This window comes from Pongo abelii, chromosome 11 (genome assembly GCF_028885655.2).
Source record: "Pongo abelii isolate AG06213 chromosome 11, NHGRI_mPonAbe1-v2.0_pri, whole genome shotgun sequence".
Taxonomy (NCBI): domain Eukaryota; kingdom Metazoa; phylum Chordata; class Mammalia; order Primates; family Hominidae; genus Pongo; species Pongo abelii.
Genome location: NC_071996.2, coordinates 77,376,934 through 77,665,291, shown reverse-complemented (window position 1 = coordinate 77,665,291; position 288,358 = coordinate 77,376,934). Strand labels below are relative to the sequence as shown.

Below are 288,358 nucleotides of genomic sequence, written 5' to 3'. Positions count from 1 at the left end.
ATGTGAATGCAATGTATTCCTGCACAAAGAAGTTTCATTTCCCAGTTATCTCAAATGCTTATTTTCTTCTTTTCCTGTTCCAGTTTGTATATTGTCAAAAGATGCACACGCTGCCTGAGAAACATTTTGCAATACTAACGGTTCATATTTCTCTTAAATTTGTAGTATATCAGCTCTAAATGCACGTGTGAAGTGACCAATTCCCTTTGTATTGGCAACTATATGGACATTAAACACTGGAATTGCAATAACAATTATAAAATGTTAATAAGATTTAACTAACCACCCAGCCATAGACTAATGTATCATTCAGGTAGTGTCCATACAAGAAAACAGAAAACAAACATGTTGAAGACTAAAAAATAAGAGAACACTGAAGTAAAACAGAAGTAATAACTGCAAGGAGCAGCTACAACCTCTACGGCTGGGAGACAAAGAGAAAAGATTGAAATTACAGAACTCAGAAGCTCAGAGGAAGGGTCTCACAGAGCAGGGACTCAGACCTCTGAGGAGATGACAATAAGGCTGGTTCTGGGACTGCCAAAAGAAGTTGGAGGGCCAGGCAGAGTGGCTCATGCTTGTAATCCCAGCACTTTTGGAGGCCAAGGTGGGTGGATCGCTTGAGTCCAGGAGTTTGAAACCAGCCTGGGCAACAAAAATACATAAAATTAGCCAGGCATGGGTGGCACATGCCTGTGGTCCCAGCTACTTGGGAGGCTGAAGTGGAAGGATCACTTGAGCCCAGGATGTCGAGACTGCAGTGAGCCATGATTGCGCCACTGTATTCCAGCCTGGGTGACAAAGCAAGACCCTGTTTCCAAAAAAAAAAAAAAAAAAAAAAGTCGGAGACTGGAAACGAACCAACTGATACTACTGGGGTGCAGAACCATTGTTGGGCAACATGAAATATATAGCCAGCAAATATGGAAAAAGCAATTCCCTTCTCCACTTCTCTTACCTTCCAGTTTCCCTCTCGTACCCTGTGTTGGTGGAACTTACCATGAAGTCAGCTGATAAAAGAGAAGGTATAGCTGATCCTTGAACATGAGTTTGAACTGCACAAGTACATTTATAAGCAGATTTTCTTCTGCCTCTGCTACCCCTGACATAGCAAGACCCACCGTCCTCTTCCTCCTCCTCAGCCTACTGAACATGAAGACAATGAGGATAAAGAACCTTATTATGGGCTGGGCGTGGTGGTTCATGCCTGTAATCCCAGCACTTTGGGAGGCCAAGGCAGGTGGATCACCTGAGATCAGGGGTTCGAGACCAGCCTGACCAACATGGTGAAACCCTGTCTCTACCAAAAATACAAAATTAGCTGGGGTGGTGGCACATGCCTGTAATCCCAGCTACTCGGGATCCTGAGGCAGGAGAATTGCTTGAACTCGGGAGGCGGAGGTTGCGGTGAGTCAAGATCATGCCGTTGCACTCCAGCCTGGGCGACAGAGCAAAACTCTGTCTCAAAAAAAAAAAAAAAAAGAACTTTATTTTGGTCCACTTCTACTTAATGAATGTAAATATATTCTTTTCCTATGGCTTACTTAATAACATTTTCTTTTCTCTAGCTTACTTTATTATAAAAATACAGTATATAATACATAAAACATTCAAACTTTGGAATAATCAACTGCTTATGTTATCAATAGGGCTTCTCATCAACAGGAGGCTATTAGTAAAGTTTTGGTGGAGTTAAAAGTCATACTGAGATTTTTTACTGAGGTACTCCCAATGCCTACATTGTTCAAGGGTCAACTGTAGTTTGCAGAGCCCCAATCTCAGCATCAAAAACCAGAGTGTAGAAAGGTGGAAATGGATCTGGAAGACAATAGCTTAATAACTGGCCCAGCTACATTTCCTAGCATTTCTGAGCCTCCCCATCACTGGTACAGGCAGGTGACTAAACTCTGGCTCAATGAATGTGTATAAATCACATATGTAATTCTTAGGTCATGCTCTTAAGGAAAGAGTGTTCCCTCTCCTATCCCTTCTCCCTTTCATCTTGCTGGAATGTTAATGTGGTGGTGAGCCATGGTGATCACACCAATAAGGTTAACACCATATGGGTGGTGGGATAAAAGATTAAAGCAGCCTGGGTCTCTGAAACCACAAAGCTCTCATACGTTGATGGAGAAACTTAGATTTAAATAGGCTTATTGGGAGTGACATCAGCAAGATGGCTGACTAGAGTTACCTGGCACTTATCCTCTTCTCAAAAAGGGACCTAAACAATGAAGAAACAACTATATTTTGACTAGAGTAACTGAGGAAGTACACTGGAGAGCATCCAGGGAGCAGCAAAATCCCTGTGGAGCATGGAAGCTCAAGACAGCCCTGTAGTGAGGGGAGTGAGACATTCTGCCTCTGCCATGCTGTCTGCCTTGCCAAAATCAGCTCAGAATCAGGGGGATTTCTTCTTATGGGAAAAGGTAAGCTGGAGATCTCCAGCAATCCTTGCTACAGGAGAGTCCCTCAGTCTTCACAGGATCTGAGTCCAGTTTAGAGAGTAGCTGAGAGTTCAGCCAGCTGGAATGCCTCAGAGTAGAAGCTCATCTTAAGCATCCTCCAACCCCATGACCTAAGCTGCCACAATTCAGCACCATTTTTGTTTTGTTTTGTTTTGAGACAGAGTCTTGCTCTGTCACCCAGTCTAGAGCGCAGTGGTGAAATCTTGGCTCACTGCAACCTCCGCCTCCCAGGTTCAAGTGATTCTCCTGCCTCACTGCACTATCATTGCACTGTCAGCAGATTTCTCAGCAGAAATGTTGCAGGCTAGGAGAGAATGAAATTATATATTTAAAGTGCTGAAAAAAAAAACTATCACCCAAGAATGTTATATTTAGCAAAGCTATTCTTAAGAAAAGAAGGACAAACAAAGACCTCAGACAAACAAAAGCTGAGGGAACTTATCACCACTAGACTGGCCTTACAAGAAATGCTTACGGGAGAGTTATAACTGGAAACTAAAGGATGATAATTACTATCATTGAGAGTACATGGAGGTAGAAAACTCACCAGTAGAGGTAAATTTATAAATCAAACTCAGAATACCACAGTGATACAATGGTGCTATGTAAATCTCTCAATCCTTTCATAGGAAGATTTAAAGTCAAAATGATCAAAACCAATAACAGCTACAATTAGTGGCTAAGGAACACATAATAGATAAAGAAGTAAATTAAGACAACAAATATATAAATTTTGGGAGGAAGGAAAAAAATCTGCAGTGTTTTTATGTGACCAAAGTTAAGTTATTGCTGCTACATCTGCACAGAAAAAAAAAAAAGTTAAGTTGCTGTCAGCTAAAAATAGTCTGCTATAATTACAACACTCTATATGTTAGCTCCATGGTAACCACAAAAAAAGAAATTTCAGCAGATACAAAAATGAGAAAGAAAAAGGAAATAAAGCTTAGCACCACAGAGAAACATTAAACCATGCAGGTAAACAATGCGAGGAAGAAAGAAACAAGAGTTTTATTTTTTTTTTAAACAGAAAACAATGAACAAAATAGCAGGAGTTAGTCCTTATCTGTCAATAATAACCTTGAGTGAAAATTGATTAAGTCCTCCAAGTAAATAAAAGATATAGAATACCTGAATAAATTAAAAAACAAGACCCAACTATGTACTGCCTACAAGAAATTAACCTCACTGTTAAAGACAAACATAAACTAAAAGCGAAGGGATGGAAAAAGATATTCCATGCAAATGGAAACCAAAAGCAAGTAGGAGTAGCCACATGTATATCCAATAAAATAGACTTTAAGTCAAAAACTATTTAAGACACAAATAAGTTATTATATAATGATAAAGGGATCAAGTCAGAAAGAGGATATAACAATTATAAATATATATATATCCAACACTGAAGCACCTTTATGTATAAAACAAATATTGTTAGACCTGAAGGGAGAGATAGATTGCAATACAATAATAATAGAGAACTTCAATACCCCACTTTCCCTAGACAAAAAAAATCAACAAAAATTATCAGACTTAAACTGCATCATGGACTCAACAGACGTAGCGTGCATTTACAGAACCTTCATCCAACTGCTGCAAGACACACATTCTTCTCAACTGCATATGGAGAATTCTCCAATATAGATCACATGTTAGGTCACAAAACAAGTCTTAATAACTTTAGGAATATAGAGACCACATAAGGTATCTTTTCTGACCACAATGGTATAAAACCAGAAATCAATAAGAAAAATTTTGGAAACTCTACAAATAAATGGAAATTAAACAACATGCTCCTAAATAACATGCTCACTCAGTGGGTCAGTGAGGAAATTTAAAGAGTAGTTTAAAATTTCCTTGAAACAAATGAGAATGAAAACACATCATACCAAATTCTATGGGACACAGCAACAACACTTTAAAAAAAAAAAAACAGAGTCTTACTCTGTTGCCCAGGCTGGAGGGCAGTGGTGCAATCTCGGCTCACTGCAACCTCTGCCCCCACGGTTCACAATTCTCCTGCGTCAGTCTCCTGAGTAGCTGGGATTACAGGTGACTGCCACCATGCTGGGCTAATTTTTGTATTTTTAGTAGAGACAGGGTTTCACCATGTTGGCCAGGCTGGTCTCGAACTCCTGGGCTCAACTGATCCACCCATCTCGGTCTCCCAAAGTGCTGGGATTACAGGCGTGAGCCACCGCAACCGGCCAGCAATAGCACTTCTAAGAAGGAAGTTTATAGCAATAAACACCTACATCAAGAAAGGAGAAAGATGTCTAATAAATAACCTCATTATGCAGCTCAAATAATTAGAAAAGGAAGAAGAAACTAAATTCAAAATTGGTAGAAAGAAGGAAATAATAAGGCTCAGAGCAAAAATAAGTGAAATAGAGCCTAAGAAAACAAAAACATCAACAAAACTAAGAGTTGGTATTTTGAAAAGATAAATAAAACCAACAAATCTTTAACCAGACTAAGAAAAAAGAGATACTCAAATAAATAAAATCATAGAAATAAAAGGATCATAAGACACTATTATAAACAACTATATACCAACACATTTGATAATATAGAAGAAATGGATAAATTCCTGGACACATAAAACCAACGAATATTAAATTATGGAGAAATGGACAACCTAAATACACCAGTAATGAGTAAGGAGATTGAATCGGTAATAAAAAGCCTCCCATCAAAGAAAAGCCCAGGACCTAGTGGCTTCACTGCTGAATTCTACCAAACATTTAAAGAAGAACTAATACCATTTCTTCAAACTATTTCAGAAAATGGAAGAGGAGGAGAACTCATTTTACAAAGCCAACATTACTCTAATTACCTTGTTTCCAAAACTAGACAAGGACATAACAAAATAAAAAACTATAGACCAATATCCCTGATGAACACTGACATAAAAATTTTCAACAGGATATTAGCAGACCAAATCCACAGCACATTAAAAAGATTATTCACAGCCAGGCGCAGTGGCTCATGCCTGTAATCCCAGCACTTTGGGAGGCCGAGGCAGGCATATCACTTGAGGCCAGGAGTTTGAGACAAGCCTGGCCAACATGGCAAAACCCCATCTCTAGTAAAAATACCAACATTAGCCGACCATGGTAACATGCGCCTGTAGTCCCAGCTATTTGGGAGGCCGAGGCAGGAGAATCACTTGAACCCACGAAGGGAAGGTTGTGGTGAGCCACTCCAGCCTGGGTGAAAGAGCGAGACTCCATCTCAAAAAAAAAGACAAATGGGATTACATCAAACTATAAAGATTTTGCACAGCAAAGGGAGATATTAACACAGTGAAGGGACAGGCCAAGTGTGGTGGCTCATGCCTGTAATCCCAGCACTTTGGGAGGCCACAGTGGGCAGATTGCTTGAGCTCAATTGTTCAAGACCAGCTTGGGCACAAGGCGAAACCCCATCTGTACTAAAAATACAAAAACTAGCTGGGTGTGGTGGCATGCACCTGTAGTTTCAGCTACTCAGGAGGCTGAAGTGGATCATCTGAGCCCATGAGGTTGGGTGAACTGTGTTCGCACCACTGCACTAATAATCAGGGAAATGTATTAATAAATAAAATCCACAATTAGATACCACCTCACCCCAGTTAGAATGGCTATTATCAAAAAGACAAAACAAATATTGGCAAGGATATGGAAAAAAGGGAACACATACACATTATTTATGGGATTGTAAACTAGTACAGCCATTATAAAAAACAGTATGGGGGTTCCTCAAAAATTTAGAAATAGAATGACCATGTGATTCAGCAATCCCATTACTGGGTATATATCCAAAGGAAATGAAACCAGTATGTCGAAGAGATAGCTCCACTGCCATGCTTGTTGCAGCACTATTCACAATAGTCAAGACATAGAATCAACCTAACTGTCCATTGATGAATGGATAAAGAAAATGTGATATGACAATACTAGTTAGTCATAAAAAAGAGTGAAATACTGTTATTTATGACAACATGAATGAACCAGGATACAATGCTAGTGAAATAAACCAGACATAGAAAGATAAATACTGTGTGATCTCACTCACGTGGAATCTAAAACAAAAAAAATGATATTATAGAAACAGAGAGTAGAACAGTGGTTACCAGAGATGGGAGGAGAGAAAGGAGGAGGGGAGGGGAGGAAGAAGAAGAGGAAAATTTGTAGCACTAAATGCCTACATCAGAAACCTAGAAAAATCTCAAAGTACCGCCCTAATGTCACAATTAAAAGAGCTAGAGAAGCAAGAACGAACTAATCCAAAAGCTAGCGGAAGACAAGAAATAACTAAGATCCGAGAAGAACTGAAGGAGATAGAGACATGAAATACTCTCCAAAAGGTCAATGAATCCAGGAGCTGGTTTTTTGAAAATATCAACAAAATTGATGAACCACTAGCTAGACTAATAAAAAAAGAAGAATCAAATAGACACAATGAAAAATGATAAAGGGGATATCACCACTGACCCCACAGAAATACAAAATACCGTCAGAGAATACTATAAACACCTCTATGCAAATAAATTAGAAAATCTAGAAGATATGGATAAATTTCTGGACACATACACACTCCCAAGACTAAACCAGGAAGAAGTTGAATCCTGAATAGACCAATAACAAGTTCTGAAATTGAGGCAGTAATTAATCACCTACCAACCAAAAAAAAGTCCAGGACCAGACTGATTCACGGTTGAATTCTACCATAAATACAAAGAGGAGCTGGTACCATTCCTTCTGAAACCATTCCAAACAACTGAAAAGGAGGGACTCCTCCGTAACTCACTTTATAAAGCCAGCATCGTCCTGATACAAAACCTGGCAGAGGCACAACAAAAAAAAGGAAAACTTCAGGCCAAAATAGCTGATGAATAGCGATTCAGAAATCCCTAATAACATACTGGCAAACTGAATCCAGTAGCATATCAAAAAATGTATCCACCACAATCAAGTTGGCTTCATCCCTGGGATGCAAGGCTGGTTCAACATATGCAACTCAATAGATGTAATGATCACATAAACAGAACCAAAGATACACACCACTTGATTATCTCAATAGATGCAGAAAAGGCCTTTGATAAAATTCAACATCGCTTCATGTTAAAAACGCTCAATAAACTACATGGAACATATCTCAAAATAATAAGATATTTATGACAAACCCACAGCCAACATCATATTGAATGGGTAAAAGCTGGAAGCATTCCCTTCAAAAATTGGTACAAGACAAGGATGCCCTCTCTTACCACTCCTATTCAACGTAGTATTGGAAGCGCTGGCCTGGGCAATCAGGCAAGAGAACAACATAAAGAGTATTCAAATAGGAAAAGAGGAAGTCAAGTTGTCTCTGTTTGCAGATGACATGATTTTATATTTAGAAAACCCCATCATCTCATCCCCAAAACTCCGTGAGCTGACAAGCAACTTCAGCAAAGTCTCAGGATACAAAATCAATGTGCAAAAATCACAAGCATTCCTTTACATCAACAATAGGCAAGCAGAGAGCCAAATCATGAATGAACTTCCATTCATAATCGCTATAAAGAGAATAAAATACCTAGGAATACAGCTAACAAGGGATGTGAAGGACCTCTTCAAGGAGAACTACAAACCTCTGATCAAGGAAATAAGAGAGAACACAAACAAATGGAAAAACATTCCATCCTCATGGATAGGAATAATCAATATCATGAAAATGGCCATATTGCCCAAGGTAATTTATGGATTCAATGCCATTTCCATTAAACCATTGACATTCTTCGCAGAATTAAAAAAAAAACTATTTTAAATTTTATATGGAATCAAAGAAGACCCCATATAACCAAGACAATCCTAAGCAAAAAGAACAAAGCTGGGGGCATCACACTACCTGACTTCAAACTATGGTACAGGGCAACAGTAACCAAACCAGGATGGTAGTAGTACCAAATCAGATATATAGACCCATAGAGCAGAACAGAGACTTCAGAAATAACACCACACATCTACAACCATCTGATCTTCAACAAACCTTACAAAAACAAGCAATGGGGAAAGGATCTCCTATTCAGTATATGACACTGGGAAAACTGGCTAACCATATGCAGAAAACTGAAACTGGACCCCTTCCTTACACCTTATACAAAAATTAACTCAAGATGGATTAAAGGTTTAAATGTAAAACCCAAAACCATAAAAATCCTAGAAAAAAACCCTAGGCAATACCATTCAGGACATAGGCATGGGCAAAGACTTCATGACAAAAACGCCAAAAGCAATTGCAACAAAAGCCAAAATTGACAAATGGGATCCAATTAAACTAAAGAGCTTCTGCACAGCAAAAAAACTATCATCAGAGTGAACAGGCAACCTACAGAATGGGAGAAAATTTTTGCAGTCTACCAATCTGACAAAGGTCTAATATCCAGAATTTACAAGGAACTTAAACATATTCACAAGAAAAAAACAACTCCATCAGAAAGTGGGTAAAGGATATGAATAGAGACTTCTTAAAAGAAGACATTTACACAGCCAACAAACATATGAAACAGTGAGATATCGTCTTATACCAGTCAGAATGGTGATTATTAAAAAGTCAGGAAACAATAGATGCTGGAGAGGATGTGGAGAAATAGGAACACTTTTACACTGTTGGTGGGAATGTAAGTTAGTTCAACCACTGTGGAAGACAGTATGATAATTCCTCAAGGATCTAGAACCAGAATTACCATTTGACCCAGCAATCCCATTACTGGGTATATACCCAAAGGAATATAAATCATTCTACTGTAAAAACACATGCACACATATGTTTATTGCAACACCATTTACAATAGCAAAGACATGGAACCAACCCAAATGCCCATCAATGATAGACTGGATTAAAAAAATGTGGTACATATACACCATGAAATACTATACAGCCATAAAAAGAAATGAGATCATATCCTTTGCAAGGACATGGATGAAGCCAGAAGCCATCATCCTCAGCAAACTAACACAGGAACAGTAAACCAAACACTGCATGTTCTCACTCATAAGTGGGTGTTGAACAATGAGAACACATGGACACAGAGAGGGAAACAATACACACCAGGATGGGTGTGGAGTGAGGGGAGGGAACTTGGAGGACAGGTCAATAGGTGCAGCAAACCACCATGGCACACGTATACCTGTCTAACACACCTGTACATTCTCCACAGGTATCCCTTTTTTTTTTCTTAGAAGAAATATATATATATATATATATATATTTTTTTTTTTTTTTTTTTTTTTACAGACACGGTTTTGTTTTGCTGCCCAGGTTGGTCTCAAACTTCTGGCCTGAAGCAATCCTCCCACCTCAGCCTTCCAATGTGTTGGGATTACTATCATAAGCCACTGCATCTGGCTTGGATTCTTTACTGACCTCAAGATGTTGGACTTTCTCAAAGTTGATACCTAGACTTCTCTATCCATACTCACTTCCCCAAGTTATATAATTATGTCACTTCATGCACCACTTTAAGCTTAAATGCAGGCTTATTTCTCTAGTTATGACCTCTCTTTTAAAAACCTTTTATGTACTTAACTGCATTCGGGTGTCTAATAGATATCTTAATAAACATCTTAAACTTAAAAAAAAGAAACTGTACCCCATAAATATGTACAATTACAATGTGTCAAATAAATACATTATTGTTTGAAAAAATACTCTCCCTGCAAAAGAAAGAATAGGTTTGTTGAAACTTTAAGGCACTTTAAAAGGAAAAAAGAAAAAAAAACTGTATAAAAGAAATTATAAAATAGAATAAAATAGGGAAACAACAATAGAGCATAATAAGCATATAGGTGGGTGACAAAAGCAACTTCAAACTATGTTCTCTGTACAAGAGATATGTATAAAACAAAAAGAGGTTGAAAATAGAGAAACAAACGAAGATATCTTAGGAAAATGCAAATTAATAAAATTGGGGTGCTCAAGCAACATTAATATCAGGCAAAGTAGCATTCAAAACCTAAAGTATTATACATGAAAAACAATTTTTTAAATTTATATTACAATGGTAAAAATCTATCAAACATATAAATAAGCTTTCTTATTCAGAATATCATGAAAATATAACAAAGTGAAAGATGGATAAACTGGAGCCCAAGATTTTTGAGTTCTTGAAAAGAAACTGATAAAGAGTTAAACTTAACTTGTCACACAATACAATTTCAATTCAGCTTTTGATGTTTCAAACACACTTTTTTGTTTTGTTCTGTTTTGAGACAGAGTCTCACTCTGTCGCCCAGGCTAAAGTGCAATGGTGCGATCTTGGCTCACTGAAACTCTGCCTCCCAGGTTCAAGCGATTCTCCTTCCTCAGTCTCCCGAGTAGATGGGATTATAGGCACCAGCCACCATGCCCAGCTAATTTTTGTATTTTTAGTAGAGACAGGGTTTCTCCATGTTGCCCAGGATGGTCTTGAACTCTTGACCTCAAATGATCCACCCACCTCGGCCTCCCAAAGTTTTGGGATTACGGGCATAAGCCACTGTAGCCCTGGCCTTTCAAACATACTCTTATATTAGACAGAAGAACCTAAATTTTGAGAAATGTATTAATAATTACTGGATGATGGTAACACATGTTGGGATCTAAAACACTAAAAGAAAAAACAATTATTGGGTGAGTGTATTAGTCCACTCTCACACGGGTATAAAGAACTACCCAAAACTGGATAATTTATGAAGAAAAAAGGTTTAATTGAGTCACAATTCCACAGGCTATACAGGAGGCATGGCTGGGAAGCCTCAGGAAACTTAGGAAACATGGCGTAAAGTGAAGGGGAATCAAGCACATCTTACCATGGTGGAGCAGGAGAAAGAGAGAGTGCAAAAGGAAGAGCCACACACTTTTAAATCATCACTATCATGAGAACAAGAGGGAAATCTGCTCCATGATCCAATCACTTCCCACCAGGTTCCTCCCCCAACACTGGGAATTACAATTCAACATGAGATTTGAGTGGGGACACAGAGCCAAACCCTATCAGCGATTATCCATTTGAGTCTATCGAGCCTTTGTGAGGAGAATGGATTTCTTTTTCTTGAAAGTGATGAATATTCCCACTCCCAGTCATCCTGGGAACAGCTCAGGGCACATGAAAAGCTTTTGACTGGAGAGAATGTGACAAGTGTCCCAGGACACTGATTGGCTGGGATTTGAGGCATGTGGACAGTGTGCTACTCCTAACTCAGGAGGGCTGAGAGTGAGGAAGGGACCACCAGGTTAGGCGCCCTGGGAAGGTCTGAGCTGGTGTAGAAGTAATACGTTTCTGGTTTTGGGTTTTTTTTTTTTTGCCTTTTTTTTCCCCCCTGTAAGATACTTTCCCTCCATCATCCCAGGACTTTCAGGAATGTTTCATTAAGTATTATTAAATGTGCCCACCTAGTCTCAGCTATTGCTGTGGGTAACTGAGGCAAAGTTGTTGTGGGGAGAACAGTCACAGCTGGCAAACATAGTCTGGCATCAGCAGGCTGAGGTGGCCGTGACAAGCAGAGAGCCCTCCTGGCTTCTTAGCTCCCACACCTCCTCAGGAACTCTTCATACTCAGTAACCAGATGTGGTTGCCACTGAGACTTGGCTGGGCCTTGTGCTCTGGGTCTGCAGTCACCTGTGGTCACCCTGGCCAAAGAGGCTCCGGGCCCAGACCTTGCCATCTGTGTACCTTCTGCCCAAGAGGAAGAGGCCCAAGGCAAAGCCCCCATATCCCCTGGGCTGGGACTCCTTTTATAGGCAGATTCTGTTCCTTGCTCATTTTCCTAGGGGTGCTGTTGGCGTTGGTATTTAATCATTGGTCCAGAGGAGTTATTGAAACTGTGCTAAGTGGCAGTGTGGTCACAGAAGGAAAAGCCCCAAGTCCACGATGCTTGCAGTCTCATCAAGGAAGCCCTGGGGGTAAACATTTGGTGCTCAGAGTCATTTGGAATGTTTCTTGCCAACTGCTTCCAACAGTTTACTCCTCCGGATTCTGCTGGTGGGATCTTAGGGGTATAATTATCAGTGGAATTAGCTGAGGAGTTAGCATGAATGTGGAGGGCCTTATGTAATCTATGACTTTGCGGAGCCTGTTTGTTTTCCCCAAAAGTCACAAGATAAGACCGTTTTATTTCATGGAATTCCAGAAGAAGGGTCTGGGGAAGGTAGACTGAGCAGTCACCAGTGCTCTATTCAGAGAAACAGTGGCAGCTGGATGACATGAGATGATAGATACCAGAGGCTCATTTGGGAGAACAGGCTTTTGGAGACAGTGAAGATGGCTGTAGCTGGGTGGGATGCTATGGGGTCTCTGCCCTGTGCCCTGCTCACTCTTCAGAAAGTCACAGAGCATCACACAGTGTGAAACATGTTTGGAATTCTTGGGACAAAGGAGAAGGGAAGGAACTTCACTTCTGGGCCTGATTCACAACTGAATCTAGAAGATCTAGGCTCGGGCTGGGCGTGGTGTCTCATGGCTGTAATCCCAGCACTTAAGGAGGCCAAGGCCGGTGGATCACTTGAGGTCAGGCATTCAAGACCAGCCTGGCCAACATGGTGAAAACCCATCTCTACTAAAAATACAAAAATTAGCCGGGCATGGTGGCACGTGCCTGTAGTCCCAGCTACTCGGGAGGCTGAGGCAGGAGAATCCCTTGAATCCGGGAGGCAGAGGTTGCAGTGAGCTGAAATCATGCCACTATGCTTGAGCCTGGGCAACAGAGTGAGACTGCATCTCAAAAAAAAAAAAAAAAAAAAAGAATAAAAAGATGTAGGCTCACGAGCTCAGGAGCTGAAGAAAGAGAGAGAATATAGCAGTGGAAGTAATGGGGTGGGGGGGCTTTTGAACTCATCCAGAACCCGGAATTGGTGTTCAGGCGAGGTTTCACTAAGATTTCTGGAGAAGAACAGAGGCCCCAAGCAATGAATAGCCTAAGGATCTTTCTAGTGGTGGCCCTCAAATTAGCTTACTGCCTGGATCATTGGGACCAGCAGGAAGAAGATGGCACACTTAGGTAATGTGACAGGAGTTTAATAAAGGAACTATATAGAGACGGGTGGGCAGGGCATAGGGATTCTACAAGTTTAGTAATTGGACCCAGTGGTGGTGAGGGCAGAGGAAGAGAGAAAACTGTGTAGAGAGCTGCATGGCAGATCCGGAGAAGTTCAGTTGATAGTTGCAGCCGGCAAACAATGACCACCGCCCCACCCAGGAAGGGAGCTGGACAAACAAATATCCCAAGCTCTTTTTTCTCCTTCCCTCCCATCTCCTGTCCCCTGGCCAAACTCAGTCAAAAGCCAGAGGGCAAAGAAACCTGTTTGTGCATTCTATACAAGTCAACACCTCAGAACACAAAACAAGATAGAAACAGGTGGACACTGGACCTGGGGTGGAGGAAGGAGAGTGAAGAGAAGATAAGCTGCACAACTCCCGTACATTATTTAACGTTTTCAAGCAGAAATATCAGTGAATTTAAGATGCCCTTGTACTTAACACCTACTATCTATCAAGTGTTCCATATCAACACTTTATTTTTTATTTTTTTGAGACAGAATCTCGCTCTGACCCTCAGGCTGGAGTGCAGTGGTGTGATCTCAGCTCACTGCAACCTCCTCCTGGGTTCAAGTGATTCTCCTGCCTCAGCCTCCTGAGTAGCTAGGATTACAGGTACCCACCACCACGCCTGGCTAATTTTTGTATTTTTGGTAGAGATGGGGTTTCCCCATGTTGGCCAGGCTGGTCTCAAACTGCTGACCTCAAGTGATCCACCTGCCTCAGTCTCCCAATGTGCAGGGATTATAGGCATGAGCCACCACACCCGGCCCCATGTCAACACTTTAAAACATGCTCATTTACAGATGAAAAAGCCAAGGTTCAGAGAGATAGAGACTTGCCCAAGGCCAGAGAGCAGGTGAGCAGCAGAGTTAGGATGCAAACCTCGGTTCAACATAGACAAAAAGGAAGGCTTTGGGTTAATACATAAAATCCTCTTTTGCATCAGTGTGAGAGAAAACATATTTATTTTATTTAAATAGTTGTTTTATTAATTGAGACTACTTTCTTACGTGATCCATAATTAGGCAACTTTGGTTTTTAACAAGGGGTTTTTAGTAATAAACTCACAGAAGATTTAGTGTATCCAGCACAGGAGTTGCAGAAACTAGTAATTAAGAAGACTAAAATGTTAGTATGTATCTTTAGTGTAAAAAAAAAAGTTGATTTTTTAAAAACATGAAATGTTTATTGAAAAGAAGAGTACAAGAATTATAAATATACAATGGCTTCTCAAGCAGGCATAGATTCATACTTCTGATAGAAGGCCGCCTTCCGCATCGTTCCATTCCCCTGGTCTTTTTAAAGGGAAGAAAAAATGCACATTCCATTTTCATTGTATTTAAAGACAAATAAAACAGGGTGTAACACTTGAGAAAAGCAAAGTTTTCATTTATACCATAGCTGGTCTAGAAAATTAGAATTAGAAAGTAAAGATTAAAACCAAAGTGCAGCAGGTAGCATGTGTACTTTTCAGTGCATGTACTGAAACAGGAGTCAAAAGTAAGTTTTACTCTTGAATTAATTGAACAAAACACCACCTAGTGGTAGTGGAAAATAAATACTTTGGAAGTGAAGAGAACATTCATTTTTTGTAGAAATGTGGGGTTTGGGGCTCTAACTAAATAGCTGGGCAGGTACGATCCTCTTGCACAAAACATCATTGAATAATCTTCTTTATGCATGTGTTCCAGTACAGTGTAGATAGTCAAGGGAATAGAGTCTCTACTTTGAAGACCAGAAAAATATCTTTCCCAAATTTCAGATTTTTTATTTTCAGAACTGGAATATGATAATTTGCTTTATTAGGCCTATCAATAAATCCTGTCGTGTTCCCTTCTCTGCAATGCCCTAATAGTCACCTCCACCCTTCTCTGGCCTTTATCCATCTCCCCGTCTCTCTGAAAGAGATGGCTTTGCCTTTGCTTCACAGAGAAAAGGGGAATCTTCAGATGGGACCTTGCTCAACTTCCTGCCCTGGATCTGTACGCTGACATCTAGACCCATCTTCTCTCCTTCCCTCCTCTTAGGAGAGAAGAGTTTTCCTCTTCCTGTCTGATCTCAAGCCTAATGCTTCCACCAGGACCTGGGTATCACTCTTAAGCCCCCTGATTATCTTTGGCCATCTACCCATCTCTACTGTCCTGTGCCTTCCTTCTTTTCTCCCCACTGACTCATTCCCAGCTTTGTTGAAATGAGAGATAGTTCCCGTTCTAAAAACAGACTAACCTCAAATTTATTCAGTGACCTTCTAGCTTTAGCTCTATTGTCCTTTACAGCCAGGCTTCTTTAAAAAGACTGTCTACACTTGCCATCCCCAATTCTTCATCTGTTATTCATGCCTTAGCCAAATGGTATCTGGACTCTCAAGGCGTCTCTGCAACATTTGCTTCAAGTAGTCTTTTATTCCTTACTGAAGTGATTTTGTCCCTTGACTGTTATGACATCATATGCTCCTGGTTTCCCCCACCACTCTCGCCTCCTTTGAAGTTTCCTCTTCCACCTGCACTTTAAATGTTGGTGTGTGTTGGAGATGGCTTTGATTCTCCTACATTCTCCCTGGATATTTAACCCACTCACGTGGCTTGATTTCCTAGATGAGTCTACAACCTCTTAGTGCTTGCCACGTTACAACCACCTCAATACTGTTCAAAATATTTAGTACATTCTTTTGAGTGTTTATTTAGACTCAACTCCACCTTGTTGCAAGATGGAATTGGGGTGTAACTGTGTGCCTTCAAAATCAAGAACTATGTGGTACATATGGTGCTGAAAACTTTACATTAATTATCTCACTTGATCCTCAAAGCACACTCAAGAAGTAGGTTCTGTTTATTTCTTCTACTTTGTCAACGATAACACTGTAGAACTGGGCAAATAAATAATTTTCCCAAGATCACACAGCACTAGGATTCTGTAATGGTTAATGTTCTAAATTAAATTATACAATTTGTATTCCTTTACTCTACCCCTCTCACTCCAGCCATCAAGCAGTAATAGTTTTCTAGATGCATGACCAACAGAGGAATGCTGGAAACAGTCTAGAACAAAGAAGTTATTGCCCAATTTTGACTTTCAACATAGGCATTTTAAAGCCCATCGTAGAAAAAGTAGTATCAAGGAAGCCTTTCTGTTATAAGAACTAAGCCCTTGCATGCGATAAGAGGTTTTGCTGTACTTTCAAACACTTGACAACTAAGCTTGGAAAATTAATCACAGATTGTACCAGGAAACACTGAGAAGGGAAATTGCAGAATGTGACAACCAAGTCACGCTTCCTGGTTGGGGGAACAGCTTGGAGAAATTTGAGGAAATGAGTATATGTGTGGGCCTGCTCCTTGACCTCCACTGCTTTGGGGCCAACATTCTGATGTAAGGCAGCTGTAATGACCCCCAGATAGGTTTGGAGAAACAAGTAGATGGGCTTGATTCCTGCTTTCCAGTACATGGCAAAAAAAATTGCAAACTTCCTAGAAATTTGCTGTGTTTGGAATGTTGTCAGCACTATAGGACCCCAGGAGGTGGAATAGCAGTAGATGAGAGAACTGTTTAGGTGGATGTGCCCTGGGGCAGCTTCATAGAGGCCTATACCTTCCAGAATGGGACAGGGAATGCAGCTAAAAAGGCTCTGGACTCCAAGGAAGGGATACAAAAGTGCTGAGAGACTTAGGAGCCTGGAAGAGTCATAGGGTCAGGATGTGGGGCCTCAGGGAACTGTGAACTCACAACCAGACACTCAGGCAAGACTCAGCAATAGCAGCACGGAAGTCTGTGTACCATGATCAAAGACCAGGTGGCTTCAGTCCACAAGAGAGAAAGACCTCAGGGGATTCCAGCAAGGATGAGATGACAGCCCGGAGACTGAGCCATCCTTCCTTATTGCCATTATGTTATTTGAGGTTTCCACTGAGCCAATATGCCCCCTTGGAAAGGAGAGCAGATGGAGTTAAAGCAAATCCCCTGAAAGATGGAGCACTCATGCCAAAGAAACCTGGCAAACTTAGCAGACACAGGTGCTTAGGGCAGGGATTTAGGAGAGAGTGAGATAAGGTTCCAGGCATGCAACTCTCAGGTCATGCAGTAGTTCCCTATGTCACATGTCCTCTAGAGCTGTCTTTGTTTTTCTGCTTTGTCCCTTCGAGTGACCAGTCACTGTCACCCTGACGGCCAATGGTCCTGAACATATTTGGAGCAGGACTTTACCACTGCTGTACGTATTATTTTTGCTTTTTCTTTCTTCTCCTTTTTGGGAGATTGAAGGGCAAGAATACTTTCTGGGTGGTAAGAAATAAAGTTGGTTTTATTAAAGTTTTAGAGCTAATTAATTTGAGACATTCATTGTGAGAGTTTGTGTTTGCAGAACATCTCTGGGTCTAATCAAACAACTCAGAGTTGAATAGAAGAAACTGATCCTTTTCTCTCAGTGTCCACTGAGTTCTGCCCTCAAATGCTATGTCCCTCTTCTAGCTCACGTTCTGGGCATCCTTATTAGGTTTTTCATCAATGGAAGTCATCTGCGTGTGTATGTTCCTCAAGACCCAAAGGGGCCGAGTGGTTAGAACACTACAGAAACTGGCGTCCTGAACAAGTCGTAAGGAATAGACCCTCAGGTGGTGCAGCAGACCTCATGCTTGTCAAACCACTGGCATTGCCCACCCCCCCGCCCCATTTCTTTGTGCATTGAGCCCTGACTTTTTTCAGGAATCGGGCATACAAATACTTCAGGGAATGTACCGCAACACTGCCTCAACCAGTCATTGTGATCCCAGGCCCCTTACCAGGGATTAGTTTAGTCATGGGCTAAATTCTGTCCAATCATCCATAAAGAAAGGACTGCCAGGGAGGTTCTGGGAGAGTTTTGGGATGGCATCTGTATTTATTTGCTGAGGCTGCCGTAACAGAATTACACACTGGGTGGCTTAAACAACAGAAATTTATTGTCTTATAGTTCTGAAGGCCAGAAGTCTGAAACCAAGGTGTCAGCAGGGTTGCTTCCTTCTGAGGGCCGTGAGGGAAGACTCTGTTCCAGGTTTCTCTCTTTGGCTTGGAGACTGTTGTCTTCATGTTCACATGGCATTCTCCCTGTATGCATGTCTGTGTTCAAATTTCCTCCTTGTAGGACACCAGTCATATTGAATTAGGGCCTACCCTAATTACCTAGTTTTAACTTAATTATCTCTGTAAATGCCCTATCTCCAAATAAGGTCACATTCTGAGGTCCCGTATGAATTTAAGGGGAACGCAGTTCAACCCATGGCAGTATCTCTTCCAGTCTTCCAACGTTGTTGAATCTATATGTGCCAGGCTGCCCTGTCTTTTTATTGTGGCCCTGAGAGGTCCTGGAGGTCTGTCTTGTCTCTCTGACCCAAAAGTGTAGGCTGATAACTGGGAAACTTGCCGTCACCCTGAGAGCTCAGCTTACCCTTCCAAAGCTACATTACATTTCATCACCCATAACTGCTCCACTTTGGAACCCATATGTTCAAACATCCCTCTCTGTGGCCCTTACCCCATATGCTTTCCATACTTCATTTCAGTCACTCTGATCACAAGGGGCCCCCCTACTCATTTCTTCTCAGCCCCTCATTCTCTGTCTTCACTATCTTCTCTAACCAACTAAGATTCTACGGTGCATCACTTCTGTCACACTCTTTCCATGATTCTAAACTCATGTGTCTTGTTAAACTTCCGCTGTACCTGCCTGGTAGACCCAGCCTTCATTCCATTTTCCTGCCCACCTCCTTGTGCTCACATCCAGCCTGAAGAGCACAACCAGGAAATCCACATGCAGAGAAGACTGGTGCTCCTGTGAGTTCATGGACACCAATGTCAGCTAACCATCAATGACATTTTCTATCCTATTTCCTGCATTTATTTATTTATTTATTTATTTATTTATTTATTTATTTTGAGACGGAGTTTTGCTGTCCTCAGGCTGCAGTGCAGTGGCGCCATCTCGGCTCCCTGCGAGCTCCGCCTCCCGGGTTCACGCCATTCTCCAGCCTCAGCCTCCCGAGTAGCTGGGATTACAGGCGCCCGCCACCATGCCCCGCTAATTTTTTGTATTTTTTTTTAGTAGGGACGGGGTTTCACTGTGTTAGCTAGGATGGTCTCGATCTCCTGACCTCGTGATCTGCCTGCCACGGCCTCCCAAAGTGCTGGGATTACAAGTGTGAGCCACCGCGCCCGGCCTCCTGCATTTATTTAAATCATTCCTATTGTCTCTTTTCATGAACAAAAGATTTCCCTTGACCTAAGTTCCCTGACTGGCTACCACCCTATTTACTTCTCCCCTTTGTAGTCAAGCAGTTTTAAAGTGACTGGTTTCCGCTATCTCCCACTCTCCTCCCGTTTGCTCATGAGCTCCCTCCAGCCGGGCCTTTACCCAACCCTTCCACTGAACCTGCCATGGTTGAGATTTCCAACAACCCTCATGTTGTCAAATCTAATGAACATTTTCCTTTCTCTATTGCCTTTGGCATACTGTGAGCATTTCAAACCATGGCCTTCCCTTCTTCTTTTCACTTCCAAATCATTGTACTCTGCTTGTTTTTCTTCTACCTCTCAGTCTCCTTGTCAGGCTTGTATTCTTGCATTCCCAAAGTCTCTGTTCTAAGCCCCTTCTTTTTTCTACTCTAGCCACTGTCACTGGATACTTTTTGGCACCAAATGGCTCAACTACATCTACACACTGATGATTCTTGCATCTGGATTTCTCTCCTGGATCTCTCTCCTGAGCTCCAGACCCAGATGTGCAACTGCCTGGTGAACATCTCCACTTGGATGTTACCCAGGCCACTTAGACTTATCATGCTTATCAACTGAACCCATCGTCTTCCCTCAGAAAATCTGCTCTCTTTCCTGTCTCTTATCTAGGTAGATGGCATCCTACAGGGTAAAGGCCCTAGAGGCAGACTGCTTAGCCCAACTCCACTGCCTTCTAGCCAGTAAGTTTGAGCAAGTTATTTAATTTATTCATGTCTTGGTTCCCAAATTCCTAAAACGTGAATAATAAAACTTCCTCTATCAGAGGATTGTCATGAGTTTAAATAGGAGAATACCCATAAAACACTAAGAATAGTTCCTGGCATATATTACCTTCTCAGTAAGTTTTAGCTATTGATACCATTGCTCAAGTAAGAGTCCTGGGATTCAGCCTCGATTTCCATATCCAATGCATCACAAAATATTTTGATTTTATTTCCTTAATATCTCTTGAATATATTCATTAGAAGTGAAGGGGAATTATCAATAGAAGTGAGAGTAAATATATCTCCACTGCTACTACCTTCATTGAGGCCACAATTATCTCTCGACCTGTCTACTCTAACCACTTCCTAAATGGTCTCTCATCTCCAGGCATGCACTTCTCAGGCATTTTTCCACACTGTAGCCCAAATGGTCTTTATACACACAAATATTATAAGATTTACAGCCATTCAATGTTATCTTTATGCCTTCAAAATAAACCCACAATTCTTCAGAGAAGATTCAAGTTCCTCATGATGAGGCCTCTGCCTACCGTTTCAGAACCATCTCTTGCCGTTTTCAACTTTGCATTCTAAGCTCCAAGTATAGGTTGCAGTTTCACGAAAGCAACATATTATTTGCATACAATCTTATCCCTCATCTAAAGTCTCAGTTTGGAGGTCACTTTCCGCAGAAAGGCTTCCTTGGCCAAGCTCTTTGTATGGTTGTACAATTCTTGCACTGCACATCTTAGGGGCTGCTTCTCATAAAGACTTTTGCGTGCAGTTCTAAACCTGCAGAACCACTCATGGCAGCCTGTGACCTTGTGAGGACATTTTGGAAGTCTCTAATACAGTTTGAATATATGTCTGCACCAAATCTTCTGTTGAATTGTAATCTCCAATATTGGAGATGGGGCCTGGTGGGAGATGTTTGGATCATGCGGGCAGATTCCTCATGAATGGCTTAGTACCATCCTCTTGGTGATAAGTGAGTTCAGGCAAGATCTGGTTGTTTAAAAGTGGGCTGGGCACAGTGACTCATGCTTGTAATTTCAGAACTTTGGGAGGCAGAGGTGGGCAGATCGCTTGAGTTCAGGAGTTTGAGACCAGTCTGGGTAAGGTGGTGAAACCCCGTCTCTACTAAAAATACAAAAATCAGCCAAGCATGGTGGCCTGTGCCTGTAGTCCCAGCTACTTGGGAGATTGAGGAGGGAGGATTGCTTGATCCCAGGAAATCAAGGCTGCAGTGAGCAGAGGTTGTGCCATTGCCCTCCAGCCTGGGTGACAAAGAGAGACCTTGTCTCAAAAAACAAACAAACAAACAAAAAAACTGTGTGACACCTCCCACTCTTTTTCTCTTGCTCCTTCTGGCCCATGTGACATGCTTGCTTCCTCTTCGGCCTCCCCCATGAGTGAAAGCTCCATGAAGCCTCCCCAGAAGCTGAGCAGATGCTGGCACCATACTTGTATAGCCTGTAGAACCATGAGCTGGTTAAACCTCTTTTCTTTGTAAATTACCCAGCCTCAGACATCTCTTTATAGCAATGCAGAAACAGCCCTACACAGTCTCTCCGTGGGTTCCTATGGCACCCTGAATGTATTTCCATCTTCTCACACTATTTTAATTGTCTGTTTTTTCCATTAAACAGTATACTCTATGAGGGCATGGATTATTTCGCTAACTTTTCTCTATATTAGAGAAGTTATATATATAATTTTATTATCTATTATTGATATGTATATATCTTTATTATCTGTCTTTCTGCAGACCTAACACACAGTATGTTCTCAATGAATATGTACTGAATGGAATAAATGAATCTAACTAGAATGTGAATACTTCATTAAAAAAAATTAGATGCCCTGCCGCTCAGTAATATGCAATTCTATTTAGTTTTACATAGTGATTATGAATATCCATCTTTAGGAGTTGAAATATTGGTTTTCAGAGCTGGAAGAAACACATAATAACTTCTTCAGCTGGCTCTTTCTGTCGGTAGCACATCATTCCTGCAGAGCTGACCCTCTTTGTAAATCAGAGCCTGAGTGATGAGTTCATGGTTAGCGTCTGCTATCAGTTTTTCAGTAGAGTCTATGCATCAGGACATACATAGTTATCTCCTCATGGTTTTTGGTTTTTTACGTATCCTGCCATTCTCTCTCTGCCCAAGTAGTTAACAGGGATGTTTCCCTTCCATCAGCCCTGCATGGTACAAAGATGCACCCCCACCCCAGATATGTACTGCTCTCATAGTGAAGCCTTACTGTCCTTCATAAATCAACAATTTTCGATTTTCTCCCCAAAGTGAAAATGAAACTTGTATTCTTTTTATGCTCCAAAATTACAATACCAACTACACAGCACATAATTCTGGGCAGATACAAATGTAAGATATCAGTGTCTGTGCTTATGAAACTTCACACTGGCCTCAGACCCTCTGCTATGCTGGTGCCAGAATGATATCTGATCATGTCACTTTCCTGCTTAAAATTATTTAATATACCTCTCAAGATGTATCCACTCAATTTTCTTAATGACTCAGGATCATCATTGTAGTTATCATTTCTATGTAGTAATATATATTTTATGTAGTAATATAGAGTTAGCTTTATTGAACTTGGATGTATAGAAACTTTAACTATCTGGAATATGAAAAAGGAGTAGACATCTGTGCAGTCATAAAGAGTGGAATGTACTGTAACCAGAAGCCTGGTTAGTAAGTCAATACCAGATTTAGACTAGTGATTAGAAGGGAAGAACATAACTGATACAGTCAGACACACTCTAAGCAATAGGAAGACACTTTATAAACAAAAAAGAAGTAGAGGAAGAGAAAGAGAGAGAATGAATCTGACTGCATGAGGCAATAAGGGATATGGAAAAACAATAAAAAGAAGACATAGGAATTTAAGCAGCATAGGAATTTGGGGCCACTTAGTCACCAAGATAAGCCACTTTACACCTTTCAGTAGACCAAGAGATTGTTCACTGCATTATAGTTCAGTATAACTCTTGATGTTTCCAGTGGCAACTTTGGACCATGAACAGTTTGATGATGCTCAACACATTTGGTTTATGATGTTTTAAAAAGAGCATACAAAATCCCAGAAGAGGCCTGGCGCAGTGGCTCATGCCTGTAATCCCAGCATTTTGGGAGGCCGAGGTGGGCAGATCACCTGAGGTCAAGAGTTTGAGACCAGCCTGACCCACATAGAGAAACCCCGTCTCTACTAAAAATTCAAAATTAGCCATGCTTGGTGGCGCATGCCTGTAATTCCAGCTACTTTGGAGGTTGAGGCAGAAGAATCACTTGAACCCAGGAGGCAGAGGTTGCAGGTGAGCCGAGATCGCGCCATTGCACACCAGCCTGGGCAACAAGAGCGAAACTCCATCTTAAAAAAAAAAAAAATCTTAGGAGAATAGCTATTCAGTGTAGAAGCCACAGATTGCAAATTGGGGTGGTGGGGGGTTGCTATTGACAGCTAGTAGGTAGAAGTCAGGGATGCTCCTACATTGTACAGTGCCCCCTTCCCCTGGCAAAGAATTATGCAGCCCAATAGTGCTGAAGTTGAGAAAACGCTGGCCCAAAGTGTCCTTGCTCCTTTTTAAAAAAATCTTCATTAGACATGAATAGAGGTTGGTGGAGATTTGGGAGTAGTGGTATAGAATTGGGGAAAAGTCACAGGATCTAAATTTCTGTTGGATACCATATTTTATAAACCAACAATGTAAAGTCATTAAAGGAATTTTCCCTACTTCAGGATCATTTCAGCATCTATATTAAGCAGCTTAATTTATACTTTACAGACTTTTTTCCTTAGTGTAAGAATGATGAGATTTATTACACAACCAAAATGGTGACACTCTTGTCAGTATAACTTTTTCTAAAGCAACCTCTTGCCTTTTCTGACAAAGCAGAAGACAGTGCTCTAGGCTACCCAAACCTCATTTTACTAGGTAACCTGCTTTTCATCACATCTTCACCCCTTTGTTAGGGTAGTTGGGGTTATACGTAATATGCTTCATGCATTTCTGTCAAATATTGATCATGCCTTTGGCATGCTAAAGCTAGAAGATTATTTCAGGGCTCAGACCAGACAATTGCTTTCTTTGAGGGGGATGTTGAGTAAAGAGGACCCATTCTGCAAAAAAGACTTTCTTCCCTGAGCCAATTGAATATCTACCCAATGGGGAAGGATGGAGGGGAAGAGGCATGGGGATGAATTTATCTCACAATTTTTGCAAAGATTTCAATGTATAATAACAAGTCAAAAGAATTGTGTTGAAAATGAGAAGACATGAATAATACAACACTATCGTCTCATAAGTCATGACATTCACCTTTAGAGAGATGGGGTTCCTGACATAGGTCAACATTCTATTATTTCTCTTTTGTAGTTTAACCCTCAGAACTAAATTTAGAATATCTACCTGTTAAGTCTTAGGTGAAAAATGTAAATTCAGGCAGAATTTAGCAAGACTATAGTGCAGTAGGTTGCTGTAGAAAAATCTTGAGTTCTGCTGCCAATGCAGCAATATTTGAATCCCTCAGGAATTTTGTCTATTATAAAATGGGGAAATGAGTTAAGGTAACTAAAGTACTCAGCACGTAGTAGGTGGTAACTATAACATTAATTAAGCACCTATTATGTGACAAGGACTTACCAAACACAAATTACCACAAATACATTAGAGGAAGGATTAGTTTCTTTTACAAACTAACCCTACTATATATTAAGATTCCAGTTACACTAACTTCTATATTTTCAGAAATTTTATACATTCAGCTTAAAAAAGCCCTTATTCTCTTTTTCCACTCAGGTTACTGAAAGCAGGAATCAATTTTTTCTAATTTTTTAATTATATTTTAAGTTCTGCGGTACATGTGCACAATGTGCAAGTTTGTTACATAGGTATATATGTGCCATGTTGGTTTGCTACACCCATCAACTCATCATTTACATTAGGTATTTCTCCTAATGCTATCCCTCCCTCAGTCCCCCATGCCCCGACAAGCCCCAGTATGCGATATTCCCCTCCCTGTGTCCATGTGTTCTCATTGTTCGATTCCCACTTATGAGTGAGAACATGCAGTGTTTGGTTTTCTCTTCTTGTGTTACTTTGCTGAGAATGATGGTTTCGTTTCATCCACGTCCCTGCAAAGGACATGAACTCATCTTTTTTATGGCTGCATAGTATTCCATGGTGTATATGTGCCACATTTTCTTTATCCAATCTATCATTGATGGGCCTTTGGGTTGGTTCGAAGACATTGCTATTGTGAACACTGCTGCAATAAACACACGTGTGCATGTGTCTTTATAGTAGAATGATTTATAATCCTCTGGGTATATACCTAGTAATGGGATTGCTGGGTCAAATAGTATTTCTAGTTCTAGATTCTTGAGGAATCACCACATTGTCTTCCAATATGGTTGAACTGATTTACACTCCCACCAACAGTGTAAAAGCATTCCTATTTTTCCACATCCTCTCCAGCATCTGTTGTTTCCTGACTTTTTAATGATCATCATTCTAACTGGCGTAAGATGGTATCTCATTGTGGTTTTGATTTGCATTTCTTTAATGACCAGTGATGATGAGCATTTTTTCATAAGTTCGTTGGCTGCATAAATGTCTTCTTTTGAGAAGTATCTATTCACATCCTTCACCCACTTTTTGATGGTGTTTTTTTTTTCTTGTAAATTTGTTTAAGTTCTTTTTAGATTCTGGATATTAGCCCTTTGTCAGATGGATAGATTGCAAAAATTTTCTCCCATTCTGTAGGTTACCTGTTTACTCTGATGATAGTTTCTTTTGCTGTGCAGAAGCTCTTTAGTTTAATTAGATCCTATTTGTCTATTTTGGCTTTTGTTGCCATTGCTTTGGTGTTTTAGTCATGAAGTATTTGCCCATCCCTACGTCCTGAATGGTATTGCCTAGGTTTTCTTCTAGGGTTTTTATGGTTTTAGGTCTTACATTTAAGTCTTTAATCCATCTTGAATTAATTTTTGTATAAGGTGTAAGGAAGGGATCCAGTTTCAGCTTTTTGCATATGGCTAGCCAGCTTTCCCAGCACCATTTATTAAATAGGGAATCCTTTCCCCATTGCTTGTTTTTGTCAGGTTTGTCAAAGATCAGATGGTTGTAGATATGTGGTGTTACTTCTGAGGCCTCTGTTCTGTTCCATTGGTCTATATATCTGTTTTGGTACCAGTACCATGTTGTTTTGGTTACTGTAGTCTTGTATTATATTTTGAAGTCAGCTAGCATGATGCCTCCAGCTTTGTTTCTTTTGCTTAGGATTGTCTTGGCTATGTGGGGTCTTTTTTAATTCCATATGAAGTTTAAAGTAGTTTTTTCCAATTCTGTGAAGAAAGTCATTGGTAGCTTGATGGGGATGGCATTGAATCTATACATTTCTTTGGGCAGTATGGCCATTTTCACGATATTGATACTTCCTATCCATGAGCATGGAATGTTCTTCCATCTGTTTGTGTCCTCTTTTATTTCATTGAGCAGTGGTTTGTAATTCTCCTTGAAGAGATCCTTCACATCCCTTGTAAGTTGGATTCTTAGGTATTTTATTTTCTTTGTAGCAATTGTGAATGGGAGTTCACTCATTATTTGGCTCTCTCTTTGTCTGTTATTGGTGTATAGGAATGCTTGTGATTTTTGCACATTGATTTTATATCCTGAGACTGCTGAAGTTGCTTATCAGCTTAAGGAGATTTGGGGCTGAGATGATGAGGTTTTCTAAATATACAGTCATGTAATCTGCAATCAGAGACAATTTGACGTCCTCTTTTCCTAATTGAATACCCTTTATTTCTTTCTCCTGCCTGATTGCCCTGGCCAGAACTTCCAACACTATGTTGAATAGGAGTAGTGAGAGAGGGCATCTTTGTCTTGTGCCAGTTTTCAAGGGGAATGCTTCCAGTTTTCACCCATTCAGGATGATATTGGCTGTGGGTTTGTCATAAATAGGTCTTATTATTTTGAGACATGTTCCATCAATACCTAGTTTATTGAGAGTTTTTAGCACGAAGGGCTGTTGAATTTTGGTGAAGGCCTTTTCTGCATCTATTGAGATAATCATGTGGTTTTTGTTGTTGGTTCTGTTTATGTGATGGATTATGTTTATTGATTTGTGTATGTTGAGCCAGCCTTGCATCCCAGGGATGAAGCTGACTTGATCGTGGTGGATGACCTTTTTGATGTGCTGCTGGATTTGGTTTGCCAATATTTTATTGAGGATTTTCACATCGATGTCATCAGGGATATTGGCCTAAAATTTGCTTTTTTTGTTGTGTCTCTGCCAGGTTTTGGTATCAGGATGATGCTGGCCTCATAAAATGAGTTAGGAAGGATTCCTTCTTTTTCTATTGATTGGAATAGTTTCAGAAGGAATGGTACCAGCTCCTCTTTGTACCTCTGGTAGAGTTTGGCTGTGAATCCATCTGATCCTGGACATTTTTTGGTTGATGGGCTATTAATTACTGCCTCAATTTCAGAACCTGTTATTGGTCTATTCAGAGACTCAACTTCTTCCTAGTTTAGTCTTGGGAGGGTGTATATGTCCAGGAATTTTCCCATTTCTTCTAGATTTTCTAGTTTATTTGCGTGCAGGTGTTTATAGTAGTCTCTGATGGTAGTTTCTATTTCTGTGGGATCGGCGGTGATATCCCCTTTATCATTTCTTATTGTGTCTATTTGATTCTTCTCTCTTTTCTTCTTTATTAGTCTTGCTAGCGGTCTGTCAATTTTGTTGATCTTTTCAAAAAAACCAGCTCCTGGATTCATTGATTTTTTGAAGAGTTTTTTGTGTCTCTGTCTCCTTCAGTTCTGCTCTGATCTTAGTTATTTCTTGTCTTCTGCTAGTTTTTGAATGTGTTTGCTCTGGCTTCTCTAGTTCTTTTAATTGCGATGTTAGGGTGTCGATTTTAGATCTTTCCTGCTTTCTCTTGTGGGCATTTAGTGCTATAAATTTCCCTCTACACACTGCTTTAAATGTGTCCCAGAGATTCTGGTACGTTGTGTCTTTGTTCTTATTGGTTTCAAAGAACATCTTTATTTCTGTCTTCATTTCATTATTTACCCAGTAATCATTCAAGAGCAGGTTGTTCAGTTTCCATGTAGTTGTGCAGTTTTGAGTGAGTTTCTTAATCTGAGTTCTAATTTGATTGCACTGTGGTCTGAGACAGTTTTTTGTGATCTCTGTTCTTTTACATTTGCTGAGGAGTGTTTTACTTCCAATTATGTGGTCAATTTTAGAATAAGTATGATGTGGTGCTCAGAAGAATGTATATTTTGTTGATTTGGGGTGGAGAGTTCTATAGATGTCTATTAGGTCTGCTTAGTCCAGAGGTGAGTTCAAGTCCTAGAGATCCTCGTTAATTTTCTGTCTCATTGATCTGTCTAACATTGACAGTGGGTTGTTAAAGTCTCCCACTGTTATTGTGTGGGAGTCTAAGTCTCTTCGTAAGTCTCTAAGAACTTGCTTTATGAATCTGGGTGCTCCTGTATTAGGTGCATATATATTTAGAATAATTAGCTCTTCTTGTTGCATTGTTCCCTTTACCATTATGTAATGCTCTTCTTTGTCTCTTTTGACTTTGTTGGCTTAAAGTCCGTTCTATCAGAGACTAGGATTGCAACCCCTGCTTTTTTTTGCTTTCCATTTGCTTGGTAGATCTTCCTCCATCCCTTTATTTTGAGCCTGTGTATGTCTTTGCACATGAGATGGGTCTCCCGAATACAGCACACCGATGGGTATTGACTCTTTATCCAGTTTGCCAGTCTGTGTCTTTTAATTGGAGCATTAATTAACCCATTTTCATTTAAGGTTAATATTGTTATGTGTGAAGTTGATCCTGTCATTATGATGCTAGCTGGTTATTTTGCCCATTAGTTTATGCAGTTTCTTCATAGCATTGATGGTCTTTACAATTTGGCATGTTTTTGCAGTGGCTGGTACCAGTTTTTCCTTTCCGTGTTTAGTGCTTCCTTCAGGGGCTCTTGTAAGGCAGGCCTGCTCTCAGCATTTACTTGTTTGTAAAGGATTTTATTTCTCCTTCACTTCTGAAGCTTAGTTTGGCTGGATATGAAGTTCTGGGTTGAAAATTCCTTTCTTTAAGAATGTTGAATATTGGCCCCTGCTTTTTTCTGGCCTGTAAGGTTTCTGCAGAGAAATCCACTATTAGTCTGATGGACTTCCCTTTGTGGGTAACCCGACCTTTCTCTCGGCTGCCCTTAACATTTTTTCCTTCATTTCAACCTTGGTGAATCTGACAATTATGTGTCTTAAGGTTGTATCTTTGTGGTGTTCTTTGTATTTCCTGAATTTGAATGTTGGCCTCCGTTGCTAGGTTGGGGAAGTTCTCCTAGATAATATCCTGAAGAGTGTTTTCCAACTTGGTTCCATTCTCCCCGTCACTTTCAGGCATACCAATCAAATGTAGATTTGGTGTTTTCACAAAGTCCCATATTTCTTGGAGGCTTTGTTCATTTCTTTTCACTCTTTTGTCTCTAATCTTGTCTTCTCACTTTATTTCATTAAGTTGATCTTCAATCACTGATATCCTTTCTTCTGCTTGATCGATTTGGCTATTGAAACTTGTGTATGCTTCATGAAGTTCTCATGCTGCATTTTTCAGCTCCATCAGCTTGTTTATGTTCTTCTCTACACTGGTTATTCTAGTTAGCAGTTCATCTAACCTTTTTTCAAGGTTCTTAGATTCCTTGTTGGGTTGGAACATGCTCCTTTAGCTCAGAGTAGTTTGTTATTACCCACCTTCTGAAGCCTACTTCTGTCAATTTGCCAAACTCACTCTCCATCCAGTTTTGTTCCCTTGTTGGCAAGCGGTTGTGATCCTTTGGAGGAGGAGAAGCATTCTGGTTTTTGGAATTTTCAGCCTTTCTGCACTGATTTCTCCTCATCTTTTTGGTTTTACCTACCTTTGGTCTTTGATGTTGGTGACCTACGGATGGGATTTTGGTGTGGACGTCCTTTTTGTTGATGTTGATGCTATTCCTTTCTGTTTGTTAGTTTTCCTTCTAACATTCGGGCCCCTCAGCTGCAGTCTGTTGGAGTTTGCTGGAGGTTCACTCCAGACCCTGTTTGCCTGGGTATCACCAGCAGAGGCTGCAGAACAGCAACTATTGCTGCCTGATCCTTCCTCTGGAAGCTTCTTCCCAGAGGGGCACCCGCCAGATGCCAGCCAGAGCTCTCCTGTATGAGGTGTCTGTCAGCCCCTACTGGGAGGTGTTTCCCAGTCATGCTATTGGGGAGTCAGCGACCCACTTGAGGAGGCAGTCTGTCCATTATCAGAGCTTGAATGCTGTGCTGGGAGAACCACTGCTCTCTTCAGAGATGTCAGGCAGGGACGTTTAAGACTGCTGAAGCTACACCCACAGCTGCTCCCTCCTCCAGGTGCTCTGTCCCAGAGAGATGGGGGTTTTATCTATAAGTCCCTGACTGAGGCTGATGCCTTTTGTTCAGAGATGCCCTGCCCACAGAGATGGAATCTAGAGAGGCAGTTGGCCTTACTGAGCTGTGGTGGGCTCTGCCCAGTTTGAACTTTGTGGCAGCTTTGTTTACACTGTGAGCATAAAACTGCCTACTCAAGCCTTAGCAATGGTGGATTCCCTTCCCTCCACCAAGCTCCAGTGTCCCAGGTTGATGTCAGACTGCTGCACTAGCAGTGAGGATTTTGAGCCAACGGATCATAGCTTGCTGGGCTCTATGGGCATAAGACCTGCCAAGCCAGGCACTGGAGGGAATCTCCTGCTCTGCCAGTTGCAAAGACCATGGGAAAAGCACAGTATCTTTTCCCATGGTTCCTCCTGGTACAGTCTCTCACTGTACAGGAGCATACCATTCCTCCTGGTACAGTCTCTCCCTAGGAAAGAGAAATCCCCCAACCCCTTGCACTTCCCAGGTGAGGCTACATCCCACCCTGCTTCGGCTCTCCCTCCGTGGGCTGCACCCACAGTGCAACCAGTCCCAGTGAGATGAACCAGGTACCTCATTGGAAATGCAGGAATCACCCACCTTCTACGTCGTTCTCACTGGGAGCTGCAGACTCGAGCTGTTTCTATTCGGCCATCTTGCCTGACCCCCCACCCCCAACCCCTCAGGAATCTTATTTTTAAAAACAATCTTTTTCAGTCTTTCCTTCTATTCTGGGTAGATTTTTTTATTTTGTTAAATTAATGGCTTACAGAGCAATTCTAAGAAGAAGAATAAAGTCAGAAGCATCAAATTAACAAACTTCAAAGTATACTACAAGGGTACAGTAACCAAAACAGCATGGTACGGTACAAAAAGAAACACACAGACCAATGGAACAGAATAGAGAACCCATAAATAAAACCACATATTTACAACCAACTGATCTTTGACAAAGTCAACAAAAATGAGCAATTGGGAAAGGATTCCCTATTCAAGAAATGGTGCTGGGATAAGCTGGCTAACCATATGCAGAAGAATGTAACTGGACGCCTACCTATCACCATGTACAAAAATTAAGATGGATTAAAGAGGGGCAGAGGGGTGGAAAAGGATTGCATAATAGAAGGCTGCACTGATCCCCCCTCCCCTGCAGGAACACCACATTTAAAAACTATCTGCCCAAAAAATCACCTTCATAAGAACCAAAAATCAGGTGAGAACTCATAGTACCTGGTTTTAATTTCATATCTCTAAAAGAGGCACTGGAAAGGATAAGAAAAACAGACACGAATTGCCAACACTAGCTCCCTCTCTCATCCCTTGGCAGTGGCTGTGTGGTGCAGAGAATCTGTGCTTGGGGAGAGAGAATGCAGCAATTGTGAGATTTTGCATTGAACTCAGTGCTGCCCTGTCACAGTGGAAAGCAGAATGTGGTCGTACTTAGCTGATGCCTGCCCACAGAGTGAGCATTTGGACTGGCCCCAGCCAGAGGGGAATTGCCCATCCCAGTGGACAGAACTTGAATTCTAGCAAACCTTGCCACTGCAGGCTTCAGTGCTCTGGGTCCCTAAATAAACTTGAAAGGCAGTCTAGGCCACAGGACTGCAACTCCTAGGTGAGTCCTAGTGTTGAGCTGGGCTCAGAGCCAGTTGACTTCAGGGGGCACATGACCTAGTAAAACAGCAGCCAGGGTGGCTAAGGGAGTGTTTATGCCACCTTTCCCCCAAACGAAGGCTACACAGCTTATAGCTCCAAAAGAGACCCTATCCTTCCACTCGAGGAAAGGAAAGGAGAGGGAAGAGTGGGGAAGACTTTGTTTTGCATCTTGGATACCAGCTCATCCACAGTAGGATAGGGTATTGGGCAGCGTCATGAGGCCCCCATTCCAGGCCCTAGCTCCCAGACATTTCTGGACATACCCTGGACCAGAAGAGAACCCACAGCCTTGAAAGGAAGGACTCACTCATGGCAGGACCCATTATCTGCTGAGTAAGAGCCCTTGGGCCCTGAATAATTAGCAGCAATATACTGTGGGCCTTGGGTGAGACTTTGAGACATGCCAGCTTCAGGTGAGACACAGCACATTCCCAGCTGTGATGGCTACAGTGAGAGACTCCATCTGCTTGAGAAAAACAGAGAGAAAAGTAAAAGGGAACTTTATCTTGCACCTTAGGTACCAGCTTAGCCATAGTGGAATAGAGCACTAGGCTGGCTCATGGGATCCCTGATTCCAGGCTCTTGAACAGCATTTCTAGACCTGTCCTGGGCCAGAGAGGAGCATGCTGCCCTGAAAAGTGAGTCCCAGGCCTAGCAATATTCACCACAGCTGACTGAAGAGCCTTTGGGCCTTAGGTGAACATTGGTGGAAGACTTACGTCCCCCACGATATGGGGAATAGTATCACCCTCTCCCCTCTCTGGATATTACGAACCATATCACAGGAAGGTGTACACCCTCCACAATATGGGGAGTAGTATCACCCTCTGCCCCCCTGGAAATTACGAACCATATCACAGGGGGGTGTACACCCCCCACGACATGGGGAGTAGTATCACCGTCTCCCCACCTCCCTGGATATTACAAATCATATCACGGGGGATATACACCTTCTGCAATATTGGGAGTAACATCATCGTCTCTTCCACTAGATATTAGGAACAATATCACAGGGGGAATGTACATTTCCTGCGATATTGGGAGTAACATCATCCTCTCCCCCCCTGGATATTATGAACAATATCACAGAGTGGGTACACACCCATTGCGATATTGAGAGTAATGTCAACCTCTCTTCTTCTGGATATTAAAAACAATATCACAGGGGAGGTACACCCCCTGGGATATTAGGAGCAATATCATCCTCTCCCTCCCTTGATATTAGGAACAATATCACAGGAGGGGTGTACACACCCTGCGATATTGGGAGTAACATCATCCTCTCCCTCCCTGGATACTAAAAATAATATCAGAGTTAGGGTGTACACTCCTTGCAATACTGAAAGTAATGTCATCCTCTCTTCCCCTGCATATTAGGAACAGTATCACAGGTGGGGTGTAAACCCCCTGCGATATTGACAGTAATATCATCCTTTCTTCACCCGGATATTAGAAACAATATCACAGGATGGGTGTACACACCCTGCGGTATTGGGAGTAATATCATCCCTTTCCCCCCTGGATATTAGCAACAATATCACAGGGGGAGTGTACATCCCCTGCAATATTGGGAGTAATATCATTTTCTCCCCACCCACTGCATACTAGGAACAATAATACAGAGAAAGTGTACACTCCCAGCGATATTGGAAGTAATATATTCTTCCCTCCCCCTGGATATTAGGAAAAATATCACGGGGAGGATGTACACTAGCTGTGCGATATTTGGAGCAATATTATCCTCTTTCCCCCTGGATATTATGAACAATATCACATGGGGTGTGTACACACCCTTCGATATTGGGAGTAATCTGCACTATAGAGCAAATTGATTTAATAGATATTTACAGAACATTTCATCCATTGGCTGCAGTACACGTTCCTTTCCTCAGCACATGGATCATTCTCAAGAATAGACCATACATAGGTCACAAAACAAGTCCAAAATCATTTCTCCCAAAATTGAAATAATATCAAGCATCTTCTCTGACCACAGTGGAATAAAACTAGAAATCAATAATAAGAGGATACTAGGCCTTGGGAAACCGAGGTGGGTGGACCACTTGAGCTCTGGGGTTCAAGACCAGCCTGGGCAACATGGCGAAACCCCATCTCTACTAAAAATACAACAAATTAGCTGTGCACGGCGGCACGTGCCAGTATTCTCAGCTACTCGGGAGGCTGAGGTCGATCACCTGAGCCTGGAATTTGAAGCTGCAATGAGCTGAAATTGCGCCACTACACTCCAGCCTGGGTGACAGGAGTAAGACCCTATCTCAACAAAAAAAAGAGGAATTTTTGAAACTATACGAATAAGTGGAAACTAAACAATATGCTCCTGAATGACTACTGGATCAATGAAGAAATTAAGAAGAAAATTGAAAAATTTCTTCAAACAAATGACAATGGAAGCATAACATGTCAAACCCTATGCGATACAGTGATACAGTGAAAGCAGTACTAAGAGGGAAGTTTATACCTGTAAGTGCCTATGTCAAAAAAGAAGAAAAACTTCAAATAAACCACCTAATAATGTCTTTAAAAGAAATAGAAAAGCAAGAGCAAACCAAACCCAAAATTGGTAGAAGAAAAGAAATAATAAAGATCAGAGCAGAATAAATGAAATTGAAATGAATAAAATATACAAAAGATCAATGAAACAAAAAGTTGGTTTCTTTTAAGTTAAAGAAAATTGACAAACCTCTAGCCACACTAAGAAAAAAAGAGAGAAGACTGAAATAAATAAAACTGGAGATGAAAAAGGAGACATTGCAACTGACACCACAGAAATTCTAAGGATCATTAGTGGCTGCTATGAGCAACTATATGCCAATAAATTGGAAAATGTACAAGAAATGGACAAATTTCTAGACACATGTAACCTACCAAGATTGAACCATGAAGAAATCCAAAACCTGAACAGACCGATAACAAGTAATGAGAGCAAAGCCATAATAAAGAGCCTTCCAGCAAAGAAAAGCCCAGAACCCATGGCTTCACTGCTGAGTTCTACCAAACATTTAAAGAAGAACTAACACCAATCTTACTGCAACTATTCTGAAAAATAGAGGAGGAGGGAATACTTCCAAATTTATTCTATGAGGCCAGTATTACTCTGATACCAAAATCAGACAAAGACATATCAAAAAAAGAAAACTACAGGCCAATATCTCTGATAAATATTGATGCAAAAATCCTCAACAAAATAATAGCAAATGCAATTCAAGAATACATTAAAAAGATAATTCATCACAACCATGTGGGCTTTATCCGAGGGATGCAAGGATGGCTCAACATGTACAAATCAAACCATGTGATACATCATATTAACAGAATGAAAGACAAAAAACATATGACCATTTCAATTGATGCTGAAAAAGCATTTGATAAAAAGTCAACATCCCTTCATGATTAAAACAAACAAACAAAAAAAGTTCTTGAAAAACTGGGTATAGAAAGAACATACCTGCTGAGTGCAATGGCTAATACCTGTAATCCCAGGACTTTGAAAGTCCAGGGTAGGCAGATTGCTTGAGCCCAGAAGTTCAAGACCAGCTTGGGCAACATGACAAGACTGTCTCTACAAAAAATACAAAAAATTAGCTGGGCATTATGGCACATGCCTTTGGTCTCAGCTACTTGGGAGGCTGAGGCAGGAGGATCACCTCAGCCTGGGAGGTTAAAGCTGCTGTGAGCCATGATCACACCACTGCACTCCAGCCTAATACCCTGTCTCAAAAAAACACACACAAAAAAAGAAGGAACATACCTCAACATAATAAAAGCAATATGCAACAGACTCATGGCCAGTATCATACTGAATGGAGAAAAACTGGAAGACTTTCTCAAAGATCTGTAACATGACAAGGATATCCACTGTCACCACTGTTATTCAACATAATACTGCAAGTCCTAGCTAGAGCAATCATACAAGAGAAAGAAAGAAAAGGCATCCAAACTGGAAAGGAAGAAGTCAAATTATCCTTGTTTGCAGATATAATCTTATATTTGGAAAAACCTAAGATTCCACTGAAAAGCCTTTTAGAATTGATAAATTCAGTAAAGTTGCAGGATACAAAATCAGCGTACAAAAATCAGTAGCATATTTATACGCCAACAGTGAACAATCTGAAAAAGAAATCAAGAAAGTAATCCCATTTACAGCCAGTCATGGTGGCTCAGACCTGTAATCCCAGCACTTTGGGAGGCCGAGGTGGGAGGATCATTTGAGGTCAGGAGTTCGAGACCAGCCTGGCCAACATAAGGAAACCCCGTTTCTACTAAAAATACAAAATTAACCAGGTGTGGTGGCGCATACCTGTAATTCCACCTACTCGGGAGGCTGAGGCAGGGGAATCGCTTGAACTCCGGAGGAGGAGGTTGTGGGTGAGCCAAGATTGCTCCATTGCACTCCAGCCTGGGCAACAAGAGCGAAACTCCATCTCAAAAAAAAAATAAAAAGAAAATGTCCTCAACATCATTGATCATCAGAGAAATGCAAATCAAAACTATAAGGAGATATCATTTTACCCCAGTTAAAATGGCTTTTATCCAAATGACTGCAATAAATGCTGGTGAGGATGTAGAGAAAAGGGAATTCTCGTACACTGTCGGGGGTGGTAAACTAGTACAACCACTATGGAGAACAGTTTGAAGGTTCCTCAAAAAACTAAAAATAAAACTACCATATGATCCAGCAATCCCAATCCTAGGTATATACCTAAAAGAAAGGAAATCAGTATGTCAAAGAGATATCTGCAGTCCGATGTTTATTGCAGCACTATTCACAATAGCCAAGATTTGAAAGTCACCTAAGTGTACATCAGCAGATAAATGGATAAAGAAAATGTGGTACTTACACAATGGAGTACTATTCAGCCAGAAAAAAGAACAAGATCCTGTCATGTGCATCAGCATGGATGGAACTCCAGGCACAGACAAATATCACTTGTTTTCACTTATCTATGGAAGCTAAAAGTCAAAACAATAGAACTCATGAAGGTAGAGAGTAGAAGGATAGTTACCAGAGGTTGGAAAGGATAGTAGGGGGAAGTGGGGATGGTTAATGGGTACAAAAAATAGTTAGAAAGAATGAATAAGACCTAGTATTTGATAGCACAACAGGATGACTATAGTAAAAAATAATTTAATTGTACATTTTTAAATAATTAAGAGAGTATAATCAGACTGTTTGACACACAAAGAATAAATGCTTGAGGTGATGGACACCCCATTTATCTCGATGTGATTATTTCATATTGCATGCCTGTATCGAAATACTTTATATAACCCATAAGTATTAATATCTACTATGTACCCACAAAAATTAAAAATAATAATTTTGTTTTAGAAAAAGATGGATTAAAGAGTTAAATGTTAAGACCTCAAACTATAAAAATCCTAGAAGAAAACCTAGGAAATACCCTCCTAGACATCGGCCTAGACAAACAATTTATAACTAAGTCCTCAAAAGCAATTGCAACAAAAGCAAAAATTGACAAGTGGGACTTAATTAAATTTAAGAGCTTCCGCACAGCAAAAGAAACTACTAATAGAGTAAACAGACAACCTACAGAATGGGAGATAAAATATTTGCAAACTATGCATCCAACAAAGGGCTAATATCCAGATTTTATAAGGAATTTAATGCAACAAGAGTAAAACAAGTAACTGCTTTAAAAAGTGAGCAAGGGACATGAACAAACACTTCTGAAAAGAAGATATACAAGGGGCCAAGAAACACATGAAAAAATGCTCAACATCGCTAGTCATCGGAGAAATGCAAATCAAAATCATAATGAGATACCCTCTCACACTGGTCAGAATGGCTACTATTAAAAAGTTAAAAAAAAAAAAACCAGATGGCAAGGATAAAGAGAAAAGGGGATGCTTATACACTGTTGGTAGGAATGTAAATTAGCTCAGCCACTACTGCAAGCAGTTTGGAGATTTTGCAAAGAACTGAAAATGTAACTACAATTCAACCCAGCAATCCCATGATTGGATATATACACAAAGGACAGTAAATCATTCTACTAAAAGGACATTACAGCACTATTCACCATAGCAAAGACATGGAATCAACCCAGCTGCCTATCAATGGTGGATTGCATAAAGAAAATGTGGTACATATACATTATGGAATACTATGCAGCCATAAAAGGAACAAAATTATATCTTTTGCAGTCACTTGGATGCAGCTGGAGGATATTAACCTAAGCAAATTAATGCAGAAACAGAAAGCCAAATATTGCATGTTCTCACTGATAAGTGGGAGCTAAACCTTGGGTAGACATGGACACACAGATGGGAATAATAAACACTGGGGACTCCAGGAAGAGGCAGGGACGGACGGGGACAAGGTCTGAAAAAACTTCCTATTGGATACTTATGTTCACAATCTGGGTGATGGTATCAGTAGAAGCCAAAACCTCAGCATTATGCAATATACCCTTGTAACAAATCTGCACATGTACCCCTGAATCTAAAATTAAAGTATAAATTTTAAAAATAATAAATTAATGGCTTAACACTAAAACACAAACTAATCTGAACTATTCTAATGATTGACAGTAAAAGCATTACTGAAAAGAAAAGGACACTTATTGCCATCTAATTCAAGTGCTTCTGATCCAGCTGCCATGCCTGCTTTTGTGTATCTCAGACAGAGACCAAAAACAGAGAAACGTGGGCTTAGAGTCTGATTTAGCCTACAGTTGAGAAGAAAAGCTAGAATTTGGGACAAAGAACTAAGAAGACATGCCATGCAGGAATTTTTAGGACGTTCCAAGAGCTGTAATCCAAAGAGTTTGCAGCTAGGAAGCTGCCACTAGTTCACCTGCCCGTGGACACTGGCCCTACCCACTACCCACTAGACTCTGCACTGTTAGCCCTGTGGATAATTTCTTTTCTTTTCCTTCTTTTTTTTTTTCCTTTGAGATGGAGTCTTGCTCTGTCACCCAGGCTGGAGTACAGTGGTGCGGTCTCGGCTCACTGCAACCTCCACCTCCTGGGTTCAAGGAATTCTCTGCCTCAGCCTCCCAAGTAGCTGGGATTACAGGCACCCGCCACCATGCCCGGCTAATTTTTGCATTTTTAGTAGAGATGGGGTTTCACCATCTTGGCCAGGCTGGTTTTGAACTCCTGACCTTGTGATCCACCCACCTCAGGCTCCCAAAGTGCTGGGATTACAGGCGTGACCCACCACGCCGGGCCAGTGAATAATTTCTTAATGATGCCTTGATCTTTGCATTATTGCTCAGGAGTTAAAGCTGCAAGTGGCAGCATCTGATTGGCTGAGCTCAGCCCCCAAGCTCCTCATGCTAACTCCTCAGGGATGGAGAAATGGGTACCCTCCCCTTGAAATTCTGTAGTGAGAGGGAGGCCTTTTCTCACCAAGATTTATGCAATAGAAGACTCACCTAACATAGAAATTAAGTTTGGATGCTCAGTAGCCAAGGGAACTAACAAACATCCACCATAGTAAAATATGAAATTGAAGCATCAGAAGCTAAAACCCAAAATGCCTAGAACTGCTTTTCAGGTTGAAATGGTCTAGGAAATTTAGGGACACTTCACTGATTTAGATAGGAACAATTTCAAATTTATTTACATTTCAACTGAGCAGGGCAGGACTGGGAAATACCTTATGGGGGGTACTTCCATGAAAAAAAAAGTCACATTTCACATAAGGAGCCTAGGAAAAGCAGAAGCAACTCTGAGGACTCAGGAGCTGGCTGGGAGGAGCAGCCAGGCAGCTGTGCACATGGGCATAGTATAGTTAGGACTCTGGGTCCACCTGCTGGTGCAGTTTTTCTTCAACTTTTCTTTCACTGCAGTTCACTGTGGATGGCCCCCATTTCCCAGCAGTGTGGCAATGAGCAAAAATGGGCCCAGATACAAGCCTAATATGAGTTCCCTGCATGACAGTGAAAGAGGGGGTGATTAATCAAGAAGACAGTTCTTCATGGATCGGGATGGGGATCTGGCAGCTCCGGGAGTGCTTTTCATTTAGGGACACACAAAACACTTCAGCACTGAGGAACAGAATTTCTGTGATTCTGAGACTGGATGCACAATTGACACCAGGGCTCTTAGGGGTCTCCACCTCATCCTTAGGGCCAAGACAGCAGACAGACACCTGCTAAAGCTGTGGCCCTGTGAAGCCCTTCTTGGCCCATGTGTCGTCCTTCCTCCCTCTTTCCCACAACCCTCTTCTATGGACTATGTCAGCAGAGAGGCTGCCTGGGCAGCTCTGCTGTCCTTGCTGTGTCTCTCATGGCCTTGACCACAGCTTCTCTCTTGCCCAACACTTGTACGTATCACCTGATTGGCTGCATTTAATCACTGCTTCCTAGGTTTCTCATGCTTTCCTTCTCCAGTTTAAAGGTCCAGCACTTTTTTCTACCTGCCCCTTTTGGTTTCATGTTAGGGTTTCCTGTGGCTGTGCCCCACCACTCAGAGATGTACCCAGGATGATGTCAAACAAGTTGAGGTTATCGCTTGGAGATTGGCTTACTGCTAAACAATGTCAATAAATGTCTTTGGGGTTGCTACACACAGATATCCTTGGCTGTCAGTACCATGGAATCTCTCATCATGGCAGTGATGCTATGGGCAAAGCCCCTGGATCTCACCACCTTTATTCAAGAGACAAGCTGAACCCAACCAACTTTCTTAGAAATATAATTTAGCAGTGTTGTTTTTTTCATTAGGTTTAATTAAATTCAGTAAAATGTATGTATCTTAAGTGTAAAGCTCAGAGAATTTTTATGGACATGTGTCCCCATATAACCATCACCCAGATCGTAAATGAAGTTTGAGAGCGTGAGTCAATTAGAGCTAATTTCTACATTCAGGGGGAAAACACCTAAGACAGTGATTCTCAAACTTTCATGTACTTCTGGATCACCTAGAGGGCTTATTAAAACACAGATTGCTATTACCAGGTAATATTAATGCTGCTCGTTCAGAGACCACACTTAGGGAATCCCAGGGCTCAGGATTGCTAGGAAGCGCTAAACTGTCTCCAATTCATAGTCATGCAAAGAAGGAAACCCCATTAGCAAAATAATTTTATTTATTAATTTTTCTTTTTAAAATATGCAATGTGTCATGAATTTGTGTGTCATCCTTCCACAGGCACCATGCTAATCTTCTTTGTATTGTTCCAATTTGTTAGTATATGTGCTGCCCAAGACAACACAATTTTAGTAAAAATGAATTGGCCGTATACTTAACTGAGGATCTTTAAATGCTACCCTTCTATTTTCTGACCCAGAATTTTCTGAGTGGGTCTTGTTTGCCAGCAAAGGAGTCCACAAATTTATAAGCATAGATTGCGTCAGAACAATGCCCTTTTGAGACTGCTTTCCAATGAATTAATCAGTGCTGAGTACTTGAAGAGCTTGAAAAGATCAATATGCATTTAAAGTCCGGAAGACTCATCATACCCTTTTTGCAGTCAGAGCAGAGGTATTGGTAAATTGCTCTGAGATCCTCAGAGGGAGATTAACCAGCCAGCACTTATTGTTAGGGCATTTAAAGCATTTTATTTTCAGTAATACATTTAATAAATGTAAAACTAGCCACCTAAAATATGTACTTTTTTGTTTTATACTCATTCTGTGAACATAGAAAGCTTCATAATTTTCCAGATTTTCCTACCATGATCATATATTGCTCTTATAATCAGAAAAAACAAACCCTAAAACAAACAAACAAAATAATCCAGAGCAACTAACCCTCTTGCTGCCTCTATTTAGTTAAACAAGGTGTATTTAATGAAGATTTTCTATATTGCAAGATATTTACTCTTTTTTTTTTTTTTTGAGATGGAGTCTCGCTCTGTCACCCAGGCTGGAGTGCAATGGCATGATCTCAGCTCACTGCAACCTCCTTCTCCCAGGTTCAAGCGATTCTCCTGCCTCAGCCTCCCGAGTAGCTGAGATTATAGGTGCCCGCCACCACACCTAGCTAATTTTTGTATTTTTAGAGACAGGGTTTCACCATGTTGGCCAGGCTGGTCTTGAACTCCTGACCTCAGGTGATCTTTGCACCTCGGCCTCTCAAAATGCTGGGATTATGGGCATGAGCCACTGCGCACAGCCTGATATTTACTTTTTTTTCCCTACAAACACACATGTATATCAAAGATTCCATGGGCTGTTTTTCACTACTATTTAAATCTACAATCTACAAGAAGTAGATTTTTTGAACAATAGCCTTTTAATATATCTTCTTATATGTGTATTTTTTCTTTTTAAAAAAGTAGCATTAGAGGTGGGGCAGCTTTTGAGAACAAAGTTCTTTTTTTAAAGAAAAAGTAAGCCATTTTCACTGTGGAGTAAATAAACAGAGGAATTCGGATCTCCCTGATTTAATTCCTTTGTGTTTACTTAGTGTGGGCTCATCTAGCCAGTGGTTGTTCTGTGAGCAAATAGTCTGGCAACACTTTCTTTAGAAAGAAAATGCACTTGCAGATGGATTTGCACCATCTACTCTGTCTCCTATGCCTCCAAGGCTGATGGCAAGTGACCAAAATGAAAAACTATGACTCAATGGTTTCACAAGTCTTCATCTTACACAGGGGCGGGACCACGGCTTCTTCCACGTCCTTCCATGGCTATGGCCACAGGCATCAGCAATACGGAAAGTAGACTCAACTTTGATCACATGGGCACAATCCTGAAAGTGAGACCAGTTGGGAACAATCTGTCCAGGGAGGCAGTCATGCCTCTTTCCATTCCCATGGAACTTTAGGGCAAAAGCCAACAGGCAGCTGCTTCTACTTTTTAAAAACTGCAATTCATCGGTCTAGTGTTTGGTTATCCTCCTTTAAACCTAAACAAAAATCTCAAAAGAGTCATGTGTTTTAAGAATAGGAAGTGAAACAGAGCAGTCCTGAAGGATCCACCTGTCTCCCATTTAGAATTCCTTGTTCATGTGTCCCTGAAATGACATTTACCTGGCTCCTCTTGGGGCCAGTGGATTGTGGCCCTCCAGGCAGCAGCCCCTAGGAAAGAGCATGTCTCCCACTGGGCTGGAGTCTGCACCAGGCCTTTCCTCCCAGGGCTTCAGGAGCAAGTCAGATAAAGTCCCATCCCTCTTCTACAGGATGGTATTTCTGGTATCCAAAGACTGTTATTTCATCTGCTTTGCATCTTGTGTTATTTCAGAACAAGGCTTTTAAAGGCTCTCAACTGTTCTTCAAATTACATGGTTGTCTCTCTTCTCATCCTCCTCCAGGGCTTTCCAGCCCATCGAAGTGCTGAGTACATACTCTATTTTGATGGGTGCTGAGGAGAGAACTCAAAAATTATAATCTTCCATAATTAAGACACACTACTTCTAGCAATGGAGTCTCATCTTTGAAAGTTTTATGATAGCCTTGCCATTTTACCAGCTCAAAATGAATTTGACATCAGCTAATCTCATGTCAACTTCCTAACTCAGGGTCTTTTAAAATTTTTTTTATTTTTTTATGTTTTCTTTTTTCAAAGCAAGATATGGAGTGGGAAGACTTGGAGTCCTTAATCCATGAACTTCCGTTAAACTGTCTTATGTCCAGGTATTTGAGCCTGAATATAAGACTTTATATTTGCCTGGTTAAATAGTGAAGAAAAAAACTGCTTCTCAGGGAAGGTAGACATTTCATGTAGTAACTGAGTAACTGAGGTTTTAGCATATCATTCATTGATAGCATATCAACACATTTTCCATCTCAACTCTATCATTCAAAAATTATTAGCATGGGCCAAGCATGGTGGCTCATGTCTATAATCCCAGCACTTTGGGAGGCCGAGGCGGGCAAATCACCTAAGGTCTGGAGTTTGAGACCAGCCTGACCAACATGGAGAAACCCCATTTCTACTAAAAGTACAAAATTAGCCTGGCGTGGTGGCACATGCCTGTAATCCCAGCTACTCTGGAGGCTGAGGCAGGATAATCGCTTGAACCCGGGAGGCGGAGGTTGTGGTGAGCCGAGATTGTGCCATTGCACTCCAGCCTGGGCAACAAGAGTGAAACTCTGTCTCAAAAAAAAAAAAAATTATTAGCATGAACATAAAACAAAAATCAAAAAATACTTGTATGTGTCAGGCATTGTTTAAATTATTTTTGTAAATTAACTCATGTAATCCTCATAACAACTTTATGAGACAGGTCTTATTGTCATCAACATTTTAAGATTGAAGAAGCTGAGACACATAGAAGTTAATTACATGCCCAAAGTCACACAGGTAATATAATAAATGAAAGAGCTAGGATTCAAACCCAGCAGTCCGACTCCAGAAGAGGTGTGCTTAAGCGCTATGACTCTCAAAGCAACCCTTCCAGTTTTTGGTCATCTGTAGATTCGATTAAAGTGTCTTTTATTTCATTTATTTATTTAGTTAGTTAGTTAGTTAGTTGTTTGTTTATTTGAGACAGGGCCTCACTCTGTAGCCCAGGCTGCAGTGCAGTGGCGTGATCTCTACTCACTGCACTCTCAATCTCCTGGGCTCAAGCAATCCTCCCACCTCAGCTTCCTGAGTAGCTGGGACCACAGATGCACGCCACCATGCCCCCAGCAAATTTTTAAAGTTTTTGTAGAGATGGGGTTTCACTGTGTTGCCCAAGCTGGTTTCAAACTCCTGGGCTCAAGCGATCTGCCTGCCTCAGCATCCCAAAGTGCTGGGATTAAAGGTGTGAGCCATTATGCCCAGCCTAAAATGTCTTTTATTTTTAAGAGGATACTAGTTTATTTATTCAGTACTTGCTGATTCCCAGGCCTTATGCTTGGCACTGGGTACATGACACACAGAACAGATGTGGGGAAGATTGGGCACAGGGTGATTTCAGTTGTGACTGAAAGAAACATGACTCAAACTAGAGGAAGCCAAAAAGCAGAGTTATTGGCTCATATGTCCAAATTATAAGAGGAATGGATTTTGGTTTAGAGGCAATGGAATCTAGAGATAAAGATGCTGCGGTAAGGGGGATGGGTGAAATTTGTTACCAGTACAAGATGAGGAAAAGCCTGATTTTCATAAAATCATAAAATCAGCTAAAGAGCCAGGCTCACCACAAGCAAGAACCAGGGCAGCTTTAGGGACCCAAGGAGCATGAGATTCACTCAAGGCATCTTTGCTAGACTGAATCAACACTAATTATTTTTTTCTCTCCTTGTGTTCTTTCACTCAAGATTAATGAGGTACCTCTGCACACTAGTAGAATGGCTAAAATTAAAATGACTGACCATACCAAGTGTTGATGAGCATGTGGAGGAACAGGAACTCTCATATACCATTGGTAGAAATGCAAAATAGCACAACCTTTTTGCAAAATAGTATAGTTGTTTCTTAAGAAGTTAGACATGCATTTATTGTCTGACCCAACCATTCTACTACTAGGTATTTATGTAAGAGAAATGGAAACATATGTGCATAGTAAGACTTGAATATGAATGTTCATAGTACTTTGTTCATGATAGCCCCAAACTGGAAACAATCCAAATACCCATCAGAAAGTGAATGGATAAACTAGGATATCCATGCAATAAATTACTACTTAGCAATAAAAAGGTGTGAAGTACTGACGTACACAATGACGTGGGTGAATGTCAAAATAATTATGCTGAATGAAAGAAGCCAGACCAAAAAGATTGCATACTGTATGATTTCATGTATATCAAATTCTAAAAAATGCAAACTAATCTGTAGTGACAGAAAGGAGATCAGTGGTTTTCTGGGGTTGAGGAGTGCTGGAGGAAAAAATTACAAATGAACACAAAGAATACTTTCTGGGGCCGGGCATGGTGGCTCACGCCTGTAATCCCAGCATTTTGGGAGGCCAAGGTGGGTGGATCACTTAAGGTCAGGAGTTCAAGACCAGCCTGGCCAACATGGTGAAACCCTGTCTCTACTAAAAGTACAAAAATTAGCCAAGCATGCTGGCGTGTGCCTGTAGTCCCAGCTACTTGGGAGGCTGAGGCATGAGAATCACTGGAACCCAGGAGGCAGAGGTTGCAGTGAGCTGAGATCATGCCATTGCACTCCAGCCTGGGCAACAGAGGGAGACTCCATCTCAAAAAAAAAAAAAAAAAAAAAAAGAAACCTTTTTGGGGTGACGAATATGTTTATTAGCTTGATTGTGGTGATGGTTTCACAAGTATACACATATGTCTAAATGTATCAAATTCTACACTTAAAGTATGCATAGTCAACTAGGTGTCAATTATATCTCAAAAAAGCTGCTAAAAAGGTTTTAATATGCTGTTTAAAATGTTTTCTACAATCTTCATTACAGAACTGGAAATGTGATGACTATCCCTCTCCTCTTTCAGTCACCGCCCAGTCTTAAGATAATACTTTCTTGGAAATCATATTATAGTGTGCTCATGTGCAGTGTCCACTTCATGGTTTACATTATACAGAAATAGTTTGCTTTTCTATTGAAATAATTATTAAATGTGTGCTAATGTCTTAATGAGCCTTTGGTAAATTAGTCTTTGAAGGTGTTGACTTTGGTGGATTTTAAATGCCTTTGGGGAATACAATATTTGATTAATGGTTTCATATAGCCCAACGCATTTTTACATGGGAAACTGGTAAATCAGTAAATTCACTAGAATTTTTACATTTGTAAAGGATTTTTACGTTTGTAGGAACATTAAAAATCATTAGGAAACATTAGAAATCATCTACTTCAACTGTGACATTTAGGCTACAGTTATTTGACTAGGTTTTTTTTTTTAATTTATGATATAATGAATTTTAAAACGATCTTGTTGGGCAATGACACACCCCCTAGAAATAAATAATGATAACAATCTTGTCAGATCGTAAAATTTGTTTGAATGGTTTCTGCTTCTACAATCTCTGATTTATTCAGTGTAGAGACCCTCGTTTTTCACAGGTAAAAAAGGATGGGAAAGATATGGTTGTCACTTGCCTGATGGTGCCTTTCTGAAGTCAGCTGGGTTTTCTTTTCTTTTCTTTCTTTCTCTCTTTAATTTCTTTTCTTTCCAACATGGGAAACTTTACTTTTAAAACTTTCTGAGTGATTTTTAAAAATATTTAATTGACAAAGATTGTATATATTCAAGGTATACAATGTGATGATTTGTTATACATATGCATTGTGTAAGGATTGCCAAAATCAAATTAATTAACATATCCACCACCACCCATGCTGTACCTTAGATAACCAAAACGTTTTCTTCTTATAACTGAACATTTGTACCCTTTGACCAACAGCTATTTCTTCACCAAGTTCTGGACAAGGATTTTGTAAACATGGTGGCCTCGGGTAGGCTCCCATATCCTTTTTGTATTGATGAGCCATTATGTAGAGTAATAATGTTGGTATGATCCTAGCCTTTGGTCTGTTTTTTAATTGGTAAAGAACAACAACAATCACATAACCATGATAAATTTCCACCAATCAGATAAACATTATTTAAATAGCAGTAGTTGTCAAAAGTATTTTAAACAATCTAAAAATTAAGACATCTAGTTCATTTCAATAGCAGTTTGGGCACATGTTCAATTTATTTTTCTATCACTTTTTGGGACAACTAGCTAACCTTTTGCAATAAAATACAAAATAAAATAATGTGAGAGTTCTAAAGCATACCTAACACAAAAATTTATTTTAGATATATGGAAAGTTTAAAAACCATAAAAGTACTAGAATAAAATATATGAATGTGGATTATATTCTTTTATGGCAAAGACTCAACACATATCCCATATTCCCTGTGAGAAAAGCTCTTTCTGTACATGCCCCCCACAAGATAAGCCCCTTGTATCTTGTGACTTCCGTACTTCCTGGCCACAGCTCATTTGTTGGGAGATGGGCGGAGACAGGAACTTGACCCCTGGACGAGCCAATCTACTAGATGAACTGTGTGAATCAGCTTCTGTTTCCCACAAATTGAAATTGGGGCACAGAGATACTAGTCCACTTGTCAGTGGTTTTGGAACTGAGGTGGCTACATCAGAGTGATGTGTATGGATAAACAACTTATCAAAGAGGAGGAAAGGAGAATGAAGCAGTTGCTTAGAGAGAAGCAGAGAGGAGAGAGAAGGCAAGCTTAGAGAAATGGATAAAGATGTTTTGATTCTGGACAAGGTTTCAATTTCTGGTTCCAATATCTCATGAAGCCTGGCTAAATTTTCTACATCTGGCTTCCATTTCAAATCCCTTGTATTATAATTAATTTCCCTTTAATTAATCCTGCTTCTATTTCTTGCAAACAAAAAAGCCTAGACTGACGCAATAATCTTGGCAAAATACCAAGTATGATATTACACATAGAACCCCTAAAAAATGTTTTTTAAAAATCTGTTCTCATAAAAATGAAAAATGTCTTTATCTAAAAAAACATAAACAGCATTAAACTGGAAGAACAACTGGGGACAGAGAACTACACATATATGAAAAAGAGCTACATTTTTAATATCATTGAAAATTCATACAAAAAGGTAAATATTCTAATAGAAAAATTATCCAATGTCTTAAATAGGCCATTCCCAATAGAAGAAATACAAACAACCAATTTATATATAAAATGTTTGGATGCAAAATAAACAATAAAGAAATATTAGTTTTGGTCAAGCAGATAGGCAGTCTTCTACCTGCTCTCCTACTTCTAATATTTTTAAAAATGTATTTTTAAAATATCAAATGCTTCAGGAATTTGCATGTCATTCTTGCACAGGATCATGCTAATTTTCTCTATATAGTTCCAATTTTAGTGTATGCACTGGCAGAGCCAGCACATCCTACTTCCAATTTTACTTTCACTATACAGTCATGTGCTGCATAACAATGTTTCAATCAGTGACAGGCCACATACACTACAGTGGTCCTGTAAGATTATAATACTGTATTTTTACTGTACCTTTTCTATGTTTAAATACACAAACACCATTGTGTTATAATTGCCTACAGTATTCAGTCCAATAACATGCTGTACAGGTTTGTAGCCTAGGAGCAATACACCACATCATATAGTCTAGGTGTGTAGTAGGTCACACCATCTAAGTTTGTCTAAGTTCACTCTATGGTGGTCACACAATGATGAAATCACCTAATGATGCATTTCTCAGAATAGTACCCCATCATTAAGTGATGCAAGGCTGTAGTCTTTTCTTTTCTTTTTCTTTCTTTCTTTTTCAGACAGAGTCTTGCTCTGTTGCCCAGGCTAGAGTGCAGTGCCGCCATCTTGGTCATTGCAACCTCTGCCTCTCAGGTTCAAGCGATTCTCATGCTTCAGCCTCCAGAGTAGCTGGGACTACAGGCATGCACCACCATGCCCGGCTAATTTTTGTATTTTTAGTAGAGACAGGTTTTTTGCCATGTTGGCCAGGCTTGTCTCGAACTCCTGACCTCAAGTGATCCACCCACCTCGGCCTCCCAAAGTGCTAGGATTACAGGTGTGAACCATTGCGCCTGACCTGTAATCTTTTCTTAATGCCAGGGTGCTCCCTTCAAATCATAAATGGGAACAATTTACTATTCTGCTAAAATCCCTCCAGTGGCTCTCCATCTCACCAAGAGAAAGCCACCATCCTCAGGACGATGTGGCAGCCCTCATTACCTCACTAACCTCATCCCCCACTCTCCTACTTGCTCCCTTTGCCCCTGCCTCTTGCATACTGCCTTGTTGCTATTGCTTGAACATAACAGGCGTACTCCAGCCTCCACAACTTGGTCCTGGTTGTTTTCTCTGCCCCAGATGCTCTTCCCCCCGAACCCCCTCCACCCCTACCAGTATGTCTATGCCTTTTTCTTTTACCTTCTTCCAATCTTAGCTGAAAAGCCATCTTCTCAGAGAGGGCATCCCTGACCCCTGCACTTAACATTGATGCCCCTCACTTACTGCACTGCCTGTTGCCTCCTGTGTCATGTGTCTCCATGACATTTGCCACCTTCTAGTGTACAATACCACTTACTTATCTTGTTTATTGTCTATCTCTTCACACCTAGAATGGAAGCTCCATTGTGGCAAGGATTTATCCCCAGCTCCTAGTACATAGCCAGGCACATAGTGGACACTCAATAAACATTTTTTGAATGAAAAAGTAAAAAAAGGATAATATCAGAGTTGGACAGAGTCTAGGAAATGGTTACTTTGGCATACTATTAATGAGAATGTAAGTTGGTGCAATATTTCTGAAGAATAATGTGGCAATGGGGATTAAAATCTTAAAAATGTATCACTCTTGTGTAACATCAGTTACTTTGAGAAATTCATGATAACCAAATAATATGTTAGTTAGAGCCCTTTTGGTTGCAAATAACAGGAAGCCACTTGTGCTAACTTAAGTACTAATAATAGAGTGGTTATTTATTTATTTATTTATTTATTGGGACGCAGTTTTGCTCTTGTTGCCCAGGCTGGAGTGCAATGGAGCGATCTCAACTCACCACAACCTCCACCTCCCAGGTTCAAGCTATTCTTTTGCCTCAGCCTCCCCAGTAGCTGGGATTACAGGCATGCACCACCACACCTGGCTAATTTTGTATTTTTAGTAGAGACAGGGTTTCTCCATGTTTGTCAGGCTGGTCTCAAACTCCCGATCTCAGGTGATCTGCCCGCCTCAGCCTCCCAAAGTGCTGGGATCACAGACGTGAGCCACCACACCCAGCCAGAGTGATTTATTATGATACATTATATGCCATATTACAGAGGAAGAAAGAAAGAATGCACTATGTGGGACATTTAGACAGCTCTGCCAAACCCACTGGCTTAAGTTAGTCTTCCCAGGAAACAAATGGAGACAGAAAGTTTTCTGGGCAGTGCTCTTTGAATCAATACCTTTAACAGAGTGAAGGAAGCAGGACTGAGCAAAGGGCAAAGTTGAACTGAGATGCCAGTGCAACCCATGCTACAGTTAATTCCATGGTGAGCTCTGGCATTGTTCCTTTTTGAGGCAAGCGACTCAGACCTTTATATCGACATATTAACCAATAATTACTTGTAGGATAATCCTGGAAAGGTGTGCAGCCTTGGTCCAAACAGCTGCCTTAGTACAAGGGCAAATCCTGGGAACTGACTCAGCTTTGAGCCATCAGTAACCGACTCTCCTGGCATCTGGGGCAATGGATACCTTGGTCCTGATGGGGAGGATCTGTGAAGCAGCATACTGTAGCATCTGCTCTACCAGGGAAACTAAAGAAAGTTTAGTTTCTTCCAGGCCTTAGGATAATTGGAACCAGACACTTGGATGCTGCCAGGGCTTTCTCTCGTCTGTTTCTTTCTATGCATCTCTCTCACTCTGGACTGTTTTCCCAGTTTCTTATTTCACAGGGTCAAAGATTATTTCCGACAGCTTCATCCTCAGAGAGAGGGTAACTCTGAATGGTCCAGTTTGGGTCACTGTCCATCCATGGACCTAACCGAACAACTATAGTAGAGGGTAATGTTGTTACTTAGTACTAATATGGTGGCACCTGCTGTAATCATTTGTATTCAAAGAAGTAGAGAAAGGGGGCAAACCCATACTTGCATGTGCCACATCTATAGAGTCAGGAAAAAAAAAATCTCAAAGAATATAAATTAAAGTGTTAACAGTAGTTACTTTTCGGTAGTAGAATTGACAATGGTTTCTTTTTCCTCTTTTTCATTTTGTATACCTTTTTTGTCATTGTTATATGTCTAATAATATTCTAGGAACTGGTGTGAAAAAAAAATCTGGCTTAACTTTGCAAAGCTTATTTCATCAAATTGCAAACAAACTAAACAGGGGTGATTTTTAAAGAAAATATTTAATTGGCTCATGGTTCTGCAGGCTGTACAAGCATGCCTCCAGCATCTGCTCCTGGCGAGGGCCTCAGGAAGCTCGCAATTATGGCAAAAGGTGAAAAGGGAGCAAGCATGTCACATGGTGAGAACGGGAGCAAGAGAGAGAGGAGGGGGAGGTCCCAGACTCTTCTAAACAACCAGATCTTACATGAACTGAGCAAGAACTTGCTTACCACCAATGGATGGTACTAAACCATTAATGAGGGACCCACCTCCATGATCTAGTCATCTCCCACCAGGTCCCACCTCCAACATTGGGAATCACATTTCAACATGAGATTTGGAGGAGACAAACATCCAAACCATATTATTCTGCCCTTAACTCCCCAAATCTCATGTACTTCTCATATTTTAATACAATCATGCCTTCCCAATAGTCCCCCAAAGTCTTAACTTGTCCATTATTGACTCAAAAGCCTCAGGTCCAAAGTCCAAAGTCTTATCTGGAGATGAGTTTCTTCCACGTATAAGCCTATAAGATAAACAAGTTACTTACTCCCAAGATACAATGGTGGTACAGGCGATGGGTAAATATTCCCATTCTAAAAGGGAGAAATTGACCAAAAGAAAGGAGCAATAGGCCCCACACAAGTCTGAAACGCAGAAGGGCAAACATTAAATCTTAAAGCTCCAAAACAATCTCTTTTAACTCCATGTCCCATATCTTACTGTGAGGGGTGGACTCCCAAGGCCTTGGGCAGCTCCACCCCTGTGGCTTTGCAGGGTACAGCTCCTGTGTGTGCTCTCATGGGTCGGAGTTGGGTGCCTATGGCCTTTCCACACTGAGGCTGCAAACTGCTGGTGCCTCTACCATTCTTGGGTCTGGAAGGCAGCTGTCCCTTTCCCACAGCTCCACTAGGCAGTGCCTTGGTGAGGACTCTGTGTGGGGGTTCTAACCCTACATTTCTTTCAGCAGTGCCGTAATAGAGTTTATCTATGGGTAATCTGTCCTGTAGCAGGCTTCTGCCTGGGCACCTAGGGTTTTCCCGTACCTCCTCTGAAATCTAGGCAGAAGTTGCCAAGCCTTCTTGCTTGCATTCTATGTGCCTACAGGCTTAACACATGGAAGCCACCAAGGGCTTATGACCTGTGCTCTCCAGAGTGGCAGCCCAAGCAGTATCTGGTGCCCTTTGAGCCTTGGCTGTAGCTGGAGCAGCCTGGATGCAGGAAGCAGTATCATGAGGCTGCACAGGGCAGCGGCACCCCAGGCCTGGTCCCAAAACCATTCTTTCCCTGTAGGTCTCTGGGCCTGTGATGGGAAGGGCTGCATCAAAGATTTCTGAAATGACTTCGCATTTAGTCATGCTCCCTTTTAGTCATGCTAATCTCTCTAGTAAGTGGTTGTTATCCAGACCACTTGGATTCTTTCTCTACCTCAGGACCAGGCTGCAAATTTTCCAAACTTTTATGCTCTGCTTCCCTTTTAAATATGAATTCCAACTTTAAGTCGTTCCTTTGCTCCTGCATCTGATTTAGGGTGTTAGAAGCAGGCATGTCACTTTTTGAATGCTTTGCTGCCTAGAAATTTCTTCTACCAGATACTGTAGGTAATCACTCTTGAGTTTAAACTTCCACAAAGCCCTAGGACATGGACACAATGAAGCCAAGTTCTTTACTAGGGAGTAACAATGGTGATCTTTCCTCCAGTTCCCAGTAAGTTTCTCATTGCCATCTGAGACCTTATCAGCATATTTCTATCAGCATTTTGATCACAACCATTTAGCTAGTCTGCAAGAAGTTCCAGACTTCCCCTCATCTTCCTATCTTTTTCTGAGCCCTCCAAACTCTTCCAGCCTCTATCTGTTACCCAGTTCCAAAGCTGCTTCCACATCATCAGGTATCTTTTCAGCAAAGCCCCACTGCTCATTATCAATTTTATTAGCCCGTTCTTGCATTGCTATAAAGAAATACCTGGAGCTGGGTAGTTTGTAAAGAAAACAGGTTTAACTGGTTTACAGTTCTGCAAGCTATACAAGCATGCCTTCAGCATCTGCTCCTGGTGAGGGCCTCAGGAAGTTTCCAATCGTGGTAGAAGGCAAAGGGGGAGCAAGCATGGTGAGAGCAGAAGCAGGAGAGAGAAGGGTGAGGTCCCAGACTCTTTTAGACAACCAGATCTCATGTAAACTAACTGAGTGAGAACTCACTTATCACTAAGGGGATGGTGCCAAACCATTCATAAAGGATCTGCCCTCATGATCCATTCACCTTTCACCAGGCCCACTTCCAACACTGGAGATCACATTTCAACATGAGATTTGGAGGGGACAAAACATCCAAACTGTATCACCTTCTTACATCCTGTAGCTCCTTAATCCTCTATAGTGTGACCATGCAATAAATACAAACTTGAAACAAAACCATCCATTGCGTTTGCCAAAATGTAGGCTGAAAGAGGGCAGTGTAAACCATTGACAAGGATGTCTTCAATATCCTAGCACACTACCTGCTGGGAAGTCCAGCACAGCAGTGGCCTATTTGAAATTGCTCTGTTAGCTTTTATGTTTATATTAACATATTCATCCATTCATTTAACTGATGTTGGTGAGTACCTATATGCTGGGAAATATAAAGAAAAACAACAGAACCCTACTCTGAATGAGCTAAGGATCCAGTAAATAGAATGGTAGAATATGTGTCTGAGTGTGTGTGTACAAAATATATATTTGCATATATACTCAAATAGTTATAATAAAATGTATGAAATATTAAATGCATTAAGATCCATACTTGAATAGTTCTCTGAGTGTTAAAAAAAGGATGAGTTACTTCTGGGTGGGTTGGCTTCATGGAGAACTTCAGTTTAAATGATTGTTTTGAGATTTCAGCTGAACAATATCATTATCTATCTATCTATATATGTATATATATATTTGTTGTTGTTGTTATTGTTGTTGTTGTTCATTTTGTTTTAACCAAGCTTCTGGATTAACATATCCCCTATACCAGTGGGATGCACAGGCTTTAAAAAAAGGGGGGACCCTAAAGAACTAGTATTAAATGTTTTTGATTAAATAAAACTCTCACAAGTTTCAGGGAGGGAAAAGAAAGGTGGAGTTTTAAGGCCCTGAGGGTCTGGGAGAGTGGGAAGGACTGTGGAATGTGGAGGCTGTCAAGGCTGATTCCCTTATGCTAAGAAATGCCTAGGTCTGAGACTGATTACCCTAAGACAAGCAAACACCAGCTCTTCCCTAAGGAGACTGTCCTGTATTAAAAAATATAAGCTGGAGAAATGAAGTAGCTGCTCGATTAAGTAATGAGATATAAATGTACGTTGGATGGTAGAAAGCCTAATGTTTCCCATTACAGTTGGAAAGGAGGCTGAGCTTCAATGTGGAGGGAAAAACTTAACCTAATGCACTGAGCACAGAAAAGGGGTGGAGAACACAGAGGTGTGGCCACGCTGATTGAAGACCGGACATGAGAAGCTTTTTCTCATTCTGGATGTTTTCTTCTTTGGGTTGAAACCAGTACTTTACTTCACCCTGTCTCTAGAGGTTATCTTTCTCCAATTTGCATTGTTCCTCAGAAGAAACACAGGAAACACAGGAAGACATTCCCTAAGACAGCTGGCTTCCCCTCACAGCTAAGAGGTACCAGGCACTTAAAACACTTTTAAAGCCAAAGAATCAGACTTCTTTCTGACCCAAGCTCAGAAAGAAAGGGATATTAATGAAATCACTTATGGATACAATAGAAACTCAACAGGAAACTCTTGGTTCTACCTTAGAGTGGAATTCTAAAATTTTACTTTTCAGTAAAATAAATTTCATCCTGTCACTCAACTGCTGAAGAACCTATTATCTTGTAATTCCTGGGCCAGCAATATCTGGGCATTCCAGTGACACTGATGGTCCAATGACAGGCAGGTTCTCAGGACCCCCTTCCCTTCTTCCTTTCCCTCTCTACTCTCAGCCAGCTGTCTCACCAGCTACCATTATCCAGAGAGATTTAAGGGCAAGAGTTGCAGGTTAACTCTCTCCCTAAATTTCAATTTAGATCTACTCCAATTATATAATGTTTTTTTCAGTTGGTCTGTTCAAATTCTATGTAAAAATTTTCTGTCAAAGCTCTTTGCAGAATACTAAGTTCATAAGTGATATTTTATAAATTCCTGTTATTTGCTTTATTACTTGGAGTTTATCTTTTTTATATCTAACCTTCTGGTAGTGACATGGTTTGACTGTGTCCACACCCAAATCTCACCTTGAATAGTAATAATCCCCACGTGTCAAGGGCGGGACCAAGTGGAGATAATTGAATCATGGGGGCGGTTTCCCCCATGCTATTCTCATGATAGTGAGTGAGTTTCTCATGAGAGCTGATCGTTTTGTAAGGGGCTTCCCCCTTCACTTGGTACTCATTTCTCTTTCCTGCTGCCATGTGAAGAAGGACATATTTGCTTCCCTTTCCACCATGATTGTAAGTTTCCTGAGGTCTCCCCAGCCCTGCGGAACTGAGTTAATTAAACCTCTTTTCTTTATAAATTACCCAGTTTTGGGTATTTCGTCATAACAGCATGAGAACAGACTAATACAGGTACATTATTATCATCAATGAATGTTTTGTCAAATGAAAATAAAGGCGGAATTTCTAAACTGGATTCTAATTGGAGCATCAACTCTAAACTCAATTTTTTATAACAAAATTTTTTTTATGGTATTACGCTAACTTTTACAATAAAGGATACTGAATGAGCAAACTATACCAATGTATATGAATATGCCAATGATAAAAATTTGTGGCTAGATCCTTTCCTATAGAAAGGTGATGTGCAATGGAGTTCTGAGTTGAAAGTTCTGGATTCCAGGTTCTACCTTATAAGGTTGCTGAGAGATTCAAATAAAAAAAATGTATGGAAAGCATTCCACACAATTCCTAACATTCACTTTAAGCTGGGGACAAAATTGATTAGAATTGTATCTGGGCCACATTTCGTACTATTTCACCCTCCCACATCAAATTTCTCAGCTTTTTTAGTAGTGTTGAATCAATATGGTGGCCAGAGAGACTAGAACTGGAGGCAGGAAGACCAGGAGGACGATTCTTGGTTGCTGTGCCAGTTCTTGAATCCCCTTTACATAGGAGAATTTCGGTAATACTTGAAGGTTAAGAAAAGTAAACAAACCAGGGGTACCAATCTACATAATAAGAAATAGGGGCCGGAGAGAGGGGCAGGAAAGTCATATAGGCTGAGGTATAGGAGAGAATTTGTGGGGGCTGAGAGTGCTCTGCTCCAGAACTCTGGAGTGTTCTGTGGGGTGTGGCAGAAAAGGAGGACGGAAATTTTAAGAAGAGTTTATATAGTATACACTATAATATTCCTTGTGAAATGCAAGTAAAGGCTACAATTCCCTTTAAATCCCTTTTGTCAGATGGACTCTTGCTTAGAATGCAAGAGACTAGGCCATTTAGGGTCCTGGAATCCATTTATCTTATTATAAACTCTATAGTTGGTAGCCAATTATGAACATAATTAATACTTACCCATCCCTGTATAGCAATTTATGTAAGTATGCTCCTATAAAGCTTACTGGTTCATCACATACAGGCAGATGTGGAATCCCATTTGAGGCTCAACTGGAAATCCTAAAACATATACAAAATAATGTTCCTGATGTTGAATAAATTATATTTTAAGAGGTTTAACTTATTTTGAAATTGAAAAATATGACAAAACAAATGGCTGATTTAATGAAAAAAAAATCCAACTGTTTGGATGGCATTGCATAGTAGAAAACACACTTCGTAAAATAATTGATTACAATTTTTATTTCCAAAAATTGTGTTGGTGATGCTGCCATGACTGTATATAGTCTGGGAAGCAAATACATATGAGGTTAAAGGAGAAGGGCACTGCTCTGGCATTTCAAAAGAGATTGTTTCATAAGAAGAGGACCTGAAGCTGAGTGTGGTGTCCCAGCTACTCAGGAGGCTGAAGCGGGAAGATCACTTGAGCCTAGGAGTTTGAGGCTGCAGTGAGCTATGATTCTGCCACTGCACTCCAGCCTGGGTGACAGAGTGAGACTCTGTCTCTGAAAAAATAAGTAAACAAAAGATAAATGAAAATATTTAAGGCTTTATAAGAAACTAGATTTTACTGAATACTGAGGAAGATAACCCACATGGAGCGAGGAAGAAAAATATTTGTTGACTGTCCACTCTGTGCTTTTACTCCTCAGACTGACCGTAGAAGCAGACATGTGCTAGTTGCCTGCCTAGTTCCTTTTCCCTTCCTCTAGTTGTTGACTGGTATTTCTACAGGAAATTCACCTCAGCCATGAGGTTGGAGAAGATTATTCCCCTCAGGTTCAGGGAAACTCATGATTGGCTTGCACTTGCCTCTTCCCTCTGGCCAGTGATGAGTCATGGATGGGCACACAACCCAATTCAGGCCAGTGAGAGAGAGAGAGAGGAAAGAGAGAGAGAGAGAGAGATTCCAAGATGTATGCACAACTCTCTTCCCTTGGATGGAGAGGTGGGACTATGTGATGTCTAGAAGCTCTGAAGCCATCCTGCTACCAAAAGGGGAGAGTCTGGAGATGCCATGAGTTGGGGTGCCCTGTGGTATATGATACAGTGACTAGAGAAATGGAGAAACTAAGTCCTTGGGGACATTCTTTGCACAGCTGGATCAGCCTTCCCTGAAACTCGCCTTGACTCTGGTCTTTCCCATTACAGAGCAAATAAATTCTCTTTGTTCATTTAACTCAAAGCCAATTTGAGTTAAATTTTCCATCAGTTGCAACCAAAATGTTGCAAACTGATACAGAAGATACCTTCATTTTACAGAAGAAGAAACTGAAATCCAGAAAGGTTTAAACATTCTCCAAATCACATAGGTAGTGAGAGGTGAAGCCAAGATTCAGATCCAAGTGTTTCTGACCAGTGTTTTTTCAAGATGACTGTGACATTCTAGAAGTTCCAGGGAGGTAGCAGATGAAATGATGAGCTTAATTTCAAGGGTATATTGTGCCTTATTAGCTTACAACAATGGCAAGTGTGTGTGTGTGTGTGTGTGTGTGTGTGTATTCGACAGTTTTACTGTAACTCAAAAATGTGTTACTGGAAAATAGGGCACTACAAATAATCTGAGGCCAGAGTTTTACATAATGAATCCAAATTCCTAGTTGCCTTAAGTACTTGTAGAAAGCAGGCTTCAGACAACATAATAAGCATCAATTCAACAGGTTGGCCTTCTACATCTGTCCTCAAACTTGCCTGTGTAGCTTCTTCTCCCACTTCTTCCTCTCATGAGTCCTTTGCAACAAACTGTCCTGCCAGCAAATCTTCTCTCACGATTTTCCTCATGTTCTGGCTTTCACTAGAAAGTCTCAGACTTTCCTCATGCTCTCCCCTCTTTCCTAAACTCCATTTCCCTTTTTCTCTTTTCTGTTTGCCTAATTCCTGTTCAGACCTCAAAGCACAGCTTCACCTATCATGAACTTTTTACCTATTTCATCAGCTAGAAATAATCTTTCTCTTTTCTGAACTCCCACAAACTTTAATCTGTACTCCTGTTATGGCCTCTGTCATTGTCCCATTTTCCCAAGAGACTACTTTTTTTTTTTTTAGATCTGGATACATGTTTGATTCATCTTTTGCTTCTTTGCCAGAAGCTAGCATGATGTCTGGAATATTGTAGGTACTCAGCAAATACTTGTTGAATGGATAAAGAATGGATGGATGATTTTAAATATGTGCATTGTCTCAAATATCTGACACAGGTCCTATTTTACAACAGAATACAAAAGAGCTTTATGAAAACTCCATCACAGCAGTAGACGAGTTTCCAGTCCAGATTGTGATTTTAATCATGGAATTTCACTTGTCTGTTTTTCAGTTCTGTTTTCTAATTAGAGATTGTGTAAGTCTAATCCAGAGTTCATAGCTATTTTCCTGATTTACAGCTCACAATGTAATCAACTTGAATAAGTCATTCTTATTGTGGACACCCATGTTAACCAGAAAAACCATGGCCATGTTAGGGAGATTTGATTTGTAGCCAAATCCACTTATACCCTCTTGAAAACTAAATCTGGCAGAAATCCAACTGCTCCAGTCAAATACACATTTAGCCACACTGTGCATTAGATATGCCTGGTGACCTCAGAAAAATACACTTGAATAGAAATGCTGGCTTAAAGTACTATAATATGATTGTAGTTCAGAACAAAACTTTTACTTAAGAACAGCCATCGTCATTCTTCTTTTATCTAATGTGTATTTGAAAATATATTTGACTTTAAGCCTATAAAAAAATTCCAAAAGATCTGCTATACTATTAACCAGAAAATAAGTATTCTTCTAAAACATGTATTCAAAACACATTAAAAACAGACCTTTTCTTTACACGCTCCCTTCCTTTTTTGTGCCACTCCAAACCAGTAGCCATTTTGACAGTATATCAAAAGAAATCGTATCACAAAATTTAAAAAACTAGAACCCGTGTCTTTTAGAATGTTCTAACCTAGGATTTACAGTAATATCTGTGGTTTTATTGCCTGTTGAACTAAGAGTTCCTGTTGGTGCTGAGCAATGAACAAGAACTCCATTCTCCTGGTTCCGATTTTCAGTTCCAATTTCTCCTCCCTTCACACCTACACACACACACACACACACACACACACAGCTTCTACAAACACATTTTCTTTTTACTTTGGAAGTGATATAAGGGCTGAGCAGTGTTTCCTCAGTAATAATCCAATTCCTAATCTGTGCCTAGCCAGATGATAGCCACCTCTCATTTTAGCATATTTTTGGTGACAGTATCTTCTGCTAATATAGCAAGCACTGTGTAGGGGAACTGAGAAACTTTTAAATTCTTAAGGTTTCTTATGTATTTCTCAAATTGAGTTTTACTTCATTTCTAAGGCCCAATATTACTATTATAATTTAGGCACCCTCTGGTGGTGAACAGAACACAAATAATTCTCCTAAACATTGAGTTATTTAAGCTTAACGGGCAATTTTACAGTTTATGACATAAATATTATTTTTGTCATAAATAGTGTTATGGTCTAAATCCTTATGTTTGAGGCAAGTGCTGCCTTAGTTACTTGTGTGTATATGGCTTTGTCCTGTGAAAGTGCTATTTGTAAATCATGGAATGCCACACAAATATCAGGTAAGGTATTAATTCAGAAAGTCTGAGATAAAAAACAAGAAGGGGGGTAAAAAATAATCAGAATTAAGTGTTTAAGGAAAACATTGTTAAAAACAAACCAAATAGTCTAGGCGCGGTGGCTCACACCTGTAATCCCAGCACTTTGGGAGGCCAAGGCAGGTGGATCACTTGAGGTCAGGAATTCAAGACCAGCCTGGTCAACATGGTGAAAGCAATCTCTACTAAAAAATACAAAAAGTTAACCAGGTGTGGTGGCTCATGCCTGTAATCCCAGCTACTCAGGAGGCTGAGACAGGAGAATCACTTGAACCTGGGAGGCAGAGATTGCAGTCAGCTCTGAGATTACTGCACTCCAGCCTGTGTGACAGAGTGAAACTCCGTCAAAAAAAAAAAAACAAACAAACAGACCAAATAGCCCGATACAGTGGCTCACACCTGCAATCATAGCACTTTGGGAGGCTGAGAGGAGTGGATTGCTTGAGCTCAGGAGTTCAGACCAGCCTGGGCAACATGGCAAACCCTGTCTCTACTAAAAATACAAAAATTAGCCAGGTGTGGTGGCATGCACCTGTGGTTCCAGCTACTCCAGAGGCTGGGGTAGGAGGATTGCTGGAGCCTGCAAAGTCAAGGCTGCAGGGAGCTGAGATTGTGCCACTGCATTCCACCCTGGGTGACAGAGTGAGACCCTGTCTCAAATCAAAACGAAAAACAAATCCACTTTAAACAAATTCACACAATGGAAACAAACACTTTAACTAGTAACATAAATATGGGATAGAGAGAATGTCACATATTGTGAATATTTAAATAAATAATTTTAACTTTCTTAATCTTAACTTTAGCAGAAATATACTGTGTAACATTTTTCTCTTCACTAGCAAACTTCTGCACTATTTTGGGAACTGTGCTAATAGCACTGGTATTCCTAGTGTTTAAAGCTGTGTTGACATGACAAAGTACTATAATTTTAACTTGTTATTGTGAGGCAGAAACCGCCTCATTAATTTCTGCTTCATTCAAAACTGAGGAACAAATCAATGTTTACCAATGGGAATGAAGCTAAATGGGTAACAAAAAGAAATTCAAAACACTTGTGATAAGTCATTAGTTTAAAATGCAGGAAAACCATTTTAAAGGGTTGTCTAGGTTCTGTTTAGTCAACAAAACTTAAATAAAAATGAGAAATTATTTTAGTAAATTTGAAATGGGTTGTTCAGTGCACACTTTTAATTTTAATCCTGTTAAACCAGAAAAATGTTGCTTTCTACATGATTAATATAACACTATTAGTACAACACACTGCAGAAGAAATAGCAGTACCACTGGTTTGACAAAATATGACTTCTTTATTACATTAGGTATTTATGAACTTTAGATATAACAGCACTTTAAATATATTGAAGATTCAAATAAAAATGTCCTCTGTTTTATCCATAAACCAGTTAATTTAAAGATTTTAAAATATCACAGAATGACAGATAAACCTAAAAGGGACATTAGAGATAACTTAGTACCATCCTTTCATTTTACAAAGGAGGAAGATAAGAACTAGAAAGAGTAAAACATTTGTCTAAAAATCTGACAGCTAGTTAGTAACGAATAAACAAATCTGGCTCTTCTAAGCACTTGCATGTTAAGCACAAAATGAAATCATTGAATGAAAACATAAATATTTTGAGAAGTCAATTCATTCTTTGCCCTTCTTTTATAAACAATCTAAGTCACCACCCGTAATAATCACCTCCAAGCAGTTAACGCCCTTCCTTGCATTGACTCTGTAGCTGAAAGGCTGTGGCTGTATTTTCAGCTAAGTGAGAAAAGAAGCACATGCAATAGAATAGGAATAGCTCATTGAAAAAAATATGCTATTTTAAAAGCCAATACTATTTCCAAGACAGGCACTTTGATCAAGTATAGAGAGCATTTTGTTAGAGCATCAAACCATTTGGAAGTCAGTTGAAAGGAATGGCTTGTGGAAAGCAGGATGCTTTAAAGGGAAACATAGCAACATTCACTTTTTTTGTTTTGTTCCAAATTGTACCTTAAAAACAGCTGTGTGTGTGTGTGTGTGTGTGTGTGTGTGTGTGTGTGTGTGTGTGTGTATGTGGGTGTGCGAGTAGAAAGGGGAGAGGAAAAGGATCTTCACTTGAGTTTAAGCGGGTATTTCACTAGGATTCAGCTGTATTTGGCTAAACTAGTGAGTGGAAAGCTGGTCCAGTAACCAAAGGGAGGGTAAATCTGCACACAGGGCAGCTCCTTTCCCTCTGTCTCACTCCCAGGACAACCCCTCAAGGGATGGAGAGAGCTACTAGCAAGCTGAACTGCAGCACCAAAACCTTGATGCTCTAACAGAGCTTAACAAAGAGAGAAAGGCATTGTTTCTCTTTTAGCACGATTGGACACATAGTTCTGAGTAGAAGGGCATGTTAATAAAAACTCTTTGAGACAAAATGCAACTTCCCAAACTCTATGCAGAATGGCTAAGGACAAAATACTCTCGTTATTTTGCTTCTAATACTAAACAGATTTTTCTTTTGAAATTCAAACCATGCAACCTCTAAATTGATGCGGGATGGGGTTAGGGAAGGTGGTCGGTGAGAACACCAGAAACCTAAGATTTTCCTATTGGTTCTGCTACTAAATAGGTGAACACATTTGGGAAAATCTTTTAACGGGGAACTCAGTTTTCTTATCTATAAATCATGGGAGTTTTGGTCTTTTCCTATTCAAAATTCAGTGGTTCTATTCTGAAGGAAAATATTTTCTTTTAAATTATAAAGGCAAAAACTTTCTGAGATTACAAAAAACACTTTCAGGGGCTAACCTAAGGTCCCTGAATAGCCCATAATCCCCTTGAAATTATGTGAAAATTTTCCGGTGAATGTGTGTATGTATGCAAGCACTTTTCTAAGAGGAGGGACAGTATTTTCATTAGAGCCTCAAAAGGAAATTAGGTCCAAAAATGTTGAAGACCACTAGTTGAAACAGTAAATGGAGTCTTCAGTTTCTGATTTATTTGGCTGCAGAGCAGATTAGCAGCAATCTTTATATGGTTATAAAATCTATCCCACAAAGCTTTCTTGAGTTTCTCATTTATCTTCATGAGCTGTGTGTTTGTAATTTTTTATGAGCAGAAAGGTTGTTCAAAATCAAGAGTCCATTTTCATGAAAGATTTTAAATTCTGGGGATTTTAAAGATTTATTTTGATTAGTGGCTAAAGAGAGCCATTTTACATCACAAAATTCCAAACATATAGCATCTTAAACACTTGCCCATTCATGTTGAATCATTTTAATATTTCTTTCTTCCTGAGTTAACTGACTTGAAACAAAAGGCTTGGCTCCTCCTTCCAGCCTGCTTTTCTTCTGATGCTTAAGTCTGCTGTGAAATAATGATGGTGAATTAACTGTGGTTCCATTGGAAGTACTGTAGTAATCTCCCACTTTATCACGATTCGATCTCTAGGATACATTAAATACAAGATATTTCTATAATATTCTTAAAGAAGTATTTGAAAATGGGAAAGAAGAGGGAAATGACACTAGGGAACCTGAGGAACTAAGAGGAAAGACGCCTGTAGAAAGAAAGGAGAACCAAAGAGAAGATCTACATGATCAGATACCAAAATAGTATCAAATCCCTAAGCAGAGAAACAAGAAAAAAGAAGGAATTTCTTAAACAGGGCACACATATAGCAACTAGAGAAGAATGACTTCTTGAATACATTAAACGACAACGACGAAAAACATCATAACCCAGCTTTTCAAGAACATCTTTTGGCTGACAGTATCAAGGCGTTGTATGGCTCCTCATGGCAGAGACAGAGGTGAGGAGACAACATCACAGAAAGGAGGACGTTGCCAGTGATTATCAGATAAATACAAGAAGCTCAGGGGAATAATCTTTTGTGGCAAATAAGTGCCAGTCAGTGACACACGTTGATTTTTTTTTCCTTGAGACAATATCAAAGAAGTATAACGTAAAGGGAAGAAAATCAGGTGTAAGCATTGGTCTTTTAACAAATTATCTTAGGTAATCTCAGATGCATTTTAAGCGACTCCTTTTCCTAATGTGTGACAATTTCATCAGAACTACTAGCAGCTCCTAAGTCCAAACGGAGAGGAACGCAGCATTCAGTGCCTCTGTTCCTTCCAGAGCCCTGCAGCTTCAGGTCACCTGCTCCAGCCACAGTGAGCCTGGAGGGCGCCAGGAGGAGAAATATGTCCTCACACGCACCAGGTCCCCAGATGACCCTGCCCGGGCGCTGCATTCACGCAGCATCCTCCTGTGACTCTTCCTCTTTCGAGTAACAGCGTTTTTCTCCTCTCTGCGCCTCCTCAAATTCCATTCAAGAAAAAACCTGGGCTTTCAGCTAAAACGCACACCGGCCCCGCTCCATCCCGCTCCGGGCGGCCGCCTCCAGGGGGGCGCTGGTGGCTCCTCGCAGCCGCGGGAATGAGGGCGCACCCCCTTACCCCCGCGCGCGCCCGTTGCCATGGGAACGCACTCGACCGGGAAGCCCGAGGGAGAGGCGGGAGGCGGCGGCGCGGCAGAGCTCGTGGGAGACGCTATCGCAAGATGGCGTCTGCGAGGCCGCGGGATGCGGAGTGAGCGCGCCCCGCCGGGGGCTGTGCGAGGCTGCTACTGCTCTCCCCGTCGGCACCGCCTCTCCGCCAGCCACTGCGCCGCGGCCAAGCCGGCCGCCTCGCAGGTACCTCCTTCCGCGCGCACGCTCCGCGCCTGATAGCAGCGACAAGTGCCGGCTCGCGGAAAGCTAGCGGGGCTCCCTGGGCCCGGTGCGCCCGACAATAACGCGTGAATAACTTTTTCTTGCAGCGGTCCCCCGCGTCCCGGCCTGCAGCCTCCCCGGGCGCCGGCGCCCCCAGCACGCCCCATCGGGCACCCCACTCCCTCCGAGGTGTGGGTGCGGCGGGCTGATGAGGTGATCCCTAGCCCGCCTGGGAGGAGCGCCTGGACTCGCGGGCGGCGGCGAGCGCCTTTACAATGGCCCTGACCCTGTTTGGTAAGTGCAGCCGTCTCCCCGCGCCGCCGCAGGTGGGCCGCGTCCCGGTGCTCGAGGGCGGGGGCCTGGGGGGCCTGGGCGCCCGGGGAGGGGGCGCGGCGCGTGGGGTCGGGGCGGGCCGGGGTCGCAGAGTTGGGGCGCCCGGGGCGCCGGCTTGCTCCCTCGCGCCTCTCCCATTGTTTCCTCTCCCGGCAGGGCCGATGGGCGTGTGCTCCCCTGGCCAATTCTCGGCTGGGAGGCTCAGAGGTCCTGGGTGTTTTGCAAACGCACAACGATTCTCTAAGATGCCAACTTGGGAGTGAAGTTAACTGGTTGTTTTCAAACCTGCCTTTCCCGTCGGTAAATAAATCCTTGGAAAGTTTATTTATTTTGAACGAGGTATCTGTGCATCCCCAGCCTCCTTGGAATTGCCAAATGCATGTGTTGCTTCCTGTTGGACTATTGGGGAATTTTTTTTTGGACTCAGTATATTCCTTTGGAAATAAGTATGATTTGTGAACTGAATATGGGTTAAAATTGAAAATGTTTGCACTAACGAATGAGAGCAGACAGAAGAAAGTTGGTTACCGGAAGATAACTGTAATCTCAGGAGACTGAGTATTCATTAAGAAAGAAATGTTATTTTTGTGGTGTAATTACTGCAACACTGTTGCTTTTGGTGGTTAAGACTTCAAGGTGTTTTTTTCTCAATCTGCAATGACAATGGGTTGGGAAAAAGACTGAAAAGATACATTCTTTCCTTTTACAAAACTGGACTATGGTACATAGGTATCTGACTTTAAGAATAAACTCAATATATGAACATTTAGACTTTCAAAGTATTCAGCTTTTTCGAAGAAGCAAAGTACAGTGATATGTAATTGATAGCTACGAGAACAGCCTAAGTTATTCACAATATCAAGTTTCCAGTTCAGTTTTAATTATGTCATTTGATCAAACACGTTAGAGGTGTTACATACCTCAAATGCTTTTTGAGGTAAATACCTCACAGTGAATTAAGCTGCTGGAATCAAAGTGTTACTTTTATTTAACTATCTTATTTTATAAATTAAACAGACCCAGAGAGGTTGTTTCCCAAGGTCACATGGCTCTTTTGTGGCAAAACTGAGCCTAGAATTCACTTCACCAGGCTTCAGTCTGGGACTGTGTTTACTGTGCCCAAGTGCATTACTAGAAGTGCCATTTCTTACTTGGTGATGATCCTCCATAGGTACTTTAAAAAGTGTCTTCTTTTTCTGAAAAATAAGAAAATTCTCGCTGTTTCTCAGTACCTTGTATCTAAGCCTTATTTAATAGCAGCATTTTCCTTAAATGTGGACCTTTTTGGTACAAACATTTTCTTTCCTAAAGAGATATTTGGCATTTTCAAGGTGTGGTTTCAGAAGTAAGGTTTACAAGTCAACTTTTCAAATACTCGCATTCCTGACGAATAAAAAAAGATAAATTGGGGTGAAAAATGCTCTTTTAAAATGAATTCTAAATTCTAAATCTTTAACCACTGTGGTGAAGATGAGGAAGGGAAAAGCATGGAATGTGGCCTGTAGAAGAAAGTATAAGAAATCACTCCCAGCTTTCAAAATGGATAATGTATCTTTAAAATTTTAAAGTCTACTTATGCGAAAATAGAATTCATTTCACAAAATCCAGTTTATTACAGTGTGAACGTTTCTGTGTTATAAAACAAAGCACTCTTGAGTGCAGAGGCTATTTGTTAAGTAGTGATAGAGCAGCAGCTGTTTTTAAAAGTGGTTGCACATCACTCATCAGTCATCTGGGATGTCTATTAAAAATGTAGATTCTTTTGCCCAAAGACATGGGGGAAGGGGATTTTAAAGTGACTCCCTTTGTGATTCTTATGCTCACTCAAGTTTGAGAACTGTTGTATTCAAGATAAATGCTAGGAGATTGGGTCAAACTCGCCCAATTCAAAATAGCTTTTTGTGTATGTTCAGAGATGTACCCAAGGGTTAGAAGAAATGGATTTTATTTTAGATTTTACTACCTTTAACTAGTTGGTCCTAGTCAGAAGTGCCTCATGTCCCTTCATGTTTACTCTTAATGACCAACTTAGAACAGAAGAGCAATGGAGCAATAAAGTTCTGTGAGATGGTAGTGAAAAGAGTTAGAGGCAGGGACCTAACCAGATCAACGGGATTTGTCAGACCTCAGCAGAGTTTATACCTGAGGCTCCCCAGAGTAACCACTGCCAGGGCCCTATCTTTTGTATCTTGGTTGATTAGTTAGTGCAGTCCAGCAGTAGAGTCTAGACTAGTTATTTGCTTTGTGTTTTACATTTTCTTTCCATTCAGGCTTTTTATAAATATAAGAAATATTCTTTTTATAGGGAGTTGGTGACTTAGTTTTAAAAAGTGGAGCCTCTAACATTACCTGATTTTGTATTTGCATACATTTAATTTTTTTCACGTGTTAAGTATATTATAGGAACTCAAATACTTGTTAAATTAAGCTGAATAGTTAAGACTGTCTTATCTCTCATCCTCACTGTTAATCACCTTTGCTGCTTAACATATTTTTAATGCATATTAGTTTTATTTTGGGATAGAAGAACCAGACTCCAATCTTGAATGATTTTACAGTCTCATTTGGGAATTGAAAATGTGCATTTTTGAAAGCTTATGAATTTGCACCCATTTTTCTTCTCCTTTCAAATGAACTCACATCTCATTATCAGCTTCGATATAGTTTTTAAATCCCCCAATTTCAAAAATTATCCAAATGTATTACAGACTCTGCTCACTCACCTTGCTCATTTTTTCAGCAAACATCTGTCACAGCGTACAAGAGACATGGTCCTCTAGTGGCACTCCAGAGTCTTTTCTAGAACTATAGCGAATGCACCTAATTCACTAATTACCTAATTCCGTATAGTGAGTGGCACTTAACTATTAACTAATTCCGTATAGGCTTTGTGAGAATTTCCTTAGTAGAGAGCACATGTTTTCTAGTAATTACTGGGATAAAAGGAAAGTCTCAGATCCTTGAATATGGGAATTTGTAGCTGGTGTACCTGACAAAATGTCCTGATTGGCCACACCAATACAGCCTTAGTTGGCAGAGCTGGGTGAATAAGCATTCTGCCAGCTCTTGCCTTGGCAGGAATCTCTGTCATTTATAGCTTAATGGGGCTGTGGTTTATAGCCCAGACCAACTGATGCGATTGGGAACTCAGTTACCATCGGCTGGGCTGGCTGAACCTTGAATAATGGTCCTCTATCTGGGTAGAGTCACCTCTGGCGTTGCCGCTCACCCTCCTTGCCCCTTATTCTTGTTACCATTTAGTCAACCATCCTTACTGTCATAGATTACTTCTAATAATGCTTATGATTTTGCTATAATTTTGTACCGTCTTTCCTCAGACGCTTCTGCCATGGAAACCTTTTCATTATCTCACTTTATTCAGCATCTGTCACTAACCTGACACACCTACCTATGGACATCTTTTGGAGCAATTAAATAGCAATGGCATGTTCTTTGTGATGTAGTTAGGAAATTTTCTGATTTCCCATATGAATGTCCTGAAATTAAAATGTATTTTTTAAAAGACAAGTCAGTTGAACATGTTCGTATTTGACTGAAAGCTAATTTTATAGGAGATTCCCACTCGACTATACTCTCTGCTGACATTTTTATTTTTCAGTTGTCCAAATACAAGAGGGTGGCCCAGTGGTGTGAGCTCATCTGCCTTTTTCAGAATATATTCTTTTCAGCTGTCATTTAAATCATCATCCTTATTTAAATTTTTGTCCATGTTCCTTCTCATACTGGTGTCAAAACTTAATATTTTAGTCAGACATGGTGGCAATGTGCCTGTAGTCCCTGCTACTCAGGAGGTTGAGGCAAGAGAACTGCTTGAGTTCAGAAGTTCAAGACTGTAGTTGCACTATGATTGTGCCTGTGAATAGCCACTGCACTCCAGTCTGGACAACATAGCAAGACCCTGTCTCTAAAAGAGTAAAAATAAGAAAACCCAGCTGGGCATGGTGGCTCACATCTGTAATGGGTGGCCCATGCCTCCTGGCACTTTGAGGGGCCGAGACTGGAGGATCACTTGAGCTCAGGAGTTTGAGACCAGCCTGAACAACACAGGGAGATACCATCTCAACAGAAAATAATAATAATAAAAAAGGCTGGGTGCGGTGGTTCATGCCTGTAATACCAGCATTTTGCGAGGCCAAGGTGGGTGGATCATTTGAGGTCAGGAGTTCGAGACCAGCCTGGCCAACATGGTGAAACCCCCACCTTTACTAAAAATACAAATATTAGCCAAGTGTGATGGCGGGTGTCTGTAGTCCCAGCTCCTCGGGAGGCTGACACAGGAGAATCCCTTGAACCCAGGAGGCAGAGGTTACAGTGAGCTGAGATTGTGCCACTGCACTCCAGCCTGGGAGACAGAGCAAGATTTTGTCTCAAAAAAAAAAAAAAAAAATCAGGCCAGGTGTGGTGGCTCATGCCTGTAATCTCAGTACTTTGGGAGGCTAAGGTGGGTGATCACTTGAGGTCGGGAGTTCAAGACCAACCTGGCTAACATAGCAAAACCATGTCTCTACTAAAAATACAAAAATTAGCCTGGCATGGTGGCACATGCTTGTAGTCCCAGCTACTCTGGAGGCTGAAGTAGGAGAATCGCTTGAACCCCAGGAGGTAGAGGTTGCAGTGAGCTGAGATCACACCACTGCACTGTAGCCTGGGCAACAGAGTGAGACTCCATCTCAAAACAAAACAAAAAAAAAAATTAGCCAGGTGTGGTGATGCATGCCTGTGGTTCTAATATTTTAGCTTTAAAGTTTGTCTTTTAATGTGTGGAGAGCTGGTACTATGTAAGAACAATAAAAGAATTATAGTTGTTATAACTCTGATAGTCACCATCTGTGTACACTGTAGAGGAATGTTGGCGCTGCAGTCTTTTGAGTCACATCTGTCTCTGCAGATAACCATCCTATAAGCAGCCTAATTTTTGAACATAGAAGATAGTGATACGTATAATTATACAAATTTGACATATTTGTCAATAAAGATTTTAGTTTCTTTTAGATTACTTTTTCTCAACCTTTTAAAAAATCCTCCCTCTCCTGGCCTTTTAGGCCTGTTTTCTAATTGTTCTCCTCATGAAAATTTAATACCAGAGATATACTATGTATCTGTTTATGTACTGTAGATATATCTGCTTTCTGCATAACATAAATACAGTACTTTTTTTTACCCCAACTCTCCATCTCCTCAACTCATTGAGAATACATGTTTTATACTAATTTAAAGCAATCATAAAATAGTGAGGCAGAAAAATACTGTTTGGTCATGCTTTATATGTTATAATAATAGTTTTAAAGGAATGACATATGTTATAATAATAGTTTTAAAGGAATGACATTAGTGTAATAAGTTATAGATTTTTCCTAAGATTGTTTTAGCCTAGGAATTTACTATCTTGAGAGCAGCCATGACAAAGAGTACCTTGCTGGGGCTGGTGAGGGTATAGTGTTTCTCAGAGTCCCTCTGATAAAGATAAGGTCCTTTGCTATGGGCAATTGATGTTTTCTCAGTCTTATAGAAAGCATCAATTACAGCATCTTTAGAAGACTTTATTTATCTGAAATATGTAAACTAAATGAAATCACAGAACTTTCTGTGCAAACTCAATTCAAGACAAGTCCTTGAGGCTGGCCTTGTAACCAAATTACCAGCCATTAGTCATTCTTACATAGAAAATAATTTCTATGAACTTTGATTTTTTTATTAATATAATCCTACTATCCTTAAAAATAGGATAAGACAAAACTAAGGAAACAGGATACAGTATGACCATATTTACATTGAAAAGTCATATTTAATAGAAAAAAAGCCTGACAAAATAAAGTTATAAATATACATTCCTAATTTGGCTGCTTATTTTTAAAAGAATAGATACTTTGTGAATACACTAAAAACCACTACATTGTACACTTTGAAAGGGTGAATTTTATGGTATGGGAATTTATGTCAGTAAAGCTGAGATATATTAATTTAAAAAACCACCTGAGCTTTAAAAACGAAGATTAGATAGAAGAAAAGAATGGTTTTATATCCAAGAACCTTTAAGAGCTTTTTACATTTTTAGATTTTTTTTTTTACTTTTCTTCCTCAAAGAACAAAAAATAAAAATTGATAGGTAAAAATGTTCCTACCTGTTTTAAATTGAGAAAAGTAAGCACTTCTTGGAAAGAGCCAATACCCACAGTTGAGAGAATGTGGGAGAAGGGAAGATGAGTCAGGCCAGCATGTCACCAGCTGCTCAGTGGCCTGGCATAGAGCCACCTCATTGTTTTTTATCCAGCAGCACTGAAAGTGGTTCCTTTCTCTTTCCACTCTGACTCTGACCTTTCGATTCCTTTGGATTGCATATGTTCCATGGAGTAAGGCAAGCACAAGGATATGTCAGACATATCTCTCCTTGAATAGATTTTTGTGACCACAGACTTGACATTTCAAAACTGAATGAGTCTTTGAGGCTTTTTAAACTGCAAATTCTTCCTGATTTTTCCCATTTCTGTCATATCTTCAGCTCTTAAAGTATGTTTTTTTTTTAAATCTCGTATCCTTTTTTTTTTTTTTTTTTTTTTTGAGACAGAGTCTCACTCTGTCACCCAGGCTGCAGTGCAGTGGCACAATCTCAGATCACTGCAACCTCCACCTCCCAGGTTCAAGCAATTCTCCTGCCTCAGCCTTCTGAGTAGCTGGGACCATAGGCATGTGCCACAATGCCTGGCTAATTTTTGTGTATTTAGTAGAGACGGGGTTTCGCCATGTTGGCCAGGCTGGTCTTGAACTCCTGACCTCAGGTGATCCACCCGTCTCGGCCCTCCAAAGTGCTGGGATTATAGACATGGACCACTGTGCCTGGCCCTATCGTGTATCTTTTTTTTTTTTTTTTTTTTGCCCCCGAGACGGAGTCTTACTCTGTCACCCAGGCTGGAATGCGATGGCATGGTCTCAGCCCACTGCAACCTCTGCCTCCTGGATTTGAGCGATTCTCCTGCATCAGCCTCCCAAGTAGCTGGGACTACCACACCCGGCTGATTTTTGTTGGCCAGGCTGGTCTCGAACTCCTGACCTTGTGATCCTCCCTCCTCGGTCTCCCAAAATGCTGGGATTACAGACGTGAGCCACCACGCCCAGCCTTTTGTATCTTTTATATGGAACTTTGCCATTGTTTTCTGCTCTTTAATGGCTGTGAAGTTACTCTGGTAAAGATGATTTTAGGTTTTGAAGTAGTTAGTGCTAGGTCGGACAGGCAGCAGGTGAGTGGTGTGGATGTCCATTTGAGGAATATGGAAACATCTGTTTGACTGAAATATTTTTTCCTGCAGACCTCCCATGCAAGTGAAATTTACACTATTAAGCATGATTTTTAGCATGTTACCTATGAGGAATTACATGCTAAATATAGATACGTACATCCTTTTAGCATGAAAGTATTATTTCAGCTTATGGATGGACAGTCTTAAAGTAGTAAAAACATACGGCAGGCATTTTGATTGAGGCAATTATACTGTAAGAGAAAAGAAAGTAGAAATTTTAGAGGGTGGGGCTTTACTAAGAAGGCTTGTAGGAGGTGATGTCATAAGCAAAAGTGCGTGAAAAAGCAGAGGACGTTCGAGGTCTGGGGAAGGAATGGATGATACCGTTAAGTGAGAGAAAGGTGTAGAAACTAGATGAGTACTGTTCTATAATTTTGCCAAGGAGTAGCTTTGAGGCTTGGGATGTGTTTTCCTATTTTGTGATTTGTTTACCCATCTATCTAATGAATATTTAGTGAATGCCTAATATGTGCCAAGTGTGTATTTGTTCCTGCCATCAAGGAATTTATATTTGCAGTGGAGGGAGACAGACAATAAAACATGTATAATGTGCCAGGTGGCAAATGCTTTGAAGAAAAATAGAGGAGAGTGAGGGGTAAGGGGTTACCTGTCTCACAATGTGGTGGGAAAGGGGGTAGGCCTCACAGACAGGTGAATTTTGAGCAGACTTGAAGGAAGTGAGAAACCCATCATATGAAATGGGGAAATTGCCTCATGGAGCAGCTTTGAAGCAAGGATGTGCAGGGCAGTTTTGAGGAACAGAAGGACCAGTGTGGCTGGAGTGGAGTCAGCAAGGGGAAAGCTGGAGGAGTTGAGAGAGGGCAGCTGGGGGATAGAGAGTACTGGGGTGTATCCCCCAGGGCCTGGTAAGGACTTGAGATTTTACTGAGTGAGATGGGATGTTCATGGAGGATGGTACTTTCGTAGCATGTAGTGTAGTAGAAAGAGCTTGGATTTGGTTGTAAGGGAGCTATGTTTACTCCTTTCTCTGCCAAGGATCAGCTATATGTTCTAGTCTCAATTTCTTTACAGGTAAACAGGGGCTGTTCCCTTATCCCATCTGTGCAGGAATAAGTGAGATTATTTTATAAGGTTCTTAGCATAGTGGTTGAAGATACATAGTAGCTAATATTGTCACCTGTATCATTATTGTAAATATTAACAAAGATTGAAGATACCAGAACAATTTCTTCATTTAACAAGTCTGTCGACCCACTTGAAAAAGTGGTTTTGTAATATTCCTACTTTGTGTGTGTGGCTGAATAAGTGCCATGTGCCATTGCAGACCTGGTTCAGGGCGTTTACAGTGAAGATCAAGTAGATTTCTGTGATAGTGCTGGCCACTATGACACTTTCTGTTACTCTCTGAAAATGTAAACAATACCCTGTTCAACAGGCAATGCTTGCTTCTCCTTTGGGAGTTAAACCAGACTATACAGTAGTCTCCCCTTATCCTCAGCAGATACATTCCAGGAGCCTCAGTGGATGCCTGAAACTGGATACTACAGAACCCTATTATGTACTATGTTTTTTCCTATACAAACATAGCGATGGTAAAATTTTAATTTATAAATTAGGTACAGTAAGAGATTAATAATAACTAATAATAAAATAGAACAATTATAATAGTATGCCAGCATTGCTACTCTTGTACTTTGGGGCCACTGTTAAGTAAAATAAGGGTTATTTGAACATAAGCACTGTGATACTGCTAAAATGGCTACTAAGTGACTTACAAGCAGGTCTACAGCATGGATATGCTGGACAAAGGAATTACATTCTTGACAGCAGGGGTCCCCAACCCCCAGGCCATGGACTTCTGCTGGTTGGTGGCCTTTTAGGCCCGTGAGCAGCAGGCGAGTGAGCATTACCACCTGCACTCCACCCCCTGACAGATCAGCAGTGGCATTAGATTCTCATAGGAGCGTGAACCCTATTGTGAACTGCTCATGTGAGGGATCTAGGTTGCACACTCCTTATGACAATCTAATGCCTGTTGATCTGAGGTGGAGCAGTTGCATCCCAAAACATTCCCTCTGCATGCCCCCATCCCTCCACCATCCGTGGAAAAATTGTCCTCCATGAAACCAGAACCGGTCACTGGTGCCAAAAAGGTTGGGGACCGCTGCTTGGTGGGATGGAGCTATGTAGTGTAAGATTTCATCATGCTGCTCAGAACAGCATGCAACTTAAAAATTAGTGAATCGCGTATTTTCTGGAGTTGTTCATTTAATTTTTTCAGATTACAGTTGACTGTGCGTAATTGAAACCATGAAAAGTGAAACCTTGGATAAGGATTTCTGTAATCAGTTACATCCCTGCCCTCATAACGCTTCACATTTATCAAGGACTGTAAACTCAATGTTTGGCACATAATAGGTACTCAATCTAAGCAAATAAATGAAGAAAACGAATAAACATATAACAATACTGTCACTGTATATATGTACCTTGTGAATAACCTTCAATCAATTTAAACATTTACTTCTATGTTTTTTCCTCCTTTATTATTTCACATTATCCTTGCTTATTATATGAGAGTCTGTAATCGGAAACTTAAACCTGCCTCTTAGAAATTGGTTAGTTTACAATTTACTTCCCTCCTTAAAATCCTCCAGTGGTTCCTTGTCACCATTAAGTCCAAATTCCCTAGCTTGTATATAAGACTATCAAGATAGGACCCATGATGACCTGTCTGACTTCATCTCTCACTGTCTCCCGCTTAGAGACTGTGCTTCAGCCATGCTGGACTACTTTCCAGAAAAAATTTTACTTAATGAGCCTTTGGCACCATCATGTCCCTATCCCTTCTTCGCCCTCACCTCTACACATCTTGCAAAACTCAGCTTGAATAATCGTCTCTTCTACCTGGCCTTCCTTTGTGAGTTACTCCTTTTCTGCATCCAGAGTGCCCTATACTACCCATCTCTGCCCTAGCACTTATTGTGTGGTGACGTAATAGTTTATAGTCTCGTGTCTCCCCATTGGATGAAGTTCCCTAATGGGAAAGCTATAGGTTTTTTTCTTTGTATATTTAACAACCACCACAGTGTCTGCTGCATACCAGCTACTCAATAAATGTTGGATGTTATGGAGTCTACTGTATTTATTAAATTTGGGAGTTGACTGTAAGGCCCAGATCCATATGACATGGACTCCCTGTTTTCCTTTCGTCATTTTTTGTGCATTTTTAAAAATTTAGTATATGTGTCATTCTGTTATCCCTTGGTTCTATATTCTAATATGGATTCCCCAACTGTAAGCTCACAAAAGCTCGAATAAAATAGAAATCTGTCTGGATCAAATTCTGTGAGGTTTAACTCTAATATTACTAACCACCAGCAGATGTTTCTAAATTATTTGGCATAATTAGATAACAAATTCCACTTCATTAAACTATTGTTCATTTTCATTTCAGTGGTACAAAGGGATTGTACATAAATTAGCTTGGTTTGTTCATGTTTTACCCTCACAGTAGGGAACATAATCAAATTGAATAGGAATTCAGTATGAAAATGGCTAATTTAACCTTTTAGAGGTCTGAAGATAAAACAACATAATCTTTCATTAATTTGTCTGCTACGTGAACCTTCCTATTAGTTTTCAGATGGTTGTGAGAAGAGCAGATATAAACAGCAGTTTAAACATTAACATTTTTAAGTGGATTAAAAAACCTTTTATTTCTGTTGTTTATTAATGCCTCTTGTTTTTCTAGGAAGAATTTGAGGCAATTTACAAAAAGATCAGTGCAAGAAGATTGAAACAATAATCATGGGAATTTATTTTTCTCTGTCTTGTGTCATTAGGTTCTTCCTCTCCCTTGGGTTGTTTCCCTCTGATTGTAGCCGTGGTTTGCCATTCCATATGGTAAAGCCTTTTTTTTTTTTTTAGTTTTGGTACCCTCTCAAGCACTGTCATGTGTTTTTTTGGTGCTCCTCCCATTACCAAGGACTTATTGAAAGAGAAGTCTCTGTATGCTCCCCTTCCACTTTCTACATGTCTGTTTTCATCTCTTCCCAGCCACGGTGCCACAGATAATAATTAGTTTTTACGTGTTTGTGAATGTCATTCATCTCTAGTGAAAAAGGGGAGATTGACAGCTGTTAAAGAAAAACTTATTCTAACGCTTGTTAAAGCAGCAAAGAAGATTGTATTTAAGATGATCGTGATAGGTGTCCAGAATATTGTGATAGGGGAGAGAGATTGGATTCAATTCCGAATACAACATGAACAAGCAGGAATTTATAACCATGAAGCAGGTTGTGGGGGTGGTGGATGGACAGTTACTAAGAGGAGACTTCAAGGGTGGGGGAATTATTGCTAAATTGACATAACAGGATTCTTCCTGAGGGCATGTCAGTGTGATCATACAACAAGGGTAGGGGGATGAGGAATTCCATTAGCTAGCAAGTGATTGGAGCCAGGTGTGGTGGCTCATGCCTGTAATTGCAGCAGTTTGGGAGGCTGAAGCTGAAGGATTGCTTGAGGCCAGGAATTCAAGACCAGCCTGAGCAATGTAGTGAGACTCTCATCTTTACAAAAAATAAAAAAATAGCTGGCATGGTGGCACACACCTGTAGTTCCAGTTATTTGGGGAGGCTGAGGCTGGAAGATTACTTGAGCCCAGGTGTTTGAGCCCAGGCTTCAGTGAGCACTCCAACCTGGGTGACAGAGTCAGACTCTGTCTCTTAAAAAAAAAAAAAAAAAGTGATTAGATATCAAAAGTAGAGGGATTCTCTCTCAACTGACTTACAGGCTTCTTGGTAAAACTGGGCTATGCAGGCCTGGTGGGGCCTGGGCCAAGGTGGAGGCCTGGTTGAGAAGAGGGCGTAGGAGAAGCCTGACTAAAGTTTGGTCAAGGAGAGCATCTTGTCACAAGTGTCATCTTATATTTGCTTCTGATCAACTGGAAGTGCTTTATCCATTAGGAGCCAGTATCCCGTGGCTTGTTTGAATATTTGTTCTTTCTGCACTATTTGATGTTTTTGATTACATCTTTCTTCTTAAAACTTTTTTCTCTCGTCTTTTGAGACGTTGTTTTCTGCCGTTATTGCTTTTCCTCCCTTTCCTATGCTTCAGTTTGTTCTGTTTGATCCCCTCTATGTCAGTGCTTTTCAAGAACTGACCTTCTTTTCTCTTTTGGAAGCAGGTAGGCTTCAACAGTGAACACCGTGTGGATGATTCCCAAGTCTATCTATCTCCAGCTTGCCCTTCCATACACTCCACATCTCTGTCTGGATTTCCTATAGACACTTCAGATGCCACATGTTCCAGCCCCACATTCTTAGTGTTTATTCTTCCATCCTCTCTTTCCTTGCCTCTGATACCCAACCAGCTGCTAACTCTTGCAGATTGGTCTTTGCATGGCTTTCATACTTCTTTCTTTCTGTGGTTCTGCAACCTCTTCCTCTGCCCTCTGTCACCCATCAAAAGGAGTCCCTTCATGTTCTGAATTCTGTATCATTTTTTCTGTGAATCTCTCATGACATTTGTGAATGCATTTCTTTTGTAATGGTTATGTATCTCATTTTTGTCATCTTTTCTAGACTGACAGTTTCTATAAAGTAAGATTCATTTCTTTTTCATTTCTGTATTCCTCACAGTGCTTAAACTTAGCACAGTGCTTCACACATAGCAGGTACTTGAAAATATTTGTTAAATGAATAAAATAGCTCCCCTAAACCATGGTATTCCTGTAGCTTAACAATTTCCAGGGTAGAAATATAAAGCGTTTTTAAAGTTATTCTATTGCTTTATAATACTTTAATCAAGTTATCAACAGTTAACATTTCCAGATCTCTTATATATTGTTTTCGTTAACTAATTACTTATTTTCAGGCTTTAACAGAAAAAATACATGTATTCCTGCAGTATTGTTTCATATCAAGGGCAGGTATATCACTTACTCTGGGATTGGTTCCTTTTGCTAGCTTATCTTTTTCCAAAACTTTCCTGTGAAATTACAGTTACATTTATACTGTGTTATATTTTATAAAAACCTCTTTATCCTTCTTTTAACTTTCAAACCAGAGGAGAAGGGACACTAAACAGTATCTATAAACACAGGGCTTGTTATAATCCAGGTTGATTTTCTGGCCCCTTTAATGTTGTCATGTGTCCAGTAGTCAACTGGAAACAGAAACCTTCTGGAGGGACCATGCTAAAGGTAGGAAAAATGATGGGTTCTTATGCTCTGAGAGCTGTTCTCTCTTCTTTTAGACTTTTCTAAGCTGTTAGCAAGGAGTTGGTGAAGGGAAGCCTTTCTTTGTTCAGGTCTCCCTTTCAGACCCTGGTGGGTTAGCCAAGTTCATAGGACATTTACATATTAGTCCTCCACTTAAAAACTAGCTTGTGTTTTGAAGGTTGCTGAATAGATGTCACTAAGTAGTAGACCAAAAAGCTCACACTAGTGATTGTTTTACAGAATGGAATATATTAAACCGTGACCCTTGAAAAAGATGCAGTCAGTGGTTTATAGGACGTTTCACTTATTGCTTATTATAATATTTAATTCTGAAAAAAATGTTTTGATGAAATTGACTTTGCTACTCCTGTAAGTTGTTCCTATAAGATGATTTTGCCTATTAAGTCTTTGGATGGTATTTGTTACTATTCTGAGATTTGGATCTCAAATTTGGATGTTATAAAGATGTCATTATATATGTGTACAGCATATGTAATTAAAGATGAGAGCCATGAAAACGCAATTCATGTTTCTTTTATCATAATGTTTAAAAGTTAACCAGATATTTTAAAGTTATTATATATTCCTGGAACGAGAAATGCTTCTCTGGGAGTGTCAGTTCATTTTTTTTAGTTGAAGTTAAAAGGATAGATTATTTCAAAAGGACAAGAAAAGGAACAAGATGGATTAATAATACAGTGGTAAAAAGAAAGGGGGCAACAGACATCGCTATACAGTAGGGACACTTGCAGAATACTTAAAGGCTTGTCATCCTGAATTTTCCAGACACATGGCTCTGCAGTTCTCTGGAGAGCCACAAGCCCCTTTCTTGCAGGGGCGGGACAGGTTGGTGGGGATTGGAGTGGGTGGGGGAAGATCTGCTGTTCCTAGGTCTCTCCAGACAGAGGAGCTCTTGCTTTCTCTTTTAATGTTTATTTCTTCCTCTCTTCTCCCTCCCTCTCCATCTCCCCGCCTCCGCCCCCAACGACCTTGCACTCTTGCTCTTGCGCTCGCGCGCGCGTGCTCTCTCTGTCTCTCTCACGCACACACACACACACACACACACACACCCCACACACACACCCCCCACACACCAAGTCTGACAGTGTCAGGAGCAATGGGAAGGAAAGAGCAGTGATCGAACACACAGATCCCAGAACTTACTCATTTGGGATGAGACCTCATTCAGCTCAAGATGCCTTCTCATGTCACTCTTCTAATCAAAACCTTTCTTCTTTTACCTTTATTCAAGTATAATAATTGATCTTCAGAGGCATAAGACAATTTTTAAACTATTTTCTTGAAATAATTTTAGTTAAAGGTTGATCAAAATCTTAATAGAAAAAGTCCAATGTTTTCAGGTCTTATCTGTTTGTACCAGGGAAAGAAGGAAAATTGATGTATGTTATTTACATTAATATTAGATAATTTGTAAAAGATCTGTCCCAAAATAGGTTTTTTCATTAGTAAGAGTACATTTAAGATAAACATGCAACTTTTTTTTTGTGTGTGTGTGACAGGGTTTCACTGTGTTTCCCAGGCTGCAGTGTGGTGGTGTGATCACTGCTCACTGCAGCCTTGACCTCCTGGGCTCAGGCGATCCTCCCACCTCAGCCTCCCAATTAGCTGAGACCATAGGTGCGTGCCACCATGCCCAGCTAATTTTTAAATTATCTGTAGAGACAGGGTCTCCCTGTGTTGCCCAGGCTGGTCTCGAAGTTCTGGGCTCAAGCACTCCTCCCACCTTAGGAGGAGCCTTCAAAGTGTAATTCTTCAAAGCGCCAGGATTACAGGTGTGATCCACCATGCCCGGCCTAATATACAACTTTAATATGTTGCTTACTATGTGTTTTCAGCTGTCATAATTATTAGGTGGCAAGGCACACTTTTTAAAAGTTGACGTATTTGTTTATTTTTTTATTTTTTTAATTTTTTTATTTTTTTTTTGAGATGGAGTTTCACTCTTGTTGCCCGGGCTGGAGTGCAGTGGCACCATCTCGGCTCACTGCAACCTCCGCCTTCCGGTTTCAAGTCATTCTCCTGTCTCAGCCTCCCGAGTAGCTGGGATTACAGGCGCCCGCCACTATACCTGGCTAATTTTTGTATTTTTAGTGGAGACGGGGTTTCACCATGTTGGCCAGGCTGGTCTCGAACTCCTGACCTTGTGATCTGCCTGCCTCAGCCTCCCTAAATGCTGGGATTACAGGTGTGAGCCACCATGCCTGGCCTTGTTTACCTTTTATTTTAAAATTTAAACAGGTTTGTGGTAATACAGTTAAACTACATAGTTCATAGGACTTTTAGCAGATTGAGAGATGAAGACTTTATAATAGATTAATTTCACTACTATTTTTGAAAAAATGCAGCAGCTTTTAATAATAAATACCATTGAGCAGTACTTTTTCTGACTTATGATTTTAATGCGGACAGAAATGATAATGTGAACTGAAATAAAGTCTAATACTTTAAACCTTTGTGTTCTTTCAAATCTATTTCCCTAAATTACTGCAATATACACCTTTTTTCAAATTATAAAAATAATTTATTGTTAATGCTGAGATATTAAGCTGAGATGAACTGGTATATTTCATACTGTATTTATTAACACTTTATATACTGTCTGTTTTCTAAAGAGCTCAAACCAGTGATGAATTTTATAGGCTCATTCTATTTTCCACTGCCTTATTATAAGAAGATTCATAGCTGCTGAGAAAGCTGCCATAGAATATTATCTGTCATATTGTCTCAAGGCAACTAAATATATTGTTATAAGTAATCGCTAATAAAGCACTAAGAAAAAAATATTAGCAATATTTGCAAAACGGTACACTCTGTGCTAATTTTGTTGAAACGGAGTTGGGAAGTTGTAGACAATTAAAAATGCCATCAAATCTTAAGCCAACTTAGACTTGGCCAAAATGTTCACCCATTTTTTTCCCAAGTATTTGGTCTTTTTTTTTTTTTTCCCCAGAAAGAAAATGTCAACTATAACACAAATCTCCTCAGATCCACCATCCAGAGGTAGACAAAGCAGAAAACCCTCTCAAAGTTTTACATTTCAAAACATAAATTTAAAAAGGTGAATACTGTATAAACCTAGGTGTTGCTACATCATCAACCAGTAGCAGATTTGGGATTAAGCCCCATTTAAGGAGCATTGGTGAAAAATCCTCAAGTAGTTATTATTCCATGATGTCATAGGACATGATCTTGGATGCCACCTGTGTCCATGCAAAAAAAAAAAAAAAAGAATACCGGGAAAAAGAACCCTGAACAAAAATTTAGAGAAGTTAGAAGGAAGAAAAATATAAACCAGGGCCACAATTCAGATGTTTACGGTGGGCAGACAGGTACTAGACAATAGGGAATGCTGAGGAATTTCCTGATTTTAAATGTTGGTAATTTGGGCCTTTAAAAAAGCACTGCATAGGCCAAAGAAAATGCATCAGCAAAGTGACTCCAGGCCACTAGTTGATGACTTTTCACTTGTAAACTCAATATTGTAGAAGTGGGAACCTTGACTGACCTGGTACGAATCTTTGATGAGGCAGCTAGGGAGGAGAAGATGATCCTAAAGATGACGGCTTAGTTGAATTGAGGGGAGAGATAGGGAAGACAGTGAGTTGAAGATTTCTACAGTTGAGATATTGGCAGGGTCTGGAGAAAATTATTGACAATATATTTTGTGCTTTCTCCCATGTTAATTGTACCTTTTGAATAGGGACATATTCTCATTGTTCAAGGAGGACTACATATTTATCAAACATGCCTTTCACCTATGCTTGTTTGTTGTCACTTTTTTTTTTTTTTTTTTTGAGACAGAGTCTGGCTCTGTCGCTCAGGCTGGAGTGCAGTGGCACGATCTTGGCTCACTGCAAGCTCCGCCTCCCAGGTTCACGCCATTCTCCTCCTCAGCCTCCTGAGTAGCTGGGACTACAGGCGCCCGCCACCACGCCCAGCCAATTTTTTTTTGTATTTTTAGTAGAGACAGGGTTTCACCGTGTTAACCAGGATGGTCTCGATCTCCTGACCTCGTGATCCACCTGCCTCAGCCTCCCAAAGTGCTGGGATTACAGGCGTGAGCCACCGTGCCCGGCTGTTGTCACTTTTTATGGCCCAATTTTACTCATACTCAGAAAGTCTCATTATGTACTGGCATGTTAGTGTTCTTTAGCATGTGAAAATTTTGGAGGTTTTTTTTGGTCTTTCTCAGTTTAGACCATCCTCACCATAGTTAAAACTCATATCTCCCTCTCCCTCATCCTGGATAAGGTAAAACTGACTGTTAGTAACCAGGTCTAAGAAGACAACACATCTATATAAAATTGCCATCATCTAAATATTTAGTCTCAACAGTTATTAAAGTCTGTCTCCCTTCAACCTAAAAAGTGAAATAAAAGCAGTTTCTCCTTACTTACCTCTGTAAAAGAATATTATAACCTGCCAAGCGCGGTGGCTCACGCTTATAATCCCAGCACTTTAGGAGGCTGAGGCAGGTGGATCATGAGATCAGGAGTTCGAGATCATCCTGGCCAACACAGTGAAACCCCATCTGTACTACAAATACAAAAATTAGCTGGTGGCGGGCTAATACAAAAATACAAAAATTAGTGGTGGCGGATGCCTGTTATCCCAGCTACTCGGGAGGCTGAGGCAGGAGAATCACTTGAACCCGGGAGGTGGAGGTTGCAGTGAGCCGAGATTGTGCCACTGTACTCCAGCCTGGGTGACAGAGCTATACTCCGTCTCAAAAAAAAAAAAAAAAAGAGTATTGTGACCAAGAGGCAGTAATATAATTTGAGTTTCTATGTATATGGCAGTGCCATGTAAATCTAGAATGTTAATATTTCCTCTTTCATGCTATGTAAAATAATAAAACCATACTAGAGTTGACCCTTGAACATGATGCTTAGGAGGGCAGATATCCCCTGCCCCCTGCCCCGCCTAGTCTGTCAAAAATCTGCGTATAATTTTTGACTTCCCCAAAACTTTACTAATAACCTACTGGTTACTGGAAACCTTACCAATAACATAAACAATTGATTAACACATATTTTGTGTTATATGTATTATATACTGTATTCTTACAATAAAGTAAGCTGGAGAAAAAATATTATTAAGAAAATAATAAAATCGGCTGGGCGCGGTGACTCATGCCTGTAATCCCAGCACTTTGGGAGGCCGAGGCAGGCAGATCATGAGGTCAGGAGATGGAGGCCATCCTGGCTAACACGGTGAAACCCTGTCTCTACTAAATATACAAAAAATTAGCCGGGTGTGGTGGTGGGCGCCTGTAGTCCCAGCTACTCGGGAGGCTGAGGCAGGAGGATCACTTGAACCCAGGAGGCAGAGGTTGTAGTGAGCCCAGGTCGCGCCATTGCACTCCAGCCTGGGCAACAGAGTGAGACTCCGTCTCAAAACAAGCAAACAAACAAAAAATCATAAGGAAAAGATATTTACTGAAAATATGTGGATTGTCGTAAATGTCTTCATCTTTGTCGTCTTCATGTTGAGTAGGCTGAAGAAGAGGAGGGGTTGGTTGGTCTTACTGTCTTAAGGGTAACAGAAGCGCAAGACAATCTGTTTATAAGTAGACACACGTGGTTCAAACCCATGTTGTTTAAGGGTCAGCTGTATTTCTAAAGTCTAAAGAGAATCATGGACATTGTGACTCTGGGGTATTTTCTTTGCCATTAGTCTTGTGTTTGTTTTCGTCTTTACATACTATGTATCTTAACTCTTAATCTGTAAACTTTTGGTTGTTAGGCATACACATATGGTGGATCTATGGATATATCTATTCATTAGTTCCACTATATTTTAGAATTCTTGGTAACTTTTTTGGTTTAGATTTTATGAAAAACAAAGGGACCCCCTTTTTTTTTTGCAAGGTGTATTCTATAGCTGTGTTCACTATATTATAAAATTAAGAGAGTAATTCTAACTTCTCTGCTGAGTAGGTGCTTTTTAAATTTCATTGGTATATCAGATTCTCAAGCTTCATTGCATAATATATCTCTGTGGCATAACTCCTGAAGATAATATAGGGACCCAGTGTGATGGTTTGGCTATAAATATTTCACATGATTTAGAATAATCTTAAATCCACAATTGCAGTTTATTATAGTTATGAATGTTTGGACCCTGGAAAATTAACTTTTTAATTTAAATTAAAGTAACATTTTGATTATTGGGAATATTGTATTGAACATTTATAATGATTTGCTTTTAGAATTATACTGATGAATAGAGTGAAAACATTTTCCAGAGAGTCCACAAGATGGCACTTGCCAACTTATTTCCTCTGTTTTTCCTTAACTTATGGAAATGCAGCAAAATTTAAGAAGGAACATCTAAATATTTATGCCCTTAAAATGCTAAAGTTTAGATTTCTAGAAGCTTTAGTCAAGATTCCTTGAAAGTGATGAGCTTCAATTTAACATTTTAAACAGTGTTCATTTCTGGTATAGGAGCCAAAATCCTTTGTTGAAGATGCGTAAAACGCACTGGGATCTGTAGAATACAAAGGGCTGCCTGCATTCACTATGTTTGGCTTTACTTTTAAAGTAATATATATGATTTATGAGACTTGTAGTCTATATGCCTCATTTCTAGACATCTTAAAATATGGACATTAGAACAATGGGCATTAGTAATTGCTGTAAAGTAATTGTTATTTTCTATTTAAAAACAAGATGATGTAGTTGGAATATATTATGTAATTTTTAATTATAAATGAAATTTAATAAGTGGAATGGTAATGAAGGACTACAGGAATCTACCCAATCACAGTGTTAATTAAATTAGGCTTCTTTTTTACTCTTGTATATTTAACAATTAATACTGCTTTAGATGTTTACTGTTTACATTAACATTGTCATTAGGGAAGGGAATGATGTTGAAATTATGTTCAGGTTGGTAGGGAAGTTTTATATTGTTTATTGCTTTCTGAAATCCTGTCAGTAATTTCAATGGAAAGAGCTACATGTTCATAGAAGACTAAAACAGTAAAGTGTATCAACTAAAATCTAGAGCAAATTAGGTTTAGGTCTGTAGCATTCTGATTTTTCTCAGCCTCATCATAAAAATCATCAAGCAAATAGTAGCAAAGACATATCATAGAATAAGAAAAGCCCAAGGAACTTTCTCTTGAAAACTAAGACTTGCAAAAATCTAAATTTAAACTTATAACCACATATTTTAGAGAGTTGTGAAAGCACTCATTTTTTTTCTTCATTCTTGTGAAGGTTTGTTGAAGAAAGAATCTATTACGTATGAAGAAAGAATCAATACAGGTTTCTTTTTAAAAACGATTTTGTACATACTGGCTGCTAAGCTTGCATAATGAATATGTTCTGTGAGGAGGCTGCACATTGAAACTATTCCTTTGTTAGCTTGCCCTTTCTTCTATTAAGGGTTTAGTGTTCAGTTTCAGGTTACCATCATTTACATGATACTATTTTGCACAAGATCTCTTTTTAAAAGCTAATAAAACACAGCTGGGCACAGCGGCTCACACCTGTAATCCCAGCACTTTGGGAGGCCAAGGCAGGCAGATCACAAGGTCAAGGGATCGAGACCATCCTGGCCGATATGGTGAAACCCCATCTCTACTAAAAATACAAAAATTAGCTGGGCGTGGTGGTACACACCTGTAGTCTCAGCTACTTGGGAGGCTGAGGCAGGAGAATCGCTTCAACCGGAGAGGCAGAGGTTGCAATGAGCCAGGATTGCGCCACTGCACTCTAGCCTGGTGACAGAGCGAGACTCCATCTAAAAAAAAAAAAAAAGCTTATAAAACACGTTCTGTAATTTTCATTGAATTTATAGAAACATTAATTTAAGGTAAATTAATTTTAGAACTAAGGAACTTCTTGAGAAACATGGATCAGAGAGTATTACATGTAGGAGCAGATGTAAGGGATATACACATAGCACACAGGGCAGATTCATCCACTGACATCTTTGAAAGATCTTATTTTAAAAGTGGTTTTTTTCCCCATGGATAAAATGAAGATTGAGCTTTCAAACGTGCCTATTTCTAGTTATTTTTTTTCCAGAATTCTAAGAAATTTCTGAAAATGAGAAAAAAAAAAAACTTCTCGCGTGGAGCAGTAGATGCTCCCTTTTTTTCTTTTTTTACATTTATAGTCCACATTTGAGACCAAGTGAAAATTAAATAGCTCAAACTGACTTTTGTTCTTTCTGAGTCTTTCCCATCATCTCTTGTGAAAATGTAGACATGTATGCAGTTGTCAATGAAAGGATTTGTCTTTTCAGTTGGCTGACTGATTGGCTAGCTTATTTATTTATTTATTTATTTTTGAGACGGAGTCTTGCTCTGTTGCCCAGGCTGGAGTGCAGTGGCACCATCTCGGCTCACTGCATCCTCCGCCTCCTGGGTTCAACCGATTCTCCTGCCTCAGCCTCCTGAGCAGCTGGGACTACAGGTGCATGCCACCATGCCCAGCTAATTTTTGTATTTTTAGTAGAGACAGGGTTTCACCATATTGGCCAGGCTGATCTCAAACTCCTGACCTTGTGATCCACCCACCTCGGCCTCCCAGAGTGTTGGGATTACAAGCATGAGCCACTGTGCCTGGCCGTCTAGCTTATTTTTTTTAATGAATGTATGAGTTCTGAAGTTTGATTCTATGCTCAGATACATTTTGCTCATTTCTTTTTCTGATCCCTGTTTTCATGTGTGTGGGACCTCCCTGGGTTTTTCTGGCCCATGGCAAGCACTTCTTAAGATAATTATCACATCCCCCTCACACTTAGTCTAGTAACTACTGATGTTACACTAAGAACAGTGGAACTGTAAGGAGTCATGCTCATTTATTCCTAAAAGATTACAACTTTTTTTTTTTAAACAAAAGTGTAACATACATATAAAATATACAATGCATAAGTGTATTTAAGTAAAACATAAAAAGAACTAAAAAAGTAAAATACAGCAATCATAAGCTCCATGAATTATTTCAAACTGAACACATCTATGTAAGTACTACTCAAGTCAAAAGATATAGCATTACTAGCATAGTCCCCCTCAAAACCTCTCTTAGTCACTGCCCTCTTCTGCCTCCCCAAAGTTTATCACTATCCTGACATCTAACACTATAAGTTAGTTTTGCCCTTGTGTTTTTTTAATGTCTTCTTTTTTCTCTTTGGTAGTGGTTATAAAATGTTTTTGTAATACTAGAGTCTTCATTAGAATCCAGTTTAACCAAGTAAAATGCTTCTGAATCTCATTGGTGGGGGAAAGGGAGGAGGCTATACATGCGAGGGAAAACTGTATTTTAAAATATGTTTTAAATTTTAAATTAAAAAAATGAACACAATATTTCTTGATATATAATTGTTTATTTAAAACTGCTGAAATATATCAATAGCAGCTAAAGATATGTGTGTGCTCTTGCTTACAGAAAAAGTGACCCACAGCATCCTAACCTTACACTTGTTTTGATACTCACCGGCAAAGGAGAAAGAGAGTGAATGGGTGGAGTTAGGGATTACTGGGGGACATTTCTGGGTCACAAAGTGATATAGCCAGAACTCTGGAATTTTTCTAAATTAAATGTTTTATGTTAAAAATTAGTGTGAATTTGCTGGCCATCAGAGAAATGCAAATCAAAACCACAATGAGATACCATCTCACACCAGTTAGAATGGCGATCAAAAGTCAGGAAACAACAGGTGCTGGAGAGGATGTGGAGAAATAGGAGCACTTTTACACCATTGGTGGGACTGTAAACTAGTTCAACCATTGTGGAAGTCAGTGTGGCGATTCCTCAGGGATCTAGAACTAGAAATACCATTTGACCCAGCCATCCCATTACTGGGTATATACCCAAAGGACTATAAATCATGCTGCTGTAAAGACACATGCACACGTATGTTTATTGCAGCACTATTCACAATAGCAAAGACTTGGAACCAAGCCAAATGTCCATCAATGATAGACTGGATTAAGAAAATGTGGCACAATACACCATGGAATACTATGCAGCCATAAAAAATGATGAGTTCATGTCCTTTTTAGGGACATGGATGAAGCTGGAAACCATCATTCTCAGCAAACTATCGCAAGGACGAAAAACCAAACACTGCATATTCTCACTGATAGGTGGGAATTGAACAATGAGAACACATGGACACAGGAAGGGGAACATCACACACTGGGTCCTGTCGTGGGGTGGGGGGAGGGGGGAGGGATAGCATTAGGAGATATACATAATGTTTAATGACGAGTTAATGGGTGCAGCACACCAACATGGCACATGTATACATATGTAACAAACCTGCACATTGTGCACATGTACCCTAAAACTTAAAGTATAATAATAAAAAAATTCATGTAAATTTGATACTCTACTTCACAGTTTGTCTACTTTTAATAGAGTATTTCATATCATCAGGAAAAAAGTATTTACAATTGCTTTCCTAAGTTAATGGGCAAAATGCTGATGAACTGTTACTTATGGAAAACTGCATTGAATTAAGTATTCAGACATGTATAAGTCTGTTAACAAAAATTAGAAGAATTTTATTGCTTTGTGATACATGTTCAGGCAGTCATCATGAGGGATGCTGACTAGCTCAGACAGTGTTTTCATCTTTATTTAGTAGGAGTGCAATAGATGTTTCATCTGCTGAGAAGTTAAAGTGCTTTGTCATATGAGAAATAGAGTTGCTTACTCAAAAGTTAGCATCTTTTACTGTCTCAAAAATTTGTTAAAGGAATGTTTTCAGTAACAAAAGATAATGGTTCTATGATGATACAGTAGCTTCTGGGGTGCTCAGTGGCCTTAATGCTGACAACTTGACAATAATTTTACCTGTTTATAGCCCAGGCCCATGAATTTTTTTTAGCTGATCTCCCATCTCTTTATTGGCAAGCATTTTGCAAAATGACGTGTCTATGTCAATATTATTTTTATAAATATGCAAAGACCCAATTTTTAGGATTCATTTATCCAACTTGAAGTGAAAGATCCAGGTTAGCTTCCTCAATAAATAGATCTTTGAGCACATTGAAAAATGTCATTTGATCATGGCACCTTTCTTTAATTTGGTTTCCTTCTTTTTGCTAAATGTGGATTACACTATATCCCCAGTGCAAAATTTGGTGAAATTTTACATCTAAGGTTAATTCTCAACCTGATCTCTTTATGGAAGCTTTAAGCAGTTTTTAAATTTGCAAAATTAGCTTGAGTGTCTTACTCTATTGTTTCTAGCTAAGTCATATTTTCTGTTTAGTTGCAAACTATCTTTGGAGTTTTTCCTTCAAAATTACATGATTACAAGTCACTGGAAGAGTGATAATTTCAATGTAGTTTTTACTCAGGTATTTCTAACATACAGAATATCATAGTTTAGATTCATTTGCAAGTGTGCAACAATCTACCCATTTAAAAAAATGTATCTCATGCTTTTTAGATGTCTACTGCTAATTATTACTGATTGGTTGGTTGTAGTCAAGGAAAAACAGAACATCTTCATCACTCTTAGGAAGCAGGCATATCTCACCTGAGTTTTAAATCATTGGTGCTTCCAATTTTACTTTAAGCTTAATTCTTCAATTAGGAATTGAAGAATTGTTTTTAACCAATAATGCATGTTCCTATTTGAAAACAATTTTAAAATCATAATTTTAAAAAAGGGAAAAAAGACTAAAAATTTTCACATGTATAAGCAGGACTCTGGGTATTTTTATGTTCTGAGGAGCTCACAGCGGCAAAGAAGTGGAACTAAATACAGTGTTTATATACCAAATACTTGATCAAATGCAATTATAGCAGGAAATTAAACTGCTATGTGGGGGTTTGTGGAGTTTTTTTTGTATTTTGTTTTCAAGTAAACAACAAGGAAACCAAACATTGGTTTCTAGAGTGAAAACTTTTTTTTCCGTAAGTCTTGCTGTTGAGTAATTCCCTGGGTGAATTAGAGATGGCAGAGGTTGTGTTGGTCAGTATTAATAGCCTCTCTTATTCTCAAAGCATTAGCTTTTATTGTTCACTTAGACTTGAGAAAAAGAATAACCTAATAACATAAAAATGCCAACAGTTCTAGTTATTTTTTTATAGAAGCATTTCTACTCTTAGGACTTTAACAACTTCTCCTTCCCCTATAGAGAAGTGAGAGTCAGATGGTACATATAAAAATTCTTAAATTTTAAATCTTGGAATGAAATTGTTCTAAAAAGGTATGCCATGTTAATACTGTGTACATCTTTTTTTTTTTTTGAGACAGAGTTTTGCTCTTTCGCCAGGCTGGAGTGCAGTGGTGTGATCTCAACTCACTGCAACCTCCACCTCCCAGGTTCAGGCAATTCTCCTGCCTCAGCCTCCCGAGTAGCTGGGACTACAGGTGCCTGCCACCATGCCTGGCTAATTTTTGTGTTTTTGGTAGAGATGGGGTTTCACCATGTTGGCCAGGATGGTCTGGATCTCTTGACCTCATGATCCACCCGCCAGTAGACATGGGGTTTCACCGTGTTGGCCAGGATGGTCTCGATCTCTTGACCTCATGATCTGCCCGCCTTGGCCTCTCAAAGTGCTGGGATTACAGGTGTGAGCCACCGCACCCGGCCCTACGTACATCTTAAATATTGCCTTGTACCCCTTGGGTTGCACATAACCAGAGCCTGCCAATAAGCAGGTTTCCTGAGTTGACTGAGAAAGAAAATAGAGGACTGAGAAAGAAAATAGAGGACAGAGAAAGAAAATAGAGGACTGAGATTCTGGCTTAAGTCATATATTAGTAAATTGATCTTTCTTTCTTTTAAAATAGATAAGTGTGTAATCCAGAAAACCTTCCATTGCGCCTGAGTATTTTATCAAATGGAATAATTATTCTATGTAAAAATTCCAATAACAAGTTATTATGGTTGATAAGGATAACACCTCTCATTTTCCTATATTACTTAATAATTTTATTTTCAAAGTGCTTTCTTTCATTGTAATTCCAATGTAAAATATCTTGACTGTTCATAAAATTTAGTAAATGATGATGCCTCGACTTGAAATTGTCTCTCCTTCTGGTATCCATTAGCAACCGTAGTCTAGCTTTTCTCGTGCCGCATTGTGATTATTTAATGTCTTTCTTCAACCCTAAACTATGGAATTCTCAAATACAGAGACTGTGCTTTACTCATGTTTTTCTCTGTGCAATTTAGCCCTAGTTGGTACTTAATACATGTTTGATGAATGGATGAATGAAGGAGTGAATGGATGAGATTTTATCTGATTGATGGTGATCTAGATTTGTTTTCTCTTCAGTCACTAAAGGTCTGGCTATCATTTTGATTTCCAGAGTATTTTGAAAACATTTTATTATTGGTTTGGTCAGTCTGGAAGGACAAAGGATAATATGCTGAGAACAGTTTAAAATGATTGTGTATCATTAGCTACATTTCACACTATCAAAAGTTATTAAAGATATATTTAAAATCTAGAATCTTTATTGCATTTTGACAAATGTAAGTGAAAAAAGAACCAGAAATAACAATAAACTAGAATTGATTAGAGATGCATTTGGAGCCTGGAATTAGTATTTACAAAATGGATTAGTCTCTCAATGTGATGCAGGGAAAAGTATGAACCATTACCTGTGTAGTAAGTAGGTTTGTAGAAATGTTTAACCTGAATCAGGGCTGGCTTCATCGGCATGTGACCTATGCAGTCACTCAGGGCCCACACGCAGAGGGACCTCATTCTTTGTTTAATGCCCTGTGCTGCCATTTTGAAATTTTTAATAATTTTTAAACAAGGGGCTTGCAAATTATCTAGCAGATCCTGATCTGAATCATGGGGAAATAATCACAGAAATACAGAATGTGGACATTCTACAAGATAGCTGGTCTAGATTTTTGAAAAGATGTCATTGTCATGAAAGATGTTTTTAAAACCTAGAGGAATGGGAAATGTTCTAGGTTGAAGAACGCTGACTAAGGAGACATGGTAACCAAAAGCAGTGCATGAACCTTGATTGGATCCTGGATCAAAGAACAAAATAAAATAACATTTTTCACATAATTGGAAATACTTGATGATATGTTTAAACCTTAATATACCATCAGGGTCCTTTTTGCCCAATATTAATTTTTGAGTTTCTTTTTTGAACAGTTCTAAATCTTTATGTAGTTCGACATTTCATTACTTTTTTCTTAGAGGTCTTCCACAGAACAAAGAAAACAATTTACCTGTTTTTAATAGAAAGAAAGTCATTATATCTTTTAAACATTTTATTTATTTATTCATTTTAAAGCCAGTCAAATTTAGCAATGGGGGGTTATATATCAACTTTAGTGACACTAATGTTAATAAATTTTGATAACCCACTACCATTGGAGCAGCCGAAAGTCATTATATCTTGCAGTTACCACACAGGTCTCTTTAGAAATGTAGGCCTCATGAAGGGATTTTAGTGATCTTATCCTGAAACATTTTGCCACTCCATCATCCTAGGAATTATTTGCTCATTGCTTATCAATTACTCCCAATTATACTACAAGTAAAAAGACTAACATAAAAATCAAACAAAAGAATTCTGTATTTGTGAAATACATGATCCGATTGTGTCATCCTTCAGTTTTCTTATTGCGTTGCCCAAGGTGTTGCATCATCTTCAACAAGGTATAAAAGCAGCCTGAAGGCACTATCTTTGTTGTTTGTTAAATTTTCATTGAACACACTTTGTTAAACACAGTTGAAAATTTTTAACTGTTTATTTTCAGCCCATGTTGGCAAACAGAAATTCTTTGACAGAGGAAGATTTTTCTAATTATTAGACAAATCAGGTGAACAGGTAATGGCACTCTGGACTCTAATGATAATGGTTAAATTGATTATATAGAAGAAATGTCAATATAAATTATCAAATGATGATATCCTAGGTCTAAGGTTGACAAGCTGGCCAGAGTTTTATTGGGAAAGCCATGCCCACTCATTTACATATTGTCTATGGCTGCTTTTCTGCTACAAAGGCAGAGTTCAGTCGTTGAGACAGGCGGGTTTGTTTTGCAGCCTAAAATATCTACTTTCTGAAACTTCACAGAAGTTTGCCAACCTAGTTGTCTAAGGTGAATTTCATCAAACTCAAGAATTGACAGTGAACAATGTGTCTAAGGACAGAAGGATAAATAGTATTCAAACTCACATAGTCATTCAACAGGAAGGATTTTATTGCAGCAAGATGCTGGACCATCCCATTTGCTAATAGGACCATTGACAGTATTTTTTCATCTTTTATGATGTTTGTGCACCAGAATATACTTATGCAGTTATTTAGTGGACAGATGCCAAAGACAGGTATGTGTATAACAATGACTACAAGGAAATGAGTGATATAGAAATGAACAAATTTATCAGATTGATCAGTTTAATTGGTTTTTATAAATCTAAAAATGAAAATATTTTGCAATTATGGAGCAAAGAAGATGGCTCTCTTTTCTTCAACAAAATTATGAGCCATCTGAATTCTTTAAGGTATTCTGTTTTGAAGATGCAGGTGCAAGAGGAAAAACCAGAAGTAATGATAAACTAGAACTTAATGAAGATACTTTTGAAGTCTGGAATCTTGATTGCATTTTGACAGGGCAAGTGCAAGCAGAACCAGAAGCAGCTGGGTGCGGTGGCTCATGCCTGTAATCCAGCACTTTGGGAGGCAGAAGTGGGCAGATTACCTGAGGTCAGGAGTTCAAGACCAGGCTGGCCAACATGGTGAAACCCCGTCTGTACTAAAAATAGAAAAAATTAGCCTGGCATGGTGGTGGGCGCCTGTGATCCCAGCTACTCGGGAGGCTGAGGCAGGAGAAATGCTTGAACCCGGGAGGTGGAGGTTGCAGTGAGCTGAGATCGCGCCACTGCACTCCAGCCTGGGTGAAATTTATATAAATTTGAAGTCATTTTATGAATAATTTACAGATGTAATAAAAGGATAGTGAAACATAACATGGCAGAAATTTTAATAAAAATTTAAACAGGAAAGCCAAAATCTTAGTCCATATTTTTTTTTTGTTTTTTGTTGTTGTTTTTTTTTTTTTTTTTTGAGATGGAGTCTCGCTCTGTCGCCCAGGCTACAGTGCAGTAGCGCGATCACGGCTCACTGCAAGCTCCACCTCCCAGGTTCACGCCATTCACCTGCCTCAGCCTCCCGAGTAGCTGGGACTACAGGCACCCGCCACCACGCCCGGCTAATTTTTTTTTTTGTATTTTTAGCAGAGATGGGGTTTCACCATGTTAGCCAGGATGGTCTCGATCTCCTGACCTCGTGATCCACCCACCTCGGCCTCCCAAAGTGCTGGGATTACAGACGTGAGCCACTTTTGTTTGTTTTAAAGATATATACCCCAAAAGGGCAGCATTCTTTGAAGTCTCATCAACTAACTGCTCATTAATTCTGTCATGTATGAACCTGGGATATATCCGTTTATGTAAATACTGATTCCAGGCTTCAAATACATCTAGTTTGTATCAAATAGATTCTAGCTTATCATTGCTTCTGTTTTTGTTTTTTTTTTTTCCCCGGCTAAAATTTATATAAATTAAAAGAGTTTATGGACCTGGGTGGTAAATGGTAATGACTGCTCTTCCAGGTACAGAGGGTTAATTTCTTGGGTGTGATAATATTTTCGTGATTATATAGAAGAAGGTTCTTGTTTTTTTAGTAGGTAAGTGCTGAATGATTTAAAGGTGAAGTGTTGCATGCCTGCAACTTACTTTGAAGTGCTTGGGGAGGGCATAATATAGAGAAGGGAGAACAAATAGGACAAAGTACTAACAATTAGTGAATTTAGATGAAAGAATACTGATTTCTTGTACTATTCTTTCAATGTTTTTGTAGGCTTGGATATTTTAAAAATTAAAAAATAAAATCTAAGAAATGAAAATTTGGCTCTCAAACACATGTAAAGAACCATTTCCCCCCATGACATGTCCCTTTTAGAGGAAGTACTTGTATTTATACTAAAAATACATATTTTTAAATTGTTAGTTTAGCTTAATTATGATTGTGTCAGCTTTTTGCTACTGAGCAGTAGAGGAATAAAATGGTGAAGTTAATAATATGCAGTTGTTTGCCACCAGGGGTTTTCTTAGAAGTTCTTATGCTTTCAGAAAATGTTACATTTAGCAGTAAAATACATAAATTATTTTCCTTGTCTGTTAGGCAAGATTGCTACAACAGTTAACCCCAGTGGGCAATTTAGCTTGTGTCAGTTTGTTCTGTGTTTGTGTGTGTGTGTGTGTGTGTGTTTTTAGTCATTTCTTATGGCCTGTTTGCAGAAAATCAGAACTTAAAGTTACAGGCATATATACTGAGAACTCAAGTTTTCTGAAATTATTTCATATATGTTATATGTGCATGAAGGAAACCAATCTCATGGTTGTGTGTTTATTAATGATATGAACACAAGTATATTACTCTTACCTTTATGTTATTTACCTTTATTATTACCCTTATTTTTGAACATTTTATTGGTGCTGGGAAAACATTTACTACTAGCATATTTGCCTTGACTTTGAAGAGTAGGCCAATATTTAAAATTTTATGAGAAAACAATTTGATCTAATTGTCACTTGTGAACAGTAAAAATTCATTTTTTTGTTATATTATGGGAATTTGAAAAGTCTTATTAGAGATAAATAATTCTCTCTTGCAGACTGATAAAAGCACATGAAAATGTTTTTTCATTGCTGTCATTTGTCTGTGCTTGATGTGGGTTTGAATCAGATAACTTTTTTCATTTTCCAGTGACAATGACCTTTTGCTTTTCAATTCCTAGTATTCAACATCCTTGCAGGCATTCCAACAATGTTAGTTCAGTAAAGCATGCAGACGATATTTTCAACAAAATGCTTGTTCACAGCTGCGTGACATAAATCACTCAGTCTGCTTTTTGAATAACAAATAATATTACTTATTAGAAATCCACATCAAGTCTGGAGTTAAACAAAAGAAGACTCTATTTGAATATTTAAAAACAAACCGATTATCCACCTTTCCATTTTAGTAAACCTATTGGACTATAACATTTCATATGTGAATTGTTATATGTATTCTGAGTCCTCAAGTGGAAATGGGAAAAAAAGAAGTAATATTTTCTAAATAAGGGCATTTTGGAAAATTCTTTAAAGTATGGTATCTTGAGACCTCTAGGTATTCTGTTTACATATGTTCATATAAGAGATACCTTGTACTACTTTAATTCACATATTTCTTCATATAGCTTTCTAATTACATCTATATTTCTTTCCCTGGAAATTTCCTTAATGTCAGATACTTCAGGAATAAAGTTAAAAGGTTTTTTGATAGTAATAATAATAACAATAACAATAGCTAATATTCATTTGTCCAATTGACATGCCCTGGGTCAGACTCACAATTAGTAAGTGCTGGTACAGGTAGGTTTCCAGACTTCCAGGGCCCACACTTCTCACCGCTGTCCTGCACTGCCAAAGCTGGCAGCACAAAGTGGGGTGGGTCCACATCGTCAATCCTGAAACTCACATCAACCTGGCTGAAAATGTGTAACTTCTCTTCCTCCTGAGCACCCAGAAGTGAAGTGCCCAGGCATCCGTCATCTTTTGCTTGCTTTTGCTGCTGCTTCTTCATCACTTCGTCTTCCCTTGTTTTGCTTGTGCATAGAGAATATCCCAGAACTTACTTTCAGTCATTAGTTTCCCTGGCCTTGAAGTATATTTTGTCACCTACTGCCTAGGTTTCTGCCCTTCCTGAAAAAAACGTGTTCTGTGAATGGGCTTCCAGCAGCCTGAGTTGGTCTACTGATATCATCAGGAAGATTTACAGTGCTCTGTGGCATCTAAAACACTGAATAACTGTGCTCATTATGTATGTTTTCTGTTTCATGATCTGGCAAAATGTTGTCAAGATAGTTCTGCATATCATATGTTGAAGCATGGGCTATAGTAGGAAGGAGGCATGCAGATTGCACAGTAGCCCATTCAACTGTGGAAGATACCAGTGAGCATAATCATTGTTATCCAGCATTCTTTTTCTAACTCTTAGACTTTTACTATGATGACCCAGTGTGGAAGAATTTGTGGTTGAATAACTGAAGGGTTCAAGGCAAAAATAGTGTTAGGGTGATCCTGGGTCATTAGTAAAGCTATGAAAGCTTTAATTTTCTTTTTATATTTGCTTATATAAAATGAGGATAGAACACTAGAAAAAGAGAATATCAGTGATTATATTAGGAACTTTTCAGGATCTCCCTCATTTAAAATTTGGAGAATATGTTTGTAAATTCACTTTTTCCATGAATGCAGATATTATGCATACTAAGGGGTTATATTTTCTATTTCTGATCTTCCTTATGCATAGATGAGTCAGAATTTTTTAAACATTCTCTCTGATAGGGTTATGTAGTATAATTCCTTACGTGATAACACTTAGCCTTGGCACTGAATCAACCTGACTTTATGGCCTCCCTCCCTCCCTCCTAATAGAGTGAGTGAGGAGGACAGTTCCAAGATCTCACTTTACTTTCTTTGCTCCAACTTCCATTGTCTGAGTGCTGCATAGCTCAAACTATGACTACTGCTCTGCCACCCACTTCACCTTTTTTTTCTTCCCAATCCTAGATCACTCATTTATTCATCATCCCCAACAAAGTGATTCATAGACTAAATATTACAGGAAGTATAAATTCCAAGATTTTAGAAAGTCAGTCTGCATATTCTAGCAGGAATGTTTAGCTTAGGGGAATTTGAAATTGGGTAAGGGATTACTGTTCTTGACCTTACAGGACTCCTTCTTGAGATGCAGACAGTAAGTGCCTGTCTTGTCACTAAGCTTGTTGGAGTGATGAAGCATCAGGATATCACCCTGCCGTGGGTCAGAGAGAAGATATTTCTTGGACTTGATGGTTTTAATGAGATGACAACTCTTTTTGGACATGGGAACCAGAGAACATCCTAAACATTTCATTGAAGGTTATACTCAAGCTTGAGCTACAAGGAAACCAGTAGCAACAAGGAGAAGACTTTAATAAATAGCATTATGAATGAACCTGACCATAAGGGATACCAGCTTGTTGTCCTGGAAGCTGGGCTTGAAGCCAGATACCTCAGGGTTATTATTGTTCATTGTTTAGCCTAGTGATAGTTGTCGGGCCCTTGTGGACTGCACTTGAAGTATTTCCTCAAGCATCTGCATCTGCCTCTGAGAAGTTGTCCTGGCCTTTCTCCTGCTCATATGAGCTTGCTTAGATTATCTCCCTTCAATCCCCAATTCATTTGGCTTTGTATTTTGGCTTCTTCTTATTGTCTTGATATTTTTCTATGTAGTCACCTGGCATGGCACTGTTTGCCTTGTTTCTAACTTAGCATCCCTTTATTATACTATCAATTTTGGTCAGGAGTATGAGATCTGGAGGCACATGATCTTGGTTTGAGGACTGGCTCTGCTCCTTGTGACTTTAAACAGGTGCCTTGATCCCTCTCGATTACTTGCTTTCTCATCCATAAAATGGTAATAGTAATAATACCTTATAACATTGTTTTGAGACATAAATGAAATAAGTATAAAAACATTTAACAAGAGACTGGCACATTGTAAGTGTTCAGTGCAACATAATTTACTATTGTGTTCTAGTTATTGTTTTAGGCCAGTGGTTTTCAAACTTTTAAATGTCAGGATCCGTTTATATTCTACAACATTGAGAATCCTAAGGTGCATTTGTTTTGTGGGTTTTATGTGTTGCTATTTACTGAATTTGAAATTAAAATGGATAAGTTTTTAAAAATTATCAATTAAAAAATAAACTCATTACATGTTAACATAAATAACAGATTTTATGAAAAATGACTTTTTTTTTTTTTTTTTTTTTTAAGAGACGGAGTCTCGCTCTGCCACCCAGGCTGGAGTGCAGTGGTGCAATCTTGGCTCACTGCAAGCTCTGCCTCCCAGGTTCACGCCATTCTCCTGCCTCAGCCTCCCGTGTAGCTGGGACTACAGGCGCCCACCACCACGCTCGGCTTATTTTTTGTATTTTTAGTAGAGACGGGGTTTCACCATGTTAGCCAGGATGGTCTCAATCTCCTGACCTTGTGATCCGCCCACCTCGGCCTCCCAAAGTGCTGGGATTACAAGCTTGAGCCACCGCGCCTGGCCGAAAAATGACTATATTTTTAAATGTAGTAAGAAGAGTCATTCTTTTACATTTTTATAACCCTTTAATGTCTGGCTTAGGAGAGAGCTAGATTCTCTATTTGCAGTCATCTTTTGAAATACTTTGTTTTGTTTGGGATATATGAAGAAAATCTGGCCTTATACAGATATATAGTTGGAAAAAAGGGCAGTGTTTTAATAATCTTTTCAAATAGTTATAGATATCTTTCTTTGATACTACACTAACACTTGACAAGTGGTAGTTTTTTAAAGGTCAATTGCAATGTAGACTTTGAAACCGTATCAATGACATTTTTACTCTGGTACATTATAATCTACTGTTCTATCTTGTATTTGACTGGATCTTTTGCCCACACGTGATACTGTATTATCCTACGTTTGTCATTTCAAAAATATTAGTTCATTGATTTATGTAAATCTTGTGAATGTTAACACATTTCATCATGCAATACATCTTAGAATCATGTTCTTTAATATCACCATCGATCTCATGGGAAAAATCTTTAAATATGAACAAACTCTCAAGCTCATGGTGGTGGATACAAGTTTCCTTGAATTCTTATTTTCACTTGAAAGCTTGAATTTTTGTGACTGGCAGTAAATACTGTTAGTTATTTTTGTTGGAGTCACAAGCTCACTTTGCTTATTCTTGAGTAAATACCTATTAAATACCCAAGGCTGATTAGTCATAGTTTGTGAGTCCTTCTTTCAAGTGAAATGACTATTATGAAAATGGAGCTAGTTCAGCTCACAACCCCAATGACCTCAGATGTGCTTTTCTTCAAGACAACCATCATACTTGGTATACAACAGATGGTGCTTTATGCACACTTCTCACTTTTTTTTTTTTAACAGAATGACCAAAAGAAGTGTACTCAAGGATCAAGATTTAACAAAACCAATACTTTAAAACTGCTTCATCAAGGGCATTCTTAGGTTAAACGATTTTTCTTTTTACTATGAGTGTGTACTGGTGAAGTACAGTGACAGCCTAGTTGCCACTGCTTTGTTTTACCCAGCATAGCTTTTATACCACCAGTACAAATGTCAATGTAGTGAAAAAGGCAAAATCTTTCTTAGGATTACTATTAAAATATTTGGGTTTTGTGGACCTCTCCTGAAAGGGTCTTAGTGACCCACAGGTGTTTACAGACCACACTGAGAATTACTGTTCTAGGCAGTAAGAACACAGCAGTGTGAACAACAGATGACAAAAAAATCCTGCCCTCATCGAGCTTACCTTCTGGGGTAGAGAGACAAACAACAATATAAAATTGATGAAATATATAGTATTTTAGATAGCAATAAGTACTAAGTAGAAAAAAAAAGAATACAAAATGTCAGGGGGTTTTGAACTTTTTAAATGACAGGGAAGGCTTCACTAAGTCAAGAACTGAAGTAGGTGATGGAGCAAACTATAGAGACACCTGGGCAGGAACATTCTAGACCGAAGAAACAGCTAGGTGAAAAGTGTGTCTTATATGTCTGATGAATGGCAGAGGAACAAAGAGGCTAGCGAAGAGTGAGTGAGAGGAAGTGAAGTAGATGAACTTGGGGGCTTAGTGGGGACAGGTCACCCAGGGTCTTGTAGGTCAGTGTTTCTGAAAAATTGGTGTGCATGCACATGACTTGGTCTTGTGAAAATGCAGATTCTGATTTGTAGTTGGGAGCTGGGTTCTGCGCTTCTGCATTTCCAAGTTACCAGATGATGCCGCTGTTGTGGTCTTCTTTAAATAGCAGTCTTTGTAGGCAGTTGTAAAGAGTTTGGCTTTTATTCTGAGAGACACAGGAAGTCATTGGAGAGAACGCAGCAGAAGAGTGGCATATTCTGATTTATGTTTTAACATGATCAGCTATAAATATTAATAACAGTAGCAGGTCTGTAATCCCTTATCCAAAACCCTTGGGACCAGATTTGTGCTGGAATGCAGGATTTTTCAGACTTTAGAAAGGTAGTATATTTCACATATATATAGTGTATTTTATAACATTCGAAACAGTGTCTGAGGCATTACTCTATAATCACACATTAGTATTTCTGCAATGAAATAAATGAATAGTCACATTCAATGGGATCATTCAATGGGATAAAGACTAAATATTCTTACATTGATCAGGTGAGGTTTTTGGTACCAAATGAGTTATAAAGAATTATTAAAATACTTTGACGTTCAGGTCAGACCAGGCTTTGCTGCCAAATGCGTTATAAAAATACTTTCACTTTTTAAGGCATTTGGATTTTATAATTGAGAAAATACGGACCTTTGTTGGTATTATACTTGTTAGTTGCTGATATCCCTACACTGCTGGAACTTCTTCAAGACAACCAGTCCATTACATGTTCATTTTAGGCCTTGTTGTATGCAAATGTCAGCAAGAAACATTACAGCTCCAGATCTTCCATATTCTGGTTCTGCTCTCAGGAAGAAAAACAAGTACCTATCAATTTGAAACACAGGTTCTCATTTATAAAGAGTTTTTGCCCCTTGGCAACTTATTCTGTTGTGTATGCCATAAAAGCATAGTTAATTAAAAGATGCCTAGCATTTTACTATACTTTAGGATAGTTAACGTGCTTTAGAATTATCCAACTCTGCTCATTTGTGGTTGCCACAGTATTACTTCCATGTCTGACTTTGCTTTCTTCCTTACAGCTGTGAGCTGCCTTATTCCACATTTGGCTCTACAGTTTATAATCTAAGGCAAACCTCTCTGTGTTCCTCAGAATCTACTTTTTTTTTCCTTAGTGACTGAGTGGTTTTCCCAGAGATATCCAGTTTAAAAGAAATGCATTTGGAAATGATCAAAATAAGATGAGAAATGTTGTGGTCTTTTCCCATCTCAGTTACCTGTGATGTGAGTATTAGTAATAGGAGCCTTATCTCTCTTTTCCCAATAGTTTCATTTAAGCGTTAGTTTATCTTACTTTCTGAGCAACTGTCGTTTTGATAAAGCTTGAAAACATGGATGTAAGGAAGACTTTGAAGGGTTGCTATTTTAATGCCTGCTGGCAAAATGACATATTGACTCTCATCATTGGAAAATCCTGTGAATCCGCATTGCAGGATAATGCACATTCTAATAAACACACTACTTTAAATACTCCCAGGCCAGGGAATATGATCGATTCCTGTTCCAAGGGCAAGAATCCAAGTAGGTCAGTGCTACAAAACTATGTTGGAGTATGGGGAAAGCATGGGTTAGGAATAATTTGTGCCAAAGAACGAATAATAGCAAGGAGAAAAACATCGTTTGCAATTTTTCTTTTAAGAAAAGGTTAAGGAGGTTATATACTGAGTCTGCTGAAGGAGGTGAGGGTTATCTGAGACCACTAAATTATAGTTGGAAAGATAACTGACAAGGAAAATCTCCACTAAAAGTATAGTCGATTATTTTCCAGAACTTGTATTTGTAAAAAGTAAAAATTCTCCAAAGAGTGTTCCTATGGTTACATTTTTTTAATATCTGGAATTTCAAGTGCTATGAATGGTTAAAAGTCTAAGTTGTTGAATTGGAAAAAATGGAAACATTGGAACATGAACATTGGAACACGAACATTGGAAAAAATGTTCATCAAGCATATTATTTTATTGTAGTAAAACATATATAACATATAGTATATTATTTTAAGGATGAATTATAAAGACTTCATAAACATATTGCATTTTAATTTAATTTAATTTTTGAGACAAGATCTCACTGTGTGGCCCAGGCTAGAGTGCAATGATGTCATCTCGGCTCACTGCAGTCTCGACCTTCCTGGCTCGAGCAATCCTCCCTGCATGCCACTCCTGCCCCCTACCCCAGTAGCTGGGACTACAGATGCATGCCACTACACCTGATTAATTTTTGTATTTTTTGTAGAGATGGGGTTTCGCCACATTGCCCAGGCTGGTCTTGAACTCCTGAGCTCAAGTGATCCCCTGCCTCAGCCTCCCAAAGTGCTGGGATTACAGGTGTGAGTCCCCGCACCCAGCCGCATTTTAGACGTGAGATGCAGAGAAGTAGAAGGATCTACTTTATTTTCGTTGTCGAGTTTTGCGTATTCTCTTTTCTGGGGCAGATGGTTTCAGGAAATGTATTATATTATTAATGGTGAATTTTTGAAATGTACCCAACAAAATCCAAATGGGAACCAGTTGGGAATGCTGAGATGTCATTGAGAGGATTGACAGGAATTAAACGTCATCTTGAAGTTCCCTTTTGGAAATCCTGTAGGTAAACAGGCCTGTCTGAGGACTTTCTGTAAATGTGCTGACATGTTAGAAGAAACATTATCAGAAGTTCTCTTCTCTCACCTCAGATTCGACTTGTCTAGAAGAATTAGTAGGTTGGAGAATGACACTCTTTTACCTTTGGATTGAGTTAAATGACCCATTTCCTGTGTATAACTTTTTGTTTTCAAGAGTGTAGTGAAAGATTTGAGTAAGCAGAAGGACTTTGTGTAATCTGTTTGCTAGGTCTGCCAAGCTGGTTAGAGGAAACTGCTTAGGTCTTTTATTAAAGACCAAGCTTTAGTTTTAAATAGGAGAGGTTTCCAAGTTTGCTTCACATTTCATTTAGGAGGCTTTGTTTGCCCAGGCTGCAGGTCCGTGGTCAAGAATTGAGCACTGCATTTACAAAATATTTGTTTCTGGGAATCTTTGATGAAGTTAATGTGAGCGCTGTAGTTGCACAGTTTCAGAAGTGTTTTTTTTTTTTTTTTTTTCTTCCTGAGTATTAACGGTTCTGGGTCACTATTCTCTGAAGAATTAAAAATAATTGTCTTTGGTTTTAAAAATAGTTTATTTCCATCGGAGTTGAATCATGAAACATCAGTTTTCAACTTGGAACAGTTTTAAATGACTTTGTTGCTTCTAAGGGTGAATTTAACTGACCTGATTTGGCCATGACTTTGCAGAGTGAATTTTAATTATCTTAGTTATAATGCCTTCTTTGCACATTTTGAAGCATCTTCTAGGAAAGAAGTTTAGTCAGAATGTGAGATACCTAGAAACCTAGCAAGGCTCATTTTTGTTCCTCATTAGTTTAGAATCGTGTATGTTATTAGGAGCCATTTTCACTGTGGATTTTTGTTTTCCAAGAAACTTCATTAAAGAGCTTGGATGTTTTCTTTGTGACTCATTCACATATTAACTACAGTACTTGTTTGGTGATTACTGTTTATGCCCTTGTTTCACAAATCACTTTATAGTAAAATAAGAGTTTAAGCATGTCATTATTTTGGTGTGTCTAAATATTGAACAGAAACAGAACAGCAACAGGTGGGGATTAATTATTATTGACGTACATTTTTGGATTAAAGCAGTACAGGAAATCTCACCAGTTGGTTGAAAGGCGACTCTTCATTTGAAGGGAAGAAATGGTCTTTTTTCTTGCCAATAAATGTCATTCTGTTTATACAATTCAAAATTGTTAATTTTCAAACCAAAGGCAATCTGAAACTAGTATGCTTTAAAACCTAAATCACAATTTTTGAGTGTTCATAGGTCATTTGTCTAAACCTCATTTAAAATGCAATATAGTCCTTTTTGAGAATTCATTATGTTGTTTAAAAGTTGTAACAGCCTTTGGTTTGACCCTAAAACAATAAACAGCTTAAATTTAACATTCTAGTCTGTTCTAGAATGAACTGTTTAACTTTAAAAGTAAAACGTTAAGCAGGTTTAGACTTCGCCAGAGGAATATTATTCTAAACCAAAGAATGCATAAGATATAGATTATATAATGATAAAAAAAAGAATATATAATAAAAAGAAAGAAATAATTTTTGTTTTCAGAGGTCATTTTTAACAACTTCTATAGATATAGTGAATGTAAATAGGATCTAATTGGAGAGAACATGAAGATGTATTCAGTCATAAAATGTTATAAATTAATCCAAAAAATCAGGACATTAAGGTATTTGTAAGTAAATTTAATCCTATCAGTCAGTAAATGAATACTTTTGAGTATCTCCTAAATAACTATAATGTTATAAATTATATCAAAGATGGATTTAACTAGGGATTTTAAAAATCATTGCCTAAAGGCTCAGATAAGTATCTTGAAATTTTTGTTATTTAAAGAAAAGTGAATGTCCTGACAATACTAATATTTAGAGAAAAAGCAGCACAAAAGATTATGGCAACAATGAGTTTAACACTAAATCTTGCTTAAAGTCTGTACCTTTGAGTTTAAAAAAGCAAGAAAAATTGGAATCGCTTTTCATAAACATGATAGAATATATAAAAATATGTTTAGATAAGGTTTTCTTGACTTGCAATTCTAGCAGTTAACCAAGAATGAAAGAAAATTTAATTAAGAAACTGTTTTTCATTTCCTATAACAAATGCTTGACATTCAGCAAATTCAATTAGAACCGGCAGAAGAGGTAAATGAAGACCTCCACAGGGATTCTGAGGGGGAATTCAAAGACTTTAGAAGAATGTGGTGCTTTATTATGCATAAGTTTGCCACAAAGCTATAGTTGATTTCTATGCCTCTCAGACTGGGATTTCTCTGGTAGTACATGCAGTTCAAGAGCCCACCTAAAACAATTAGAGCCTCCTGTGGAGTTTGTTAAAGAGGACTTTTCTCTGTCTGATTCAGTTTCCATGTTTTCTTCATCTTACAGATAGTTTACTTACACTTTTTTGTTTTTAATAGTTCTCTGTTAGCACAAATGTAATATATTCGTTGTATAAAGAGAGGCCTTTCTCTTCCTGGTTCTAGGAGAGAATAATACTCCAAGACCATAGAGCATCCATTACATGTAATAAGGTAACTTCTCTCCTGTGCTTCCAGAGTTTGTTATTTCTCATACTTGGGAGAACTAAGAAAACAGTCACTTGAAACATTATCCAGGCTTGCTTTAGAGGAGAAGAAAGGCTGATGTAGAGATCACTACTGTTACTCTTCTAGTGTGTGTCTTTCTAGTTCTTTCATCCTCTCTCTCCCCCCTGTGTATGCATGCACATACATATACACAGGAATATCTTTTCTTTCATTTATAAAAAAATGAAAAAATACACTGACAAGGTTGTACTGTACATACGAATTAACTTAGGCTTATTTTGATCTCATCTTTTTCTTTCATTTTCATGGATTTGTTTATGTTTTTACATCAAGTTTCGAGGAGAATGTCTCACACAGAACCTAGCTTAGACATGAAGCTTCTCTCCCCTTTCCCAGGCCTTGCTGCCACCTGCAATTTTCAGTTCATTACTTTGTGCTCTTTTGAGTCTGCTCCATGAGTTGTGCTTGTTGTCTTCTGCCTTTGGCTTTCCTGCTGCCTGGCTTGCTTTCTCCGACTCTTGAGAAGTAAGCTGGACCTGACTACAGCATTCTTCTGTCCTCAAATAGCTGAGTATTTAATTGGAAGAACAGAGAAATACTCATAGTGCGTTATTTGTGGATGCCTCCTGACAACTCAGCCCAGGTTCCCTCCAGGGCCTGAGTCACAAACTTTCCTCAGTATATCTTTATTTCAACCACTCTGCATTGTTTGTAGTTCCTCAAACATGTACTGAACTTTCTTGTTTCTGCCCTCTTATTCACTGTGTTCTCCTCTGTTTAGTGTCCTTCTGCCTGTTATTTGCAGCCCCTTTATTTTAAAAACCATCTATCCTTTAAGGGTCTTGTCAGATAATACCTCTTCTGGTATGTGTTTCTTGACTCTCTGGCCAAAAGTGATTCCTTCTTTCTTTCCATTCGTTCATCAGTTCAGCAAATACTTACTATAGACCTATTCTTGCCAGGCATTTAGACAAGACAATGTTTGTAAAACTTCTATTACTCTTACTTTTTTACCTTGTTTGTGAATAATATCCATCATATTTTTGTTACTGCCATTGAAGGGACAAACTATATCTGGACCCGCCTCGTAACTGACACCCTCACCCATAGAAGGTGTTTCATGTGTAATTACTGAATGAATGAAACTTTCTGATTATTTTAACATTTCTGTATGCCAGCATAACTGATATTTTTATAAAATTATCTTTTATATTAGGTATGAAAAGTATTACTGACACTTCATGGCAATGGAGAAAACCTTTTAATAGATTTTATGGGTATATACTTAATTTAAATAGTCATACATATCATGATAAGGATATATATATATAATAATAATTATTATTTTTTGAGACAGGGTCTCGCTCTGTTGCCCAGGCTGGAGTACAGTGGCATGATCTTGGCTCACTGCAACCTCTGCCTCCCTGGTTCAAGCAATTCTCCTGCCTCAGCCTCCTGAGTAGCTGGGATTACAGGTGCATGCCACCATGCCCGGCTAATTTTTGTATTTTTAGTAGAGACAGGGTTTCACCCTGTTGGCTAGGCTGGTCTTGAACTCCTGACCTCAGGTAATCTGCCCCCCTGGGCCTCCCAAAGTGCTGGGATTGCAGGCGTGAGCCACCGTGCCCAGCCATACCATGATAAAGATATTTTAAGCAGCTATTCTTAAGTCATAGTTTATCTGCTTCTCATTCTCAGTCATGTTCTACTGGTGGAGTTTGACACGTTCGTATGCTGGGTCTGGGCGGATTTTCTGACAGAATCAAAAAGAGGTGTTGTGAGTTCTTGAGACCTTCAGCTGAAGGCAATCACAAACATTTTTGGAGTATTAGCCCTGGATAACTTTGAACAAGCTGCTGTTCTCTGCCAAAAGAACACACGATTTTCTCTTTTCTCTTCCTAATTTTTGTATTTCTTCTACTAGATGAAATATTTTTTCTTTCTTTCTTTGTTTTTGAGATGGAATCTTGGTCTGTTGCCCAGGCGGGAATGCAGTGGCGTGATCTCGGCTCACTGCAACCTCCGCCTCCCAGGTTCAAGCGATTCTCCTGCCTCAGCCTCCTGAGTAGCTGGGATTACAGGCGCGCACCCTGCCCGGCTAATTTTCGTATTTTTAGTAGAGATGGGGTGTCACCATGTTGGTCAGGCTGGTCTTGAACTCCTGACCTCGTGATCTGTCTGCCTCGGCCTACCAAAGTGCTGTGATTACAGGCATGAGCCACCGCGCTCTATCCCATGAAATGTTTATTACCCCCACTCTATCCCATATCCTAGATATGCCAAGGAAATTACGGTTTAAAATACTCATTCTCAAAGCATGGTCCAGGGACTCCTGAGGGAGATTTTACGAAGTCAAGACTATTTTTGTAATAATACTGAGACATTATTTTCATCACTCTCGTTCTCTTGCGAATATCTAATTGAATCTTCTAGAAGCTACATGGCATGTGGTATAACAACAGATGTAGATATGAGAATCCAGCTGTCTTGTATTAGTCTAGACATTAAAGAGATTTGCAGAATGTAAAACCATTTTTTGTTCCGAAAAATATGGTTATTTTTCATAAAAATGTTAAGATGTAATAGGCTTATTATTTTTATTTTTTTATTTTTTTAATTTAATTTTTATTTTTATTTATTTATTTTTTTGAGACAGAGTTTCACTCTTTTTGCCCAGGCTGGAGTGCAATGGCGTGATCTCGGCTCACCGCAACGTCCATCTCCCGGGTTCAAGCGATTCTCCTGCCTCAGCCTCCCGAGTAGCTGGGATTACAGGCACCTGCAACCATGCCCGGCTAATTTTGTATTTTTAGTAGAGATGGGGTTTCTCCATGTTGGTCAGGCTGGTCTTGAACTCCCGACCTCAGGTGATCCACCCACCTCGGCCTCCCAAAGTGCTGGGATTACAGGTGTGAGCCACCGCGCCAGCTGGCTAATTATTTTTAAATGAATTAACAAAAAGATACAATTCAAGTTTCTGCCTGCCTGCCTGCTTTCCTCCCTCCCTCCCTCCCTCCCTTCTTCCCTCCCTCCCTTCCCTCCCTTCCCTCCCTTCCCTCTGTTCCTTCCCTCCCTGCCTTCCTCCCTCGCTTCCCTTCCTCCCTTACTTCCTTCCTTCCCTCCATCAGTGTCACCCAGACTAGTGTGCAGTGGCACAAACACAGCTCACTGCAGCCTCCACTTCCTGGGCTCAAGTGATCCTTCCACCCCAGTTTCCTGTGTAGCTGGGACTACGGTCACGTGCCACCTGATTTTTTTTCTCTTTTTGTCTTTTTTATAGAGACAAGGTCTCACTTGTTGCCCAGGCTGGTCTCGAGCTCCTGTACTCAAGTGATCCTCCTGCCTCAGCCTCCCAAAGTGCTGACATTATAGGCATGAGCCACTGTGCCCAGCTTTGTTTTTATTTTTATTTTTATTTTTATTTTTTTTTGAGACAGAGTCGTACTCTGTACAGGTCAGAGTACAGTGGCATGATCTCGGCTCACTGCAACCTCTGCCTCCTGGGTTCAAGCGATTCTCCTACCTCAGCCTCCCGAGTAGCTGGGACTGCAGGTGTGCACCACCACGCCTGGCTGATTTTTGTATTTTTAGTAGAGACCAGGTTGGTCTCGAACCCCTGACCTTGTGATCCAGCCGCCTTGGCCTCCCAAAGTGCTGGGATTACAGGCATAAGCCACTGTGCCCGGCCCCAGCTGTGTTTTAATTTCCAGTGTGGCTAATATCAATAAATATTAAAATCTCTTTAGAATCCAGATTTCTGAGACCCAAAAGATCGACAGCCACTGGTTTATAAGATTTAAAATATTTAAGATAACAGAGAACACATTTTCTAAGAGATTAAAGGGTAAAGTCCTTTTCATGTAGTCCAGGTATCTTCAAACTGGAATACTTAATCATACTTAATCATAATGGATTAAGCTGTTTTCAGTTGTTGGATATTTAGGTTGAGTACAGTATTTTAGTCTTTAAAAGTAATATTGTGGTGATATTCTTCTGTATTAATATTTTTCTAACATCGTTAATTAATTGTTTACAATGAATTTCTAAAAATAGAACTGCTGGGTCTAAAGGTATGCAGAAGGAACTGGCATGACCTGTTACGTAAATTCAGGGTCCAAATATACTCTCATATTTTTTTCTATTAATCAGCAGGAAATTTAGTATGTTCCTTTTTAGACAGTCTCCGCCTCCAAGTTTGAGCCCCAGGAGGCTTTCCCAGTCCCAGAGTCATCCCATCTGCCTCCAAATGCCAGAAAGAGAACTGACTACACTATTGCTCTTCCTTCCCATCATCATTTTTTGTCAGCATTTAAGACCAGCCCTGCACTGTTTGGCAATAGTTGCTTGAACTGCCACTAGGATCCTGTTTCTGGTCAGACCATGGCCCAGGTCACAGCAGTCACCCCAGTTGAAGGTCAAGATTGCAGTTTTTTAAAAGTTCATTTTCTTTTACTCAAGGATTTAGTGTACCAGGGAGGCTGAGGTCAGAGACACTTCTAGCATCCACCTTAGGCTGTGCCAGAATCTGTCCTCCCTGATAAACGCAGAAGCTTTTTGTGTGACCTTAGATCACCAGTTTCAGTTATTCCTTCTTCAAGGCCATTTTATTTCAGGAATGTCTCTGCCTCTTCTTGCCAGTGGGATTTGGCTTGAGCTGTGAGTGTCTTCTGTGACAGAACTCTTTAATTTTGAAACTCAGGAATTAAAGATTGGGGTAATGTTTCTTCCTTTCCAGGAAGATTTAGGGTCCTGGAAAATTGGTCATCCTGCTTTTAGCAACTAATTCTGCATATCAAGAGATTGAGGCACTTTTCCCTAAGCCATTCAACTTTCTTCTCCCAGTGTCCCTTCCTCCCCTGAGTCCTAAGGACAGTGGCACCTACGCACTGGTCAACTAAAGGAACATTCAAGCCGCTTTTCTCTCAGCAAAAGGATCCACACCAGTGATCTAAGGTCTCTACCCATAAACATAAGAAGGCCAAAATAATTTTTAAGTGTTCTCCTTCAAAGAACATCTCACCTAATCTCTGCCTTAATAGATACCTGTTACACAGTTAAGCTTATGGTATATATAGCTAATTGCTCTCCAGAGAGGTTATGCCAGTTTACACTTCTACCAGCAAAAAATAGATTGCTAGGAAAATATATTTAAAACCTAAACAGTGCTCTTAAATGTCATTAATTAGAATTGTTTTAATATTAAAAGAATATTAAAAGAAATTCAAACTTTTCCCCTAATATTTCTTATTTTTTTTTTGCCAAATACTAAATTTGTTTGGCCATGATTGTGATCTGTAGCATCTTGAATAATGTCTTTTATAACAGAGCAGGTGTAAATGGAAGACCAAGATAGTAAGAAGGGAATACATGGCTGAAATCATTAACAGCAGCTTGAGGCTAATATGGTAATATTGTGTTTTCACAATCACTTTTGGTGAAGGCAGGAGAGGGTACTTATTTACTGAAGGTCTCCTAAGTACAAGGTGCTTTATAGATGATACCTAATTTAATTCTCAACAACAAACCTATGTTGTTACTATTCCCATTTTAGATGATATTGTTATTCCATTTTATAAATAAATAGATTGATTAAGATGCAGAGAGGTAGTAAATTTTCTAAAGTCACAGAGCAAGTAAAGGTCGATGTTCCCTAAGAAAGCACCACCTAGCACTAAGTACACAGTTCTCAGAATAAGGACTTTGAGAATTAGCCTTTCTCTCTCACCTTCTCCAAAGTCAGAATGATCTCCTGGAGGCCCTCACGACTCATAGGTGCAGCTTTGCACAGGGTCTGTGAGGCGTTAGGGCCAACTACAAAATCTCCAAGACTTCCCTCACTTTTGACACCAACTGCAAATTGAGTGAGGGAGTTCCCCAACCACTTTCATGGACTAAAATTCACTAGAAGGACTCAACAGAACTCACTAAACATTACGTGCAGTCATGGTTATTGCCAGGAAAGGATACATATTAAAATCAGCCAGGGGAAGACACGCACAGGACAGGGTCCAGGAGAAATGCAAAACGCAGAGCTTCCATTGTCCTCTCTACTTGGAGTCAGGACACATGCCCACCCTCCCTCTCTCCCTTCCTTCTCTCCTCCTGTCCTTCCTTCCTTACTTCCTCCCTTCCTTACTTCCTCCCTTCCCTCCCTTTCCTTCCTTCCTTGGTGCCCAGGCTGATCTTGAACTCCTGGGCTCAAGCAGTCCTCCTGCCTCAGCCTCCAGAGTAGCTGGGATTACAGTTATGTCCCTGGCTGCTTCTTGCATTTATGTGTGATGATCCACGTGGGATATTTCCAACCAGAGAAGCTCTCCCGGCCTCGGTGTTCAGAGCTTTCGTTGGGGCTTTCTTGCATAAGCATGGTTGATTGACTTTCCATGTGGTTCCTTAACTGATACCAGTGACCCAAAGCCCCAAGTTACTCTCTGGCAGGCCCCAGGCAAACAAAAATTATCTTTGAAGGCAAGGTCTAGACCTCTTCTGAGACAAGATTAAATTATTTACTACATAGGGTCCTGGTCTCACTGAGTGCTCCCTCCCTTCCTAGCCCCTCACAGTGGATCAGGAGGTACCTGGTCACCACCTCTTATGGTTTGGCGCCCCACAGGGAAGTGGAGACACACATAGAATATGGGTGTCCTGTTATAAACTGGAAACTCGCTACATGTCATACTCCTTAGGATTGAATTATAATAACAGCAAAATATCAAGGAAATAATAACATGACTTGAATGCTTACAGCCAAATTTTTTCTAGTATTAAAAATACAATTGAGTTAATTATGGTTTACTTATTAAGACAAACTTTAATATAATTAACCCCCAACACACACACACACACACACACACACACACACACACCCTCTAGCAGAGGAAAGATGTATGTATCTATCTATCACTGCATTAAGGTTGTGTTTCATTCTAACTTTTTATCGTCACTGGGTAAGTTCACCTGAGCAAGCTGTTTTCCTAAATAATTGCTTATTATTTATTTATTATTCATGGATTCCATACTTGCAAATTTGCCCCCTTTCTAATATTTATTTGTAGCCGTAAAATAAATCATTGTGGCATTTTTGTGGTCACTTGCAAATAATCACAGAGAAGTAAAAAATTTGAGTCATATGACCTGCCTGTTCCCGGCTGTGGCCAAGCAAGGCAGTGCTGCGCCTTGTTTCAGCTCTCACGCTGTAAACAAGTCCTCTTTTCATGGTCTTTTCAGGGCCACACTTTTTTACATTTTTGTGGGATTTTATTGTTGTTGTTAGTGATTTTGCCATTTAAAATGGTCCCCAAGCCTCGTGCTGAAGTGCTGTCTAGACAGTGTTCCTAAGAGCAAGAAGGCTGTGATGTATCTTTTGGAGAGTATGCATGTGTTAGATAAGCTTCATACAGGCATGAGTTACAGTGTTGTTGCTGTGAGTTCAATGTTAATGAATCAACGGTATATACGAAATAAGGTGTCTTTAAGGAGATACACATATAACACAAGGTTATGTATTTAATGGTTGATGAAAATGTTGTGACCAGAGGCACACAGGAACCTAACCCTGTGTTGCCCCCAGGAGCAGTGGTTCAGTATTTGCTGCTAAATTCAGTGTTTGAGGTAATTTTGTAGCATATAATTACTGTGAATAATGAGAAATGACTCTATTTGCTGCATTATTTCATTCATTATTCATTTATTCATGTAATCTGTTATTCTTTTTTTTTTTTTGAGATAGAGTCTTGCTCTGTCACCCAGGCTGGAGAGCAGTGGTGTGATCGCAGCTCGCTGCAGCCTCTGCCCACTGGGTTCAAGCAGTTCTCCCTGCCTCAGCCACCTGAGTAGTTGGGGTACAGGTACCTGCCACCACGCCCAGCTAATGTTTGTATTTTTAGTAGAGATGGGGTTTCATCATGTTGGCCAAGGCTGGTCTCGAGCTCCTCACCTCAGGTGACCCACCCATCTTGGCCTCCCAAAGTTCTGGGATTACAGGTGTGAGCCACTGCGCCCGGCCTGTTATTCATTCTTTAAGCAGACATATTTGTGTGTGTGTTTTGTTTTTTCATTTTACCGTCATATATTCCTTCTCTGATGCTCTTTCTTTATGTAGATTTGAGTTTCTGACTTACATCCTTTTCCCTCTGTTTTTGAAGAATTTCTTCTAACATTTATTTTTGGCCAGGTTTGTTGTGTTGAGTTCTCTCATTTGTTGTTTGTCTGAGAAAGTCTTTACCTTTCCTTCTGATTTGAAGGATAATTCTAGTAGATATAAAATTTGGGGTTGTTATTTTTTCTTTCTTCAACATTTTGGATATTTTACTCCTCTCTCAATGCTTTTATGGTTTCTAATGAGAAATCTGCTTGTAATTCTTATCATTATTCTCCAATGGAAAAGTTATTTTTCTTCTTCTTTCAAGATTTCCTCTATGTCTTTAAGTTTTCCACAATTTTTTTTTAATTTTCAACTTTTATTTTAGATATGGGCGTACATGTGCAGATTTGTTACATGAGAATATTGCATGATGCTGAGGTTTGGAGTACAGGTCCTGTCACCCTGGCAGTGAGCATAGTGCTTAATAGGTAGTTTAACTCACCCCTCTCCTCACCTTCTAGTAGTCCACAACAGACATTGTGTCATATTTATATCCTTGTGTGCTTAATATTTAGCTCCACTTATAAATGAGAAGATATGGTATTTGGTTTTCTGTTCCTGTGTTAGTTTGTTTAGGATAATGGCCTCCAGCTACCTCCGTATTTTTGCAAAGGACATAATTTCATTCTTTTTTATGGCTGTTTAGTATTCCATGGTGTGTACATACCACATTTTATTTTATTTTTCATTTGTTTGTTTTTCAATTTATTTGTTTCAGTAGATTTTTGGGTGGTGTTTGGTTACATGAATGAGTTCTTTAGTGGTGATTTCTGAGAATTTGGTGCACCTATCACCCGAGCATTGTACACTGTACCCAGTGGGTAGTCTTTTATTCCTCTCCCCGTCCATCCTTTCCCCTCACTCCCCAGAGTCCATTGTATCATTCTTATGCCTTTGTGTCCTCATAGCTTAACTCCCTCCTATGAGTGAGAACATACGATGTTTGGCTTTCCACTCCTGCGTTACTTCACTTAAAATAATGGTCTCCAATTCCAGCTGGGTAAGTTCACCTGAACTGCTGCAAATGCCATTATTTCATTCTTTTTTATGGCTGAGTCGTATTCCATGGTGTGTGTATATATATATATATATATATGTCTATCTATATATCTATATATATAGATAGATATCTATCTATATATATATAGATGTCTATATATATATCTATATATATAGATGTCTATATATATATCTATATATATAGATGTCTATATATATATCTATATATATAGATGTCTATATATATATCTATATATATATAGATGTCTAGCTATATATATATAGATATATAGATAGACATATATAGAGAGATATATAGAGATATATATAGATATATAGATGTATATACCACATTTTCTTTATCCACTTGTTGATTGATGGGCATTCGGGCTGGTTCCATATCTTTGCATTTGTGAATTGTGCTGCTATAAACATGCGTGTGCAAGTGTCTTTTTCATATAATGACTTCTTTTCTTCTGGGTAGATACCCAGGAGTGGAATTACTGGATCAAATGGTAGATCTACTTTTAGTTCTTTAAGGAATCTCCACATGATTTTCCATAGTGATTGTACTAGTTTACATTCCCACCAACAGTGTAAAAGTGTTCCCTTTCACCACATCCACACCATTTATTATTTTTTGATTTTTTAATTGTGGCCACTCTTGTAGGAGTGAGGTGTTAACATATTGTGGTTTTGATTTGCATTTCCCTGATAATTAGTGATGTTGAACATTTTTTCATGTTTGTTGACTATTTGTATGTCATCTTTTAAAAATTGTTTATTCATGTCTTTAGCCCACTTTTTGATGGGATTGCTTGTTTTGTTCTTGCTGATTTGTTTGAGTTCCTTGTAGATTCTGGATATTAGTCCTTTGTCAGATGTATAGATTGTGAAGATTTCTCCTGTTCTGTGGGTTGTCTATTTGCTCTGCTGATTATTTCTTTTGCTATGAAGAAACTTTTTCATTTAATTAAGTTCCATCTATTTATCTTTGCTTTTGTTCCATTTGCTTTTGGGTTCTTGGTCATGAAGTCTTTGCCAAGCCAATATCTAGAAGGAGTTTTCCAATGTTATCTTCTAGAATTTTTATGATTTCAGGTCTTAGATTTAAGTCTTTGATCCATCTTGAGTTGATTTTTGTATAGGGTGAGAAATGAGGATCCACTTTTGTTCTTCTACATGTGGCTTGCCAATTATCCCAGCACCATTTGTTGAATAGGGTATCCTTTCCCCACTTAATGTTTTTGTTTGCTTTGTTGAAGGTCAGTTGGCTGTAAGTATTTGGCTTTATTTCTGGATTCTCCGTTGTGTTTCACTGGTCCATATCCTTATTTTGATACCAGTACTATGCTGTTTTGGTAACTATGGCCTTATAGTATAGTTTGAAGCTGGGTAATGTAATGCCTCCAGATTTGTTCTTTTTGCATAGTCTTGCTATGGCTGTGCAGGCTCTCTTTTGGTTCCATATGAATTTTAGGATTGTGTTTTCTAGTTCTGTGAAGAATGATGGTAGTATTTTGATGGGAGTTGCATTGAATTTGCAGATTATTTTTGGTAGTATGGTCATTTTCACAATATTGATGCTATGCATCCATGAGCATGGGATGTGTTTCCATTTGTTTGTTTCATCTATGATTTCTTTCAGGAGTGTTTTGCAGTTTTCCTTGCAGAGGTCTTTCACCTCCTTGGTTATGTGTATTCCTAAGTTGTTTTTGTTTTTGTTTTTTGTTTGTTTTTTGCAGCTTTTATATAAGAGATTGAGTTCTTGCCTTGATTCTCAGCTTGATCACAGTTGGTGTATAGAAGAGCTACTGATTTGTGTACATTAACTTTGGAAACTTTGCTGAATTCATTTACCAGTTCTAAGAGCTTTTTTGGATGAGTATTTAGGGTTTTCTAGGCGTGCGATCATGTCATCAGCAAACAGTGACAGTTTGACTTACCAATTTGGATGCCCATTATTTCTTTCTCTTGAAGCAGACATATTTGAACACTCCTATGGGGTGCCAAGCAATTTCCACATGATTTAAAATTTCCATGTTATATTCTTATGCCCACTATTAGTAGTCTTGCTGTAACCCTTTTTCTCAAAGTATTTGTGTGGTTTATGATAACACATTATAAATGAAGTGTGATATTGCAGTTTAAAGGTTGCAGATTGGAGGCTGAATGTCTTATGTCTATGACCATTTTACCTGAGCTACTTGTTTAGTCTTCTCAATAAACTTTCCAGGGATTTTTTTTGCTTCCTTGGAGATCAACATTTTAGGATCAGATTGCCTAATGGGTTCATGTTAGTTTCCAGCAGAGCCAGATGATGTGGCTGGCCATACCTTTCTATACCAAAAAATGTTTCTGCAGTCTTGGCTATATAGTCTTGCAGGCAGAGCTTTTGACTGGCAAAAATTAGTCCCCAGCTATGCTTTACTGATGAGAAGCCACACAGTGTAGCCGGAAGCTACACTGGCCCCTTCTCCTTTCTCTGATTACTCCACATCTCTCATGTGTTTGTATTTCCATCTCTTTCCACTTCCTATTTATACTGTCTCCTACATCTGCACTTAGGCAACGTGAGGGGAAATGGACTTGAAGAGCAGATGTTCACCTCATGTTCGTTGTGGTTCCCTAGATACACTCTCTTCCATTGAAGTGTTTCTCATTTCCTGGTTTTGATTGTCCAGGATGTGTGAGGACTGAGATCTGAACCTTGCTGTTCCTTCTCTCTTCATGTTAGTAAAACCATGTACATTGGAATCCCCTAAATGTAATGGGGGAAAATAATAGAAATACTTAACTTTTGCGGTGATTAAAATGATTAATCTGGTGAATTTGACTGAAAAAGAAAAATTCAATAATTTTAGGGATCTTTCAGTGAAATAATCAAGCCCAAAGAAACGAAGCCTTTATTGACTATTACTTCAGTGATAGTAAGAAATGAGTACCAGCAGTAAAAGTTAACCTTGATGTTTTTATGTAATAAGCAATTGAATAAATACAGTAACTTTATTTAAACATCTTTGTAAAATTACTCCAACTAAGTAAGGACCAAGACTAAAAAAAAACCCTTGAATGCCCTTTAGTGCCTAGCACAATACCTAGAACAAATAGATCTCAACAAATATATGTTAAATGAGTTAATGATTAAAATTTCTCATTTAAAATTTAAATATTCAGTAATGTTAATTTGATGTTTTTTCTTTCAGATACAGATGAATATAGACCTCCTGTTTGGAAATCTTACTGTAAGTCTACAAATAATTGTGTGGGTTATAGTGCTTTATAAGTAATATAAAAATATGGGATTATTAGATAGAAATACTCATTCCGTTTTATACCCATTGTTGAAAAATTACTTTAAACAAGGTTTGGGAGTAGCATAGAAATAATTGTGGTTAAGTAAGTGTTTACACAAAGTCTGTACAGTATATGGTTTTCTGTCTGGAATGCATTTCATGCCTCTGAGCTTGCATGAATTCCATGTAGTGAAACTTGAGACCACTTGTTAAGAGTGGCTAATAAAGCTAATACAAGGAGACACTGAGAATTCAGTCTAATTATTTTCAGGTCCTTATTCTTTATGTGAAGAAAGGAATATTTAAATGACAATAATTCAGGAGGCTATATTGATAGAAAGAATAAGTGAAAAGAGGCAAAAAAAGGTGATCTAACTTTTAAATAATTACTTTCCCAAAACATAAGGGAGATACTTGATTCCATGCTGCTGTTTAAACTGTGTTAGGATAAATATTTCTTTTTAAACATCTAGGGTTTTAGTTCTTTATTTTCCTTTCCTTGTTTTCTAGAGAATATTATTTCACCAAGTAAAGGATATTTCAGATTTTAAAAGTTGAAATAGGGCTAATATAATCAAAATAGTTTTTTAAAATTTATGAATGCATTATTATAGAAAAGCACTATAAGTTCTTGTTTGTTGTTTCTGTAGTTGAATAAGCAGCCTAAGAAACCTGTACTTTAATTATAGATTAACATCTTTGTAAATGTTGAGGTTTATTATAAATCCGATGATTGTAGGTTGCTGAAATTTGCCTACTGAAGGAACAGCGATTCAGATTCTCATTGGTCTTATGTTCTCAGAACAGATAATTTTTTTTTAATAGGTTGCCACTTTGGGCTAATTATAAGTAAAATATGAACAGTCTCTAAAAATATTGCCATAGATGCTTCCCCTCAACGCTGCTGGTGCCTTTTTCTTTTTCCCTTGGGAGTATAGTTATACAAATGTGTAAAAATGACTAATGTTCTTTACCTCCTAAAGATTTTGTCTCATAATCTCATTGGCTGGAAGCCTATTTAAAATTCTTCTCTGGCCGGGTGCTGTGGCTCATGCCTGTAATCCCAGCACTTTGGGAGGTCAAGGCAGGCGGATTGCCTCAGGAGTTTGAGACCAGCCTGGCCAACGTGGTGAAACCCATCTCTACTGAAAATAAAAAAATTAGCTGGGTGTGATGGCACACACCTGTAGTCCCAGCTACTTGGGAGGCTGAGGCAGGAGAATCGCTTGAACCAGGGTGGCAGAGGTTGCAGTGAGCCAAGATCGCACCACTGCACTCCAGCCTGGGCAACAGAGCAAGACTCCATCTCAAAAAAAAAAAACAAAAAACAAAAAAAAAACTTCTGCATTTTCTGGTTTTCAGTTTATCTTTATTCCCTGACTCTGACTTGCACCCTGCACATTTTTAATGTAAGAACATTTATGAAGCCTCAGACTATTATTGAGTTTGTAGTGATCTTTTCCTCCATGAAAAATATCAGTTAGTAAATGTAGTATATGCAATTGGTATTTTTTGTAGCTTCACATATCTCGCATGTCTTGCAGTAGCTATCATTTGTTTTAAAATATGGCATTTATGTAATCCCAACACTTTGGGAGGCGAGGCGGGTGGATCACCTGAGGTCAGGAGTTCGTGACCAGCCTAACATGGTGAAAACCCGTCCCTACTAAATACCAAAAAATTAGCTGGGCGTAGTGATGGCATGCCTGTAATCCCAGCTACTTGGGAGGCTGAGACAGGAGAATCACTTGTACCTGAGAGGCGGAGACTGCAGTGATCTGAGATTGCACCATTGCACTCCAGCCTGGGCAACAACAGCGAAGAACAAAACTATGTCTCAAAAAAAAAAAAAAAAGAGATAGGCTATTGCTTTGTCACCCAGGCTGGTGTGCAGTGGTGCAATCTTGGCATTCTACAACTTTGACCCCCTGGGCTCAAGTGATCCTCCCACTTCAACCTCCTGAGTAGCTGTGACCACAGGTTGATTTTTAAAAATTTTATTTTGTAGACTACGAGGTCTCACTGTGTTGCCCAGGAAGGTCTGCAACTCCTGATCTCAAGTGATCCTGCCTCCTTAGCCTCCCAAGTGTTGGGGTTATAGGTGTGAGCCACTGTGCCCAGCTGAATCTTTCTTTCATAAGACTACAATTCTGTTACAGAGTTTTATCATTTCTCTTCATGACTTCAATGTCTGAACTCCCCACAATCATTTTAATAGTAGAAATGTGTAGGAAATTATTAAAATAGATATTTTATCTTTTGACTTTTTCATTTGTCACATGAAAAAACTTCTGATTCAAGGAAATTTTAAAATTAAACTATGTTAAAAGCAAGTGGAAAAATCCTTTTTAGAAATTTTCTTATAAGATTATGATATTAATCTTCCAGGATTTGAGTATGTACAAATTTTAACAAATGAGGAAACAAAAATTGCAGCCAGGCTTGGTGACTCAGGCCTGTAATCCTAGTAGTCTGGGGAGACTGAGATGGGAGGACCACTTGAGCCCAGGAGTTTGAGGCCAGCCTGGCCAATTTAGGGGGATCCCATCTCTACCAAAAAATAAGAAATAAAAACATTAGCTGGGCATGGTGTTGCACTCCTGTGGTCCCAGCTACTTGGGAGGTGGAGGTGGGAGGATTACTTGGGCCCAAGGGGTATGGAGGCTGCAGTGAGTTGTGATCAGTACTCTGAACTCCAGACCCTGTCTCATTCATTTGTTCATTCATATTAAATAAATAAATACATTCTAACGATGACTTTTTATGATCATATAGATGGTTAATGTGTTTGTCAAATTCTGATCTTAGAAAAAAATGTGATTAAGTTGAACTTTTTGTGTATATTATCTTTTACCACTCAGACAGTTTTACAGTTTTTACAACCAGCTCTAAATAATCTTCAGTAAGATGTTTATTAATTGTACCTTAAGGACTTCATCTCTTAGGAATCTTTACATAATAGTAGGAAAATTTTTAAAGACTGACAGACCTGTTATACCCTGACTTCATCAATAGAGACTGGAATTTTAAATAACTGAGGTAGTAGGCATTGTTCTGTATCCTTAATATTTGAGCCATGACAATCTTAGGCCAGATATATATGTAGTTTAGAATTGATAATTGACAATATTTTCTACTAATAGTCTTTGGGACCGACAAACTGTAATGCTTCTCTGTGAAGCATCTCTGTGATGTGACTTAAATTTAGTTATTAAAAAATTCTTAAAATGGTAATAAAATAGAAATGGGCTGAAATTTTAAAAATAATTAGGTATGTCAATTCATGTAAGGTGACACACCCATTGAAAGCTATTCAAGAAGTTCTAATTGTTCACTTCTGTAATAGAGCTATAAAAGTAAACAAGATGATTTAATTTAATGTCAAAAGTTGCTACATGTTAGTGTGTTTTGTTTTTCTATCTTTGGCATGGTGGAATCTGAACAGCATTTCACAATTTGATTCTAGAAGAAACTTATTTTACCCATGCCTATCTTGTACTTCCTACTGTTAGTTCCATTGATCTTGTAAAAATGTAACTCTGAAATCTGACAAATATAAACCAATAGGGAAGTAAAATTAGCAAGAAGTCTAAGTTGTGGACTCTTTTTAAATAAATATGGTTTTGTCACTTTTCAATACTTATTGTGTGAATTAAACCAGGAACCTTACATGTAATAAATGAGGCAAGCAAGCCAGATTAGGACTGTGAGCAAGTAGACCGTGGAGACCTTGTCTATAGAGAGTAGCTCAAAATTAGCTCCTTTTATTGTCATATTAGACTCTGGGTTCAATATTGCCAGATCTGAGTTTTCAAGAGACGCTGGAATTCTCTTTTGCTTTTGTTGTCCTTAAGTTTCTTAATTTTTTAATGTTAAAAACCTACTCAAATGTAAAAGACAGCAAACAAAACACATGTGGACCAATTTTGACTTCAGGATACCAATTTGTGATCTTTGGACTTGATGAACAATTTATTGTCTATAGGGATTGAGAATTTCATTAATAAGTATATACGCATTGACACTTCTAAGGTGATTGAAAATATTAAGTACTTTAATCATATATTCCCTCATCTTGAATTTAGCTATTAATTTTTGGTGAATAATTTAATGATTGTGCTTATTTAAATTCAGCTGAGTTCCAATTCAAATTATCAAAAATTCCAAACTGAGAGAGAAGGACCTGAATTAGACCTCATTCCTTTGTATAATTTTTTAATGATCTTTTTGATAGGCGTTTTTTGAATCCAAATTTGTTATATTTGTTATAAAATATCCAAGACTTGACCAGGCACAGTGGCTCACACCTGTAATCCCAGCATTTTAAGAAGCCAGGGTGGGAGGATCACTTGAGCTCAGGAGTTTGAGAGCAGCCTGGGCAACATGGTGAAACCCGGTCTGTATAAAAAATACAAAAATTAGCTGGACGTGGTGGTGTGTGCCTGTAGTCCCAGCTACTTGGGTTCTGAGGCATGAGGATTGCTTGAACTCGGGAGGTTGAGGCTGCAGTGAGTCGCGTTTGTGCCACTGCACTCCAGCCTGGGTGACCAAGTGAGACACTGTCTCCAAAAAAAAAAAAAAAAAAAAAAAGAGTCTTAAAGATAGATTAACCGTTAGTAACCACTGGTAGCCAATCAGGAGGCATTTGTCTAAAAGTTCCTCTTTATGAAACAGAGCTTTATCCTTTTGAGACGATTAGAAGGATTTGAAAGAAATTGAAAAGTAAATAACCTTATGTGACTTAATGTTAAGAAAATACTATATACCCTTTGAAACTCTGATGAAAGCATATTTGAAACCCAGATCAATTCTCATATGACAATATTGTCTCCCTTTTTCTCATAGTGGCTCATCTTAATGTATGCTTACTGAACAGGCAAACGCTTACTGCTGATAACCAGATACTACAGTATTTGTGCTTTGAGTCAAAATCGGCATTTTACTTTCTGTATTAACTTTTAATGTTCTTCTTGACTATCATTCAGTTCTCAGAATTGGGTTTTCATAGATGGCAGCACTTTCCAGAGCATTTTCTTGACAAAGGAAAATACCAATGTTTTGAGAATTACTGGTCAAAGTAGAAATGTGAACTGAATTTGGGGGGAGGGGGGAGGGATAGCATTGGGAGATATACCTAATGCTAGATGACGAGTTGGTGGGTGCAGTGCACCAGCATGGCACATGTATACATATGTAACTTACCTGCACGTTGCGCACATGTACCATAGAGCCTAAAGTATAATAATAATAATAATAATAATAAAAAGAAAAAAAAAAAAAAAGAAATGTGAACTGAATTTTTACCTTGTAGTTACCAATATGGAGGAATGGACTTGAAGAATCTTTTTCTTTCTTTCTTTCTTTTTTTTTTTTTTTTACGTTTTTTAGAGACAGGGTCTCGCTATGTTGCCAGGCTGATCTCTTGAGCTCAAACGATCCTCCCACCTTGGCCTCCCAAAGTGCTGGGATTACAAGTGTGAGCCACTGTGCCTGGCCCTTGAAGAATCCTTCTTTCTTACAAATCATGTTTTGGCCACTTTTAAGGAGGATGGAGATTTACACATATCATGGGGTGATACACATGTACTTTTCATTATCAGGGCCAGACAAATTTGACTTTAGTGCTTTTTCTTCCCTTTTCTACCTCAGAATTAACTCCCTTTGTGTCATCTCTGTAACAATATATAAAACTATATTCACAGGAATATTTCTTATTAACTCTCATAGTGAAATATGGGTATCTAAAACTATTTTAACGTATTACCTGTCTTAGGGATTTTTGCCATCAGGAGAAAAAGGTAAAGGAATACATTTCTAACAGTAGAATTTAAACATTCCTGATGAAGTGGCTTTGTGTTTGATTTTTAAACAATAAAGCTGTATTTTCTCAGTTCCTTTTAAATTATAGCATTGCCCTGATATTATGTTTTAGTGATGAACTCAAGATGCATCCTAGTAATCAAGTATTATTATAAAGAATTTTATGTATTAATATCAATCACCTATGCATAATAATAAGTAATCTTCATTGAGCATTTACTATGTGCTAGGGACTATTTTACATCTTTCACATAAATTATTTATATCCTTAAGTAATCTGTGAAGTAGAAACTATTACTAATCCCATTTTGCAAATAAGGAAAATGAAGGCATAGAATGCAGTGCTAGTGACAGAGCCCCAGTGTTCAGACTCCAGATGGTTTTGTTCAAGAGTTCAAATTCTTAACCACAGTGCTGTATCCCCTTTGCATAGAAGTATGCACAGTTATGTGTATCTGTGTGTGTTCACTCTGTGTGTGTGTAGAGAGAGATAGTATGTATATACACACACATTTTTATATATATATACACACACACACAGGCTAATTATGTATGTGTGTATAGTCTACTTGTATTTATTCTATATATGTCCCTATGATGTATATGAATGAATGTGGTCAGAAGTAGAGTCTGTGTAATTATATCCATTTGAAATCTGAGTCATCCATTATCTGACAGTCCCAGATTACTGGGTAGTTTGATGTTATGTTGACAAAATAAGTATTTAGAGTATTAAATTATATGTGATTATATATGTAGAAACAGAAAAAAAAATCTCTAAGAGATAAACTTACACATATATAGTCACACATCCTATTCATTCTTTTTTCATTTTAAATAAAAAAGCCTGAAGTGAGGCTAGAAGGAAGTCATGGTATCAGTATAATTTTCACTGATGCATTTTCAGATGCCCTAAAAATGATTCCCTCTTTTGGCAAGTTATTTGAATATCTGAATTCTTTCTTTTGCTATATTTGCCCTAGTTGAATAAGCAGTGGTAACTTTGGCTCAGACCTTTTGTTTTTAGGGGAAGAGGAAAATTATCTTTGAAGATAGATGTTTGCAATATAAATAGGGGAGAAAAACAGTGTATTCGTTACATTTAGCCTATAAATCTTGATTTTAGTTTCAAGCTTGACACTTAATAACATGCTTTAAATATATGTATATATAACTATTATTGGTTTATATCAAAGACATCCTTAATATCCCCACAAATAATTGGGGAAAATAAATGACCAGATTACAGAGAACAGAGCCAAATATCCAGCACTGACTTGTTATAAGGTAAAAAGATACTTGTTTGGATTATGATTTTTCTGTTTGTATTGCTCCTGGGCTTTCACTAAATGTAGTTTTGTTTACTTTCTTTGTTTTGTTCATAACACAACTTAGTAAATAAGGTTATACCAGTTTTCTTGTGAACATAAAAAACAGCCAGGTTTTTATTTCTAATATATTGATAAGTTCTATGTAAGGGACATTGACACTTTTTGTTTCTACCTTCTCACAGTATATCAGCTACAACAGGAAGCCCCTCATCCTCGAAGAATTACCTGTACTTGCGAGGTGGGTGTAATGAAACTGCTGCCAAAAAATGTCTCTCAACCATCTGTTTCCCAAACGTTCACCTTCTTCAGTGGCTTGGTTGTTTGTGAGATTAACCACTTAACACTAATCGATATGATAAAATTATAACTGGAATACATTTTTCTTAATATCCTTCTCATTTGATTTAACTTCCACTTTTTAGTGGACTGTTTGGAACACAGTATAGAATGTGACCATATAGTTTTAAGGGTTGTTCGTATTCTTTTCAGTTAATTCATACATTGTTTTTTCATTGTTTAATATTCTTTTTTTAGAACAAAGTTTGGAGCCATCATTGTAGGATTATTGAATTCTTTTTTACATTGAAATAAGTATTTAACTTATGATTTTAAAAATGAACAAAAGATGTGGATAGTTCACCAAAAAAAGATATGATATATGACAATGTATGTAAAGATGTTCAAATTTCACTGGTAATAAGAGAAATGCCAATTAAAATACAGAGAGATCATTTTTACTTTGCAGATTGGCAAAAGTTAAAAGCTCAGAATATACTTACTTGGCAAGCCTGTGAGGAAACAGGCACTTACATTGCAGATTGGAATGTGACATACTATAACTTTATGAGAATTTTGCAGTATCTACCAAATTATACCTTCACCTGCCTTTGACTTACCAATCCAAATTCTAGGAATTTATCCTGAGGAACCACCTGTACAAATATAGAATAACATATGCTCAAAGTTTTTCATTGTAGGATTGTTAGTAATAGCAGAAAAAAACCTAAATGTCTGTCCAGAGGAGACTGATTGAATAGAATAGAATACTAAAATAAGGAAGATTTCTATGTACTGATATGGAAAGATTTCCAGATATAAAATGTATATAGATATAGTAAGTATGGTCCCTTTTTGATATGAAAGAATAGAAAATAAAAAATATATAGTCTGGTCAGGCAAAGCAGCCCATGCCAGTAATCTCAACACTTAGCAAGGCACAGGTGAGAAGACAGCTTGATCCAGGAGTTCAAGACCAGCCTGGGCAACATAGTGAGACCTTGTTCTCCACAAAAAGGAAAAGTATATTTGTAGATATAGTTTATTTTTGCAAAAGAGAAGCACAGAAAGGATTAAACCAGAGACTGGTAAGATAATTATGATAAGGAGTGGATGAAGAGCAATGTAAGGGCACTGTGGAGGAAATAGAGATGGGAGTGAGATTTTTCTGAGTCTGATTTTTAGTCTGAGTTGTGACTTTTGAACCATGTAAATGGTCATGTATTGAAACAAAAAAGGTAAATAAAAATTATTTTTAAAAAGCAAATCCAGCTGGGCGTGATGGCTCACGCCTGTAATCCAAGCACTTTGGGAGGCTGAGGCGGGCAGATCACAAGGTCAGGAGTTCGAGACCAGCCCGGCCAACATGGTGAAACCCAGTCTGTACTAAAAATACAAAAATTAGCTGGTTGTGGTTGCGGGCGCCTGTAATCCCGGCTACTCAGGAGGCTGAGGCAGGAGAATCGCTTGAACCCGAGAGGCAGAGGTTGCAGTGAGCCGAGATGGCGCCACTGCACTCCAGCCTGGGCAACAGAGCAAGACTCCATCTCAAAACAAAAACAAAAACACACACACACACACACACACACACACACACACGCAAACCCTAAAGTTGAATACAAATAAGAACAAATGAACCTTACACATTTACAGCATAATCACCAAAAAAGATAACTTAAATCGCTTTTATTTATTTATTTATTTAACTTTTTATTTTTTTTTTTTAGACAGTCTTGCTCTGTCACCCAGGCTAGAGTCCAGTGGTGTGATCTGGCTCACTGCAGCCTCAACCTCCTGACCTCAAGTGATACTCCTACCTCTGCCTCCCAAGTAGCTGGGACTACAGGCATATGCCACCATGTCTGGCTAATGTTTGTATTTTTTTGTAGAGATGGGGTTTCACCATGTTGCCCAAGCTGGTCTCAAACGCCTAAGCTCAAGATATCCACCCACCGTGGCCTCCTAAAGTGTTGGGATTACAGGTGTGAGCCAGGGCACCTGGCCTTTTAAGTTGCTTTTTAAAAAATATTTTAAATTGACACATAATAATTGTGCCTATTTGTGTAATACAGAGTGACATTTTGATACATGTATACACTGTAATTATTAATGAGGGTAATTAGCATATCCATTACCTCAAATCTTTGTGTTGAGACATTCACAATTCTCGCTTCTAGCTAATTAATAATATAAATTATTTGTAACTCTTATCTAGGATAATTTTATATCTGTTAACCAACCTCTCCCTGTCCTTTTTTTTCTCTACCCTTCCCAGCCTCTAGATACCACTGTCTTGCTCATCTTCTGTGAGATCAATTTATTTAGCTTCCACATACGAATGAGAATGTGCTAAGTATTCATCTTTTGTGCCTTTCTTATTTCATTTAACATAATGTCTTCCAAGTTCATCCGTGTTGCTGCAAAATGACAGGATTTCATTCTTTTTAATGGCTGAATGGTATTCCATTGTGTAAATAAACCACATTTTCTTTATCCGTTTGTCTGTTGATGGACACTTAGGTTGATTCCATATTTTGGCTATTGTGAAAAATGCTGTAATAAACATGAGAACACAGACACCTCTTTGACATACTGATTTCCTTTTCTTTGGATATAACCCCAGTAATGAAATTGGTGGATTATACAGTAGCTCTATTTTTAGTTTTTTAGTAGAACCTCCATACCATTGTCCATAATGGCTGTATTAATTTGCATTCCCACCATCAGTGTACGAATTCCCTTTTCTCTGCATCTTTGCCAGCATTTGTTTTGTCTTTTTGTTAGTAGCATACTAACTGGGGTGACATACTAACAGTGGTTTTGATTTGCATTTCCCTGATGTTTAGTGATACTGAGCGTTTTTCCATATACTTCTTGGCTTAAGTAACTTTTAAACATATTATTCTGACTGTACAAACTCAGAGAGAAATATTCTAAGGACAAAAATTGCAAAAGGCAGAGGTGAAAAGACAGCTTGAGCCCAGAGGTTTGAGACCTGCCTGGCAACATGGTAAGATCCTGTTCTCCACAAAAAAGAAAAAAAAATAGTTTATTTTTGCAAAAGAGAAGCACAGAGGGCTTAAACCAGAGACCAGTAAAACAATTATCATAAGGAGTAGATGATCGAACATTCAACATGTGAACATTTACATAGTTCAAAAGTCACAACTATATAAAAACAGACTTAGAGAAGTCTTAACTACATGTGTAGTAATCTTGAAATTATTTTGTTTGTAATATAGGATAGAGCAAAGAAATAATTTTACTGGATTGGGGGAACCAGGGTTCTTAGGAGATATTAATTAATTAGGAGAATGGGACACAATTAGAAAGTATATTGTGGTATTAGTTTTGAATTGGTGGCATTAATATTAACTCATAGATTAAAAAAATTTTTTTTCTATCTCAGTCCAAGGAAAGGGCCTAGAAGCCCCAGTAAGAATGAGTATTTCCAGGGACTAGATTTTGGGTTCCAAATACGGTTTCCTACCAAAATGAGGCAATGTTCCTTAGAGAAGTTCCTGATTTCTTAATGTGGGGCAAAGAGGTCCAGGAACATATTGTGTTGGAAAACAAGAACATGCTCAAAAACTGATGGAGACATGTCAAAAAGGCACAGGAGCCTATTTGAAAGTTTCCTACCATCAAAACTTGGAACAATTTGAACATCTAAAAGAATAATGGTAGGTATGGATTATAACACATTATGTGAGAGAGAATTTGTAAGTCCATAATTATAATTTAAAATTAAAAAGAAAACTCACTTTGTTACAAAGAGAAAAAATGGGGAAATATACTGTTGTTCTTTACAGAAGAAATGACACTTAAAATGTAGAAAAAATATAAAATTACAAAATCACTAATTTGCACTAATGATTGACTCCAGGCAAGGATCATCAATCATTGGATGTTAAAACCATTGGATGAAAGGCTGTAGGTGAACAGGATATTTACATGGTCTCAAGGTATGACACCACCAATTATTTGTTAATTGCAAAGAGAAAAATATGCCTTTAAAGTGGAGAGATGTGGTGGTCAAACTCAGCATTACCTGTAATGGGACAAACTGACATGTGTCTCCTGAAGTGATACAGTGAAACACACAGTATCACTTGTATAATATTTTTGCCAAAACTGTTTAACTTAAATCTAATTATAAAGTATGAATCAGACAAATTCAGAATGTGTACATTCCATAAGACATCTGCCCTGGGTTTATAAATAATGTCATTATCATAAAAAAAAACAGTGGTGGGATGATATAAAATTAAAGGAGACTAAAGAGACATGGCCATCAGATTCAAGGACCTTGATTGGGTCCTCAACTGATATATATATTTTAAAGCTGTAAATTTTGAGTACAACTGGATAAATTTGAGTATGGACTGTATTAGGTAATGTGGAATCGTAATAACTTTCCTAGATGATATATTATTGAAAAATAATTACTTCTTGGCTGGGAGTGGTGGCTCACGCCTATAATCTCAGCACTTTGGGAGGCTGAGGCGGGTGGATCACGAGATCAGGAGATCAAGACTAGCCTGGCCAACATGGTGAAACCCCGTTTGTACTAAAAACACAAAAAATTAGCCGGCCATGGTGGCATGTGCCTGTAGTCCCAGCTACTCAGGGGGCTGAGGCAGGAAAATTGCTTAAACCCGGGAGGCGGAGGTTGCAGTGAGTCAAGATTGCACCACTGCACTCCAGCTTGGGCAACAGAGGAAGACTCTGTCTAAAAATAAATAAATAAATAAAAGAAAAGTAATAAAATAATTAGTTCTCTATTGATAAAAATGTTAAAATGGATTTTGTCATTGTGACTTCTGGTTTAAAACACAATATAGCTTTGAAAGTATATAATTAGTTACAAAGAGAACCAATTTACAGAATTAGGCAGGAGTTTCATGGGATTGTCTTTTGAATGTCCATTTGCAGTTTAGATATATGTAGATTTCCAGTCTGTGTATATGTAAGCATAGAATAAGTGAGGTACTTGATTATTGCCTTTCATTGCTGCTCGCTGTGATCAAGGATGATTAAATAATTTGCATGTAATGGGAATTTTAAAAATGCTATTTAATAAAATGTTTCATTTTGTTTCATGTTCTGTTCACACATACTTTTTAAGTATGTGAGAAACTGAAAGTGAGAAATTGGCAGTACTTTGGAAAATCCTGAAGTATTTATTAGTAAGACTATTATCTTTATTGGAAAATAGCTATATTATTCCTTTCTTAAAATAATTTGAGACCGCACAAATGGAGATGTAATAAAAAGAATAAAGAAAAGTTGAAGGAATAAAAACAGCAAAATGCCAGTAGATTGCATTGCTGATTGAGGTTCAATGTAATTGTGTGAAAAGTGTTTCACAGTTATAAAGTATATAAAACTCTGAAGGCCAGTATGATCCAGTTTTTTCCTGAATTAAATTGTTTTAAAAAAATTCATTTGGCATGACATTAAGGTATGATAAATCAATGGAATTCACTTTTGAAGGGCTAAGCTGATGTGGTCACAGTAGATAGCTTTCTGGTGATTCACCTTGATGCAAAGACACAAGATAGAATAAGATACTGGATGAATAGATGGATGTTAGAGTCTCTGAAAATAATTTCCTTTTATTTGCCTTTGCTCTGTGATTGATTGAATGCTGCCATCCCCTGAGGAGCTAGACCATTTATTTGTATTCTCTCCTTTGGTTAAAAGCAGGCATGAAAGCATTGAAAAACCAGAAAAGCAAATTGTACAAGTGACATTTTCCTACTTAAATTGAGCAATGTATTCATCATTTCCACTTTGCAATATAAAAAATATTTATTATATTAACTTCACAATATTTTGTGAAATATTTATGTTTCACAAAAATATAAATTTTTTGTAAATATTTTATGTTTGTTTATATTTAAAAATATTTATATTTTTTTCTCCAAAAAAATAGCAGTCATGTTTTAATGACTAAATTGGTGGGCAAGGAATGCTGTTCAGAATGAAAGGATTTACTGTGACTGGCTCTCCTTGTATATTGAAACTATCCTTACATATTATTCACAGCTTATAGTCTGTTACTTATTAACAGCTTATAGTCAGTTCCTTAAGTTTGACTGTTTAATAAGGATTAAATATGTGTGCATACAATAAATGTCTTTACTTTGGAAATTAGTGGTGATAATTTGTTTCTATATTTGACCGTTCTCTAGGTTGTTCAATGTTTTTCTGTTTTTCCCAGGTGATAACTAAACGACAGTTACTAAATAGGCAAAAGTGGTCTTCCTTTAAAGAAATGAAATTCATACATAATATTATTATAATGATTAGATTTACAAATAGAGACATGGGAAGTATTTATAAGCCACTAATTCTAATGGTTTGCTTTTTCTATTAAGTTAAATATCTGTATAACAATTAAGTAACTGAATATCTATTAGAAATGAAAGTAAAGGATTAAGTAGTGGGTTGGAGCTGATCTAAAAATACTTTTCGAAGGAAGAAAGTTTCAGAGTTAGGCTTGATGAAATGATTAGTGATTGGTTTGGAAGAACTAAAGATTATTGAGAATGATGAGCTGTAAGGATAAAGATGTACTAAAGTACCATTTGATGTTCACCTTTAAGAATTTAACTGTGAGCCAGGTGTGGTGGTGTGGTGGTGTGCACCTATAATTCCAGCTACTTGGGAGGTTGAGGCGGGAGGATCACCTGAGCCTAGGAGTTCTTGAGCCTGTCTCTTAAAAAATTTTTTTTTTAACTGAGGAATTAGATTTGGGCTACTGTATTAGTCCATTTTGTGCTGTTATAAAGGAATACCTGAGGCTGGGCAATGTATTTTAAAAAGAGGTTTATTTTTGGCCCGTTGTTCTGCAGAATGTACAAGAAGCATAGTGCCAGCATCTGCTTCTACTGAGGCTTCAGGAAGCTCACAGTCATGGTGGAAGGCAGAGGGGGAGCTGGCATATCACATGGCAACTGAGGGAGCAAGAAATATTAATAGGACGAGGTGCCAGGCTTTTTAGCAATCAGATTTCATGGTAACTAAGAGAGTAAGAACTCACTCATTACTGTGGGGAGGGCACCAAGATATTCATGAAGGATCCGCTCCTGTGACCGAAACACCTCCCACCAGGCTCTGTCCCCAACATTGGGGATCACATTTCAACGTGAGATTTGGAGGCAACAAACACCCAAACCACGTCAGACACTGTATGTTGTTTCTCCACTGAAATGTTGAGAGAAAAAGAGAAAAGTTAATACAATTGATAAGTTGATAGTTTTTTTAAAACTAATAATTATTAATTATTTATGGGTGCTAATTGTAATTTTTTAAATGGATCCAGTGACTTTGTCTTTCAGAATTATGCTTACTTACAGTGATAGGAAAGGGAGCACTGGCCCTATTTGTTTGCATATGCACATTTCCATTCCATTTTCTTCTAATGATAGTATTGTATCACAGCTTACAAATTCAGTAACTATGCCAGGCTCAAAGGGAACATACATTTAGTGACTAGCCATGTGTGTGTGACCTTTCTTTTGTGGTCTACCCCTTGTTTTGGTGATGAATTCTGTGTTCTGCTCTTAGGTGAATTTCTGTTAGCATTTTGAAACCAAATGTGTAGCACCTTATTTCAAAACCTGAATTATCAACTATTAAAACAATCATAAACTATTAGTGGCAGAACTCTAAAATGCAAAATATCTAGCAATAATAAATAATTTGACAGAAAATCAAATTATAACTAATGCTTTTTTCCTAATTCCAGAAAATCTTGCCAGTTGCTATTGTGGACACTAAAATATAAATGATTTTTTTATTAAAGGTTATTGTTGAGATCAATTTTGAAATTCAGATATAAATAATCCTTCTTAAAGGAAGAAGATGACAAGGACACAACTAATTATTTTAGGCAGGCTTTAAAAACCAAGCACATACTTAAAGCTTGAAAATTGTTCTTAATAATGTTGCTACATGATACAGTTGTATCTTATGGGAGAGTTAATTCTGAAGTTAGCACGTAAAGTGAAAGTCTTATATAGTCAGAATTACCCCTGGAAATTCCTTATCACCCATAAAGTAATGGTACATATTTTTGTGTATACAACTCTGTCATTTATAGGTATATATAAATATATGATTTATTCAGTGAAATACAGTATATAATAAATGTAAAATATATACTATCATTTTCAATTGTGTAAAAATGGTTTTGTTATTTCATGTTAAGCACTTGGTTGAATTCAAGTAAATGTATATCTATATATGTGTGTGTGTGCATGTATGTATATAGAGAGACTGACTAGACACAAGTATAAATTACATAGGTATAAGCTATATCTATTTATTACATAGGTATAAAATCTATCTATCTAATTCAGATAGAGATATGAGAGAAGCTCCATATTTTTTGTTCACTGATATTAATGCAGTGTATTTGGCATCGGACCATTATTAAACATGGACCCTCAAAGTGGACGTACTTTTTCCCCTGCTATCCACACAGTGGGAAATGTAGTGATGATTTTTTTTAAACACATAAAACCAAATTTCTATTCCCTGTGACACATTTTTCAAGTTAGTATTGCAGGGAGTTGCATAGCATTTTTGAATACAGGTGCACATTATAGTAACAATGAGGTTGTCTTTCTCTAGGCTAAATGGGTAAAGTAGACTGAGGCTGGACAAAATGAACTGAAACACAAGTCAGTGCTATTAGTGTAATGAGAAATGTAGATAAAATTACACAATTTACACTGTATTCAAATTCTAACTACAATACCAATTAGAGGAATACTGAGTATGTATTTTGGTAGCACATGTTTTATTTTTATTTACTTTTAATATATTTTTTAGAGACAAAATCTTGCTCTGTTGCCTGGGCTGGAGTGCAGTGGCCCAATTTTAGCTCACTGCAGCCTTGCATTGCCAGGCTCAAGTGATCCTTCTACCTCAGCCTCCTGAGTAGCTGGGACTGCACGTGTGCACCACCATGCCTGGCTTTTTTGTTTTGTTTTGTTTTCTTGTAGAGACAAGGTCTTACTATGTTCCCCAGGCTTGTCTTGAACTCCTGGGCTCAAGCGATCCTCCTGCCTCAGCCTCCCAAAGTGCTGGGATTACAGGCGTGAGCCACCGTGCCAGGCCAACACATGTTTTAAAAATGTTTTTCTTCAGACCTACTTATAGAAGTAGGAAATTGACTGTAATCATTTTACTCACCTGTCTCCCCCAAGCAGATTATGTTCAGCACCTAGGTATGCTGACTGGTGTGTAGTAAGGTTGTTAAATGCTTGTAGAGTGGAATGAATGAATGAGATATCTTTGTCTAATTTATTTTTCAATACAATGTTCTTATAATATGGCTTACAAAATGTGTGCATTAATACCTATATCTGTTAGAGATGCTCTGGTTCTTTCTGTCACATGTATGTATTTGTTCATTCAATCAGCATTCTTGGAGGGGCTACCATCTGCCAGGCCCTCAGGTTTCAAGTCAAATAAAGCAAGATCCCTCTCCTGAAGGAGCTTCCAGTCTAGGTGGGGAATGGAGCAGTAGCTCAACCTTTACTTAGCACAGAAGCGCAGAGTTGGTAGTACTTACCTTGATACATATGTATGCAGCTCCTCTGGCCAAGGGCAGAGTACTTGTGGGAGAGTGGTAAAAGATAAGTCCGGAAAGCTAACCAGGCATTAGTAATAAAGGGTTCTATGTCCTAAGCTTAGAGTTTAGACTATAGAAGTGAAAGTATTTTAAGCAGGAGAAAAACATGATTTATTAGGCTTAGGAAGAACATGTGGCTGCAGAGAAGAGGATGGATATTTTAGAGACAGACTGGTTTAGGAGGCTATTACAATAGTCCTTGTGATAAGTGAAAAGAACCTACAAGACACTGGTTCTGAGAATAGTCAGGAGGGATTAGGAAAGGGGAATATTTAAAGCAGTAGAATTATCAGGACTTGGTGACAAGATGGTCATGGGTTGCAAGAGAGGGAGTCTAGTAGATTTTCAGGAACCAGTCAACTCTCCTAATCTCTCATGTCATACTTGCTTGGCAAAACTGCAACCTTATTCCTATCTCTGCCTATTCTGCACATTCTGCCAAGTAACAGTATGGCTGGAGGAAAACGAAATATTTCGGAATTTCTGAACTTCAAGTTGGTACTTAATGCTCCCTGTACTGCCTTTATTCATGTCATGCCCTTTCTCTCTTCTCAAACCTCTAATACAGGGGTCCCCAGCCCCCGTGCCACAGACTGGTACCGTCTTGTGGCCTGTTAGGAACTGGGCCACACAGCAGGAGGTGAGCAGCAGGCAAGTGAGCAAGTGGAGCTTCATCTGTGTTTATAGCTACTCCCCATCGCTCACATTACCACCTGAGCTCTGCCTCCTGTCAGATCAGTAGTGGCATTAGATTCTCATAGGAGTGTGACCCGTATTGTGAACTGCCCATGCAAGGGATCTAGATTGTGCACTTCTTATGAAAATCTAATGCCTGATGATCTGTCACTGTCTCCCATTACCCCCAGATGAGACTGTCTAGTTGCAAGAAAACAAGCTCAGGGCTCCCACTGATTCTACATTATGGTGAGTTGTATAATTATTTCATTATATATTACAATGTAATAATAATAGAAATAAAGTACACACTAAATGTAATGTGCGTGAATCATTCCAAAACCATCCCCTCACCTCTGACCCCAGTCTGTAGAAAAATTGAAAAATTGTCTCCCACAAAACTGGTCCCTGGTGCCAAAAAGGTTGGGGACCACTGCTCTGATACCTTACTCCCTCTCCTAATTTTCAGCTCATAATTTTGTATCCTACTTTACTCCTGCTTAAAGCCATCAGAAGGGAACTTCCACAAACTTCCACCATCACATCCACCCAACCATCAGTATTTGTGTCTGTATGTTCTGCATTCTTGCTTATCCTCATAGATGATAGCTAGCTCTTCACTACACTAAACCTCATTTCCTCTCATCTGCTTAAGGACATAATCCTAGCAATTCTCTCCTTTCCTCCACCATCAACAGCTTTTCCCTTTCTGCAAAATCATTTTCTTCAGCCCACAAATATCCTATTATTTCTCTTATCTTAAAAAGTTCTCTTGACCCTGCTTTCTCCATTTGCCTTGCTCAATTTCTTTGCTTTCTTTTGTAGAAAATATTTCAAAGTGTTGTCTGTACTTGCTGTCTGCACTCAGAACTTTACCCACTGCCACTCCAAGGAGAGCTGCTTTGGCAAGGTCAGCACTGACTTCCCCGTACATACAAATCTGGTAGTTGGTTTTTCTCTCATCATCCCATTAGGAGCATCTGATACAAGTGATGACTTTCTCCTCCTTGATAGATTTTTCTCACTTCGTTTCCAGGATACTACATTCTTTTATTTTTTCTCTTGCCCCCACAGTCTATTTCTCTGGTGCTACTTCAACCTGATCTCTTGATTTTGGGGTGCCCCCAAATCCTCTCCTCTTTTCTTCTCTACCTATATTTACTTTATTATGATCTTACCAGTTTCAGGTTTTAATGTAACTTACATTTCTTTATATGTCCAGTCCTTTCTCCCAAACTCCTATATACATATATATATATACACACACATATATATCCAGTTTCCTACTCTATATCCCCTCTCGTATGTCTAATAGACATCTCAAACAGAAATAGCCTGTTCAAAACAGAACTGAGCTTCACCTTCCTCCACAACCTTCTATTACCACAGCCTTCCAGATCTCAATTGATGGCAGTTACTTAATTCCAGTTGCCCAGATCAAAATCAGGAAGTCATATTGGGTATATCTTCAGAATATGTCCAGAATCCTAAGTGTATTAGTTTGTTCTCTCACATTGCTATAAAGAAATGCCTGAGACTGGGTAATACATAGAGAAAAGAGGTGTTTAATTGTCTCATAGTTCCACAGGCTATACAGGAAGCATGGCTGGGGAGGCCTCAGGAAACTTTTACTCATGGTGGAAGGCAAAGCCAGAGCAGGCATCTTCACATGGCCATAGCACGAGGAAGACAGAGAGAGGGCAGGCGCCACACACTTTTAAACAACCAGATCTCGTGAGAACTCTGTCACAAAAACAGCACCAAAGAGGGAAATCCACCCGCATAATCGAATCACCTCCCACCAGTCCCCACCTCCAACATTGGGGATTTCAATTCGACATGACATTTGGGTGGAGACACAGATCTAAACCATATCACTAACTTTTAGTGGTAACCTGTTTCATGGCTACCAATCAAGGATGAACTGTGGAAACTGTGAGATACTCAGCAAAATCCAGTCTTCCTTTCTTTGAAAACCTGGGTAGCCTAAATTTTCCCTGCCTCTTGTAGATACTTATGTCAATTTGACAGTCTTCTCCAGTGGAACAGACATTAACTTTAATGCTAGACCCATTAAAACTTTTTGCCAACTTAAATCCTGCTTGCATTCAGATAAAAACATCTCCAACAAGGAGATGGTATATCTACAAAATGGAGGGGATATGGATGTAGGACAGTTGTCTTGCCAACCTGAGTAGATATACAGGAATGTTATATAAACGAGAAATAAACTTCTGTTGTGTCTAGTTATTATATATTAAGGTTGATTTGTCATAATGAATTATCCTACCTTACCACACAGTAATCCCTCAGGAGGGTAACTGAGCTAGTTCTTAACTGATCTTTCCCCTCATAGTCTATTCCCAGCACAGAGTAATCTTTTTGAAACCACAGTCAGCTCATGTCACTGTTCTGCTCAGAACTCTCCATTGGCTTTCCCTTTCACTCAGAGTAAAAGCCAAACCTTCACAATGCCTTATAAGGTCCTCTCTAACTCATCTCTTACTGCTTCCTTGCCTCCTCTTCCCTGCCCCTGTTCTGCTTCAGCCCCACCAGTCTTCATGCTCCTCAGATACAGCAGGTGTGATCCTTTCTCAGCCCTCCTGCTGACTCCTCTTCCTGGAATGTTCTCTCTGATACACACTTGGCTCATTCGTTCATATGCTTCAAATCTTCCCAGCAAGGCCCATTGTGACCACTATATTAAGAATTATACTTTATCATCCCCCCAGCATTCCCAGTCTTTTCCTGTTCTACTTTGTCTTGTCTTCACAGCACTTTTCATTTTGTTACATACTATATAGTTCACTTATTTATTATTGTTTATTGCTGTTTTCCCTTACTAGAATAGAGGCTCTATGCAGGTAGCGATTTTGGTCTGTTTTGTTTATCAGTATTTCCCAGGTTCCTGGAACAGTGCTTGACACATAGTAGGTGCTTAATAAAGACTTGTTAATTGAATGGATGGGCGGTACAATGTGCTTGTTTTATTCTTAGTCCTTTTTAGAGGACATATTCTGTTAGGTGGGAGCGTTGAGTTTGGGGCAGGAGTGGGAGGAAAGCACTCTAATTGAAATTAGAGTTTGGCCACTGGTTGCGCTATGTGCTCACACAGCCTATAGTGCAACTTTTGGTTCCAAAAAAATAAAGATTCACATGCTCATATATCTTGGTGTTGTGATAATCTGTTATTTAACACTTATAAAATGCTTTGTAGATAGAAGCATTTTATATGAATGCTGACTGATAGCTGCGAATTATTGAAACCAACCATTTATTTAAAAATCATCCTATCGCTCAAAGGCTATTTTTTTTTTTGCCATATATTTCTTTTGAAGTGGTCTTTTAGTGCTGTCTTTTGCTCCTGTTTAAAATTCAGCTATAGGCCTGGCACGGTGGCTCACGCCTGTAATCCCAGCACTTTGGGAGGCCGAGGCGGGCGGATCACGAGGTCAGGAGTTTGAGACCATCCTGGCTAACATGGTGAAACCCCATCTCTACTGAAAATACAAAAAAAGTAGCCGGGCGTAGGTGGTGCACACCTGTAGTCCCAGCTACTTGGGAGGCTGAGGCAGGAGAATGGCATAAAACCCAGGAGGCAGAGCTTGCAGTGAGCTGAGATCGCACCACTGCACTCCAGCCTGGGAGACAGGGCGAGACTCCGTCTCAAAAAAAGAAAAAAATCAGCTATAGTAAATTCCTATAATTGTTTGTTACCTAGGCATCCGTCTTGAATATTAAGTTGGACTTTTTCATACCAGAAAAAATCACCCTTAACACAGTTAAGGTCTTAGTCACCCTTGACACAGTTTCTAATTCCCTACCTCCTGCCAGTTTCTTAATGTTGCTGATCCAGATATTTGCCTTATGCGGCCTCCTTTGTTGACCTCCCTTCGGGTCAGCTAGGTACAGCCTACTTGACTTGCCCCCCAACCCCCATACCCTGCATGGGCTGCCCAGATATGTCTCATTGACCGCCTCTGAGTCACAGCATGACTCCACGGAGCTCATGCCTGCTTTTTGTAAGCCCACTGGTAACACCCTGGGCCGTAATAAAGTGCTTTGATCTCTTCCTTTCTCTCTTGTGATCCCACCTGCTGGTTGCGTGTGCAAGTGGCCTCCTCACTTTTCTGGCATTTTGAGGTGTGCTGTCCTCTTCTCTGCAATAATCATCAAGTAATACACTGCTTCTGTTACATCATGCACTTTGCTTTTTTGTTTCCTTCTCTGTGTCTCACCTGACATATCCATACTTCACTCTCCTCCTGGTCAGGGCTGTCCTAGAAAGTGGCTATCTTGGGAGAAATAAATTGGACACAGGTCAGACAAGAGCCACAAGTATATCTGCTGGTATAAAAAAGTTTCCTGTGACACCTCGTCATGGGTCAGACTGGCCATCGACTGGATAAAAAAGTATCCTGTTAAAGACAAGCTATGTACATCCGTGACCACTTCCCCTGGAACCCTGTTAGGGCAGGGCTTGAATTTATAGCCACTCTCCAGAGTGGCTCCGACCTCTCTCTCCAAAGAGAGACTCCAACACTAAGAGGAAAACACACTATCAGAGTTGACAAACAAGCAGTAAGATATGCATTTGAGTAAAAATCTGTAATATCCTAATGTAGACGCACATTTGTAAAACTGAAGATCACAGTGACAATTCCAAAAGGAACTTCTTTACCAGTTAATTATTAAATAAACAGATTGGTAGTTTCCACACCTTAACCACTACTGGTTACTTGAATCTAAGGTAGGGAAATAGTGAATACAAAGAAGTTTGAATTTTGAAACTTATGTATTATCCTTTTCCAATGCAGTCTGATTTTTTGAAAACTGAAAACCAAAAAACTAATCTTAAGAAGCTGAGTTTTTCGCAAAGGGTTTTCTCAAGTTTTTTTCCTTTTTTTTTGAAATAGAGTCTCACTCTGTCACCCAGGCTGGAGTGCAATGGCGCGATCTCAGCTCACTGCAACCTCCAACTCCCGAGTTCAAGTGATTCTTATGCCTCAGCCTCCCGAGTAGCTGAGACTACAGGCACTTGCCACCATGCATGGCTAATTTTTGTATTTTTAGTAGAGGCAGGGTTTCACCAGGTTGGCCAGGCTGGTCTTGAACTTCTGACTTCAGGTGATCCGCCCACCTTGGCCTCCCAACGGGCTGGGACTACAGGCATCAGCCACCATGTCTGGCCTTCGCAAGTTATTAAGTAGTATTTATAGAGTATTAAAAAAAAAAAACTTTGTAAATATTCTTTATTGAACTAGTAAAATTTGATCGCAGATAGTGAGCTAACTTATTTGGCATGCTGAAGGTTAATGGTTTTCTTTGAGAAAATGTAAAACACAATGGAAAACAAGCTGCATTTCTAGTACTGGTAACTAGAATGCTGTAGCACTGAGTAGGAAGGCAGGTATCTGAAAGTTTATCTTACTACAAATGGAGTAATAAAAGTAAAACAATCTTTGTAAGTTTCATAACATATCTGATTCTCATTTTCCTGATTTTTTTCCCCTGTAAGTCACTTCCAACTCTGTAGGTCTTTGATAAGTATTCCTCCACTTTGCTGTTACTCAGTTTTTTTCTTGAAGATTTTGTAAGTTTAAACTTTATTGATTTGTTGAAGCTTAGCTATTACCATATTGATATTTTCTATGGCTTAAAGTGCAGTAAGAAAAATAATTTAGAAAACATAGTGAAAATATGTGTTTCAATGGAAAACTGCCTTGTCTGCATGCAGCACATTTTCCCAAGTTACCTGATTCTAGCCTTTCCTTGGCTTAGGCCTATTTTAAACTCTGTAACTTGTAGATAACTGGTAGTAATGCATTTATAGACATGTATATTTTGCCTTGTCCAGCGAAGGTTCAGTCATATACCTCTCCCATGCATACCACTGTGGAAAAACTCATTTTGCCCTTATTGGCACATTCATTTCAAAATTTCTAATCTATAAATGTGTCTGTTCTTCAGATTATCTTTTGAACTGGTTATATCATCTGCCTGATCCCCTCATTGATTAATGATTACAATTAAACTTTTAATGTGTTTATTTTTATATCTGTATGAGTCATGATTTTCCTTTATTTGTGAATTATCTTTAAACAGCAGTTAGATCCCTTACTTTGATTTTTTCACTTAAATATAACTGTATCTTAATATGATGAATAATTTATAAGAAACTTGTAAAGTTTGTTATTCAATTCTAATTTTGACTTAAAATATGATAGCAGTGTATATATAGAATTACTATGATTATTTTCCTAAGCCACGAGGCAGTGACAGTGGCTTCTGTTTCTCTTCCTCCCTGCCCTTCCTCCTTCCTTACTTTATAGTATAAGAAATTAGAATAGATCCAAAGCTACAGTTGAATGCTGACTGACTTACTAGCCTTTAATTCGGAATATACCTCTGTAGATAGCAAATATCAAATGCATATTGTTCTCCTTTTCCCCTTCTACTTCTCCAGACAACAGAGCCATTTTGAAGTACGATGCAGAACCAAATCTTCAGCTGAGAATACTTATTTTTTAATGTATAATCTTTATATACATATTCTCTAGACTGTTACCTGAAAAAAAGTACTATTTTCCAGTGTAGTCATATTATTTTCATGTATGTAATGTGCTAGCTTTTAAGAAGCATCATATAGACTTCCAGACTAGGTTTAAAATGCTAAATTGCCTGCCTATGTGTATCAATTTTCACAGGGCGAGCAAAGGAGATAATGATTCCTTTGACTTCTGACCCGATGACTACCACTGTAGGCAAGAACAACGTTAAACATTTTTGAAATTTTATAGATGTTTTAGTGTCATTACCTGCAGAATTTTATTGTTGGTTTTTTTTGTTTTTTTTTTGTTTTTTTTTTTTGGGAGGGGGGGGCTACTGTCTTGAACTGTAGCCATGGAAAAGTTTCCTTACTAAAAGAAATAATCAGGAATAAGAAAAAGAAATAATATAACATTGTTGGGGAGAAGAGAAGGGAATTAACATTTATAATACTTTTATTGCTTATTTCTACTGTTTTCAAATTTCCTGTGGAGAGCAAAATACTTCTACATTAAAAAAGCTCTTATTGTCTTTGTTGAAAATAAGATACAAGAAGTCAGACTTTAATTTGAAAAAATATAATGTAGTGAATTAGATTAAAATGTTTATGTATGAGGAGAATAGGCCCAGCATGGTGGCTCATGCCTGTAATCATAACACTTTGGGAGGCCAAGGCAAGAGGATTGCCTGAGCCCAGGAGTTCAAGACCAGTCTAGGCAATGTGGCAAAATCCTGTGTAAACCAAAAGTATCTGAGACAGGTCTTAATTAATTTAGAAAGTTTATTTTGACAGAGTTAAGGATGCATGCTCGGGAGGCAGGAGTGTATGCCTTTCTCTAAAGATGATTGTGAGGGCGTCAGTATTTAAAGGGTAAAGGGCAGATATTGGGGAAGGAGGAAGGAATTTGAAAAAGGTGTGGGTAGGCCGGGCACGGTGGCTCACCCCTGTAATCCTAGCACTTTGGGAGGCTGAGGCGGGCAGATCATGAGGTCAGGAGATCGAGACTATCCTGGCTAACACGGTGAAACCCCGTCTCTACTAAAAATACAAAAAAATTAGCTGGGCGTGGTGGCGGGTGCCTGTAGTCCCAGCTACTCGGGAGGCTGAGGCAGGAGAATGGTGTGAACCTGGGAGGCAGAGCTTGCAGTGAGCCAAGATTGCACCACTGCACTCCAGCCTGGGCAACAGAGCAAGACTCCGTCTAAAAAAAATGGTGTGGGTAGATAAGAGACAAATGGTTGCATTCTTGAGTCTTTGGTCAGACTTTCACCAAATATACAATTTACCTTGTGAGGGGAGATAGGGAAATAGTCACTTAGGCCTTTGTCTAGCTCAGTGAATCTGCATTTTCCCATCAGAGGAAGCAGTCAGATATGCATTTGTCTCAGGTTGGCACAGGGATGACTTGGAGTTCTGTCCTTTGTCCAGTATTTGTGAAAGTAAGCTATCAATTTACATTTCCAGGGTGAAAGTCAACAGAATAAAATGGGAGGCAGGTTTGCCTGATGCAGTTCTCAGCTTGACTTTTCCCTTTGGCTTAGTGATTTGGGGGTCCTGATAATTTATTTTTCTTTCACACCCATCTCTACAAAATTTAAAAAATAATCAGCTTGTTGTGGTGGCATGTGCCTGTAGTCCCAGCTACTCAGGGGCCTGAGGTAGGAGGATTGCTTGAGCCCCAGAATTCAAGGTTGCAGTGGGCTGTGCTCACCACTGCACTCCAGCCTGGGTGACAGAGCAAGACCTTGTCTCACAAAAGAAAAAAAAAATGAAAGTAGTTCATTGTTTATAAAACTGCACAGTAAATGTTAATTTAATGAATTTAATTGATATTTTAAACATTGTAAAATGATTGATCTGCCGTTCAGTTATTTATTGAATTCCTATATTGTACTATGTATTTTGTGCCACATTCAATAATGGTAGATTAACTTAAAGTTTTTTTCTCCAGTGAAATAGCATATAACATTTATGCAAACCATGCTATTGTTAACAGAAAAACCAAACATTGTAAAATATTTAAAAATTCATTCTGAGCCAATATGAGTAACAAGACCCAGAGAACATTCTCAGGAGCTTGTGAGAAAATGTGCCTGAGGCAGTTGGGTTAGTTCAGTTTTATACATTTTAGGGAGACAGGAATTATGAGTAAAATCATAAATCCATACATGGAAGAACATTGGTTCAGCCTAAAGAGGTGTTATATCTTGAAGTGTTATAGTCATAGGTGGATTCAGATATTTTTTGATTGGCAATTGGTTGAAAGAGTTAAACTTTGCTTAAAGACTTGAAGTCAGTAGAAAGAAATGCTTGAGTTAAGGTAGAGGGAGTTGTGGAGACCAAGGTTCTTGTTATGTAGATGAAGCCTCTGGGTAGCAGCCTTTGGAGAGAAATGATGGTAAATGTCTCTTTTAGACCTTAAAGTTGTCACATTCTTGTTTAATCACTCCTAGGTCCAGGAAAGACCTAGAAAGGGAAGGCCTGGCTGTATTAATGGAAATTCTCCACAGTTGCAAATTCCCCCACAAGGGATGGCTTTGCAGGGCCTTTTCAAAATATGTCAAAGAAATGTATTTTGGGATAAAATATTAGTATCTCCTTTAGAATCTGCTGTCTATCATATGATACTATACCAGAGTTGGATTGGAATTTGGTATCTTATTGCCACAGTTCTGTGTTGTCAGCCTTATGATCTCTATTTCAATGTTAATGCTGGTCAGTTGTGCCTAAACACCAAAAGGAGGGGGGGTATGAGGAGGCATGTCCAACCTCTCTTCCCATCATGGCTAGGAATTCAGTTTTTCAGGTTTCTTTGGGGCCCCGTTGGCCAAGAGGGAGTCCATTTAGTTGGCTGGAGACCTTAGGATTTTTGTTTGTTTGTTTATGTGGTAAAACATTTTATAGGCATCTTTTATTTTCAGTTAGAAATCATTTTTCTTCTCTTCACTTCTCATTTTTCCTACCCATTTTATGGTATCATGAAAAAATGTTAACTACTAAATACAGAAAATTGGAGAAAGCAAAGCATATAATTCAATACAAGTACTCATTTTAAAACATATCTTAGTTACATTGAGTTCAACCAGTTTTAGTCTGTAAACAGTTTCCTATTATTATTAATTTATAAACAAGCATATAAATGTTTGTGTAAGCATAAAGATGTTTTTCCTATAGCATGTAACACTTGAAGTTCCTCATTTGATGTATTTGCAAGTAAACTAATTTGGGGTTATTAATAATCATTTTTATATTACGAATTCCTTAATTTAATTATCCAAGTACTGTTATATTGTCTCTGAGTTTGAAAAGATGATTCCAAATCACCACTGAAATAATCATACCTTAGATCTCAACAAAACATCTAAATGCTATTGTAGAGGAAGAAAAACTTCTCTACCCTATTAGATTCAGTAGCTGGGATTTTTGGACTATACTGACAAAAGGCAGATTAGCAGGAGAAAAGGTTGATTTCACATGCACATGGAGAGGGGGATCTCACAGAAAAGAAGTGAAAACACCAAGGAGGCAGTTAGACTTGGGGGTTATATACCATTTTAACAAAGGGTGATAGAGATAAGAGACTAGACAAAGAAAAAGGGATTTGGGCTTGGCAGGGTGGTAAGTTGTGGGAAGGAAATATGTGATAAATAAGAATTTTTAGTAAGATTTGTTATGCAGACTCAGGTCATCTCAGGAGATAAGAATTGTCTCTGGAGTTGGTTTCCTCTTCCTAGTATGGTAGAAGAGTACATCTTTACATATGGAAATTTTCTTTACAAATGTAAATTTCTTTTACAAAAGGGAATTTATGCTATGTTTTTAGACAGAAAGGGGGAGTACAGAAAGTGTCTATGTTTGATGTTTCTAAATTGCCTTCAGTTTAAAATAATTCTTATGCCAATGTAGCATGTTTTAGGGTAGTATATTGTGATCCCCTTTACTATCTAGACATGAGAGAAAAAAAATCTCAACTTAAGTTTTGATTGACATTTCAATTATAAAAATACAGGAAAGATGAAATTGGTGTGTGAATTTTATTTTTGATATAGTGCTTATTATATATAAAAATACTCAATTATCAGTGCTTACCTAATTTCTTTTAATTCAAAATTATTTTGGGTAAAGCAAATAATTATTTAGTAATGTAAGGCCATAATCAATTGTTTTCTGAAGATGATTACTTAGGCAATTAATGGAGGCAGATTATGGACTTACTGTAAGACTATTGAATAAATAATCAGTATTTGTCTTGGATTGGGAAATGTAATGGATTGCCACACCATTTGCAGCCACCAGTCTCACTACTGTCACACTTCTTTGTACTTGTCCAGGATTTTCCTTGATAAGTAGAGTATTTTCAAAAACTCTCCTTTAACCTCAGTGCCATATACCTTCAACTACCTGCAAATATCTCATGATTTGAAGGAAAGGTCATGATCTCTTCTCAAAATGTTGGGGAACCCCATTCTAATGTGTCTTAAGCTAATCTTAATTTATATTGTTGGCTGGGTGCGGTGGGTCGAGCCTGTAATCCCAGCACTTTGGGAGGCTGAGGTGGGTGGATCACGAGGCCAGGAGATGGAGACCATCCTGGCTAACACGGTGAAACCCCGTCTCTACTAAAAATACAAAAAGTAGCCGGGCGTGGTGGCGGGCGCCTGTAGTCCCAGCTACGTGGGAGGCTGAGGCAGGAGAATGGTGTGAACCCAGGAGGCGGAGCTTGCAGTGAGCCGAGATCAAGCCACTGCACTCCGGCCTGGGTGACAGAGCGAGACTCCGTCTCAAAAAAAAAAAAAAAAAAAAAGAAAATCATATTGTTAAAGGTGATATTAGGTATATAATTAATGTACGAATACATTTTTAAGAGTTATGATATTATGGTCAAGATTGAAGTTCCTTTTATGCCTTTTCCTTGGCCCCCTCAGGTCTGTTCTCCACCCAGTTTCCTTGAGGTAACAATTTGAATTTGGTATGCATACTTCCAGATCTCTATTTATGCCTTAAATACATATCATGTGTGTATGTGCTTTTTCCTAAACAGTGTCATTCTGTATTGTTATTTCATAATTTATATTTGTATTCAATCATTTGTCTTAATGATTTTGCCATGTTAGTCTCGATAGATCTACATTATTCCTTCAAACTGTATATTATTTACATTATAAATCAGGTTAGTTATTGCCCTATTGGTGTATATTTAAAATATTTCTTTTTTTTAATGTATGTATGAGTGAATGAATGAATAAATGAATGACAGCGTCTTACTCTGTCACTCAGGCTGAGAGTGCAGTGATGTGATCATGGCTCACTGCAGCCTCAACCTCCTGGGCTCAGGCAATCCTCTCATCTCAGCCTCCTGAGTAGCTAGGACTACAGGCATGTGCCACCACCAAAAAAATATTTAAAAATATTTTGTAGAGATAGGGGTCTTGCTATGTTGCCAGGCTAGACTTGAGCTTGTGGCCTCAAGCAGTTCTCCTACCTTGGTCTCCCAAAGTGCTGGGATTACAGGTATGAGCCACCATGCCTGACTAACCCATTTTAAAAATGACTATGAACAGTGCATATGAGAACATTCTTATTCACGTTTTCATGTGTACATGTGTATGTCTTCCTTTAGAGTAAATACTGAGCATTTCACATTTTTAGTTGGAAAGGACACTGCTAAATGGTTCTTTTGAGTAACATTTTATCATATAATGCTATAGAAAACTAATTATCTAAGACTTAAACATTGAAATTTCATCTTCGTAAGCAAAGGTTTATTCTCAAGCAGTTGCCTGACCCCACTCTGTAAGCTCTGGACTAAAACTAGAATAGCCATCATCTGTAGCTGTAGGAGCCAGCTGACATATTCTTAGTACATTGAGTTTTATGAGCAGAGATATTATTATGGAACAAGGCCAAATCAGGTGGAACTTACCTCGGGAAGATAATAAATAACCTGACTACAACCTCACAGATAACAGAAGATTCATGAGGGATAAAGTATTATTTAAGTATATGATATGGTTTGGCTGTGTCATCACCCAAATCTTATCTTGAACTGTAGTTCCCATAATTCCCATGTGTTGGGCCAGGGACCCAGTGGGAGGTAATTGAATCATGGGAGCAGTTACCTTCATGCAGTTCTCGTGATAGTGAGTGAGTTCTTACGAGATCTGATGATTTTATAAGGGGTTTTTCCCTCTTTTGCTTGGCACTTCTTCTTGCTGCCGCCATATGAAGAAGGACCTGTTTGCTTCCCCTTCTGCCATGATTGTAAGTTTCCTGAAACCTCCCCAGCCATGCGGAACTGTAAATTAATTAAACCTCTTTCCTTTGTAAATTACCCAGTTTCGTCACGTATGTCTTTATTAACAGTGTGAGGATGGACTAATACAGTATAATTTTAATGAAAAGTTAAAATCATGACTCTCCTATAGATATGAAAATGAACACATGTTAAAAATTTATTTTACTCATAAAATATGAGAGAACTAGGCAGATGTTATAATCGGTTGAAAGGAAAACTCCAAAAACTCTTATATGGAGTCAAGGAATATTGAGATGAATTGCACATGGAGACAAAACTAGTTTTTCCACTCGGAGAGAGGGTAGGGAAAAAGTCAGTTCAACTGCCAATATGCAGGAAAAAAATGTATCTATTAGTTACCTACAACTTAGGCAGTACCAAAATAGCTCAGACAAAAGGCACTGGGCTAGAATCTGATAAGCCAGTAGGATGTGCTATAGATTAGGTGTCCCCAATCCCCAGGCCATGGACCAGTACCACTCTGTGGCCTGTTAGGAACCAGGCTGCACAGCAGGAGGTGAATGGTAGGTGAGCCAGCGAAGCTTCATCTACAGCCACTCCGCATTGCCCACATTATTGCCTGAGCTCCGCCTCCTCTCAGATCAGCGGCCATATTAGACTCATGAGAACACGAACCCTATTGTGAACTGTGCATGCAAGGGACCTAGGTTGCATGCCCCTTATGAGAATCCAATGCTTGATGATCTGTCACTGTCTCCCATTACCCCCAGATGGGACTGTCTAGTTGCAGGAAAACAAGCTCAGGGCTCCCACTGATTCTACATTATGGTGAGTATATAATAATAATAGAAATAAAGTGCACAGTAAGTGCAATGTGCTTGAATCATCCTGAAACCATACCCCCACTCTTACCCTGGTCCATGGAAAAATTGTCTTTCACAAAACCAGTCCCTGGTGCCAAAAATGTTGGGGATCACTGCTATAGATGATGCACAATTTTTTATTGAAGCACAAAAGTTTTTCTATGCTGTGAGTAACTATATCAAGTTTGCTGAAAACAATATCAGATTTGGCATCTAAGCTGTATGCAGAACTAAGGGAGAAGATCACTGAAAAGATAGGCTTTGAGTTGCTTTGGGAACTGCCATATTTAACCAAATTCAAATGAGTCAGTGTCAAAAAGACAGAGGGCTTGTTCCCTTTTTGCCATTTTTGAGTAAGAATCCTAATTGTGCCTTGAGCCCCACCACTTGAACAAGTAACCTTGAATAAGTTATGTCATCTCTCGGATGCTCAGTTTCTCCACTACCATGATTCTGCAATCTCACTAGTTGGTGTATACCCAAAGGAAATGAAATTAATATGTTGATGAAATATCTGCGCTCCCATGTTCATTGCGGCGTTATTCATAGTATTCAAGATATGGAACCAATGTAAGTGTTCATCAGTGAATGAATGGATAAAAAAAATGTGGTGTATCTATACATAATGGAATACTGTATATTCCATTTCAGTATACAGTGGAATACTGTTTATTTCAAATTGAATACCAAAGGAAGTCCTGTCATTTGCAACAACACGGATGAACTTAGAGGGCATCATGTTAGGTGAAACAAAGCAGGCCCAGAAAGACAAATACTGCATGATCTCACTTGTGGAATCTAAAAATGTTGAATTCGTAGTAGCAAGAAGTAGAATAGTGGTTATCAGGGGCATAGGGAAGGAGAAGGAAAGAACGTGGTTGGGGTGGGAATTCAGGAGATACTGGTTAAAGGATACAAAATTTCATTTAGGTTGGAGGAATATGTTCAAAAGATCTGTTGTACAACTTAGTGACTATAGTTAATAACAATGTATTATATACTTGAAAATTGCTGAGGGTAAATTTTATGCGTTCTAACCACACACAAAAAAAAGCATGTGAAGTAATGTGTGTGTTAATTAGCTTATTTTAGCCATTCCACAATATATACAAATATCAAAACATCATGCCATATACCATAATACACACACACACCCCTTTTATTTGTTAATTATAAGTACATTTAAAAGAAAAGGTGAATTTTGCCCAGAAAAATAAATAAAATGAGGATGATAATACTATTTCATAAAGACGAAGTAGAATAATTCCTATCTTATTTTGAGGATTCAGTGATCTTTAAATGTAACTGAAACACTTAGCAAATAGCAAGAGCTCAATAACATAGTATGTGGTGTCATCAAAGTACCTACTAGGGAAAAGCTTTTTTGCTGTTCCTATGATTTTGTAGTTGGAGTTGGCATCTTGTCATTCAGGACTCACTTTAAATGTCATCTCAGAGAGAGCTTTGCTAACCACCCAGCTTAATAAGTACCTCACTAGTCTTCCCTTTTGTTACCCACTCCTATTTTCATTATAGTATTTACTACTACTTTCTATTTTCTTTTTTAAACTTCTTTATTGTCTGTCTGTCACTATTAGAATGTAAGTTCCAAAAGAATTTTGGTCTTATACAGTAATGTGTCCCGGCAGGTAGAACAATGCCTGTCACTTATTTGCTGTTCAGTGAGTGTATTTTGAATGCTCTCTGTCTTCCTGTGAAAATTCCTGGGCATTTATCTTACTGGGGCTTTTCTTAGCTATAGCCAACACACATGCCCTGATAAGCTGTGGTGAGGGAAGAGATGATGGGACAACAGAAAGGTAAGAGTATATGGAGTTGCTAACAGAATGGAGAGTCTGGAGCAAGAAGGAGAGGAATAGCAGGGGAGGATGGGGGAGAAAGCTACAATTCAGTGTGTCACAATTGTGGCTATATGTTTTGGGGTGTTAAATTTTACTCTTGAATAAAGTGAAATTTTTTTCAGCTCGTTAAATTCTAGAAACTAAAGGTAGTTTAGTCCAACTACATACACAGCATTTTATAAATAAGAAATAGGTCTGGAGAGATGAAGTGACCAGTCCAAATGGCACAGGTAGCCTGCTGGTAGAACTGGGACTCCATACTCTGTTATTTGAATTCTTTTTTTAATATATGCTTTACTTTGTCACATGCACAAAATGTTGAGTTATGTTCTGCACAATTTGCATTTTTACAAATACGCCTTTTTTTTTTTGCTTTCCCAATAGGTGGAAAACAGACCAAAGTATTATGGAAGAGAGTAAGTATGGATTATTAGAAAACATTTTATAGATTGGCGTATGTAAGAGAGACAGGGTAAATGGATGCTTTTAAATGAAAGCAAGATGAAGTATTCAAGTCTGGTGGAGTTGCATTTATTTCTTAAAAATTTCAAATGTGATCTAATTGGTGAACAATATAGACAATAAAGACAAGTATAAATAAGAAAATAGCATGGGAGAATGTACATGCAATAATGTTAAGGATGCAAACCATACAAGTAAATAATCTTAGATGTATATGAGGAAAATGTACATATTTGTGTTTTTGTGTACATATATATTAGGCATATAGATATGTATATACACACACATGTATGTACAGTGGGATGTGGGTGATTTATTCTATATATTTTTATTTTTCAGATTTTCTTAAATAGTATGTATTATCTTTATTATGAGAAAAATATAATAATTCATACCACTCAGAAACAACTAATGTTAACAATTTGAAGTATTACTATCTGAAGAAATATTTTCCTAATGGATTTGAACCAAATTGAGATATACATATCATTTTATAGCCTGATTGTTCCATTTAAAATTGACAATGAGCATTTTTCTGTTTTGTGAAAAATGCAATGATTTTTGAAGTCCTTAATTTTTCAGGTTATTGAAAAACAGAAATGTAGCACTTTGGGGAAAAGAATAAAAATCACTCATAATTTCATCATTCCTCAAAATTGTTTTTTATGACTGGAGATCATATCAGATAAAAGTATACATTATAAATGTTTTTAAATTATTTAAAATTCTTTATGTTTTCAAGACTTAGAAATGGATTACAGATGCACACCTATGAGTTGAGGAAAGGGTGATTTCAAAGTTAAGAACCACTGATACTCTACAATACCGTTGTATTGTAATTTATATAGTCATTCTGCTTTTGGTATGATAGGTTGCTTTTAAACTATACTATTGGAAGTAACACCATATGAAACATCCCAATACATGGGGTCTTTGGGGTTAGAAATTTTTGATCAACTTGTGCAAATAATTTTAAAATTCTTTAAATATATTGTCACGTTTTGTTTCAGAATTTGTTTTCTTTAGTTTGATTTTCTTTTAAGTTAATTGAATTTTTTTTTTTTTAAGATGGAGTTTTGCTCTTGTTGCCCAGGCTGGAGTGCAATGGTGCGATCTCGGTTCACTATAACCTCCATCTCCTGGGTTCAAGCGATTCTCCTGCCTCAGCCTCCCAGGTAACTGGGATTACAGGCGCCCGCCACTATGCCTTGTTAATTTTTTGTATTTTTAGTAGAGACGGGGTTTCACCATGTTGGTCAGGCTAGTCTTGAACTCCTGACCTCAGGTGATCCACCCGTCTCAGCTTCCCAAAGTGTTGGGATTATAGGCATGAGCCGCCGCACCCAGCCTGCAATGAGGTTATAAAAATTACAAAACCTCCTGGGTTCAGGCGGTTCTCCCACCTCAGCCTCCCGAGTAGCTGGGACTACAGGCAACTGCCACCACACCCAGGTAATTTTTTGTGTTTTTAGTAGAGACGGGGTTTCACCATGTTGGCCAGGCTAGTCTCGAACTTCTGACCTCAGTTGATCCACCCACCTCAGCTTTCCAAAGTGCTGGGATTACAGGCATGAGCTACTGCGCTCGGCCAGTTAATTGAATTTTTAAACAGATAGATAACTATATTTTACCAACTGTATTATTTGATATTATGTGAAGTTAAAATATATACCAATGTGCTAAATAGCAAGGGATAGGTTACCATCTCCTTGCCTGCAGCAGATTCAGAGCATTAGCCTTTGGACCTAGTTCTCAAAGATTGGGAAATTTATGGAGATAAGAAATTCAGGAGCCCATTGTAAACCTAGCTGTCATGATTTGAACATGCCTACTGTGAACTGTTTGAAGACTGAAATTGAAAGACTGAACCATCCCTATCAGGAAAAACTCCAGAAAATTTCCTCTTGCCCCAGTAATGTTCCTGAATTATTAAGGTGCCATTTCAGTGCCTTTTAAATGTATCATTCCAAATTCAAGTGACTATTGTTTCTTTAGTACCAGTTAAAGCTGCAAATTTTCTTTTGAGCAATGAGTCATTGCAGTTATTGTAGGGGAGGAAAGACTTTCCCTCTACCCTCCTATGTTTGAGAGCTGGGTCTATGAAATAAACAATAGGCAGATTAACAGGAGAGAAGGTATACAAATTTATTAATTTTTAATACTACTTGCACAGGGGCATCACAGAAAAAAATAAAGTGAATACCACTCCAAAAAGTGAGATTTGAGAGTTTGTATACCATCGTAACAGGGGAGTGAGAGGGAAGTTTCTGGCCATTTACGGGAAGGTAAATGATAGTTTGTGACAGAGTTTGTCTGACTGTGTTGTCGACTTTTAGTCTCCTCTCCTCCGTAAGAGTCAGTCTTCCCTGGTTGCTGAAACTCATGGGAGGACATTGGTAACAGTTGAGTTCCTTTTGGATGATCTGTCTTTAGGTAGATAGGGAGAATCAGAGAAAGCCTGTGTCTGCATTTGATGTTTTTAAAGTGCCTTTAGCTCAAAATACTCGATACAGCAAAGTGGCATATTTTGGGGTGACATGTCCTGAATTCCTTCATTATCTTTGAGTTATAGAAGGACATATAGGTTCTTTGTAAATTGTAAATCGCTATACAAATGTAAGGTGGCTTTTTATTTTTAATATGTGTCACAACTTACTTTTTTTTTCAGTGTTTTATGCCAGATTGTTACAGGTTCATCTGTGTTTGTGTAAAGAGCATGTTACTTATGTTATTTATGTTTATTTTTTCTCTATTTTTCTATGTTAATCAAAGATAAGGTTTTAGCAGGGAATGAAAACAAGTATTATAGTTGTTTGCTTTGGGCTTGAGTGTTCAGTAATGCAGATTATGCACATTATTGGGCAATCATGCCAATTAAGGACAACCCAGGGTCCTGGAAAATTGCAAACAGAGACTCAGCCAAAATTTTGGAGCAGTGCTACTAATGGAAAGAAAGGAAAATAGGATACATTTCTGTGTTTTTTTTTTTCTTTTCTTTAGCAAGCCATATGGTTAAATGGATACATAAGAAAGGAATTGTCCTCTTGAGAGAGGTGGTTGATCTTCCTTTAGATGGATGTGAATTTTGATTCCATGGTTGTTAACTGGATTGGGTAGTACTTTGGTGCTGTTCTTATCACCACAGAGAAGCTGGCTGGGGGCCAGGCCCAGAGAAACACAAGCATAGTTAAACCCAAGTGCTTCCCTTCCATTATGTGGCAGTACTTTGTCTTCAAAACAACAGGAGAAGGTGGTGGCAGTGGGACGTTGTTTTATCTTGTTTTATTGAAAAATGTAGAAAGCACAGTTTCTGAATAGACTTTGTTTCTTAGGTTTCATGGCATGATCTCCAGAGAAGCAGCCGACCAGCTCTTGATTGTGGCTGAGGGGAGCTACCTCATCCGGGAGAGCCAGCGGCAGCCAGGGACCTACACTTTGGCTTTAAGGTTGGTCATGGGCCTGCAATTACTACTGTGCTTTATTTAAAACTCTCTTAATATAGGGCTTTAAATTTTAAAAGCATCCAGCATGTAATTGAATTGGTTCTTGTTTTCTTGGGATCTAATTACCATTTTAATAGCTTTGAGACCCTTTAAAAATTCCTCGTGAATGGTAACACTCAGTAATTAAGAATAGAAAAGCTTTTTTTTTTTTTTTTGAGATGGAATCTCGCTCTGTTGCCAGGCTGGAGTGCAGTGGCACGATCTTGGCTCACTGCAACCCCTCCGCTTCCGGGTTCAAGTGATTCTCCTGCCTCAGCCTCCCGAGTAGCTGGGATTACAGACGTGTGCCACTATGCCCAGCTAATTTTTGCATTTTTAGTAGAGACGGGGTTTCACCATGTTGGCCAGGATGGTCTCAATCTCTTAACTTCGTGGTTCACCCACCTTGGCCTCCCAAAGTGCTGGGATTATAGGCATGAACCACCATGCCCGGCCTGAAAAACTTTTAAAGCATTTTGCGGTAGCTGCTTCCTTCCATTCCATCTTACCCCTTCTTTCCTGTTTGTCTAGCTTGTCAGCTTCCATCAATTTCTTGAATAAGGAAAGAGATCAAGAGAAAAGATATTCATAACTCATAAAGCTAAAGTCAGTGCCATTTCTCTTAGGTTGCCTTTTGGTTGGAGCAGTTTTTCTTTGGAGCTTTTGACTCTTCCCTATCAGCTGAGCTTCACTTAGTGTTTTGGCTTACAGTACAGTGCCCAGAAACAAATACTCCTGCTAACCCTGCAATAATAACCCAACAGTAAGAACAATAATACAAGAGCATACTTATCCATTGGACTTAACCTTATGCCAGGCCTCTAACCTCATTTAATCCTCACAACAACTCTATGTATTGTTATTACCCCCATTTTACAGATGGGGAAACAGAAGACCTGGATGGAGATGAGTAACTTGGTGAAGGTCACACATTTAATAACTTGTGCTGCTGCTATTTGAACCCAGATTGTCTGACTTCAGAGTCTTTGCTCTTAATCATTCTACACTGCTGCCTCACCAAAGGCTTGGAATAATTATCCATTGTCTTTGTTCATCCCTTTATTTGTTCATTCGTATATACATTCATCTATTTGGAAAAGACTTAAAAGCAGAGACTTCTGAAGACAGAGGTCAAATACATGAAATTTCTTTTGGTAGTCACAAATAGAGAATAGAAAGTTGACGTTAATGTTTAGGACTAACATGTCTAATTCCTTCTCCAATCACTTATACCTGTGTGAGCGAGCAGGGCCTGCTCTGATTCCTGTCCACAAGATTTGATATTAATCTTTCTGTTAAATAGAATGATACAATTCAGTATTATTTCATACTGAATGCTGAAATAATTGTATACTTGGGAGAACAGAGCTTGTCACAGAAGTTCATGGAAATTTGCTTTTTATGGTAAATTATAAAGTGTAAATTCTCCTTCAGTTACTTAATTATACTGTTTTTTTCAGGTTTAAATTGTGGTATACAGGAAAAAAATTCTGGTATGGCAATTCAAATACCTATTCAATTTACCATTAATTGAATTAGAAGACTGATTTGGGGCAAATCACAGAATTTCTTGAAGTTGGTTTCTTCATCTTTCTACTCCTAACATATTATAATTCTAGAATTCTTCACCACCTTATTTCCAAATAGTCTGGTCATCTGACTATCTATGGTAAACAGCCTTGATGTAAACGCTGGTGGTCCAGAATAAGGAAGGAAGAAGGTGAGGTAAAACGAGAAACAGAAGCCTCTCTTTCTTTCCCCTTGGTTGCCATTTCCCCTGCATTTCTCCAGGATCACATAGAAGTTATAAAACTTTAATTTGAACTCAGTTTTCCCTAACTGCAAAATTCAAGTACTTTCACCACATTACGCCACATTGCCTATCATCTTATATCTGTCACACAGTTTTCACCAGCTGATACCAGCAAATACTTGAAGGCTAAGGATTTAGTTTGGAGAAAAGTAGCACCCAGACCTTCATATCTCTTTCTCATTCCTGCCTTCTTGCACTCTCCCATTCTAGTCATGGCTTTACATTTATAATCACTTCCCATCCACTTTGGCCCAGTAAATCTTGATGGGAATGTTTCAAATTCATATCTCTGGGGTAACTTACGGTCTTTCTTTTGTTACTGAAAATTGCCGTAAAATCATTACTTGGAAAAGAAATAATAGTGAGTAAAAAGGGGCTGTAATGGTCATAGATAGAGGAATTTTACTCACAATATACATTTAGTAATTTATGTGGCAAATATGATTGACATTTTCCTTGTTTTAAACTTGATGTATGGCTAGGAAGTGTTAAGCAAAGTCTGAAATAGAAGTTGCATTGATATATGTATTATTCTTATCTGATACTCCCATTTCAACTGATGATTCTCCCAGTTCACATCAATTTGTTTTTAACACACACGTAATCCATTAAGGGGTAGCCAGTTTGTCTATTTTACACCCGTCAGTGTTATTTATGCATTTACTGTGTCAACTAGGGGCTCTAAAATTAGGAATAAGTCTTTGAACTTGATTCCTCATAGGCACCTCAATCTCAGTATATCTCAAACTGAACTCAACACTTTTCTCCCAAATATGCTGTGATATCTATATTTCCTTTATTAGCTGGTCACATTATTATTCAGTCAATTCCATAAGACAGAAACTAAGAAATTATTTTCAGTTTTTCTTTTAGGTGTATTTTATTGTATTTGTAAGGCCTGGCAGTATTCATCCAGAGGCCCCCTACCTTACATTATACTACACACTATACTTCATATCAAATACATATTTTCTGCTGTTAAAATTGTGTAAGGATTTTATGTAAATTGCTTTTGAAATTAACTTTAGTTTTATAATTTTCTTTTTTTGTGTTTTGGAGCCATACCTTTCTTTTCATATTTCATATTTTTTATATTTCCATATTTTTCACTTTTCTTGGACTCTGGCAAGCCCTGGGTACTGTACCTGTATGATAATGATTAAGAGGACTTTCTCTTTGTTGCTCATCTCACACAGCCAAAACCAACAATCTTATTTCTTAAGTATTTCTCAAAATTACCTCTCCTTTTCAACTCTAAGCCACTTTCTGGACTAGTTAAGTAACTGCCTAAGAAATGTCTGTGTGTCCAGCCTTATCCTCCCCAGTACTATAAATGATCTGCCTGAAAATCCGATGGTGTGATCAGCAAGGTTGTAACGTTAAGTAGGGCACAGAGTTTCAAAGAACATACCTCCCTCACACACTGGCATCTCTCCTGCACTTAAAGGAGACTAGCCCTCCACCGAGGACCCTAATGAATGCTATGAGGTGCTGTTTAGGGGAGTGTGTATTGTATGTGTGCTGTCACACTACCAACTTTCTGCAGTCAGAAAAGAAGTTTTCACCATGTGGCACAGCAGGTTTTCTATGGGTGAGATATTTTTTGCTCTTCATTTGCATCCTCTTCCATGCCCCATCTCAGCCTAAATTTTAGGCTGAGCCTTGTCAGGCTTTTCTACCTATGCCCATATTCATCTCTTGACTCAGGAAAAATGATTTTTACTCAGTGAAAGTTTGTCACACAAGGGAAGCATATAGACAGACATTTGCGTGTTCAGGGTGTGTAGTTGAAAAGAAGATGCTAGCCAGCCACTTGGTTATGACTCATGAAGTGTTTCAAAGTGATTCTCGGATTTTCTGTATGCTGATTTTGACAACATTTGTATTCGTTGTAGTTTAATGAGATATGGCAAATATCAGTTACAAGTAACCTAAATTAATTTAAGAGGTTTGATTGAAAACACATGGCTTTCATCATTTTAGAACTAATTATTTAAAAGATAAGTTTTATAAGACACTCTAGTTTTTCTCATTAAAAGAAAAAAATACTAGGTTAAGTTTGGACATTTTCTATGGGCCATTTTTCTGGTTTACTATTCCTGACTTCTGCTGTTTCTGATCTGCTGTTAGACCCATCCGTTGAGTTTTTAATGTCAAATACTATGTTATTTAGTTCCAGAATTTTCATTTGATATTTGGAAACAGTGAAATTTAAGGAGGTGAAAAACCTTGTGGAGAGCTAATGTGAGTGAATATATGAAATGATCTTTTAAATATTTGATATCTACTTTCTCATTGTCACCACTGTCCTGGATAAAAACCCAAACAATTTATGGGTATAAATGCAATCATAACCCATTCAGAACTAATTTTTTTCTTGCTGTTTTTATCTAAACATTTTATTTTTGGGGGGATTGCTGTAAATGCCAAAAGGCCTTTACTAACTCAACAAATTTGTATCATTTTTTTCCTAATGGCTGTTCACTTTTCCTGCCTTAACAAAAATAATGCAAATAGGTGAACTATAGCCTAAAATTATGATCTTACTATTATTTCTCTTAAGTCATCCATGTATTGCAGAGCACATTTGCTTAGACTCTGTCCAAGAGTTTTCTTGGAAATTAAAAAAAAAAATTCTTTATCAACGTTGGACATTTAATATGGCATAAGACTAAAGTTATGCATTAACTTTGACTTATTATTGGGCTCTCTGTCATTGTTGGTTCCCTTTGACATAAAATACTTCTTTTTCACAATGACTTAACCTGCTAAATTTGTTCATTTTTTACTAAGAAAAATAAATATTGTGTGTATTTCACTAAAACTACAAAAGAAAACTGGAAAGAGAAACATTTAAAATGTTAACAACTTAAACAGGAACAGTTTCTATGTAATGTATAGATTGAAAGAATAGAGGAAAATCAGAGAGAATAAGAAATTAAGATTTAAAAAGAAAACTATCAGAAAATAATTGCAGTTACCCACTCTCACTGTTAGAACTTTGGAAATGAAGTTGTAGTATAGACTTTAGAATTAGACAAACCTGAGTTCTAGTTGCCTGCCTTATTTTGTATATTTAACCTTTTCAAGCTTTAGTTTCCTATTTATAAAACAGGGATAATAATCCCAGTATATCGCAAAAGGGACTCTTTAAAATTCTGTTATTAGCAGCATCCCGCTTTCAAGAATCATATTCTCTATCCATTGAGATGCTTTCAGCCACAAGTATTACCTGACATTCAAAATAAGCAAACTCTACTCACTTAGACATAAGTTATTTAAGGTAATATCTCACATACTAAGTTCAGAAATGTAATAATAGCATGGATGGTCAGTATTCTAGTGATGTTATGAAGGACTTGTGATCTTTCTGTTTGTATTCATGGCTAGTCACAGCATCAGCTTCAGTCTAAGGTTGGTTTTCCTTGCGGTCAAAAGATGGCTGCCAGTGCAATCAGAATTGTAAGATTTCTTGTTTATGCCCGGCAGGAGAGTGTAAGGGAACCTCTCTTCTCTCTTGCAGTATGCATCCTTTCCTTCAGGTTGATAGGGCTAGCATGAGTCTGCCTTTCCCATTCTTGGACCAATAACATCTCAGGGAAATGCATGTACTGATTGCTTGTCTAACCTAGCACCTGCTCCTAGAACTGGGAAATGGGTCAGCTTCTTCCGGAAGGTAAGGCTTTGGAAGGAAGAATGAATGACCAAACAAAATCTGGTTTTCTTTTCTTGTTTTAAGTGAAGGAAGAAGGTTGGAGGAAGGGAGGGAACGTGTATACCAGTTAGATAGTTAACTATAGCCAAGTATAGGCTGTACTTAGAAAGCAGTTTCTTTGTTAGGCAGATCAACCCATGGTGTAATTTTTCAAATATTTTAGCTCTGGTCAATCTCTTACTAAAGTTGTATATCTAATTTTAGCTTTAGTAAATACTGTAGTAAGAAAATCAGGTGTGAGTTCCAAAGACAGTTTTATGTGAGGGCAGGTGTCAAAGAGTTTTGTAAAATAGGTTTTGATAATGTTCTTTTGCCTATAATATTTTAGAAATTTGATTTGAAATGTTTTCCAAACTGACTTTAGGTCAGCATTTTAAAGGTGATATGGAAAACCTAATTATATTAATAATTTTAGCATAATGAAATCCATAGATTTTTTATTAATATCTAAAAATATTTATCCCTGGTATGTCACTAATATGTGTCAAGGCCTTTTCATGGAAATTGGAGGGGCTTGCTCTTCACTGTTAAATTGGACAATTGAAATAATTCTCCAGATTCTGAATTATTAAAAAGAGCAGCATTTATTGAGCTTCTATATCCTGCCAGATACTATTCAAGTGGGTCAAGAAAGAAGACATTGAAGCTAGCTCTTAAAGGTAGACTGGCTTACCAAGTAAAAGGGTAGAATATGATGAAAAACAAGCATTTTGGGAAGAAGAAATGGTGCTGGAATGTAGAACAGCATGGAGCATTTCGTGTATGGCAGTCTGCTGAGGGACTGGGAGTGTGGGAAATTTTAGCACTTAGTGTGCCAGGAGAGCCTAGAATTTCATGCTTAAGAATTTGGGCTTTATCTGTAGGAAGTGGGAGTCATTGAAGGCTTTTAGTAGAAGACAATAGGGTTACATGTATGATTTAGAAAGATCATTGCTGGAGGAATTAAAATGCTCAGTGGAAAGGGTAATAGGAACTATGTTTTACCAGAATTATTTGGGTAATTAATTTAGTAAGCAGTTTTTCTTTGACTATGGAGAACTGATATTTAAAAGGGCTTCTGTATACCTTATAGATTTTAAAGGGTTCACTTTGAAGAGAACTGTTAACTCCAAATTTGGCAACTCCAGAGACATTTCTGTTAATCTGACTCATTTTAGCTTCTCTAAATTGGGAGAAGAACAAAGTGACATGTGCAAGAGTCTTGATAATCCCCAAACCCTGTATCTGGATATTTCAGGGCATATTTGGACATATTCCAGAGAATGCCTTATACCTACAATACTTGGCACTTTCCTGTTGATTTTATGCTGACAATAAAGTAAGAATTATTTGGAAAAATTTTAGTAATGGAGAACAAATGATAAACACTGAAAAAACGTGATGTTTGGGAAAATTATATTTTCTTTTAAAAATATGTCACATTTCATAAATTCAGAAACATAAAACTTTTATCAATCTGAAAAATAAAATGTATTATACAGAATAGTATGTATAGTATCATACTACTTATATAAAATATCGTACCTATGGGTGTATATTTAAATAGAAAGGTGTCTAAAAGAATGATCACCAAAATGTTTGGTGTTTATCTCTTAGTGACTAACTTAAACATGATTGTTACTTCTTTGTATTTTTTGAGTTACCTGATTTTTTTTTTTTTTTTACAATGCACATGTATCACTTTACAAACAGAAGAAAAAAAAAACCAAAAGAGCTATTTTTTATTTTGAGAAGAAATGAAGACATTAGTTGCAATGCTGGGTCAAAACTAAAGATAATACCTCCTAAATCTCCAAAGATTTGACACTAAACAGAATGTATCAGTTTATTTAAGTAATTCCTTGGAAGAAGGATTGGTCAGCCCTAGGGCAATAGAAAGAAAAGTCACAGTGGCCTCTGTTCCATCCAAGGTCTATACGGGAGGGGAGTCCTGACCAGCATTGGCAGTGCTGTCTCTGGCATGGAGAGGAAAAAGGAGCCACATGGGTCTCTCTGCCATTAAACGTAATCAATTGAATTTTTTTTCCGGCAGTAGTTCCCAGAGCCTATGAGTATTGTTAATAACAAACTCATTTGATCATAAGACCCCCTTTTCATGGACTTTCTCAGTGGAACACACTTTGAGAAATGTTCCATTCAACATTTGATCCTTCATTTCCTCTTGCTTTGGAACTCATGCTCACCAAGCAGCCTTCTGATTAATGACTTCCCGTGTTGTCTGTCTACAGAGTGAGAAAACTTAACATATATAGGCTGAGTGTTCAGAGCCTTTGAGTTATTATTTCTCATTTTCAATTAACAAATTAAGATTAAATGCTGGGACTACCGGGAGGAAAAGAAGGAAGAAAATCTACAAGGTTTCTTCTGTTTGGTAAATTCAGATAAACATGCACTCCCCAGTCCTCATTTTTCCCCCCTTTTAAAAAGACACCCTTTTTTGATCAATGAACCTAAAATGACTGCTTGCTAAAGTGTTAACTTGATAGAGAAAAAAATGTTAAGGGTTAATTGCCTCACTGATTCTTTTTCTTCCTGTTTTCTCATTTTTTTTCCTGGACTAAAAAAAGACTGCCTCCTATCCAAAGAGTGTTATGAAACATCTACTGAAGGCAACCAAGCACTGTTTCTGTGTATTATAAAATTGCATCTTTTTTTTCTTACTCTGTTTGCAAACATGGCTTTTGCATGTTCTCATATCTTACTTTTTTAAAACTGTTTCTTCAGTTATATAGCATAGCAATTCACCTATTTCAAGTGTACAGTTCAGTGGTTTTTAGTACATTCACAAAATTATGACACAATCAATTTTAGAACATTTAATCCCCCTGAAAAGAACCTCTATACCCATTTGCCCTCACTTTCTGTTTCTCCTGAGCTCTCCCAGCCCTAGGCAACCACTAATCTACTTTCGTCTCTATTGATGTAAACAACCTAGACATTTCATATAAATGGCATTATATAATATATGTTCTTTTGTGACTGACATTTTTCCCTTAGCATAATGTTTTCAAAGTTTATCCATGTTGTAGCATGTATAAGTACTTTGTTCCTTTTTACTAATGAATAATATTAGAAAAATATTCCAATAGTTGATGGACATTTGAGTTGTTTCTACTTTTTGGCAATTATGAATAATACTGCTGCAAATAACGTTATTATGAATAAAATTGTGTACAAGTTTTTGTATAAACATACATTTTTATTTCTCTTGGGTATATACCTAGGAGTGAAGTTGCTGGGTCATATTGTAACTCAAAAGTAACCTTTTGAGGAATCATGGAATGGTTTTCCAAAGTGGTTATATCATTATAGTCCCACCAGCAGTGTATGAAGGTTCCAGTTTCTTCACATCCTTTTCAACACTTGTTATATCTCTTTGAATATAGACATCCTAGTATATGTGAAGTGCTATCTCATTAAGGATTGATTTGCACCTTACATTTTGGGGCTAATAGAAACTTGTACATAAAGAGGATGACGGTCTCTCCAGTTACCTACTTTGCAAAGAACTAGAATCTCATGTGTGTATCTGTTTTAAGGTACAGTGGAAGACATGCTAGATTCTCTTAAGATCTGTTTTTTTAGTAACTAGATACAGTCCTAGCATATGTTGATAATGTGATTCCTTTTCTGTGAATGATTTGGAGCCAACAAATATTTTTTAATGGACTTAACAGTTTTATAAATATAATAATAGCTAACATTTCCAAATCTTTACTCTTCCAGGCATTATGGTAAATACTTTATGTGAATTATCTTTTAGATAACCCAAACTTTTTCTGGCACCCATACGAGGTGATAATGTGTGGTACATTAAGGTAAATGCATGAGATTGATCATGGCCCAGTGTGACTGGCTCAAGGACTTCAATGTATCAGACACTTTTTGGCCTCTGAAAGGCCTGGACAGGTTTGCTGTCTTGTAACCCGTAACCTCTGTTCTTGGCAACAGGTTGGAAAATTAAGTTTTATCTATAAAATAAGACCATGTGGTAGATACTATTATTTTCCCCATTTTACAGATGAGAAAACCAAGGCTTAACTTGCTCAAGAACAAACAGCAGTAAAACTGAGAAATATAACTTGTTTAAAAACAATATGCGGCCAGGCATGGTGGCTCACGCCTGTAATCGCAGCACTTTAGGAGGCCAAGGTGGGCAGATCACCTGAGGTTGGGAGTTTGAGACCAGCCCGACCAACATGGAGAAACCCCGTCTCTACTAAAAGTACAAAATTAGCCAGGTGTGGTGGCGCATGCCTGTAATCCCAGCTACTTGGGAGGCTGAGGCAGGAGAATAGCTTGAACCCGGGAGGTGGAGGTTGCTGTGAGCCGAGATCACACCATTGCACTCAAGCCTGGGCAACAAGAGTGAAACTCCATCTCAAACAAAAACAACAACAAAAAAAATTCAAAAACAGTCATAAAACATGCAGCACTTTAAGTTGACAAGAGGTATGACACAAGAGTAAACTCTTAGTTTTTATTTTTTTAATTTATTTTTTATTATTTATTTATTTATTTCTTGAGACGGAGTTTTGCTCTCGTTGCTCAGGCTGGAGTGCAATGGCACAATCTTGGCTCACCACAACCTCCACCTCCCGGGTTCAAGTGATTCTCCTGCCTCAGCCTCCCGAGTAGCTGGGACTACAGGCATGTGCCACCATGCCCAGCTAATTTTGTATTTTTTAGTAGAGACGGGGATTCTCCATGTTGGTCAGGCAGGTCTCAAACTCCCAGCCACAGGTGATCTGCCTGCCTCAGCCTCCGAAAGTGCTGGAATTACAGGCGTGAGCCACCGTGCCCGGCCTACTCTTAGTTTTTAAATCAATGCCATTTTAGTAATTAAGATTTTAAAGTTATCAACACATTACTATTTTTATAAACAGATATACCTTTGTTTAAAGCCTTTAAAGATAAAGTTTATTCCAACTTATTCTCAAGGATTAACTTTCCACCCCCGTAGTCTCAAAAGAAAAAAGCCAAATTAAGTGCATTTGAAGTTTAATAATTTAAACAAAAATCCCATTATAAGATCACTTGGTAATTATTTGTACTTATAAAAATAATTTTATAGTAACTTTGTATAACTTATCAAAGTAAAACAGCAATAATTCTTTATAAAAATAAGCATATTTGCATCTGTGTAATTTATTATATTTCTATTATAAAAGCAACACACAGATATGGTTAAAAAATTTTGAAATAAAAGTGTTTAGAATGATAAATTATAGCACTTTCCCACCGTGATATACTTCTAGTTCCACTCCCTAGAGATAACACCATTCACAATTACTTTCTATCCTTCCAGAAACTGGCCAAGCATAAAATATACTTCTGTTTTTATGGCATATGTGCATATTGTGTTTTATTTTAAATGAAAATGATTAAGGAGTGGCTAACAGCAAAGATGACCTCTAGTCTTTGCAGAGGTTTGCCCTATTGTCTGCCTGACTATATAGTTGTGCGATAAACAGCTAATGCCTGACAAAAGCCATCTTGTTTACTTAGTTTTAGCTAATTGGTAGTTTAAGATCATGATGAGCCAGATTCTGTGAGTTTAGCTTCAGTGCCTATGAGGAGGTTGATGATCAGTGATAGAATGGACAACCAGATAGTCAAAAAGGACTCATCTGTGTTCTGTAAATGCAATTGTTATTTAATTTATTGTGGCTTTGAGTTTAGAATACTGATAAAATTCTGTTAAGGGATTTCTGTGAGAGGTTGATACAGTCTTTACAGTTCTGAAGATTTTGTGTGAAGAAACTATTGCTGCTATGTTAGAAAATGATAAAATGCACTAAAGTAAAAAATGTAATTTTGCTAATGATTGAAAACACCCAACAATTCCTAATTGAATCTCAAAACATTAGGTTGACTTATAAAGTAAGCTTGGCCAAAGAGTTCCTGAGTAAAGCCAGAGAATCATAGTAGATACTGATAAAGGGGCTTTTGCAGTTTTAAAATATGAAAATTGGTTGAAAGCATTTTTCATGTTAAAGAAGAAGGATCAAAAGGATCTGGGGAAGGGTTATGCTGCTAGTAGGCGTTGACGTGTAATGTACTATGTGTTCTTTTGATCTGATAGCTCATGATAGGTTCAGTTGGTTACCATGGTTTCATTCCATTTCCTGCAAACCTTCTTGTTGTGCTATTTGGAATAAGTGAAAAATAATGTTCTGTAGAACATTTTTCAAAACTGTTTTTCTCCTCTTAGTTTAGATTATGAATCATTTTATGGGAAAATTTTAAGATATAAGAGTAAGTGATAACACATGATGACAGTAACATTTAGTTCCGCAGTATCGGAAAATTAATATTGATGAAGGGGATAGCACAATTTATTTAAAAATATAATATATTATCAGTGCTAAAAAGCTTTTTAAAAACATTGATATAATTCCAGTTTATGTGAGGTACACTTGCTCAGGTGTTCTTTAATAAAACAAACCATAGAAAGTAATTGATGTGACACAGTAGGAAGTGGGTAGTTTAACATAAGGCATCCCTTACTTGAAAAAATTGATGTGTTCCTGAAAATGTGTTGCAAATTGAACTGTATTGTAAATGCACAAGAGGAGATAGCTGTTCAAAAAGATTAGTATTTTTTCCCTGACAAATATACAATACAAAGAATATTTAAAAATGTAGAAAAACACAAAGAAAAGCAAAAAACACCCCAATTCTACTATCCAGAAATAATCACTGTTAAAACTGTGTTGTATGAAATTCTAGCATTTTCCTGAATTATACAGAAATGACTTTATACAAGGTACACTATATTATGGTATGCTTTTTTTCAGTTAGCTGTGTATCACGAATATTTTCCATGTTGATAAATATATGAGAAGTTTGCTATTTGAATTAATTCTTCATAAGGTTAAGTTTCACCTCCCCTTTTCAAAAATTCTGATTTTCACTTATATTTACTTATTTAAATGTAGGTCTATCAGAACTTTATTTTTATTACCATGTGTACTCTATATAAAATGCAGAAAAGCAGGAAAAGGAAAATATTACCTATAATCTCGTGGCCCTCAAAGACAAACATTATTTTTTGGCATTTATTAAATGTATTTTTGTTGTTCTCCCTGTTGCTTTGTTTTTAGAAAATTGCAATATCCTTCTAGGTGCTGGAGATACAAGGAAAAACAAAACAGTCAAGATCTCTGGCCTTATGGAGCTTAACAGTTTATTAGGTAGAGAGAGGATTAGACTTTAATGAATTGTCCCACAAATGCCAAGCTAAAAACTGAGGCAAGTGCTGTGGAAGGAAAACAAGGGAGCTACAAGTGCATAAAGGAGGATCTGATCTAAACCTGGAGTCTCACTCTAAATCTAAATTGCAGTCAGGGAAGGCTTTTCTGAGAAAGGAAAGTCTGATTTGAAGACTGAAGGGTTGTGAGAGTGATCTAAGGGAAGAGAGTGAGTGAGAGGGCAAAGAGAAAGAACCTAGAAGCCCGACCAGCATGTCCATGCAAGGGCTGCAGTGGACATCTCTGAACTGAAAGAAGAGGGTGGCCGGGAGCACAGTGAGTTGGAGAGGGAAGAAGTGAAGCTGCACATCTGCTTCTTGTAGGCCCCGTTAAGAATTTTGCTCTTTATTCTAAGAGCTGGGCTGTGACATAACCCAAGCTTGAATTTCCTTTTGGTTTCTAAAGAATAAACAGCTGAAGTAGATCAATAGTGGATGAACACAAGAAAGTTACTTGTTACCTTTTCTCTTAGTAACCTCTTCATGTCCATTGCCCTATATATTTTGTGTATAGTATTTATGCAACCATTTATTATATTTACCATGTAAGCTTTCTCTATTTTTGTTGGTCTTTGACATAATTTAATTTTTCCTGGTTACACTTCAGTGAATCTTTTTCTAAGTGAAAATTTTATTTTATAAAATTTATTCCATTTTTCTTTGCCCTAGATAGCACACCTCCACAAGATATTTGATAGTTACTTTTTTTTTTTTTTTTTTGAGATGGAGTTTCGCTCTTTTTGCCCAGGCTGGGGTGCAATGGCGCAATCTCAGCTCACTGCAACCTCTCCTTCCTGGGTTCAAGCGATTCTCCTGCCTCACCCTCCCGTGTAGCTGGGCATACAGGCACCTGCCACCACGCCCAGCTAATTTTGTATTTTTAGTAGAGACGTGGTTTCACCATGTTGGCCAGGTTGGTCTCGAACTCCTGACCTCAGTTGATCCACTCGCCTCGGCCTCCCAAAGTACTGGGATTACAGGCGTGAGCCACTGCGCCTGGCCTTGATAGTTACGTTTTAAAAATTTTTATGAGACAGGGCCTTGCTCTGTTGTCTAGCCTGGAGTGTGATCATAGCTCACTGTATCCTGGAACTCCTCAGCTGAAGTGATCCTCCTGCCTCAGCCTCCCAGGTAGCTAGGACTACAGGCACATATCACCATACCTGGCTAATTTTTTCATTTTTATGTAGAGACAGGGTGCCACCAGGCTGGTCTTGACCTCCTGGCCTTCTCCTGAACTCCTGGCCCGAGAAGCAGTCCTCCCTTCTTGGGGTCCCACAGTGCTGTGATTGTAGTTGTGAGTCACTGCTCCTGGCTTTGGTAGTTACATTTACTCTCTTCTAGATTTCATGGTGTGTTTTATACATGTAACTTGTTTATCCACCAATAATTTATTTCGATATTAGATAAATATTTTCCCAACTGTATTGTATTTAATACTTTCTTCAAAATATTAATAGGTACACAGAAGTAAAGTAGAATATATTTGGGGATTGTTGCATACTATATCCCTGTCCAGGTGATATTTTTAAAGACTCTGAGAACTTCTGCAGTGAAACAAAATGAACATACATATACACATAAAAACTGACAGTTTGTTATTTCCCTAACTTTTTTGAAAACAGATAACACTAATGCCTCACAGAATACCATATGGTATAATTCTAAGATTTGTTTGCTGATGGCTAAGCAGTGGTTCAAATTCAATCTGGGTGGCCTTTCCACCCCCCTTCCCAATTTTGGGGAATTATTCTTAACATCTTATTGATGTCAACTCTACTTTGGAATTTGACAAGCTCCTCAAAATTGAGGTTACATTTATTTTTCCTGTCCTTAATTTTAGTCAAAAAGGCATGGCTAAGCACATGGATCAGGTGTTGGCAAACTTTTTTTGTAAAGGATCCTATAGTAAATATTTTAGGCATTGCAGGCCAGTTGAGAATATTATGTTATATAGATGCTTGTGTAGCCATTTAAAAGGTAACCACTGAAAAATTTAAAACCAATGTTCAGCTTGTTGGTGATACAATAGGCAGTGGCCTAGATTAGGCTCTAGAGCTAAAGTTTGGCAACCCCTGTCTGTTACTGCTACCATCTTTGGCAAATCTTTGATCTCTTTACACAATCTAGAGTTGACATATATACTGAGTCACAGACACAGGGACAAGAAGATATTCACAGGATGTAAGTGTTTTTATTTTCACTTTGCTTTTGTTGTTCACATGTAATTGCTATTATTTTTATTGATGATTTTTAAACTTACCTATACTGTGACTATTTCTAATTCATATGTATCCTGTCTGTCTTCTCCTGAGTGCCCTACCTTTTCAGTTACCAAAATTTTTCTTAGACTAGGCTTCTTACAGCACTTTTTCATTCAAAAAGAATCTACTGGTATAAATGTATATAAAAAAGGAACTGAGACGGTAACAAGGCTGTATGGGGGTCTAGGAACCAAAGGAGCCTGTCCCACTGGCAGCCAAGGAGTTTTAAAGCTCTGTGACTCCCCCAGGATTTTCTTGGAATTTTCTAAGCAAGCCCAATCCCCATAAAAATAACTAAAATTATACTCTTTATTTTTCCTATATCATTGTAGCAGACAAAAGCATATTTTGGGGTGGCAATAATAGGTAATCGAGAATATTTTAGGGACTTCCTGTTTATACTTTTTTTAGTTTATTAATTTTGTTATTATGGTAGAATTCTTAGACAAGAATTTTCTGCCACTGTTGGGGAGAAAGTTAACACAGGATCACCTTTTTAAAAATTTATAGTATTATGCCCAGATAGACATGATCTTGTAGAAAAAAAATCTTAAAATAATGAAATTATTCTATCTTTGCAGTAAGGAATGAGAACCGGAATTAGGTTTGACTACAAGTAACTGAATAAGAAGCAACAATTTCTTTGTTTTTTTGAGACGGAGTCTTGCTCTGTCGCCCAGGCTGGAGTGCAGTGGCGCGATCTTGGGTCACTGCAACCTCCGCCTCCCGGGTTCAAGTGATTCTCCTGCCTCAGCCTCCTGAGTAGCTGGGACTACAGGCGTGCGCCACCAGGCCCAGCTATTTTTTTTTTTTTTTTTAGTAGAGACGGGATTTCACCATGTTGGCCAGGATGGTCTCAATCTCCTCACCTCGTGATCCACCCGCCTTGGCTTCCCAAAGTGCTGGGATTACAGGCATGAGCCACTGTGCCTGGCCAGAAGTGACAATTTCTTACCCAAAATAGTTGTTTGTTTTTCTCCCATGTTCAAAGTATTGGGAGTGACTTCAAGGCTGGTGTGGCTCTCCACAAGGTGAGAGGCCCTGACTTGTTCCATTTTGTTGCTTTTCCTGTGTGTGGCACCCAAATTTATCTTGTGGTAGCTGCAAGGCACCAGACTTTATATGCACATTCCAGCTAATGAGACGGCAGAGGGGTGAAGATACCATTTGGATTTATTCTCATTTGTCACTCCTACCAGCAAGGTAAAAGAAGCTGAGAAATGTAGTAGTTAGTCTAGGGAGCCATGTTCATACCTGAAAATCAGGATTCTATCACTGAGGAAAAAGAGAGAAATGGATATTGGGAGGCTATCAGCAGTCTCTGCGGCAGAAATAAAAGATGGATTTCTGTCAGATTTAGGAGCAAGTCACTCAGTTGGAGAAATACTTTAAGTGGGTTCTTTCCTTCTCCCTGCCTCTTTTTTTCACCACAGGCCTTTTTTTATTAATAGTCCCAGAAGAGAATAGATTGTAAATCAGTTCTAAGGAACCTATTCTTTCTGTGTTGTCTGAACTGTCTTGCTTAGCCAGCTTTCATTTTCATTGTGTTTATTTTTGTGTTTTCTATCAAGTTATGAGTTTGCTTGTTTTCAAAATAAAAGTACATACATATATGGGTACCTTAACTAGCCACTAGACGGGCTGATGAAACTCTGCATTGCTTTTTTGATCTACTACAGGAGGCAGGGGGAATACTTTATTACATGGAGCTAAACTTTGGGGTATTTTGATTTTTTTTTTTTAACTATCCTGCCAATAGAACGAACACGTCTAAGACCTATCTGAAAATATATATGTTTATATATACGTAGATATATATATATGTGTGCTTGTGTGTATTTATATATATATAAAAGTGTGTATTTATATATATAATTGTGTATATATATAATTTATATATATTTATATATATATTTTATATATATATATAAATACACACAAGCGCACAGAGATTTATTTTATCTGTTGATAATTCTGTTGTGATCTTAAGGCAAATGTTTATCTTTTGTCGTTTATGCTGACAGCTGTTCAAGGGCAGGCTTCTGCTCTGCCAAAATACAAAAGAATAAATGCATTTCTCTTACATTATAATGTGCCAAACAATAAAAATTCAGTAAGTGTACACAATAAGATTTTGCTTAATTCAGGAATAATCATCTTTTCAGTCTTTAAAATCAGTACATTTCAGAAACTGGAACATCCATTTTGAATAAGAAAGAGCACAAGGTTGCAAATGGTTATCCAGCATTTTATACCCAAATTTTGCCAGAACACACAGAGAATACACCAATTTTAGAATTTGCCAGAATCTATCAATAGAAGGTGGGAAGAGAAATCCCTTTCTTCCTTTGCTTCCCTCCTCTCTGTGCTCTTTCACATTTAATTATAAGCCGTTTCACTAAATTTATATATATGATTTGAATGTTGATATATTTACAGTATAGGTAAAAAGGTAAGTTATATCATTAGATAATAGATGTATATTATATACATATGGTGGTGATATTCATTAACCAACAAATACAAATTTTGAGGATTTGTTGATAAACAGAATTAAGTACAGTGGTGTTGGAAACAGGAAAACTAGAAGCACCAACACCCATAACCATTGAAGGTTAAATGTTTAATGTAGTCATTACCTGAATTTACTCATTTACTTTGCAGATTAAGAGGATGAATATGATATATACAAAATGTGGGCTTCTGTGTAGTGCTGTCTGTATGTCTTTCTAAAAATTGTGTAAAAGCATGATGTGACAAACTGAGTTGGACTGACATCATAATTTTCAGCACAAATACATGTATTGGTTACTAAAATACTTTTATTGAAAGATATATATTAAATTCATATAGTTATCTACCTAATTAAACTGTCCTCTCTATCCCAGCCAAATGTCACCATATGCTTTTTAGAAAACCGTGATTTAATTGTGTTTAGTTTTTAAGAAATTAGCAAAGCTTAGGAAGAGGTGACAGGCTGGTAACATACCTTGAAAACAGTATGAAATAAAATAGGAACTTGATTAAGAAGAGGGAGGAGAATACAGATAAAGATGTGAAGCAAAGAGGTTTGTGTTTTCTCTTTTATAAGCGTAATCTTTAGCATATCTAATGCATAGAGAAGTTAATGCGTTATGTAGCAGTATTCAGTTCTATCTCAGGAATACAAACCAGGCTCTTTATACTATACTGGGGCTTATAATGAACATATGTAGATCTTATATATAAAGGAGTTTTTTTTTTTTTTTAATTTTAGATTTGGCCTTTGTGACTTCTCATTTTCCAACTTCTATAATTTAAAAAAATTGAAGCCCAAAATTATTAAGAACTTTATAAATGTCATATAAGCATACATAGATGTGGATTTAGAGTCAGTATGGGTGTTTTGGGTGTTCTTAATTAATTGATCCAAAGTCACTTTCCTCTTTTGTCAGAAATGTTTCAATGTCTTGATTTTAATCACATTCACTTCTCTCCTCTGCTCACTGAAACTGCTGATGAACCTTCAGCTCTCCTCCGTGAACAGTTTTTTATGAGTTGAGCTGAGGAGAAAATGGAAACTTTCCATATATAATTAATACTTATAGTAGAATCTGAAGGGATTGAGATTTCAGAAACCTACTTCGATATGAATAGCATAATTTTTCAGATGGCCCATTCAGTTTTTAGATTAAGGGTAATAATTACTTCTGTTGTCTTGCGTGAAGAGATATGTTTGGATTTACAGAGGGAAGGGCAGTTATTAATTTGTCTCAATGGATTATCCTTTTGGTTCTCTTAATCTGTACCCCTGTTTTTCTGAACTTGCTTATTTATCTTTTTTAACTTAATAATTTTTAAGTGCAATTACAGTATTGTTAACTCTATGCACATTGTTGTACAACAGATTTCCAGAACTTTTTCCTCTTGTGTGACTGAAAATCTATACCCATTGAACACCTCCCCATTTCCCTTCCTCCTACCCCATAGCAGCCACCATTCTACTTTTTGTTTGCATGATTTTGACTACTCTAGATATACATATAAGTGGATTCTTTTTATGATTGGCTTATTTTGCTTAACATAATGTCCTCACGGTTCATCCGTGTTGTAGCATATGAAAGGATTTCCTTCGTTTTAAAAGCTGAATAATACTCCATTTTGTGTGTGTGTGTGTGTGTGTATACACACACACATATATATATATACTCCTATATATACACACACATATATATACTCCTATATACACACACACATATATACACATATATACACACATATATACTCATATATACACATATATGTATGTATATATACATATATGTATATATGTATGTATATATACATATATGTATATATGTATGTATATATACATATATGTATATATGTATGTATATATACATATATGTATATATGTATGTATATATACATATATACACATGTATATACGTACGTAGACATATACGTATATACATATACATACGTATACGTATACGTATATACATATACATACGTATACGTATACGTATATACATACGTATACGTATACGTATATACATATATACATACGTATACGTATACGTATATACATATATACATACGTATACGTATACGTATATACATATACATACGTATACGTATACGTATATACATATACATACGTATACGTATACGTATATACATATACATACGTATACGTATACGTATATACATATACATACGTATACGTATACGTATATACATATACATACGTATACGTATACGTATATACATATACATACGTATACGTATACGTATATACATATACATACGTATACGTATACGTATATACATATACATACGTATACGTATACGTATATACATATACATACGTATACGTATACGTATATACATATACATACGTATACGTATACGTATATACATATACATACGTATACGTATACGTATATACATATATGTGTATGCATATACACACATGTGTATATGTGTGTATATATGTATATACACGTACATATATACACGTACATATGTACACATATATGCATATATGTATATACACACGTACATATATACACGTACATATATACACACATATATACACACATATACACACATATATACACATATATACACATATATATACACTCCTATATACACACGTATTGTAGCATATGAAAGGATTTCCTTCATTTTAAAAGCTGAATAATACTCCATATATATACATACTGAATATACTGAATAATACTCCATATATATATATACGTATATATATACATATGTATATATACGTATATATATATACATATGTATATATACACACACATATATATACACATATTATACTCCTGTATACACACACACATATATACACACACACATATATATATACTCCTATATACACACACACACATATATATATGTATATTCCTGTATATAACCACACATGTATACACAGTAGTCCTCTCTTATCTGCAGTGTATACATTCAAGACCCCAGTGGATGCCTGAAACTGTGGATGGTACTAAACCCTGTGTGTGTGTGTGTGTGTGTGTGTGTGTGTGTGTGTGTGTACTATGTTTTTTCCAGCTGATAATGAGCTACTAAGTGACTAACAGGTAGGTAGCTTATACAAAATGGATATGCTGGATAAAGGGACAGTTCATGTCCTGGGAGAGACAGAGAGTGAAGGGGCAAGATTTCATCATGCTATTCAGAATGGCACACAATGTAAGACATGTGAATTATTTATTTCTAAATTTTCCATTTAATATTTTCAGACCGTGGTTGACCATAGGTAACTGAAACCACAGAAAACGAAACCATGGATAAGGTGGTCTACTGTACCACATTTTCTTTATCCACTCATCCATCAATGGACGTCTTGGTTGCTTTCACATCTTGGCTATTGTGAACAATGCTGCAGCAAATATGGGTGTGCAAGTATCTTCAAGATCCTGTTTTCTATCCTTTTGATTAGATATGCAGAAGTCAGATTGCTGGGTCATATAATAGTTCTATTTTTAATTTTGTGAGGAACCTCCATACTGTTTTTCAGAGTGTTTTTCAACATTTTCCAGTCTCACCAACTGTACACAAACATTCCATTTTCTCCACATCCTCACCAATATTTGTTATTTTCTGTTTTTTTTTGGTAGTGGCCATTTTAATGGGCATGGAGTGATATCTCATTATGGTTTTGATTTGCATTTCCCTGATGATTAGTGATGTTGGACATCTTTTCATATGCTTGTTTGTCATTTATATGTCTTCTTTGGAGAAATGTCTATTCCTTTGGCCAGTTTTTAATTGGGTTATTACTACTTTTTGGTTATTGAGTTATAGGAGTTCTTTATATATTGTATATATTCTGTATATTAGCCCCATATCTGATAATATAGTTTACAAATATTTCCTTCCATTCCCTAGGTTACCTTTTCACTCTGTTGATTGTTGCCTTCATTTAGCAGAAGTTTTTTGTGCTATAGTGCCATTTGTCTGTTTTTGCTCTTGTTACTTGTGCTTTTGGTGTCATATCCAAGAAATTACTGCCCATTCAAATGTCATGAAGTTTTTCCCCTATGTTTTCTTCTGGGAGTTCTGTTGTTTCAGGTCTTCTATTTAGGTCTTTAATCCATTTTGAGTTGATGTTTGTACATGGTGTATACAGATGATTCCTTTGCATATAGATATCTAGATTTCCCAACACTGTTTGTTGAAGAGACTATCCTTTTCCTGTTGTGTAGTCTTGGTACTCTTGTTAAAGATCATTTGACCATACACATGACAGTTTATATCTGGGCTCTCTGTTCTCTTTCATTGGTCTATGTCCAAAACCATACAGTTTTGATTACTGTAGCTTTGTTATATGCTTTGAAATGAGGACATTTGAGGCATCCAGCCATGTTTGTCTTTCTTAAGATCATTTTGGCCATTTGTGGTCTTTTGGGATTTCATATGAATTTGAGAATCTTTTTTCTACTTCTGCAAAAATTCTATGGAGGTTTTAGTAGGGATTGCTTTAGTGTTTGGATTGCTTTAGTGTTTAGATTGCTTTAGTGTCTAGATTGCTTTGGATAGTATGGACATTTTTAACAATATTAAGTTTTCTAACCTGTAAACATGAATGTCTTCGCATTTATTTGTGTCTTCTTCAATTTCTTTCAGTAATGTTTTGTTGTTTTTAGTATACAAGTCTTTTGCCTCTTAAGTTTATTTCTAAGTATTTTATTCTTTTTGATACTCTTGTAAATGGAATTGTTTTCTTAGTTACCCTTTCGGATTGTTCATTGTTACCACATAGAAATATAGCTGATTTTTCCGTGATGATGTTTGTATCCTGCAATTTTACTAAATTCATTTATTGGTTCTAATAGTTTTCTTGTGGAGTCTTTAAGGTTTTCTACATGAGAGATGATGTCGTCTGTAAACAGAGGTAATTTTACTTGTTCTTTTGCAATTTGGATGCTTTTAATTTCTTTTTCTTGCCTAATTGCTCTGCCAAGAACTTCCAGTACTAGGTTGAACAGAAGGGGTGAGAGTGGCCATCCTTGCCTTGTTCCTGATCTTAGAGGAAGAGCTTTCAGTTTTTCAGCATTAAATTTGATATAAGGTGAGGGCTTTTCATCTATGACCCTTGTTATACTGAGGTAATTTCCTTCTATTCCCAGTTTGTTGAGTGGTGTTTTTTGTTTTTTAAATGCAAGGGTGCTGAATTTAGTTAGATACTTTTTCTGCATCAATTGAGGTGATCATGTGGTTTTTGCCCTTCATTTTGTCAATATAGTATATTACATTTATTGATTTTGTATAGTGACTCATTCTTGCATCCCCAGGGGTAAATTTCACGTGGTCATGTTATGTATGTAATTCTTTTAATGTGCTATTTAATTTGGTTCACTAGGTTGGTGAGGATTTTTGTTTCAATATTCATCAAGGATATTGGCCTATAGTTTTCTTGTAGTAATCTTTGTCTGGCTTTGGTATCACAGTAATGCTAGCATCATAAAATGAGTTGGAAATATTCCTTCCTGTCTTAGTCTGTTTGTGCTGCTGTAACAAAATACAGCAGACTGGGTAATATATAGACAATTGATATTTATTTCTCATAGTACTAGCATCTGGTAAATCCAAGACCATGGTGTTAGCACATTTAGTGTCTGGTGAGGGCCCAGACTGTGCTTCCAAGATGGCAATCTGAACACTGTGTTCTCACGTTGTGAAAGGAACAGAAGGGAAAAGGGCCAAACCCTGGATGAAGCCTCTTTTATAAAGGCTTTAATTCCATTTACAAAGTGATTGTTTCATAAAGGCCCCACCTCTTAATACCACTGCATTGGAGATTAAGTTTCAACATTAATTTTGCAGGGGACACAAACATTCATATAATAACACCTCCTCTTCAAATTTTTAGAAGAGTTTGAAAAGGAATGGCAATTATTCTTTTTTAAATGTTTGGTAGAGCTTTTCACTGAAGCCATCTGGTCCTGGCCTTTTCTTTATTGGGAAGCTGTTGACTACTCATTCAATGTCCTTGCTAGTTACAGGTCTGTTCAGATTTTCTGTTTCTTTATAATTCAGTCTTGGTAGGTTATATGTTTATGTGAATTAATTCATTTTTAGGTTATCCAGTTTGTTGACATATAATTATTCATAGTAATTTCTTTTACTTTTTATTTTTGTGGCATCAGTTGTAATGTTTCTTGTTTCACTTCTGATTTGAGTCTTTGCTATATTTTTCTTAATGGTTTGTCAATTTTGTTGATCTTTTTAAAAAACTAACTCATAGTTGGTTTTTTTTTCCTCTGTTGTTTTTCTAGTGTCTATTTTATTTCAGCTCTAATCACTGCTGTTACCTTCCTTTTGCTAACTTTGAGGGGTTTTTGTTGGTTTTTTTTTTTTTTTTTTTTTTTGAGACGGAGTCTCGCTCTGTCATCCAAGCTGGAGTGCACTGGCGCCATCTCGGGTCACTGTAAGGTCTGCCTCCCAGCTTCACGCCATTCTCCTGCCTCAGCCTCCCGAGTAGCTGGGACTACAGGTGCCCACCACCACCCCGGGCTACTTTTTTGTATTTTTAGTAGAGACAGGGTTTCACCCTGTTAGCCAGGATGGTCTCCATCTCCTGACCTCGTGATCCACCTGCCTCGGCCTCCCAAAGTGCTGGGATTACAGGCGTGAGCCACCGTGCCCAGCCTAACTTTTGAGTTTTATTGGTCCTTTTTTTCCTTAGTTCCTTGAGGTGCAAAATTATTTGATTGAGAGCTTTCTTTTTTAATGTAGGTATTTACCACTATAAACTGCCTCTTAGTTCTGCTCTTGCTGCATCCCAAAAGTACGTTGTGTTTTTCTTTTCTTTTTTTTTTTTTTTTGAGATGGAGTCTCGCTCTTTCGCCCAGGCTGGAATGCAATGGCATGATCTCAGCTCACTGCAACTTCCACCTCCCAGGTTCGAGCAATTCTCTACCTCAGCCTCCTGAGTAGCTAGGATTACAAGTGCCCACCACCATGCCCAGCTAATTTTTGTATTTTTAGTAGAGACGGGGTTCACCATCTTGGCCAGGCTGGTCTTGAACTCTGGACCTCATGATCCACCCATCTCGGCCTCCCAAAGTGCTGGGATTACAGGCGTGAGCCACCGCGCCCGGCCTATTTTCATTTGTCTCAAGATATTTTCTAGTTTTCCTTGTGATTTCTTCTTTGACCCATAGTTTTTCCAAGAGTATATTATTTGATTTGCTCATATTTGCGAATTTTTTAATTTTTCTTTTTTCTTTTTCCTTTTTTCTTTTTTTTTTTTTTTTTGAGATGGAGTCTCGCTGTGTCGCCCAAGCTGGAGTGCAGTGGCACTATCTCGGCTCACTGCAAGCTCCGCCTCCCAGGTTCACACCATTCTCCTGCCTCAGCCTCCCAAGTAGCTGGGACCACAGGCGCCCACTACCACACCCAGCTAATTTTTTTTTGTATTTTTAGTAGAGACGGGGTTTCACCGTGTTAGCCCTATGGTGTTAGTTTTTCTACTGCTATTGATATCTGGTTTCACTTCATTGTGATCAGAAAAGATACTTGGTATGATTTAAGCCTTCTTAAATTTTTTAAGACTTGTTTTGAGGCCTAACACATGATCTAACCTGGAGAATATTCCATACATATGTGGGAAGAATGTGCATTCTTCTGCTGTTTGGTGGAGTGTTCTGTATGTGCCTATTAGGTTCAGTTGGGGTATAATGCTGTTTAAGTCCTCCTATTCCTTGTTGATTGTCTATCTGGTTTCTCTATTCATTATTAAAGTAGGGTATTGAAATTTCCTGCTATTATGTTACTATGAATTTCTCCTTTCAATTCTGTCAGTGTTAGCTTTGTATATTTGGGTGCTCTAATAGGTGCATATATATTTTTTCTTCTTCTTCTTCTTTTTTTGAGATGGTCTTGCTGTATTGCCCATGCTGGTCTCGAACTTCTGGGCTTAAACGATGCTTCTGCCTCAGCCTCTTGAGTAGCTGGGACTAGGGCAGGTACATGCTACTGTACCTGGCTAAGTGCCTATATCCTTATATTTATACATGCTATATCTTCCTGGTGAATTGACCCTTTTATTATCATGTAATGTCCTTCTTTGCCTCTTGTAACAGCTTTTTACTTAGTAAAAGTCTATTTTCCATGATACAAGTATGTTCACCTGCCTTCCTTTGGTTACCATTTGCATGGAGTATCTTTGTCCACCCTTTCACTCTTGGCCTGTGTGTTTTTACATCTAAGGTGAGTCTTTTGTAGACAGTGTATAGTTGCATTTTGCTTGTATATTTATTCAGCCACTCTCTATCTTTCAATTGGAGAGTTTAATCCATTTACATTTAAACTAATTATGGATAGTGGAGGACTTATATTGCCATTTTGTTGTTTTTTGCTTATTTTATAGCTATTGTCTCTCTTCTCTGGTTGCTTTCATTTTTGTTTCATTGATTTTTTTTTTTTATTTATGTGGTTTGAGTCCCTTCTCATTTTCTTTTGTGTATTTCATGTATATACATACACACACGCACACACACACATATTTATTTATTCTGGTTAGAATTCTTCAAGCTTCTTAAATTTGGATTTCTATTTCCTTTCCTCAAACTTGGGATATTATTTCTTCAAATTAGCTCTGCTGCTTTTTCTCTTTCTAAAATTCCCATAATGCATATATTGATATACTTTGTAGTATCCCATAAGTCCCTTAGGATTTCTTCACTTTTTTTGGTTCGTTTTTCTCTTTATTCTTTGGGGTCAATAATTTCAAATGACCTGTCTTGAAGTTTGCTGATTCTTTCTTCTGCTTTATAAAGGCTGCTGTTGAACCCCTTTTTAATCCATTTATTGTATTCTTCAGCTATAGAATTTATTGGTTTCTTTTTTATAGTTTCTGTGTCTTTGTTGATTTTATTTTGTCATGCATTTTTTTTCCTTGATATTGTTTAGTTGCTTATCTGTGTTGTCTTGTAGATCACTGAATTTCTTTTAGACATTTATTTTGAATTCTTTTTCAGATATTTCATAGATATCCATTTATTTGGGTTTAATTTCAGGAGATTAATTTTGTTCCATTGATTGTGCTATTTCCTTGTTTCTTCATATGCTTATAAGTTCATTCTTGTTTTTAGCTGAGTGTGTTTGAAAAAAAAACCACCTTTTCCAGCCTTTATGGACTGGTTTCATACAGGAGAAAACCTTTATGAATTAACCTGTGTAGAGATTCTAGGGGCCTCTAAAACCTTTTAGGAGAGATGTGTTTTCTCTGGGCTTGTGTGTGTAATTTCCCAGTTAGAGAGATTTGCTGGTTTCTTTTTCAGGAGCTTTTAATCTCTTGCTCTTTCTGATATCTGTGAGTAGTTTTGCAGGTTCTTGGTCTACAGCAGCAAGCTGTCCCACACTCCCCTGAATCAAGTGAGACGTTAGTCCCTTGAATAGCTCCCTGAAAAGTTGGAACACCATATTCATACTCCACTCTTCTCCCTCCCATCTTTTGTGGATTCACACCAGGCTGCACTGGCTTCTCTGTGGCACCATAAGACCTCTTTTGCTGCTGCAAACCATCCTTACGTTACCAGTTCCATTAGTGCTTTGAGTGCCCTGAGGCAAGAGGAAAAACAATCCTTCAAGAAACCCTCTAAAAAGCCAACATTGCGTGCATGTTCCACTGTTCTCCCCACTGCTCTCCCCCATCACCCAGAAGCTGCAAGAAGAGCTTAGCTGTGCAGCTTGGGGAAGAGGTTATTGTGGATAAAGTGAAATGGCTCTTCTTACCTTTCAGTGCACCTCTTCTGGGCTTTGCACTTACCTGGAGTACTGCAACTTCTTAACTGGTTTCTGAAGTTCTCTTAAAGGTATTTTGATTTATTGATATATTACCCTTATCTTATTAAATGCACTGAATGTTTGTTTTGATTTGTCTCCCCTCAACACCCCATATTGCCCTTTCTTCCTTGAGTATAGTAGAACAGATCTGTGAATGCTTCATGTTATCCCCAGGCTACAATCGCTGCCTTATGGTTCTTGTCATCCTTCCGAGTGAGTGTTTCTCCCTCCTCTTGCTCCCCATCTGCTCTTATTTCAGACAATTGTGTAGGTTTTGGCTCAGCTTCTGCTCTCAGTTGTGGTCATTCTCCAAGCTGCAGATTGACCTTTCCTGCTAGGACTTTCAAAATTTTGCCAAGGGTTCCAATAACTGTTTGCTGCCAGGTTTTTAGGTTCACTAGAAAAAGAAAAAATGTATTTATGACTCAAGTGTTTTAATTTTTAGAGATGGTACCTAATGTGCAAGGTTATGTATTTGAGTCTGTATTGAATATGGTTTTTTCCTGGTGCTTTTGATCATATAGTTATTAATTTATTTTCTGAAAATATCTTCACATGTTCTATAAATATGCCTAAGTGCAGGCACTACCTATAGTAAATATTTATAAGTCTATCTGTCTTTAAAAATGAACTAAGGTCCTCCAGGGCAGAAATGAAGTCTTGTACATCTTGGTTTCCTTAAACCTTTTGCAGTGGTTGGCATATACTGGGCTTATTTAGTAGAATTGCATTGAATAATAAATTGTCAGACTTAGAACGCTTTTCTGTGATACGGTTTTTTGCATAAATAGGAAACTGCAGAAATCCATTTTTCATTCCATTTACCACTCTTGTCTTAGGATCTCTTAAGTAGACAGATATTCATGATTGTTATGTTGCTCTAAAAGATACATAGCCTAATTATGGGGCTTTTGATCATCTTTTTGGCCCTGTGATTTTAAATAAATATAGGTGGTTGATTATTCAGAACATGCCTTGCGTCAGACAGTCCTGGATTCAAATTCTTTTTTACATTTTCTATATGACTTTGGGCAAGTTACTTTATCTCCCTAAGTTTCAGTTTCCTTATCTATAAGATGAGGATGTAATAATAATAATACCTTCTAGAGACACTGGAGGGATTATTTGAGTTAATACATACATAGTGCCTAGGATATAACACTCAAAAAGTATTAGATAATATTATTAAAATAAACACACAGAGATACATTGTGTATTACATTTTAAGCCTTTTGCTTATTAGCTGTTAAAAATCAACAAGTGGTAACTATTGTTATGTTGATAACTCTTTTTTTCATCTAATAGGTTGATTATATCTGATGCCTAATATCTTCATTAGAGAGAAAAAGCTGATTAACCCCAGAAACTAAGTAGCAAATACAAATATGGTTTATTGCTTTTCCATAGTCAGAAATCCTAGTCTAGTTATATTTAAAGTCTGATAAGAAGAATAGCCATCAGCTTAATATAATTTTTTATCTTAAAAACTTAGCTATCCAAGCACAAAAGAATACATGTTATGTAATTCCATTTATGTAAAATAGAAAATTATAGTAACAGAAAACAGATTAAGTGGTTAAATAGGGCAACGCCAAACTGCAAAAGGGCATGAGGAAGCCATTGGAGGTACTGGAAATGTTCTGCATCTTGACCATGATAATAATATATGCCAAAACTCATTGAATTGTGCACTTGCAGTGGAAGCAGTTTATTCTATGTAAATTATACATTAATAAACTGATTTTTTTAGTAAGACATTTTTTTCTGAGAAAAATGTGATACTCTGCTGATTGTTAAAGAACACTAAGTCCTAAACTTAAAGTCATGTACTTGACCAAATTTAGGCCTGTGTCTGCTCATTTATAGTAGCATCCTGCCCATATGGAAACCAGACTGTTGGCAACATCAGACCTCCAAAATATGGTCCTGAAGCTGGAAATAAATGGGAAATGCCTAAATACCCATCACAAAACCCATGCCTTTATTGCAAAAGAGTGCTCAATAATCCCAATCAGTGTCTATTTAAGACAGTTTTATATAAAAATTAATAAATCCTTTTGTCTTGTTTCCAAGCTTACAGTGGATAAAAAGCGAATTGGAGGGAGAACACAGTTAATAACCTGCAAGGAGGATTTAAGAATATAAAACTAGATCTAAGAACTGGAAGTTTAATAATTGGGGTCAATTTAGGTAAGAGAAAGGCAACTCAATACACTACAATAGTCTCTGGGATATTTCTGTATTCAAACACTAATATGTCAATAAACTTGAGTCACCAAGAAAAATGTTAAATTGTATTCCACATATGATACTTAGGATGGTGTAATTTATATGGAAATGATTAAATAAAAGCGTTGTATTGTTTAACAGAATTAAATAGGGATCTGAAAAACCTGCATATGAATTTGTGGGTTCGTGTTTGTACACACACTCACACTTATACATGTATAGAACTCTATAAGCACTCACACTTACGTATTACTCTGTGCTTTTGTAGACTTCTGTCATGGTATGACTTTTTATCCTGACATAGTAGTAACCTCATTTATAATAAGATTTCAATTAGCTTTTAGTGGGACTGATCACCAACTCTTGAATATGCCAAGTCTGTTATTCAAACATGTTGATTATTTCTAGGCCTACTCTAGTTTTTAAATGATTGGAATACGTGTAAAATACTTTTCTGTAAGTACAAATATAAATTTATGTACTAGCAGGACACAATATTTAGTATTGGTCCTATGGTTTAGTAGTAAAATGAAACATAGTAGGTAGCAGAAGTTACTATAATTGGCTCACTAAATTAGAAAAGTTGTTTGTAGGCCAGGCTCACGAATGTAATCCCAGCACTTTTGGAGGCTGAGGCAGGCAGGTCACATGAAGCCAGGAGTTCAAGACCAGCGTGGCCAACATGGCAAAACCCCAACTCTACTAAATATTAGCTGGGCTTGGTGGTGCACGTCTGTAATCCCAGCTAGTCGGGATTACTTGAACCAGGGAGGTGGAGGTTGCAGTGAGCCAAGATTATGCCACTGCACTCCAGCCTGAGGTCAGGGAGACTCTGTCTCAGAAAAAAAAAGAAAAATTATTTATCACTTATTTACTTCCAATTGTCAATAGAAAAAGCAGCTTCATATTATATAGGTCATCACACTAAGACCATTATGGCTTTGTAAATGGCAAACACTCTATCATGGTAATTATCACTTTTTAAATTATGTCCAACAAAACTACAGTAATCTGATTATATTTTGGCAGTTATATGTAATTTCTGTATATATATATATATATATATATTTTTTTTTTTTTTTTTTTTTTGAGACTGAGTCTCGCTCTATCACCCAAGCTGGAGTGCAGTGGCGTGATCTCGACTCACTGCAACCTCCGCCTCCCAGGTTCAAGCCATTCTCCTGTCTCGTCCTCCTGAATAGCTGGGACTATGGGCGCCCGTCACCACACCTGGCTGATTTTTTTTTTTTTTTTTTTTTTTTTAGTAGAGACAGGGTTTCACCATGTTAGCCAGGATGGTCTTGATCTCCTGACCTCGTGATCTGCCCACCTTGGCCTCCCAAAGTGCTGGGATCACAGGCATAATCCACCGCGCCCGGCTAATTTCTGTATATTTTCAAAAATTCTTTTTATTGTTACATATAGCTGGCTAACTTAGGGAAAACTATTTATGAAGTCTTTACTAATTCTATTCCACTTACTTAGGAGGCATGATATATGCCAAGTACTATGCCAGTCTCTGGTGCTTTAAGTAAAACTAATAACCGATTCTTAAGGACTCATAGGCAATAGCGAACCATTAACAATTTTCAAGAGGGAAAAATCATGTGATAGGATCCCTCAAATGCATAATATTAATTATCACAGTATATGTCCCATAATTTTTTCTATTTTACTGAATACTTAATGTGGGTTTGGCCATTTATGGATGTTGCTGCCAGATGTATATATATGCTGGTACATATAATCACACATATTGTCTAGGATATTACCTAGGAGTAGGATTTATATGTTGTAGGGTATGCATATATTCAACTTTAGTAAATAATATAAAACCCCTTTGTTAAACAATATCGCAGGTACTGGTTATATTAGCTGGCTGTATCCTTGCTGGTACTTAGTATTGTTAGGCTTGTTAAATTTTGCCAGTCTGCGGATTTATTTGCAATTACTGGACTATTTTGTGAGCACCAGTTCTCGGTATAGGTCTGTTTTCATCCATTGTGTAAATGTGTGTTCTTCCATTATAATAAAATTTTTTGAGTTATTGCTTTGATTCCTTCCCCTTCCATTTTGTCTCTTCTCTCTTTCTATAAATGTTAGACTTTCAGGCCGGGCTCGGTGGCATACGCCTGTAATCCCAGCACTTTGGGAGGCCGAGGCGGGTGGATCACGAGGTCAGGAGATCGAGACCATCCTGGTTAACATGGTGAAACCCCGTCTCTGCTAAAAAAATACAAAAAAATTAGGCAGGCGTGGTGGCGGGTGCCTGTAGTCCCAGCTACTCGAGAGGCTGAGGCAGGAGAATGGCGTGAACCCAGGAGGCGGAGCTTGCAGTGAGCTGAGATTGCACCACTGCACCCCAGCCTGGGCGACAGAGCGAGACTCCGTCTCAAAAAAAAAATGTTAGACTTCCTGGATTGATTCTCTATCTTAATTATTTTCTCTCCTTTTTTTCATCTTTTTGTCTTTTTGTTCTTTAAAATTTTCTCAACTTTATCTTTTTTAAAAAAAACTTTCATTTATGCTATATTCCTCTTTCTACTTATTTTTCTATATATCCTATATTTATTCCTTTTTTTACAGCATTCTAATGTTTTTTGGTTAAATTCTATTCAAGAATAGGAACAGGAAACATCTTATTTTGGGTTTTTTGAGCATATTTTCATTCCCATGCATGATTTTGTTTCCTCTAACTTGCTTTGATTCTGTTTGTTTATCATAGTCTTTGTCTTTCATGAGAGGAGTTTTCCTCAGATGTCAGGTGACCCTTGGCTGACTGCTCATATTGAAGCATATGAGACCCTAAAAGGCTGGCTAGTAGTTCTGAGAGCTTGGGGGAAGCCTGACAATTATAGGATGATGGTCTCTACTCTTAAGTCTTTTTTTGTTGAGTTGATCAGATTTCCAAGAGTAGAATCTTACAGTCTCCTATCAGGAAAGGTACAAGCCTTCTGATAGCCTCATGGTGAAGAGAAATGGAGGTATCAGTTTCTTTAGTATTTAAATTTTGGGTATTTAAAACTTTCACTTAGTTTTCAAGATGATACCTCTGCTTGTATTCCCTCAGTTCACTATCTCCCTGTTTTATCCTGCCTAGAAAACAGAACTTAAGTCTTCTGCCGTAGTGGGGAAGGGATAACAATGGGGACAGGATTAGGGAGGGCAGGAGGAATATCTAACTGCTTTTTAAACGGACTTCGAGTTAATCCTTCTATATCAGTTCTACCTTCCAGAGCTGTGTCAGTTCCACTGTTCAGAAGATGGCTTCTTTGGAAGTTTAGTTAAGCAAATTGGATTTCTTCTTCACTGAAAATGATTTATTTGACCAAGGAAATATCATTATGAATTGACATAATTTAATACTTTTCTCCGTAATCCAAAATTATATAGCAAGATAGACAAAAGTCATAGCCTAACAAAGTTTTGGATGGGAGATCATTTTAATGTTGTATATAACTATGCTCTCTCTTCCATAGCCTTCCTTAGTTCATAGAATTCATCTAAATTTATTTTGTAGTACTTAATCGAATGCATCATCATATTTTATCTCTGTTTTAAATTTTCTTCCAAGAGTATCTTATGATTGAATGAATGTATGAGATATTTATATTGCACCATTAGATTAGCTTTTTTGACTCTGATAAACAACACACAAATATATATTTATGATAAATAAAACTGTTTTGATTGCTGGAAATACTTCTAACATTTTATTGTTAGCTTAGACGAGTGTGTTGTATATGTTTTGTTTTCTGTTTGTTAACACAAAACATCTGTTAGCTTGGAGCTTTCCTTTGAAGAGATTCTTTCAAATCACTTTGGCCTCAAATTAGAATTAATTCTTGGTTTTGTATAAAGTAAAGTAAAATTCCGAAAGCTATTCTTTATATATTTTTCCATCATTTTTTTCTTCTAGACTGAATTTTTTGTTGATATGATTTATTTGCTGAAAAATAGAAAAGATGGTATATTAAGGACTTTGTTTATTTTTAAAAAGATGTTAGAATTGTATAACTTGAAATGCATCTGAATGCATCTGGGCACAGCATTAAACAGCTTTTTAAAATAGGAAACCCAAAACCTGGAATCACTGGAGAAAGATATTCTTTCTAGAAAGCGGTATTATGTACAACAGTAGCAGTTAAAAGCCTTTCTTTTCTATTTGTTTACTATAGTACCACTCTGGAGAAAATGAATTTTCATCTTGCTGAACTCTACCTAGGTGAGAGTTGGGCCTATGCAGCTTCAAGTATGTTCACCAAGGAATAAACAGCTATTAAGCAAGGGCAGAGTCAGATAATAAAAGGAAAAGATCAAAAGAAAATTATCCTATAAAAGTCAAAGGGAAATGATTTAGCCTCAACAGTTTTTACAAATCAATACTCTGTAGTCTAGGGTTCGGTAGCTGTCACTAGGTCCACTTAATATGTCCCGCTTTCAATATATGTAAATCTCTCAGCTTTCTCCTTTGAATTCAGAGGCCTCATTCCCAGGACATAGTGGAAAGACCTTCTTTGCTTGCTCCTCCTCCCCGCTTTGCATTCTGTTGTCTTCCCACTCTATTTAACCAAGTGGCAAATACAAACTTATTCAGAGACATCCAGGGGAAAATTTCACAAAGAGCTCCTCCTTGCCTTTGGTTAACTGTAAAGTAAATCAGTGCAGAGATGTTCCTGTACAGCCAGTGTTGCCAGTTATTTATTTAGCCATCTTCCATGCATATCTATTGAATATTTTTGCTGTTTTATTTTAGTGTTGGTAACTCATTCTGTCATTCTCTGCAGGGGCCTAAGCTAACAGAGAAGGAGAAAGGGAACTACCACTCGAGCCTACTATATATATTTAGCTTTGACTTAAATATCTTCATGTAATCCTCACAGCCATCTGGGGTAGGGTGATGTTATTCCTATTTTTTAGATGCAGAATCTGACGAATGATTTTCCCAAAGTCACCCAGCTAGGAAGTGGCAGATCCAGGATTTAAACTTACAACTGTCTGATGCCAAAGCCTAAGGTTTTCTCTTAAACATATAGGACCCACATTTGCCTGCCCCTGGCCAAACCATGTTTCAAGACTACAGGAGAAGACTGCAAGGGTGCTTTTGTACTTGGACGTAGCAGTAGCTCTGAGATCTTATGTAAGCATAACTGTTGTGCTCTGTTGTACTAGGCAGTGAGTTTCGTGGTTTTATGGTATGAGGGAGATACTGGATTCACTTGGTTTTGTGAATCACTTTACAGAATCTTTCTACATAAGAGCAAGATTCTATATGTATATAGTTATTAAAATAGATCAATCTGAAGACGGACTTTTTTTTTTTTTTTTTTTTTTGAGATGGAGTTTCACTCTTGTTGCCCAGGCTGGAGTGCAATGGTGCAATCTTGGCTCACCACAACCTCCGCCTCCCAGATTCAAGCAATTCTCCTGCCTCAGCCTCCCGAGTAGCTAGGATTACAGGCATGTGCTACAATGCCCAACTAATTTTGTATTTTTAGTAGAGACGGGTTTCTCCATGTCGGTTAGGCTGGTCTCAAACTCCCAACCTCAGGTGATCTGCCCGCCTCAGCCTCCCAAAGTGCTGGGATTACAGGCGTGAGCCACCGCACCCGGCAAGATAGACTTTTTTAAATTTAGCATTTTGTGTCTTTGTATTGACCTGTTTTATCTTTTTAACACTGGGGTTACCAAGGGACTAGGAACTTTATTGTGAACCACCTAATACTTGACAGTAAAGTACCTGGGTGTTTTGTTAACTATTTGTTGAATAAATGACAATCTGCAAGCAGTGAACTTCAAGAAAAGAGTCTTTCTTTGACCTTAGATTTGGAATCTCCCCCTTTATGGCTCTTCTTATGTAGAATAGGCACATCCATTCCCACCTTTCTCAAAGATTTTCTGTCTTCTTTCTCTTCTTCTAATCCCACAAAGCACAATATGCCTTTCAGATAAAGAAAGTGGAGAAGTCTTTGACAGTCTGTGCTGTGGTGCTGTTCCTAGGTAACTTCCCAAGTAAAAGAGATTAGTTCAGAGTAGGCCAGGAAAGCTTGGCAGTTCTCTTAGTAAAATATAATGCAATTTTTCTTTAAAAAGATCAATCATAATTCCAAAATGGAATTTTTTTTTTTTTTTTTTTTTTTTTTACCCTTTGAAGCAAAGTTTTAATCAAACCATGTTATATGTTTTTTTGGTTATCTGATCATCTCCCTTTACACTGAAAGTTTTATTGGATTGGAAGCCTGGAGCTGAAGTACAGGCGGAGCAGGAATTGGAAATTGTGGGCAGGGTCTCCTGAAGTCACTGAGTTGAGAAAGAGAAAAGGATACAAAAAAAGGGTTTTTTGCACAGCTCCTTACAGGTAGCCAGGCCTCTTCTTGGATGAATTAGTTATCGTCCGTTGGAAAGAACTAGGAAGTTAACTCTAGACTTCCTAGTTCCTAGTCAATCAAACCATTCCCAGTGCAGCCATCTTCCCTTCATGCCCTGTGTCCCCCATACTTCTCAGATTTCAAAAGGCAATTGAGTACTAAATGACTGACGCCATTGCTTGGATTGTTTTTAAATGCTATATCCACTGTAGAAATGCCCACTGTAAAATCGTAAGTCCCAGCAGGAGTAAAATGGTCTGAGCCCTCATTGAAATGTGTCTGATACAACCGAAATATAAAGGGACTCAATGCTATGTGTGTTTATTATTGTAGGAGTCTTATAAAAGCTATGGAGTTGCTTTCCATGTTGCAGATAATGTATATTAGAAAAAAAGGAAATGATGAAAGCAGTATATTAAACTGAAAAACTTTTATATTTAACTTTGGTGTAGAAATTTCACCTTTCTAATTTTTTAGGCTTTATAATGAAAATATACTTGGGAGAAATGTGTCTTTAACATTAAAGGAAAATGGAAAACAAGAAAGTATAATTATATGGATAGTTCACTTAAGTGTAAATCAAAATTTGATTGTTACTAAAGGATGGATAAATTATACTTTAGAAGGGCCAACATGGATAGTACGTTTGATTCTAGATTAAATTGTTATTGAAGTCTAATTTGAACCACACAAACAGACATCCTCTGGCTATTATTTTAAAAAATATTTTATTTCCTTTCCATATTTTATTTCCACATTAAGATGTTTCTAACTCCTATCCATTTGGAATATAACCTATACCAGAACAATTTTGTTATATAACAAGATTGTAGTCCCATTTAACATTTTACTTAAACAGCGTTTATTTTAGTATTTTAGTTCATCCCTGTTCTGTTGTACTTTTAACAATGAAATTAAATATATCCTTTGTGACTTGTTTAGTTTTTAATTAGTCTCACTCGGGGTTACCTTCAGGAGACCATGACACTGGCAGCTCTTGCTGCCTTGTTGCCTTTTGATATCTGCTTTCATTAAAGTCAGTGCGTTTTCTTGCCTGTATCTTCCTGCAAGGACACTGATGTTACATGCCAAATTGGATCCATTTCTGAGGTCTGCTGCAGGAAGCAAAATACTGAAATTATCATAAAAGTAAACCATTATTCTTCAGTTGTTAGAGCACATCATCAGAACATAAAATTGAAAACAGAATTTCTGTAGTCCAATAGCTTATGACTTTTGTGCTGTATATATTTCAGACATTTCTTGCACAGACCTAACCAGCAGACAGAATAATGACTCTTTAAAAAGGAAAGAATAAGTCCTTGGCCTGTGGCCAGAAGTAGCAAAAGTGTGTTTCTGTGCCATCCTGCCCTGCATGGCTCAGTTTTCTGGAGTCAGCTCTACTTTAAGTGATTGCTGGCATCATATTCTGGTTAGCCCTGAATGGAGCTTTCCTATTAAAAGACATGACTGCTGAGGTCTAAAGTACATTGAATATTCTTATTGATCAACTTGAAGAAAAAATGTTAGTATAGAAATGTCATCTATTATGGAGTTGGCCAATTGAATATTTACTATGTTTTAATGTGGTGTGAGGTTTATTTTCTCCCATTTTTTCCACAGGTATAATAAAGTGGTTTAAAAAGATAAATAAAAAAAATTCTTTCTATGGTAGGCATGCTTTTGACTAGTTGTCCCTAGTTATTGCAAGTTCATTCTTTGTGTTCAAAGGTTTAATTTTATATATTCCAGACGATTCAGAGAGATTAGCCACAGCTTATTTAAACAAAGAAGACACACACAAAGCAATAGTTTTTTTTTTTTTTTTTCCAGAAAGAATTCAGTTGCTTACTTTTCTTAAAAACATCTTTCCCATTTCATTGAGGCAGATTTGGAAGTCAAACCAGAAACTTCAGGCTCTACTACGATGGCAAGCACTTTGTTGGGGAGAAACGCTTTGAGTCCATCCACGATCTGGTGACTGATGGCTTGATTACTCTCTATATTGAAACCAAGGCAGCAGAATACATTGCCAAGATGACGATAAACCCAATTTATGAGCACATAGGATACACAACCTTAAACAGAGAGCCAGCATACAAAAAACATATGCCAGTCCTGAAAGAGACACATGATGAGAGAGATTCTACAGGCCAGGATGGGGTGTCAGAGAAAAGGGTAAGCTACTATGAAACCACACTTTATCTTTTTCTGTTTGGAATTCTTTTAAGAAAGCCATTATTGCCAGAAGAGATTGATTTATCCACAGTGCTTCGGAAAGTATATTCATTTTTCTTAATGTCTAGTTTCTGTGATGCTGAGCTTTGCATATAACTAATTCTTGTTCTATTAAAATATGTTAGGTATATTTTTATATTCCTGGTTGTTTTCTGTTTTATCAGTTTCACAATTTTAAAACTATGTTGGGAAAATGGTCCCTAATAAAAAATAGTTCAGGGGATTGGTCAGAAGCATAACTCCTGGTCAAGAAAAGATAGCTACTATTACATAAGTAATTGAGGGGGTTGCATTATCTCTCAAAATTACTTTTTTGTTTTCCTTAAAGATAATTTACTTTATAAATAGTGTTCTTAGCAAGATTTTATGTGTGTGTGTATATTATGTGTGTGTGTATGTATACACACACATTTTGGGAGTCAGTCATTCTTGAGTAGGAGGAGGATTTATCTCTTTATAATCTGTTAAGAAGTAATTGAATGAGTAAGATTCACTTTTCTTTAATTATAAAAGACAATTAATTCTAAAAGACAATTTAAGTTTTTTAGCTGTCATATTTTAATTGTGATATATTTCAGGTTAACATAAAAGTTTTAATTTCTTGGCATTAAGATTATTTTACTTTTGAAAATTGCCCCCAGCCTCCTCCTCACCCCCAAGAAAAAAGTAAGAGATTTTCCTGATGTTTTATAGTGTGTGACATTTAGTTGGGGGCATTTTATGTATTGTAATTGGAACTGTGTTAATTCATTTTTATGTTTTTAAGAATCTTCAATTGCTAAACCAAAGAAATGCAGTAGGTCTTGAGCTTGGATTCTATCACCAAATAGATTTGTGTGCAAGTTGTAATACCTAATTTGTCTGTGCTTTTGATTGTCTTATTTGTAAAATTGTAATAATGGTCAAGTTGCTGTGAGGAGTGAGTGAGATAGCAAGCGTAAAATGCTCCATCAGCACTTGGCACATGTAGACACTTGATGTAAGTTTGGTGGTAATGTCATTATATAGCAGCCATTTGACCTCAAGGCAGCATCCTCAAATAACTTCCCATTACCTTAGAGTATTTGGGTACAGAATGGAAATAAGAAAGTTTGTGTCCAGCTCAAATTTTAGTTTTTGGCAGATCTTACATTGGCATTTTGTGGCTACGGAGAAAACAACATTTAAAAGGATAAACTGTAGAAAATGTATAAAAATGTTTTTTTTATATATTCATATTTGCTAGGAACCACAAATCTTGTTTGGAAGTAGCCAGAACTTAAAATCCTTAATACCTGCTGTATTTAATATTGTTCTTTTCATGGTCTAGTTCCCATTTTCTCACTATTGGTTTATTTTCCATTTATGGCATTTTTTAGTAATGCTTGTATTTTAATATCTAATACTGACATTATATTCTTTGCAGATTTGCTAGAACATTCTAAGTCAGCATTTGTGAAATGTTTAAAAATGTGTACATGTGAGTCTTTCAAAATTGATCAGCCTAGTGAAAACCTTTGTTAATGCGTTCTGAACATGCTTTCCAACACCAAGGGACTTTAGCTAAAGACACTTAGCTGTTTAACATTAGGCAAGTCATTTGACTTCACCAGGCCTCGGTTGTCGCCCCATCAAAGTGGAACTGATATTCACAGAGATAGTAAGCTGAGGTAGATACCTAGAAGACCCTTGTAGCTCCAGGAGTCATGATTCCCTGTGTATGCTAGCAACTTTCTATACTGAATTCCCTGGTCTTGTTTTGTGCTGGTGGACAGCGATAGCTACTGAAAGTGAAATTGCTGGCACTGGGAAGTATCTCTCTGCGGCAGTACATAATTAAGAATCATTTTTAAAATTACTCTTTGCTTTAAACCGCATGCATCTTAAATCTAGCTGGCTTAAAATCTACTCACTCAAAAATAGATTTATTTTATTTACAGGTGTCATCCAACAGGACAGGGTTGATGACCTGTTCAACAGCTTGAAACATTGATTCCCTGTCACAATGGATGACATTTGTAAGTAAAGACAATCATGTTTAATTGATTTAAAGTATCTATTGACACAAGTATGGTTTAATAAATATTTAATGGGCCCTTAATAGCTAAAACCCCTCTTGTCCATGAATTCTTTACCTCAGAGGCCAAAAGTGTTGGCTTTGCAGGAATTAGCATGCTGTTGTGGAAAGATACTAGTGTTGGAATTAAGAGCTATGTTCTAGTTCTACAAGAATGAATTTTATATGTCACTTTGGGCAAACTGCTTTACTTTTCTGAGACTGTATTTCCCTAGCTTTCTGGGAAGGCTTTGGACTAGGTGGTCTCCAAGATGTGGTTCTTCTAGTCTGTGATCCTTTAAGGAGTGTAGGTATTGTAGAAGAAGGACAACATAGTACCAAAAGGAATACCTGATGTGGTCCTGAGAAGTGAGGTCTGTCTGCTTTTAGCTTATTCACCAACTAATTATATGACCTTGAGACAATCACCTCACCTGTCTGGACTTCAGTTTCTTCATATGAGATAAGGCATTTTCTACAAAACAATAATTATACAGGATTTTAATAAATACTGCAAAAAGGGTTCTATGCTCAAATAGGTTTGATGAAAATTTAAGTTTTTTTAAAAGTTTGATCCTGGCCGGGCATGGTGGCTCACGCCTGTAATCCCAGCACATTGGGAGGCCAAGGTGGGGCGGATCACCTGAGGTCAGGCATTCAAGACCAGCCTGGCCAACATGGTGAAACGTCGTCTCTACTAAAAATACAAAAATTAGCTTGGCGTGGTGGCACTTGCTTGTAATCCCAGCTACTAGGAAGGCTGAGGCAGGAGAATCACCTGAACCCGGGAGGCGGAGGTTGCAATGAGCAGAAATCGTGCCACTGCACACCAGCCTGGGTGACAAGAGTGAAACTTCGTCTCAAAAAAAAAAAAAAAAGAATAAATTAAAAATAAATAAAAGTCTGATCCTTTCTGTAGGCCTTCTCTGCGTTATTCATAACTTAATATGATTATGGCTCTCTAAGAGTGCTCTCATACTTATTTGATCACCCTGCCATTATTAAGAACATTTTTGAAAAATAATGTTTCATGAAACCCACTTTGGGAAATTTTGGACCAGATAATTTCCTAAGGTCTTTCTTTGTTTTAAAATAGAAAGATGAGAATTCCAAGTGTTTTTATTTTTTTGTTGCAGTCCTAAAGGTGTAAGTTGTGCATCTGAGCTTTTGGGAAAGGCTGGCAGGATGGTTTCATGGCCATGAAGGTTTTTACCATGAGGAGTGAATCCTGAAGATTCTTACTTGTCCCTAGGATCTGGTGCGAAAAATATTTTTTTTCCAAGTGATAGCTATGTCATTTTTCTCATTAACTATTTCAGTTGCTTCCTCAGCCTGAAATATCAGTTGAAAAACACTGAAATAGATAAAAATATTTAATCATGAAATTGCAGCATCTTGAGAAGCCAGACTTTCTTCCCTTCTAAAATGGCTTAATTTAGCAGTCCAGACTGGCCAAGAGCCCAATTTTTATTAGTTACTTCTTTCTATTTATCTTGGAACTGTATTTGAATAGTTTGATATTCCAAGTAGTGAATACAATATGTTTACATCAACAGATACTGGACCAATGGCTGAATGCAATAGTTTTTATGATAATTTTACACTTAATAATATAATTTTAATTTCTCCAAACCATGCTTTCAAAATGTCTCACATAATTGTTAATAATATAAGCTATCAAACAAATGATATAATTTGCATTTCGGAAGCCATACTGTGAGCCAGATCTCTGAATCTAGGCAGGATGTCTTTACTTTGGGATTTTGTTATCTAAGATCTAAACCTGTCCCACATGTAAGGATGCCTGAGATGTCAAGGGTGTACAAAATGAATTTTTTTATTTTATGGAACTTTGACACACCAAATAACCTATGTGTGTCTGTGTGTGTATTTTTTTTCTTCCCCTCTAAGCTTGGAATGAATGCAGTGCTTGACACATTGTCATATTAATTTATTTTTAAGGAATTTCTTTAACATTTAAGTTCCATTTTTGAAGAATTCTTTTGGGATCACCAGACTGTGTGTTGTATGGAAAAGCCTTGTGAAATTTTAAGTTGAAATGTAATTGGGTCCTTGCCCAAAACTGCCATAACTACTTGAATTCTTTGGATACCTCCACGAAATGATAGGAGTCTTTGTTCCCTGGAATAGCAAAAGGGGCATGGTCAGTCTGCTTTGTTAATTGGCTTAGTCTCTCACAAGGCAAGTCTTCTAAATGTTTTTACTTTGCTTCAAATATATATATAGGCCATTACCTGTATCCATGTAATCTCAGTGTAGAAATCAGCAGTAAGGTGATACTTAATCACGAATAAAAGTAGCAATACCAGAGGAGTGCATGGCACAAAGAAGTTTGCAGAAACTGTTGATTTCTTGATTTTGTGCCTTCCCAGTCTTTTGGGCCTTTTTTGTCATTCCTTGTTCATGCTCAAGCTGTGCTCCTCTTTTTGTTCTTCTCCCTCTTAACCCTGCCTTTTAAAATCCACTTCTCGCCCTCCCCCAAGTTTACATGCCCAAGTCTCCAATGTGGCTTGTTCAAGGTTAAGATCAGTTGTTCTGGAATGAACAGGCTCTTAGAGATTGCCAGTTGTGCCCAGGGTTACTGATTTGCATTAAAAAGCCAGTTTAGTAATTTATGAGGAAGACTACAATTTCTGCACAGAACTTCTCATAAACAGCCTCCTTAAGAAATCAAGTAAAGTTAAAAAAAAAAAAAAGCATATATTAGTCTGTGTGGTCTTGAACAAGTCCTTAACCTCCCTAAGTCTCAAGTTGCCCCAGTCTCTAAAATGGGGATTATGGATACCATTACTCTGGTGAACAGGAGTATTGCAAAGATTTTGTAATGTGGCCTTCCTAGTAAATGTGAAGCATTGCATGAAGAATTATTGCTTTCTGGGATCAGAGTAGTCCCCAACCAGGTGCCCATTCCTGGGTCTTAGTACTATCCCCCTAGCTTTTGCTAGGAACAGCATGTTCAGATTTCTCTTTAAGGTCCATCTTTTGAGTGCTTGAACTGCTCTTTAAGTTCACAAGATTGTTATCTTGTGTTAGGAGCAAAGGGCTCCTAATTGCTTTATGAAGAAAGCAGTTTCTCTTTTAATAATATGGTGATAGCTCTATCTCTAATCAGGAAACGTATGCCTTTGTCCAATAATTCTCTAATGACTTTTAAGGCCAAAATATATTATTTTCCTGTGGTATTTGCATTTTAGTATCGAACAGTATTTTAACTCTCCTTTCCCTGAATGTAAGACAAGTCAAGCTGTCTGCTTCTATGCCTCTCAGTGAACTTTTATTAAACCCACACTCCATCTTGAGCCCATTAAGATCTTTCAGATTTTCTGTAAGTCTGTTTAATATCTTTACATTTCATTTTCGAAATAGTCTTTCATGAGCCATCTACACAATTTCTTCTTGATATTCAGAAGTTATGTTGGATCCTTTTTTGTTTGAGGCAGGGTCTCACTTTATCACCCAGACTGGAGTGCAGTGATGCAAACATGGCTCACTGCAGCCTTGACCTCCTGGGCTCAAGCGATCCTCCTGCTTTAGCCTCCCAAATAGCTGGGACTACAAGCTGTGCATTACCATACCTGGCTAATTTTTGTATTTTTTGTAGAGATGAGGTTTCTCCATGTTGCCCAAGCTGGTCTCAAACTCTTGAGCTCAAGTGATCTACCCACCTCTGCCTCCCGAAGTGCTGGGATTATAGACGTGAGCCACAGTGCCTGGCCTTATGTTGGAATTTAAACAAGTTAAGAGCAAGGCAGGAATATTATCTCCATTTCTTCTTCAGTCTCCTGAACTAACTTATCTCCTATCAAAATTAATTGCACTTAATTCAGCATTTATTGTATGCCTCCCATTTGCAAGGAAACAGGCTAGGCTCTGGAGGAAATAAAAGATGTTTAAGATTTAAGCCCTGTCTCAAAGAACTTACATTTTAATGTTTCGTTATTTCTCCCTATTTAATAACACTTAGGCATCTTGAAAGCAGGAGGCAAGCTGCCTTTATCATCTGTATATTATCACAGGCATTAAATAAATATTAAGTTGGACTCACTTTGATTTGAGTTTGCCTTTATCATAGCCCAGCAGACCACAGAAAACACCTTTGTAGATAAGAAAACTGATTTTTCAGAATCACGAATAAGAAATTAATATGAGATTCTGGCATTCCACCGCAGTTTCAAGGCTTTTTTCCCCCAGTATTGTTTCAATTGTGACTCTACACCTCGAGTTTTATATGAACAGTTGTTGACTGACTACCTAAATGACTTTTTAAAAATGAGTTCAGCCAAATCCAAGTTCCTAATAGAAATCACTCCTGAGACTGAGAAAGAAAAACAATCATTCAGTTTGATTTGCTACTATGTATTTTTCCCTTAAAGAATTCAGAATCCTTAGAATGTCCTTGGGAGGTGGAGAGGGTCATTCTTCATTCTATGGTTAAAGCATCAGAGGTAGAAAACAATTGTCTTTTGTGACATGAAATAGTTTGAGGGTGGTGGCTAGATGCTCCTCTTTAGGGCTATGTTCAAAGCAGCCAAGATGGTAAGTGACCAAGCTCATGGCCATCAATTTCGTGTTGGGACCATCTACACCTTACCAGAGAATCCCATGCTGTAATGGTTAAAGAAAACTCAAACGGGGCCCAGGAAATTATTTGTGTGAATCTCATCCATCCTTCCATCTTATCACCCACAGAAAAGATTAGTAATTGAAGGCCATTAGGGAAAACCAGATGGAAAGAGGAAGATGGAAGATAAACATCAGTTCCCCAGTTCCAAAGAACCAGGCCAACAGAAGACCAAATTGTAATTTTCCAAGCCAGCTGCAGTTTTGGAAGGTTTCTGTATCTGGGCCAACTAAACAAATAAAATCATTTAAATTACTGATTTAAGGGTTAGAAAAGAAAGCTATTAGAAATTCTTTCACAACTGCTGCCTCAAAGTCTTTATTTTGGTGAGGAAATAATCATTGATGTCAAAATCTTTATTCATCTAACTTTTCAAAAGGAATCAACTCTGGTAGCTTATAGAAGAGTAACACCATTTGGGGTACAAAGCAAGATGAGACTATCAAGCAGTTAATCTGGTCTTGGCCATGTTGCTCACACACTAACTTTGTGGGCAGTTCTAAAAGAATCTGCTTTCCAGTTGTAAATCCTCACATTAGACCACATACTCTGGATCTGTAATTTTCATCTTATGCGTTTTGCTCCATCGTATTTTCCTTTTTTATTTGGAATCATTTCTCCTTTCTCCTAGTATTTGTACCTCTCAGAGATTGGAAAACAATAGCCATGCCTCTGAGCCTTTACTTAAGTTATGAAAACACTTGTTTTTAATATGGCCTCATAAATTAGTCCCTAACTCTTTGGGGGCCTCTTTCAAATTACTACAACTGGTCAAAAATGCTTAAACATAGACATTATATTGCAATAACTGGATTCTTTCAACAGGAAATTATAGGCAGCTATAATGGCTACTAATCTTATCCTTGTCTTTATGTCCCTTTTAAAGTATGCTACATAATTTTCACTGTGCTTTGTCAGTAACTTGAAGGAATCAGCCCTATTATCCTTCATTTCGTTAGCTTCTAACACCATTCAGTGAACATTCACTAAATGCTGTAGGTTTGCTGATGGCTTCATTTACATTCTTGAATTTTACATCTTATCCAGTGTAAACATTTTCGTTAATATCTACATTACTTCATCTTGTACTTATTTACTAACAGTGTTTAGTAAAAGGTCATCTTTACTGTAAAATTTCCCTCCAAAAACAGGGGCTTTTATGCAAGCTGCAGATTGTTTAGCACTTTCTTAAGAGATTCTACACCCCTCTTCCTTTCACCCACTAAACAGGAAGGGATCTCTGTTCTGGGTGTAGTTTGCTGATTAACTTTAGAATGGCTTTGGGCTGCTGCCTAAGTTCATAGTGAGAAAAAAAGCTGTAGTCCTCATCCCTTGAGAAAGTTCTGTTTTTCTTTATAATGTGGAAACTCTACAAATGAGCCTATATCTCCATGTTTCCAAGAATTTTTAAAAAGACAACTTTTTAAGGTATAATTTACATACAGTAAAATGTGCACAGTTCCATGTACAGTTTGATGAGTTTTGACAACTATATGCACCTGTATAACCAACCCTACAATCAATATATAGAAACTCTAGAAAATTCTCTCATGCCCTCTTGTAGAAAATCTTACCCCCACCCCTGACCCCCGGGATTTCTGTTAGGACAAGAAAAATTTTAAATTGTTGACGTAACAGGTGACATCTTATTTTTAGTTTCTTATATTTGAAGTACTCCTTTCTTTGTTTTTCCTCTTTTTATTTATTATAAGCATATCATCTAATTATCTTTAATATCTACCTTCCTTAACTCCAATTTTGGAATGTAAAATTTCTCAGGTCATTTTTCTTAGGGAAATATGAGCAGCAAAGGAATTAGAGGTGTATAGTAGTGATTACAAGGCAGTATAACTTGTTGAAGGTTTCAGTCGTATCATTAGGGAGTCTTCACCTTTTAATCAGTAATAAATGCTTCAATAAATTTGAGTACACAACAAGGGAGGATTCCTGGGTGCAGGAAGAAGAGCCTCTCTGCTCTGTTGGGATCTTGGACCTGAGCCAGATTCACTCAGCTAGCCCTTCTTTAATCATTGACTATACCTTTGCTCTTCCTCTCTGGCCTGAACAGGTCCCTCAGCAGTGATACTCATGATCACAGTTGATGGGAAAGTAGAGCATCCCCTGCTCTCTGAGTGTGAACTCTACCTCATGGTACCAGGTACCACAGTGAGAAAAACTATCATTTCTGCATTTCCCTCTCCCAGTCTAACTCAAATGGGAAAATTATGGCAGTTGTATGATTTCAGAGTTTCCTATGGAACACCACTACAACATTTAGATTTCTCTCCTTATGCTCCTTGAAACTATGTAGGTGCAGCCCACTCAACTGTCCTGTAGAATGGAGTTCTCCTTTACCCAGTCCCAGGTGAAGAATGACATTCTCTTGTGTAACAGCCTCCCATGGGTGGATTGTGGGTTGTGTAAAATTGCTGGAGAAATGATTATAACTTTTCTCCTGTTGCCTTTAGGAAAACCTATTGGAATGTAATTGTTTGAGGAATGTTAATATAGGCAGAACCTTGACTTCATTCTAATTTCTTTAGAAAAGATTAAATTATTTGCATATTAGTTTAGTAACTGATTTCAATGCACCTTGACTGGAGAAGGCCCTCCAGTGATCTGGAATTGCTCTCTAAGGAAGCAGCCATTAGGGGCTCAACAGTCTCTTCTTGTGACCTACCTTTAGAACTCTGCATGGTTTATTGGCCATATTCTAGAGGTGTAGTGTTTCTTAAGGCTGGGAGCACCGGGAATCTATTGCAGAGAGGAGGGTACCAGAGTACCAAAGTAGTAGAAAATTGTAGAAATATTTCACTTGCACTGACTAAGTCATCATGTTATGCCAACATGTATAGGTGATATTTGTGAGCAAGTCTAATTATATTATCTAAAACTGTTCTTAACTTTAAAAACAAATCATGTTGATATATCTAATTAACAAATTTAAGATATTTTTCCAAGTATTAAAGAAATACAAGCTCTTTATAAAAAATTGGAAAGATATGAAAAACAAAGAAAGAAGGAAGGGGCTTACTTATAGCTCCACCATTCAAAGCCAACTTTATGTTAACATTTTGATGAGTTTCCTTTTAGTCTGTCTTCCTACACATAGATTAATGTACACTTTTATGTTTTTAAGTAACTCATATTCATTGCTTACAAAAATAATAAAACTATGAGAAACAATAAGAATATAAAAATTACCCCAGATCACACCATTGACAGATAATATAACTAATAATATTCTGCTGTTTGTCCTTCCAGAGTTGGGGGGCAAGGAATGTTTCTTCTATATAAACTACTTTGTAATTTGCTTTATTGACCATTAGGCTATGAACAATCTTTCCATGTGAATGTATATATATATCTGCTTTATGTTTTAAATGCCTATATCATATTCCTTTATATTTATATGCAGGGAATTTAGCTAGTCCTTTAATTTTTTTATTCATTCATTCTTTAAATATTCATTATGTAATGAACAAAACCATCATGGCTCTGTTCATGAAGTTAATTTTTGTCATTCACACCCAGAATACAAAAAAAGAAACTTAAATATTATTTGCATCATTTTTAAAGATGAGGAAATTGGAGTAGAGAGAGAGAAACTCTTCTTGCCAGGACATTTTGTTATTTAGTGATTGGTAACCAGTACTCTTTTTCCCTATACTGTCTATGTTTAACAATAAATCTTCCTGAAGTAATCTTTTTTTTTTTTTTTTTTGAGACAGAGTCTCGCTCTGTCGCCTGTGCTGGAGTGCAGTTTGACACAATCTCGGCTCACTGCAACCTCTATCTCCTGAGTTCAGGTGATTCTCATGCCTCAGCCTCCTGAGTAGCTGGGACTACAGGCGTGTACCACCACGCTCAGCTAATTTTTTTGTATTTTTAGTAGAGATGGAGTTTCACCACGTTGCCCAGAGTGGTCTCCAACTCCTGAGTTCAACTGATCCGCCTGCCTTGGCCTCCCACAGTGCTAGGATTACAGGCATGAGCCACTGCTCCTGGCCCTTAAGTAATCTTTAAAAAAAAAAAAAAAAAATTAAGTAAAAAAAAGTTGTCATTTTAACAGTCTTTGTAAGTTTAGAATTTTGTTTAGTCTTGCAAAATGGCTTTTTCATTTGTTTCCAGAATATTTAATGCTCTAAAAAGCAGCATTTATTTATAAATAAAGATAATAAAAATTTAAATTTATAAATTAATTTCCTTCGGAGATAATTAAAAACGTGCAAATTGTTTTTCTTGGAATAGTCTGTATCTTTAAAATTATAAAACTTCTATATGAGAGAAACATTTTTCTGAATTTGCTGAATATAGAAAGTTTGTACATTAGCTTCATATGTAATCATAGTCAAGCTTGTCTACACTTTAGAGTTGCCCAGTTCTAAATTCACAAAGTATTTTGAGAGGAAAGGATTTCCATAATTTCCATCTGCAGTGTGCATAGAGGGGCTTAGCTGAAACTGTTATTTAAACCAGAACTATTTTGCTGTCTTGTGGCTATAACATTGTAATTACCACGTATTTCAATGTGAATAGTGAATTCCCTTTGTCCCCTTACAGATAAAGCCCCCACAAAATGCCTTTCCCTAACTAAGGAATATGAAAATGCTTTTTTTTGGAAGCAGTGTTACTGCAAGGGGATGGGTTTTTTCTGTGTTTTATTTTTAAAAATCATACAGACATTGATTATAAATATTTTTAATATTACATCACTTTTGATTTTGTACAAAAATATTTTAAACTTTTAAGCTAATTTATTTTTCTTTAGAAAAAGGTACTTAAACAGTAATGGATCTTTAACGTTTTATCTGGTGTTAAGATTCCTAAAAGAATTTCTATAGTCCTATATGCTAAGTGTTTGGTCATAGCTTGGAGTGATCCACAGTATCTGGTTCTTTTTCTGCAATTCTTTTCCTCCCTTAATTTCTTAACTTTTTGAGATTTGTTTTTCATAAAGATCCACATTTACTCTTTAAATAGAAACACTTCAAAAGCAGCTTTATCACATGTTATGTCCTGTTTATCCAGCAATTCCCTCACACACAGAAAAATAACCAACTTTTTAATGGGGCATCTACTTTGAAGAAGAGATCTGGATCCTAGTCTGTCACTTTAGCTAATGATTTTTGCTTTAAGCATGTCTTAATAACCTCTCTGGGCCTCAGTAGTAAAATGAAGGACTCAGCTTCATAGATGACCACAAGGTCCCTTCTAGCTGCCATAATTTTCTACCCATATGTTCTTTTTGTTAACCTTTAAGAGGTTTTTCTGATTAAAAATTCTGTACTTCTGACAACTTATTCCAAAAGGTAGAATAGGCTGAACACATACATACAGGTTTAAGTGTAGACGTGAATACTTAAATCTGCTGCTGACTAGGATTATAAATCTTTGAGCCAATCAAACCATTCATTCCCTTTGGCCTTAGGACATTGAAAGTCTGTTCTAGCTCCCTACTATACATTTCCAAGGATTGTAAAGCTTAGAATTATAACAGAAATAACTAACATTTATTGAGCATGGTGTTTCAGAAGCTGTGCGAAGTACTTCACCAGGTTATCTCCTTTAATCTTTAATGCAGTCTTTTAGGGATAGGTATTAACACGGAGATCTTTGGGGGTGATAGGTTTATGGTGAGTTATCAAGATATTCTAGGGGGCTGTCTTAATAGTGCATCCTCTATTTTTGGGAATGAAATCATAGAGGACAGCCAGACCCTTCCACACAATGCCTCTTAGTATCATTGTAGAGACTTAATGTTGGACTGAATAAAGACTAAGTAGATCACTATCTTTTAAGTAGTTAGTTTACCAAAAGGGAGTAGTACCTCTAGAGCTGCCCAAAGGAAGTTGAAGCATGGTTCAGATGGGCCATTAAAGAATGCCACTCTAGAATTGCAACTCTTATGTTCAGTTTTTTAAATAAACTCTTACCAAATGCTGAAGGAACGAAGATTCCAATTCATTGAATAAGAAAACCTATGATATCAAATTTTTAATGTAGAAAAATAAAATATCCTTTCTTAAAGTGTAGCTTGTTCTCTCTTAGTTGCTTATGTCAAATGCTGTCTTCTCTTCATTAAGTATCACACAGATGTACAAATTCAAATAATCTTGTTCCTTTCATAGGAACAACAACAATAAATAAATAAGAAAGGATTTAGACTTAGTAGTTGTGTAAATTACACATAAGTGTGCACTAATTCAACAAGTGAATTTTATTTTATTTTTATTTATTTATTTAGAGACAGAGTCTCCATCTGTCAACCCAGGCTGGACTACAGTAGTGCGATCATGGCTCACGGTAGCCTCAAGAACTCCTGGGCTAAAGCAATCCTCCTACCTGAGCCTCTGAAGTACTGGTACTACAGGCATGCACCACCATGCCTAGCTAATTTTTTTGTAGCGATGGGGTTTTGTCATATTGCCCAGGCTGGTCTCGAACTTCTGGGCTCAAGCGGTCTGCCTGCCTCAGCCTCCCAAAGTGCTGGGATTACAAGCGTGCGCCACTGTGCCCAGCCAGAACATGTGAATTTTAAATTGCAGTATACTTAGTAGGATGAGATACAGGTAAATTTTTAAATAATTGAGCCATATTAAATGATTAACCTAATTTATTTGCATATTAATGAAATCTGATAACTGAGATTTATAATATAAGGCATATTGCATTTATTATATTTTAGATAAGTCAGCATACATTTACATCTTCGACAGTTGACTTAAACTCAGTTTGACAGTTTTAGGTTTTCATCATTTTAGTCTTCAAAGTGCTTATTAGCATTTCATTGTCAAAGTTGAAGCATACCTAGCTCTTTGAAACTGACAAAAGACCTCTGAGTTGACAGTCATCTCCCAAATAAACAAGATTTTTAAGATAGTTGAAGTGCTTTCCAAATCAATACTCTAGAGTCTATATGTAACACTTACTGTAGAGAGTTTATTATTATTTAGAAGTTAAAAAAAAGGAAAAGAAAACAGAAGCAAACAAACAGAAACCCTCTCAGGTCTTTAACACAGTTTGTCAGTTTATCATTTTCTATGTTATCTCTCAGAAGAAGAGAAATCAATGACACTGAAGGATTAGCATTTCATAACTATAAAAGAAAAAAATTAAAGATGGTCTTACTAATGCTAGTACTTATGAGAAATAAAATAGGTAGAATAAAACTTTAAATTTGGGGGAAGTTCTGAAACATGCAGTGATAAATAATTTTTTATTAAAGTGCTGACGATCAGTGTTCTCACCAATGAAGCTTTCTTTAAAATTGAGATATCTGCAGAAATTTTGATTCAGTATAATCGACATGGAGCCTAAACATCTATATTAATGTATTTATCTTTCTATCTACACATGTATTTCACACGTGTGATTCTGTTGCTCAGTAAAAGTTACAACTGATAGATTAGATATGTGGTTCTGAAGCTTTTTGGAGTCAGGACCCCTTTACACTTTAAAAATTACTGAAGACTTTGAAGAGCTTTTGTTTATGTGGGTTATATCTATTGATATTTACTATATTGGAAATTAAAATAGATTTTATAAAATATCTTTAAGAAACAATAAAAATTACATGTTAACAATATTATTAAATAACCAATTTTTGAAACAAAAAAATTTAGAAGAGTGGCAGTGTTTTACATTTCTGTGAATCTCTTAAATGTATGGCTTAATTTTAAGGAAATGAAACTGGGTTCTCATAAATGCTTCTGTGTTCAGTCTGTGGTGATACCAAACTGGACAAGTAGTAATTTCTTAAAGGTTACTTGCAATGTGGAGTCTGAAACCTTATTAATAGCCATTTTTTACTCTGTTACCCAGAAACCCATTGGTCTATTGAACTTCAAATGGATCTTTCAACTGTGCGTGATTTTGAAACATCATGCATTGATCACTTGTAAAATATTGGTTCACCGAGTTAGGTAGGTCTTCCAAATGTTGACGTATTTTATACAATATCAAAAAGTCACATTTGTTAGTATCATCATTGATCTTACCAGATAACTCATTGAAGTAGTAGGAAGCTGTCAAGTTTGGGGTGACAGATACAAATTTTCCAAAATTCTAATTTTACCTGAAAGTTTTAATTTTATCATTGACTGTCAGTTGTTTCCTTGAGGTAGCCAAAGCACTTCATTCATTTTATAGAAAATGCCAAACACCCAAGGCTGAACAACCAAAATTTGTTTTACTCATTCTTTCAAGTAAAAAAATGGTACTTCTGTGGGGAAAGGTGCTAGCTCAGCTTACTACTAAAACAAAGAATACTTTTCCTCAAGACAACCATCTCTAAAGGGAACCCAGAAATACCTTTCATATCATGTGATGTGAACCTAACTTTCTCTTTTGGAGAGGTTTTCAAATGTGGAAGTGTAAAACTCTAAATTTAATTTAAGCTACAGGAGAAGAGACAATGAAAACAAACAAAAAGCCTACAGTAACTAATTTAATATGCTATTGTTCATTAAAAACAGTATCATGGTCAGGCGCAGTGGCTCACGCCAGTAATCCCAGCACTTTGGGAGGCTGAGGCGGGTGGATCACGAGGTTAGGAGATTGAGACCATCCTGACCAACATGGTAAAACCCCATCTCTACTAAAAATACAAAAATTAACTCAGTGTGGTGGTGTGCGCCTGCAGTCCCAGCTACTCGGGAGGCTGAGGCAGGAGAATTGCTTGAACCCAGGAGGCGGAGGTTGCAGTGAGCCAGATTGTGCCACTGTACTCCAGCCTGGCGACAGAGCAAGACTCCGTCTCAAAAAAAAAAAAAAAAAAAAAAAAAAGTATCGTATAATGCATTAAATTCTATACCTAGTATCTCAAAGACCCTGAAAAATGAAACCAACAAAGAAACATTATTCAACTGAGGACGTGGTTTGATATTTTGACAGTGAAAACATAACAAAAGCATACCCTTTAAGAACCTTTCTACAGCTGATCCTTCAGGAGGAGATGTTTTAGGCAAGTTTTTTTTTAAAACAATATACTTCTTATTTTCATCTCTCTGTTATTAAGACATGCATTTTAAAATACTGAAAATAACTTCATTTTGTAATTTTATAGCAAGTTATGGGTTTGAGTTCATAGAAGGAAAAGTGATCAGACTTTAGGCTTACTAATGATAGATACTGCCTAAATTCACTTTTCCTTCTAATATTTTCTTGGAATTTATTGCAGAGGGTTTTTATTTATCCAAAAATGTTCATGGCACTTTACATTATTCCTCCAGTTATAGTTGTTTGGGTCCTGCAGATTAGTTTAAACCACAGTGATTCAACAACCTGTAGAATAGAAAACTACAGTTCATGAATCCTAAACATCCTTCTTATTTCAGGTGGCACATGTTCTCTCAGCACAACAATTGTTTTCAATTCAATGTCTCCTTTAGTCAGCTATGTTGCTAAGATACCTATGTTATCAAACTCTAACATGTTTTTAGTTCATATTCTGCATATATTTTGACTGCCAAATGAAGAAACAATATTTAAAATGCCATTCTTCTTAGCACCTCTGACCTGCCATTACTTTTTGAATAACCTAGATAAAAGACAAAACATTTATACATTTCTTTGTATTAAATCTATTCTGACAGTATAAGGGCAGGAGACTGAAATCATTCAGACAGGCACTCATCTATGAGTCTGAAGAATTCAGTGAGGCTTACGAATGTGCCATGAATTTTGCTCGTTCTTTTAACATTTATTTAGCATCTACTTTGTCCCAAGCCTTGTATTAAGCTATAAGACTGATGCTAATGATGATAACAATATCAATATCAGCATCACCACATAGTCTTTGAGAGTTTTGAGAGCTCTTTGCATGCTGGGTACTAAAAATATATGCCTTATGTATATTCCATACATTCTACCTATATTATCTCATCTCATCCTTCCAGTCCCCATGAAGTATAGGTACCATCTTCATTCCAGTTTTACAAATAAGGAAACTGAGACTTATCTAAGATCCCATAACTAGTAAATGGAGCTAAGATTCTTTTACAGCTAGTCTTTACTCAAGAGCCAAGCTTTTAACCACTTAACACTGAATTTTAAAAATTTTAAATTTTTAAATTTAAAACAATTTAATTTTTTAAACGCTTTATGGAAGGAGGGATTAGGCAGATTGAGGAGGAGAGTTTATAAACTGCAGCTCCCTGTCTGTATTATTTCTGATAAAAGGACCGTATGAGATGGTCACAAACTACCCTGTGGTTTGGACTTCAGAGGGCTTTAAAAGCACATCCATGTTGGAAAGAGCAAGAAATCTGGGATGGAGAGAGGTATAGAAGTCACCTGTGAGAGTGTCAGAAAGCCTGTGAGAGGAGGGAGCAGTTTGGAAGGAGGGCATGGTCATAGATTTCATGGACAAATTCAACTTTTGTTAGAAAATGTGATTATGGGACAAAAATAGGGTGTGAAAATACATTATTCATGCAGCACTTATCTCAATTATAATTTATTTATTAAATATGTATTTAATATTTGGTCCATGTAAAATAGTATACCACCCTAGTCTCTGGTATGAAGCTACAGTTTCATTAGTGCCTAGCATATAGTAGATACTCAATAAAATGTATGTTGAGTGAAAACTATTTATGAGCACTTAGTATTGTACATATATACTTTGAGCATTTCAGTAGTTTCATTTAATGAATTTGTGGGTTTTATAAAGTTTTTACACTTTGGCCACATGTCTAGCACCCAAAAATTTTTTATCTTTTTACATTATATTCTTTTAAAGATAAAATACATCCTAATTATATAATTACTCACTGAATTAGCCAATCTGCAGTCTCTGTTATAAATTTAAGACTTGTTTAATTGTTTTACCCATGAGATTGAAATGGCTTTCCACCTTGTAAATTATGTATGTCTATTTGGTGGATTTTAATGGAAAGCTTAATTAGCTATTTCTAAAAACAGTTTAATTAGTTGCTCAAGAGACTACGCTTTCATTTCATTGGTTTGGAGGTAGTTTAGTTGATTTGTTTTTGTTTAAAGATCAGGAAAAGCCAGTGCAAAATTAACAAAAACAAAAAGGCATGCTACTCAGTAACTCTCTTTGAAGCCCTGATATATTATCTGACAAAAAACTGCATGTATCTAAATGAGATCAACATATCACTTTACCTGCTATCCCCCACCATCAAAATAATGGAAAAGTTTTTTTTAAATGCTGAAGTTAATCACCAAGGCTGACCTTACTTCTCTGTATGTTGTAAATCAATTGTCAGGCTTAGAACTGAATTAAGAGTGGTCATTTTTAGTTGTGAATGTTTCTGTTTGCTGATGATTCTGGGTCTTTGTGACAGCTGAGCCTTACTTAGGGTTAAGGGTCAGCCTGTTATATCCCTAGGTCTCAGGCAAGCACAGTAGAGTAGAGAGAGGATAGGGAAGTCACAAGGCCTGGTTTCCATCTTGGCTGCTTTGCTTACTACCTGCCCTGAACAAACACCTTAACATCAGTGAATTTCCCTTTTGAAAAACAAGAATAGGAAGTTACAATGAAATAGTATATATGACATATCAGTTTGTGGAATGTAAAGCTCTAAGTGCTACCGATTTGGGGACAGTGTAAAAGTGTGCCTGGATTTCTTTTTAGCCAGGTTGGCAGAAGACTACAGTAATTAAAATTATTGTAAAGTAGAATTAGTACCAGATTATTAAACCAGTTACCTCACAGATTACTTCTTGATATGCCACCTGGTTATAGAATCAGGCCTAGGCCTGGAAGAGGTTTCTACGTCCTTCTTTGGGCACCCAAGCCTGTTCTCCTGAAACTATGTTTTCCCTGCTGGTTGTCAAGGGTATGCTAAACCTAAAGGTGAATATGACATATCTTCCTAGAGCATTAGTTTTACTCAGTAGTAATGGACTGAAAATATTTTTATATTAAACAAGCTTAGGTACATTCTGAGGAGCTTGGAGAGCCACTCCTGGATCTGTGCACATCCCTAGTCACTGTTGGTTTCTATTAGGGGCATTTTAGTGGACAAGGTAGTAATGTACCAGTCTTAGCTGGCCAGATAGCCTCAAATAACATTTAAGCTTTTCAACCTAAAATCTTCAATTGCTAGCTTACTTTAACCTTTTTGTTTGTTTGTTTGGTTTTGTGTGTGTGTGTGTGTGTGTGTGTGTGTGTGTAGGAGGAAATCAGCATGGTAGATTTTTTTCAGTCCATTAAAATGTCACTGAAAGATATTAAATCATCCTTTAATCTTTTCTTCTTCCTCACAAGTGCCACTTGTTGCAGTCTGACTTTCTGTGTCTTCCTTTCTAACATACTGACCACATGTAGACCTTGTACAGATGCCTCAAATCATTCTTAAGATACTGAGTTCCATATGGGACACAGTCTGTATAAAAATAAGAACCTAATGACTATCTCTTATATGAAGAGCATATAAGTTAGGGGTTGTTAAGTTTTCTATTAGTTTTATTAGGATCCTTTGAACCAACAGGAATTTCGTAAATGAAATGCTATGGACATGATATAAAAAGTTTGTTTTAGAAAATGCCCAAAAGCAAGCTACTTTTACTTTTCAAACATCATTATCTTATAAAACGTGCAATGAGTATAGCAGAGTCATTACAACGAAAATTAAATGTATGGCAGTACAGTGGACAATTAACACATCTGTGAATTATGCCCATGCTTGTACTTCTTCCCAGGGTAATTGCTTATGAACGTTAAATCTTTTGTCTTCAGGCCACTGTTGCCATTTTCAAAATAAAAACAAATTTTCAAAAGTATGTTTGAACATCACAAATCTGCTTTATACCATGAATCAATATATATCTCTATTGAGGCTTAAAATGAATATTTTAAATAAATTACAATTGACATATTCTAATCAAACTGTGGTTTATTTTTGGCATATAAAGGAAATTAGCTTTTCTAACTAAGTTTAAAGAAGTCTGTAACAGCCCCTTTTTAAAATAACCAAATCACTTAGGCTTCATCCTAGCCTAATCAACAGAAGTCACTAAAGGAATGAGAAAACTAAAAATATAACACTTAGCTTTTGTTTTGATATACTAGATTGCCTCCATTAAATTAGTGAGTATAGAGTGTTCACTGAGATGCAATAACTTGAAATAACCTCATATAGCAGTTTAAAATCTGAAAACACTCCTAATAATATCAATCTGAGTCTGCCTTTTAGTTGTATTTTTTATATGTATATTATATCCAAAAGCTTTTTGAAAAAGTGAAAATGTTTGTGATTCAAGAATTTTACACTAGATTTAAAGTCCCTCGTTGTTGACAAAGTGTTAGACCTTCTCTGATTTCACCTTCTCTATTGCTACAGAACAATAATAGTGTTTCTTTAAGTCTTGCAGGTAATAGGTGTCAAAAATTGGGTAAAAATTGACAAAAATAAAAATGTAATGACACATTTCCCCAAGTAGCCCCTCAGATTCATGGGGGTTGGGGGGAAGATCAAGAGGACCTTCTCATGAAGCCCAGTTTCAGCTTTTGGGAAAGAGCCAAGGAAGAATGTTGTTATACAACCATCACTCCTGGTAACCAAACATTAGATAGTGTTAGATTAGAACATTTTATTCTTATGTAATTTTGTTTATATTTATATATTGTTACATAATTCAGAATAAGGACATCTTCCGTTTATTGTATAGGTTGTTACCAATACATCAGGACCAAAATCTGCCGCCCTCCAAGAATTTATAAGTGAAAAAATAAGACTGTATCTTATGAATTAACTCTAAGATTACCTAAGATATCTGAGCAATGATATGTAAAATCATAAAGAAATAATTTAAAGAGGAGACTGAAATAGGTAGAAGTTGATTATACCAATTCAAGCACAGACCTAAAGTGAGGGGAGACCCACAAAATGGACGCTGAGTATTCTAGTCCATCAGCAAGGCCATCCTAATTGTAAAGGTTGTTCTAACTCTACACATTAAGTATTCAATTTATCTCACTCTACTTGCTCCAATTCCATTCCCACCAACTTCCTAATTATTTTTTGTTTGCAGTGTAGGTGTGCTACCAAAAAGAGCATGTTGGTCACTACTTTATTATATTAATAACTGTATCATTATATTTTGTTATAAACTAGACAAGTGCCATTCTGATTTACCTATGAGTTTCATGAGCTTGGTACTTTTTGTCTCCCCTTAAGAAATAGTGCTGACAAACTCCATTTCTGAGCCTACTTGATTGGGTACCAGCCAAAAGCCCATTGTAAATTTGCCAGAGCTACCTTCTGAAGACCCACTTGGTACAGCCAGCAGGCCTTTCCCTCATAGACATCCCCAAATCTTTCAGCACATACTTGTGTGCTAAATGAGTATGAACCTTTTCTTTCCTTTTGCATTTCTATTAAAAATATAGAGAAGACCATAGAGCTCATTTAGTCCCCAGGCCTGAGACTTAGAAAAGCTAAGTGGCTTGTCGAATAGCAGTAAGAACAAGGCTTGGAAGCCAGGCTGTGTGCCATTCCACCCCCTCCTCCTTGGGCATAGTGTTCTTCATGTAGTGTGAAAAAGCTCCCTTCACAGCTGGTGCTTGGAGAATTTCTCATATTTCTATTGTTTCTTGAAAGAGGAATGCAAGGGCTATCTTTTTTTGTTGCATTGTTTTCAGATGTCTTATGTTTAAATATTATTGCATGTGAATCGATCAGGGAGCAGGTGAATCGGTCAGAGTATACAACATTTGGTAGTGGCAGGGTTAGTATAGTGTGATTTAAACTTATATACGGAGATGAATGCACTGATGTGCCTTATTGTTATCTGTTTAGATGGATATTATGTTAATGCTAGAGGAGCTATGTAATGAAGACTGAGTTAGGACTTATGATGTGATTGTTGCCAGTAGCATAAAAATTGAGTCCTAGCATAATGTTGAGTTTTCTGTGTAATATAAAAATTTATTTATCCCAACATAATTTAAGGAATTTATAGAGTTCTGATACAGAAGTCTCTAATGTTTGACTTAAAATACATTTGAAAATTTTGCTTGATTGTTGAATCTGGTAGTCACTATAAATTCAAATACAGCAGTAGTAAAAGTCCTAGTGATCTGAGCGGCACTGGAATATAAATGCTCCAGAAATTTATTCAAATGGCAGCCTTTCAAAATGGCATGTTAACAATAGATAATATGAGAGGTAGGATAGTCTAGAGGAGAGAGACAATTTGAAGTCAAATAGACATGGGTTCAAGTCTTACTTTCATCATGTACTAGTTAGGTGACCTTCAGCAAGATACTTAATTTATCTGAGCTTTTGTTTCTTCATCTATAATAGTGTTTCTTTAAGTCTTTAAAGTATACAATTCTTAAAAGTCTTTAAGTCTTAAAGACTTAAATAGACTTAAATAGATGAGTCTTAAAAGTCTCATCTATAAAATGAGAATTGTAATAACTACCTTACTGGTTGTTTGACAACTAAACTATATCATATATGTAAAGCATTTACTAGTACAGTGTTATGCAATTGTCAGTTAATTAATGGAGGCTGACATATTGTTAAGTACCTTGGAATATATTCCACTCTTGGCTGTAATGGAGAAAAAATAGGTTACATATTATAATTCAGGGTATGAAGGTAAGAATAATCTGTGTATCTAAGGTGAGTTGAATTTGCTTGAATCCATAAATGTTTATGTTATAACTTGATATTGGAGGTTTCAGGAGAGCTGTGTTGTTTGTGCCTCAATTTTAACATTTTATAGAAATTGCAGGATTTCACTAAACCTGAACAAGAAACTCATATTACCCAAGAGTTAATCCAGTTACTCAGCACCTTCCCAATCGTAAGGGTCCTGCCAGCTAGAACATTCCTCTGTGGTGCTTTTTGGATGGATTGTTGACTTAGCTTTGATAACTGGAGCATTGTGCTAATGATTCTACGGTATCACCTTGATGTTACAAAGGAGGTGGCTTTTTGTGTTACATGAGGTCCTTCCAGTGTCCTAGAAAACATTCTTACTATAAATAAGTCCTGACATTTATTAGTTGGAGAATTATTTCTTTGGCTTAAGTCTTGATTCCACATTAAAAACTAGGTATTTGTGGAAAAGAGTATAATCGGTCATTTGTACTTTAGTGTGAATTGATAAGACCCTTTCCTATAAGCAGGATTTGATGGGATTACTGAGTTTGAGCATGGATGTTCTTTTAATTATAAAATTGCCAGAAATAAGGTAAAGTAAAAATTGCATAACAGTGATGCTTATAATGTGTCCCTAAATTATTGGTTATAATTTGACCTGAGCTCACATTGCATAGAACAATGGTTGTAGGTCTTTAATCCATATCATAGTCACAAATTATGCTAACTCTGATCTTGGAAATGTAGGTCCTTTGACACAAGGAAAGGGAGGCAAACTTCCATTTATTGATTTCCTTTCTGTGCCAGAAATAATGCAAAAATGCTTCCCACATAGTATCTCATTTGATTCCTAATAATTCTATACCATAAGTATTTTCAATTCGTTTTACATATAAAGAAACAAAGATAGAAATAAATCAGTTACTTCACCAAGGAGGTGCCATAGCCAATAAATGACAGAGTTAAGGTTAGCACTTTTGTCTGGCCCCAGAGCCCTTGAGTTTCCTATTTTACCACACTTGGTGAGAATGAGACGCTAGCTCAGTGCAAATCCAGTATTTGTGGATTTTTGTTTATTGGACAAACAACAGGGTAGTAAGATCAGTGAGAATTTATTTGAAAAACAGTGAATGTGTTCCTATTCAAGGTCACCTATTTCACCTTCTATTATTCCTCACACTGCTGCTCTATCCCACCCCTTACCTTTTTTTTTTTTTCTTTTCAGTGACATAGGCAATGTACATTGTGGCTTAAGATCCATGTCTCTTCACAAATGGGTGAAAAGTGGTTCTCAGGTTGGCACTGAGTAAAATTGATCATTGTAATTATAATCATGAAACAGTATTAAAATGAGAAAAATAGAATATTAGTATTTTAAACACTTTATTGTAAAATGCAAAGATCTGCTATGAAAATTTGATCATATTTTTTGAAGTATTAACATAGTACTTTAAATTTTTATTTATTTTTTCACTCAACTTTAATTGTAGATACAGAGCATACATGTGCAGGTTTGTGACATGGGTATACTGCACTCAGGTGGTGAACATAGTACCCAATAGGTAGTTTTTAGATGCATCCCACCCTCTCCCTTCTAGTAGCTCACAGTATCTATTGTTCCCAAGTTTATGTTTGTGCGTGCTCAGCATTTAACTCCTGCATGTAAGTGAGAACATGCATTATTTGGGTTTCTGTTCCTGCATTCATCTGTTTAGGATTATGGCCTCCAGCTCTGTCCATGTTACTGCAACGGACATGATTTTTTTTAGTGGCTGCATAGTATACCGTAGTGTGTATGTACCACATTTTCTTTATCCAGTCCACCATTGATGGGCACCTGGGTTGATTCCATCTCTTTGCTATTGTGAATAGTGTTGTGATGAACATGCAAGTGCATGTGTCTTTCTGGTATAATGATCTATTTTCCTTTGGGTATATACCTAGTAGTGGGATTGCTGGGTCGAATGGTAGTTCTGTTTTAAATTGGGAAATCCCCAAACTGCTTTCCACAGTGGCTGAACTAATTTATATTCCCACCAACATTGTATAAGTGTTCTCTTTTCTCCACAGCCTCACCAGCATCTGTTGTTTTCTGACTTTTTAAATAGTAGCATTTCTGACTGCTGTGAGATGGTATCTCATTTTGGTTTTGATTTGCATTTCTCTGATGATTAGTGACGATGAGCATTTTTTCATATGTTTGTCAGCCATTTATATGTCTTCCTTTGAGAAGTGTTTGTTCATGTCCTTTGCCCATTTTTTATTGGGGTTGTTTTTTGCTTGTTGATTTAAGTTTGTTATAGACTTTATTCGACCTTTGCCGGGGGCATAGTTTGCAAATATTTTTCCCATTCTGTAAGTTGTCTGTTTACTCTATTGATAGTTTCTTTTGCTGTGCACACGCTCTTCGGTTGAATTAGGCCCACTTGTCAATTTTTGTTTTTGTTGCAGTTGCTTTTAGGAATTACACAAAAATTCTTTCCCAAAGTTCATATGAAAAAGGGTATTTCCTAGGTTCTCCTCTAGGATTTTTATAATTTGAGGTCTTTAAATCTTTAATCCATGTTAAGTTTTGTATATGGTGAAAGGTAAGAATCCAATTTTCATTCTTCTGCATACGACTAGCCAGTTATCCCAGCACTATTTATTGAATCCTTTTCCCGTTACTTGTTTCTTAGGGAGTCCTTTCTCCATTGCTTATTTTTGTCAGCCTTGTCGAAGATCAGATTGTTTTAAGTGTGAGGCTTTATTTCTTGGTATTCTGCTCTCTTCCATTGGTCTGTGTGTCTGTTTTCGTACCAGTACCTTGCTGTCTTGGTTACTATAGTCTTATAACTTAGTTTGAAGTCAGGTAGTGTGATACGTCCAGCTTTGTTCTTTTTGCTTAGGATTGCTTTGTCTAGCCAGGCTCATTTTTGGTTCCATATGAATTTTAGAATAGGTTTTTCTAATTCTGTGAAGAATGATGTTGGTAATTTGACAGGAATAGTGTTGAATCTATAAATTGCTTTGGGCATTATGGCCATTTTTATGAATTGATTCTTCCAATCTATGAGCATGTGATGTTTTTCCATTTATTTGTGTCATCTTTGATTTCTTTCAGCAATGTTTTGTAGTTCTCCTTGTAAAGATCTTTCACCTCCTTGGTTAGCCATATCCCCAGGTATTTTATTTTCTTTGTGGCTACTTTAAATGGGATTATGTTTTCGTTATCGGTTTGGTTTTGTTTTTTTGAGACAGAATCTTTGTCACCCAAGCTGGAGTCCTGTGGTGCAATCTCGGCTCACTGCAACCACCGCCTCCCAGGTTTAAGTAATTCTCCTGCCTCAGCCTCCCAAGTAGCTGAGGTTACAGGTGCCTGCCACCATGCCCGGCTAATTTTTGTATTTTTTTTTTAGTAGAGAAAAAAAGGGGTTTCATCATGTTGGCCAGGCTGGTCTGAAACTCCTGACCTCAAGTGATCCTCCCACCTCAGCCTTCCAAAGTGCTGGGATTACAGGTGTGAGCCACTGTGCCCAGATGGGATTATGTTCTTGATTTGACTCTCAGCATGGATATTATTGGTGTATAGAAATGATACTGATTTTTGTACATTGATTTTGTAAACTGAAACCTTCCTAAAATCATTTATCAGTTCTGGTAGCCTTTTGCCAGAGTCTAATTTAAGGTTTCCTAAGTATAAAATCATATCGTCAATGAAGAGAAATAGTTTGACTTTTTCTTTTCCTATTTGGATGCCTTTTATTTCTCTTGTCTGATTGTTCTGGCTAGGACTTCCTCCTTGCCGTTTTTATAGTCCTCCTCTCTATATTGCAGATAGTAGACAAAGGTAGAAACAGAGGATTGTGGAATCTGCCCATTCCCCATCCCATTTTCCAGGCCTCATTCAGATGAACCTACAGAATTGATATCTGTGTCAAGATGGGCAGGATCACTGGGTGCAATGGCTCACGCCTATAATCCCAGCACTTTGGGAGGCTGAGGCCAGTGAATCACTTGAGCCCAGGAGTTCCAGACCAGCCTGGGCAACATGGAGAAACTCCATCTCTAGAAAAAAAATACAAGAATTATATGGGTGTAGTGGCATGTGCCTCTAGTCCCTGCTACTCAGGAAGCTGAGGTGGGAGGATCAATGGAGCCCAGGAGGTTGAGGCTGCAGTGAGCTGTGGTCACACCACTGCACTCCAGTCTGGGCAACAGAGTGAGACCTTGTCTCAAAAAATAGGATGGGCAGGATCAGGTCCCACAACAGGTCAAAGATTCCCAGTCAAAATAACAAGCTAGATACTGTTAATGTTTCTATCAAGAATGACCTTATAAGATATGTGCCCAACCAGTTTAGGCTCCCACCCAGTTAAACTATTTCTTCTGTTTTATAGAGCCAGAATATAAGAGGTGCTATATGCTTAACACCTTATGTTTATATACTACTCTCATAAGGTAGCAGAAAGAGCTGTCAGGCTTTGAAGACAAAAGATGGGGATTCTGAGCTCAGACCTCCACATCCTGACGGTGTGACCTTGAGCAACTCACTCTGTGAGCCCCAGTTTCCTCATCTATAAAGTGACCATTATGCAGCATACTTCCCAGGATGGCTGTGGGTACAATAGATAAGACAGCCTTGGGAAACATCAAGCAGTGTTCCTGGATCCTTAACAATACTGAGTATCTCCTTTTCTTGCTGCTTTCCGCTTCTCTCCTAACCTGCTTCCTCAGCTGGCATACATGTCATTATATGCCTTTTAAAAATTAGGATTAGATCCAGAGTATGGGTAATTGGGTAGAGACAAAACACAATGGGAAGGGCAGTGTTTCCAGGCATGCTTATGTGGTATAGACCTAAAGCAGATTACAGACTCCTTGAGGGCAGGGACCTGTGTCTTATACTTACACTATATACCTACAGCTAATATTGGGCTCAGCACCCCTTAATCCTATCATTTATTGGTTACTCCCTGCAGATAATCTTTTTTGTATGTCATTTCTTTAAACTTCCCAGTAACCTGTGAGACAGGTATTATTATTCATATTATGTAGATGAGGTAACCAAGAAACAAAGCAGAACTCCCAAGGTCAGTATTCAAACTTCAGTTTCTCTGATTTTAAATCATATTTTCTTCATTATACCACACTGCCCCCCAATAAAAATAGCTGCCTTCATTTGGTTTTATTTTTTAACCAAATATATATTGAACCTTTTTTTGTGTAAGCTGCTATGCTAGATTCAAGGTGTGTAGAAATATACATAAAGCCTAATTCTATTTAAACAGCTACACAGATAACTGATATGAGGTAGCATGTGGTAGTCCCATAACTAATGAACCAGTGAAAGACTGTGAGGTTCACAAGTGGATGAGATCACTTCTAATTGTTGCAGATTATGAAAGCCATCATGTAGGAGGGGGTGTTTGAATTGAGCCTTGAAGTCTGCATTTCCTACTACATGCTAGACTTGAGATCATAAGATCTTGGTTACTACATTTTTCTTACCATCCATTGATAATTACTGCTAGTCTGTCTTACCATCTATTGCTACTCCTCAAAATTGAAAGAAGGTAGCTAGAGAAACCACCTTGAATAGAATCAAAGAGAAGACTCCATGGTTTCCTCTCATTTTCTCATCTGGGCGGATATAGTCTAGTGTTTATGAGCCCAACCCCACCACCTACTAGCTGTGCAACTTTGGGAAGTAAACTGTAGGCCTCAGCTCTCTCAACTATAAAATTAAGATAATTTATGCCTCATAGGGTTTATCTGTGGATTCAGTGGGATTCTATATATAAAGTGCTTAGTTGGGTGTCTGGAATATATGTACTCAATAACTAATAAGTGATAACCATAATTAATAGATTCTATATCTGAGTAGATGGATATCTACTAGCTAATGTAAGCATGAGTGATACACATTTGTCTAGAATGTCAGACTATTGATTATATTGGTTCTGAATTTTAGAGTTAGCAATTTTTGTTAAAGTTCTTCACCAAAATTAATGCAGAAGTGCAGTTACTGCCATGTTGAAGGCATAATAGTGACCAAACCCTTAGCCATTTGAGGGTAGCCAATGCTGTTTTCATCCTAAGCTGTTGTTTTCTATCTCCTTACTGCCCTAGGTAGCTGCTCAGATTGCAGTTAGTCCAGAATTTCTTGACTAAATAGAACATTACTCAGGAAATACAGTACAATCTGCAGAGTCTACAGTAGACCTTACCTCTGAATGACAAAATGTTTACTTTTACTTAGCTATAAATTTTCTGGGTAACTATCATGAATATTTTTATGCTTGAATTTTAGTAACTATAGCTGTAGAACCAAGAATGATCTATAAAATAGGATGTTGATCAAAAATACTCAAGATGCTACTTTGGTTACATGTGTGTTTTCTTTAACTTAGTAACTTGATATCAAATAATGTTGAAGGAAAAATTTTATTGTTCAACTTGCATTTGGAGCTGTTTTTTCTGGTTCTTACTGAGAATTGGTTAAACTTCACTTTAGGGTGTACATGTCTAAAGAGTCGGTTGGCCTTTATATTTTTAGTCATCATGTGACAAAATAGGTCCAATCTGAAAAGCAATTTAGGCTAGGCAAGGAGACTTTTTCCATTGCATTTCTTCTTGCAATGGGAGCATTTTATGTCTCATATTAATTATCTAAGTATATAAACTCGTGAAATTGAAACTCCTATGTAAATAAATTTTGCCTTTTATTTAGACATAATTTTAGAAGAATAAAAGGGACTAAAGACTCAAGTAAACAAAAAGAATTCAGGGATGTTTAGAAAATCAATCATTTGCTATTTTTAATGTCTAGCATAGCTTAAGAACCACTTCATGCCCTAATTAAACTAGAATATGCACTGGGCACATACCCCCTGTAGATTATGAAATCTGAGATTAAAGTATTTACACTACAAATATACTGAATCCATTTAAATACGTAGAATTTTAGATGCTTTAAATACAGTGTAACATTGGCATAATTGGATTAACTTAATTATTATAGCATGAGAAACAGATGATAGGAGGTACTTAGGGAACCAAAATGGGAAATGTAAGCATCCTGTAGCACCTTAGTGAAAAAATGTAGATATTGCTCCTAAATCAAGTTGTGCTAAGTCTCTCACCTAGCCCACCCCATTTCTACACCAGCAAACAAAAAATATCTGAGTCCTTTAAGTAGTTACACTATAATTGAGATCTGTGCAAATAAGGAATTATTCCCAACTAACTTCCACTGTGACCTGGCCTCAAGCTCTCTGAATAAAAAAAATGTTGAGACTAGAGAATTAAAATAATGGTTTCTTCTATGTAAGTGTAGCCCACAACAAAACTACTCATAATACAGAGACAAAACTGACCACTCCAAGCTGTTAGCAATGTGATATGCATGCTCCTTTTTCTGCATGAAAATAGTATGATACCTAAACTTCTTTTATTTTTCATCAAAATACTCACCAGTTTTTCCTTGTCTTTAATAAAATTGGGTTTTGGTTAACTAACCTCAGTCCATAATGAGCAAAGGATACAGATTAGCCTTTCATAATTTACCTGGCAATGGTGCTGCATTATTTTTAAAACCTAGTGCTGTGTGTATGTTAATTTTTCTCTGCTTTTAATAGGTTAAAAAAATTCCATTTTGCAATAATGCATGACTCATTCATTTCTCATTACCTTCCCACTGATATTTTTTTTTTTTTTTTTTTTTTTTTTTTTTTTTTTTTTTTTTTGCCTTGAGCCAGCAAGAAACTTAATGAGAGGAGGGAGAAACAGAGAGACAGTGAGTTTAGGAATACAGTACTTAAATACTGTTGCTTGATTTTCATTGGTTATCTCCTTTCTTACGGTGGCCAGTCTAATGCAGCCTTCCTTGTGAAATCCCTCCCTTCCCCCCACCTTCCCTGCTAGGGGCTTCACAGGGTGTCTTTTGCTAGAAACTGATTGCAGGCAGTATGTAGGCATCTTTCATTCAGAATGGACATTAATATCTTGAATAGAGAAGAAAGCTTTTAGAAATGTATCATTTGTCAAAATTGCATGCCTTTTAAAAAACGATAAAGAGAGATGCTGAGTGTTTTGTATGTTAGCATCGACTCTTTTTATTTCTGTTCAGACTCAAGTTTTTAGAAGCTAGAATATAGATCCCTTTAAGAAAAAAAAGGAAGAAAGAAGAATTTGCTGGTTAGTCGACCTCTGTTTAAGAAGTGCTTCATCCTCCTCCTCCACCTCTCCGTGGTGTTTCTCTGCAGCTCTCTGTAGGTTAGGGTTCTGTGCTGCCTGGCAGAATGCTCATGTGTTAGCTGAATAGATATTATCGACAGACATAGACCACTATAGGTTTTCTTTCCCTGTGAATTCCAAAATGCCATCCAAAGAGTCTTGGTCGGGGAGGAAAACTAATAGGGCTGCAGTTCACAAATCAAAACAAGAGGGCCGTCAGCAAGATTTATTGATAGCAGCCTTGGGAATGAAACTGGGTTCTCCAAAGTCGTCTGTGACAATCTGGCAACCTCTGAAACTCTTTGCTTATTCGCAGTTGACATCACTTGTTAGAAGAGCAACTCTGAAAGAAAACGAGCAAATTCCAAAATATGAAAAGATTCACAACTTCAAGGTAAGAACATTTGCTTTCAGTTTTTTAAGAAATGCACATTACTTGAAATATATAATATTAAAGGAATATCTTATGTCTTTTTAAAACTAGGATGACTTGTCTAAAATGTTCTTGCTATTTAAGGAGTGAGATGTTTTCAGCCTGATTTTACTTAAGGAATAGCTGAATAAGGCTAATAGAAATCCAACCCTGTTTTTCTCTAATGCTGTTTTAATATTGTTTTATCAATGTGTACTCACTGGTAAAAGTCTTGACTGATATTTAAAAGGTCTCAGTTAATGATGATTTTGGCATTGTTTTTATTTGTGATACAAATGTGTCTGAATACCTCTGTTGGAGATTTTATGAGAGGATTAGATCTTATCTGTGTTTCTGGTAAAAAGCTTTGGATATAAGAGGCATGTGCTATTGCATCTGGATTGAGCAGATGGTTTGCATTTCTCATAGTTTCTGTCTTTTCTCCCCTGTTAATGAATTGACCATGATGAAAGGAGGATGGCTACCATGGGACTGTTGATGCTGCTGACACTAGCAGCTTCTCTTCACTTTTTGAGTATTTGCTTTCACCGTGTATGTGTATGTGTAGTTTTTAATTATTGTGTTAATGTGGTTTATCAACTGTACTTGAATTTTCTTTCGAGGTGATATGTGTTGATTCAAGCTGTATGTAGATCTTGTCTGTATTTATAGCATGATATAAGGCCTTGAATTTCTGTCCTTTGCAATCTAATTCAAAGATTAAACAACGTAAGGTGGTGCATAAGTAGACCCAGTTACATTTAATAGGTAGATGCACTGGCATTTCTATAGTAACTTCCCAATAGTTAGACAACTTTGTGATGCGGTTCTTGAGACATGAATGTTCTTAGTTTAGACAAAATATCATTAGGTTTTATTTTAGAAAGGGAATAATTTGGTTTCAAAATGTGATAAAGCTGGAAATCATGATCTTTCATTTATTTATTAATTTATTCAACATTTATTCAGCACCTATAATGCACCAGGCTCTGAACTACATAATTTCATTCCACATTTGCAATTTATTCTGATTTTTAACACCAGTATTTATTTTACTCAAACACTAAATACCAACACCACCCCCCACACACTCATATGCTCTGCATTTTCCATAGTGAGGAATAGGTTTTTGTGATCTTCAGATCATTTTGGGATGAAGGAGAAATTACTTAATAAAATTATGTTTCTTAATTATGTGGGCTACGTAAAAATTGCTAATATTTTAAAATAAACTAAATAACATTTTCTTCTTCCTCTTTAAACATATTTAAGGACCTTACCTTTCAACCAATATCTTGATTTAAAATGAAATAGAGGCAACTTAGTAGATTAAATACCGGATAGAAAAGAGGTATCATATGTGTATCTAGCTTTCACTACATCTTTCATTTAGGAACCTAAGCAATACATGCAGGCTTCTAGGCCTCAGTTTCTTCTTGCATGATATGCAACCCGATCTGACAGGATTTTTATCAGGAAAATGACCCCAAATAAATCCTTTTGCCAATATGAAGTTATGTCACAAAAGAAGTCTTTAGGTTACTAATAAAGAGGAAATTGTATGTACACTGTTTAGAAATGGCTGAGATCTTAAATATATCTCCAAAGATGTACTCTGATTTGTTCAGCAAAAACAGCAAAAACCTACTAAGAATGCCATTTGAGTGCTAGGTCAAGTTCATTATACATGCTTTTTATCAATATTGATTAAGAGCAACTAGGAGGTCTATTCAAGAATTTGCATAAACAAACTCTTTGTGGTTGTATCTTCCAGTTGTTTCTCAATTTTAACACATGGCTTTAACGAATAAATTCTACACAGCTGGAAAGTTCTGACTCTGCGATCAACTGTGACTCTTACCTTGGTATCTAAACTGCTTTAAAGATACTTGGGTGTTTTTTTTAAGCCTTAAAAAATGGAAAGCTTCTTCCTTCTCTGGAGCTGAAAAATAATGAAAACCAGCTTGGACTTGTTCTTAAAAAAGAGTATTTATGCTCAAGAAAAAGCTCATTTTAGACAATGAGTTGCATTACATATTATTTAGAGTTGCTAATAAGGTCAGAAATCTCAGAATTGACTCTTTCCATTGAAGTTACTCTGTTATTTAAAAATGTTTCTGTGGGGTGGCACTATAAAAAATAAGAAAGAAAGGAGGAATGTCATACTTGACTTCCAAGAACATCCCAGACTCTGTGGCAGGTGCAGTTCTCTCCCACACAGACGCTCGCTTAGAAGGTCACTGATTGTGATATACACATCTATGTATGTACAGTTCAGAAATTTGTGTGGGGAAAAACTGTAGCATTTCCATGATGGTAATCATTCATGTATCCTTGTCATTAACTATTTTTCTATGGTGGTAAAAGTGTATTCTGTATAACCACGAGCCCACTCACCAAAGCCTCATTTCAAGGTAGTTTTCTTTTTTGCTTCTTGAACTGCCTTGTTATGTAATACTGCTCTGTGGAGTCGAACAGCTGTCAAACCTGATTTCAGGGAGTGAAGCCAAGAATGCCTTCTACCTTTGGTGAAAGCACTCACCAAGGTGAAAGCCAAATAAACCAACTGGACCTAACTTCAGCCTACAAACAGGCATTTGTTTTTTGGGTTTGGGGTTTTTTAGTAGAATAAAACAGGAAGGCTTCCATTTTGCTATGTTATGTAACACACTCTCTCTTTTTTTTTTTTTTTTTTTGTTACTTATAAGGATTTGAGAAAGCATCTCTCACAAGAAGGATAGTTATATCCCTTAAGGAGGTTATTTTACAGATAAATGCACCAAATCCTCTAAAAACTATTACACTATAAGTTATCTACATCAATTAGAAAATAATTGTAATTGTCCCCTGGATCAACATCTTATTTTAAGAACTACCTCATCCTAATACAACATACAACACACACACACACACACACACACACACACAGAGAAAGAGAGAGAGAGAACAAAACAAAACCTCTAACATTAAAAATAAAACTCAGGCACCCCTCCAGCAATGATTGTGCCATGCATTCTGAGGCTTTCTGGGTAAAATGATAAATAAGACCCAGCCTTTGCCCTCAGGAGCTTGCTTATTATATGCACCACCTTGGGTCAATTGCTTAATCTCTCTCTACATCGGAAAAATTGAGTTCCCAGTACATGTAGATACATGGTAGCCACTATTTTTGTTACCATAAATACCCCTAAGTGGGTTTTTTTTTTTTTCTGAATCTGTACTGACATTTATTTATACTTAAGGGTTCATCTGAATCCTCTTCTTCCTGTCCAGTTGCAGAGATTTATGATGTGATTGAAAACCTTAGCATGATTGTGGGGACTGTGCCTAGTTGTCACGCAGAGTTAGATGGTGCATAAGAATAGCTACATTTGGCCAGGCACAGTGGCTCATGCCTGTAATCCCAGCACTTTGGGAGGCCGAGGTGGGCGGATTGAAAGGTCAGGAGATTGAGAACATCTTAGCCAACATGGGGAAACCCCATCTCTACTAAAAATACAAAATTAGCCGGGTGTGGTGGCACGTGACTATAGTCCCAGCTCCTCTGGAGGCTGAGGCAGGAGAATCACTTGAACCCAGGAGGTGGAGGTTGCAGTGAGCCGAGATCGCATCACTGAACTCCAGCCTGGGCAACAAGAGCAAAACTCCGTCTCAAAACTAAATAAATAAATAAATAAATAAATAAATGCAAGCTACATTTTTCATGCACTACAGAATGCAGTGAAATCTTCTATATTTATTTTACTCTTTTCAAATTAAACTGTTAAATGTTTCATTTGGTTTGTTGCTTAATTCAGATAGCTGTATAAAATAAAATCAAGAGCAGATACAATATTATAGTAACGACAGAAGCTAGGCTACTTAGGCAAATTAAGTAATTAAAAGAAAACAACATTAAGAATTATAGTGAGTAGATACTAAAAATATGAGTTTAATTTTTTTAAGGTAGTCTTGAATTAGTTGTTGATTTTCATTTCAGGTACTTGCATTCTGCATATAAATGGAAGATATGAGATATTGTATTAATAGATTTAGTGTTGCCAAGATAACAGGCAAACAGTGAATCCTGAAATGTGAATTGATACTGCAATTAAAATAACACTGTAACATGAACCTTATAATAGTTAATAAAATTACTGATTCAAGACCTACTAGGAAAGGGAGGGATAGCATTAGGAGATATACCTAATGCTAAATGGCGAGTTAATGGGGGCAGCACACCAGCATGGCACATGTATACATATGTAACTAACCTGCACATTGTGCACATGTACCCTAAAACTTAAAGTATAATAATAATAAAAAAAAAACCTGAATCATAATGACTCATAATGGGTAGAGCTGTCAAAACATAATGCAGTCTCTAAACAGAATGTTGGACAGCTGAAATTTAATCATTTTAACCTAGATTTTAAAGTCCTGTAGTAGAAGCCAATGTTGCAGCAAGCCAAGAATGGTCATGGTTGAGTAATAAAAAATTTTGATCTTTAATGTCAGAAAACACTTAAACTGGGGGATAGTCCAGAAAAGTGGTATGTTGTGTGAGGAGATAATTTAAAAGTCTTGATGACAAATAGTTTTTCTTTAAAGAATAAGATAAGGGTAGGAATTGCCCAGGTGCTAGTTCTGTAAAGGCTGGAAAGTTAAAAAATGTTTTCTTGATTCAATTTACCTTCTAGCATTACATCTTCTCTACCACTGCCCCTGAAGAGGAATATACTAAGTGGGGCAATCAGGGTAGTAATTCTTTATATTTTTAAATTTAATTCTTTCCTCCTTCCTTCCCTGTGTGTCTCCACCTCCCTCCCTCTCTGCCCCTCTGCTTCTATCTCTCAATCCTTTCTGTATATGGTTTTTTATTTTTATTTTCAGTCGGAAATTTGTCAACTAAAAGACATGACAATTGAATTATTTTGAAATTTTTGCAATAAAACACCTCTTGGAGATCTAAAAAAAAAAAAAAAAAAAAAGACCTACTAGGAAAAAGAGATCATATTGAACCCAGCAATCCTTGCCAACAGACTGGACGCTGTGCTGTCTGATGAACTGAAGGGCGGCAGTGGCCGACACTCTTGCAGAGGGTAGTCTTTCCTTTCCTCCCGAGGACGTGGGCAAATCCAAGCCCCCTTTGGTCTTTATTTGGTTCACATTTATAATAAAATAAATACAAAGTGAATGAACAAATAAAAATAATTTTAATATAAACTGTGAAGTTTTAAACCATATGGTCTAAGGGTTCTCTTACAGCTCTAAAATTCTCAGACTGAATTATAGTGTATTGTGAACCATTAAATTTATTACAAGTATTCCATTTTTCATTAAAATTTTATTGAAGTTCCTATGGAGAGAAATTTTCAATACGTCGATTTGAAAAGGAACTAAAATTAACTATATATGAAAGAATATTTAAAACTGTTTATATTAACAGCAGTGAAATGTCATATTCAGAAACAGTGTCTATCACCTCTTTCATATTATCCCCACCAACCCTCACAACACCACCTTGCCTCCCTCCATTCTTCCTTGCCCTTTCCCGATGTCTAGTAAAATGCCTGTAACTAGCAGATGCTCAAGAAGCATTTGATAAATGACTAGATGAGTACACAGTGTGACATGGGGGGGGACCTTTGGTTGTTGTTACTTGAAAACATCTTCTCATGACAGCAGGAAATTAACACAAAAATAGATTCTTCTATTGGTCTTAAGATCTGTATTGTTACAATGTTTTCTTTTAATCAGATTTATATGAGTTTTAAAAATGAAATATAACCCAAGATACCATCATGTTATCTGATGTTGACTAGAGAATCTGTGTACATATTCTAAATGCTCAGGAATTTGAATAGTGTTTTGAATTAATGGTGTTATAAATGAAGGTAAATGCAATATTACAAAATGGAAATGACAATCTAGAATGCTTCATTATGCTTCTGCAATAATGTCTCTCATCATTGCCTCTTCTGTGGATATGAACAAGGAGTGTCCAACATAGACATTTTAAAGGAATAATGTGAATTATTCCTTTAAATAATTTTACTTGGAAATTTAAATAATTTTAAATAATTTCTTACTTGGAATTTCTCCAAGAAAGAAATTAAGTGGAATTATATGTATTTCTGTTATACACATGCACACACATACACTCTTTCCCCAGTTCTCAATGTGGGCCACTTGCAAGAGAAGACAAAAATAGCGCAGATCAGTATGTAGCATAGGTTCTGTCTGCCTAAGGCAATCGGACATGTAGAGGACTGATAAAGAGAAACTAGGAAATTGGTCAGAATCATCTTTAAAGTCCCTGTAAACATTGTATTTCTGTTGCTGCCTATTATAGTACATATCTGATGCTGCAGAAGCCAAAAATGACAGCCACTGCTCCGCTTTCCACTTCTGCCAGTGCTGCTGGTGAGGAGGACCACAGAACCTGCGCACTGCCCCTCAGCACTGCGGCCCTCTCAGCCTCACCCTGCCTGGCCTTACGGTTTGTCGTGCTGGCTGGGGAACTGGTATGACACCCTGTGTGCAAGTCATTCAGATCATTAAGGTTATCAGAAAGGTTACTACCTGCCACTAATAATCCAAAAAGAAACATTTCACAAAGTTCTTGTTGGTTTGCACATAGTTGCATATACTTCTTTGTAGCTATCTTATGGGACTAGAGAATTTAAATTGCTATACTTAAGAGAAACCCATATTATTCTCACAGACCATGGCCCTTTATTCTGGAGATGTTTTATAATCTGTCTTTATTCCCCAAGTTCCAAATTTGGCATCTCTGTATTATACTGCCTCGCTGATACAAATTACTTATCAGTATGTTTTTCATCTCTTCCATTCAAGCTTTCTACTATATCTTTTTTTAATGTTTTAAATGAGGAAGACATGTTTTGGAAACACCTTCCTTTCTAGCCTCTTGTTCCATGTCCATGTGGGCCCTGAGAAGATTGGCTCTTTCAATATATGTATGAAAAGTTGCTGTTGAACATACTAACTCAATCTTTTCAAAGAAAAATCCCTTAACAGTGTTGAAACATCTTGCCCACAGTATTCTCTAACCTAAAATAAGACTCTCCAGGCTTTCCTAGCATGCAAGTGCTCCGTTTCCCCCTTGCTCATCCCTCAAGTATTTATCAAGCAGCTGTTGTGTGCAGACCACTCTGTTAGACATGGGAGGAGACACAGTAATATGTAATATACGGTCCTTGACTGTTGGATATATGCAAACTGACTGAAAAGAAAGCAAATGTCAATATAATGAGAATGATGAAAAGGTCATAGGAAGGGTTTGGGGCCAGGCACAGTGGCTCATGCCTGTAATCCCCACGCTTTGGGAGGCCAAGTCAGGAGGATCGCTTTAGCCCAGGAGTTTAAGACTGGACTGGGCAACATAGAGAGACCTTGTCTTTACAAAAAATTTAAAACATTAGCTGGGTATGATATTGTGCACCTTTGGTTCCAGCTACTTAGGAGGCTGAGGTGAGAAGATCACTTGAGCCAGGAGATAGAGGTTGCAGTGAGCTGTGAACACAGCACTGCACTCCAGCCTGGGAGACAGAGCAGGACCCCATCTCAAAAAAAAAAAAAAAAAAAGAATGGTTTTATGCTTAAACACTGGCAAAATACCTTTAATTTTATGTGCCACATATGTATAATAATGCCATATTCCTCATGGTTCAATATTTCATATACAAATATAAATGACATCTCTGCCTGAAACAGAATGACAGTCAGAAGTGAGTATGCAGAGTATAATTTGACAGAGGGTAGTTTAAACTTTGGGAAGAGATTTTTTTTGTGATAAGAACATGTCACATGAGATCTACCCTCTTAAATATTTAAGTAAGGCCAGGTGTAGTGGTTTATGCCTATAATCCCAGCACTTTGAGAGGCTGAGATAGGCAGATCACTTGAGCCTAGGAGTTTGAGACCAGCCTAGGCAACACGCAAAACTCTGTTTCTATCAAAAATACAAAACTTAGCTGGGCGTGGTGGCACATGCCTGTGGTCCTAGCTACTCAAAAGGCTGAGATGAGAGGATCACTGGGGCCCAGGAAATCGAGGCTGCTGTGAGCTGTGATTGTGCCACTGCAATACAGCCTGGACGATAGAGCAAGACCCTATGTCAAAAAAAAAAAATCTTTAAGTGCACAACACAGCATTGTTAAGTAAAGGCATAGTGTTGCTCACAAGTTTCTAGAAGGTACTCATCTATTATAACTGAAATTTTATATGCATTGAACAGCAGCTCCCCATTTCTCCCTCTGCCATCCCAGCAACCACTCTCTATTCTATGAGTTTGATTATTGTAGATACCTCATATAGGTGGAATCATGCAATATTTGTCCTTCTGTGACTGACTTATTTCACTTAACATCATGTCCTCCAGGTTCATCTCATGGTGTCATATATGGCAGGATTTCGTTTATTAAGGCTGAATAAATATTCTATTGTAGATATATACCATACTTTAAGGATATAAATGCATAGGAAAAACACGCAATTTTTAAAAGTCACCTCTTATGGTTAATAACAATGTATTCTTGAAAATCTCTCAGAGTAGATTTTAAGTGTTCACACTACAAAAAATATATGAGGTAATGCTTACATTAATTAGCTCAATTTAGCCATTTCACAATGTATTTGCATTTCAAAACATGTTGTACAGAGTAAATATAATTTTTGTCAATTAAAAATGAATAATTTTTTTAAGTCACTTCTTCTAAAAAAATTTTTTTTTTTTTTTTTTTTTTTTTTTTTGAGACAGAGTCTCACTGTGTCGCCGAGGCTGGAGTGCAGTGGCATGATCTCAGCTCACTGCAACCTCCGCCTCCTGGGTTCAAGCAATTCTCCTGTCTCGGCCTCCCTAGTAGCTGGGATTACAGGTGCCCGCCACCACGCACACACCACGTTTTTGTGTTTTTAGTAGAGATGGGGTTTCGCCATGTTGGTCAGGCTGGTCTTGAACTCCTAACCTCAGGTGATCTGCCCACCTCGGCCTCCCAAAGTGCTGGGATTTCAGCCGTGAACCACTGCACCCAGCCTGTAAAATTCTTAATACTTCAGTTTACATGTTCATACAACAGTCCAACCTTCAGGAGTTGGTTTTTCCCCCATTTGAGACATGATGGTACTCTAAAGCCCCTTCTTGTAATCTCTTCTATCTTATATTCACTCACCCCTTCCAGATTTAACTGAGGATTGGGTCTTAATTCTCTTTTGCTTATTTTGTAAGTTAATAGGAGAAATACCATATGTAATATTTCATGTCTCTGTGTTTCAAGCCTTGTTTAACTGACAAATTGTGCTATCACACTTCATCTTTTTTGTGACCCACTGTGTCAACATTCCCTAGAGGACGAAGTCTTAAGAGTGAGGTTTGGCTGGGCGCAGTGGCTCATTCCTGTAATCCCAGCACTTTGGGAGGCCGAGGCGGATGAATCACCTGAGGTCGGGAGTTCAAGACCAGCCTGACCAACATGGAGAAACCTTGTCTCTACTAAAAATACAAAATTAGCCGGGCGTGATGGTGCATGCCTGTAATCCCAGCTACTTAGGAGGCTGAGGCAGAAGAATTGCTTAAACCTGGGAGGCAGAGGTTGCAATGAGCCAAGATCGTGCCATTGCACTCCAGCCTGGGCAACAAGAGCTAACTCCATCTCAAAAAAGGAAAAAAAAAAAAAAAGGAGTGAGGTTTACCAGGACTATTAGTAGGATGGTTAAAGCATGTGCCTAAAGAATACGTACATGTCTTATCATCTTGCCTCAATTATTGTCTATGTTGTCAAGTACTCGACATCTCAGTAAACTTAGTATCGTTAGTCAGTGTTCATCATTTCTTATGTAATAGTAATGACACAAAAATATTGTTGCCTTCTTCAAATAGGCCAAAGGATAGAGAGTATATACACCAAAGGAAGTGGAATATAGGTTAAAAAATAAATGAAGAGAAAACATGACAAGCAATGGTTTTTCTTTTTAAATATTTTTACTACACAAAAACTTCTGGTAGCTGAAAACCACTGTAAATTATTTTTTTGACAAGCAACATACCAATAGATTTTTTTTTCGGTTTTCTAATCCCTCTTCTTAAATTATCTTGAGGTTCTTCTGGTTACAAAATAGGAAAACTATAAAGGAAAAGGCCAGTAGCCCAACAGTTGCAGAACCACTATATCATCAGCTGCTTATTTTCTATATTTTTATGTTCTTTGGGGAGTAAAAATAGAACTGGCGTGTTTTGTAAGGTATTATCCGGACTTAAAAATTAAAAGAACATATCTATTTTTAGGTCATAGTAGTCAGAGGCTTGTTGTCACATTAGGTGATATCCTCCAGTCTTTTGTATTAGAGGTGATGTTTTGGCTATCCATGTGAATGGATTTGCCCAAATCAGGCCTAAAATATCATATTCCCTGTTTCTCTTTTTAGAACTACCTTTGTTTGGAGCTTCACCTCTTGCATGTGACACAACCCTGATCTCTGCTTGTGCTCTGCCTGGTACACATGCCCTTGTTCTTAAAGAGAAGTCCATCTCTAGGGGGTAATGCTAATTTGCTTTGATGGTTGCTGTTATAGCTCATTACTCCACAATTGTATTACTTCAGTGTATTTTTCTTAATCTGTTACCATGAATATATTTACTATTTGATGGAACAGTTGAGAGACTTTTATTGCAAGTGTCAGAAAACCCAGCCCACACTGGACTAAGAAAAAAGGGAATTTGTTGTGTCACATAGTAGAAAAAGCCCAGCATTAATTGAAGGTATCCTTTGACTTAGGGGCTTAAAATGCCACCAGAACCCTGTCTCCCAACTCTTTCTTCATTTTTGGGCTCCCTCTGGTGACAAGATGACTGTCAAAGTCTTCAGCTCTGTATCCTCCCAGATTCTAGTCAGCCTCAAAGACAGACTGTCTGAACAAAGGTTCTGGGCATGGCAGTCATTGACCAATTATATCATATGCTCATCTCTGCACCAGTAGCTCCAGTCAGGAGAAGGGAATGTACTGGCTTAGATCCAGGTCTTCCCCTGGAGCTGGGGAAGAGGTCAGCTCTATACGATTCACATGGATTGGGAGCTTTTATGCAAAAATAAGAAACTTGTTCTGTGTACTGAAAAATAAGCAGTGCCCTCTACAAGATTAAATGTCAAATGAAATCACTCATTGCAAGATCTTAGTGAACAGCCTACTGAATATGACAGTGTTAATGTAACACTTTGCTGGATGAGATGTGCTCATGAAACATGGATGACAAAAGAATCCTGAAGCAGTTCAGTCTGTATAAAGGGGGTTGAAAATTACTGATTAAGTTAATCTTATTTTACATGTGTAGAAACTGAAGCCTATTAAAGTCACTGGTTGGCGTTCACATGAACGAATCGGTAGAACCAAGAATATAAACTAAATTTCTACTTTTGGTCGTGATGGAAGAACTACATTTACCTTCCCATCTTAAACAACTAGCAAACCAGAAAAAGTGTATAAAAACCACAGCCAGACATTGATCAATAGGTAGTATAGAACTGTGACAACTGAAAGAAGGAACACAAACAAAATGATTCTTAAGATCACTCTTACTGCTTGGAGGCAGTTTCCAGGCCACAGCACATGCAGGGGGAGTCCAAGCAGAGTCTTGTGGTCTATCCCAGTGAAGGACAAAGAGATTAGGGTGGGGTTGTGGGGGAGGTGCAAAGCAGCTCAAATGTATGGGGCAGAGACTGCCTGAGGAGACAGAGCTGCACACAAAAGGCATTCTGGAGATCTGCCAAGGAGCCTTCTTGAGTCTTTTGCTGATGACTTATCTGCATATATGTGGGAAGAAACTATTGGGAAACCACCAGAAAGCAATAGGCTAAATAATGGCTGAAACTCACTGAAGACTCGTTCTGCCCACTAGTAGAAACAGAAAGAAGTCAAAACACATGGAGCATTGGTTAAGACTTTTCAAGAGGGTATCATCTTAGTAGTGTGACCAAAATTAATAGTAGACTAAAGGTTGTAGTGAGGAAAGAAATGGAAGCTGTCTTTAAAAATCCAAATTGAATCTCTAGAGGTGAAAAGTATATCTGAAATGAAAAATACACTGGATTATATTAACAGCATATTAGATACCACAGAAGAAAAGATTGGTAAGCCAGAAAATACAATAATACAAAATATCCAAGATGAAGAACAGAGAATTAAAAAAAAAAAAAAAAAAATGAACACAACATCAGTGACCAGTGGGACAATAGCAAGCAGTCTTAACATAAGTGTAGTTTGGGTCACAAAAGGAACAGTGATGGGAAACCAGAAGACAGAGCAATTATTTAAAGCTATAGTGACCAAAAATTGTATAAATTTGATGAAAAGTCACAGATCCAAAAATGCAGTGAACACTAAACAGAAAAAAATATGGTGAAAGCAACATCAAGGCATATCATAAATTGCTGAAAACCAGTGTTAAGGAGAAAATTGTAAAAGCAGCCAGAGAGAGTGAGAAAATTTGGGGAAAGAACAGTTTTCACTGTAAAGTGATACCAAAGGCCCCTGGCTTACAATGGCTCAGCTTATGATTTTTGACCTTATGATGGTCTGAAAGTAATATTCATTCAGTACAGTCCTGGATTTAGGATTGGATTACATCTGGATAAATTCATCATAAATTGAAAATATCAAAAGTAGAAACCCCAACTCTCAACTTATGATATTTTCAACTTATGGTGGGTTTATTGACATGTAACCCCATCATAAGTCAAGGAGAATCCATACTTTGCCTCAGCCTAAGAATTGAGGTTGTTCATCCCACATGTAATGTATAGAGGATGTCTCTCAGATCTAGAAATTATACATACGTTTGGTTTCTCTTAAGTTTTATTTTCACATTTCAGCTTCATAATGTGTTTATAGTTTTATGGTTTTATAGAATCTTAAATGTGCATACTCATACTCAAGAATACAATGCACATTTATTTAAAAGAATATAAATTATTTTTATATTACTATCTTCTCTGTTAATATCTTCAAGGATTATTTTAGTGTAGGACAAATATGTCAACTTTGAGGAAACAAATTATTTTCCTTTTTCACTGGTACTCACACATCTTACAAAGTTTTTTTTAAAAGCAGTTGGGGGGATGCACATTACATAAAAATGAATAAAGAATGGCAGCAAAATTCTCATCAAAAACTATTCAAGACAATGGAGTGACGTCTTCAAAGAACTGAAGGAAAAGAAATCTATTAACCTTGAATTCTATATTTAGCAAATATATCTTTCAGAGATGAAGAGAAAATAAATATTTATTTTTTAAACAAACAAAAGCTGAATGAATTCATCACAAGGAGACTGGTACTACAAGAATATTACAGTAACTTTTTAAGAAAGAAGGAAAATGATACCAGGTGGAAATTTAGAACTACACAAAGGAATAAAGAACACTAGAAATAATAGTAAGCATGGGTAACTTTAAAAGACATTTTTCCTGACTTAGTATCTTTAAAAGATAGTTGACTCTTTAAGGCAAAAATGGTAATGTATTATTTAGTTTATACAAGCAAAATGTATGACAACAATAATGTAGAGTAGAGGATGGGGGAAGTGGAAGTATACTTCATGTACAGGATTCTTGTGCATTACATGAAGTGGTGTAATATTATTTGGAAGTAGACTGTAAGTTAAAGATGTATATTGTAGACTGGGCATGGTGGCTCACGCCTGTAATTCCAGCACTCTGGAAGGCTGAGGCAGGAGGACCGTTTGAGCCCTGGAGTTCGAGACTAGCCTGAGCCACGTGGCAAGACTCCATCTCTATTTAGAAAAGAAAAGAGAAAGAGACAAAATTAGCCTGTGGTTCCCACTGCATTAAGAGGCTGAGGTGAGAGGATCACTTGAGCCCAGGAGTGTGAGGCTGCAGTGAGCTATGATTGTGCCACTGCACTCCAACCTGGGTGACAGAGTGAGACCCTGTCAAAAAAAAAAAAAAAAATGTATATGTTCTAGACCTTAGAACAAAACTAAAATTGATATAGTTAGACTAACAGTGGAGACAAATGGAGTCATAAGAAATATGCAGTTAATTCAGAGTATAAAAACATAAAGGAATAAAGGACAAATGGAATGCATAGAAAACATGTTGATAGTTACATTAAATGAAAATGACTCAAACACACCATTAAAAGGCAGAGATTGTCAGGTTGGATAAAAAAGCAAGATCCAGTGATATGCTGTGTACAGGAAACCCACATTAAATATAAAGGGCACAGAGAGAAGTGAAAGAAAAAGCAAAATTCTCATCAAAAATTATGCAAGACAGTGGGGCGACATCTTCAAAGAACTGAAGGAAAAGAAACTTATTAACCTAGAATTCTATATCTAGCAAATAATATGTATATGTAGACAATAATTCAAAGAAAATTGGAGTGACTGTACTTTTTTAAACACAATTTTTAGAACAAGGAATATTATTGGGAATGAAGAATGTAAAATTAATCGAGAAGATATAACAGTTTAAAATTTATATGTACCTAATAACAGGTGCAAAATACATAAAGCAGCAACTGAGCTGAGGGTGAAATAGACAAATTCACGGTTATAGTTAGAAGTTTCAACCCTTCTCTCTCAGTGATAGAATATACAGAAAATTAGTAAGAGTATAGAAGACTTGAACAACAGTATCAACCAATTTGACCTAATTGATATTTATAGAGTACTCCACTCAACAACAGCAGGATACACATACTTTTCAAGTGAACTGGAAGATTCACCAAGATACACAATATTCTGGACCATAAGACAAATATAGCCATGTGTCATATAACTGTTTCAGTCAACAACTGACCACAGTTATGACAGTGGTCCCATAAGAGTATAATACCATATTTTTACCCTGTCTTTTCTATGTTTAGATACATTTAGATACACAAATACCATGGTGTTACTGTTACATATTCAGTACAGTAACATGCTGTACAGGTTTGTAGCCTAGGAGCTATAGGCTAGACAGTTAGGCCTAGTACATAGTAGGTTTTACCATGTAGATTTTGTGTAAGTACACTCTATAATGTTCACCTAACAAAGCATTTCTCAGAGAGTGTCCCTATCATTAAGTGACACATGACTGTATCAATAAATGTAGAAGGGTTAAAATCATACAAAGCATATCCTCCAACCACAACAGAGTTAAATTTGAAATCACTAACAGATACCTGAAAAATTGCCCACATACTTATAAATTAAATAACATACTGCTAAATAACTCATGGGTTGAAGAAGAAATCACAAGATACATTAGAAAATATTTTGAACTGGTTGAAAAGAAAAATAAAACATATTAAAATTCATAGAATGTGGCTAAAGTAGTACTTATCAGGAAATTTATATCATTAAATGCTTATATTTAGAAAGGGAGAAAAAAGGTGTTAAGTCAAAGAGCTAAACTTCCATCTTAAGAAACTAGAAAAAAAAGAATCAATTAGACCAAGTACTTAAGGAAAGGCAGTATTAAAGGTAAGAGCAGCAATCAGTGAAAAAGAAAAACAGAATTTTTTAAATCCCAGAATTTACTGGGATTTTAAAAAGGGTTTTAACTACATACTTTAATAACTTCCTGTGCATTTTAGTCAGATCTTTTTCTTAGTATAGGAATACTTGCATTCATATTGTAATATATGTTAACAGTACTTCTTTAGATGACACTTTTATAACCAAGTCAAAAAGAAATTGAAACCTGGTTGTGTGGAAATAATCTATTAATGCAGACTTAGCTTCAAAGAATTGTGGATCACAAGACATTGTAGACTGGTCTGAGGGTTTTCTGTATGTCAGTGTTCAGTTACCTATCTATGATTTGGGTATAGAGATTTTCTGTCAGCTATGGAATGTAAGTGGTTTTTATTGCACAACCATTTACTTATTTTCCTATTGTACCTACATAACATAACCTTAGGGGACTGGTATTTCAAAGTGTTGATTTTTACTACTGATATTTGAATATGAACTCATTCATCTCAGTAATGAAGCTTACTTTCTAAGTAGAAGTGTTTTTGGTTATGGCATTTAACATTTTTGAACATGGAGCATGATTCAGTTTGGAGGCAAAGCTATCAGGGGAAAAGAAATTAAAAAGAAATTGTCTTCTGAAACTTAAAAGAAGCCTAAACATTAAAATTATATATTTTATAATACTCCAAATACTCATATTTTGAAATGGAAAGTGTCTTTGTATTAATGGTTATATTTATTGTTTCATCATTATTATACAATCTGCACCTTGTAGCATATAATAATCAAAGGATTGCTTTGAGAACTTTGATTATTTCCACATCCAGATTCCTGGGTTTCAGATCGATAGTTCTGTGTAAGGGGCCACTATTTCAGCTCAGCACAGAACATCAACGCCAGAAATTGTGTTTGTGTTCTAGCATTAATATGGTTGTTTATGATTCTAAGCAAGTTCTGTGCAAGCTTTGCATTCATTCTGTAATTTTAGATATATTTCTTCCTCAAAAACATAGTGGTGATTGGGAATGTATAGATCATAAAGGAAACCATAAAAGAATTGAAGCTCTGTTAATAAGGCCTATATTGAATTGTGGTAAATGTATTTTTATGAGAATAATTTATTTTTTCTGCACATATTTAAAATATTGTTTTGTATACAATTAACATAAACCATTTTTATAATATTCATATGGGAGAACTAAATTACTGTATTGCCCTGGTGACTGTGCTAATAGTCATATTGTTATAGTGTGATCATATTTTACCAACTTTTCCCTGTAGTTATTGCTCACAGTTAAAGTTACATCATTTATTTGTGGTATGGTCAATGTATGTCTAGTAGGCTGTTATGGTATTTCTCTCAATTTTGAACAGTTTTCTTACTCTTAAAATTAGGTCACCAATTTTCTGTCATTTGTCATTCTCTTTGAAGCAGTGCTTCTGTGTTAACTACGTGTGTGGTTAAGTATGTGGCACAGAAAGACCCTGCAAATTCTCTCGTTTGGCCACCTCTGTAGCAGCTGGTTATACAGGCCATTAGCACCTGCGCCCCTTCCCCAGCTGCCTAGTGCCTCCCTCACTCCTGTCTGCTGCTGGCCAGTGGGCATGCCCTTCTATTCCAGGTACTCAGCCTTGGCCAGTGCTTAAAGCTATGTTTCAGCAAGTGCCTGGTGCATTTCTTCTGCCTTTCCCGCTGTGGTCATCAATTACACATCCATTTGATCAGGACAAGAAGACTAGGAATGGCCAGCATAGTGTTGGTGCTTAACTGACATTATCGTGGTGCTTAACTGAACCAAAACCTTGCTCTTTGTTAATAGATTATTACTCCAGAGTTATAGGGTGGTTAGTAGTTTTGACTAGATGTAACTTAACAATAATTTGGCAAGAAGGTATTGCCTTGATACTAAAGATACTCCTATAGTAAGTACTCCTCCTAATTTAAGTACTCTTGTATGTATTTCTTGCTAATGATCATAGCCAGTATTATGTATTCTCTTTTCATGGCAAAATAATATAAATCAAAGTACTTTAAACTGAAGTGGTAAAATTAGGGTTTGATTTTTTTTTTTTTTTTTTTTGAGACGGAGTCTTACTCTGTAGCCCAGGCTGGAGTGCAGTGGCATGATCTCGGCTCACTGCAAGCTCCATCTCCTGGGTTCACGCCATTCTCCTGCCTCAGCCTCCCGAGTAGCTGGGACTACAGGTGCCCGCCACCACACCTGGCTATTTTTTTGTATTTTTAGTAGAGACAGGGTTTCACCATGTTAGCCAAGATGGTCTTGATCTCCTGACCTCGTGAGCCACCGCGCCCGGCCAAATTAGGGTTTGATTTCTAAATTCCATATCGTATGGACCAAAAAGTTTAAGACCATCTTGGTGAGACAAACATTGGTCACTTAAAAGAGTGCATTCTAGTTACCCTAAACATAAAAATGAGGGAAGAAAAAACTTTCCTGACCAGCTGCCTCCCTACCTACATTCCTTTCGTTTTGATTTTGTTCATCTGTTCTCTCCCCTCATCACTCAACACTGTGCTGGAGAACTGACTCATCACAGTCCCAAATGAGAAGCTGCAGCTGAAATGTCATTGCCACCTTCCCAAGCAAAATTTTATTTCCCGTAATGTTCATATCATCTCCAACGTGGCTTACATTTGCAGCAAGCTTTGCAGGCATGCTCCTTGGCTATTTGCATCCATGCTTTTTTCTAAAGGGAATGTTTTGACTTGAAAGGAAGAATGAAGATTAATGGTGAATTTTTCTTTATCTTCCTGTATCAGGGATTTCTTTTTCAGTTTCTGTTACTGGCTTTCAAACTGGAGATATGAATGCTGTAATCATGATGAGAAGCAGGGTGTTTGTTTCCTTGTATAAGCCAGGATTTTAGTCTGAATAATGGCAGGCCCAACTGAGAATGACTTCAGTTTTTACCTAAGTCATTGCCCAGGAGACACATGACACTTGGCCTGTGCCATATAGGCCCCTCAATAGCCCACCCTCTCCCACCCTGTCCTTTGCAGCCTGCTTCTGACCAATGCCTTCACTGATAAGACTGTACTGGGGATCCATAAATTAATCCAGTCTTTCATCTCTGTTTTAACAGAGAAGTTAATGTGAAAGGAGTTGTTCACAGGTTAAAAGCAATCTCAAATGTCATGGTAATAAAATGGTCTTTTTTTTCCAGTTGCACAAGAGGGCTTTAAAACTAGTTCGTTTTGCCCTTTATTCATTAAACTGTAATTCATGCCTTATACTCTGTCACTTTCATTTGTCGAGACGGACCAAAAGCTTTGGAGGTGGCCTAGAAAAAAATACCTGTGGCCCACTTACAAGGTTGCTTTTCTTGGGACCATTTCTGACTTCACTAATAATGTAATAGGGTGAAGCTGATTGTTCTTTTGAATTATGTCTTATCAGGAACCATACCCAGAGGAATGGGTTGCAGATTTCTAGGGGGTGTGGCAATTCTAGGCAAAAGTCGCTCTCTGTTGTGATCTAGAGCTTCAGGCCCAAGCCCTTGCACCCCTTGTGAACCCTTCCACGCCTCCTTTCCCGCCTATCCCACCTAGTTCTTCCTTAGCATCCTGCAACACACAAATAGTCTTCAAGATGCAACTTATGGCTTTTTAATTATATTTTGAATGTTCATTATATTCAGATTTCATCATTTTTAAAATAGGTAATTAAAATACAACAGTGTCTAGTAAACAAAATTGTCTGCAGATGTCAGTGCCTGTAGAATTATCCATAGGAAACAGCACCTATTACCATCGTGCTAGATGGAGCAGTACAACTGAAAAGCTATTCTAAGTTGTATAATTTGTGCAATTGATTTTTTAAAGATACCTTTTTCTGAGTTGGCAAAGTATGTGACGTAAACATCACCGATAATGTAAAACTGCATATAAAGTGAAACATTTAGATAAAGCATAACGACCCACTTAAAAAGAAAATATTCATCACTTTTTGTTTAATGTGCTTGACACTGGCTGGTATAGTACGATTTTATAATGTGTCACCCAAAAAGGAAACTTGCTTTCAAGTCCAGTGGCCCTTCTCTGAATTCCTGGCCAGTTTTAGCTCCAGTTCCTATTCCCCACTTTGCCAAAACTCCTCATTTGCTCCATAACTGAACTTCCTTCCTGATGCTCAGAGACTATAGACTGCCAGGCATGAATTCCTGTAGCTTTCTGACCCCAGGCCCCACCACCAGTACTGCACAGCCAGCCTCTCTCCTCTTACCCTCTTCCCTCCCAACTCAGGGAAGGGGAAAGTGATTTTCCTTGTATTCAAAGCTAATTGCTCTGCCCTGGATTCTGTCTCCAACATTTGACTTCTCCAGAGCCTTGCTCCATCAATGACCCTCTCTTTCTTATGAGTCAGCCTTCCCCTTCCCTTCCACAGTCCTCCCCACCTCACTTCCAGAGCTACTTTTGTACCTCTGTTAATGTCATTCTTCCCCAGTCACCAGACCTTAAACCCTTAACAGACCAGTTTCTTTCCCTCTCCTTTGCCTCTGTTTCAATTAGTTACCAAGCGCTGTTGATTCTGCCTCCTAAATAACTCGTTTGTCCCTTTTTCTCAGTCACCACTGCCTGAGTTCAGATCCACATCATCTGTTGTCTAGGTGACTGCCATAGCACCACCCTACCTAGTCTGTCTTCCTTCAGCCTTGCCCCCTTGACCGTGTCACTCTCCTTAACAATCCTCAGTGGCTCTGCATTGTTCACTGGACAGAATACAAATTTGTAGGCATTGAAAAGGCCCTGTCTGCCTCTCCTATCTTCTGCCAGGCCAGTCGTTTCCACTCCACCCAGACTGAACTTCCTTGCAGTTCTCTAAACACATCGTTTCTCTCATGTCTTGTGTCTTTGATTTTCAACTCAGGACTTAGCTCATGGGTTGCATCTCTTCCCAGCTTCTCTCACACTTTGCAAATATTTTGATTAGAGTATTTTCACACTGTGTTTAGTAGGAGAAACCCCTTTTTATTTTTGTATAGGCCATCATTTAATAAATGTTTATGAATGAATAAAAATGACTAATTAATGAAAATCAGTATTTGTTTTGATGACCCTTAGGGGACTAAAAAAGACTCAAAAGCTACAGTAATCAACCTTTTATAAATATAATCCAGTGTCTTAGAGTCATAGAGGTTACAGAACAAAGGAAACTTGAGATATATGGATTTTAGATGTAAAAATTCAAGTGAGTTTTAGATATAAAAATTAAAAAGGGAATCCAGTTAAACCCTGTTAGACAAATACAGTTTTGTAAGCTGCTGGTTCTGCAAGGCCTATTTCTAGAACATTTTCATGGAGAGCTACATAAGCTACCTTCTAAACGATTTAAAAAAACAAAAAACAAAAAAACCCAGCCTCAAATGGCTCAGGATGCCTTCATTAAAAAGCTGCCCAAGAATGAACTGTAAATAAATAACAATCTCCTAAAGATTGCTTTCTGAGATACATGTGTAACCCTTTAATTGGAGAACATGGGGTCTGCTCGGACAGTTAAAATCCTCTCTTCAGCATATCTAATATAAAGAAATATCCCAGGCTTTTTGAAATGCCACATTCACTGCTACTTTCAGGAAGGTGAGGAAAGGATTGGTTCAATCCTTTCAATACTGAGCTATTAAAACAGCTCAGTAGCCAGTGCTGTTTCCCAAATGCCTATTTGTTTAATAGCAAACAAAACACCATCTACTCTTTTTGCTCTCCCTGTTTAACTTTCAGACACTTTATCATGAGATAACTGATAGGCACAAAATAATTCCTGAGACTTCCTTCATACTTTCATTGCATCTTTAGTCACCTTACCAAGTAAATGATACTGATTATCCTGAGGTTTGGCAACCTATAAGTGAGTTTGCATCCCAAAGACTTTCTCTAAAAGTAGCTTCACAATTCTGTTGCTGTTTCATGATTATATAACTCTCTTTCTGAATCAGCACTGTCTACTTCACTCATTCCCATAAGAATAAAGCACGATTGCATGCTTTATCCAGTTTTATTCACTCTGAAGAACACAGGGACATTACAGAGTATCTGGATGTTGGTCTTGGGCTCTACTTCAGCAACTCCAGGAAATACTTTGAATTTACAGGCTCTGAACATTGTTAATAATCCAGAGGCGACTGTGCCTGCATTCCTGACCCTCCTCCGTAAAACACATAGAAGGGATTATGGCCTCCTTTTCAAAATCAACATAAAATTTTGTACTCAGACTCAGTTGGCAACAACAAAGATTTACAAGCACATACCTACTTTGAATGAACCCAGGGTTATCCCTTGCAGGTTTATATGGATATTTGGGCCAATGTAGTATTTTGAATTCTGATATTCTATGTTTCATTGATTCTTATATGCATATTTTATTTTCCATTTTAATGTCTCTGAATTTGGGATTTGTCTTAAAACCAATGGCTTGTCATGATTTAATTGGCATGGTTTTTCTAAATGGAACACATAATGGTATGTCTTACATTTATGGTATTTTCATTTGAAGAAGTAAGTTTCATATCTTAAAAATCATTTACTTGGTTTCTAAGACTTAGGTCAATACGTTAATACAGCAATTGTAAAAATGACAATCTTAGCTGTGAATTTTATCATGTACGGTAGTGGTTTTGGCAGATATGTATGTTGGAATCAAATTGTAATTTACTGATAATATTGAAAATTTTATTATTTTTTAATGTTTAGAGCTTGGATTCATTGCTTCTGCAAAATATTCTACCAATGTTTTTTCATCTGAGTTAACCTAGAATGCCTTGTCTTTCCTGTTTGTAAAAGGGACAGGTATCTTAACATTTGAATCCTTTCTTCTTTGGGGATTCCTTTCTCTTTAAGGAAAAGAAATCAAATACAGTAGAAAGAACCTTTATGAGCTAGAATGGTTAGTGAATAATTACTGTACTCAAACAAGGTTCCTGATAAACTGTAGTTTCTGCAGTTTCTAAAATACGTTTATTCTCTTTGCTAACATAATAAATGCCAAATGTTTTAAACAGAAATTGGGCCTTTTTGATGATTCTGATGTGACCCATCAGTAAGTATCTCCTTTAACGTCTGTGATCCTACTGATAGTCACAGAAGGTAAATTATCTGAAAAATTCCTGACAGGACCCAAGACATACTGTATATGTCCACTCATGCCTTTTCATGTCATAGTACTGTAGAAATAGCATAGTACATAGAAATGCCAGTATTTGTATAGATTGGGGTGCCTGCACCTGAGGGGACATTGGAAAACTCCATTATATAGTTTTCAAAAGTAGTTACAGAATATTGGTCTGATTTATCATTCCTAAAACAAAGAAGAAATCAAGCTCTGAAAAAAATGTTAACTGCTTGTCAGTTTCACTCAACTAAGGTTCTTTTAAATGCAGCCATGTTGCCCCTTCATTACTAACCATGGGCTGGGTGCGGTGGCTCACGCCTGTAATCCCAGCACTTTGGGAGGCCAAGGCAGGCAGATGGTTGAGCTCAGAAGTTCAAGACTAGCCTGGGCAACATGGTAAAACCCTGTCTCTACAAAAAATACAAAAATTATCTGGGTGTGGTCGTGTGTGCCTATAGTCCCAGCTACTCAGGAGGCTGAGGTGGGAGGATCACTTGAGGGAAGCCTCAGTGAGCTGTGATACACCACTGCACTCCAGCCTGGGCAACAGTGAGACCCCATTTCTCTTTCTCTCATATATACATATAGAATATGTGGCTTGTATATTAGTGCTTTGATATGAAACAGTCTTCTCATCCATGTGTTTCCCCTTTCCTGACTTTGCCCCTCTTTTTTTTTTTTCAGGTGCATACATTCAGAGGGCCACACTGGTGTGAATACTGTGCCAACTTTATGTGGGGTCTCATTGCTCAGGGAGTGAAATGTGCAGGTAAGAGCTCTTGTCTTGTCTCTGGATTGAGTCAGTTGTGAAGTTATAAGAGATGAGGTAGAAGGAGACTTGTTGTTATGCATATCCAGTAGGCTGGATCCTGGTTTGGTCTTATGCACATGCAGTAGGCCAGATTCTCAGGCAGCCACTTTGGAAATTTGATATTTTATCTGCTCTTAACCTTCTGGCACTTGATGGACAGCACACTAGGGATCTGGCATTAGTCCACTGAAAAGAGAGAAGTCAGCTTGTTCAAAAAGTCTGATGAAAGGAGATAAAAGTAAGGCAGTTATATTTAATACTTGCCTTTGATGTTGCAGTAACTAAATTTATAAAAATGATTTTTTTAAAGCAATGTACAGGGACCTATGATTGTTGCCTTGGAAACTGAATTTTAAAGATAACTTGTTAAGCTGGATTGTCCTTACTAAATTTTTGTAAAATCAAATTGAAGCTTTAAAAATCTGTGAATTCATCTTCAAAGATGGTTACCAAATTCTGAAAAACCACTTAGTCACTAATATTTTCTGTGTGATGTTTTGAAATCAAATACATCAAATACTTTTTGTAAAATATGACCATGAATATTTAGATATAAATTTAGAAACCATAAGATTTACACATACAGAAATAGCCAACACAAGGATGTATTTGAGATACTTTGTGAAATAAAGTACTTATTTATATCACGTGAAATCCATTTGTATAGAGCAACTATACTGAATACTGGCCATTTATCCAAACTACTTTAAATTTTTTTTTTTTTTTTTTTTTTTCTGAGTCAGAGTCTTGCTCTGTCTCCCAGGCTGGAGTGCAGTAGCGCGATCTCGGCTCACTGCAAGCTCCGCCTCCCGGGTTCACGCCATTCTTCTGCCTCAGCCCCCCGAGTAGCTGGGACTACAGGTGCCCGCCACCACGCCCAGCTAATTTTTTGTATTTTTATTAGAGATGGGGTTTCACCATGTTAGCCAGGATGCTCGATCTCCTGACCTCGTGATCCGCCCGCCTCAGCCTCCCAAAGTGCTGGGATTACAGGCGTGAGCCACTGCGCCCGGCCCAAACTACTCTAAATTCTGACATAGGCTTAAAAATAATCATGTAAATTTTAAATGTCTAGTATTTGGTCATAAAAGTTTCCTTCTGCTATTTAATTTGTAAAACTAAAAAATATCTTCTTACATGTCTTTTAGCATGAAGCTTTACACTAAAAAATATACTAAGTATTTCAAAATGGTAACTATAGTAACTGTCAGATTTATCACTATAAACATCATTTCTTTTGTGGCATGATTTTTAAATGGAATATTTTTGTTGTCCATTATGTGCAGAAATTTCTAGGGCCTGATTCTTATTTCTAAATTGCATTTCCTTTGAATAGCAAGATATAGTATGTATTGCATGGAAATGTTCCAAGTTGCTCTTCTTTCAGTTATTATTCCCTTAGTATCACTAAAATGTAATAAGGTTCCAGGCATATATCACCATTCAAGGACCTTCCTGCCACAGGAAGTGGGATAAGAATCCTACACGTGTGGACTTGGAGCTGTGCAGAGGTGTTCGTCAGGGAGCGCCTCAGCTCAGAGTCGAAGCTCAGAGTGAATGAGGAAAGCCTTGCTGTGGCTGGTGGTTATCCAGAGTTGGGATGAAGAAGGCCATGGTTGTGCCTTTGCACTGGAGGGAAACAGTAGAATGGAAAGTGTTGATAAAGTGGAGGTATTGAGGCAGTGTGCATTGCAGTTTCACAAAGGCAGATGGAATACTCTTTCCAAAGCACAGATTGCCTGCTCGAGAACAATGGTCTCAATGAGCCCAGTTTGCCTTTATGAGACAGTCTGGTCCAGCTGATACTCTGCAATAGTTTTTTAAATGTTTTATGACTGTCACAAACTTAAAAGCTTCTTTCATGAGTAAGGGTGTATATCATTTCCATTTTGAAAAAGTGAAGGCCATCTACATAAGAATTCTTAGCTATTAATAGAGAATAGGTACAGCACCTATGAATAATCTTTGGGAATACGCTACAACCCCAATCATGTTGGAAAGAAATGTTTTGGAACATTTATCATGTCAATAATATGGGGGAAAGGAGAAAGAATTCATCCCCATCTCTAGAGCCACCCACATTAATAGCCTCTACCTCTTATTGTGAGTAAAGGTCGGGAATTGAAAGAAAAGCCTTGAGGAGATTTTTCATTTTATGTTATATCTTGTCCTTAAAAGTATTATATTCGGTGTGATTTGAACCATATTAATGTGTAATACAAGCACAAGTCAACTCATTTTGAAAACACGGAGGGTTGGAATTTGAATTCATTCTGTTTTCTATGACAACTAATTATATTTGGATTGACAGTGAGATTCTTAGGTCTGAAGTGGCTTTGAGGCTCATCTGGCCTTTGACTATCTAAATCCAAATGCAAAGAATTGAGAATTTAAAGAGAGAGTGCACACTAGCTGTGATAAGCTGAAAAATAGCTCCCCAGAGATGTCCGCTTCTAATTCCCAGAACAACATTCCTTGTTCTTTTCATGGCACGAAGAATGTTGCAGATGTCATTTAAATTAAGGATATTGAGATGGGGAGTTTTGGGTTGCTATGACAAAATACCACAGACTGGGTAATTTGTAAATAACAGAAATTTATTTCTCACAGTTCTGGAGGCCAGGAAGTCTAAGATCAAGCTGGCAGCAGGTTCAGTGTCTGGTAAGGGTCCAACTCTGCTTCCAAGATGGCACCTGGGAAGCTATGTCCTCCAGAGGGGAGGTGCCTACAATGCAGTGTCCTCATGATTTGGCAGAAGAGTATAAAAGGGGCCAACTCCCTCTGTCAAGCCCCTTTATAACAGCACCTAATCCCATTCACAGGGGAGGCACCCTCATAACCTAATCGTCTCTGAAAGGTCCCATCTCTTAATACTGTCACATTAGCAACACCTGAATTTTTGAGGGGACACTTTCAAACCACAGCAGGGAGAGTACCCTAGATTGTCAAGGGAGGCCTAGTATAATCACAATCATAAGGGCCCTTATAAAAGGGAGGCAAGAGGTTGATAGTCAGAGAAAGATGATATAAGGACAGAAGCAGAGGTCGAAGGGAAGAGAAGATGCTATGCTGCTGGCTTTGAAGACAGAGGAAGGAGCCAGAAGCCAAGGAATACAGGTGGTCTTTGGAAATTGGAAAAGGCAAGGAAAGAAGTGGATTCTCCCCTAAGCCTCCGGAAGAAATGTAGACCCACTAACACCTGATTTTAGCCCAGTGAAAGTGATTTTGAACTTCTGACCTCCAGAATTGTAAGATAATATATGCTTGATGTTTCAAGCCAGGAGTTTGTGGTATTAATAATTTGTTATAGCAGCAATTGTAAACTAATGCACTAACCACTAAACACTATAAAGGTATTCTTTCCAAAGAAAAATGGTAGGCTGTCAGAAAAGAAATGTATTTATCTGCCTTTGATTCCTGAGACAGCTTGCTTTGTTCTCCCTTCTTTTTTCAAAATCCACCAAGGCAAAACAGAGCTTGTCAGGAATGTTTAAATGTTTAAAGCTGCTTTAAATGCCAAAAGCAGCAATTTTGTGTCCCTCACCACAGCCCTTTTTTAAACATCATGTAAAGGTATTGGGTGATGTTCCAACCACCAGGCTGGCAAAGTTGCTGTAGAAGTCAGACTAAATCCAGCTAATACCAGGCAAGCTGTCCCTTCAGGACTGAAAATGCTGGCTTGCTGCTAAGCACACCACAGTGATGAGGACAACTGAGGGAGCAGCAGGGACGATCCTGAGAATGCTAATCATTACATTACATGGGCTATTCAAAACCACACAGTGCAAGGTGACATTGCAGGCATTACACAGTCTCACCCACCAAAGTCACCCTACCTCTAGCCTCCTCTGAAGTGAAGAAAGTGATGTTGAAAGGGCATAGCTAACTGCAGATTGGGAATGGTGCTCCTCCAGCTAGAATATTTATGACCCGAGTAGGTAGCCTTTAAAAATCGAGTTCAAAGGATGGTCGTTGTTCATTTAGAATAGTTCTCTTGAATAGTATTTTTCTTTATGAAAGGTAAGCTTATAGGTTAAAGTAATCTATTATTATGTAATCATGGAGACTGTCACACATTCGTCTTTAAAAAAAGACCATTATTCCAGCAGCATTCCTGAATTGTTTTCATCTTAGTCTTACCAGAATAATCTAAGAAATTAAGGATAATTATTTCAAATCAGACATATCAGTTTAATGTTGGTTATTTATGAAAGTGACTTCATGTTTTCAGCATATCAGTATCATTGCTGCCTCCAAAGGGAAATGGCAGCAGTTTTCCTAATAATAAAGTATAAGTATTTATTACTTCAGGTATATAAGCCCTTTTAGGTTGCAGAACATAAGTGGAAGTAATGTTTTTTAACTACTGTTTTGATTGATCGTACCTAAAGAGTTATGTTTGTCCTTGTAAGCCAGTGAGAAATTGGTAAGACTTGCTTAAAAGTTTCATGGAGCCCCTTTTAGTTGGAAACAATATTTTCATCAATATTCCAAAGAACAAAGCATTATTCTTAATTTTGCTTATGAAAATAATTACTTCTGGTGCATATTAAAATTCAAGCTATTCCACTTTCCTGGGGGAAAAAAAAACGAGATATGTTTCAAAACAAGTTTTTATTTGCCATTATTTAAAATATGAACATTCAGAGAGAATAATGATTATAATTTCAAATCTTATTAACATAATGTTATCCTTTAATCCTGTCAATAGGATGTAAATATCAGCTGTTCCTTTCAAAAAAATTGATTTCTGTGCTTTCTAGATATAAAACCTGTGTTTTAGCAAAATCAAGCCCCAGAAAATCTGAAAGTAACCTAAAGTTGGTAGTCTAAGTAATAGAAATATTTTATTAAGAAAGTATAGAATAAAATGTGACTTGAATTTTTTATTCCTCCTTTCATATGTTTATTCTGTGCTTATTAACTTGAGAAATTGGAAGGGAGAAATGTGGTTTAATAGTAACATAAAAATAACCTACCAACCAAGAGATTCAACAAATGAAATCATTTGTGGACCTTTTATTATTATTATTATTTGTAGTATAGAGCTTCCCTGAGAGAAATGGAACTATATAAGAGTTATATGACTTTAATAAATAAGTATGAAAACCAAATAAAGCCTTAATGGCAAACTGAAATATTGATATACCGTTAGTCCCTGAAGCAGCAGTTTTCAGAGCAAGCTCAAGGCTAGTAAATTGCACTGTGAATGTAAGTGTATAAAAATCAGCTTTATTTTAATGACTTTGCCCTGTCTTTGGCAAAGACTTTATATCCAGTCCTGCCAAAAATTTAGCCTTTCAGATACATTTTTAAAATTGAGCATAACATATTAATATTTTCCCATAGTTTTATCTTATTTAAATAAAAGAGAGAACATCAGTTTAGAAAACATTTCCCTCTTCCTTTAATACCTAAATCTGAGCTCACTCATCACTCTATCCAGTCTTCACTGAGTCCCAAATAAGCTTAGGAACCTGCTGATGTTTAAAATGGGAGATGAATACTGGATGTGGTAACTCACGCCTATAATCCCAGCACTTTGGGAGGCCAAGGCAGGTGGACCATCTGAGGTCAGGAGTTTGATACCAGCCTGGCCAATATGGTGAAACCCCATCTCTACTAAAAATACAAAAAATTGGCCAGGCGCGAGGGCGTGATGGCTCACGCCTGTAATCCCAGCACTTTGGGAGGCCGAGGCGGGCGGATCACGAGGTCAGGAGATTGAGACCATCCTGGCTAACACTAAAAATATAAAAAATTAGCCAGGCGTGGTGGCGGGCGCCTGTAGTCCCAGCTACTCGGGAGGCTGAGGCAGGAGAATGGCGTGAACCTGGCAGGCGGAGCTTGCACTGAGCCGAGATCGTGCCACTGCACTCCAGCCTGGGTGACAGAGCAAGACTCCGTCTCAAAAAAAAAAAAAAAAAAAAAAAAAAAGAAAGAAAATACAAAAAAATTAGCTGGGCATAGTGGCGCATGTCTGTAGTCCCAGCTACTTGGAGGCTGAGGCATGAGAATTACTTGAACTGGGAGGCAGAGGTTGCAGTGAGCCAATATTGTGCCATTGACTCCAGCCTGGGTGACAGAGCGAGACCCTGTTTAAAAAAAATTGGGGGATGACTCCAAACATTCAAAGGAAAAAAGTCAATACCAAACCATTAGTGCCATTCAGATGTTTTATGTGCATGCATCACAATTTTACTTTTTTGCTTTCTACTGGATTTTTATACATAGGGAAAGAATATGACAAAACAAGTTTTATCACTGCATTTTAAAAACCCTGCCAGATCAATTATATATATAGATAGCTATAAGGGGACTCATTTGGGTAAAATATAGCAATGTTTTTTAAACTCAAGTCTATACAATGAATAATGGGTACAATATACATTTTTGAATAAGAGGTTGAAAATAGCAAATTCATCGTCAATAATGGAAAATATAATTGAGTACATGATGTACTGTATGGTATACGTGGGGAAAAGTGGTGTGTGTGACCCAGTAGGAAGAGGACAGGCTGGGAATCAGCAATCTAAGATTTCAAAGTCAGTTCTAGCACTTTCTGGCTGAGTAACCTGAACAGGTCATTTAGCCTCTTCTCAACCTCATTGTCGTCAGCTTGAAATGAAGATATTGGGATAGCTTTTTACCAAGAGCCTTTTCTGACTCAATCTGTGACCTGTGTGTATTACACTTAAAGTATGAGGTATATCAACACTATTATTAGATTATGAAGCTTACTAAATTTCATGCTTTTAAAATGTTGTTATAAGAATTATTCCAGTTCTGGACAAGATGGATAAATATGCTTTTATTACTCCCAATAATTATAACAAAAGGCCCTGGACAAAACATATAGATCAACTATCAGAAGACTCTGAAAAGTTGGAAGGCAGACTGAGCACCTCAGGATTCCAGAAACAACCTAGCAGCGAGTTCCCTTGTGGCTACTTTTGTCTGTTTTAACCTCCAATATTATCCCAGCCTGGGAACCAGAGAAGCCCACGAACCATAAATGCCAACTGGCAGAGATTAAAAATAATCCCCAAAAAAGGCTGCTCTTTCTAGCTAACACAGTGGGAAAAGGGCAGCCCAGCAGCACAGAAACCTTTCAGTCATACCTTCCATTCTCTAGGTAAACAGAGACCCTTCTGCTACACCTTCTCAGTGGATGCTGCAGCAGCAGAGTGTGTAGGTACAAGCCAGTTTTCCACCACCACCTTGCAATAGCAGTGGTGCACTCTGCTACAAACCTGTGAGTGGAACTCTAGCTTCCTTCCATTCCTGCCTTACAGAAACTGGTATCCCTCCTTTGCTGAGCCTTGTGAGTGGGATCCTGACTTTCTTCTCCACCCTATAGTAGAAGCAGCAACCTCTCAGCCCAAGTCTATGGGGAGAGCTGTATCTTCATCCCTAACCTGCAGTAATGAGGCAGCTGAGACTGGTGAGAACTCTATCATTTATGCCCGCCCTACAGCTACATGTAAAATAGTACTATTCCCCAACCAAGTTTGTGGGCACAGCTTTGACTTCCACCCTACCTGCAATACCTCTCCCTCCCACCCAGTGCCACAGAGAATGTGGAACAGAGTCCTGCCATTTGGGTAATATACAAGTGAGGCAGGCACAATAGCACTGCAGTAGCATTAAAAAAAACTGTGTAAACTAGGTTGACATTTGGATCACAGTCTACACAAGAGCATTCTAAATCTAAACAGATTGACTACAGGCTACAATTTTAAAGATTTAGTAGGAACCAGAGTCAAATAATACTCAAAATATCAAAGATACAGTTCAGAATTACTCATCAAAAGTTACTCTGGAAATAACCAGGAAAATCTTAAATAAAAAAGGACAATTGACAGACACCAACAGCAACATCAAGATGACACAGATGTTGTAATTATCAGACAAGAAAAGCAGCTATCATAAAAATGCCCCAACGAGCAATTATGAACACTCTTGAAACAAATTAAAAAAAAAAAGCAAATATCAGAAAAGAAATAGATATTAGGAAGAACCAAATGGAAATTTTAGAACTGAAAAATATAATAACTAAAAGGAACTCACCGGATTATGAGCTCAATAGCAGAATAGACATGACAGAGTGAAGATGAACTTGAAGTGAAGATCAGTAGAAATTATCCAAGTCAAACAACAAAGAGAAAATATGTATTTTTTAATTTTTTTTTTTAGAGACAGAGTCTCACTCTGTCATCCAGGCTGGGGTGCAGCGGTGTGATCATAGCTCACTAAAGCCTTGACCACCTGGGCTCAGGCAATCCTCCCACCTCAAGCCTGCTGAGTAGCTGGAACTACAGGCGCACACCACCACAACCACCAATTTTTTTAAATTTTTGTAGAGACAGGGTCTCACTATGTTGCCTAGGCTTGTCTCAAACTCCTGGCCTTAAGCAATTCTCCCACTTCAGCTTTTCAAAGTGCTGGGATTATAGGTGTGAGCCACCATGCTTGGCTTAGAAAATAGATTTTAAAAAGTGAACTGAGCCTCAGAGACCAGTGGGACCATAACAAAGGTTTTAGCATTTGTGTTGTTGGAATCCCAAAAGAAGATAAAGAATGAGAGGCTGAAAAAATATTTGAAAAAAATAATAGCTGAAAACTCCCCAAATATGGTGAAAGCAGTCAAGAGAGAAATGATGCATTACTTACTTGGGGGTCCTTTTATTTAAATGGAATACATTAAGAACAGTGTAGATATGGAAGCATCTGTATCCCCAGTTATCCAATTCCTTTTCGGGACCTGGCCTCCACATCTGACAAATATGAAATTTTTAGCCTTGAGTTCAACTTAGCTTCTGACCTTAAGCGATTGACAACCTTGAGGTACGACATAGAAAATGCCTCTCAAAGTGTTATTTCATTTTTCTAAATAACAACAACATAGTCATGGTGAACACAGTTTACTACATGTATGCATTTTACATATATTAACATTGAAGCCTCACATGAGCGCTAATAAACACTATTATTGTTCCCATTTTACACAACTGAGGTACAGGAAATTTGAGCAACTCACTCAAAATCACACAGCTAATAAATTCTAGACTGAACTCTAAGTTATAAAAGTTACCCAAAACATTAAAATATTCAGGAGACAGGAGATCTTTTAAGTGGACAGTTGGCTGCCTTATGACTGAGTCAGATCTCTTATGTATTCTCTAATACAGAGATAAAGAAGAATTTGGGATTTGGTTCTGAAGTCATTTGGACACTAATGATACAGAATAGTGTTGGGTCATTTGTTCAGATAGTGTAGATTGAGCTCTTTGTTCTGGAAGCCATTCTGTATTCACAAGCCGACATTCCTTAGGGTGATAACTTCTGGCACTATTAGCACTGGTGATCCCATCTTCCACATGTATGCAGAGACCCAGCTTCCCTTGACACCTAGCCTGTCTTTGCACATGGAGGTGCTCAGTTCATATGAATTCTTTCCCAAGAGTTGCCACAGGCCTTAAGTTCTTATTTCAAGTTGGCAGTGTCTACACATTTAATGAAACAACCATATTGTTTGTAAGTTTTGGCTAATTTTCCTTGTCTCTGTTAACTGTTACCACTATATATAACTAGATCACAGCTAATAACTTTTACCAAAAGTCATGATAATGATCACCAGCATTTGTCTAGCATTTTACAACATTCAAAGCACCTGAATGCATTGGCTCATTAATTCTAATAACAATTTTGTGAGGTGAATATTAGGATCCCCTTTCTGCCAGAAACAGCAAGCAAAACTGAATGGCATTGTATGATTTTCAAATTGGCTTCACTAAGACCTGGCTATAAATCATATATGCACCACTTGGACTAGATTTACAAGAGGTCAACATCAAGTTTTTATGAACTTAAAAACAAATGGGTTATTTTTTAAAAAACATAAAGATGACATTTATTTTAGTTGAATTATTTAGGTATGGTTTACTCTGCAGTCTAATTTAACAAAATATTTGTATTCCTCTCTACCCCATCTAAAATTTCTTTGTACTTTTCTTGTTGAAAAATAAAGTGTCTCACAATATTAACTAGAAAATGTTTCGTTTCTGGCATCTTAGAAGTTATAACCAAGTAAAATTACAAAGCAAGTGAGTAACTTCAGTAGAGGCAGTATGTGTCTAGGTGTTAAAATTGGGGACTGACTCTAGAGGCTTCCAGATAGCTGAACATGTGGCGGTTCCTAGAGGGTGATACACCCAGGGAGGGCTGGAACCGCCACACTCCTTTCCCCATACCTCATCCTATACATCTCTTCAGCTATATCCTTTGTAATTATAAACAGTAAACATTTTTAAAATGTGGACTCTAGAATCATCCATAGGCTTGAGTTCTGTTCCACTGTGTACTAAATGCATGGCCTTGGGTAAATTACTTATTACTTGTGTGCTTGGTTTTCTCAGATATAATATGAGGGAAAAAAGTACCTGTTTCATAGAGCTTTGTGAGTTTAAGTGAAATAATAAATGTAAAGCACTTAGAATAGTGCCTGGCACTAGTAAGCCCTCAATAAGTGTTAGCTGGTAATAGTATAGCAATAAATAATAGTTACAGCTATTTCCAGCTACTAGAGGAATTATATATTAGTTATCATATATATAGAAAGGATTACAGATAGATATAAACATGAGCAGCACCATTTTAAGAGGGCCCTGGATATTCCTACTTTTGGAGGTCCAATTCCGCTTTATATCAAATATACTTAAAATGCAATTATACCCCACATTAAATAAACGTTTTATGTAACTTTAAAGAAATGGGTTTTTTTATTGGCTATTTGACATATTTTGTGGACATTGAACACATTAATTTTGATTTTTTTGTTGTATTCTCCTGATATCATACAGCAATTAAATGATGAGGCGTGAGCTAGAATTCTGGTCTCCTGGCTTATAACCAAATCGTTCCAAGAGAAAAGATGAGAATTATTGTTTTTCTACCAAGAAAGAACTGCTGGAGTCTAGTCCACTTTAAAACCTAATTCAAGCTGGAGTTCCTTTTGCTAAAATTAACACTCCAGAATGCTCAAAACTTTGAAAATAATATTGAATGTTTCCTTTCTTTATTCTTTTCTTAGATTGTGGTTTGAATGTTCATAAGCAGTGTTCCAAGATGGTCCCAAATGACTGTAAGCCAGACTTGAAGCATGTCAAAAAGGTGTACAGCTGTGACCTTACGACGCTCGTGAAAGCACACACCACTAAGCGGCCAATGGTGGTAGACATGTGCATCAGGGAGATTGAGTCTAGAGGTGAGGCCTTTGCAGTGCGGGTTGCAGTGGTCTCCGTTCACTACCAGTACCAATCCTGATGCCTTTTGGGTACCTCATTGCACAATACGGTTGTCTTCTGTAATTTGGAGGGGAATGGTTTCATATGTCAAATGATCTCAAAGACTGAAATGAATTAATTTAACAATTAAATAGCTTGATTTCAAGGTACGTTTAACTAAGTGTAGCCAATATGCTTATATAAAAATATATTTATAGATGATGCTTCCAGTCTGCAAAAGTTGACAGGTAAAGACAAATTCATTTTTCAGTTTTTAAATTTTTCTTTGGTTCAAGAAGCAAAAGTGTAAATGCTCTACTAAAACTATCTAAAGCCAAAAACAGAGCTGCATCCTAATTATTCTTTCCCACTTGAGAAAAACAGGCCTATATTTTATCTTAGTCTTCTGTTATGTAAAAGAATTTATGATGTAATTGGGGTGATGAATTATTTCCCTTAAGACTTAACATATTTCACTTAATTAGACCAAATGATGAGCCAGATGATATTCAGGTGACAATAGGTGAGAGTTAAAGAACCGTGTGTGAAATCGTTTTATTCTAGGAGAAGAGTGTGAAAAGATTTCTAAACATGTATATTTTATTTCTTCTGACACATTACCTCCCAGCTTAAAGTGTGAGGAGTTAAAATCTGAAGAAAAGGCATAATTCAAAGAAACTAACTAGTTTTATTTTTCAGGTCTTAATTCTGAAGGACTATACCGAGTATCAGGATTTAGTGACCTAATTGAAGATGTCAAGATGGCTTTTGACAGAGGTATGTTTTTCACAATGTTCCGTAACTTAGGACAATAATACTCTTTTCTAAAAAGGCACAATTTCTTGTGAGGTATTTTTTGCATTATTTTTCTAAATCATTGATGATTATTATACCAAATTTAAAAACTTAGCTTATAATTTCTTCTTTTTTATGAGTTGTAAGTATTAAACAGTCAAATTTCAGAATGTGAAAGAAGTATAAAATTTAACTATGTTACCAATATTTGAGTATCCAAGGCTGGTCCATGTTCACCAAAATACATACAGAGCAATTACATTCACCAAAAACAATAGAGAAAAGAGTAGGATCTATAGCATTACAGATTTCAGGCTTCTCAGGCTTGAGTTAACCCACTTTACTCTGCCTGTCATCCATGCCGCCCTGGCATCCTCATCACCATCTTCAATGAGCTGAGTGAGACCCAAGCCCGGACTCAAGTATTGGGGCCAGAAAGCTGAAAGAAGCTTTAGGGGCCTTCTGTGGGGGACCCATCCGCCACTGTAGGAGAAGGGGCCCAGTCAAAGAAAAGCTCAGTGGAGCTTAATTTTCTTAGCTAACATTTAAATTAAGATCTGCTTCCATGGTTCTCCAATTTGTCTTTGCTTCAAGGACTAGAACAAGGTGGTTCCAAAGAAGACCTGTAGCCTTGAATACAGGAAGTAAAGGAGTAAGAGTTAGTGATCTTTTAAAGAACCACTTTCCTTTGCAAGTACGTATTTCGTTTGCAAGTACGTATTCCTTTGCAAGTACGTATTCCTTTACAAGTACGTATTCCTTTGCAAGTACGTATTTCCTTTGCAAGTTCTATCCCACAGACCTCTCCCATTCACAGACCTCTTGTGGGCAACAGAGGCAGAAAGCAAAAATAATTAAATATTCATTACCAACCTGAGGGAAACTAGGCCAGCCCAAGTATGTGATAAGAGCAAAGAAAGGGAGGTGAAGTAATGGTGTATTCACTCCAAATAAGCATCAGGAAGAGCAGTCCTGAATCCCTGCCAGGTTGAATGGGAAGAAGCATCTCTTTACTCTGGAAGCGCTGCAAGTGAGCATGTCCATTCCCAGCCTCTGGCTACGAGTATCAAAAATAAATTCACACTGACAAAGAAACTGAATGTTCCTATGTACCCCAGAGAGCAAAGAAATGACACAGTTTCCTCTATGGAAAATATGAGACAACCATTTTGTGACCTGAAAACACCAGTAACAGATTTTAAAATTCATGAAGAGCTCACCTTGGCTCCCTGTAGCCACACTGCTGGGGGGCCAGTCTTTGGCCTCCCAAGGATGTGTACCAGCACTCATCTGCAAGATCTATAGTAATGATGCAAAGGATTTTAACGTGGATTACAGGAAACCAGTGACTCGGATCATTAAAATCAGTTCTATATATAAATGCTGCCCAATTCCATGCGTGTTCAAAGGAATAATCCTGTACCTTTGAATAAACAGCAAAATAATTTGGAGTAATTAAGGATGATCACTTCTGAGAGGCATAAACCTCAAGTAATAAGATCCAAGAAAGAAGACAATATCCATAGGATGCTGGAATGAACTCATTTAAGAGCCAAGGTAAAAAGGCAAGTTTGGGGAAATCTTCCCCAGCTTAGGAAATAGTGACTGAATGGAAAGCTGACTATTCTGAGGTCAGCAGTTGCCATTATACCTCTGCTACATTTTGTCCTTTGGTGGAATCACACATATTTATGTGACAGGTACAGTGAGAGATCCGTGGTCAAAACAAATAAAATCTCATCAGCTTTACCCCAGAAGAGCCCTAGTCTGGTGGAGGCAAGAGCAGAAAGTAAAGAAACAATCAGGAAACAGAGATGTTATAGACTGTGCTGATATGGTGTAGCCTACTTAGAATGTAGTATGTGGATATCAGATTCCAGGATTTGTTTACATTATTGTAAAACAGAAAATAAGTAAATAGATAATACAGATGGAAGAATATATTTGTGTATTTGTGTATACTTACTAAAAAGCAGGTTTTAAAAGAACCAGTTTAATAACAACGTACATAGTAAGCCCCGGCATGTTACTCTTTTAGGCTCCTAGCTTGTTTAAATCTATTTTCCATTGATTCGTTAACTCAAAAATATTTATTAAGCAGCTACTATATGCCAGGCACCATGTTCTTTAGAACATTTATAGAGCATAGACGAGGTGCCATGAATCCTGCCGAGCACTTTAGATATGATGGTTAACCATGTACGCTTGGTCCTTGCACTCATGGAGGGCTCACATTAAATAATAATCACACAGTGGCTATTGATTTTATTTTAATAAGGGCTATAAAGGAAAATATTAATAACTGGGGAGCTTAACCTGTCTGGTATGGCAGGTGAGGCATGCTGGAGATCAGAAGAGGCTCTTTCACAGAAAATTAATCATTAATATGTAACATGTAGCACACTAAATTTTATGTTAAAAACTGAAGAATTGCTAATCTTTAAAATCTGATTTGTATACAGATATGTCATTCATTAAAACAGTGCTGTGAATCTAGATATTTACTTTTATTTCTTTCAACATCCTTAAAAGATGGTGAGAAGGCAGATATTTCTGTGAACATGTATGAAGATATCAACATTATCACTGGTGCACTTAAACTGTACTTCAGGGATTTGCCAATTCCACTCATTACATATGATGCCTACCCTAAGTTTATAGAATCTGCCAGTAAGTATGAATGCATGTATTTCAAATAACCTGACAACCTCCTCTTGGTAATCACTCTTTCTGGTTTTCTGGCTAACTTGAATGCATTTTATGAAATATTTCCCCTTTGCCTCTCTCTATGGTTAATGTACTCACAAGAATTTTGCATTGTTCTCTAATGTAGATTATTTTATGACTTAATACCATCAGAAGCTTCTTTGTAATGTGCTAAACCTCATTTTCCAAAATAAGGCTTATACCAGTGCTCTTTAGATGTAGGCCAATGCTTTTGTAAAATAAAATAAAAATGAATAACTGGAAAAGTAAAATTAAAAAAACAAAACCAGGCCAGCAGTGGCTCATGCCTGTAATCCCAGCACTTTGGGAGGCCGAGGCGGGCAGATCACCTGAAGTCAGGAGGGCAAGACCATCCTGGCCAACATGGTGAAACCCTGTCTCTACTAAAAATACAAAAAATTAGCTGGGCGTGGTGGCGCGCGCCTGTAGTCCCGGCTACTCAGGAGGCTGAGGCGGGAGAATTGCTTGAACCCGGGAGGTGGAGGTTGCAGTGAGCCGAGATTGCGCCATTGCATTCCAGCCTGGGCAGCAAGAGCAAAACTACGTCTCAAGAAATAAAACAAAAACAAACAAAAAACCAACTATCTTTTATTAAATTCAGCAAACATAAAATTTCTGTCAGATTGCTATGTGTTTCTAAATTCTTATTCTCAGTTTCTGTACTTATATAAGTTAACGCAGACTATTAACAGCAAACTGGCACTGGCCCACAGATCGTACTTTAAAAAGCACTATTTTATATCAAGAAGTTTTTTTAAATTCTAGTTGAAATGAAAATGAGAAAAAGCAAAGGTTTATTTGTCAAAGTTTATTTATGCTGTAAAAATCATACCTGTAATTCACACTTCATTTTTTAAAGAAGGGAATTCTTAATGGTTTTAAGTATTAGCATTACCGGTTTTTTTTGGAAAAGATAGGATATTTCTGTCATTTTGCTTTTCTCTCTTTAAAACCTTATCTTGTCTTCATCTTTAAATGATAACATCACTTCCTTAGTAACACTAATTTGCTTTTTGACTTGGGAATTTCATGAAGTACAATCTTTCTTTGTTCTAAATTTTAGTTTCCCTCTCAGAGCTTTTGTAGAGGATTTTTGTGGTTAGTTCCATGGAGCCCTGATTTCTTGTGGGTCAGCTCAAGCTCCCATGTAGAGAACAGCTGTGAGAATTACACTGATTTCTTTCAAAGCATTAGGTTAGAAAGCATGAAAAATTCTAGGTCTCTTATGGACGCAGTGGTGATCATGAAAATTTGTATGAGGGATCTCACACGTCCTTGTCTCATGGGGCAGACATTTCCTCTCCAGACGGATAAGTCTGATTGCCACTCATCTAGAAAGCAACACACACACACACAGATAGCCCGTGAAAAGCTGCCCAGTCCACAGTATGCTCTGATCCCAAGGACTTCGATCCCACTGAAAGTGGGTAAGCTCCCACTCTGATGTTGCTTGGAAGTAAAACTGAAGCTTGGCTCTATGCCTGACTCTGGGGCACACGATCAGCAGAGGACAAAGCAGTGATGCAAACCCAGGTTCTGAACTCCACACACCGCCGTATCTAGGAAGAAGTAAAAGCCAAGCCTCCTCTTGAATTTCGAGGCCTTTGTCCCCACAATTCCAAATGACCTCTCCTTCCTTCCCCACACCCACCTTAGCTGCTGAAGAAAATCTCTCCTTTTTATTATCCTTCCAAATCATTTATCATCGTTATGGAGTTTCTGAAACAGCCTTCCTGTCCAAAATTAGCAAGCCCCCTTATCTCACCCCTCAGAGAACTCTGGAAACCACATCATAAGAAATAAACTTTTGGAAATCAAGGTAGAAATTTCTCCTTATAATTTCAGCTATTTGGATGTCTGATTTATGTGACACCAAAAACCCTGGCATAATACCGATATATCATATAAACATTTGATGTACATGTTTGATAGCGATATCTTGTTTGTGGAATACTGTGTCCTTGTACACTCTTCTGGCAGTAGAGTCTGTTTCATTCGTTAGATGTGCCATTCTCTTAAAAGGCAGATAAGGAAGATGAGAGAAATTAACATTTATAGAGCATAGACGAGGTGCCATGAATCCTGCCGAGCACTTTACATCCATTATGTAATTTTAGAAAGGAGATGTGATGGAGTATCAGTAAATTGTGTAAGGTCACATTGCTCACTAGGGGAGGTGGCACTGGCATTCCCACACACCTCTGAGGTCAGAGCCCTTGCTTTACCCACTCTGTCACACTGCCTGGCTCACTTGATAGAACAGGGAATGAGACTTACAAAAGGGAAGAAGGAAGAGCCCCTTTCAAATGAGAGACAGGGTTAAATGATCCTTCCTAATGCGGATATATTCTCCAAAATTTTTCTTCTCTTTCAGCTCCTAAAAATGTCTCTGGCATTTATTAGCATCCTTTGCAAACAAAAAATCAGAATTTACATTAAACCTTTCTTCTACAAAAGCTGTTTGAGCTCTGCTTTTGCAGCGTTCTTGGAGGAACCTGTAGCTTAAAAGCTGGAAGGGAGTGACTGCAAGAAATGAAAAAGGAAAGCAAGGGTGGAGAAGGCCAGGTCATCCCATGCTACAGCTGGAAGTTCTTCCAAAGCCCCTGGAAATTCCCTGATGAACCCACCTGAAGTCTGGGTTCACTCACCCCCACCCCTTCCTCACTCCCTTCCCCTGCAGTTAAGACATTGCTGCCCTAGAATAAAAAGACAGGTGCTTCTCACAGAGCCTCCAGTAACCCAGCATTATGGATGCTTCCTGGTCACGATGGAAACAGCACTGCCAAAGTTGAGCTCCCGGTGGTAATGAGGGGAGAAATCTTCCTCTGGCCAAGGATTCTGAGAGCTCTGTTCCCAGAGCAGCTTCAAAAAGCTACATGTCTCAGTGTATAACCTTGAGATCAACTCAAATAAAACCCAGGGTTCTTGGCCCTAAGCAACTTAAAATCTCTGGAAGAGAAGCCTGGGAAGGAGAACTTGTTAGTATTTCCTCAGCTCTGCCACTGAGCTGCCCCTTTTGCTAAGTTTTAATCCTCTTGTATTCAAGTTTCTCTATGTAAAATTAACTAGACATACTGTAGAAGAGCTTTTAATTAGATCTTTATGGGCTTAGAGTCTTTATTTCCTTCTCCGACAATGTTCACATTTTCCAGATCCTTCCAGGCCCTCCTCTAATGCCATCTGCTCTTCCCTGGACCTCTCAGCTGCAGACCGTCTTTCTCCTCTGATTCCCATCATCTCTACTTGGACATCTTTACTGCCTCCTTCCTTCATGCTGGAAGGTTGTAATTACGTTTTGTCTTCCTACTTCACCGGAATCCCTTTTAAAGGGAGGAGTTCTTGCTCATGTTCCTTTTCCCACAGTACCTGTGATAGTCCCTTACTTACGTAATAGGTATAATAAATATTTGTTGAATAAGTCAACTTATAATTTTATATTGAGAACTGTAGGATGTTAGAGTTTGCACATATTCTAAGGGGTCATGCAGCTAGACTGTCTTCTATAAAACATTCTTTTTGAAATATTTAGTTGCCGCAAGCTCACTCACTGCTTCCAGAGGCAGCCAGTCCACTGGTGGACAGATGTAACAGTCATGAAGCCCTCTGTGTACAATAGAAATCTGCCTGTTTTTATTTAATAACTCTCTCCCATTGGCAGTGTTCTTGACATCACCCTTTTCCATGTGTATTTTGTATGTTTGACAACTGATGATGGTCATTCATCTCTGAATACATTCCATTTTGTCTATTTCTCTCTTAAATTATGCTTCTTATAGCTGAAGAGTTGTGTTCTCTAAAAAATGGTAATGGGTAATACTTTTGTAAGTGGAAGAAAAGGAGAAATGAGTTCTGGGGAAGAATGTCTGCCAATTTGATCTCAGTATATTCAGTGCATTTTGTCATTTGTTTCCAAATGTATATCTCCAGCCTGGAGATGTAAATGTCCTCTCCCTGAACACCAGATTAATCCACAGTCAGCATGTTCATTTGAATGCCTGACAGGCATCTCAAATGGAACTTTTCTCCACCAAACCTCCTCCACCCACAGTCTTTCCGATCTCAGTTAATAGAGGCCTTGTCCTCACAGCTGCCGAAGCCAAAAACCTGGATCATTCGTGATTCTTCTGTTTTTCATGCATCCTTCATCAGGAATCCAATGAACTCAACCTTCAAAATATACCCAGAATCCAACAAATTCTTTTCACCTTCATTGCTACCCCCTGGTCCAAGCTACTGTCATTCTTCACCTGGATGTTTTTAATAATTACTGGAATGGTCTTTCTGCTTTTATTCTTTGCCTTCCACAGTCTGTTTTCCACTGGGCAGCCAGAGTACAGATAACTGTGAAAAATACATGTCAGATCATGACCTTTCCTTGTTGATAACCTTCCCATTTCTCTTAGTAAATGCTAAATCCTTAAAATAGCCTACATCCCTCGACATGATTGAGTGCCCTGTTGCCCTTCTGACCGCACCTGCTATTATCCCCCTCTTCACTCACTCTACTGCAGCCACAATTGGCTCCCCGCTTTTCCTCAAACATTATAGGTATACTCTCCCCTTAGGATCTCTGCATGGCTGCTCCTCCACCAGCGCTGTCTTTCTCCAGATCTCCGCATGGCTCATTCCCATTGAGGTCTATCTTGACCACCCCACTGAAAATTGCAACCCCCCCAACACTTCCGATGCTTATCCTGCTGTTTTTCCCATTGCACTTGCCTCATTCTAGTAGAGTGTAACTATAATATATCATATTCATGGTTTATTGTCAGTCACCCTCAGTAGCAAGTAAGCTCCCCAAGTGCAGGAGATGTTTTTTGCTCACCCAACAACACTATCTCACAGTTCTCCCTACAGAGATTAACTGTGGAAATTAAAAGGAAACTAATTTCCAGATTTCTGTAGTTTCAAATTAATTTATACTGTAGTAAAAACTAGAGCTGGGTGCAGTGGTTTACACCTGTAATCCCAGCACTTCGAGAAGCTGAGGCAGGAGGATCACTTGAGCCCAGGAGTTTGAGACCAGCCTGGGAAACATAGTGAGACCTTGTCTCCAAAAAAAATTAACATTTAGCTGGACATGGTGCACACCCACAGTCCCAGCTACTTGGAAGGCTGAGGCAGGAGGATCACTTGAGCCCAGGAAGTCGAGGCTGCAGTGAGCCATCATCATGCCCCTGCACTCCAGCCGGGGTGACAGAGCTGTCTCAAAAAACAAAAACCCTAACTAGTGGTTTTTATATAGTAAGTGGAGTATTCGTCTTTTATTCTAGAAATTCAATGATTAAATTTCAGTATGTGAGCTGGCACTACTGTTATAAATTGGCACTTTTTAAAGGCCCCAAAGTTCAGAGACCATACATTTTTTATCATGGCAAAAAGCAAATACATTCATCAAAGAAATGAGCCAGGAACTGTGAGGAAATTTGGGGTAGAGATTGTAAAATGGTCAAAATTTGTTTGAATTAAAAAGCTTCAGTCATTGTTCAGTTTCTGAAATTTATCAAATCTGCTTTACCAATGCTAGGAAATTTTCACATTCATCTTACGCCAATTTTTACCTGACTTCAATTCATTACTATTGAGTTGGTTTGTTTTATAAGTTAGAAACACTAGGATTTTTTACCTTGTGTCTTGGATGTTGCATTCTGGTCACATGTAGTCTTCCTAGCATTTCAAGGCCACCACTCTGATTAGGACTCAGCAGCATGGAGTCTCGTTGAAATTACCTTGAAACCCACCTTTTTTTCCCCCCCAAGATGGAGTCTTGCTCTGTCACCCAGGCTTAGAGCACAGTGGTGCAGTCTCAGCTCACTGCAACCTCCGCCTCCTGGGTTCAAGTAATTCTCCTGCCTCAGCTTCCCGAGTAGCTGGGATTACAGGCACCCGCCACCACACCTGGCTAATTTTTGTATTTTTAGTAGAGACGGGGTTTCACCATGTTGGCCAGGCTGGTCTCGAACTCCTGACCTCATGATCCACCTGCCTCGGCCTCCCAAAGTGCTGGGATTACAGGCGTGAGCCACCGCACCTGGCCTAACCCAACTTTTAAAAGCACCCCATCTTTTGACCTTTGAGTAGAAGCAGGAATGTACTGTGGTGCTCTTTTTTGAGATCACAGAATTCCAAATATGTTAATTGTTTTGTTATACAAATGACTAATGAATTGAATGCAGTCTGATCTCAAAGAATGTGCTGGGTTTTTGTTCATTTGGAACTAAAACATTCAAATTAAGATGGTTCCCTTCAAAATTTACACCCTTGGAAGAGTCACATTTATTTCAGGGCTCTCGCCATCAGGCAAAACATTTGGAAGTGCCTTCAAAGTCTGCCGTGCATTCTTCTGAATGTCTGAGTCATAGAAAATGTGTGCATTTTGAAGGTAGATTTGATTTTTTTATATAAAACAAAGTAATTTAAAACTAAGTGTAATGAATCAAGCAAGTATATGTTGGATGGTACATGTTTTGGTTTAAAAAGAAAAAAGTATGAATATCAATTAATAAGACTGTCTTGGGGTCATCATGGGTAATGGAGTGACATGGTTAGTATACCATTGCTGAAAAGGGATTTTCAAAATATTTTAAGCAATGTACCATTCCATAAGTATTATTCTAAGGTCACTTCATTTGAATGTATAAGTTTTTATCTGTGTCGACACATGTCTGAATTTTTTGTAGTTACATCCTGTATTCAATGTCCAATTTCCAAGGTTGTCAGACTCCAAGACACTCAAGTGACAAAACTGGATGTTCCCTCCATCCCCAAAAGTCCAAGTAAATAGTGTTGCCACATTGAAACTAAGAGCCTTTGGAAATCTGGACTTGAACCTTAAAAATAATTTCCAAAGCTGTGGACAAGGAATTATGAGAAAGCATTTCTTAACAGTTTCAAAGCATTATCACAAGAATAGAATTCAGTGAACCATTTGTATCAGTTTTGTGTTAATTCTTTTCTTCTTGGTATTCGACTTGCTATTTTAGAAATTATGGATCTGGATGAGCAATTGGAAACCCTTCATGAAGCACTGAAACTACTGCCACCTGCTCACTGCGAAACCCTCCGGTACCTCATGGCACATCTAAAGAGGCAAGCTACAGACTTTGAGTCTTACACTTGTATTGCATCCAAATTTTAAGGATAAAATGAAATGAAGGGTGAAAGAAAGGACAAATAATCTACTGAATGAATAAATAAATGCACAGCTATATTGTCTTTTGTGATATTGCAATAGTTGAGAAGGAATGCTAAAAATATTTTACACTACAATACTGAGTGCAGACTTGATTGTGTTATAAATGGATTTGTAGTTCCAGTATATGTTTGCAGATATGCTAGAAATACCAATATTCTGCCAAGGACATGCACTAATTTTTGTGGAAAGAGAGAGTTGTGGCTGTAAAGACACTTGCATAATAAAGCAAGAAGAAAGCAACTTGCAAGGCAGCTCACTTTTCCTATCTTCTTGCTCCAAAAAAAGCACTTCAAACTTGGCGATAGGATTTTCGATTGAATTAATGTTGCCAACACTGCCGACTGATGTAAAAAGTGGTGGAGTAAAGAAGTAAGGGATAAAGGGAGGAATGGAAAACGAAGTCTTTCAGTTAGTTGTGTTTTGATGTTTTCAGGCGATAGTCATGCAGCTTTACTCCCTACTCGGTCACCCTCGATCTTTATCAGTTGAAGCAAAGGTTTCCAAATTACATGACCAAGTTTTAGTGGTTTTAGGTTTTCAAAATATAAAACCAATCAGAAACAAAAATATGTATGTGGCCAAAGGCATGAGTTATACAAAAATGATATTTTAGTCACTCATGAATGTTTACATTTTTCCTTTAAGAGCACCATGAGTTAAAACCTTTGTTTAATGTGCTTACAACTTCGCTTATAAACTCAGGTTTGCTTCTTATTGGGATGTAATTAAGTGTTCCACACTAAAACAGAGGACTAACTCTCAAATGACATTTTCTGTGTTATTGTGTAGTGGTAAAAAGCATATAAACACATACCGTCCCTGACGATGGTGCCTACCCATAGCCATTGCTTATTACTGTCGCTACTATTCTCTCCCTAGACACTTACTCAACTGTCTACCTGCAAAACTACTCTACAGCAAAGACAGCCAGAATGAAGGGAGGGTGGGTGGATTAAATCAAGGTGACCCAGTTCCTTCTCAGCTATTTGCAAATGTAGGTTTAGAACTATGGGTTGTAGGTGGGCTGTGGCAGGAGGATCCATAGATAGAACTGAATCCATACAGTGCAGCACATTAACTCAGGCTTGAGCCTCAGTGATCACCACAAGTTTAAATTATCTCTTGACATAATTTACTTTAAGGAAAGTCAGTACTTTGAAATTACGGAGAAATAACCTAGTGGAAGAGTTGATAAGTGGACGCAAACTTTTATTGTGAATCTTGTTGTAGTGTTCAAGCACAATGAAGAACATATAGCTTACACAAAGTCATTTATTCCTGTACTTGCATTTTTCAGAGTGACCCTCCACGAAAAAGAGAATCTTATGAATGCAGAGAACCTTGGAATTGTCTTTGGACCCACCCTTATGAGATCTCCAGAACTAGACGCCATGGCTGCATTGAATGATATACGATATCAGAGACTGGTGGTGGAGCTGCTTATCAAAAACGAAGACATTTTATTTTAAATTTTTAATTTGAGGGGAAAAGAAATGTTTTACAGATGAAGGAATGTTTTATAGTAATTTAATTTGCTCCTGTAGCTGCATTATTTCTTGATTAGAGGTTTGGGCATATAACCAGATTAAAGTGAAGGAACTTTCTGTTGTTTTTGTAGCACCGCTCAGCTGTCTTGTAAAACAGTGAACACACGCTTTCCGGTTCTAGTAATCCTGGGTGTTTATCACGTTCAGAGAAACTCAAGCTATTGCATGATTAGCCCCCTATCTGGCAAGGAAACCCCATACAGAAGAAACAACAAACCTGCGCCTGCACCGCCTCTGCGTCCTGGGTAGTCTGTGCTTGTAATCCAGCATGTTTCACAGAGTAAGCCTGTTGTGACTTTGCTTTTGGGGTCTATGTCATTGGTTTCTGATGCTTGTACAAACACGCACACACAAATGGATAAAACAGCACCTCTGGCTGTTGCATTACCATAGACCATATCACATGCCTACATTTTGCAAATGATTTCTGGTTTCTCTTAGTTCTTCTCTAACATAGTACTTTCTTTCCAGCAAAAGCAAAATGTGTTTTCAGATTTGTTACTTTAATAAGTTATCCATACCAATAAAAAGTGTACAACACAGCATTTTCTGTTAAATTATTATTGGTTTTCAGTTGTAATTTGGTATTTTTTCTGGCATGCATTTATTAATTTATTAAATTGGCTTTTAGAAATCAAAAATATTGATAGCTTACTTTTTTCTCATAAGAATATTCGGGAAAATGTGTTTGGCCATTTATTAAATACTGAGTACTTCTTCTGACCTCTTTTGTTTACTGTTAAAAGTGATAAGCTCCTAAAATAATCATTTAAAACTGCTTACAGTTAGAACCATTAATTCCATTTTTTTTTTTTTTTACATTACTCTGGCAGAAATCTAGAAAATATTTTCTTGACACTTTTCAATGAGAGGTTGGGCAGGAGTTCCTTCTAGAGCTCTCAGAAGAAGAGGCTAACTAAAAAGAGTGACTTCTAAACATTTGATTTGTCAAAAATGTATGACATCGACATGCATTGAGCTGACAATGCTGCCTGAGAGATGAGCCCCAGAGGCCAACCTGGTGGCTGGAGAAGGGGTCTCCAGCTAGGGGCCAGGAGCCCAGATTCTGGACCTGGTACTATCACTGGCCACCTGTGTGGCTTGGAGCCAACAACCCTCCAGAGTCTGTTTCTGTGCCTATCAGATGAACACCTTTCTAGAACGAAAGTTCCATCCTGTTTTCAAATGTTTAACAATAAAAGACACATATTCAAACTTTCAAGATTATTCCAAAAATAATGGGAACCAATGAAAATATGGAGTGTTTTCATATTTTTGCCCCTAGGCTATAGTAGGAAATTGATAATATGCTTTCATTAATCTTGATATTGAGAAAAGTATGGTTTATTCAGTAGATATTCCATCTTAGCTCTCCTGTCAACCAGTCTCCTGTGAAGAACACCACTGCACTGACCAACATCAGGTACATAGATTGATAACTCACAGAGATTTGTATAGCATAGAATTCTTTTTTTTAATGGAGGCCACCAAAAGGCACTAAACACCAAGGCAGTGCTTTGGACACATCAATCACAGTTCGTATGTCTGAGAAATCTGATCAAACAAATCTGTTCCTGGGTTAAGTAAACCAATTGGACTGCTATGTGTTCATTGCTGAAGTCAGTTTTCTACAGAGTTTTACTTTTAAAAGAGAAATTCAGTTATAAAGGAGTATGCTTTATTAGAATGGATTCACCATTTTTTCCTGAGAGAGAGATATTCAACTTTAGAGCAGGCACTTACTAGAATTAGAGGTATATTTGGAGCAGAAGGTCATAGTAAATAGGAAGCAGATGTTCAAAGAAAGTTCTGAGCAAGTCTTCAGACAAAGTTATTGCTTACTGGCTCTGTGAAGAATGTGCTTGGTATGTTTTTACACAGAAGGATTTGTGGTTCATACCCTCAGGATGTATAGATAGAAATAACAGCCACTTCATCTGTGAACATGCTTGGACTGTTGGGTGACACTTCCTTGAAGAAACAATTCCCAGTTGCCCAGGGAGGGTTTTGTTCAATAATTAACCAGAATCTTCTACACATATCTTTCTATGACCAGTGGGAGATTTCTTAAATCATGACTTCTTATGATGAGGCAGATGTTTCTGTTTCTAACACAATCAGGAGTGAGAGAAGGAACCAATAAACCTCTCCACCATCACCCATGGATTTGGCAGCACTACAGATACTCTGCCCTGAATGCTAAGTGTCTACATCTTCTCAGTTTTCTATATATCATTTAATTATTGCAAAACCAAAGACTTCCCTTTTACATTATTTTGTCTTTAAATGCCAGTTATACAGCTGACCAGAAGAAGTAGTCCTTCGCTGAATTGAGATATAAAACGTTTCTGTAATTGGAAGAATGGATATTTATCAAGATGTTTCTGGTTACTTGATGAGCTCAAATAGAGGCCCTCTGAATAAATTAGGTTCAGGGTTCTGATCTTTTTTTTTTTTTAATTTGTTAGTTTTTTGTCTTTTATATCTTTTGTTTTGAGTTCTGATCATTTTAAATAAAATAATTTACAGGCACTGCCCCAAAGCTGATTATAGATTATGGTCAAGTCCACTAAAAGATCAAAAAGTGTTTTTATAGCTTGATTTGCCCATAACAACTGCAAGGCACTCACATTTGTCCATTAGAGTTGCGCCGAACTGGTAGTGCCCTTCATGTACGTCATCACCATGCATCACACGCCCACTGAACATTCAGGTTGGTTCTGCCCCTTAGCTGGCATGCATTGTGGTAGAGGGGAATGCGAAGAAGTCTGGCATCAGCAAGGATCGGTCAGCCTAATTTTTAGAGATCTAGTTCTCACTTGCATTATATCTTTAAAAAAAAAACAAAAAAAAAAAAACACTGCATCCCTTGTAGCATCTCTGCTACTTATTCCATACACAGATCCTGTGTGCCAAGCACTGTGCTAGAACTTGGAACAAGATTGGTTCTGATTCTTGAGGAACTCATGGGATCCATTTGGATTAGTCACAGTTTAAAGTACTGTAAGCCTCAGTGCTAGATGTCAATAGAAAGCTACCAGTGTGGATGGATTTGCGTTTCTTTGGAAAAAATGTGAGCTCACAAGTCATACCCTTATAATTCCATTTGATACTTTGACCTTAAATATTCATTTAACCAATAAGGAAAACACAGAAATAAAATGACATCATACAGAGCCGGTGTAAGTCTGTTTGGAAAAAATCAAAAGCCTAATGCTTAGCTGCCCGTGCCTTTGGGCGAGTGTCATCTGGAATGGGACACCACCACATGAAAGAGCTACAGTATCCTCTGCCACGGACTCACTAGTCCCTAACTTCCTGGCATCAGATGAGGACAGATGATGCCATCAGTTCCATTGCATTCTGGCATACTTACCTCATTTTAACCAATCCCATGTAGTTGATAGTCATTCTGAAACAAGGGATGGTCTCAACCTGACAGCTCAAAATCTCCCTGTGGCATATATATATTTGGTCTCTGTCCTGGCTCCCGGCCTAGAGCTCCTAAAACCCCTGGAATTTCCAGGGTGATAGGAGAGTCTTTTGTTATTTATAATGACCCTTTGTAAGTACAGCAGACTATATGCTAATGAGATGGCTTAGGCTGGGGCCCTTTGATAGCCTCACAAAGGTTATGTTTGGGCTGGCCATAGGAAAAGACCAAGTGATTAGGGGCTTGAAACTTCTTCTCCATTGACCACCAGAAAGGAGAGGGAGAGGCCCAGAGATTAAGCTCTGTGACAAACAACTAGATTTGGTGAGCTTTCTGGTGGGTGAACACATGGAAGTGTCAGGAGGGGGCACACCCCAGAGGGCATAGAAGCCCCCACCCCTCTTTCCATACCTTGTCCTGTGCGTCTCTTCTATTTGGCTGTTCCTGTAGTATCTTTCATAATCAACTGGTAAACATAAGCAAAGTATTTTCCTGAGTTCTGTGAACTGTTCTAGCCAACTATCAAACCAGCAGAGGAGGTTATAGGAACCCCTAATTCATAGCTCAACACAAGTATGGGTGGTTCCCTGGGACTTGCAACTGGTGTCTGAATTGGGGCAGTTTTGTGGAACTGAGTTTTTAACTTGTAGGATCTGACACTAACTTGAGGTAGAGAGTGTCAGAACTGAATTGAATTGTAGGACACCTCGTTGGCGTCTGGAGAGTTAGAGAAGTTGGTGTGGAAAAAACCCACACATCTGGTTTCAGAAGTGTTCTGAGTAAAAATATCCCACTCGCCATTTATCTAAAACAGGCTGTGATCATCTTCACATTTCCCAAATAGTAATGAAGGAAAAAAACTTAAGTTGCTGTTTTCTCTTGGTTTTATATAATCAGGGAATTAATCCTTTAGCAATTTTAATGAAGATTGTATTAATACTTTTCATTACAAATTCAAACATTTGTTGGTTTCATCACTGTTCTGCCTTATTAAAGTCATTAGGTCTCTCAGCAAATGCTTAAATTTTTAAAGTATATTTCACTAGTTTTGTATCTCATACAAGGATACTGCTCAATTGATATTTATACATATTGAAACCAAATCAAGAGAGCTAAGCTAAAAAATTATAATTCATCACTACATATTGCAAGGAAAATCCTGGTTTATGAGTTTCATTGTTCTCTACTGAAGAGATTATATTTTCATACAGTCATAGCATATTTCACAATGCAAATGTTTTCCTCTATTGCTTATTCAACTCAATAGCACAAAACACCACCAAGAGTTAAGTATAAGCACCACGTGGCTGACCTAGTTTTTGGAGCTCTAGTGAACCCTTGGAAGTTTTGGGGGTTTTACAGTTTTTCAGATCCACTCAATTACATTATAGCAGGAAACATGAGCATGTGAAGCTAGAAATCTTAGGATTGTTTTTTCTAATTCTGAAGCATAACCACCTAGCTGCCCATGCCACTGTGGTAAGACACAAAAAGCAGAGGTCATGTTTTAGAGATTAAAATGACTCAGGAAAGGAAATGAGCAAAAAGGGCCTCTAAAGGTAAAATACCATAAATTTGGAATGTTCTTAAAACACACCAGTCTTTGGTTGCCATTACCTCAAACTTCAACCAGTTGGTTTCCTCTGATGTGAGTATAGGTATAACTGGGGCACAGTCCTAGGCTTGTCCATGCAAAAAATATCCAGCCTAATGTTGGAAGCCTGTCTATATGAGTGAACATTTTCCTAAGACAGTTTTTATTCTTACCAATGAATATACATAATAGGCAGGAATACTTTGTTCAAGTTCTTTAAAAACGGTATCCAAACTGTGAGAAGGTGATGACGTGGGCATATAAAAAAGATTAAGTTCAGGTCAGTTGTGGTGGCTTATGCCTCCCAACACTCTGGGAGGCCAAGACAGGCAAATCTCTTGAGCTCAGGAGCTCAAGACCAGCCTGGGCAATATGGCGAGACCCCATCTCTACAAAAAATACAAAAATTAGCCAAGTATGGTGATGCACACCTGCAATCCCAGCTACTCAGGAGACTGAGGTGGGAGGATCGCTTGAGCCTGGGAGGCAGAGCTGCAGTAAGCCAAGATCACGCTACTACACTCCAGCCTGGCCACAGAGGTCCTGTCTCAAAAATAACAATAATAACAATAATGTTAAGTTTAGCTACATCAGTAGCAGCATTTCTGTCCTAAGATTCTAGAACCGGAAGAAGCTATTGGTCAGCACTAGGAGAGAGCAGAAACCGTACCCATGAAGCTCCAGGCCCTCAATCCATTAGTGGCCTGCTTCTGCTTCTCTGACTCTACTCTGCTTTAGGTCAGTGCCATGGTTTTCAAACTTTAGATCTTTCAGAATCTCCTGAAGAACTTGATAAAGCAGCTTGCCAGGCCCTGCCTCCAGAATTTCTGAATTGGGAGGTCTGGGCTGGGGCCAAACATTTGCATTTCTAACAAGCTCCCAGGTGATGCTGACACTGCTGGTCCCAGGATCACACTTTGGGGACCACTGGCTACGTGTTTCTTGCCCCCGGCTGTCCATTAGGACCACCTGAGTCCCCACTGCAGGCCAATTAAATCAAATGCTCTTTGGGCAAGGCCTGGGCAGATGGCGCTCCAGGTGATTCTGATGTGTCGCCGTTGTACCGACTAAATTACGCTTCATTTCCTGTTGGTGCGTTAAAATGTTCCTGGGATTTGTTTTAATCAGGGATAGTAAGAGAGCAGACATGGAAATGACTGTCAAGAAGGAAGAGGTTCATAGAGACCCCAGAAACAGGAGGCACGGTAGACTATGCAGGATTACATGGCAAGAGCCACAGTCACTCAGGAGGCAGAAGGAGGAGGCAGAACATGGCCCAGAACCTTTATTGGGATCTCCAGGGAAGGATGCATGAGGCAGGGTAGGTAGCTGAGTGAGCTAGGATTGGCTAGTTTGAATAATTTCAGCAGGTTCTGGGCTATAGGAGTGGTCTCCAGTTGTTGGGTACCTGGTCCTGGGGTGATTTAGAGCAGGGAGAATGTTGTCTGGTCTGTGAGTTTGACAAAGGAGATGATTGGGGATGTGAGCTCTGGATGGGTTGGTTTATATATCAAAGGTGTCCTCAAAGGGGAATTCTTTGCTCTGTAGGACTTAGCTAGCCCTGGGAGGAGCAGGCTCTCTACCATCAATGCACCAAATGCCAGAGCATCAAGAAAACAAAAAATTGGAAACTATATTCCATACAGTTGATTGCTCCTACTTCCCTTCAAAGTCACCTCCCAGTTTCTGACTCAAATCTGACTGTCCTCAATACTTTCTTTTCTTATTCAAATTTTATTCTAAATTGCATAACTTAACCTAAATTAGATGTTCTTAGAAAAAGGAAATGGGACTTTATGAAATTTTATACAATCACAAATCACAAGGAGAATGAATCAGATGAACACTTATTAACTAAAATCCTTAATTAAGAAGACCAGGGAGGTTCCCTAGAAACACAGGAAGTCATTTTTATGCAATAGGCACTAAACTCAAGGACTTTCTGTTGGAAATGTTAACTTCAAAGATTCTGTATTTCTCAGAGTGCATTTGAAAAGACTAGCATCCCATGTACTAGTCTCTTGTACATGTGAGAAATATGAATTGTTCTGAGAACTATGACAACCTCCATCAACCGAACACAGCTATAGGTCCTAAGAACTGAGACCACCTGTGTCAACATGACTTAGTTGTTTTGTCAAGGAAATCTTTGCCCAAGGCAGATAAGACTATGAAGCAATAATTTCACTTTTGCTTCAGAAACTCCGTATAGAGCAATCTACTTGAGACAGCACACTGCTCACCTGAGCAAATAGCTTGCTTACCAAACAATAGCTTATCTATCAAAAGTCCCTGCCAGACCCTGCTGGGTTGGCTAGTCTTAACTACTATATGCCCTGCCTTAAAAAGCATCTTAACCGACTTGAGCCGAGTCCCCCCAGAACCCTACAAAATCCTCCTGTCTTCCTCATCCGGAGACACGACTTATATGCTGTGGTTTTCTTCCTTTCTGCTTTGAGTTCTGTTAACTTAGTTTTGCTTTATCAGCAGGTTTGGTGATGCATTAGATAGCTCAAGAGGTATCCCAAGAGCAAAGAGAACGATAGTTAAATGAGCTTGGGAAATACTGTATACCAATTCCACCTGTGTGGAAATTATAATCATGTTAGCATAATAAAGCTTCTGAGAAGTTCTGCATTTTCAAAAGTTGAGGAGATTATACAAACTGGCAACTTGTGTATGGGAAGCCTTGTTGTTCCTGCAAACTTACTAACTTATCTAAAAACATTTTTTTTTCTTAACATCAGTTTTAAAAACATTACTTTAGGTCAATGGGTGAATGATTTATCAGAAATGAAGGATCCTGGCATCCTGCAGCTAATGGAAAGTGACAAGACGCCCAGGCTCCCCATGCTGAGAATGTCCCCAGTCCACCAGCAGAGCCTCTGCTGGGCTTGCCCTATGCCGGGAGTTCCCATGTGCTTAATGAGTTTGAGTAGACTGGAATCCCCGGATCTGTCAACATACAGCCTTTCGCTGAGGCACCCCCGAGCAAGGCACCCATCCACTTTGTCAGAGTAGGAGAAGCCAGGATGCCTTCTTGCCCCAGATTCCCAAAGCCACTTGAGCAGCCTGCCCACTAACACAGGCCCAGCCCAGAACCAGCATTCAGTGAACACCCACCCGATACCCATTCCCATTCCAGATGGTGATGCCAGGAGATCAGAGGAAATCCACATTGAGAACCTTCACAGTCTCTCAGTCAGGACAGCTAACTTCCCTGTTGTTTCCACTCTGGAAACCCCCTGGTTTTGTCCCAGGTCTGGGAGAAGAAATTAATAAATGATCAGATAATTATAGGATCTGATGCATTGTCTGTGGAACCGGTGGCCAAGCAAAGAGGATGCGTGGCTCACAAAATCAAGGTTATTCCACTTGCCAGTGAGCATTTTGCAAGTGTGTTTCTTAGTATGTCCCCATTAACAATCACTAATATTAATTACAGTGATTAAAAGGAAACATCTGTGAAGACAGGCTTGAATCCTTATAGCTCTGCCTGGGTATAGCCAAATAAGACAGAGCTGCCAGAGGGAAGGAAGCATCATCCTCATGTCTCTAGGAAGGGAGGTAGCAAGGAGGAGGGAGGGAGAAAGGGGAAAAAAGAAAGGAAGGAGAAAAGAAATTAATAGGCATTACCTTAAACTGTTCAGGCTAGGCCCTAGGACACTGATTCGGTCTGCCCTCTCCCTTTTTCCTCCCTCTCCCCCTTCCTTTCTCTTATTACACTGGCTTGCTGCTAGTTTTCAGATTGCAGAGCAATGCATCTACAGAGGAAGCCAGAGTTTTTCACTTTGCAAAATCCATGCTGTTCCAAGTCTACTGAACTGAACATGTGTTATAGCAAAGTTGTTAATATTTTACCTGCCCACATACCACGAACCGCTTTTTTTTCTTCTTCCAACTTTATGATTGGAAGAAGCAAAGGGTTTGGTGGAAGGTCATTCTGACGGGAGCTGAAAATTTCTCACAAGGAAGAAATGCCCAGTGCCCCCGTACTCCTCTATAGTGGGGAGTCAAGTCTCAGAGATGGCCAGGAGAGGACTGGCCCCACTCAGCCTTAGCCTAAGGTGCAGAAAAGCTCAGTCTGCTAGGAGAGGCCTCTCCATCCCCCACCCTCACTCTATACCTGGCCAAACACAAAGAAATGTGGTAAAGAAAAAAACAATCTCTGTGATCAGTCAGCAACCCTGGGAGCTCCTTTCTTCCTGATGTGTTTTCCTTCATTGAAACCCTGGCGCAATCAAAGACAATGCCAAGAGCAAGCTACTTAGTTCTCAGAATGCCCAAGGCCTTCCACAATGTTGTGGAAAAAGACTCCAGGCTTGGAACGTAAAAACAAGGCTTGCCAATTATAAAAACTGCATTGTGGGAGAAATGAGAATGCTGGCCAGTCTGGGGCTGGGGCCCCTGAAATATCAAAATCGAGGGCTTGCTTTGATATCTACAAGCCCTGCAAAGCTTTCCTTGGGGTCAGCAGGGGAGGGTGACTGCAAGGATGATGGCCTTCCGGCCACTCCCACAGGAAAGGCGATGGGATCGCCGCATTCAGCATGGTATGGTCGTAGACAAAAGGACAAAAAATAACAAATGCTGGCAAGGATAGAGAGGGGGAACACTTGCACACTGTTGGTGGGAATGTAAAGTAGTATTACCATTATGGAAACCAGTACGGAGATTCCTCAAGAACCTAAACTAGAACTACAGTATGATCCAGCAATCCCACCGCTGGATATACATCCAAAGGAAATGAAATTAGTATGTCAAAGACACTTGCATATTTATCACAGCACTACTCACAATAGCTAAGACAGGGAATCAACCTAAGTGTCCATCAGCAGACGAATGGATAAATAAAATGTGGTGTATACAAAATAGAATATTATTCAGCCATAAGAATGAAATTCTGGCCAGGCGCGGTGGCTCACGCCTGTAATCCCAGCACTTTGGGAGGCCGAGGCGGGCGGATCAAGATGTCAGGAGATCAAGACCATCCTGGCTAACACGGTGAAACCCCGTCTGTACTAAAAATACAAAAAATTAGCCGGGCGTGGTGGTGGGCGCCTGTAGTCCCAGCCACTCGGCAGGCTGAGGCAGGAGAATGGCGTGAACCCGGGAGGCGGAGCTTGCAGTGAGCACAGATCGCGTCACCGCACTCCAGCCTGGGCGGCAGAGCAAGACTCTGTCTCAAAAAAAAATAAAAATAAAAATAAAAATAAAAAACTCCTGTCATTTGCAGCAACATGGATGGAACTGGAGGACATTATGTTAAGTAAAATAACATGTTACTCATGTGTGGGAGCTAAACAAAACTGAATCTCATAGAAATAGAGAATGGTGGTTACCAGAGGCTGGGAAGGGACGGAGGATGACGAAAAGTTGGTTAATGAGGACAAAAATACAGTTAGATAGAAGGAGTAAGTTGTAGTATTCGACAGTATAGCAGGGAAGTTATAGTTAATCATTTATTGTCTACGTCAAAATAGCTAGAAGAATTGTGACGCTCCCAACGCAAAAATGTTTGAAGTGATATATTTCCCAATCAGCTGATTTGATAATTACAAATTCTATACAGATATGTTTGAAGTGATATATTTCCCAATCAGCTGATTTGATAATTACAAATTGTATACAGGTATCAAGATACTATATGTACCCCCCTATACATGTACAACTATTATATATCAATTTCATAAAAGAAATTTTCCTTAGTGAAATGGGAAAAGTTCCCTTGTCGCCCTTACAGGGTGTGCGACACGGGGCCCGGCTCGCTTCTTCAGTGCCCCATTACTCAAGCCTCTAGGGCGCATACAGACACACAGGCTACCTGGCTCCAACCCCCCGGCAGTGTCGAGGGGTGGATGTTTACAGCTCCTGAAGCCCGAGTGGGCGTGTGCTACCCTGCGCTCTTTTAGTTTTGTCGTCTATAGGCAGTTTGTATTAACCAGCTCAATTAGACCCTCTGCCTTGTTGCAAGAACAGGGGGCTTTCTGTATCCTGGGTGCTTGCTTTGCTGTAACTGAAGAATCACATCACACCTGGGCTTGAAGAATGAGAGCAAGATTTTGAGTAAAGGCAGCTCTCAGCAGATGGGGAAGTCAAAAGGTGATGGAGTGGGAAGGTTTCCCCCTGGAGTCGGACAGCTCAGCGGCCTGGGCTCTCATCCGACTGCCACAGCATCATTCTGCTTCTGCCGGTCAGTGGCGTAGTTCCTCCGCCATTGTGCTCCTCTCCACGTCCCGCCATCTGTGTGTCTGCCTGCTAGGGCCTCAGGATTTTTATAGGCACAGGATGGGGGCGTGGCAGGCCAGGGTGGTCTTGGGAAATGCAGCATTTGAGCAGGAAAACAAAAATGCCTGTCCTCACCTAGGCTCGTGGGGGTGGAGCCCTAGCCAGGGGCCACGCCCTTCCCCCGCCCCGCCCCCCCCGCGCTTCCGTATCATTTAAAGGGACCACGCTCTTCCCTTCGGTATCATTAGGAAGCTCAACAGGAAGGGAAGTGGGGTTATCATAGGCTAGCCATTCCAAAATACTATTTGAAAATGGGACTGAGAGCGTAGTTTGGAAAGAAGTGCTTCTTCTGAATGATCAAAGGGGAAGATGACACAAACTCTATAAAAGGGTCAGATGTCTGTTCAAGGAAATGAAGAATTAAGGATCTGATTATTCTTTAGATTTTTAACTGATCCAGGACTTGCAGTTCTTGTGTTACCAAGGGCCTGGTTTTCTGGTCAGCAGCACACAATTGTTTTAAATCCCAACCACTCATCCTAGTAATCCAAACCCGAGTAGCCACAGGGGTCTTGCATTTCCCCGGGCAATGGCTTGAGGGAGAGTCTCCTGCCCCTCTATGATTTTCAGGAAGAATTGATTCCCTGTCCCAGGTTAGATGGGTCTCCAGGAATATCCCTTAGTGACTAGAACAGAGCCCTCAGCCAGCCATCCTGGAGCTTCAAGCACTCTACCGCAGTGGGTGGTATCATCTGGACCCCATATGTTCGCAGGGAGGGGCTGATAAGCCCAGGCCTACAAATGGGTGGGTGACCTGGCAATGATGTGTGGTCACAGTGGAATCTGGTTGCCATGGGGATGCGAGGTTTTCTACTCAGGCTGTTTGAGAAGCAAATTTTTCCATTGTGTATATGTAAGCATACTGCAACATCTTTAAATTCCTTTTCTTTTTCAAATAGCATTCAGGGTGGATTCATACATTAAAAGAAAAATTCTAAAAGGCAATTTCCCAGAAAACAGCCTTTTGGAGGGTAACTAGGGTTCAGCCTTTGTTGAGGGATGAGGATAGGAGGAAGGGGCAGGGGCCACTTTTCTGAAAGCACCCAGGTCTACCCGCGCTGTTTAACATCTATCTCTGTGCTGCTGCCAGAGACTGGCCCAACAGTAGCAGAAGCTCCAGGGATAGGCCAAAGAAAGCATTTTTTTCTTCTTCAACCTTCAACAAGGAAAGTTTACCTTGTTTTCTTTCTTGCTATTCAGTAAATGATTCCACAGCCCAGGCCTCTCTCCTCTATCTCAATACACAGGAACAATTTTTTGAGCTCCTGTGGACTTCTTTTTGGAATATGGTAAAATATATATAAACATTACCATTGTAACCATTTTTAAATGTACAATTCAGTGGCATTAATTATATGTACAGTATTGTGCAACCATCACTGCCATCCATCTCCAGAACTTTATCATCATGACAAATAGAAACCGTACCTGTGAAACAATAACTCTCAGCTGGGTGCGGTGGCTCATGCCCCTAATCCCAGCAGTTTGGGAGGATGAGGAGGGTGGATCACTTGAAGTCAGGAGTTCAAGACCAGCCATGGCCAACATAGTAAAACCCATCTCTACTAAAAATACAAAAATTAGCTGGGGGTGGTGACACACACCTGTAATCCCAGCTACTCAGGAGGCTGAAGCAGGAGAATTGCTTGAACCCGGTGGGTGGAGGTTGCAGTGAGCTGAGATCGTGCCACTGCACTCCAGGCTAAGTGACAGAGCAAGACTCTATCTCAAAAAAGAAAAAAAAAAAACAAAAAAAAACCTCTCAAGGGGCATGACGGCTCATACCTGCAGACCCAGCACTTTGGGAGGCCGAGCCAGGCAGATCACCACTTGAGCTCAGGAGTTCAAGACCAGCCTGGGAAGTTTGGCAAAACCCAGTCTCTACAAAAATTACAAAGAGTAGCCAGGTGTGGTGGTGCATGCCTGTAGTCCCATCTATTCGGGAGGCTGAGGTGGGAGAATCACCCTAGCCCAAGAGGTCAAGACTGCAGTGAGCGGAGATTGTGCCACTGCACTCCAGCCTGGGTAACAAAGTGAGATCCTGTCTCAAAGAAGCAAACAAACAACACACACACAATAACCATGCCCTTCTTTTCCTAGCCCCCGCTAACTACTGTTCTATTTTCAGTCTCTGTGAATTTGCCTATTCTAGGTACCTAATAGAAATGGAATAATTCTATAATATTGTCCCTTGGCGACTGGCTTATTTCCCTTGGCATGGGTTCAAGGTGCATCCATGTTGTAGCACATCTCAATACTTCATTCTTTTTAAGGCTGAATCATATTCCATCATATAGACATGCTGCATTTTGTTTATTCATTATCTGTGGATGGGCACTTGGGTTTTTCCACCTCCGGCTATGGTGAATAATGCTATGGTGCACAAGGGTCTGTTTGAGTCCCTGCTTTCAATTCTCTTGGATATATAACCAAAGTAGAATCGCTGGATTGTAAGGTAATTCTATGATTCACTTTGTAAGGAACTACCAAACTGTTTTCCACAGCAAGCCCCAGAGACTTCTGATTAATGCGTTTCCTGGAGCAGCTGAGGATTGTTTTCCAATGGAGTTTGGCAATGAGAACAATGTCATCTATTTTTTAATTCTCTCATTCACTTTCTATTTTTCTCTGAAGGTTTCTGTATGTCTTCTTTGTTCAAGATTCTCCTATTGACTGTTAGATATAACATATCTGGGGGCACCACTGAATTTATAATTGATTGATTGGTGGACCAAAACTGGCAACAAGGTGGGGTGAAGCAAACATTCTCCTGCTTTTCCAAACCCTCCTGTGGATCCAGCAATACTTGGCTTCCACTGGTCATTCACAGGGACCTTCATCACAACATCCTCTCTCATCCTCCCCACTCCCAGCTTCTGTCTCCCCAAGTCCATCCTCAGGACCAATGGAGTGTTCCTTCCCTGGACTCATTCTCCAAACTTCCACCACACTGGAAGTCTCTACAGCGTGGTCTCGTGTTTTCACTGTTATTCCTAATGTTTTGTCTTCTTGGGGCAGCATATTCCCACCCCTCCCACTTCCACACATACAACAGTCCCAGATATAAGGCTAAGCTCATCACAGAACTTGGAAAGTAAGAGCACACTGACTTGTGACCCTGGTCATAGACTTGGACAAATGCTGCTTGAGGTCCCAGAAGTAAGGAAGCCTGGGGTAAAGGAAGCAGCCATTTCTATACATGGAGACTGAATTTTGCTTTTCTCTTTTTCATATTCTCATAGTGAATATAAAATATTCAAAGAAAGACATGTAACTGAAGAGTTTAATGAATAATTTATAAAGCAAACATCTTTGTCACCACCACTCAGGTTAAGAA

The 288,358-nt window shown here is 38.1% G+C and overlaps 1 protein-coding gene and 2 non-coding genes across 13 annotated transcripts; 1 reads left to right on the top strand and 2 right to left on the bottom strand.

Annotated features, from left to right (window-relative positions):
- Positions 1 to 41,683: 41,683 nt before the first annotated feature.
- Positions 41,684 to 41,792, bottom strand: LOC112132423 (U6 spliceosomal RNA). The gene has a single exon (XR_002914196.2). It is a non-coding gene; the product is annotated as a U6 spliceosomal RNA (small nuclear RNA).
- A 7,452-nt stretch (positions 41,793 to 49,244) lies between these two features.
- On the bottom strand, positions 49,245 to 49,350 carry LOC112132430 (U6 spliceosomal RNA). Its single transcript, XR_002914203.1, has one exon. It is a non-coding gene; the product is annotated as a U6 spliceosomal RNA (small nuclear RNA).
- Positions 49,351 to 66,390: 17,040 nt separating this feature from the next.
- CHN1 (chimerin 1) lies at positions 66,391 to 274,347 on the top strand. 11 transcript variants are annotated; one of them, XM_024243907.3, is made up of 13 exons: positions 66,391 to 66,527; positions 120,342 to 120,380; positions 127,765 to 127,820; positions 154,098 to 154,129; positions 157,508 to 157,621; positions 195,497 to 195,785; positions 226,643 to 226,720; positions 250,031 to 250,115; positions 261,250 to 261,423; positions 262,142 to 262,219; positions 264,770 to 264,907; positions 271,948 to 272,053; positions 273,457 to 274,347. In XM_024243907.3, the coding sequence occupies exons 1-13, from the start codon at positions 66,509 to 66,511 to the stop codon at positions 273,626 to 273,628; spliced, it is 1,380 nt and encodes a 459-aa protein (XP_024099675.2). In that variant the 5' UTR covers positions 66,391 to 66,508; the 3' UTR covers positions 273,629 to 274,347. The 11 variants fall into 11 exon arrangements, with proteins under 11 accessions (XP_024099675.2, XP_063568692.1, XP_054405493.1 ...); XM_063712622.1 differs by lacking the exon at positions 226,643 to 226,720; XM_054549518.2 differs by lacking the exons at positions 66,391 to 66,527; positions 120,342 to 120,380; positions 127,765 to 127,820 and adding an exon at positions 129,793 to 129,840.
- Positions 274,348 to 288,358: the final 14,011 nt, after the last annotated feature.

Bases quoted from the DNA above. Each gene is read 5' to 3' on its own strand.
- CHN1 (XM_024243907.3), top strand. The intron at 261,424-262,141 runs GTGAGGCCTTTG...TTTATTTTTCAG, and splicing joins CAGGGAGATTGAGTCTAGAG to GTCTTAATTCTGAAGGACTA. The intron at 262,220-264,769 runs GTATGTTTTTCA...CATCCTTAAAAG, and splicing joins CAAGATGGCTTTTGACAGAG to ATGGTGAGAAGGCAGATATT.